Source organism: Leptosomus discolor, chromosome 3 (assembly GCF_034619465.1).
Source record: "Leptosomus discolor isolate bLepDis1 chromosome 3, bLepDis1.hap2, whole genome shotgun sequence".
Lineage (NCBI taxonomy): Eukaryota > Metazoa > Chordata > Aves > Leptosomiformes > Leptosomidae > Leptosomus > Leptosomus discolor.
In genome coordinates, this window is record NC_141393.1 from 68,126,616 (window position 1) to 68,357,602 (window position 230,987).

A 230,987-nucleotide genomic window follows, 5' to 3' on the forward strand; every position below is an offset into this window, starting at 1 on the left:
ATGATTTATAACTCAAGTATCCTGCTTCATTACAAACCCAATGATAAAAATTTTAGAAATTTAACGTCTTGTCAAAGCAATCATTTCAGGTTGTTTACCACGGTGGACTAATGTTGAATCCTTCAATCTACTTTGGAAATAAAAAAATACAGATTTTAAAAACTTCCTCTCTATTTCAGACTGAAAGCTTAGACTGTGTGAAATGTAAGTATGCTGGGGCAACATGTGCTAGTCAAATGAGATAAATATTTGATGTCCTTCAGCTCTGGTAACAAAAGGACCATAGTGTGTGGAATCCCTAATGCCAGCTGTGTTGAAAGTTGCTGACTGTTGGCCTGTGGCTGTTTGCTGCTCGTACAGTATTACACTTTCATAGACACAGTCCAAGCTGCTGGCAGTTTTTAATAAAGAAAAAACAAACATAAGCACAAATATAAGCAAAGAGTTATGTGAAAGATGCAAAATAAAAAGCAGGCCACAAAGCATGTTTATTTGAGAGTTTCTTTGTGAGTAATCTTGTTTTTGACTATGGTTTGCTACACCTTCGTTTCTTTATCCCTTCTTCCTGTCGTTCATCTTCACAAGTGCCGCAGCTTTGCCTAATTCCTTGGAGAGGAGTAATGAAGTGATTGTAATTACAAGGAATGCAGCGTCACTTCTCTGACTGTGCAGACTTTATCGAGTTTGCTCTTTGACTTTTTGGTCTCAACTACATGCAGATGATCCTTGTTCTTAAAGGGCTTTTCCTGTGTGTTGAATTGCATGAATATAGATACAGCAGCTCCTGATAGGTACTTTTTTCTTTCTCCCTCTTGTAATGGGGAGAGGTGAGTAACAGAGAAGCGTTTCCTTTTCTCTGACCACTGGTAGAAAAACAGCAATCCATAACATGTCCAGGATGCAAGTAGGACTGCTATTTGTGAAAGATCAATATGTTGTGCCGTAGAGTGTTTCAACAGGGATGATAGCCATGCACGGATTTGATATCTATATACTGGCTACTCATAAAGAGAAGAAATGGTGACAGTCTTTAGAAAAGTTAAGCATTTCCCCAAATATTTTCTGTTCTCCAGGATCATGGTCTTTAAACATAGGACTAAGATAAAATTGAATTAATCGGAGTTGTAGAAAGCATGCAAGTATTTTATGTGACTACTTTTGGTAAGCTTGACCTGAGAAGGTAAATATCTGTTTTATAATGTCATTTACACCAGGAAACGGTCAGGAACATCCTTTGAAGGATGACTCTTTAGGCTACAACAGAATTTTATTAGAGGGCTCTTGGGATTAGTTTGCTCTACAAAATGTTTTGTACTCCAGTAGTAATTCTCACCGTGCAGAGGAGGATGGCTGGTAGGGTTAACTGTCTAAGGGCTGTTGGTGCAAGTAATTCACTGACTCATCTTCCTTACCAAAGGAGAAGCTGCCTTCTGAAGTCAGAATCATTTTCACAACAATAAAACTGTTAAGTGCAGTGCTGTGATTTTTGCTTTACTAATTCGGTTAGGAAACCCTTCAATTTAGATGCAAGCTGAGAATTTCTATCACTAATCAGCTGTAGAAAGGCAAATTAGAGTTAACTGATGTACTTCTAAATGCAGCCTGTGTGAAATGAAGTTCTTTGTAGTGTAATTTCTTTTTTTAAATAGCACGATTTATTATTCCATAAATAGATAATTTCTTGTTGCCGATAACCACATGGCTAGTTCTCCCCTCTGCCATTGCAGTTCCCTTGCAATAGCAACGTTTCCTTTCAAAATACCATTGGTGGAGTTGTAGCCCCTTGGGGGGCTGTATTTAGACTCGCTGTTAATAGATCAGTTCATTCATGTAATTACCAAGCTCCTACAGAGTAGCTTCTGTAGCTCAGTGCACATTATCACTTTACTTTTGCTTTCTGTGAATCTCAGGACAACCCTCCATGCTTGGAAAGGAGTTTACGGCTCCAGAAAACGAAGAAGCTGGTTTGTAGCTCCCAGCAGAACTTTTAAATTTTAGCAAGTTCCATTTACCCATGAGATAGTAGGAAAATATTTTCCTGTCTGATTCTGTGTCATGACTTCATTGGCTTGAAGTTACACATTTTGCTGTAAGCCGAAGTGCCTCTCCTGTTGGGATGCGTGCATTCCTGTCTTTGGAGTAATGTTAACTCCCGCCTGCATCAGGAGCAGGCTTCACTGAAAATCCTCAGTGAATGATCACACATGAAGCTGTACCTGGCTTTGCAGCCACTCCATTCACTCAACAGCAGGGATGACTGACAGTGTTAGAGACAGGATTTTTTTTCTGATTTTTTTTTTTTTTTTTTCTGTGATTTTAGTTCTGTTTCAGAATTAGAGTGGTATGAATGAGGTGGTGCTGAGACCAAGAGAAAGGCTTTGTGGTTTTTATTAGCATCAACTGTGCAAGCGAACTTAATTTGGCATTCTTAAGTCCGTTGGTGTTTTTCCAACTTTACCCCTCAGCTGTTGCTGACTGCATTGCAGAGGACTCTGTAATCTAGCAATTTCTCATTGTCTCCAGTCCCTGCCATTTGTAAGTAGGGATTCAGACTGCATAGCAGATTAAGTGAGCATTCCCATTTATAAAAATATACCTGGCATTTACTAGCCTGAGGATATGTGCTTATTAGCTGAGGTGAAAAATACCTGTATGATCTTGTCCCATACGGTTTTATAGGAAAGAAAGTTACATACACTTTGGTATTACATTTCCTATATTTAATCTCTTTTCCCACCCCCAGAACAGCCAGTCTGGCTTTATTCTTTCTCTTCTTCAGCCTCTCTCATTTCCTTCCTCTATCATTCATGGCATATCTCATCCTGTCTCTTTGGTCTGTGTGCTTCCCTTCCTTACCACTGCCCCACATGGAGCAGTGTGCCATCTTGCTGATTTTCTACCAGAATTGATATCCTTTTGATAGTGATGCTCTTTGGGTTGTCTCTTACCTGTGCTCTTTTTCAGCCCATGGGAGAATTAGAAAGTTTTCCAGCAGCTATCACTAAGAGGCCAAGCCTTCTCTCTGTGCCAAGGGGACAATCTCTCCTGTCTTTTCACTCAGTTTCCGAGTTTGTTCTTTATTCTGGGGAATAAATGCACAAGGGGATTTGTGGTTTTTACTCACTTTGCCCCTACGCCCTTAAAAAGATCATTTTACATAAAACCATTTTGCACAAGTTATTCTGGCTGGTTATTGACATGGTGGTGGTGAATTAGTGTTTGAAACTGTGCTTTGGGAGTCCAAACTGCCTTTTGCCTGTCATGAAAATGGTATTCCAAATCTGTTTTACACTTGTGGGGAAGGCTTCTGTCTTGGTAAGTAAACTTTTGACTGCATATTGCTTCCACTGGTTGTGGTCCAGCAGCCTATCAAATGTCTGACTTGCCCCCTCTTAAAAAAAACTTGAGCAACTTAACACTCGGCTACACCCTGAAGGTTTTTCAGCCGACTGTTGACTCACAGTTAACACTCAGAAGAAAGCAATGAGTGATCGAGTCAGCTCTGCTTCAGTAAACAAGGTAACTGTTGCTCATGTGTAAAGATATTCCTAATTCCTTCAGTAAAACGAGTATCTTTTTCATAAATAGTACCCCTGCCTCATGCTTTCACCCTCTCCAGACAAACTTTTGAAGAGGAAGAAAGAGAGGAAGGTTGGTGGGTGTTCTTCTTGCTAGGTAGACACTAATTGTAATTCAAGCAGAAGCCCAGGACTACAACCACTTAGGAGGGGAAAATTCACAAATTTTCATTTAGTAGCACAGCTGAAATCTGGTGTGAAGATGTGATATTTTTGGGCTACAATATCTTGTAGCTTTTTTTTTTCCTCTCACCTACTCTAAAATGTGCCTGCCCCATGGCAGAGGCATGTGTATGGTCACATAAAGATCTCTTCAGGAAAGCAGATGAGGAAGAGTTGTGCAAAACAATGGAAAAACCCATGCCTTTCTGTTCCACTAAAGGAAAAACAATTGCTTCATTAAACTGCACGTTTGGACTTTTGCACAGCCAATGTATAAATCCATGATTTTTTCAAAAATGGCAGTTTTGATTCCCAATGCTCATTTGAGGTTTTGTGAGGAAAAATACATTCCTTTGCACGTGGATTGCCAGGGTTATTTCAGAGAGCAAATTACAAGATTCTCATGCGGTTCTGAACTCTTCTGTTTTCCTTACAAATGTGCTCAAGTTTAGGGATTAAGAGTGGGTTTCTGGCAGCTGTCTGCGAACTGCAAAAGTGTATTATCTTGTATGTAGTCACAGCAATTAAAAATGTCTGGTCTGTGGTGGGGGAAGAGGGAGATCCCGGGAGGAGAAAGGCAGAGACTGGCCAGTTTCTTCCTGCTGCCCTGGAGGAAGACTCAAGCAGCCCGGCCTCTCACACTGTCAAATTCCTGCTAGGAGGATTGCTCCAGGTGGAGGGTGGCTTTGCACCTTCCTCTCCCGCAAGCCCACGCCCCTTTTGGGGACCACATCTTGAGCACTATTCTGGTTATGTGCTGTAGCAGTTTCCTAACATGCCTGAACCACTATCACAGCTTGCTGCCACCAGAATTTTTTCCTCTCTTATACTGGCTACAGAGCTCGGTAGTCCCTTTTATTGAAGGTTTGGAGTTGGAGGTTAGAGAGATGCTTTGGTACTAAGGAGTGATTTGAGTCAGGTGGCGGGGTGCACAGCGCATAGGACTATTCCCTTTGGAGGAGGCAAGCTGTTTGCTGGCTGTGAGCGGTCTCAAGGATGCAGTTGCCTGGAGAAGTGACAAGGGTGGGAGCTGGGGAGGCAAAAGGGCTTGTATCTCTTGCATTAACCTTAAGACATAGAGGAGTATTTTAATATTTTAAGAGCCATGAGAATTACTTTAAACAGGTGAGAGGGAGACAAATTGTCATGTGTTGAGAAGGGTTTTTTAAAAAATGGTTGTTTTGGTTGGCTGACCTTCTTGGTAAAGGAAATCTTTATGTTAAAGATTAATATCTTCATCCTCCTCTTAAAATATTGACACCTGCAATAAACCTATTCCAGACTTCAGGAGTTATCAATGAAGCTGCAGAAGACTAAGTCTGGTATCACTGAGAGGTGACTGAGAATGAGGGAGGTGGATACATTTGAGTCTCTTCTACATTGTAGAGTAGACAAAGCTGCAATTACCGTCAGCTACTTTCATAACTGTGTGTTTTGCTATTTGTAAAGATAAGGTAGTTTGCTAACACAGTAATAGCACTATTTTGTTATTTTAACTTGGCAATATCCTATGATAGAATAGGTAATTTCTTAGTGAGTTATATACTCTTTATGTGTGCACCAATAAGGAAGGTATGTGAGGAGGCACTTGTTCTTGTCTTTTTAGCATCTTTTGGCTGGAGATCCCCCTCTGAAATGAGGTGTGCCAGGTTAAGGTGAGGTCTGATGGATTTTTCCTTGCATTGGTGCTGACAACAAGATCATTAATCTTGCCTCCCAGCAGAGCCAGTGGCAAAAACTGGGAACAGTCCTGTGGTAAGAGTGATCGGAAGTGAGATGGATGTTCTGCAGGTGCAAACAGCATTTCCTCCCTGTGTTGAACATAGGGTTATAGAAATACACTTCTGTCTCCTCTACGTCCCCCTAAATTATTTTTCGAGAGAGATGACATGTCCATTTCCAGCTTATATACTTCTATGTACACAGTGCTAAGGACTACAAAGTCCTGTGTGACGACCAGTAGTGTCTAAGGACAAAACCCAAGTACATATTTCTTCTATTTTCTCCCCAGTTAAATTGTTGTAGATACCCGATCTTTTTTTAGCTTCCCATCCTCAGTCTACCTCACTTCCCCCTTCCCTCCTTCCCTCCCTTGCATCTTTCAAATGTATAGTTTGATTAGGAAGCTGTAATCTCTTTATTGTTCATTTTATTTAAAAGCGCCTTAGCCTGCAGATTGAACCAACGGCTGTTTCTTGTTTCGTTTCTAATAAATTGTCTGCATTCTGGGTTATTCACTCAACAGTTAACGGAGGCAATTAGGCTGCTGAGAACTCCTTGCTGCTGAGATCTGCCAGGCTGGCACAGACGGCTGTGTGTCAGCCACAAAGGCTTTCCTTTCCCCTGTTACTGGCAGTGGCATTAATTTGTGCAGTTCTTTTTCATCTTTCGGTTCAGATTTCCCATCTTCTGAGTTTAGGTTCTTTTTTTTTTTTTTTGGGGGGGGGTCTGGCTCAAATTGCAGCTCAAAAGCAATCTTTAGCATGTCTTTTCTTGCATGTTTATGCAGAAAATTGCCTGTCTACTGGGGCAGGGAGGGCAAATTCTTCCTTATCAGAACCTTTCATTGTCAGTGTTTAAAACCTCACTCTTCTGTATAGACTTTTTGTTTAGTGCACCTTAAATTACTGGATAAACTTCAGCAAAGATAATTTGTTCATCAAGAATGTTGTGCTAGAGGTGAGAAAACATTTGTCACAGTGAGTTTGTATTTTGAGGGTATTTTTTGCCTTATCCTCCCAGGTTCTGTGTGTAGGCAGAACAGGCAATTGCAGGCAGTAGCAGACTGCCCGTTTCGTTTTGTGACCACCTGTATCTGCTGAGATTGCCCTGCAGATTCCATGAACTGCATCTCTAAGGACTGGTATGAGATCCCCACTTCTAGACTCTTCTAGATTCTTCATCTCCACATCTCTCTATTGGAGGACCTGACCTTGTCTTCCTGTCCTCCTCTTTTTTCCTTCTCCTCCCTTCTACAATGAAGTGTGCAAGCCTGGATAAGAGAAGCTGCAGGGAGAAGGGACTTCTTCCAGAGGAGGTAGGTTGTTGGGGAAGAAAGGGAGGCCTGTTTGGGGGAAGAACCCTGGGGTTTGAAAAAAATGGAGACAAGACAGCTCTTGGAAACCTCACGCATTCAGACATCCACAGCCATCATGAACTTGATTGTTGAGGGGAGGATGAACCTCAGCCCCGTACTGGGAACTTGCTGACCTGCTGGTGGAAAAGTCAATTTTGAAGACAGTAGAATGTAGATAAAATAATGGACTCTATTTTAGAGAGTTCATGCTGCATGTAGAAAAAGGTGACTCCATGTTTGCAGCTTTTTACAATGTTTTTTTTTTTTGTGCTGTCAAGAGTTATTAGAGACATGTGGTTTTGACATCTTGGATTCAAGAGGACTGTGTCATTTTATTAGGACACTTCTGGAAGTGTATATGGTTCTCCCCCCACATGTACCCTCTTGCTATAGATGTCTTGTAAAGAATTACTGTTGTATCAGTCACAATAGCATTAATAATGTCAGCGGTTACTGATATTTTCCCTGTCTTTCAAATTTTGCTAAAGCAAACCAGAGGCATGGAGCTGCTGTTGGCATATAGACGTTGAAAATAAATGTACTTCTGCTCCCAAATAAAGACTGTCTCTGGACACAAATTTATAGAGATCTCCCATGAAGTCTCTGTGCTCTTTTCCCTGGCTATCTTGATTCCTAGTTAATGTGCAGAGAGATGTGCTACTGAAGAGGCTTAAAAAGTTGGATTTTTCAATTATATTACTTTTTCAAGATAGGACACAATTTGCAGGGTTGGGAGGTAGGGAATTGGTGAGTATCTGTAGAGATAAACTTTAAAGAAAGCGAACATGTCAATGTGATCTGTTGTTGTTTTGTAAATAATCCAGCAGGTCTTTCATCTGTGGGTTTTTTGTGGGTTTTTTGGGGTTTTTTTGGTTTTTTTAAAGAAAGTCTTTGAATGCAGACTGTATAAATACTTTGAGAATGATCAAAACTATTAATGCAGCATTGATTTTCTTCATTGATTTGTCCGATAGATATTTAATCTCTTCTTTTTAAAAAGTGTGTGTTTTTCTGTTTCAAAAGCAGCCTCCCACTGTCCTTTGCACAGCGGGAAGCATGTCCTGCTGGCTTTCTGTCGCTTTGCCAGCCTTGCGACTTTGCTTTCAAGGGCAGTTGAACGCTTTGGGCTTTTCCCATCCTTCTGCTGGAGTTGGTGGAGTTGGGGAGCAGACTCTTCCACTGCATGTGCAACTTTGTGACTGGCCCTGGCCATCTGAGCCAATTTAATCTGTTTTGATTAACCTGAAGAGCGCGTGCTATGATCTCATGGCTTCGTTGCCAAACCCATGGCAGGAGCTCTCTGAACGGAATCACAGCAGTCTCCTGGATACTCCCTGTCCTGCGTGCTTTTTTGTACCTCCTTTCTCTTTACTTACGCCAGTTGTAATGTTTTGTTGGTCACTGGTGATGAGGGTTTTTAATACTAACAGCTGCTGTGAAAAAAATTGCCTGAACTGCAGCTGTTTCAGAGTTCTGTAATAATTCTATTTTTAAGAATACATTTCACTTTCAAAAAAAAAAGTTTACTTAAAAGTGAGAAATGATCAGCTCTTCTAGGGTCTGCACAGGGATTGTTTCTGAACTTCTGAAACAACTTGTTAAGTTGAATGCCTGAGAAACAAAGTGATTTGACTCATTGCTTATATTTAGTATCATTACCTACTGCATTAGGTTCCGTTTTCTTCTGAGCGTTAATGTTTTTGGTCAGGAAGGTTAACAGGGAAAACGCCCACCAGAAGGCATTTTTGTGCTTATCGGAGGGCAAATGCATGGAAAACATCAGGTTGCTGTGCTGGGTGTCAACTTTTTTTTTTTTTTAAGAGTCTGTAGAAGGAGGGGTATTCAAGGGTGGAGAGAGGATGTCCTTCCTTCTTGGTAAAGCCTGTAAAATTGGAGGTGCTAGTGGATCCTTAGTACAAATGTGACCTGAAATCACAACACCCTCTTTTTATGTCTGGATCCAGAACTGCTTATCATAAATATATGAGGTCCCAAACTTAAAATATACCCTACGATCCTAGCTACCCAAAGTTAAAATTTCTTTGGTTTTGAGTATATTTGTAACTGAAGCAAAAATTCTAAGTACTGGGTTTTTAAAGTCATATTAACAATATGATTGATCTTACATTTTTGTTAGGAACAAGTTTTACTGCGTCTTTCTGTAGTCCACATGGCAAAGAAAGGGGAGATGCCCAGGTTTAGGGTGCTGCTTGTGAAGCTTTAGCCTAAAGCATTAAAACATTGAAGATCATTTGAAAGTCCTAGCTGCCAAGAGAGCCGTAAACCTGGGCATGCTGTGCTCGGGGAAACTGCATTTCTGGAACCAGCTGAGGAGCTGTATCAGCTTTCACCACAGAGGTATAAAATATACCACTTAATTTGGTGTGTAGCAGGTGAAAGACCCTGATACTGGGGAAGTGGCATTAAAATCAAAGGGAGTGGAAGAGTTTGAGCATAATTTTGCTGGTCGGAAGCCTGTGTGCTGTTCTTTGTTCTCCCCATTCCCATCTCTGTATGTTATGGTGTCGTTTATCCCAGAAAACCTCTTCAAGGGATTAACTGACCAGACTCCTCTTTTTATGTGACCTTAAATAGACACCACGTTCAAGACCGTTTTTCTTCTCCTTATGGGGTGTGAGAAGCAGCAGAGCTGCTATCGTTTTTCCCTTTCTGAAAACATGAAGGGCCATGACTCCTCAGAGTGCAGTTGGTGGAAGCAGCAATGTTTTCTTTCCCTCACTCCCAAGTGGTCTCATCCTGGGGCTTGTTATTTTTACTATGTGGAATCCCCTCTGTAACCAGGCTGAGAAGCCTCTGCTGCCTGAAGTAATCACTCTTTAAATTGATACAAATTTGAGGCATCGTGCAGAATCTTGCAGTGTCTCCTGAGATTCCCCATGATAATCTCATCATCCTGCTGAGGAACCCCTGTTAATATTCATGCAGTAATTGTTTCAGTACTTGGCAGGGATGAGTGCGTTAATGTGAAGCCTTCTTCAGCTGACACATATTAAAGAAATGATTTGTGTATTGTACTGTAGCAGTGATTTCATTACACTTGAACAATGAAATTCTGGATGTCTTTTGGTAGATGTGCACATAAACACTTGTATTAAGGAGATTAGCTGGCGTACTGGACTGCATGAACCTCACATTATCTTGTGTACAGATCAGTTGCCCAAATGGGACTTGCATGGGGTTGGTGCTGGTCACAGGGTGAGCTTCCTGACCTCTCAAACGCTACCCAAGAGGTTGGGGATGATCCTGCACTGTCCTTGCTTGTGTGCATGTGTATGGACATATGTATCCAGGTGCAGTCCTGTGGCATGGCATGTATCTCTGGCTGGACAATCTTAAGTCCAATTGATGTGGTCTCATGTTTTGTTGCTAGAGACAGTTAATGTTTTGGTTTTGGGGTTGGGGTTTTTTTTGGTGTTTGTTTTTTGGGATTTTTTTTGTTTGGTTTTTTTTTGAATTGTCACGTTATAAAGGTTGATCACAGGGCCTACTTGAAAGATTAGCTGGGGAGAGTTTGCCAGAATAGCAACTTGCATGACCAGTTCCCTGCCTGTATCTCAGAAGCTGTCAGGAGAGAACACTGAGAGGTGAGCCGATGTCTGGATGAAGACTTCTGGCAGGGCACAGGCCAGCTGCGACACACGAGATGGCTGCCACTGGTCAAACGACGGGGAGCAAGCACAAAGGGATGCTTTCTCAGTCAAACTCTTACATACTAGCATGTTTTTTCTGCTTAAATGGAAATGAAGTTTTGAAACTGTCCAGTTCTTCTGTAATGAAGTGTCGCTTTTTAAGCTCAAACAGTGGAACAAGGAGAAACAGCCCTTTGACATAAGACTGATAGGCTTGCACGCTACTTGCCCTGTACTCCCCTGGTTCTCTATAATTGGACTTCTCTCTTACATGGAGGGTTGTTGTGAAACTTGTCCCATGTACCCTGGGAAGATTCATGCGAAGTCTTTGATTTTAGGAGCAGCTCTGTCTCTTTTTTTGACCCCAACCCCTTGATCTCTCAGTTGCGTGCCTTAAGGGATAGCAGCAATTTAATTTTACTTTACTTTTATGAGGATTTGATTTGTCTTGAAAGACAGGTTGAAGGAGGAGGGGAAGAGGTGGAAGGCGGAATTTGCTGTTGCCTTATTAAGAGGGTAAGAAGAAATGGGGGCTCTTAGTAGCCAACTTTGCAAGGTGGTAATAAAAAGGACGTTTGTTGAATAGTCACAGATCTTTCAGTGTTTCAGCTTAGATGTAATAAAATTCTTCTATGAGATAAGTGGCCTTTGATAGAAAGGTAAATGACATGCATCTGTCTGAGAATGCATAAGGTGGTGGCTTTTTCAGACAGGCACTTCTTATCGACTTGGGGCTAAGTATTGCCAAGCTGCTGTCTTTTTCTTCACTCAGCCTTTTGTGCTGGCCCCTGTGCGACTATTTTGAGAAACTACACAGTGGTCAGGCACTATTTCATTAGTGTTATCAACAAAGATACTGGCTGCTGAAGACCCCAAACCATGACTACTATAACTTGGGTATACTTTCAGAGACAAGGAAAAGTATCTAGTGCTGTGAAACCACATGCCTCTCAGCCTTTTCCGCTGTAGGCCATTGGGGAGAAGTCCAGCAGACTTGCATTTTCCAGCAGCCAGGCTGCTGTGGGCAGAAAGGCTGCTATGGCTGTGTCCCAGCCAAGGGTGAGGATGATCACTGTTTGGCCAGTCCTTGGTGATGGACTGAAGCTGCCCTATCCATGCTCCCTTTTCTCTTCTTCCAAGGATGCTTGGATGCAGCAGTCCTCCCTGATGGCAGCAGGCTTATAGGTTTGGAGGGCTGCTGCTGCAGGAGAGGATGGGCAGCAATCTGTGTCTGGCTCACTCCCTCTGCAGACCAGGTAGGATTCTTTCCAGAGCCACCCAGCTTGGTACAGTCTAAAGCAGGACATCTGTGAGGGCCGTGGTAGGCAGAAGTGCAGAAGTGGCTCCTGCCATCTCTCACGGGCTCTGTTTGCCCTTGCTCATCCTGCCTGCCAAGCACATGGGCCTGCTGGAAATCCAGTAGAGTGATCAAAGCCATCCTAGCCTTCCTTTGAAGCATTTTGGGTCAGGAGAGCTTGACCTGCCTGCCCTCTTACCTGTCAAGAGAGTGTTGGTTGCCAACAGTGGGGCAAATGTTGGAGCCTTCTGGGTCTGTGCAGAAGGATTTGGTGACAAGTCTGATGCACGCTGGTGATGTGTTCTCCAGTTTGCTCAGAGATGGAGCTTCCATGAGTTAAATGCCTCAAAATGATGGAGAAAATGTGTTGAAGACTAAGGGAGCCTGAAGCTGTGCGGGGTAAGGCAGAGAACTTTCAAATGACAAGCGAGCTGTTTATGAAACACCGTTGGAGAGGATGCAGTTGACTCCTGGCAGGTCCCTGCACACACATGTACTCCTGCCAGGCTGACTTTGTTCCTGAGAGCTGGTGGCTGGCTTGTGGGGCAGGGCTGGTAGTCCTGGCCACACGGTCTGACCCAGACATGAGCTAAGCATCCTTCCCATGCCCGTTCATGGCACCTACACTGCAAGGTGCAGCAGTTGTAGCTGGTGGTATCTCTTCTGGGCCTTGTTCCTGCATCTGCCTCCCCCTTCTTTGCCTTCTATCCATGGAGCAACACGAACACTTCTCAAGTCTTTTTTCCAGGCACTTGGAAGTCTTACGGGACACTTCGTACTGGAAATCCAGGAGACCTCTCCAAAGGAGGAAGCAGTGTCTCCTGTTTGTCTTGAGTTATTCTGTCACAACAATGGCTTCAGAATTTGCCTAATTTAAAAGCTAGTTTTAATCTGATGGGAAGATGTTTGTGTATTTAAAATAGTTATTCCTTGCTGGGGCCACTCCCTTCTTTTGTCCTTCTCTGCTGGACTTTTCGGCTTCGCTTAGCTAATACTCAGTGCTTGTTTACAGCAGAGATACTGGAGCATGAAGAAGGAAGTCGGTATGTTTAATACTGATTGGCTTCCAAGCTTCCTGTGCGTGTGCATGCACACGTGTGTGTGTGTTTCAGCCTTGTCCATCCAAACACTGTGCAGCCTCAGTAGATAAAGCCAAGGGGCCAGTGGAGACGCAGGGACTAGATGCAGGCTTTTTTTTTTTTTTTTTTTAAACTCTTCCACCTGGTTTGGTCCTGAGCAAGTTTAGACAGTGCAGGTAAAAATTCCAGTATGGCAAGCCTGGTGAGGAGGGTGCTAGTGCAGACAAAGCCATTGAATGGTGAGTATGAGAAACGTCTTGCCTAATGGGAGAGATAACTGATCAGAAAGTGTTGGCTTAGGTGTCTAGGAGGAGAAACGTGGTAGCAGGCAGAGAGCTGTTGGGTATTGTTGTTTTCATCTTCCATTTCCAGTGTGAGACGGCTACCTGGAAATGCCAAAACCTTTGTCCGTGGGGAAGATGGTTATCCAGAGGAATGTGCTAGTTCTGGGGCATGATCACTTTTAAAATCTGTTCCTTACCCTACCCTGGGATTTCTGCCTTAGCTTGTCTAAGTAACAGCATATAAGTAGGATGGCTTTAAATTTGGAGGTTTTGGGGGGAGTGAGGAGCTTGCAGGAGACAGGCGTCTCAGGAGCGTATCAACTGTTGTGTCAGTTTTGACTGTACCAAAAGATGGGATTGAGAAGAAAACAATGCTAATAAACTGCAGGAGAAACAATTTTATTGCTTTATTTTTATTCTTTTGATTGGTAGTAAGTACCTAACTGGATTTCAGTAAGGGGCTCTGGTGTTGCAGTAGTAACAGAAATTGTCATCGGCAGTGTTGTGTATTTTAGATTTTAAAATATTCCAGTAGCAGTACCAGCCTGTGCCTGGGGTTTTTAATTTAAATTTATGGTGTTTATTCAGCTCTTAATTGTGCAAATTAGAATAATTATAGAGTGTGATTATAGGCATACCTGGTGAGTGTTTTTAAGAGGCCAGCTCAAATTTCAGGAATTTATTTTATTAGCCTTGCGTCTTTCTGGTGCAAGCGTCCTTTCTTCATGCTGCTGTTCTGCAAAGCAAACATCATAAACTGCCACAGCAGGAAACAATTTTTGCAGCGGCATATCAGAGCGAATCAATCTTTAATAGGGCAGAAGGCTCTTCAATAACTCGGGCTAATTAGAACTGATTTGATGAGTTACCGGAGACTGAAACAACCCTCCCCAAGCAGATCAACTTTTCTCTGCTCCAGGGTTTGTTAAGGTCAGGGAGGGCACAATTTGAGCCATGTGTGGTAAGGTTTGTGCAAGTGCCAACTCTATCAATCCATAAACTTTAATGAAAGGTTTTCTTGGAAAATAGGACTTTCGTGTGAGTTGCTGGCTGCTGCTGATCTCTCCCAAGGCTGCAACTGAGCCTGTATTTTGGAAGGGGCAGTTCAGACACAGGTGTAAGCAGTGTCCCTTGCATAGAAGTTATGGACTGGATGTGCAAATATTCTTTTGGCCTTTGCTGGGAAAGAGTTCTTGTTGGCAAATGCTATTCCCTTCTAGCCCAAACTTAGTAGTCTCTCTTTGCTTTCTCAGGACTTCTCAGAAACCATGAATTTCTGCCTCTAGGAAAAACGGACATATCCCTGATCTTTTGAGGTCCTTTCAACCCCTAACATTCTGTGATTCTGTGAAACAGAGTAATGTCCTTGATTACATTGTGACAGACGTGGCATGACAAATACAGGAAACTCAAGAGGAGATCTCCCTGTAAATAACTTGGGACTTTGGGTAAATTAACCAGTCTTTACAAGAAGAAACTGAGTGAAAATTAATAAATTTATTTCCTTGCTTCAGAGAGAAGGATATTGGAACGATTCTAGTTGAAATTTCACTTGGGAAAAAAGGCAGTCTGAGAATTAACGTAGGGAGGTGTTTTGTAGAGAAGTCTAGCAGATACGAAATGACTAGAATATACGTTTACCTTGCATAGATTTCTTCAGAGACATGTTAGCCTCTCAGTGTTTGAAAGCACGATTCTTTGATGAGGGAAAAATAGCCACTAGGGAAACATGTAATAAGCATTGGCTTGATAACTTCCAGCATGATTTCAGAATCTCTGGAGAGGTTTTCTTTTAGACTTGAATGTCATTATTTACGCTGTGGGGATGTGTGTTAAATGCCTTTTTTTTTCTTTTCTTTTCTTTTTTTTTTTTTTTAAATACCTAAAGAATGTTATGAAGTTCATGATGCTGGGAGAATGGTATGAAGTACAGCTGGTGGGAGGGTGACCCCAGAGGAGGCATACCCGTTGAAAAATGGCTGGATAGGATGTATAAATACAAGCACTCCCGCCCCATGTGCTTGAAGCCAGTTTGGTTTCTTCATTTGGGGAGGCTGGGTGTTGAGACCTCAGTTCCATAATCCCAGCCTACTGCCCAGATCATCCTAATGTGTGGATAAAAGGAGCACTGCAGTGAGTGATCAGATGGAAAAATAAATGGCAAAGGAAGAAAACATAAAGAAGCATAAAGAACACTTACAGTATTTATTTTCTGGTGTTTAAAGTATGAGGAGCAATGAGAATATAGATCTACACCTTATTCTGTGTCATCGTATGTAATTCTGGAAGAAGAAGAGTCTATGTCAAAATAGTCTGATGAGCATTTTGTCTTTACTATGTAGGGTCTGTGTCTGATTACCACTCTTCTTTGTTTAACTCTTTGCATGCCATTAAAACATTCTTTTCTTTCATTCTTAGTTCCTAGTAAGAGATTTACTTGTAGGATATCTGAAAGTTATCTTGGGTTTGCATGTTCCAAATTTATGCATCTACTTAGCCACCAATAACTTGCAGCAGCTTTGGGAGATTTCAGGATTAATGAACTAAATGAAAGAACATCAGTCTTTAGAAGGGACGACTTAGAGGTGACTTCTTTATAAGAATAGACACAGTCAGAGGCTATTTCAGCAGGAGTTATATTCTGCTTAGAGACAGTTGTTTTTTTTTTTTTAATGACCCCTCTGTATAAATATGTTTAAAGTTGGTTATGGTAGAGAACTTGTGAATGCATCATGAAGCAGTGGTGAAACTGAACATACTAAGGTTTCAATCTTTATTTAAAACAAAAAAGTTCTAAAAAGTCAAGGTTGAAGTAGGCAAATGGCATTTTGCCAGCTTAACAAATGCTTTTGTATTTATCTGTCCTCCCTGAGATCCCTGTTACTTTTAAAATACTGTTTAATTTGCCTGTCTGCTGGTCTACAACTGCAGGAGAAAATGCAAATTGTTTTTTGGATTTGAGATAAACTGAAATTAGCTTGAGCCATGCCCTAGCTGAAAAGCTGTTTAAGTCAACTGAAACTGGCTGTTCTTTAACATCATTGTTTGCCTTGTACAGTTTGTGGTTTTGTATTTTATGGAAAACTCGACACATTAAAGAACGGCAAAGTAGCAAAATCTTAGAAAGAAGGACTTAGCTAAGCAGTATCTTTGTTTTCTAACTATATGCTTCATTCCCTTTTAGTTAACTTTTGAAATGACACCCATTATTTCAGCTGCATTGCTACAAACAGTGCTGCCACATCATTTGAAGGTTGTGCAAGATGATGTTGGGTGCAAGAAGCTGTTAAATGAAAGTTAAAGTTGTCACATCAAAGCTCGCAGTAGCAGAAAAGTAACAGTCTTAATGGTTGCGCCATCTTAACATTACTTTCTTTTGGCAGGTAAATAATGGTAGTCCAACAGGAATCTCCGATACCTCAGAGGAATTATTTTTTTTAAGCATGAGGAATATCTTGTATCTGAGACTGCTGAAGATGATACATTGGGGACCTTTAGAGTAAATGGCCATACATAAAATAGGATAGATTTTAAAGCCAGTAGCCACTAAGCTGTCATATCAGAACGCCATGGCTAAGGGAGCTTCGGTATTCCTTTAATCACACCTGAGCGCAGTGACATGCTGCCAGTTCAAGTGAGCATGCTATAGAACGTATTTGCTAACAAAAGCGTCTCGCTTAATGAAAATCGTGCAATACAGGTGTCAGAAATATTCTAAGTCTCATTTGGATTTAGTAATGCTGCATTCTTCTGTCATGGAGCCATCAGAATTCTGTCTTCAGGAAGTCTTTTAATGTTCTTGAAAAAGAAAAAACTGTTTCAAAACCGTGTGACATTACCTCGTGTATTCATTGTTCTTATAAACTTTCTAGCTAAGCACAGAATGCTGTGTGTTATTTCCTCTGCATACAGGTAATTGCAGTAGGGAGAGGAAACTGAGCAACATAAAATACAAAATCTTAAATAGTGTGTAGAAGTCCCTACTTCTGTTTGCTGGGAACTTAATGTATCTTTTCTTTTTGAAATGATGAAAACATTTTGGCTTCTAAAAAGCGCAGTCATCATTAGTGATAGATCACTTAGTATTGTCTCCGAAGATATAGTAAAAGTAAACTCTTTCCTGTTTATATCTCTGTATCTCCTCTTCACTACAGATAATGAAGGGACTGCAACAAGGCTACTTATATTGTTCCGTAGTTGCTTTTCTGTGTGGAATTTCCAGTCCCCTTCTGACATGACAAAACAGGGTATTTCTTTATTCCCTGAGTGCAAGTCGTACTCTCTGACAGTTCTGCAGACCAGGCTTTCCTTTCTAGATCTGCAATAGATTCAGGCTTAGGTTCTCCACAAGATAATGAAGAGTTCTACATTGTAGTCTTTCCAGCTTCAAAAACTGGACTAATAATACTCTAGTATCCTCTCTGTGTTGTTGCTTGGAGAGTTCAGTAGACGGAGCGCTCTGTCAAGGGTATTTCTGAGTTTTGAAGATCTGTGCATTCCCCTCCATCGCACACTGTAGATATCCTGACTGTTTTGGGACAGGCTTTTTTAGTGATCCATAGATTTTTTCTGAAGAATTAATTCCAAGCTGAATTAAGCCATGCCAGAGGAAAGCTACTGTAATTCTGAAAAGGGAAAGTTTTTTAAATGTTTTGTTATCCATGTTAAATTATCTTAATTGCTGAACATAATTAGTTTTTTTAATATCCCTGCGTTTATCCACGTAAAGTTTACGGAGGGTGATTGCTGTGACGTGAAGCTATTTTGCCTTCTGCGAACCAGCTCTCCACTACTACTACTACTATGTAAATAAACACCAATTATTTCTGATGGTGTAAACACTTGAAGCATTTGGGTTTGCTTGTCTGTATATTCCACTATTATCATGATTAAATTTGCAATCCTGATGGTTGTTATCAGGTAACAGTAAGGGAGAGAATTAGTTTTGAAAATGAGATTTCCTGTCTTAGTAGGGCCTGATAGGAGATAATGAATCAGAATGTAGTTTAGGTAGAAGGAAGAGTGAATTTAAATTTTGAGTTCAGTTAATACTGGAAGCTGCTTTGGGGCTGGAAGTTCTAATTAGTCTAGTCAGAAAAAGCACAAACATGAATTTCCTGCTTATGTCTGTAGATTTTAGAGCTTTAAAAGTCCCTGTATGAATCTTCTGACATCACCAGTTACTTTCTGGGACAATCACAGGCAGCAAGCTAGTTTTTCTCTGAGCTAAATTCAGCGTTTTCCTGAGTAAGTGCTCAAAAATAACTAGCCTTGCTAAATTACAGCTTTCTAGCTGTCAGATTTCAAGAGCTGTACATCAGTAGTCAAATTTGTGTGGCCAGGTAATGGCACCATTAGACCTATCTGTGTCAGAAGAAGCTGCAGTGGAATTTCTTTGCTGCTAACTCCTTCTAGAATCCCTGAAGTTAAGATCTTGAGATAATAAATAAGTTTCTTCCTTCTCTTCCCTTCCCTTCCCCTTCCTCTCTATGTCGTGTTTCCCCTCTAATTCCTGGCTCTAAACTTCTAAGCTTTAAATACACATTTATTCTACTTTTTCTTTGGTGAGAAATTGTGTTGTGTGTCACTAATTTCTTTTGTATTGCTGCATTGGTTTTTTTCATTCTGCTTAGTTTTCCCAGTAGTGTAGTTTGTGGTGATTGGCTTCAGTTATTTTACTAGGAATCCTTGTATCTAATTATGTTGCATTTAATAGTAGAAAAAGAATGTGAGATCAGTGATTTCTGCCCCCCACCCCCGCTGCCATTGGTGGCATTACCAGAAATTGTCACCTTCTGGTTCACTCAGAAATTCCCTTAACTATCTAGTACAAAATTTAGAGATCTCACTGGTAAAGGAGCTAAAGCTCTCATTTTAATATTCCTCTCATTGCCAACTTTAAAAAGTGTTTAAAAGAGAATATTTAAATTAGTCTTGGGATAGATGTTTTTGCATTGTTAAATCCATTGAACTGTAATTCATTTGATAGTCTAGAGTTGTGATTGTAAGAAGAACTTTCAAAAATGGACTGAAGGCAGAGGTGCAGATGGGTGAACTCTCCTGTTAACTTCAGTGATATTCAGTCTCCTAAAATCCCTATAGATTGGAATGGAATGGGTATGGACTACTCAGATGTGAAAAATACAGTGAATAAGAGGAAAGCTTGTGTGATTTAATCCATCTGTTGGTTCTGTTTGATAGTTGTTACATGGGAAGAGCAGAAAGGAGTGGAAAAAGTAACTGAAAAAAACCCATTAGGGTAGAAAAATGAAGGACAGGAATAAACCCATCTTTTTTTCCAGTGAATGTGACAAGATTCTGAATAAGGAATTGATGTGCAATCATCTCTGTATAAATCTTGTACTATTTCTGGAAAGCTTTTTGCAGACTTGAAATTTCACTGTAGACTGATTTCAGTAACAAAGTCAGTTTAAGAGGTGTTTGTCTGTTTTCCCACCTTTGCTACAGGTTCCTTCTGTGTGCCACCTTAAACTATGGAGTTGTAAACCCACAGTCACGTAAGTGAAAGGTATTAAACAGCTCAGAACAACAAAATGCTCCCATGAGGTCACCTTGTAGAGCTTCTGCAGGGTACAACAGCAGCCTGGTGTGAGCAGTGAGTTTTAGATTTGCTTGTGTTTGCTTGTATTTCTGCGATCCGGGATGCACAAGTAAATATCAAGTTGACTCTCTGGACTTGACAGTCTTAACCATCCTCCTTCTGTCAAGATGACCATTGCAGCTTTGCAGACTTCATCTCTGCATACCTGAATTTCTACCCAAACCACTAAGATGTGCTAAATTTGGAGTATGTTCTAAGATTTGAAAGTGGTTTAGTGGTTTGGCAGGAAATGTGAATTTTTGTTCACTTGATTAAAAAAAAAAAAGCTTAATTTAGGCACACTGAAATTTTGCAAAACAGTTGGAATACAGGGGGGATAGTGTGGGAGATCTTATACCCTGTCTTGTGAGTACACAGTGAATCATAGTTACCTGCTCTGGGAACAGATCATTCCACTTCTCAGCTGCTTGGGGAACATCTTTCTGTGTATGGAACAAAGCAAGTAAGAAAATACAGAAAAAAGAGCTCATGCTTTCTCTGCGTGAGCAATAGAGCCTGTATCTAAACCTTAGTGATCCAGAAAGAGAAGACAAGGAAAAAAAAAAAAGAGCTTGTTAAAGTGACTTTTTATATCTAAAATGTGTATAAGGATTGTTTTAAATACCAACAATTAAACCTGTGAAGTGTAAAAGCGATGGTTTATTTACTGTAGGACAGTATGTATCTATAGCATCATCAGCTCTTTTCAAGCTCTCTGGTATTAAGAATTTTTTGTTGTTCTGTGAGAACCTGAATCAAAAGTTGGATGGCAGGATACTCCCCAAGGTGACATCACTGTTTCTGGTAGATGCATATATCACACTCTGCAGAAGTTCAGTGAAGTTATGTATGATTCAAGCTGAGCCCTGAGACTTCTTGATAGTTGAAGAATTAAATATTTTAGGCCTCTTTATTGAAAAAGTTATCTCACTGGTCCTAGAAACTAACCTGCCTTGCACACTTTCTATTCTGGCTCCTCTGTCAGTTGTGAGAAGTTCAGAAGTGGGTTTGATGGATCAGTTTAAAACAGTAATACGTGCATTGAAAAATCCCCCAAACCAAACCACAACTTATTAAATTCTTAAGATGATTTGTTAAGGCTGATCTTGAGGATTGTCTTTTTAAATTTAATTGCGGCAAATTATATTCCTTGAGGGTTTTATATTTTAAGAAGGTGAGCTCTGATTTTTTTTCCTCCTTTTATTTTTTTTCCTCTGTTCCAATTTATTCCAGGGTAATAACCAGTTTTCTTCTGTCAGTTTTTTCAGACAGTCAAGAAGATAAAAGAAGGACTTGATATGCTTGACAACTTTTCAGAGAGGAGAAACTTGATTTTGTTTTGGTTTCATTTGTCCTCGTGTCCCTGCATGTATATTTATACAGGGAGGTGATTTTTGGCCTCTGCTGCTGGAAGTCATCCCACCTGCATGATGGTAAAACCATGCAACTTCTCCCTGAGCCTCAAAATTGTGTGTTAATCCTGTGCCACCAGTATCTTTTAGTGTGAAGCTATTTGTGCCTCACTCGGCTGTTGGGATACAGGAGGGCACAGCTGCTCTGAAGCGGGAGCCCAAGGTGTGGGTTGGAAAGGAGACTTTTAAGTGTTCTCTGCCACCTTTCCTACTTTTCCACATCTGGTGTGAGCAGGAGCAGAGCTAACTGGGTCCCTGTCCCCCTTGCCCCTACCCCCTCCCGCCCCCCCGGGTGTTGCAAGTGGGAAGAGAGTTGTTCTGAGCTTTGGGGTCTTTTCCCTTTTAACCAGCTCTGCCCCAAAATTCTTCCAGCTGGTGGTGCTAAGAGAAAAGCCTTGTTGGCTTTTGCAGGAGGCCTGTCCAGTTAATCTTTGTTTTAAAGATGAGAAGTCTAGGAGGAGCTTTACTAAGCTTAAGACCTGATCTGGGTTTTCATAATTAAAAGAATGGATGCATTAGTATGGGATAAGAAGTTACCCAAACAAATAGTATAACCAAGCTTGTGCAGAGTTGACCTACAGGGCGTTTTCTCTGCTTGTAGCATTCCTGTGAGATCTGACGTTGACAGTGTCCTGCTCCATCCTCGCTTGCTGTGAGGTTAGGAGGGAACAGGAAGTGAAGGCCTTGTACTCCTCTAATGTGGTGTTGTTGGGAATGCTGAATTGGGAGGATTTCCTGGCCTTTCTTGTTTTTTTGGAAAGAAGAAAACAAAACTTTAAGACAAAAAAAAAACCCAACTCCTCCTCCTCTCTGTATCTTCCCTTGCCACTCCCCACCACTTCTGCCTTGTGCATCGCCAGCACGGGGTGGAATGTTTCCAGGCTCCTTTTTGAAGATATTTATAAATAAGTTGAGCTCCATATGTTTGGTTTTTTCCCAAATGATTTCTTTACTGTAAGTCATTGTATTTCTGTCTAATTGATCTATGCATGGCAACTTGCATCTAGGGCGGGAAGTCACAAATGGGTTTGGCCTGTGCTGTGCAAGCATGGAGAAAGGAAATAAAAAAATAGTTTGATGATAACTCTAGCAATGATATCTGAGGAGAGAAACTTGTTAAAAAAAATACAAGTTAGTTTTAACTTGTTTTGAAGCAGTAAGAACAAATGTGCTACATAACTGTTATGAACTAAAATAAAGTGGGGAAGAGCGGGCACAAATTTCTTTCCTCTAGCCTCAGCCTGCCCAGCAAAATTGAGTTTTACTTTTATAAATATCAGTAGATCAAGAAGGGTGAAGGCACTTTAAGTCGTGAGTATTTTTAGCAAGAAGGAAAAGCGTTTCAGCGGTCTTCCTTCCCATATGTTACGGTTATAAATCTCATTACCTTGGTATGCTTCAAAACAAATCAAGATTTCAGCTTCAGTGTCCTCAGTATGTAGATTTTGTTTCCCAAAACAAAATGAATGAATTCTACTTCTTCCTTCACGGTTTGGGGAAGGAGGGAATGTACGGCTGCATCTATGCTTCAGTTGGGAATATCTGGTGGAAAAAAATCAGCCGCAGCAGGGTGGGGGGAGCAAATGCCCTGCCATGTCCGGTGTAAGAAGATTAGGTTAATGCTGCAGCATGGATTTAGCAAAAATTAGAAAGGATAATGCTGCATTAATTCACACAGGTCTAGTTTCTGTAGCACAGTGACAAGACAGAACTACTAATAGTCTAAAAATATAATGTGAATAAAAGAACTTTCTCTTCCTCCTTTTTTTTCCTTGTTCCCCCTCCTCCCCTTATTTCCTGCTTGGGCACCCAAAGTTGGAAACTTAGAGTAGGTTTCGAATGGGATTTCCTCCCCCCCCCCCATGCCTTCATTTTAAAAAACAAGCTACAATCCCAGTTTCTGTAGCTGTGACTCAGTCCTGTGGTGCCTATCTGCCTTGTGTCAGGCTTGGGGCTGTCTGGGGGAAGCAGAGTACACACATACCCAAACTGTGATGCAAACTTTGAAATTGCACCAAGTGCACTCGTAGCATCAAATGTGCCGGATCACGCTGCGTTTCCAGTAACAGCCAGAGCTCTCCTGGCTCCGAGTAGGAAAGTGGTCATGCAGCCTGAAAAGGGGAGAGAGGCCAAATTGCACATTCATTTGGATAATTAGGTAAACAGTAAATATGAGAAGTCTGTCTCCTACTCAAACTCCATTGTTTTTTTCTAAAAGTCTATATTTAGATTTGGCAGCCAGATTTATCACAATAATTGGTGCATTGTTTAAACAAGGTCACTGATGTGCGTGCATGTTTATCTCTGCTTAACTGGATTGCTTATTTGAAGTAGAAATACCTCCAAAATATTATGCAGACCTCTTGAAAACTTGCGTACTCAACTCCCGAGGCACGTGGTCTTTATTAGAGGGTAGATACAATTATTCACGTTCAGTTTTGCAGCTTGAAGTCCCGAGGGATTTATACATAAAACTGTGGAGATTTGATTACATCCTGATTTCATGTCTCACTGGTATATGAGTGTTTCATATGTGTAAAAACCTTTTTATAAGGCATAGATTGTAATAAGTTACTAAGTGAAGCCATGTGAGTGCCGTCCCATCTATTGGAGTTGGAATACACATGTTCATTAATTTAGTCTAGCTTTGTTTGTTGCTAATGTATATATAAAACCCAGCATAGCTTTGTGTTTTATATTTAGAGCAAATACTTTTGGCTTGTTGGCAGGTTGGTTTGAGACTTTGAGATACAGTTTTGAAGTTGGACTTCATTGGTCACAGCAGTTCTGCACCACTTGGTGAGGATGGAGCACAGCTTACTAACAGTGCTAGGTGAAAATAGGAAAGGTCAAGGTAAAAATAGCAAATAACAGCTTATTTTCCCTTTTACTGATGAAGTGAGTAAACATGGAGGCCTTGAGGAGGAATGTTTAAATCAAGTAACTTTCTTTGACCATAGTTGCACATTAGGAGAGGGTGGAACAAAAGTATCTTCACTGAAACTGCTGCCTCCCGTCGCCTTGGTTGTAGCTGGGCATTGGCAGGTCATTTCACAGGCCTGGCAGTAATTTGTTTTGTGGACAATTAGTGGCTTCTTTCTGAAAGCTAGTTTCTTAATTGGTGTGATTGCTGTGATTGCACAAGCCTCTTTAGGGTGCTACTAAACTATCTGAGGGTTTAATTAAAAAGCATTTAAGAAATGTCAGCTGGAGAGAATTTTGTTCTAAACAAGAGCATGCAGCGCAGGGGTGTTTGGTTGGTTGGAATTTTTGGGGTGGTTTTTTTTTTGCTTGTTTTTCTTTGTTTGTTTGTTTTTGTGTTTTGTGTGTCGTTCCAGTCGTCGTCGTCATCGTGTCATCGTGTCATGTCCCCCCTCCGTTAAACCTTTTTGATAAAGTTTCCATTTTTGTAACAGAAATAATTGAGAATATCCTTTTAAAGAGCTTGGTGAACAGTGGCTCTCTGTTGGAAGTGCTGCTTGCGAAGACTTACAAACGGGATTTCACACACTCATTTTGGAGCGGATTGACCTTGGAAATAGGTAGTTTTGTCATCTGGTAATCCAGTGTTCACACCTAATGAAACAAAAGAAAAGTTATTTTGGAATTTGAAAGAGAAGTAGTCTCAGGTGCAGTAATAATGAATGAAAAGACACAGAAGAAATTAAGTGCTTGTGTCATGGGCATGGCTTGCTGTTGGGTAAAGTTATTTTTTGTTCTGTAGTGAGAAGGTGTGTGCATGTGTTACAAATTTGTTCCCTAAATAGTCTCTGAAAGAGAAATCCTATTCCTTGTCTCCCTTCTTCCTTTCTCTCTTTAAAGGTTGAAATTATTTATATCTTTCTCTTTTTGGGAGAGCCTCTTTTGTGCTTATTACCATCAGGCATATTTTAATATTAACTTTTAAGGGGTTTCGTTTAAATCCTCAGTTCAGGCTTGGTGTTAAGATGTACAGGGTCATCTTTCGGAGATTACCCAGCATTATCACAAGCGGTGTCCTGCGCTGGACATCTTTAATGTCTCTTTAAGTTACAAACACAGACTTAGATTTAGTCAAAGAGAGTGTACTCCTTTCTCCCAGTTCTGTGCTGTTTCAGTGCCCGCAGGTCACCTTGCTTCATCTTTTGGCTCTGCACGCTGCTGCCAGTTGTGAAATCTCCTCCAGCCCTGGCGCCAGGCTCGCAGCTGGCTCAGGCTGGCAGAAAGTACGTCTTCATTCCAGCACTTCATCACTGGTCCTGACTTCTGGCTTTTACACTGATTCAAAACTGTTCCTGACAGACAACCTGTGGAGAAAGATCTCTTCTGGTTAGAAGGTCATTTAAATTTAATAACTGCTCTTCCCCCCGCCCCCCCCCCCCCCCCCCCCCCCCCCCCCAGTCTCTTTTTCCTTCTCTTTTGGTTGTTTCTTTTACTACTTTCTCCATGCAGTGCATAGTAGTTAGTGCTACAGCGACTGGAATTTTACACAGACTCTCTTCCCAAGCTCATATTAAATGGTTTAATTCTAAACTTTTGGCTTTTTGAGATACTGACATGTTTTTGACTTTCCTCCCTGTGATTAATTTCTCTCTTTAGATGAAGGTTTAATATTCCTACATGTCACTGATTTATTGTCAGTTGTTGCAGTTTAATTTGCTAATATTAATACAACATTCTGGAGGGGCTACGAGATGGGTATTAGGCTAGTTCTCATACAGCTCAAGGAATTTGCCTGACTAAATTCAGAGCCTAAAGTAATTATGGATTTGTAAATTCTTCCCCCTGGTTGGTTGTATGCCCAGCTCCCAGTGTCCATCTCCATGGCTAATGCTTTGATGCTGTCATATAGGCAGGTTCTCAACCCATTGCTGTTTGTAGTCCAGTCTAGCAGGCAGAAACACTGTTGGATATCGGAGCTGTCATGAACCCCTGTGCAGACTGGATGTAAAACCAAGCAGAATCTCGAGTATGTCTTTGACCTCAAAAGTTAAGTTTGTTTGGTCATATTTCTTCAGTTCATGCAAGGGTTCCATAGGTGTCAAATATCTTGGGTGTTAAATACTGCAGAAGTATGTTTCAGTTTGTGTGAGCTAATTGTTCGCTTTCTTGTTACTGATGGACTTTTTTAGAAAGTCTTGCTAGTTTGGCCATGGAAGCCCTCAGGTCTGCCGGTCGGCATTTTCTAGCAGTAAACGAGACTCCAGAACAGGTAAGTGTTTGGCACAGAGCATTGGAAAACCTCTCTGCTGATGTCCTCTTGCTGCCTGTCTTTCTACCCAAGCTACCACAAAGTCTTACTACTTAACACCAATTCAGGGTTAAGAGTCATGACAGCAGGCAGAATGTTTCTGTTACTTGTGATGTTTATATGGTAAATGCCAGAATTATAATTAGGATGTTGCTGAAGTTTGTTTCTTATTCATACTGTAAGAGTATACTGATACACAGTGATTTTGGTGAGTATTGTCTATTAGTTGGTGGTTACCTTTTGCTGCTAGTTGGCTCTACAGCAGGATTTCCGCTGTTTGAGAAGCTACATTTTAAAATATATTTACAAGGCTAGTATTGCGTGAAGGAATTGCTGAAATAAAGATGGTTTATTCACTCTGTCATAGGGAAGAGCAGAACAAAATAAGGCCAATGGAGTTAGAGCAATTAATTTTAAAAAAATGCACAGAATTAAATTATAAACCAAACTCCTAATATCCTTGGTGGAGACTAGAGTCGGTAGGTCTTATTTTTGCAACAGGCTGCACTAAGAACATGCTCCTTTGCAGTTACATAAAAATAAAGGCTGGAAAGTTTTTGAATATGTGCACCTGCATAGTTACCAAGACCATTTTTGAGATGTTTATCCATTAACATGCCTATATACTATGGCTACTTTTCCTCTTTTAGTAATGTTTAAGCTGCAGTTGGTTTGATGCATGCAGGGATCATATCTAGCAATAAAACTGTTCTGCTGGTAAACCTCTGCTTTAAGACTGCAGGAATAATGCTCCCCCCCTGCCCAATTCAGAACACTTCAGTAGGAAAAGGAGTGGGGTGATGGAAAGCTAATTTTGCCTGCTGAAAAAGTCATTAAAACTTGCAATCAGTAGCTTGTGTGTGGTATTTCAGATGGTACCAAGCCTAGCCTGTAATCATGAAGAAGCAGATGTCAGAGTGGGGATAAGCAGTTTTTTATTTGTATAGTTGAAGGATGGTCTTGCAAAAGTTGTCAGTGAAGTAGGTCAGTGCACTTGTCTGCCCTCAGGGGCTGAAGTTGTGGCTCCAGAAGGTTTCCTCCCAGCTTGAGCCTCCTGTATGTCTCGGTGGCTTCACAGCTGAGCGCAGTGGTAAGCGCATGGAGCAGCCAGACCTGAGGGAGCAGCTGTGTCGCAGGTCAGGCCTGAGGGCTTGCCTGCCTTACAGAAACCTGTAGATCTCTACAGATTTCTGAGGCAAGCACCACCGCTCACTACAAACAGGTCTTTTTACTGTTACAACTTTGTGCTACATAGTAGTTGCCAGAGTGTTTCCCTTCAGGTTATACGTTTGTTTATTTGCACCAGTGCATGTTGCTCAAATACTTGGCTGGCTCAGGGTGGCGTTGCTCGCAGCTGTGTGTGGGCTCGCTTAGCCGCTGCATGCGCTTGGCTAGCTCCTAAACATACGTTTTTATGGCCCTTGAAACTTGGCATGAGCTGTGTTTTGTCATCAACAACAACAACAAAAGATTGCTAGTGAAATTAAAATCTGGCATCGCTGTTCTACAGGTTTATTCGCAATGTATTGAAATGAGATTTTCTTGCTAACTTTTCCTGGCATCCATCCAAAACCCAGCATCTCATAAATTTATATTATCTTTCTCTGCTCTGCTCAGTTGACAGGGCTGTAGCAGCCTCTCATGCAGATCACGGGAACAGCATGGAAAAATGAAGTCAGGAGACTTTCAAGTGGCGAGTTTGTATCAGCAGAGAAGTTGTAGAAGTTTTACCATGGAATTAGAGGGCAGAAATCTTGAAGAGTTTTTCAGTACCTACCTTCAGAAACTAGACCACTGCAAATGCAGAGCTGAGTCAGTCTGCATCACTAACAGCTTTGGCTACAGTGGAAGGTCAAGGGCTTGGAAACGCAGGGCAGTGACAGTACAACAGTTAACAGCATGCCTTGGCACAGAAACTTCAGATCAGGAAAGTGAGGTGCTCCCTGACACTTAAACGTGCTGGTTACCACCGTTTAGCTTGTTCATAGATGCATTTAATTCTCAGCATAGTGATAGTGAAAACAGCGTACCTGGTTGCTTTCTCTAGGACAGGTGAGCTTTCTGTGTGGTCAGTGATACACATTGCCAACTGAGAGCTTGTGAGATAAACACGTGGCAGCTTTGCTCTCAGGAACTCTAATTTGGGCTTGGTAAGTTATCTGTGTTCCAACCATGCCAATTCCAAACTCTACTCCCAAATCCAACAGTTTTTAAGGTGCTATTTCATTTGTCCTCTGCATAATTGCATGCACTAAATCTTAGGCAGTCAGGTCAGTCAGGTGCAGTGGTCTGTGCTGAGCCGAGGAGAAGCGATATCCACCTGCAGGAAGTGTTGCAGGGGGAAACAGATGCATCTCAGTGATACGAGATGGGAAGGGGATATTAGGTCATTAATTACTTAGCCTTGCATAAACAAAACTTAGTATATTGAAAAGCCTCTAATTTAAAGGGGAGGAAGAATCTTTCATCTTCTCTGCTATTTAGCTACATGTCAGGTTGGGTCAATTGGAAGACTTTTGTGATAGTTTCTGCTTTTTATATTGATTACTCCTCCGTGAACTGTTCAGTGCAGTGTGCATTGGGCTAGTTTTGGACTAGTTTTAAAGGGGAAAAGAGCTAAGGGGAGCTAGACTGTGAAATCGAGAATCCCTGCCCTCTTGGTTTGTCTGGGGAGGACGCAGGGTGCAATTTGTTTTACTCTTCTATGTGTTAAAGAACTCATTTGATGGCTGGTAGTTGAGGTCTTAATCTGGGATCTTCCCAGGAGAGGTATTTTCTTAACCTGGTGTTTTTATAATTTAGAAGAGAGGACTTGGTTGAAAACCCAGGTGTGGTGAATAAATTTTAAGGGTTTGTCATGGGTTTTGGTGGGTGGGGGGGGGGGGGGTGTTGCCTTTTTTTTTTGAACTCTCCTCCTCCCCCCCCCATGTATTGGCAAATGTTTTTAAAAATGAGAAGCTGGTAACTTTGTGCTTGGTCCAAAACTAATTTAAAATGGAGTAGTTCAATCATGGGAGGTTTCAATTCATCTTTTTCTCAACATAAGCTATGTTAGAGATGAACTAAAATTTTACACATTGTAGTGCCTTTACTCAAGCACTAGACAGCTTTCAGAGAGCAAGTGAGCATTAAACATTAATTTTTATCATCAGAGACAGGTTCTCCCTCCAGCTGCTTGGCAATTATGAATTGGTATTTCGTAGTGTTTGGGGTTTTTTTTTTTAATTTAATTGTCTGGTAGTATTTGTTAAACAACAGATACTCTGAGGAATTTCTGAAGCTTCATGCAGCAGAACTGGGTAGATTTTTTTGGAAAGCTGCATGGTGGAGAGCAGACTGCCCACACAGGAGGCCATTGCCAAAGAATTATCTTCATATGCTTGGTGAAAATGCAACGCTGCTTGTGTACATTTTCTGTGAAATGTTGTTATAAAGTTAAGAAAGATTGTTTTCCCAATATAATACTAAAGCTGAGTTACAGTCACATTCCAACGTAGCAAATCTGCATTTTGTGCATAAATTACTTAAATATCTAGTAGTAGTGAAATATATGCTGTTAAACATGTCAAATTGGATGATTAAATGACTGGATTGTTAGGAAGAAAATAGTAATTTTCTGAAAAAGCTGAAAGAATGATTTGGCACAATGAGCTGCAAACATTACAAAAAAAAACCCTACTTCTGAGGAAAATTTGCTAGCTGAGGATCACGTTTTTATGCAGGAGGTATTAAAAACAGGAGGTATAAGTGACAGTATTCCAGATTTTCTCAAGTTAATTGACAATCTCCTTTCTTCCACTGAAATTATTTTAGCTGCTGACAGCTGAGTGGGTGGCTCTGTACAATTAGGGATCTCGCATAACCAATATGTTAGCAGTCACTGCTGTAAGCTGATTTCCTTGTGATAGTGAGACCGTGTAAATGCTTCCCAAGATAAACTGCTGCTCTGAAAGGACTTGACTTTTCGCATGAGTGACTGGACTGCAGATCAGGGAGAAAGTTCTGCGAAGTTTATTACTTTCTTGCATGTTACATGTACACAAGAAATTCTGGAGCCAAGTGAGACCAATTTCAACTCGGTGGCATTGGATTAGTATAGACAAAGGGTTTGTTCAGCCGTCATCTTTGCTACTGATGATGTGTGTAAGGAAGAGAGAATCCAGTTTGACTCAAAGACCAGGCTAAAAATTTTAGGCTAGCAATTGAAAAGAATTGTTTTCATTGTAGACTAAGCAAACTTGTGTATTGGTGATTTTATGTCAATAAACATGTAAGCCTTGTATGTCTTTTTGGAAGCACTTTGAGAAAGACCATGTTACCTTCCGTAGGGTACCCTGTGAAATTTCAGCTAAGGCAGCTGGGTAACTGTTTTCTTTGATCACAGAATGCATTCGTCTGAGCAGTGGTAACATGAAATCAAAAGTGAAATCAGAAGTCAGAAGTAAAGACCCTTCTTAACGTTATTCAGACTTAAACTAAATTGTGACTTTGTTCCTGGGCTTCATGCTGAGTGCTTGTTGAAGCCTGTCTTTTTCTCTACTGTTAGTTCTGTACAGAACTGTGGTCCAACTCCTGGCCACACCAATAAAAGTATTTTTAAGTAGAAATTAACCCATAACTGGTTCTGCATGTTGCTTCATGCTGTAACTTAATCTTTCTGTGTGTTCCCTTGCTGAAATGGGTGGTCTGTGGAAGTCAGCAGTTGATGTAATGCAAGCTGTATTGGGAAGGAGATTAAATGATCTTTCTATACAGTCAGATGTCCACAGGATGGTGGTGAAAAAGAGAACTAGGATGAGAGCAGTCCTCATGATCATCTCTGTCCTTATGCAAAGACCAGCGTCTTGCCTAAAGTTTCATTCTGTCTGAAGTGCTGTTTTACTAAATCCCTGCTTCAGAATAACGTTGACGCAGCCGGTATCTGAGTTGAGTCATTCCTGTTGGTCATACCAGGTCCTCTGATACGGCAGATAAGTGATTTCAAAACGCTGTTTCAAATGCTGTTTGTATGAGTGCTCAGCTTGGTTGTTAATGTTTCAACAGGAGTTAGAAAGCGTGTTAGAAATCTACAGTAAGCAAATCCCAGGAGGGCTTCAACTACTGCACTGTCTGTCTCCGTCTTCTGTCCTCACCTGCCCTTCTGTGCTCCCAAACCAAAAGTAGATGTAGATGTGCTAGCGGAAACTTTACAAGCAAGGCTTGCAGAGCTGACCAGAAACCTACCTCACATTCTCGGTTTTCTCTGCTGATTATGGCTTGTGCCATTAGAGTGAACCACACCATCGTCTGTCGTGTTTATTTATACTTATTTCTGAAGTTCCATAAAGCTTGCTTTACCAGACTGGCTAATTCAAAGCATTTGTTCAAAGCACTGCTGCCACATTAGTAGTAAAAGGCTCAACAAAGAAAACGAGGACTCGTTGTTGAAAGGGGTGGGTGATCCAGTAGCAGCAGACCCAGTTAACGTTCGGGTCTTCAATGCTGTGTTTGCCTCAGCCTTCAGAAACAAGGACTCCCAGGCCTCTGTGCTTGGTGAAAGGAATCAAGGAGAAAAACTACCAGTGGTGGATGAGGGTCAAGTCAGGAATTACTTAGAAGAACTCAACCTATGCAACTCCATGGGATTTGATGGGCTGATGGGCTGTTTCAAAGGGCGATCAGCATCCCCTGGGCTCAAGAAACAGACCTTTTCCCGGTGAATTCTCTGTCTTATTTTCACCGTGGGAGCACTTGCATCTCTGCACGTATTCACTGCTCCTTGTGCCTCCTTGAGGAGAACGTTGCTTTAGATGGAAGTTGTAGCAGAGTTCTTGTTTAGGTACATTTTGTCATTTAAGACTCGTGCTCTGAGCAGCATGACTTCCTGCAGTGCACGAGAGTCAGCATCATTATTTTTGATGCAAAATTTGCATTGCCATGTCTGAGCTGTTCTTGCATCTGAGGTTGTTTGTTGTAACTTCTTGAACGTGGCAGCTTTAGATAGTAGCTTCTCTTGCTTCTAATTGAAGAATGTGACTTCCTACTGAATAAGGAAATTATTTCTCTGCATGATGGGGATCTTTGGGTAACTCCATCACTGTTCTAGGGAGCAGTGATACTCTTTTCCATATATACACACAAGTAAGGAAGTTCTTGCATCTGCAACTGTCAGGAATGTACTTTGGCTGATGAATGCAGCCTAGCTTAAAGGCGAGATCCCACAGTGGGTCAGTTAAGCTTTATTGGTCTGCCAGACCAGATTATCATTTTATTTAACCAGAGGAGTAGTTTTCATTGTTACTTGATTGCCAAGGGTCTGTCAGCATTTCCATTATAAACCCCCTATTTTCAGGGATTTCAGTAGACTTGAGATTTAAGTGTTCTGGTCTAAAACTTGGCAAGCGTGATGTGAGTTCACCAGCGGATATTTTCTTTATGAGATTTTAAAATAGTCAGCTGTTTCTTAAATTGTAGAGAAGGCAAGGTTTTTTTTTTTCCTCTTGGTTAAACAGATAGGACTATTTTTTTCCATCTTGCTTATTCCAACTAGATTTATAAAAACAAACCCTATTCTCTTGGGTTTTTTTTTAAAAAAAAAAAAAAGGTGAGGGGGAGAAAAAGGAAAATCTTGCCTGCTGGCCTGTTCTGTTTGCCAGAGGATCATGCCTCAAAACCTTCCCTTTGCCTTGGTCTATGTTTGGTGAAGTCCCACCCACCCTCTCTGTCTCTCTTCTCCTCCCCTTTACTTATTTCCCTTCGATGTATTTACACTCTCACTACATTAAGTTGCAGCGTTTCTTCTCTGTACTCGATTCCTCCCGTTTGCCTTCCTCTCTGGGGCTTCTCATGCTTGATTCTGATGAATCTACCTATGTTACCTCTCTCTGAAAGATAACTCCGAGGTATTCTTAAGTGATACAACATCCATGTGGTAAATATAAACTCTAGGAATTTATGTTGTATATTGTCTTATACTTATCTATATACATATAAATAGTTACATGCTTTGTGTAACATGCATGACTCGCAGTTGAGTATTGCAATTTTTTAACGCTTTTCTGAGATTTCTGAGACTTTGCTGTGACTCTGGAGTGAAGTACTTTCGCATTCTTCTTTTTTTTTTTTTAATCCAAATCTTTAATGTAGACTGAAAAAAAGTGAAGTGTGATTGGCTCAGAACACTACTGTGGGTTTTCATGGCTGGGCTCTTTTAGTCATTTCCTGAAAGCTTGGTGCAGAAGTGTGACAGCGCAGGAAGCAGCAGCAAGCTTAGCAAGGCTTCAGGAGCCGTTAGAAGTTGGCAGTTGGCTTGCTATAGGTGAGGGCATGTCCTTCTTGCTGAGATGTAGAAATACCTGGTTCTGAATACCTGGATTGATGCTCAAGATCTTCAGGAAGAACCTCTGCTGTCTTTCAGTGAACAAAGTGACTGGGGCTTTAAAATGGTGACTGAGGAACTACAGCTATATGACTATTAAGCAACAAGGAATGTGAGTTAAGAGCTGAAATTCAAGGGGTGGAAAATGAGTGCTTTCAAAAAGCACTATAGTCTCTCTCCCAGGACCTTCAGAAGATCATTGTCGGAACAAGATGCTGGCACTGCTGCTTTGGAGGACTATCATTGGTACCACCAAATGAAAAGCAAGAAGATGAATAAACAAATGAGTTCTGACCCAGAGAAACCTCCTGGAGTGTACAGGTGGCAGACACATCCTTGGCTTCCTTGGAGAATAAGCAAAAGAGAGGGCTCGTGCAGCCTGAAAGGGGAATGCAGTGATCCAAGTTTTGCCAAAAGCTCTGCAAGCATGGATGCTACCAGTGCCGATGATCTCCACGAAGGCCCAACAGAGATGCTTTTCCAGGCAAGGACTAGACCGTTTCGGGTTCCCTTTAATCGGTCTCTGTCTGAGCCCGTGACACACGTTGGAAACAGGAATGCAAAGCCGTTTCTGCAAGCCGTGCGTTCGGTGGACTCTGAACAGCAGGGCTATTTCATCCGTGGCATTTTTTCCTCTCTCTCAAGTGGCTTCTCAAAGATAATGAGTCGAAAAGGGGAGCCTGGCAGTGAGTCAGTAAATGAAGAGAAGACAGATGATAATCAAATTGATTTAAGTACAGGTAATTAACTAATTTTTGTTTTGTTCTACTTCTCTTTGTGTGACAGGTGAGTGTAGCTAGACATTATTTGGGACATTTGTTTCAACTGATTTTTGGCTTAGTTTTATTAACGTGATGTTGGCAACTCTCTGGTATTCTATATTAATTTTGAAAAAGCAGCTGAAAAAGGGCCTTTCCTCATGAGGAAGTGGTGTGAGATGTTTTGATGTGTGCTTAAAAACTTGGATGTCCCTTTAAAACAAGCATCATCTGGTGGTAGCTGTAGCATTTCTCTCTCAAATGCACCTTGTGTGTGTGGTGTATGCAGATCTGCAAGTACAGTAGCATCTGTGGCATTGTAATGCACAAATTGAGATATCAAGCCTGCTACTGTACATGAAGTACTAGAGAGAGAGAGAAAAATTAAGCTGTCTTTTAAACAGTGTTCAAGACAGTGGAACGGATCTAGTTCCTCATACCAGATTCACCGTTTTGTAATCAACCAGCTAAATTGATGGCTGCTCTCTGGTAGATGCCAAGGACAGCAGTGTGACAAAGGTTTAGCCAGCTGGGGTTGAGGTCAGCAAGATGCCAGTCCAAGATTTCATTTAAATCTAGCCTGCCGATAACAACACTCATAAAGCAGGAAAATAAAAAAGGAGGGCAGTGAAAGGGGAGAAACTGACCTTCTGTTCTCTCAAACTTCCTGTAACTTTCTATTGGGGTACCCAGCCTGAACCAGGTAACTGATGATGCTTTAAAAAAAACCCACAAGGTTTAAATTTGTAATGAAAACAAAACAAAAAAATCTTCCTTCTCCCCAAAACCTCAGCACTTTCCAGAGTCCTCCAGTTTATCTTATTAAAAGCCTGGTAACATCTGGATCCAGTTGAGGCTGCTGGACAAGTCATAAGTATTCAAAAAAACTCAGCTTAGTAGTTGTAGTAGTGAAAGAAGGATGTATTCTGTTTACAGGGGTATTTAGTCTTTCAGTTACAGTGGAATGTCCCTGACAGGCTTACATTTGCTACTGGAAGCAGTCACATTGCTTTAAAACAAAAACAAATAATGAAAAAGAAGAAATAACTAAGAAGGAGTGTATCTGTTCAAACTTAGGTATGTACAGTTACTGATTTGTGTTTCTCCAAGGCCTTTCTCAATTGGAATTTGGCTTGATGATGCTTGTTAAATTGCATGGAATACATGAAAAAAAAAAGTAGTAATAGAATTATAGAACTACTTTTCTTTTTCTTTTTTTTTTTTCTTTCTTCCTGTTGAAGGCTTCTTGTTAAGGTGTTGATTGGTTTGGTTTTTACTTTCCTTTCTAGTCATTCATGTTAGGAACAAAGATTTCTACTGCAGCCTCCCACTGTTGTTGAGATTTTCTGGGAGACTGAATTAATGTTGCAGACTGCTTGGGACAGTTTTTCTGTTTGGTCTTTTCTGCCCACCAATATACATCAGCAAGCTATATTCGGAAGGTATGCTATGTGATATGAGTTTTGGATCAGAATCTCGCATTATATGAAGGGCAGAGCATGCTGTAGTTCCTTTTATTCCTTTGTTCTGGTGCACTTTGGTACCGAATGGTTCTCTCATAATTCATAAGTATTGTCAGTCAACTAGGTTATTGGAATTTTTTATTTTTAGTAGTGTGAAAAGTAAAGAGAGGAAAAGGATTAGTTGTGAGAAGCCACCACTTGATAAATACTCCATGTCAGTTATGGGACAATGACAAACCTTTTGACTTTTTGGGGTCAAACAAACCTCTGTCTGAGCCTGCCAAAGCCAGTTTTGCAAAGAGAGTCACAGTTTGGGAACTGAGAGAAAAACAAGGGGGCTCTAGATTGAAAGTCCCACTCTCTCAAAGGAGGAAGTCCTAGCCATGAAGGTGTTTGGAGCAACAAGGTTGATGTAGTCACTCACAACATCGCTTCAAACAGCCAGGTCCCGCTTGGGCTGTTGTCATGGGACGACAGGGCTTTTGGTGGGATGGACATCTCCATGGAGTTTCTTTTCAGCCTTTGCCTTCTCAGAGGTTCAACCTCTGATCTTCAAGTAGACAACAGCTTAGGTTTAAGAGGAACTAGTTCACCCTGTAAGACATACTGCTATGTGGGACATATAGCCATAGGACAACTAATTGCTTACAACTGATGTTATTTTTCCTTAAAGAAGAGCTGCTCTTGCCGGCGGTAGCTGGAGCTGCAGGGTAGAGTCTGCTGCCCCACACAGTACTGTAGGCTGAGCCTGATAAAACAGTGGCAAAACTTGGGAGCTCCTGGGGTTTAGATCTCAGGTCTGTGGGAAGTAACTTGGAGACAAAAAGGTTGAGAGAAATATACCTAGTCTGTCGTGTTCTTCAGCCATGGTCTAGATACTCAGAAGTGATCAAATCTTCTGTTCTCCTTCCGGAGACCACATGAGTGTAGTTCTGGGGGATGGTGTGGTGTGTGTGTGTGCTGTCACTGAATTGTCCACTGACAATTTTGGTGCTTGGGTGGGCAGAAGGTATCTTCCCATGCCTACAGGCCTGTCTACTGTTCAAGGAAAAATCCAAGAAAATGAATTCTGTTTTCCTGTCCAAGAGAGGCAGAATTTGGGAATCCTCAGGCAAGTGGAAGTCTGTGGAGAAAGTGCTTAGGCACTTTACTGGCCAAGAGATGGTGTGAGACACGGGGTTGCTCCAAAGTATGCAAACAGTTTAACTTGGAAAAGCTTGATCAAAAGTCTCCCAGAAAACATCTGTTTGGACAGAAATTGTTGTCGCTATGACCCAAATCAAGAGGGTTTGCTGTGTTGTTAAATGCACAGTGGGAGAGGCAGGCTTTGTATCTCCCTTCTTCAAGGAGCCAAACCCTTTACTTCCACAAGCTCACTTCATTAAAAGTATTTCCACTTTCCTCTGAAATACTTGCAGATTATCAGCTTTTAAAAAGATTATTTTCCTTCCACTTCTTGCCTGGCCTCTTGTGTCTTGTTTCATCTCTGCACCAGAACTGGAGAGGCTGGGTCATCTGTGCGGATTTGTGTAGCAATGGGTGGAGTTTGCTGCTGATCTTTGTAAGCCTGGGGTAGAGCAGTTCTCTTCTTCAAGAAATGGTTACTTCCCAAAAGAGGATCAGTTGTTTTTTTGGCAACTTGAAGAAGGAAGTGGGATTTTAAAAAGAAAAGGGGGAAAAAAAAAAACCCAAACAACCAAAACCCCTGGATAAATATTTTCCAGTTGGTCTCACAGTCTAGGAAGCATGTTCAGACACTGCTTCATCGGTGCGTGGCTGTATAAACCCGTGCCGGATGGACTCACTCATCCTCTTTGGTTATGAAAGGATGCTGAACCTCAGGAAATCTGCATCCTTTGTCTCTTCCCAGAGCTTTGGTGATATGCAGAGGCTCCCCAACATGTGTGGCGTGCTTTCTGCAACACACTACAGCGCAGGTTTTAGGAGGAAGAACACAGTAGACAGTCTGTGGGAAGAGCAGACCTATTTTCCTGTGTGGGTCTTCATAGGAGAAGCCTGGGCCGAGTTTGGGTGTGAATGAAGTGCTTTTGGTGCATATGTGCTGACTTCTAAACACTTCTAGAGCCAGGCATTTTGAACCAGCGTTTTACATTAGCGCATGCAAAGCCTGAAGGTAAAAGGATTTGTACTCTGTATTAAGTTATTATTTATAACTTAAGAAATCAAAGAACATCTTAATTCCTAGTAAATGTATCAGCTTGAGGAAGAAGTGTCATTCTGATAAACTGGTTGGTTGTGAACATACCATGGTTTCTCTAGAAACAAGATAAGGAAGCAGCTATGCAGACAAAGTCTTGGATCCAGGGATTGTAGGTGAGCTGCTGCACCTCTTTTTATTATTTGTGAGTATTACCAATGACCCTTTAACACTACTGAGAATGGGTTTGTGAGAGAGTTCTCAGATAACATTTATTTCACTGTTCCTTCTTATCTGGATCTCATGGCAGTGCAAGTTTAATTGTAGATTGATGACAAAATAATTCTTCAGTAGAATCAATTACCTCTATCTTCCCTGGGTGTGTCTGGTTTGGTTTGGGGAGGGGAGAGGGTAAACACTGATTGCTCTTATTTAGTGTGCGTTTAGCTTTCACAATTGCTATCTTGTTATAATTTTTATAAAGACACTTATTCAGAATTATTTCCTTCTCTTTCTTCACCTGGATAAAGGTGTATTTCTTGAGCTGTTTAATTTTGATTTCATGCTTTAATTAATTTTATAGAGGTTTTTTATGCTTAGAGTGAAAGAGAATATTTTTATATCCTTGCTTTTTTGGAATCGATTTGGGGTTTTTTTTATAATTCACTAAGGTTATTCAAACTCTATGTTCTTTTTAATATCTTTACAGTCTAGATTCATTAATTTCTATTTCTTATATCTTTCCATATAAACTTTTTTAGAGATTTGTATTTTTACATTTATAACTCAAATTAAAGCCCAGGCAGTTCCATGCTCAGTTTCTTTCAGCGATTTCCAAAATACAAAACTGTTTCTTCCTGTCTGATATGGGAATGTAGTATTTATTACTCATTGGAGCAGCTTTTCTATTTTAATGTCTTTGAAACGACTTTCTCATTTTAGACCTTCCACTGACTCACGTTCCTCCACCCCAGATCTCTTGCTCTTAAGTAGTTTATTTTTGGTAGGGTTTTTGTTAGGGAACTTTTACACCATTGATCTTACTCTGTAATTCATGTGTTCATTTAAGTGCTGTGCAAATGTCAGTTTATGTGCCTTCTGCTATGATCCCCTAGATTTCGTTGCAAGGTGTAGTCTTAATGTTAAAACTCATTCACCTTTGGTTTTTCAGAACAGATTTGAGATAGCTGCTCCTACTGAATCCCTACATTGCATTAAAAGACTTTTGTAGAGTTATAACTATGAAAATAACACGTTGCAATCCAGTATTGGTCTGTGTTTTTTAAACTGTAGCGTGGCTTTGTGGTAGTAAATATCGTGTTACTTGATATATTGAAAATTACAGGGGAATGGGGATGGACAGGGGAATGTTTCTGGCATTTGACAGCTTTGAGTATCACTTGAACACCCCACCACCAGCCTGCACCCCGAAGTACTTCATTTTGCTGGTGAGCAATGCCTGGTTCATCCAAAGCATTGTATTGTTTAATGTGGGCAATAGGCTAATACTATTCAGTTGAATATTTATGAACACAACACAAAATAATTAGCCATAATATCTGAAGCTAAGAAAATTACACTTACTTGGTTTTAATTACACTTAACGGATGCATTGGCTGTTGATTTTTGTTTCTTTAATTCCCAGACCATTTTGTCTGAGCCCAAAAATTAATGTTCAGTGGGACGAACGAGGACATTTGTATTTGTAAGAGCTACTTTCTGACTGAAGAAATCACAGAAAGTGAATGTCAGAGTCCTGCATTCTAAGTTGCTTTTTGTTGGTTTTATGGTCCATATCCATAGGACTGTTGGGATGTTGTACTTTGTGCTGCTTGTGCAGAGGAGGCTGAGAGCTGTGCATGCAAGAATATTATCTGTGATTACCTTGATCATGAGAAATTATTACGTGGGAATTATCTGAGGAGAGCGTAATTGTGTCCTAGAGACATCTTGTCTCCTGTATTTTCTTTCCAGGGAGATAGGGGTTTGAAAAGATGCAGCTTTCTTAGAGGTAGCCAGAGTGAGTGGGGAGATTAGGAGAAAGGGCTCCCGGTGTAGTAAAGATTTGGGGGTTTGGTGGGAGAAGCTTTTCCTTTGATAACAGGCCAGACAGGGTCAAAAGGAAGTGGCTGGAGAAGGAAAAACAGTCTTTGCTTTCCAGAGGAGGAGCTGTGTCTGGAGCAATTGGATTTGGAGTCTTTGGCAAAGCTTCATGTTTCAACTGTTGAGTCTCTGGAAAGAGAAACTTCAGCTGCAAGACCCAGAGGGGCAGGATCCCCAGGAGGGCAGCGGGAGATGCTCATGTTCTAGGGGGTGTCTGCGGCATGTTGGCACCTACCTCACAGCCCAGGACGGCAGCTGGTCCTTGCTGTTTCCCTTGAGGGGTAAGTGAACCCAGGCTTAGGAAGTATGAAAGAAACTCTGTTAGACTTTTCTCAAAATTCTGTGTTCTTAAAGATAGGCCTAAAACGCAGCTGTCAGAGCATGCAGAAAGGGGAACTGTACCCAGTGGTTCAGCTGTCCTGGAAGACAGTCCCTACTAAGCTTATTCGACACCAGAAATGGGAACCTTAACTCTTGTAGACGTGTACATTTAGAGCCTGTAGCAAGAGGATAAGTTCTGCCGTGGTAGAATTTTCTTCAGGCAAAGCTCCCTGGTTTGCATTTCCACAAATGCTGCCTGTAATGGAACTTGGCGTGAGATGAAAATTGCCTCCATGCTTACACAACGAGCGCTTCCTAGGCATGTTGACCCTTTTTTCCTTAAAATAACAAACCCAAAGGAAAGTATTTGGTTTTTAGGTCTTTGGGTTTTTTCCAAATAATGAATGGTGTAGATTTGTAATGCTAACAGTATGTGATTTAGGACTCAAAGCAGTGGCATTTTAGAAATAAACAAACATGTACAAGATTATCTCAGTGTTCTTATTTATACTATGGCTCTACTATAGGGTTACTTGATCGCTCACTTTAACTAATTAACTTGTATTATTGTTTAGCCTTGTGCTTTCTGTGGTGGTACCTTCCCTGTGGTAGTTACTCAAGAGACTCTTTAGACTTCTGAAATAAATACTTCATAATCCTGTAAAACATCACTTGTTTAAAGGAAGCTGTTTATGTAAACAACAGGCTAATGCATGAAACTCTTGACATGTTAGCATTGAAACCAACTGTCCCCTGCATGGTTTTGTTCTTACTCTGAGGAAAGCTGAAGCTAGACATCTGGTCTTCTGTGGGCGAGTCAGCTCTTTACAAGTTACGGGACCGCTTGTTCAAGTGAAGTTAAAAAATATTTTGTACAGAGAAGGTGGAAAAAAAAAATACTGAAATAGCTACTTTCTCAAAGAAGCTTATGTTTTAGAAAGCAGGCAGTCTCTGTCTTGATTCATTATGGGGGATATGCTGGTCATTTTAATGTGTGCATTTGGTATAGGAGCATCCTTCTCAAAAGCCGCTTGTCTGAAAACTGATGCAGAGAGGAGCCAGGTTATTGACAGTGGTGTGTGAGAGAACAGGTAGTGAGAGAGAACACACTTCCAGCTCAGATGCATGTATTTGTCAGCTGTCACCACACATAGGTCTATAGGTTTGAGACCTAGGGGATCAGAGTTACGTGTTGGTTTGATAGTTTCTTGTCTTTTTGTATGAGGTTTGAATTCTAGTTCTTGAGATTTGTTTGTTTTGCAAAACGCTCTGATTCTCCTTGTCCTCCCTCTCCTTGTGTCACAGAGGAATCCTTCTTTGGGAAAAGTGAAATGCAAGAAAGTACACTGCCAAGTCCAATGGCAAGTTGTAAGCAGACCTGCTTATTCATTTTATGTCTGACTTTAGCTGCTTTTGCATGTTTTATAGGAACTGAAGCGCTTTCCTGCATCCCATACTCTTTGACTACTCCCAAGTAAAACCTTAAAATCTTCTGAGATTATTGCATACTTCTGTGATTATGGTGTGGTCAGGCTTCTACCTGCAGCTCACTCATCCGAAGCTGAGTTGCTGTAGATTTTCTTCTGCGTGTGTCTATGAGTTTACAATGCATTTTCATAGGAAAAAAATAAAAGCCCTTTTGATGTAGTCAGTCTTAATAGCAATTTTCTTCTAACAGTCATTTAGTGACACAGATGCTTTGGTAAGCGATCTTCATAAATTACTACAAAAAAATCTGCCAAACTTAAAATTTTTGCAGTGTTTCTCCATCTACCTTATCACTCCTGTTAGCTGTGGCTGCACCTGTACATGAGAAGAGGCTTTGTCAGCAACACTGCTCCAGGTAGTGACACTGAATGAGCTGCACATGAGGGGAAGGTGAATACACAGATCTGAATAGCTCCCTGTTGCCTACAGTCATCTCCACTCAAGCAGCGCTTTTTTTACATGACTGATGGAGTATATTGGCTGTGTCCTCTATAAATAGCCTCTCTTAGTAACCAGTTCCTCTGCAAGCTTTATTAAGCAATGAAGACTTGTATGCTTAATATACTAAGATGCTAGTGTTTCCAGGCCGGGGTTGCTGAGTGTGTGGTGCTTAGCGAAGGCAGGCTTCTGTGGTGTGATTGGTGGTAGGTTTCTTATCAGCTCTCCTATAGCTCAATAAAATTAGTATGGTTCAAGCCACTGAAGTCTTGAAATGACAGTCCTTTCCTTTATTGAGGTAGTACTAAATGATACTGAGACTTATTCTTACCGAAAATAGGATGAAGTTTTGAAAAGGAATGGGAAGGGAAAATCATTCAGAGTCTGCTGCAATGGAGATGAATAATTTGTCTCGACGTTGGTTTTCATGATTTCTGACTGTGACTTCCACCCCCACTTGCATGTGTAACTGTCATGTGAAGATTTGACTCTTATTTAGGATGTCTCAGTGTTAGAGATTACCTGTGTTAGTAAAAGCCTTTTAATCCAAAAGACTTGTAGAAAGCACGGGGCACCTAGGAAAGTGTTGAATACTCTGGCAGGGTGGGAGGTAACGCCCTTGTGACTTTCTGGGGCATTAAGAGGTTTATATATCTTTTACTGTTAATACACAGTTTCAAGGAAATGGCTGAGCTAGTCGCCCTGGTACTTCAGAAAAGTCAGTGGGATAGCAGCATACATAATGAATAAGGAAAGAGCAAACCAACATATGTCAGTAAAAGGTGGTGCAAAATTTTCTCTAACTTGATCGTGCAGAGGCAAATCCTGTACGTGTCCAAAATCAGGCTGGTGCCCTCGTACATGCTTGTTGGGTGCGAGTGAGCCCAAATCGGGATTGGGCAGCTGCAGGGGAGCTGAGACAGGCGGGCCTGCGCTGCTGATAACCAGGCATCTCTGCTTGGGCACTGCCCCATGCTGCTTCCAGACCGGGCTGGTGCTTAGGTCTGCCCATATCCCATACACCACTGCTAAGGACTTCTCTGTTGGTTGGTTTTTTTTGTTTGTTTTTCCTCTCGTACAGATACGTGACTGCTGCAGCCACTATTTTAGCTGTGCTAACAAGGTAGTTTTTAGCTGGGTTAGCCGCAGCAGCAGGGAGCTCAATGCAGGTTGCCACAAAACCTGCCTGAGGAGCTCGTTATAATGACAGATCGTTAGCTCCTGCTTAGATATACTCCTAATAGCTGCAAAAGGGAAAAACTTCTTTCCAGGAAATATATTTTTCCTTCTTCGTTGTGGAGTTTCTCCTGAGCTTTCTGTGAATGCTACATGTCTATAAACAGAAGTGAAAGTCCTTAAATATAATTGTAAAATGCCCTTGGGTTTGTCTGGGGGGAATTATATGTGTAGAGCAGGAGTTTGAGTTACTTTAACAAGAGACATGAATGGCTTAAACGTCCTAATTGAGAAATTTGTTTGTGCAGCAACCAAAACAATTTATTGTGTGCCTATGTAGCATCTTGAACTTGGTGGATGCTAACTCTACAGCAGCCTAGCTGTGCTGTGCAGCGTGTGTGCCCAGACTTCTGCACCTTCCTACTGTTACTGTGGAAACTATAGTTTCTAACTCCAGACTTGTATGTCCCTGAAACAGGGTCTTTTTTTCTGTTGAGGCAAAAGGGGACGAAGTCTGCAGATGAAAAAGAAACACTCCTGTGCAGTATGAGCCCACCTGGTGCACATCTGATTTACATGGTTGTACTTGATGGGGAATCGCATGTTCAAATGGATGTAGGTACATTTATTTTAATGGTGAAACTCCAGATATGTATCAACTTATACGCACGTACCTAAGGAAACCCATCCTAAGAAGTGGAAACTGAAATGCAAGGGGAAGAAAAACATCCTTAGTGAGTCAGAAGTTTCTGAATTATCAAGTATGTGAAGGCGAAAAAAGTGACAGCATCGAGCCTCATCAGTTGTACTAGATGATCACTGTAGGTCCCTTCCGACTGAAATATTCTATGTTTCTGTGTTTCATCAGCCTCCCTCCTTGCCTTCAACAGGCCAGGCTGAATTGAAAAAGCGTATAGCAATCTCCGCTCTGAATAACTTCTGCATGGCTATATAATTTCAAAGAGAAATGCTTTCAGGGTGATGATAGGTTTTGTCTACATCTGTAATGTCTCATTATGTCTTTGGATACCCAATAGCCTTTGCTTTCGTTATTCAGAGATGAGTAAACATGAAGCTGAATGTACTTACTTTTCAATGATCAATATAAATCAACGTGAAAAATTGAGATCATTATAAAATATATACACACATACATATTTAGCAAGGTTTACTAGATTGATTGCTTGTAGACCTAGAGCTTGACTCCTCTTATGTGCAGAGAATTCACAAAGAGACAGTTGTAGCCCAGGGACAGTGAAGTGTGGTCGCTGATGGATAAAATAAAATTCAAGCCTGTTTGCATTTTAATGGATTTTAATCACATGAGAGTTTGGGAAAGAAAAAATAGGTGTGGGTTTGATTGTTGGTTTTTGGTTTTTTTTTTTTCTTCCCCCCATCGTCATGTCTGATTGCTTCAGGGCTAGAAAAGCTGGTCCCAGGTACTAAGATACCATTTGAGATCTTGGACTGTTGTTAAAAGAGGCCTTTACAAAGACAAGGGATGTGCATGATCATCATTAGTCACTGAGAGCGGAACAAATAGTACTGGTCTGTAGATGTGGCAAGGCAGCAGAGCTTAAAGGTTTTGGCAAACTAAGTAGTAAGGAGGAAATGAACAAGATGCCATGCATGGTTTTTATCGCCAGAGATTTACAAAAATAAGTTTGACATTGGTCAGGGGTTGGGGGGTAGGGTACCATCCTGCTCTAGTGACGTGGAAACAGCACAGTCTGGTTTAACAAACTAAAACTCTTGAAAAAAGAGAGTTGTTTCTTAATCTTTCACTCTTTGGTGCTGCTTCTTAGCCGTTTGTCATGCCTACTGTCTGTGACAGGATCTTCATGCATGTTTTAAGTGTTCGTGCTTTGTACTGCTAGTGTGGACTAGATCTGCCTGATTCACCACTCCCTCCTGCTGTCTCTGTTGCTGCAGCCTCATTCATGCTTGATCAGCTGCTGCTTGTTTCATCTGAAACTCGATTCCTCGTGCGGTAGTATTGGGTGGGATTTATCCCTCTACCCCCAGAAAAAATTTTTGTTCATGAACACCATTGCAAAGACAGCTAAGCAGGGTATTTTGTGATAATACTGTTGCTTAAAAAAAAAGGAGGGGGGGAGGGGGAAGTGGAGGATGTTTAGAATGCCAAGATATTTTATAACAGGCAGAAAATACAGAAGCTCAGGGTTTTTGCCCCATATTTTCTTTTGTTATACCACTAAGTGGATGTTTGTGTCTGTTTATACTCTGATTTCGTGTGTGTGTTTTGAAATCTCATTGTACTCAGTGGTGGAAAATTGGCAGCTTAAGTAAAGGCATGTTAAGGACAGCTATCTACAGTAGCTGGAAGGAAATGCTTCTCAAATGTATTGTCCAAGTTGGTTCTAGTTAATAGTCTCTTGGGTACGTGAACTTTCCTTACCTTCTCCACCCATCTTCTGGCAGCAAATGGAATTCTTAGTATTTTGATTTAAAAATAAATTAATTAATAAAAAGCTATACTGCCCTTGTAAGTTGTTTCCCAATAGAAGTGAAATTAATTTCACTAATAACTTATAAAATCACTTGTGTGGATTGATTATTCCTACTGGGGGGGAACACCACCAAACAGTAACATAAAGCAAATCTCTTCAAACTGGGTGAAAATTATTATATTTATATAAAGATTCCCCTCTCCCTTTCCTCCTGGTCTGGTTGGAATTACTGTTATAAAATGCAGTTGCGCAGCGGAACTGCTAATTAGATGTTATCAAGCCTGTTTCTGCAAGGTTGTGACCTATAAATTTCTGTTTAGCATTGCTGTAGGAAAGATATTTTATCTCCACTGGTTGTTTATCCTTACTGGGTGCATTTGTTCTCATTTTAGGATTTTGGAGATGAGCACCTGTGGCTTTACCCTTCTGATAAAAGGGGGTTTGGATTTGCTGGGGGGGGCTTCGTGATGTCGGTTTGCAAAGCATATGACAGGCAAAACATTTGGGAACAAGTGCGTGTTTGCTTAGGGGATTTGTGGCATTACCTCTAAGCATCAGCTAAATCGGCTAAAAAGCAGCATAATGAATAACAAAAGGTTTGGTCCTCATAGGCTTTGTATTTTGCAGGTTTTGAGGAACGTAGCTGGAGTAAGGAGGAAAAACTAAGTAGGTGTGGGCTCTCGGGTGGAGGGTGTTTGAGGTGAGGATGTGGGGATGCCTTTATTCTTCATAGCATAGCTTACTGGAGAGAGAGGGAAACATATTAAGTAGAGGGAAAACCCAGTTGAAGAATACCTGAAATACTGCACCCTAGCTACAGATCCTTTTAATTAGCTAGCCCATCATCAAAGGGTACATTAATCATGCTTGTTTGGTCCTGCCAAAAGCATAGTAAACCTGCTCCACCTGTTTTGGTGGTATCTTGGGAGCCTTGATCTCAGCATGGCCAAGATGTCCAAGCTGAGCTGGCCTACAAGAACGTCTTTCCCCTGACACAGTGTTAGCTCAGCACTTGCAATTTCTCTGCCCTTGGCACTGTTATTTTGTCCCACGTTGCCTCTTTCTTTCATAGTTAGTTTCCCTCATCATCATATAGAGTAGTCAAGAATAAAGAAATCACCTGCTATATTCTGAAATTTTGGAACAAAATTGAGCTTTGATTTGCAAACATTGGCATCGTGCGGCTATAAGAAGAGCAAAGCACTCTGAGTCAGGAGGCTCCTGAGCCTTCATCTGAGCCAGCAACTCAGTGTCCTGCCTTGACCAAATTGGTGGTGACCTCCTTGTGCTTAACCAAAATGGATTTTTCTCCAGGAGCCAGCTTTCCCTCCCTAAAAACAGGTACAATAGCTGGGTAAAATTACAAAGGGAAACTAACCTCATATAACCTTTAACTAAAGAGTAAAGGGTAGAACTGATGAAAGAGGTATTACAGGTCGTTACCTCGCTGTACTGGATTAAATGTGGGATTCAACTGATTTGCAATAAGACATCTCTTTGCGTAAATCTAAATATGGCTCAGAATCCCTATTACATTTATGTAATATCTGGTCTTGTTCCTCTAAATTTAGTGTCTGAACCGTCTTTAAAGGATGAAGAAAGTCCAGCCCTTTGTACATTAGCGTTGCATTACTGAGATGCAGGAAGACTTTCCAGATATTGGGGAGAAAAATGGAATGAGCAGCGTTGTGGTGCTTTTGTATGGGGTTTTGTTTTTAAGTAGGTCAAATCAACGAATTGGTGTATAATAGCTGGTTCCGGGTTCCTCTGAAAACATTTTGAAGATGCCAGAAGGAAGCAGAGTGGGTCTTTTTAAATAGCATGGGGAGTACTGGAGGGCTTCTTTTACATTATATTTTAATCCCTCGAGGTGGTCCCTTACTAAGTCATTTGTTTGAAGTGGTTAAAATAAGAAAGCTAAGTTTAGCCTATATGCCTGAATGACCTGGATAATATGCAAAAAAAGATGCACATCGTTGTGGTAGACTTTAGTGTCCTGTGAACTCTGCCTTCGACAAGGGAAATAAACTCATCTGTCTGAGACTTCAGCGGTGGTTGGAACACCTGTATTCTCTCTTCCCAAAAATCTATTGAGGCAGAAAAAAACAACTCAAAAGAAGCCCCAGATCACTCATGTATACTCAGGCTTCAAGAAACATTCAGGTTGAAAATAGCTAATAGAGTACAGCAGCAACAGGCTGTGCAGTGATGGCAGGGTGACCAGGCATTTAAAACTCCTATGTATTGAGAGAGCATCATGTGAGAGATTTAATTTTTTTTAAAAATTATTTTATTTTTCCTTTTTAAATCTTTCTCACCATGAAAACCACCACACATGGGGAGGATTGTTTTTTGAGACCACAGAGGGTGTGTTTCTGTAGAGGTAGGTTTAAGGGGAGGGAAATTCAGCAATCCTGCCATTGCTCTGAGAAATTAAGTTTATGGGCTGAGATTGTTCAGCTCAGGGACAGTGAATATACCAGTTTTCTTGAAGGAAATCCAAAGATGAAAGCTTCTAAAAGAAATAGCCTGCATGGTGTAGTTCAAACCGCACATGAAAGCCTGAAAGACCGTATGTTTTTTGGTTGTTCAACTTGAACTTGTTGTGGTCACTATCTCATCACCTTGTCTGTTCCTGTGGCTCGTACTTGTCTCCGCAGAAATGCTTCTCTACCTTTGCTCTTCCCATTCCTCCCTCCTTGACAGAAGAAAGCAAAAGGGCCTTGCTCTCTTGAAGCTGGTCTGTGACAGGTGAATATCAGCTGGTTGATGCCTTGTTGGCAAGAGTGGGGGATAAAGCTGTCTGTGAACCTTTGGTAACGATGCTTTTGCCAAGCTCCATGCACTGCTTGTGGTACACGTATGTTTGGCTTTGGCCACAAGTACACTAGTACATTTTTTGTGCACATGAAAAAAGTGCAGGAACTGAGCAGCATTTGCTTTTAAATTGTTTTGTTTTGTGGTTTGGGTTTTTTTTTTTTTTTCACAGCTGCCTTAGGCCAAGGTCCTTTTTAAGTTCAGGATGCTTTTCCTCTTGTCTCCTTCCTGCACTGCTGCAAAAAATAAAGAATTAAGATGGAACAGCCCAGTCTGCGTGTTTGGTGCTGAAGAGGCAGTAAGATGGAGATTAGGGGTTGGTAAGAGCAAGCATTACAGAGAAAACAACGGGGGGAAGGGTATAGAGCTGAGTAAGAAAAGGACCATGCATAAATTAAGAGGGAAAACTGCAGATATTTTTCTCCCACGAATAATTCACTTTTCTGCTGTTCTCCATTTTCTGCTTCCTAAACCTCTCATGAAAGCCTCTCCTTGCTTTAGGGAGAAGTGTCACTTGAGAATCTTCTCAGAAATTGGCAGCTGTGTAATAGGGCCATGTAATCTTTTATAATCCTCTCTACAGGTTTGTAATAACCATTTCTGTTTTGAGATTCCAAAGCGTTTTGTAGGCCAAATGGGAATTTAACTGTGAGAGAAAATTTTACTTAATATTCAGGAGCAAAGATGAATAGTCCTGGGCATGGAACAAGAACTGAATAAGAAGGAAGGAAAACCTGCTTAGTATTGTAGAAAGGGTCACAGTGATGGCTTCGAGCAACTGCAGGTTATTTGAAATCTTAGGTATCCTGGGAACCAGATTGGGTTTTTTACACAGATAGCAGCTTCTGTTGTGGTGATGTCATGAGATTTACAAGGCTGCACAATGAGCTGCTTGTTTGCAGGCGCGCACGGGAGGCTGGGCTGAGCATGAAGTGCACCTGCATGTTTTGTAAGGTCCCCACCTTCATTGGGCTGTGTTTTCTGGTTCCACTTGTTGAGCTACGAAGTGTGCAGATGATTGCATGATTTGAGGTTGCTGGCGCTGATCCATTCAAGAAGGTGCTGATGTCTCCTGATAGACGTATCTTTCATGCTGTCTCACACACCTGGCTGGGTACAGACCATGAGAACAGGGACAGAGAGGCAGGCACAGCCGAGGGAAGTGAGGATCAATTACCCTTTGTAAGTTTAGCAATCGGCTATGCAGCAAGTAAGAAGCTTAGAGGAGCTCAGCGGCATTCAAGCTAATTGGCAGCTTTAAACTGCTATTAAGAGCTCCCACACCTTTTGCTCAAAGAAGCTGCATGGTGACAGCGAGCTGGTACAACTTTCAGCTTTTTAATCAGAATTACCCTGCCAGGCCAATTTTAGCTTTATGCCTAATTTTTGCTTCTGCTGCTAGCTCTTTAGATCTCATTTTGTAGGACTTTGCAAGAAAGCTCGAGACTGTTGGCACACTCAGCATCTGCTCGCTAAACTACTCGTAAGATTTTAAGACTTGTGGTTTCTTTTTTGGAACGACTCCATGATTTTCCCCTTTGAAAAGGAAACCTCAGTGAAACTGCTCGCATGGTTGTGGCCTAACTGAATTTGTGCTCCTGAGCTTCCACAGGGTGCTAGGGTACTGGGGAACACTGAACTCTTTTAGTGAACATTAGGGGCTGAGGGTGGTAAACATGTTAGCATAGGTCTTGGGTTTTTGAGTCGCATGTGTTACGGGGAAATCTTGGCTGATCTCTAGCGTAGTCTCAGCCTTGGTGTGAAAACTACTGAGCTTTTGATAGGCAAAGTGACGACGTTGCAAGTATAGGGCAGATGTACTGACTCAGGACCAAGTTAAATTGGTAGAGCCGTCTGGGAGCTCAGCTGGGGGAGTGAGCCTGCTGTACCTTGCTTGCTGTTGGCTGTCTCTTGTACAAACAAGTCAGATTTCTCCTAGGGAAGGAATGAAGGGTGGGAATGATGTCAGCAATGGAGAGGAGAGGCAGCAAGAGCTCATCCTTGCGGGAGATGCCAGGCTCTTTGAACAGTAGCATTCTGTGTTTTGTCTCCTGCTGCTTGCAAAGAAGACAGCCCTTGGCTGGCTATTAGGTATTCACTCCTCTGATGGCTTAGCCCTTTCCATGTAAAAATTGCTCCTTTTGCAAAAGAGGCGCACAGCCCTCACTCAGAGGAGGGGAAGAAACCTCAAAACACTACCATAAGCAGTGAGCAGCAGATACCTTCTAAGATACCTTTTAAGAGATTCCCAGAGTTGGCGTACTGATGGTAGGAAAATGGAAGCACACACAGTAAGTGTAAAAATTTGCCATGGTGATATTTCTGTGAGGGTACAGGGCATGAAAACTGCACCTGACTGAACCGTTTTTACGTGAATCTGTTGCTTATGAATTTCTCCACTGGGATAATGGAAAATGAGTTTTTAGACTGTACCTGATCACTGCCACACAATAAAAGAGTAGTGGAAAGTTAATGGGTTAGATTGGCAAGATTGGCTTATACTAGAAAAATTAAAGATCTTGTGAAGAATTCATGTTGTGGTGCCAAACATGTTGGAAACTGAGAAAGTCATGGCACTGGTCATGGCTTCTGACAGCTTCTAAAATACCATTTTCACCTACTTAAACCTTTTATGACTTTATTTTGTGTAGAATGGATTTTCCAGGTAGCATTTTGGCTGTAACCAGTTGGCATGAGAACTTCTGAGATCTCTGAAATCTGATGGTTTGACTAAGCTTTCTTTACCTCCTACCCAGGATATTAGGTTTCTGTACAAGAATTTGGTTATCGTTGCATGCAGCTGCCAGAGGACAGCAACTGTATTCAGCTGAATTGAGGGCTAGTCATTGCATGTGTAATGAAGTTTGTGGAGGGTGGCTATTAAATACAACAGAAAGAATTCACACTAGATACTTGCCTCTGTCATAGTATCCTACATAAATAGCGTGCCTCTCATCCCAAAGGATCTGCTCATGCTTTCTACACTTAAAATAACACCTACTTTGCCAGAGATCTGTTCCTGACCACGAAAATGTAGGTACCTCAACTGAAACGGAGCTGTGCCACACAGTGACTTAAAGGGACAAGTGAGCAGTGACATTATCTCACAGTAGCTACAAGAAGCTTCCTAGAAAACCTACAGTCATTGCCCATCTTGTGATTTGAAATAAAATGACAGGACTAATGGTTTTGTTTCTGTAATGTATGCTGGTCATATCTCTTAAGAATGTTGTGATTCAGAGAAGAATTAATCAACCTTAAGAGCATCATGTTTTCTTTCTAGCATGTGAGTCTCTGCTGATTTTTCTGTGTCCTATTACACAATGTCATGAGTGTTGTATTTTGTGTTGGGACACCGTGGTGGTTGCCTGTACAAACTTGGAGTATGAGTGTCTCCTCCTTCTCCCAAGTGCGTTTGTGCATCATGATAGGTTTTCTTTAAACAGTTGTTTCTGATAGTGCCTGTCTGCTGTCCTGCTTGGATCAGAAACCGTTGTGTATGGCTGGGAGCTGGTTTGAGAAATAAGAAATGTAAACAAAAGCTATATATATCAGCATGAGAGAAAGTGGAAGTTGTCTTGATTGTGCTTTTCCTAGCAGACCTTCTGTAACTGACCTCTGCCGTCGTCTGCTCTGTGTAAATGTTGAGACATCATCCCTCTTTTAACTGAGCCGGGGTTGCTCCAGTGCCTGTGTCTGCTCTCAGGGCAGTGGTGCTTGAATTCTCTTTTGTTTTAAATCTAGATCCTGCAGATCTTCATTTGAGTGTCTCACAGCTGTCTGAAATAGTTGCATATACACACACAGCTGTGTGTCACATAACTGTGCTATTACTGTTTATTTTCACTTGCCTTAGTGACTTCTTTTGCAGAAATCCTGCCTTATTACAAGATGCAGATTTAAGGGAATGAAATGTGTTGAGGCGCAATATATTTCCTTTTCTGCCATAGTTTTCGCTTGAATCATGAGCTTTTAGAGACGGTGTAAGTTTAATGAAGGACTTCTAATTGCTATTTATCTTTTCAAATTTCATGTCAATAGTAAGGCTGTTTCAGCTTTTGTTCGACTGCTTGATAAAGGTTCAAACTGGTGATTACTCGAACTGGACTGCATGCTTGTGCACAGCTGGGTAGGTTGGGGTGCTGACAAGCTCTCAGACAGCACTTACCTAAAGTTCTCTGAGTGCTGTCTCTATGGTAAGTACATAAAACACCATGGAAACATTGACATTGGGCAAGTAGACCTGTTGTCAAAAGGTGTTAGGGCTCCTACTAATCTCTCTTCAGGGGAAAAAAAATCCTCTCTGCATACAAACTTGGCCACTACATTAGTTACTCAGCTGCTTGGCAGCTCCTTATTGGAAAAACTGGGAACAGAATACGGACCCTAATAAAGTCAATGAAAATTTGGCAAGTACTTCAGTAAGCCCTTGATTTCACCATAGGAAGAGTGTGGTTCAAAAAAGGAGCTTTGACACATGCCAGAGTTGCTCTTGTCATCACTGGGATGGAAGTTATTTCTGTGTTTTTATTGATGGTAGGTAGAGATTGCTTTTTGGCAAAGAGATTGAAGGCATGAGTTTACCTTTAATGTAGTTTTGTTGGCCTGATTTCTGCTAATTCTGTCCTTTTCACTAGCTCTGAAGAGAAGACACGCTCTTCTGTTTGTAGAAGAGCTCTTGGGGACTAAATGACAGTGGAACGCCTGTCATCTCTTGGAAATAATTTTCTGATTCTGCCCATTGCCTGCTTTTTGGAAATTATTCTCCACTTGCAAATGCATTTGGAATTTTTTAAAAAAAGAATTGTTGCATACTTGCAATGGAAGATTCAGAAATGTTCCCATCTGATAGCACTAGTACTACTCCCTAAATACTACCAAACTGCCATCAGTTTTCATCAAATGTCTTGCCCTTTCTGTGGGGATCAACTTGGCACTGGCTACTTCTTTCCTTGTTCCCTCATCCTGCACCAGTCAACACTTTTTTTGTTGTTGTTGTTGTTATGTGGTTATGGCATAACTGTGCCTTTTTTTTTTTCTCTCCCTTTTTTAAAATAAGCTCTGTACTTAAAGAGTAATAAGGTACAAGTTGTCATTTGGCTGAGAGAAAGGGAGCTTTGTGGATATTTATAACATGCCTAATGGCATTTCAGAGCCCTGAGGAAAAACAACGCAGTTTCCAATCTTCAGCTATGTCGGATGTGGCAGGCAGGCAGGGATGCTCTTCTCAGTTCAGCAGGGGAGGATGTACCAAGAAAGGGATTTTTTCCAAGCTGTTACTTAACTGTTATTAGCATTTGAAGGCACATAAGGCATGACCTTTAATCCTGTGTGTAGACTAACTGATCTGCTTGCTTGAATGCCTCATTGTAATGATGCAGAAGGGAAAAGATTGCATCAGACCAGAAAAAGAAATCTTCTGTCACCAAAACTTGCCTATTTAGGTGTATGGCTGCGTGAGCCCATCCCACATGTAACATCTGCAAACTCGGAGCTTTCGCATGCACCTCCCTGATCTCTCCTCCGACACCCGTCCGAAATTGCATTCATCGGCAAGTTACCCTCCTGTAGGAGCTGATACATAGTAGCCCCAAAGTGAGAAAGGATAGCCCTGAATTTTGGTCTTTGCCAAGAGTCTAAGTGGTCCTAGTTACTCATGGACTTTTGCCATTCACTTCCATAGTGACTCAAAAAGTGATGGTGAATTAGTTTTATGGGGCATTAGTGGTGGGCTTTATTACATTCATATGAAAAGTTGGTGCCAAGAATGTAAAATGAAAACTGAAGATGAAGAGTACCGGAAAGCAGAACAGGGTTTGTGAAGCAACCAAGTGTATATGCGATACTGTGTAAAGTCCAAAAGAGTCTTCAGTCTAAACTGGTAACATACTTCAGAATAAGTTTTGAAGTTACAGCTGCTGCGAGAGGCTCTGTAAAGGTCAACCATGCAGGAGAGCTAGCTGAGAAATAACTTAACTAGGTGGGACAAATGCACCAAAGCTGTGCTGCAATTTTTGTTGCAGCGAGTTTTCTTGTAACCTGTTTTCAGCATCCGTCTAGTTTGTGAAATGGGCTTGCAGCATCAGCCTCAAGGACTGGACTGAAGTTATGGGATCCAAGATATTGGAAAAACAGCTTGCAACTGCTCCTCATTGTTGAAGAGAGCACTTGGTTAGCCTGCAGGGGTGGTGGGGCTGTGTCCTGACATGTGTTCGAAAGGATACCGATACAAACACAAAACATTAATGCTGTGGTGTTCTCTAGTGGTGATTGACAGCTCCATACACCGAGATGTCATGTTACGCTGCCAGCAGCCTGTGGAAAGCTGTTCTGACATAGCCAACCCACTTGGCAACAGAGTTGTGGCTGGCCTGCAGCGCCTGATGACTCAGTTAAGTCCTGGAGTTGTTATTGCAGTGGAAGAAGTCGTTCTGTTCTTCAGTTCCTTTGTACAGCTCATGGATCAGTTGAATGGTATCCTGCCAAGGCCTGTAGTTAGTAGAAATTATAACACGAAAGTCTTTTGAGGCTGGACAAGTCACGACTATAGATTCTGCATTGGAGTTAATGGTTTAGAAGGGTTTTCTTTTGCCATGAGAAAGTCTACTGGCAGTTCAAAATACAGTTTATTTGGTCATTGCTCAGTGTAGTAGCTGGAGGCAGTCCCTTGCTGCTGGCCCACCCATATGAGTGGGACAGGACATGCCTTCATCCTTTTTTCCCCTTGGTGATTTATTAATCATGTGCTCTCATTACCCAAGAGACTAGATCCCCAGAGCTCCGGTCTTCGCGTTTCTGTTGCGCACTCATGCGAGGAGCCCGTAGCTTCATCCTCCTCGCTCATCTTCCCTCTGTCAGCCCGTTGCTTATAGGTTTTTCTTCCTTAGGTGCGGGTAGGGTTCATGTGCTGCTGTTTGGGAAACCAAGGTCTAGGCAGGAGCCACAGTGGTTTTATTTTGCATCTGATTAGGTTTTTGGTTGGATGCTGTGATAAACCTGAGTTGAAGTGTGCCAAAAATCTACCTGGAGGGTTAATGTCTATCAGATGAACAAATACATAACTTGTGAGAGAGCCTCTTGTGTTTGAGGAGTTTACACAAAGGCACTTTTGCTTCACAGAGATTGTGGTGGTTTCCCTTAATTATGCTTACGCCTAAGCAGAGTTTTGGCCAATTTTGAGACACTATCGGAAACCGAGCTTTGTTAGGAGAGGTGACACTGGGGAGCCTGATTCTGAATCTCAGCTTCTTCCCTGAATTATCTCACCTGAAATTAAGGGAGCAAAAGTGCATTTCTTGATTATTCAGAGCAGTAGGAGCCATGCAGTCCTCTTCTTTTCTTGCTTAAAGGTATCAGATTGCCTGTTTCAAGCATTCTTCTAAATGATCACAAAAATCCTAACTCAGCATGAGGTTGAACTAGGTACTGAAAACAGTTTTTAAAGTTAATTCTCCAGCTTTAGAAGTTGACATGATCCCTTCAATGCGGAGGCAAAGTTGCTATTATATGCTGGAAAAGAGCATGAAGATGTTGCAGCTTTTTAAATAATTAGATGGGATTTGGCATACATAGGGGTCTGCAAGGACTGAAGTCATTTGAAGGAGTTCGATACTCCGCGTTTAGTGCTTGAGTTTGGACTTGCGCTCTTCCTTGCGGCTGGGAAGGTGCTGGGTGTTTGAGGATTCGCTGGCCTCTAGTGGTGAAGCTGAGTAGGAGCTACAAGAAGCATCTGTGCTTCACTCTGTGCAAGCACTGGGTTAGTATGTGTACTAAAAGGAAGCTAATGTTACAAAACACTTTGTTTTTGAACACTCTTTTTGCCTAATGGGCTCCTGAAATAGTTGAAGGAGGTCCTGGATTCCTGTGCAGCAAGTCCTTTGATTTTTGCAGTGTCTGTTTTAGACCCCTTAGGGGTAGTCCAGGGAGTTCAGGAATATATAGTGTATGCGTTGAGAATGGCTGATTTTTTAGATCAATGCAAGTAAAGTTGTATAAAACTACGAGTGCAAGATAAAAACGGAACTTAATCTTACAAAGCAATGAGAATTTAATGTCAGAATTTTAGGAAGAGATTACTTGAAACTGTTTTCTAAATTTTTATAAATGGTGCTACCCATGACTGTTGCATACATGCTTTTTTCTGTTATTCGTATAGCATTTCTGTCTCCTGTAAACAGATTTTTACAAATTGGCTGCACACTTGAATTCCTAGGGCAGCCTTCTTTGCACCCAGGCTTCTTGTAGCACTGGCAGCATACCTTGCTGCTTCACGGCTTTCTCTGCTTTTGGGCTTGGCTGCTTGGCAGTGAAGTCTGTTTGTCTGCTGCACTTGTTCGTTTGCTTTCCTTTCCCAATCTCAGCGAAATCTTCTTAGTGAGAGGCACAGTGTGATTATGTAGCTCAAGCCTGAGAGACTTAAGGGAAGTTGATTTTAAAACAAATTTTGAAAGATCAGCACTGGAAGCCAAACAAGTTGGATTTTTGTTTTGGTTTGGATTTTTTGGTTGGTTGGTTGGTTGGGTTTTTTGTTTGAGTTTTTGTCACTAGAGTGGCTGTGGCTAAATGAAAATGCTGGAAGACTTAGCTGTCACAATTTAATTGAATAGTTTCCCTACCGAAAGACGGTAGTAAGCCGTTCTCAATTAAATGCCCATCCCTTTGAATTTTTACCTCCCTTCTTCAAGCCAGCCTTCCTTGATCCCCATCCTCCTTCCTATCTCTCTATCCTTAGTCTCAAATAATTTAGTTTATTAAGATTTAGAGTCCATTCAGGGCCCTACCCCTTCTAACCATGGTTTTGAGAAGAGAGTGGAGGGAAGATTTAAGTTTTCATGAGAGCTCTCGGTCTTTTCTTTTGATCATATTTCAGTCTTTGTCAGAGACATTTATATTCATCTCGGGTATTGCCATTTTTCTAAGTCACACTATAGATAAATAAGTATTCATAGTGTACGTTACATAGCATTCCACATGGGTGCCTCCCAGGATTAGCATTTCATCTTTTAATGTGCTGAAACAGGCGCTGCTAAGTACAGATTGCAGTTTTGGTTCGCATCTAGCTGCAGAACAGCAAAAGCAAAGAAGGTGGTTAATGGCACATGGTAATCATTCTGGCGTCACTGTTTTCTGTTTGCAGATGTGAAAGGACCACCTACACACAGACTGTCCTGTGGCCAGTCCCCCTACACTGAAACAACAACATGGGAGAGGAAGTACTGCATCCTGACAGACAGCCAGCTGGTGCTGCTCAACAGGGAGAAAGAGGTGAGAGAAGCTCACGTTGGCCACTCAGGATTTACCTTTTGCCCTTTATTGGTAAAAAAAGAAGGCAGCTTTTCTCATCTCCCTTTTATTTTGTTCATGAGTTTAGCGAAACGTGTGAAAGGGGGAAAAGGGGAACTAACCTATTCTATGTGTGGATGGCACAGCACGCACAGTTATAGCCCAGCTGGCTCAGACGCCGGTTGCACGGAAGAGGTGACAGCAAACTGTGTGCATCCAAAACTTCCTCCTGGAGTTTTACAGCCTGCATTCAAGTCTGCCACTATATCTTCCTATGTTATTGCTGCTTTTAATAGCAGTTAAAGCCACTGAAGCTGTGTAAGCCTACCTTCTCACGTCAGTGCAGACATAAAGGTAGGGGAAAGTGCAGTAAAGGTAGGAAAAAAAGGGTTTGTTTGTGTCTGTATTGGAGTGCTGGGCAGAGGAAAGGTGTGTGCAACCTTCACACTGTGCAGCCATCCTTCCTGCAGTCACAAGGTAAATGGTTTGAGGCAGAGATTTGCCCTCTCTTGTTAAATACAGGAAGGAAGATTGGGTGCCCCTTGTCATGGATGCTTAAAGCTATTGCAACTATCTTTGCTTTAATTATAAAATGACTGTATGTGGCGTGTGTGTGTATAGCATGTAGGACTTGGCATTGTGCCTTGCCATGAAGGTAATGTCAATATGAGTAAAGTAATAGGCATGTTTTAGTTGATTGAAACACTGAACAAACAAATGCTGATAATTCCTTTCCCCTAGACTATGCCATGATATGGTGGGGTTTTTTGTGATATTTGATGTCTGCAGACTCTCACGAATACATGAGCTTTAGAAATATATGATAATGCTCCTGGGTTTGTTTGTTTAATTATTCTGCTGTAGATTTACCCTGTTTAAAAATAAATATTTCAGGAGGAGCTATAAAATAGGAATGTTTTCAGATGACTGAAATAGATTTTACTATATAAATGCCTGTGAATTTGGGTCTAATACCATGATTTCCTACATTTGGAGATTACCTGAATTTTTGTGGGGTTTTATGGTTCTTTTGAAGCTTCTGTGTATGGCTGTGCACTGGCTGAGAATACGAAACGTGTTTCTGGTGTAGCACTAAACATTATTCATCTTCAGCTGTGATCAGGTTATTTACAAGGGCTGAAATATTTCCTTGCATAGGGAGAGTAGGAGGAAATGGTTTAGACAAGGATTTGAGTTATTAGAAGGGAACAACAGCAATGCTAATGCATAGGAGAGGTTATCAAACGCAGGGAAAATGGAAGGCCCGTGTCATGTCATGATGTTTATTTACTATGTAATTCTTTGTCTAGTCTGACAGGACTGTCACCTAAGGAATTAAAGTATATACTAAAGAAACTTAAGGACGTTTGAGAGTTACTCCTAAAACTGTACTGTACCAGCACAGCTGGGCTAAAAGGATGCATCTCTTTAAAGAAAAGTAATTGAAAACAATGCTGTTTCGTATCACTAATAATTATCCGAAGGTAGTAATCATGCACATACAGGTTTAGTCTCTCCTACCAGAGTTAAAAGCATTTTGTTGGGAGTAAGATGAGTCTTTTGCTTAGATCTTGAGGAGTAAATATGGGAAGTCTGATATATCACTGGTGTATTAAGTCATTACATACTATGTTTAAATACACTCTGGTTTTTGTCAGAAGCTGGAGAAATTCAGTATCAGATTATAGAGAGCCTGGGGTTTAAGTATAGCAGTTACCCCAAAAAATCAAGCAGCAGAGTAAATCTTTGCAGTGTGCTCTCAAAGGAACCTGTCTGCACTATCACTATGAGAAATAACTTGTTTTGGGAAATGCTGCATGCAGATGGGCCAAGCAGACATGCCTCTGGTGCAGGTGTGACTCCACATGCTGATGATGTGATTTGTTTCAGAAGCTAGTAGCCGAAGTTGGATTTGCCATTCTGATTTTTCAAGTAATTTGGGACTACTCTTAAGGAAGAAGGGAACTCCTTGCAGAGTCATAAATACTCTGTAAGAAAAATAAAAGCATGTTTCAATCTAGATTCTGGGTCTGTACACGTGGCAGTTTATGTAAGATCCCTTATAGAAACACAAAACGCATAGGAGTAGAACTGCTAGTTAAGAGAAAGACACAGGGCTGATGCTCTGGAGTTGCACCTTCTAATTTTTCTGAAATAGAAGCGTCCCTTGTAGCTTTCATGAGAAGGGAAGGGGAGGTGACTCAGTTAAATTTTGCTTATCAAGTCATTCAAAGTTGAAAAGAGGCTCTATGAAATGTGATGTAGAAGTAGGAGTGAACAAAGTCTTAAGGCAGCGATGGGGAGAGATGCTTGGGATGAGCATAATGACTGAAAAGTATGTAGGAGGGGAATCAAAAAAAGCCCATGGGTGGGACCACAGGTACAGGGAGCCTAAGCAAAAGACCAGGTGAATGAGGAAGAGGGCAGTTACTTAAAGAAGAAAATAGAAGATTATATTTAGAGTAAAATTATTGGAAAGGTGATGCTGGAGGCTCTTTGTTAACCTGAAATGAGGCAATAGGCAACAGGAGCTGAAGATGAAGAGGTTCCTGCCCTGAACATGGAAATTGCTGATAGAGCAGGTAGGTCAGAATTCCTTTGGACTGCTGAAGAGGATCTTAGAAACAATGTGAGGGACAGGATGATACCCATCAGTAAGGGGGTGGGTGTCAGGGAAGAAGGAAGAGATGTTAACAGCAGAGTGCCCTTGCAGATGAAACGGAGCACTTGCATCATCCCAAGGCTGGTGTAATTTGAAAACTGTAAGTCTGAAGCATCTCATTTTATTCTCTGTGCATCTGCTTTGTTTCTTCATGGAATAAAAATCCAAGAAGCTTAGCCCATGTGAAATTGAAAGGGAACATAAATGTTTGATGTTTATAATACTTTGTAAAATCATTATGCAAGTATGTATGTCAAAGCCAAAAAGTAGGAAAACATATACAAAATGCAAACAGGTGATTGAAAGATGTCTTGACTGTTTCAGGTATAATGCTAAGTCTGGTTTCTTTAAGTTAATGCTGTTAAAATACAACATTATGAATTCCACAGATTTTTAAGACTGAATGAACATTACAGAAATAAACACCGTAGTAAGGAAACTCTTTTCTTCTAACATCCCACCACTGTGGATTTATTGTCAAGGCAGTTTGGATAGAGTATGTGCAAGAGAGGTCTTGCGCTGTGCAAGCGTGAGAGTAGGTGGGAAATTGGAGAACTTTCGAGGTACAACTTGATCCAAAAATATCTGCAATTACTAACAGATAAAAATAGTCTGATGGTATCACCTTATGCAGTGTAGAAAAGTATTAATTACTTGACATCTTGTCAACTTTATGAAATTAAAATAGCTGAGACTGAAGAATGAGGATTATTAATGAAGGGAAGAGATTGATGCCCAAAAAGTTAGGTAGAAAGAAAATTAATCCCTGTAGGGACATGAGAGATGACTTCGCAAATAAGGAGTCGTGAGTGACAGGAGATGTGCAATTACTACAACAAATCATGGTGTGGTAATATCTAGCAGCATCTTCCAAGACTAGGAGAACAGGTCTGGACCGATTCACTTACAAATCGGGTATTTTTTTCTACAAGGAAGACGATTTTCCCCTGTCAGGAAGGTGTAGATATTTTCATCGTTTGTGAAACCTGTTCCATAGGGTAAGAGCTGTGAGGGCACAATAGAAGTATCTGCAAAATCAGGGCCATTTAAACAGGGAAAGGGAATGAGTTAGTGTTTATGAAGAGCAGTTTCAGATAATCCATTGCACAGCACTTTCGTGAAGGATATGACAAATGGCTGCATCTGGTTTTGGGCTGCTTTTTAGTTAGTCTTTGTCTGTAACTTGGCTGCTGTCCTGCTGAATCTTTTAATTTTGTATTCAGCTGGAAAGGAAGATGAATAACACTTTTCACTGTGTTAAACTCTTCCTTCTTCCTCCCTGCACACAAAACCTCATCTTTCTTCTTGGAGGTGGTTTTAATCAAGGGCAAAGGATAGTGAAGACCTACATTCACTGTGACAAGATCTACTACTTATTGGTGCTGGTGACAAGAGGCCAGCAGCAGGCTATCTCTGATGTATTTTCCTACTCTTCCTTCTCCTGTCACTGACACCAGTAAAGGAGTGACAGTGGTGATCCCAAGAGAAAATAGCAACAGCAAACGCTGGTGCATGGGGCCCCAGGGGAGGTTCTTCAGAAATGCCCACTGCCATTTTCCAAAGACTTGTCACATTGGTATCTTACAGCAAATGTGTTTTACCTGGAAATAGGAGTTTGTCAAAGCTGGACCCAGTCATAAGAAAAGATTTGCTTCAATTCCCAAATGAATTTAATTTTTTTTTTTTTTCCAAAAGTCCAAAGAAGTACTTGTCAACATTTTTAAGGTGGATTTCTATGTCAAAATTTTAGCCAGCTTATAACTTCCTGGAGAAAGGTGAAAATTAAAATGAATTGTTTAACTGTTTGTTGACATGATTCCAAACTTCCTGATTACTAGTTCAGAAGAGATTGTAAGTTCTTGAGTTTTTGTCTTGAATCGGTCTTCCCAGTCTTGAAAAACCTATCTGCAGTGAAGAAAATTTTTCCTACTTTTCTTTTTAAAATAGCCTTGCTCAGTTTGCCTTTAAGAGGCATTAAATGCCTGTAGAGCTCTTAATTGTATTTCTTCTGAAATCTTTTCATCATCAAACCACTAGAAATCCCAAATATAGGCTTTTTCTACTTAAAAAGCATGTTCAGTGGCAGGTGAGCTGTTATGCTGTTCTAGAGTTTAGAGTTTGAGCTCTGGTCCTTTCCTCAGTAAATTGAAATTTGCCAATGAAACATGGCCTATGATGAAAATTGTCAAGATTGCCGAAATTATCAGCATTTGGACTGTCCATAGGACCTTCTTGTCCCAGAGTCGCACTGCTCAGAGTCCAGCCCTGAACCAGCAGCTTCAGCACATAGACTCTGGGTCAGATGATTCCCAGGTTGGTGAAGTCTCAGCAGGGCAGAGAACAGGATAACAAAGGTGGATGGGAAGAAAAAAAAAAAAAAGGGCTGAAAGCCTAAATTGCTATTAGAGTCCTGACTCTGCAAGACTTTGTCATTCTCTTTGATCCTTTGCTGAACTGCTTGCTGGAATAGCAGGGGCTGGAGGAGGGTTGGGAAGATTGCAGATGTCTGGCTTGGTATGGTATTTAGTTGTGCACTTGCTTGTTTTTTGGTGCCACCTGATCTGTGAACCCGAGCAGTTTATATACCTGTTTAAAAATATGTCCAGCCCCAAAAGATACAGAGCTGCTAAGCAAGCTCATTTTGCATGTTCATGAAGCTGTATTTGTAAGAACAGGCTGATCTTATGCTAAGCAATGAATACTGCTCCTGCCGTCTTGGAGTTAGTTCTTTTTTGTCAGTATAGACAGAGAGTATGGGTTTAGAAGAGTGTTACTTAAAATAACACAGCGCTTTTGAGTCAGACTTAAGGAGGGGGATCTTTTTTTAGCTACTTTGACACTTTAATCTTGTCTGTGAAATTGTGGAATGTTCGCATGTTCTCTGGTGTAGATCAAGCTATGTAGCATTAAAATACTGTTCCATATAGAGTTTATAGAATTGAGTGGAATAAACAGTATCAGGTTTTTTTCAAGTCACTATAAATAGGCTAACAAAAGTGGGGTTTTTTGCTGGTGTGGACTGTAGAGCACTAGATGAATGCAGCTACACCAATGAACCTTTTTTAGTGTGCAACCTCACCATGTTTTCCTAGTCCGGGCAAATGTTAAATACAAAAGGCTAAGTGACCCAGAATTAGGATCTGAGCTCTCAAACAGTCTTCCTCTTAATGGCCGAGTTCCTCTTTGAAGATAAATCCTATCTCTGGTATGCAGAAGTAGATTTGGTTTTGACACCGACTCCGGTGTGCTGCAGCCTGTTTGCCTTTTCCCAAGGACACAAAGGACAGCATTGCCTCAATCACCATTCTCCTCCTCACCCTGAGCAGCAAGTCAGTATATCTATAGTGTCCTCTTGGCTGTCGTCGCTGTTCTTACATATGCTGTTATCAGGGTGGTAGTAGTGCTTTTTTTTTTGTGTCAGTGGGTTAAGAGAATATTTCTGTCATCCCATGTCTGAAAGCACACACAGATACTGAAGAGGTATACTTGAAAGAAAAGGGACTATATTAATTTCTCAGTTAAAAAAAAAAATCTAATAGTGGAGAAATCTACCCTGTAGGAGCTGTATTGGTATGGAGCTAGCAGTTAGATATAGGTGCAACAAATTCCCTGAGAAAGGAGGGTTAGAGGATGGTAGCTTGATGTTTTTAAGGTGTGCTGAAGCAGGTGTGTGGTGTGACTGGTAATAGCTGTTCTGGAAATACAGCTTGCAGCATCCCAGCAAAAAATGCTCTGAAGGAAATCAGGAGAGGCAGAAGAGGCAGTAGAGCAGAAGAGCATTTAGAAGGAAGTAAGACTAAATGGAGCCTCCAGGTGAAAACTGAAAATCTAATATGTGAACTTGATTGAATGAATGTGGCAATAACTAACAAAGTTAGTCTTTGCTTAACTTCCTAAAGTGCTCTCACACGGAGTTCATTCGGCAAAGGAGCTACTGTAAAAATCTACCAGCAAACAAAGTAGCCGTAACAGAATAACCACGAGGGATTTGGGAAACTTGTTTTGAAAAATGAGCACTGTTTGGAGGAGACAAATAGACTAGCATAGAAATAAATAGCATTTTAAAATGACCTTAAGAGAATGTTAAGTGCTTAAAAGTCAGGAAATGCCAGAACTAGTTTGAGAGCTGTTGTAGTGCAGCTTCTTTCTAAAATAGTACAGTATCTTGTACATCTTTCACAACCTTCGGTACAAATGAATAATATCTTTTTGTTTGCTATTTATACCCAGTTTTCAGAGATGATCGAAGATATGAAAGGATAAGCAACTCAGGAAATATGACAGGGGCTTCTAATCCTTTAGCTGCAAGCTATCTTTTATGTAGCTATATGAAAATAAATTGCCATATGCATGTGTTGCAGTTGTACTGTTGAAGCCAATGTCCTCATCAAAAGTGCACTGAGATGTTCTGAGCACTGAGGGGTTGTGCCTGCCTCCAGCCTCTGGATGCTGCATCTCTCCCTCATCCCTGGGGTTTCTTCCAACTGTCGAATGTAAGGGCTTAAAGTGGCCCCACCAAGTTACAGGTTCTAGATATGGTAACAGACACCAGACCAACTGCTTTAGCGATGAACAATTTATCTCTAAATAATGTTGCAGTAACAAGTACAGATCAGGAGTATGATTATCCAGGTTGCTACCACAAGAAATGCTGTAACTCAGTAGCACAGTTATCCAGGTCAAAATGACAGCAAATCCAGTAATTCACCAATACTGAACTAAACTTGATAATCTGACCATGTAAAGACCTGAAAAACCATGGTCATAACCATGATTATAGAATCATAGAATCATGTTGGTTGGAAAAGACCTTTAAGATCATCAGGTCCAACCATTATCCTAACACTACTAAGCCCACTGCTAAACCATGTCCCTAAGCACGACATCCGTACGTCTTTTGAACACCTCCAGGGATGGTGACTCCGCCGCATCCCTGGGCAGCCTGTTCCAATGCTGAACCACTCTTTCAGTAAAGAAATTTTTCCTAATATCCAATCTAAATCTGTAGCAGGAAGCAGGGCATGGCTTCCTTGGACAAGTGACTCCAACCAGACAAGCAGGCTCAAGGAATTCCCCCGATTGGAGTGTTCTGCTGTTGAGACATGGAAGCACTGTCTGGACTTCTTAATGAACTCCCACATCCCACCTTTGGCCTCCTTCTGTGCCAGTTTTTTAGGGCACATGGGGCCCAGAAATACTGTATCAGGCAGTACTGGCCCCAGGTGCCCCCCCTGCTGGTAGCGACCCAGTCAAGGAGACTGTGGTGACCATGGTAACCATGGGCCCAGAAGTGTTTGGCTTGGTTACGGAGCTCGGAGCTCGTTGTGGCTTTGCAGTCTCCGTCTTTGGTGACCAGCCTTTGACCAGCTTGAAGGATCTTTGCTGTCTTTCGTCTTTTGAACCCCTTCAGAGCAACGTGAATGGTCTTCAGAAGGGTAGAGTAAAGGATGTTTTCATCCTGGTGGAAGCAGTGGCTTCCTAGTGGAAGGCAGTTTTCTGCGTGCTGGAGCAATCAGACTGGCACCTCTGGCAAGCAGGTAGCTTTCTGAAGTTTTTGTCTGCCTTTGTATATGCAAAGTAATCAATGCTTGAATTAACCTGTGCTGATCTTGTAAACAAAATCGGGATGCACAGAGGTGTCCGTATAAATTCATAAAGTAGTTCGCTTCTTTTCCTTATCCTCCAAATCACTTTGTACGTTTTTTGGGATTGGATTAGGAGTACATTAGACTTGTTTCTTGTTCCCAGACATATGTGCTGTTAGACAAAAAGATTGTATTGCTTAGGCTGTTTCAGAGCTCTTGGCCGTTGTCTAAATGCCCTGTAGCTGCAGTGATAGGTAGCATAATTTACCACTTTTTTTTCCAGCATAAGCACCTCTCTAGCAAAATGTAGTCATTCAGGCAGGTGTTTAAAGGTAAGGTTGAGGGGGGAGCAATCCCTGAGGGGTCAAGTTCTGCCAAAATTTCAGAAGAGAAACAAGATATTTTCAGTACTTTTAAAGAGAATTAGCAGAATTTTATTTCTATGAAATAGTGAGGACTATTTCTTAGAGCTTTCTGAGGTCCCATTTTTAGGATGAGTTTGATTTAATCATAGAAGATACTCCCTTTCTTCATGTGCCTAGTACGACCAGCAGAATGTCCATTTTTCTCTGACATGCTGTGACTGATCACTGAACATGTGCTGAGACTGCAAAAATGCTTTTGTAATCTCAAAGTTTCGCATGTAGCCTTCTGACCAGCAGCTCCTGCCTGACTTTCCCAGCATGGAAGCAGGCAAGGCTGGGTAGCAATGGGTCCGGCATTGGAGAACCAGTTTTGAAAGGCAGGGCTGCCTTGTTAGTCAGATGGGACGGCTGTGTTGTGACTTGATACCTCTGGAGCGCAGGTTGCTGCACACCTGCATGCAGCCCTCTCCGGGCTGTCTGTGCACCAACGCTTCTCGCTGCTGCAGAGCTTTCCCGGTGAGCCTCAGGAATCGCGTAGTAAGGTCAGGTCTCAAAGTTATTACCAGATGAGTAGAAAATTAAGTTCTTATCAAAATGTTGTATTAACAGCGCGGCCCAGTGTCAAGTTAACAGCTGTCGGCATCCTTTTTATGCAGGTGCCTGTCGATGGGATCCAGGAGCCGCAGGCAGATGCTACCAAAGGGCGCTGCCTGCGCCGGACGGTGAGCGTCCCCTCCGAGGGCCAATTCCCCGAGTACCCGCCAGAGGGGGCCGCCAAGCTAGGTAAGTGGAAAACTTGGCCGCAACGAATTGATTTTAATTTGTAGCTGCAAGCTGTATCTTGGTACTGCTTCCCTGGCAGCATCGTTGCAAAGGAGCCTGCTGAGGTGGGGAGGGTCGCAGGTAGGTGGTGGGTGGAGGTCGTGTGACCGTGGCGTTGTTTGTAAATGCCGCCAGCAAAATTACTTCCAAACACCAGGGTTTATCCAAACATCAGTGAGAATGTTATGGGGTACCAGAGAAATAGGGCTGTTGCTGCACATGGCGGGGTTGGTAGCTGTGTTTGTAAGATTACTATACAGCTTTGGGTTTTACTACTGAGAGCTGCTGAACGCAGGTCAATAGGAATGCAGCTTTTGCAGATAGCTGTAAGTGGTTCCCTCTGGTTTTTAGAACTGTTAGGTGGTTATGTTTTACCTCACTGTGAGCCTCTGTGGATTTTCCTTTGCTTTGTATTTTCATAACAAGTACTGGATAACAGGTTTTTCTATAACTTACCTCATGCCTGTTTGGGGTGCAGTTCCTAAAATAACCAACCAACTGCCTGCTGCTATAATTATACATGTTGAAATCTAGGGATAGCATAAGAAAGGGAAGGTATTAAAAATGACAGACAAAAGCTCTGTTGCAGTAGTTTTCCAAGTCCAGATTTGGCCCAGTTCCCCCTTTTTTATTACACCCCATCTGTGGTTGCATAAAGAGCATTCTTCCAACTCTTTCCAGAAGAAAGGAAGAGTGAATGGAGGCAGCAACCACACACAAGTGAACTCTTCTTTCTGTTCCCAACCTATGCAAGAAGCTCTTTGACGTAGGCTGATAAGGTCTAGGAGCAATTCTTCCTTAGTTCAGCTATAAAAAATACCAATCCTGAGAGTGAGTGAGCTATGAGGAAAAAAAGTAACGTGCATCTCTAAACAGTAAAGCAACTTTGATAACATCATTATCAAAGGTGAAGAGCAGCTAAGGTATTTTTCATTTTGCAGGCTCAGCTGGTTTTTATGCCAAAGAATTTTATTCTGTGAGTGTATTGCACACAAGTCATTAGAATCCCACTCTTCTAGATAGTTAATTAACACATTGCAACTGTAGTACTTCTGTATTTGTACTTGCCAGTAGCACTATTTAACTCTTCGTTATTTGAGGAAGGCAGGTAGGTTCTTTTTTTGGATTTGTTTGATTCCTGGATTAGAAGGCTGAAAAGAAACAGGACAGGCTGATGATTTAGGAGGGAAAACTGTGAAGTACTTGGGGATAAATGACATAAACAGAACTGCTATTGCATTTGTTTGTGGCATTTCAAATGCAGCTGTAAATGATCATCTTGTTTTGTCATATGAACAAATATTCATTCTTGTTTGAAACTAAAACCGGTATTAAACATGTTTACACAGTGTTATAGCAAAGTACTTGCTCCAGGTATGTGGCTGGTGAGATGAATGAAGAATCATATTGCAGTCAGTCTGTGCTAGGCAATGAATATTATTTGCAGCTTTGCAAGCTAGAAGGACTTTTAAAATCTAGGATTTAAATGCCTTCTTTTTCTATACCTTGTGCAAAAAATGCATAGAAGACTTTCTAGACTTCACTGAGTATCTGAATAGCTGGAAATCCCAGTGTTATGTTTTTAAATGTAACCTTGTGACCTTCTTCATTTTCATGAATTGCCATACAGAATAGATGACTTTGCTGTTTGGGTATATGCCCTTACTATGTATTTTGCTACAGCTCTAGATGCATGTGGCATCTTGAAGTGTGCTGCTTGATGTACACTTGACAAGAATGTATTAAAAGTACAAGAGAAACTCATATCCACATGGCTGTCTCCATATGAGAGCTGCAACTATAGTGAATATAGAAGTCACAAAGTGTGTAGCTAAAGGAATTGGGCATGCAGTGGTGGGAGGGGAAGAGGACAGACAAGAGCTGGAGAGAAATTGAGCAATGCTCATACTGTGAGGAAGGACGAGGGTAAGTGAGAGGGAAGGTTATATATAATCTCTGTTTGCAGCGCCCTAGGTAGTTCCCTTGTTTTCACATCCTGGTTAGAAATGTCGCTTGTCATGATTACAGGATTACTGCTAATGGAAAAAAGTGGGTTGATAGCAAGCAGTGGGAATAGCGTTGTGTCAAGATGTTGAGGAAACCATTAAACATCTTTATAAAGAGCAAGAAACGGATGGTGGCAGCCAGAACATGTTACCAGCAGTGCAGATAAACAACTGGACTGAAATAGCTTTGGGATGGACACCAAAAGCTGAAAAACACAGCAGAGGCAGCTAAAATATGTAGTAGAGAAATTGCTATGCAGAGCTGATAAGAATATCTAGCTTGTACTAGGGAAGCATGTGCATAACATGGCAACAGCAGGCGTTGCATCTTATGATGATATCTGAAATTACTACTTGCGAAAGAGCTCCTTGGGGCTGGCTGTAGTGCAGAGGTTGAGCCATAGCAATGGCATTTGCGTTTTTCCCTAAGTAAGATTGCTGTACTTCTCTTGTGATTTACTGAATTATTCATTTATTTTTTTTTAAAAAAAAAAGGATGGGGAATCGGGTGATGGAACTCTTTTGTCTGTAGCACTACAGTTTCCACCTTGTATGAGGTCAATCTTTTTGTTAATGGAGCAACTGAAATGGTGCGTAGTCTTCAGGGCCTCTGCATAATCAGCAGTAGTACCCATTTGACAAATTTTCTTTGTGTGTGCACACATCCTTGTAGCACCATTCCTAGGAAGTGTGGGAGAGAAACTACCCACGTTACAGCTGAGAAGTTGAAGCGAGAGATGTGTAACTCACAAAAGGTCAATGTTAAGTTAAGTGTGCTTTACCCAAGGGCTGTTGTAGTCATTCTTGCTGTCTCTTTCATTTTTGCCCTTGCTGCGGGGTTGGCTCAGCTGTTTGTGAGGCAGCTGCTGAACCACCATGGTTTACAGTCCCATGTACGAAGATAGACACCAATTTCCACATACTTCAGTACAGTAAGCTATAATTTGTGATGGTTCAGCAGCTGCTAGAAGAGCAGCTGAGCCATCCCTTCTGTGCAGGCAGAAACCGCTGTGGCCACCCTCAAATGAGAGCCAGAGGGGCAGACGTAAAGATAAAACGTAAGATAGAAAGAGACTTATTTAAACAGTGAAAACTAAGAAGATCATTTAAAAACTGTAACTCCAGAGGACACTCACCATCTACTGCTAGTAGAGTTTACCCTCTGCTTGCAGACAGTGGAGAGGTTGTTTCTAATGTTGAAATTCTTAATTCCTATCTGGGAGGTACCCTGTACACAGAGTTGTATCAGCAGGTCGTCCGTTAAATATATACCGTGACATTTCCGTGGTACATAATCTGTATCATTGTAGTAATACCTCTCTGCAAGTGAATAGGCACACTCTAAATATGTCATTTACTTGCTAGGATTTCATCTTGGCAGCACTTATTCAGAGGTGGTTCCACTCAGGGAAGCTAAAAACGTAGCTATAATTTGTCTCTAACTCCGGCTTGACAGCCTCTTTCCTTCTTTCAACCATTACTTTCAATGGGACAATTCTGTTATGAAGTGTGATACAGGCCCTGGAGACCAGCACCTAAATGTTATAGGAAGAGATAAGATGAAGCAAACTCAAGCTGGTCCATCTCTTAAGTTGCCTCCATTTCTGCTTCAGATCCTGCTCTTTTTCTAACAGGTTTATTTTTTCCTGTTAGGGAGATTACACCTTTTGTAAAGGATCATTGTTTATAATATCATATTGGAATTAACCATTCATACAGTAAAAGCATGATTCAGATTTCCACCATTCATACTGTTTGACAGACTAGTAACAGTTACTGCTTCCTTTCTCAAAATAATCCTCTTCTCTCTTACTCTGCTTCCTTCTCACCACCTGCTCACACTAAATGAGAGTTGTTAAGGAGAATACGTAGTGAAAGTTCTGATTCTGGCATCCGGGTGCATCTTTGTGGCATTAATAAGGGATTTTTTTGCCTGCATATGTTAAATATCAGGAGGGAATGGAAGTGAGGAAGTTTGTGGGGTTTTTTGTTGGTTTTAATTTATTTTTAAATTATTAGGAAAAAGCATCATCAGAGAGAGCCTTTTTGAGATTCTCTGATGGTTAGAAAGGCTGGTGTTGATGCAAATGGATTTTGTTTTTATATTTGGAGATGAAGTCATCTGAGAAGAAAATGAAGACTGTTTCACTTGCTGAAACAAGTTAACCCTGTTTTTTCTCAGTCACTTCTATGACTACTGAATATGAAGGCTCTTGAGAAAAGATCACTGAAAGCAGATCAGAGGTGAAGATGCTCTTTGCAAATTTTCATTTTGACCTCACTTTGAGTCACTAGCATGGAGAAATTTTGGCTTTTTATCCAGTTGCTTGGTCTAATCAGTGGGAAAACATAGTTTGTACTCTACCCACACTAAATTCTGACCTGCTTGCTGTTTGTAGCCTTCAGTGATCTAATTATTCTAAACAGTATTAACATGGCATGTAGATGAGGAGCTCTGGTGGAATGATTTCTGCAATACAAACAAGCAGCCAAAGGTGAGATGAGAAGAGGCAGGGACTCCTTAACAATAACTCCTTGTTGCTGACAAACTCTCTGAAACCACACAATTCAAGCAGCTATTTTTGTTTGTTTGGTTGGTTTTCCCCTCAAAATATACTCCCGTTTCTTGGCTGGAGACAGAATAGCCACCAAGATTAAGAACCATCTGGGTAAGAAAGCCTTACACCTTTTAGGAGCTTCTACATGGTCAACTCTGCATATACAGTGTCTACTGCACGTCAATATCTGTTCACCCTTACATAGCTCTCTGGCTCATCTTCCAAACTTTTGTCCTGGAGTCATCTTTACATCATCAGACAACCAACTGGCCTTTAGTGCCTTAGCCCTCTCTGCGGAGCATTACTAGCTGTAACTCAGCTGCTGACTCCTGTCTTGGCTCTGCAGCTCTTCTCTCCATCCTTTGGTAGAGTTGCATCCACCCAACCTACTGTTAACATCTATTCTTCCTCCTTGGGAGGAATCTCCCATGCCGTGATGAGTTGCTGTTCTCTGATTTTCTCTGTAAAGATTGCCTTTGTGAGCACTTACATGGCAATGGAAGAGCAGTCATGCTGATGCCCTATACTCAGTGCTGCTGACATACTAGGAATACTGGGTCCAGTGTTGGGCTCACCGCTTGAAGAAGGATGTTATGAATCAGGAGACAGTCCAGCAGAGATCTGCCAAGGTCATTTTGTTCAGGAGCACGTGACCCATGAAAAGAGGCTGAGAGAGGTGGGCTTGTTCAGGCTGGCAAGAAAAGAGGCTAAGGGGTTGATCTGATAGTCTATGGCTACTTGAAAGAGAGTTAGCAATAATGGAGCCAAACCCTTCTCAAAAGTGGTAGATGGTAAAACAAGGGGGAATGGCCACAAGTTGTGCTTTGGGAGTTTCAGACTGAGAGATTAAGAGAAGGTGTGGCACCAGGAGGGTAGTGCAGCACTAAAACAGATTGCCCAGCAAAGCTGTAGAAACTTCATCCTCCAAGGCTTTCATGGCTTAGCTGGACAAAGCCACAGCAGACCTTATCAGGTGTTGGCGAGGCCCTGCTCCAGGTGGTAAATAGGACTAGATAACCTCCAGGGGTTCTTTACAACCAGTTTTTTGCTGGTTCTGTTTTACTTTTCATTCCTTTTTGACTTTCTTTTCCTAGCATGTATGTATCTGCCTGTTGTCATAAAGCAACTGTAACTTGTCTTGTGCAGAGACTTCTCTGATTGTTTTCAGCCTGTTACCTGAATGAAGTAAAACTGATGCTGTATCTGTGTCCCCTGCTTTCTTCAATAATTTGTGTCTCCGGGCCAACAGATACTGAATTCGAGAGAGATAGAAATGTCTCAGAGGTACTAAGTTCCTACAACTTTCATAAAAATACATGGCTAGTGATCATATGGGAAGGAGACTGGACAACTTCTGATGAAAACAGTGTGCTCTGGTTGGGAGGTAAGCAGTAAAATGCAAATAGGTAGGGAACTAGGCACCCTTACTTTCCTGATCACACAACTGTTACATAGTGGGCATCTAATCTGTGATTCTAGCTCAGTGATAAATCACCTGAGTTGGGTTTTTTCAAACCTGATTTTCCTGAAGTGAAGCACTTAAGTGAGGGGGCTGAGTTTCAAAGCAACTGCAGCTATCACTGCACAGCTACCTTTTTCAGAAAGACAGAGGCTGCTAAAATTGAGTTTAGACCTCTAAATGACTTCAGGAGTGTGCTTTAAATAAATAAATAAATAAATTAAATAAATAAAATCTACCTTCAGTACTCTGGTGGACTACATGTACAATTTTGAAATTTGGTGAAGATGGAATTTTGAGCTTCAAACATTACTTTTAACTTCCTGATCCTCTGGCTTAGTTGCGCACTTGATTAGATTTTCATCTTCATGATCACACCCTTTGCATTCCCTCAAGCTCAATTTTTCCAGTAAAAATTCCACTGAATTCAGAAAATTCTCTGATCACGCAAAGAAGGGAAGAAGGTATAAAAATGAAGCTCCAATCTGTTTTGGTGCCAGATCCATACCGCGTTGCTATCAGGTGACCAGTTGGCTGTGCAGAAATCCTGCCTCCGTGCTGTTATAAAAGGTTATGTTCAGGAGCTTGGAAATGGAGCGAGCCACAGAAGATTAGTTAAGTGACGTCTGGTTTCATTGCTGCCTGGTATGTACCTCTTACAACAGTTCCTGCAAGCGGCTGCTGAGCCCTCCTACATGGGGATGATTGCACCAAGAAAATACACAACCTGTGCTCTTCCTTCAGGTAAAAACTTGGCAGGAGAGAACAGACATTAGCTAAAAAGATTTCTAGGGTTATTTCAGTAATTGCTGTTTCTAAGTCAAGGTTGTTTGCAACTAAAACAATCAAAGCTGAGCCTTGCTTTCTGTATATTCCAGTTGGAATGAGTATGTTGTGATGAAAGAATAGATTAACTTTGTGCTCGCCACATACTTAACAATCCTTGTGCACTAAGGTTTCGCATGAATACCTGAAAAGGGTTACTACTTTGGGGGCAGGGGGCAGGCATGCAGGGGAGCTGGTTTGTTTTGGAAGAAGAGAGATTGTTTGTGACCTGGTCAATGAAAGAATCTGCAATGCACCAATCTTCATCATATTCAGTAAAGATTTACTTAGGAAGGATGCAGTAACTTGAAATAATGGACTTCCTGTAACTTCTCACAAAACTATGTGCTGAAGAGAGGACTGTCCCTTCACCTTCCACCACTCCACTTCGTCTACAAAGAATATCTGTTAGAAAGTGAGGATAAAAAAATGCAGTTTACAGCTCCCTGTATTTCAGCTGTAGGGATTTATATGTCTTGATGAAATAATTTTCCCAATAGCACTGTGTGCTTTTTCTCTGTGTTGCTATCTGCAAAATATCCGTCTCTTGTCAACTATCGTGCATAGCAGGGATGCAAAATAGGGCTTTGGGTTTAGCCCTCAAATTGAGGGGTGTGTTGTATAGCAGTATCTCTGGCAGGAAGATGGATTCAGATGTGCTGACTTTACTTGTTTGCAGCTCTTCGCCTTTGCCCGATTTGGGCTTGCATGAGCGTGTTTGTGTATACGTGTACATGTGAGAGAGATTCACGTCCTCCTTTATGCAGACCCAGTCTGAAGGATCAGATGTGTTACTGTCCATTGCCTTTTTCATTGAAATTAGCAAGCCTTCCTAAATTGTTTGGGAGATTTTTTTATTATTATTATTTCTTTTTGACCTGTAAGTGCTTTGTACCAAAAATCTAAATTGAAAGGTCCCCAACAGCTGAAAGGTGATACTCTAATGAGATAACTATGGAAAGCACCATTCTGCGCTTGTGTGGTTTGACGCTGCTCGGTGGTGGCCAAAGAACTGGCTGTGTTTCTGCAGGCTGCAAGTGGATACTGTGCACGTTTAGCCGCACGACTCTGTTCTTCACTGCACTTCAGCCCTGACCTGACAGTATTGCCAGAAGCCATGTGTGGGAGCCTTTTGTGAGCTGAGATCTGAAGCTTTTGGCTCACCTAATAGCACAAATGAGGGTTTGCTAAAGACTTTATCCTTTGCCTGCTTCACTGTCTAGTGCATTGTGTCACGATCTCCTAGTGCTGTGACTGTTGGGTATGATTAGTAGCAATTATAGTTATGCCAAGATCAATTTAAATTCTAAAACTTTAACTGTCTCTAGATGACACTGTTTACACGTTATCCCAAAATATATGCAAACTGTGAGTTGCATTTTTAAAGATTTCCTGTGAAATACAGCTGCTCTTTGGTCATCAGTAAAGAACCAACGAGCTACGCAGGGAAACAGCTACTGTGTGAAAAGTGTGCTCCTATTTTCTTCATCGACAAAAGAGGTTAGGAAACTTTGAGAAAAGCCCTGAAGTAATCTGAGATTTGGACTATGTACAGTGCAATTTGCTTGCCTTGGAAGGATGAAGAATTTAGACAACTCTGCTTGAAATTAAAACTGACTCCAGGGAGGCTAGACGTAACAAAAAGGATGGCTGGATCTCAGTGACATTCCCCCTGGGCAATTGGAATTATTTGTATACAGAAGATTGCCAAGCTGCTATCTTTTTGTTCTTCTATAACACAAGCCAAGCCAAAGGATTTTTGGTTTGTTCTGAATGCTGCTGAAACTTTGTTCCCTGGGACACATCATCTGTGCTGAAAGCCAAGTTTCATCATGAAGCAAATTTTATCTATTTAGATCTTAAATCTTTTTAGAGCAGAGATTAACAGGGGTATGAACACATAATCTTAACTTTCTAGTATTGACACATAATCCATTCGGGGGGGGGGGGGGGGTTCCCCTTGGAAATGTGTTATTACATCCCTGCCCACTGCTTCCAGCACACAGAAAAAATCGCTTTAGAGATTTAAAAATTTTGGTACGTGAGCATAAAAACCACTTCATAAGTACATGTTGTGCAACATGGTAATTGCTAAGAACTGGTAGCTGTTGGACCATCTGGGGCAGATTTGTTGACTATGTTCTAACCAAACCTCAGTTTGTTATGAAGGAAGCTATAATTTTCCTTAGTTTTCTCAACAACAAAAATGGAAGTTATTTATTGAGTTCTTTATCAAAATCTACCTTAAATCATGCATGAACTTACTGTGGATTGTTAAATTTTGTAGATTTTCTTTTATAGTTGTTTGATCTTGTGGCAAAAAGTAATTACACTTCACCCACTTTTTCCTTCAGTAGCAACTGGCTTTACACTTAATGGAAAATTAACCTTCCTTCCTACAGCCTGAATTTCCTTATCTTAGGTCTCGTCTAGACTTAATTTGAACTGTTGAACTAGATTTTAAAATGTTTTTGTAATTAAGTCTTGTTCAGACTTTGGTATTAGTTACGGAGTTAGTTGCTGATCATTTTATTGCTTTAGCATAAATTGATACTCAACAACGCAAATATTTTTGAAATTGGATTGAGTACACCTAGTTTGAAGTTTGTATGAAATTAAATAAACAAAGTTCTCTCCACTGCGCAGGGGTGTGCATGCTCTTGTCTCCCTGCTTTACCCCCCTCCTTGGTACCGGTTCTATCACATGCTTGCCAGGTGAATCGATTCAACTTCACACAGCAAAATCATGTTCACATACATCTTGTGTTGATGGGTTAGCTTTGAATCTGGTCTGGTGGCTGTTCCAAATAACCCTTCAGCCATCTGGTGGCTCCAGCACAAAGGAGATGGTGGGAGCGTGTTGCATAAGGGCAGTAGGAGAGCGAAATTGTTTCCACTTCTGCATTCCCCCCTCATAGCAGCCTGGAGTTATAGTGGCTTGGGTGCGATATGAAGCTGCTCTCTGTGTTAGCTTTGATCTAGCCAGTGCACTTACAGTAAGAGTGGAGCCAAGGTGGCAGAGATTTGAACAAAGTCTGTGCAAGATTTTCAGAAGAGCTTGTTATTGCCCGCTTCTGCCACTGCTGAAGTCTGTGCTCTCACATTCTTGCAGCTCCTGTTACTTGAACAATTCTGGTATGTCTTTGTGCGTTGCAGTTAGGGCTCATGCCTCGCTTCTCAAAACTATTTCATTAGGGTTGCACATTTTTCTGTCCTAGGCACGGCCTTAAGTTCCCTATCTCATACTAGCTATGCATTCATTGTGTTACAAGTTCATCCACTTCTGTAGCGCTCACGTGTTTCTGTAATCTTTTTATTGCCCAGACTTCAAGAGAAATGCTCACACAATATTTGATGGACAAGCCTATACAAACAGTGGGAAAAATGTGAAGTCCTTCTGGAGGACTATTCAAGTCATGCTTCCAGGAGCTGTGAAGGAATAGATTTGTTTTAAAAAAGTGCACTATGCCAAATAGTAAAACCATTGGGTTTTTTTTATTTTAATGAAGCTTGGGACTGTTACTTTTACTTTTTTTTTTTTTCTCCTTGATTTTATGTTGTTTCCAGGAGATTTGAACCAATCTTTTTTTCTATCATACCTCCACCTTTCCTTAGTGTACTTTCTCCATGTCACTCTGTTGGACGTTCTCATAACGAGCAATTATGGCCAAGCAGGGTTGGCTGGTATTGTACTAGAGTAATCAATGAGCTGTCCTGTGTCTTATCTTTAGAGTTCTGACAACCTGTGAATCCTTGTATTTTTGTTTTGGTATTAAGGATTGTTGTTGTGGCCTTTGGCAGGTTTCCATCTGTGCATCTGAGCTGCCTGTGCTGAAATGTTTCTGAAGGCTTTCGTACATCTGCATAGAAAGTGTTGAAGAACTTTTTGTTATTGCTGCCCTAGAATCCAAAGTCTTGGGGGATTTTCTTCCTTATATTTAGTTCTGGTTGAGGATGGCAGAGCTTGCTAAGAAAGCTATAATGGGGCAAGAAATCCACTGTCAGTTGCATATTGGGTGTTTCCATGTGAGACCTCAGGAGATTTGTTTTCCATCAGGAAGTAATGTTCTTACATCTTCAAAATAGTCTATGAACATGAGCTAATTAATCTCCATGATACCTTTAGGAAGCAGACAAGTAGAGTTTTAAAAAAATAAATAAAGGAAGCAAGTTTTCAGTATTTCCTGTGCCATCTTGTCATATTTACACTTCACTGGGGCAGTAACACACCTTCTGTGGCTGAACTACTTTTTATCATAATATGAGGTGGCTTAGGTATTACATTAGACTTATTCAAGCATATACTGGATATTTTGCTAACCTGCTACGCCTTTTGTAAGTGATCACTCTTTCATAGCACAAGGGGAGGAAAGAATTATAACTGTGATTTTTATCTGCAAAATAGACAAAAAATGTTCCGGGAGCACAGCAGAGAGATAATTTACTTAAAAGAAAAATAAATAATAAAGCCACAGAGGAAAAGTGGTCTATTGAACTATGCTGGAGGAGTTCTAACAGGCACCTCTGTGTCGCAAGCAAATCCCTGATTCCCAGAAGAAGCCTTGGAGGTGGAGAGAACTAGCAGTGATTAGTGTCCATTAAGATTCGACTTGGTGTCCAGTAAAGTGCTTTTGGCTACAGGCTAATAATTCTTGATGCATATTTGAGACTGCTTTATCTTGTGTGTTACCCAATGGAGAACTGAGGGGTTTTCTGCTTTTTGTTTTTTATCTCGGATGGAACTGCAAATATTTCCTTGACTAGCAACCTTTTTTTTTATTATTATTATTTCCTTTCAGCAAGTTGGATGTAGCATCTGACTACTGTAAACTCCAATCACTTGTTCCTCACTGATGGATTCTTCCCACTGTAACGTGGCATGCATGGGCTGAAACGGTAGCAGGAGGGTCTAGAGCAGTGGTCACCAACCTTTCTGACCCAAAGATACAAGTGTTGTGCAAATAGCAAGTGCTTTGCTTTTGCAGTCAACTTCATTACCTTTTTGCTGCAGGTGGTGTTGGGGATTGCTGGTCTAAAGACTGGAAAATCCTAATGGAGCCTCCAGAGGCTGGTTATTTTTGATTGTCATTGGATTAGTGCTCTGGTCTTGCTTTGACAGTGAGGGTAACATGTTAAACATTCCACCCAGGAGCAAACAAGAAGGATTTAAGGAATGGGTTTTGTTGGATTTCGGAGTCTCTGAATTTTGGAAGAGATGTTTTATTTCTGCTCCTGGTAAAGCATGTTGTGGTCGGTTGACCTTGGCCAGCTGCTGGCTGCCTACCAAGCTGCTCTCACCCCCCCTCCTCAACAGGACAGGGGAAGAAAATAACATGAATAAGCTTGGGGGTTGAGAGAACAACAAGGAAGCCGCTTATCAATCACCGTTACGGGTAAACCAGGCTTGACTTGGGGAAAAATAATTTAATTTATTGCCAATTAAAATAAGTGTGGAGGAACAAAACTTAAATAACACCACCTTTCACCACCGCTTTTTCCAACTTCACACCTTCATTCCCAGCCCCCTCGTGACCTCTCCTCCCGGAGGCCAGTGCCTTGCCACCGGCACCCTGCCCAGGTACCTCGGAGGCAGCCAGGACTCAGTGTGTTTTGGTGTTTCTGGATTTCTGGGCATGTTGGGAAAGCACCGCTGTTGGTCCAGATATTTGTGCGAAAGAGAGGATCCACACTGAAATACTGTCCTCATGTCATGTCGCTTCTTCCTCATGCTCTTGGTGGTAACATGATCAATACAGGCCTATGAGCTGAATTCAATACTTTTTCCTGAGAAAGACGCTATACTCGGTGCATGTTACGATAATATAAATTTATTCAGATTATCAGTGCTCTTAAGATTTTAGAAAACCTAATGGTGTTCCTTAGTTTTTAAGTTAATTTCTAAGTCCTTTGCATCAAACTAAGTAATGGAAACTTTGCTGAATACAGACAACTTTTTTTAGATAAATTAATCTGGAATATGCTGGATATATGAAGAGAATGTTTATTAAAACATTTTTCTAGTAGCTTCTCTCCCTGCATAATTCAGCATTTTAGAAATATTCTGCAAGCTGAATGTTCCTGTATGTATTTCTAATTTTAAGTAGTTCAGATAGGCCTTCAGTTAGGAAGATAAGCCTTAAGTTGACATCTTGCCTTTAATTGTAAATGATTTGTACTAGAAGAAATGGATTTACATTTAAAATTTAGTTGTTTGGGGTTTTTTTAAAAAAAGGTCCAACTCTTCAGTTATTTTCTTTTTATCTATTCTGCTCTAGTACTTCTGCTTTGCTAATAGATTTCTTCAGCAGCCATCTCTGGAGTCAGAAGCTGTAAACGTGCCTGGTCTTAACAGAGACAGTGGAGCTGGCCAGGAACTGGTTAATTCATTGCATGGACATTTTTCTTGAGATACTGGGTGGCAACCTCCTGTTCTTCCAATTCAACAGGCCTTTTTTAATGAGAAGTAAAATCTTAACATTTGTCAGAAGATTGGTTATTTGAACGCAAGTCATGTGGTAATATTATCAGGGTTATTTTTTCATGATCTTTATCCAGTGTCACAGTCTTTTGGAAACAACTTTTACTCCTAGACTTTGCAAACTAAATTTCAGATTCCTGGAACTGGGTAGATCTGTAGAATACTTCAAAGTACTTCTATGATTTGCCTTTTATCCCCCCCCACCCTGAATTTTCTTTTTTTTTAATATCTTCCTAATTCGCTGTCTTTTCCTAAGTCTTCGGCAGGTGTATTTGCATGAGTTGGACAGCTCCATCGGCATTTCAGAAATCTTTTTTTGAGGTTGGTACAGCAAGTTTTAGGGTTGACAAAAATAGATACCAGGACTGAACTTTCCCACATCACTAAAAATTGGAAGAATTAGGCAGATCATGGCCTTATTTCAGACTTGAATCCAAAGTTTTAAGCCTTGTGTTTGAACCTGATTTAAAACCAGAGGACTCCTAAACGATGTGAAATGAAAAAGCAAAACATGGAAACAAAACCCAGAAATATAATCAAACTTTTTTTTTTTTAAAAAAAAAAAAAAAAAGAAAGAAAGAAGCTGGGATTTGCCCGTAAAAGCATTAGAACTCTTTGAAGAAATGTACAGACTAACTTTAATGTCCCAGTCCTTAATTTTTCCATCTTTTCTATCTTGCCCTGTGGTATACATGAATTGTCTGATGTTGCTCCACCCTCCAGAGAGATGCTTTTCTGTGGTGCTTCAAATGTAGTCCTACAGTGCTCTGGAATGAAGTGTTCTATGTAATTACCATAGTATTTGGGGGTTTTGTGGAGCCGGGGTGGTGAGAGAGAGGAGATTGCAAACACTTATAAGCTGTTCCTGCTTTTTTTCAGAATCTAGCTCAGCTGAGATCATGGAACTGTTTTGCCCTACTGTTTCCGGTAATTAGGCATTTCCAAGCAGCAGGTCAAACCAATTTGTCTTTTAGAGGGACTGTTTATTTTGTTACACTGCTGCTAGTGACAGGATTTTTTTGAGGGGTTTCTGGTTTTTGAGCTGCTGTTCTGTTCCAGTGCTAATCTTCGTGCAAGAACCCTGGGTGTAGTTTAGTGATTGGCTTTAGAGGGTAAGGGAGCAATTATAATTTTTATTTATTTTGCAGCCGGTATTGTTTAAGCATGCATTCAACAAGTTTCTTTCCCAAGGGCTACACTGTGCTTTTCAAGCAGATTTCTCACGTGAGCCTTGGCAGGGGGTAGGGTGACCAAAGCTGTTTCTTCCAGGGGAAATGCTGTGAGGGTGCAGGAGGTTGTTGCCTAAAAGAACGTACAGAAGCTTATTTTAAGTAATCCAGCAAGAAGGAGGGAGATGGTTAGCAGTAGTGGAAAAAAGGACTGAATCAGAGGAGAATACTGTGTTGCAAACAAGTGGCAAAACTAGAGTAAAATAGGTATGTTCAGCACACACACACACACACTCTCTCTCAAGAGCTGCAGAAGGTAGGAGAGGGCATGCAGCCTCTTGGCTCTTCGTGAGCAATTTTAGCCTAATTTTAGCCTGTTTAGCAACAGGCTGAACAACTTTGCATTCCTCTTGTGTGTGTGTGCTTGTCTGCTCTGATCCCCGACTGGCAGGTGGGATCTGCTGGGAATCAAACCGTGGACTTTGAAATTGATCCAACTTGACATGCTATTCTCAGCAGGGGCATTATAATGTTTAAGGGACATTATGATGGCAGCAGTAACCAAACGGTAGGTTTTTGCTTCTGTACCTTAAAGAGTGGCTTTTGTCTTTTTATTTTAGAGCAGTGCTATACCTGGAAGTTCAGCTCTCAGCACTTCTAAAACAGAAAAGAGCAGAGCTCAGGAAAAGGCTTTTGGTATCAGACTTCACTATTTCGCTGTCGAAGCCATAGATCTTAGATTGAATTTAAAGGAGGAAAAAAAAAAAAAGGCAGTGCAGGAAACAAGGCGGGGGGGGGGGGGGGGGGTGTTTCGTTGTTTGTTTAAGTGACTCTCCAGGGATTTTTTTGGTTCTGTGTATTTCCTAAACTGTAGAAACATTTGAAGTGGGATGACACCTTCAAATAAAGTGCAGTTTTGTAAGACACATACAGACGAGTTTCCTTGTTCAGCTGACAAAACCATGTTTTCATCTTGACTGGCTTCTTGTAGTCCGGCTGTGTATGCGGTGATAGCAGCCTCTTAAGTTTCCTTGTAGCTGATTTTAGACTTAGAGTCAGCTGCTTGAACTCCCCAAATTTTCTCAGCATCGGACATGTTTTTGCTTAACAAGAGTCTCCTCCTGCTCACACCCCCTTCCACCCCACCCTGAGTGCTTGCGCTGTCTCTTAGTTCCCCCACCCTCCCTTAGGACAAGAAGAATGAAGTCTCTACCCAGCCCGGGTAGATTATGTCGCTGTTTGCAGGGAGGACAGCGTGTCTCCCATACGCTGCGAGGGAAGGCAAGTGACCAAAGGGCGGCTATTGTTCAACTCGAGCCAAGGAGCTGAATAGAGAGACTTGCGCTTGACGGGCTTCAGCTCTGGCTTTTCTGCATTCCAAACCGTCTGAGGCAGAGAAAAGAGAGCGCAGGAGAGAAGTGCGGAGGCTACGCTGACTTTCTGGTTGGCATGGTGGCAGGACCATGGTAAAGGTATTAGGATTACCGCAGAATGCAGTTCACAGGTGAGATCCCTCCTGACACGGTCCATGCAAATAAGGGACTGTATTGCTGCAGTATTTCCAGTGAGGCGGGATTGGGTAGGAGGCACATAGGTATTTTGCTGGAAATTTGAAGTGGCTAGACTTAAAGCAACCAGAAGCTTTAAGGATTTTTTTTTTTTTTTACCTGTCGCGTGTGTTTATCGACTCTCTTCTTCATTATTTCAGTTTTATGCACAGGTTTTTAAAGAGATACTTACATGGATTTGATGTCATGAATGGAAAAGTGGATTATTGGTACTTTTCTGCTCACTAGTACAGAAATGACATGTTAGTATTAAACATCACGTAGATGTGAACATGAGAAACAAGTTTTTGTAATGGCTTTCAAAGTTAAAAATCTACTTTTTTGCTACTTAAATCATTATGTTTACTTTTCTCCCTCTCCCTGAAAGCCTTTACTTACCTCACATAAGCCCATACATTTTTATCTGACATTGGATTTCTGGATAAGGCTAGACATCATTCTTCAAGGGCACACTGTGGGAATATTTTTCAGTGTTTACTTGTGGCTGGCATTGCATGATGTTTCCAGTATATGATATTGCCAACCTTGCTTCCTGTCCTCCAGCAAGTGATGGTGAATCAAAGCGGTTCAGGGAATCCTACAGGTTGCTCATAAAACCAAGAGGATTTGTTTTCTTTTCGATATAAAGGGCACTGCCTTAGTAATGCTGCTTGCTTTTCTAGCAGCTTTTGTCTTAAAATGTATTGTTAAGTTATAGCAAGCTAAAAAGCATTTAAATTTTATGTCTTTTGATATAGTTAAGCATTTTTCAATAGCTACAAAAGCAGTAAATGTTATCTGAGGAAACTAGGAATGGAACCTCCTGAGTTAAATTTTTTTTACCTTGGAAACATCCTTTAATAGGTACTGATTATGAAGTCCTTAATCATTTTCCTCCTCATCTGTAAACCAGGGAGAATACTAATTTGCTAACTTGAAGAGACTGTTTTTGTTAGCCTGAACCAATGAGGTGGTTCTGCAGCTGCTTTTGAATTACAGGATCAGAAAATGAAAACCTTCTGCTTTAGCTTTTTTTGGACAAACATGTTTATTTCAAAAACAAGCAAACTTTTGGCAAACTAATCAGAAAAGCTCAAGGCAACGCAATCCTGGTCTCTTCCAAGTTTCATTTAGGTGATTTTGGGGTGGTTACCAGGAGGTACCCTTTAGAATTTCCCATCTGTTTTGAGGGCTCTTTCATATGATTAACATGTTAATAGCATAGGGAATTAAAAATACAGTACTGGGGAGTTCTGGAAGGCAGACGTGAGCAGCAGCTTACATTCCTGCAAACCCTTCATGTCGTTCCTAGCTTTATCTGATAACTCTGTGGGTGCCCTCTCTCTTTCTCTCTCTAAAATCTGTGGGGAGGGGAAAGCTGTGTAATTGTAGCAAATACTTGAGGTGACTTCTGTCAGAAAGATCTGTCATGGCTCTTTAAAGCTCATGGGAACAAATCAGCTTCATTTGTGTACAAGCAGGAGGAAGGGGCATTCTGGTACACTAAGGCTTGACCTGCTCCTTGCCATTTTCTGGTATCTGGGAGTAAGTATTGCATGAGCTATGTAATACTGGAAGTCAGAGAATTCTGTGATGCGGCAAAATACAGGGTATGGGCAACACTTGTAAATGGCTCGTTGGCATCAAGAGACAGATTAATTTCCCAGCCTCTAGAGGTATGTACCTCTTCAAACCTTTAATTCTCTACAAAGGGAATACTTCCTTTTATCTAGATTTCTTGGCTAATTGGCATCAGGGCAAATGGTTTTTAGCAGAGCTAGTAATGGTGGGATTTGAAACTGGGCTAGTGGCAAAAGGGACACCTAATGATCCTCTTCCATTTAATTTTCTACATATGCAGGTGACTGCTTCTAGTAAGGGAGAGGGAAATCTGCAGAAGTTGTTAGCAAGCAGATGGTGCAACTACAGCCAGTGCTTACAGTTTCAGCAGCATCATCTCCACATTGTAAATGGTCAACAGAGTTTAACTGTATATGTTGTGGATTTAATGGGAAATGGTGCCGAAATTGCTGTGGTAAACAACTGCAAGAACTGGGTTGCGGAGTTGTGTAATGGCTGGTTATCTGACCAGATGATGGCAGCTACAAATAGCTATGGTGAGTTGGTATAAGGGTTGCTTCTTAGTGAGGCAGTGGATCTGCTGTGATGGCACATAACATTGCATTTTTCTTCTCTTGCACCTGCAGTGTGCTCAGCAGGGACTTTAGGAGGGCAATGTTGTGATGTGGACACCTGCCAGAGAAGCGAAACAGCTCCGCTGATGTGTTTGCTTAGAGTAGGCCTCTGGGCAACCTTCAAAAGTGGCGCCAACCACAGGCATTCAAAAATGCAAGTCTGCCTTAGAAAAGAGGAGATTGAAAGTATTATTTTTTTTTTACTTTCATTTTCCTGCTTGTTTTGGTCCTTTGTGGAGTAGGCTTCAGGCAGATTTTCAAGCTCGGTTGCACTCAAACTGTGAAGGCCAGGTCCCTTTTCTAGAATAGAGGCTGTAATTGTCTCCACATTTGTTTGGTTCCAGGGGTAATGGCTACAGAAAAAATGCCAAATGTATGAAATACAGCATAATTCTAATGCCAGCTTTCACAGCATTCATGCTTTTAAAGCCCTGTCCTGATGCATCCTAAGGTCACTCTAAAACGTCAGCTATATTCTCCAGGGCAGCTCTAGCCAGAGTGTGCAAGATGAATCTTTAAGATACTGCATCAGTCAGAAATTAAGCCCATGTCCACAAGATGGAGGACTTGTTATGTCCTTGTAAAAATTCCCTAAACTGTGCGGTCTCTTACCTTGCTGCGTTTACTTGCTTCACCACTAAATTTGGTCCCTAATTTGGAAACAGATTAAAAAACCTTCCATGTACTGCCTTTCTTGTACTGATCTCTAGTGTTTGGAAAGGCCTTGGGCTTTGGCAGTTGCCTCGTTTTGATGCTTACATAGAGATTAACATAGTAGTCCTATAAACACAGGTGGAACTGAGTAGTAAGAGGGAGGGAGGGAGACAGACAGACCACATGATTCATAGGCAGGGGTAGGAAATCATATTGCTGGTCATAACCACTCGTTGTCCAGAATGCTCCTGCATTTCTGCTGCATACCTGGTAAGTGCAAGCTGCGTGCTTTTGGGCTACTAGACACTAACAGTTTTTTGTTGGTGATTTTCTGTCTTATTGTCTCATGTTAGAAGTGCAGGTTGTTGTGAATTAGTCTCCTTTTTTTTTTTCTGTGCCAGTCAAGGAGAGTTCAGTTCCTACCTGATGATGTCAGCAAAGCTGCAGTTTCTTGACATGTAAAGGGAGAGAGCAGTGATGTCAGGGTGGAGTAAAGCTCCCTATTGGCACAGCACCCTCAACCCTGCTCTGCAAGAATTGCTGGTTATTTAGTTTGTGCTGAAAACAAGCAAGCTGAACTTAGGGGAGTGCTACATGAAGCTGTCACCTTGTACTAAACCTTGTAGAAAGAGGGTAAATAATGCTTAGGTTGATGGGATGGTGTGGCATTTCCTAGATGATCTGACCAGAAGCTTAAGAAGTCATATAGTCAGTAGAATATCATATATTGATCATGTTGAATCGCTTCCCAAATACTACAAAGCTGTCTGTGTGGGACTTAACGCATTCTGATAGCACCAGAATGTTGCAGACTGAATAAGACATTTAGTTCTTTCTCATCTGAAACTGTTTATCTCAAAATAGTAGTTCTCTATTATCTATGTGTTCATGTCTAGTCATAGAAGGCAAAAAAGCCCAAAAAAACCAAACCAACCACCACCCGAAACCCAACCCTCACTAAGTTGTTCTTTCCTTTGTTTGCTTACTGGAGGTGTCATCCCAATAACTTAGTCTGAATAAGAAAAATCATTCCTGGCTGTTTCCCTGCTCTGGTTGAGAGTATATGCCCAAGGAAAAACAGTAGGTCATAAAGTGATAGTAGAGACCAGCATGAATGATCATAGTATTCTAACAAAAATGCCTTAATTACTTTCACTTGCATTTTTTTCTGGATTTGGGCAAAATTCAGCACTTGTGAAGACACGAGTTGTGCAAACCATGTGGCCTGCAGAGTGGGCAAGAAAAATTGTTCTCCATGCCCTACTGCAGCATTCATGAGGAAGTGTTTTGCTGTCCCAATAGCAACTTGTAGGACAGCTTAGTGCAAGGTGTCCCCTTTCCCCAGAACCCTGCCTGCTTGTTTTCTCTTTCTGACAGTTCATAGCCCATCAGCATCTTGAAGTGCAAAGGGTTGAGCAGTTGAGTCCTTGAGGACAGTTACAACCTGTCAGATTGCTGACCGTTTGTACTGTACCTGTCCATATCAGTTACTTAGAAGTACCGGGAAGAATTACTTAAAAGATACTTTTTCCATGGTCTTCCAATGTAATTTGTGATAAATCCATCATATGTTAAGTGCTTCTCCTTGTCTGTATTTTTAATAAAGCTCCTTTATAATGATTTAGAACAGATAAAATCTGAAGGGCCTTTAAGATTGTCTGTAGAATAGCAGTGGTGCTGTACCTGAACTGCCTTTAGAGACAAGGCAGGAAGGAGCAAGTGCTTCAGCTTACTGCCTGCCTGTAGTGTGGTTTCTAGGCAGTTACTTTTTTTTTCTTCTTCTTAATACCTGGGAGACTACAAAGTACAGCCAGCAACACTTCCTTGCTTGGAAAGGTTGATTTTTCTCGGACTACTCCTAGGTAATGGAGATCTTGGGGATAGAAGGAATGAAGCTGTGCTCCTTGGTTGTTCTTTTGGTCAGCAAATACTTGTATTTGTGTTTTGCTATTTTACTTCCGGTAACTCTCTGCTATTTTCATTCCAGTAGCTCTACAAAAACAGTGTTCTTTTTTGTTAACTTTGTCTTGGTCATGTTTAAGCTGTGGTTATATTTGAAGTTCACATTTGTTGGAAATTCTTGTTCAGAAAAAGGCTGTGATGCTGGTATCGCTTGAGACAGTGGCAATTTCAGTCCTCACAGTATCAAAGTTCAAAAAAGTCACTCCCCGTTCCTCTTTCATACTACTTTAAAAGATGGAAGAGCTCTTGGATTTCTGGCCTGGATCTTCAGATGTGTTAAACAGGTGATATAACTGGGCTTAGTGGGAGAGCGATCAGTCCCTGAATGTTCGTCTTTTTCATGTTCCTCCATTCTTGAAGGTTTGGCACCTCTCAGGGCTTCTTGATTTTTCTTTCAGTCTTAGCATTAAAGTAACATTTCTAATGCTAAGTAACTTTAGAACTAACATAACATTTCTAGCAAAGATGCTAGCTCAGAAATCCTTTTTTAAATTTAAGTGCTTGAGACTCTATTCATTTCAAGCTGTCACTTTCACAGTGTTACTGAGCAAGTGCTTTCATGTCAGTCTTTGTGCTTGGCAAATCTGGGAAAGTGTGGGGTTTGTTTTGGTTTTACAGCCTCATGTTTTCAGGATATTTTCAGTCTGCTCTTTGTTTTGAACATCCAATGGTTTTTGTCGGAGGGAAAGAATAGAGAAGGTATTTTTCATGAACACATTCTTGGGAAAAAAGTCATCGCGTCAGTACCAGCATCAGAAATTAAGTAGTCTTTACATACCACTCATTAAATATATAGCTGGATGTATTCATACTTTAATGCAAGATGTCTGTTTACATGAGGCATATGGCTGACAGTTTGGAAAGGCAATTCGGAGTGGATGACTCTAAATAACGTCTTGGCCCTAACTTGGAATTAAATTAGCTCAATGTTTTTGGAGTAGTCATTAATAGGTACTTACAAACTACCATACTGCTAGCAGCGTAACTTAGCTGAATCCCTTGGCTATGCTGAGGATACCTGAAGCTGGATTGAGTACAAAAATGTAACTAAGTTGGTGTGGAAATGGGAAAAAACCTCATAGTTGCTTCTTCAGTCAGGTTTTCCCCAGCAGAAATACTTGTGTTAAAGCTACAAGTGCTTCTGGTTAGGTCACTGTTTTGCTACGTTGGCGAAGTGTTTTTCCACGGGAAAGTGGACAACAATAACAGGATGGTTTGACCTATAGTAGTAAAACTTCACTATTGCTAGTTCTTCTGATATTTGAAACTGGCTTACTTAGGGTTAACATGCCCAAGAACCAAAATCACAGTAATTTGCTTAGTCTTCAATTACAGTAATTTTGTTAAAGATTCCTTAGAACTGCATCTTTCTTGCTGTACGTGAGAAGCATGGTTTTTTCCTTCTGTGCTTACCTCCTTGGCCTCTTAGATAGAGACAAGTTTCTTTCCTTATACAGTGCTGGACATTCTCTGAGGTATGGGTGCAGGTACGTGTCTGGCTCACACTGTTCGTCTTCAGCTGATAGTTTGACTCCCAGTCTTCCTGTTCTCCTCAAGCATATCTTTATTAATACATCCTGGAGGAAAAAAGTATAGGAGTATATAGTCTTAGACTCAGCAAAATTTCATTTTGTGGGCAGGTACAGTCAGCAGCATGAAGGATTCATCTCCAGCTCCTACAGCATTACAGTCTTTGGTCAGTTTTGCCAGGAAAACACAATACTGGGATCTAGAGAGGGAACTGCAGCATTGTTCTAAAAAAAAGCTACCTTGTTTATGTTGTGTTAGAATGTTCAGGAGGAATATAGTATGGAAAAATTGAAGACGTTTTAAAAGTAGTTAAAATTTAGCTCCTTAGCAAGTAGCTTCATAGGCTTCTGACACCTTTTCTCTTTAATCTGAAAATCATATCTATAATTCCAAGTTTTTGTGTATACTCAAAATAGTTCATATGCACCAAGGAAACACAATGTAATGGGAGGTCTCTTAAGACATAGCTTGTTATTATTGAGAAGATTTTGAAGCATTGATTAGATTTATATAGGCAGTTAGATGTATCTTTATATTGCAAGGGAAGTATAAGCCACCTTCTGTGCTGTTCTCTTTGTACAACTAAACTGACTTAAGTGAATTTTGGCCAAGAGGCCCATGACTAAATTTACATATTTAGCCATTTTTGAAGTGTTTGTGGTAGGGGCTTGCTGCTCCGTTTCCATAAAGGTGAAGTGTGAATAGCCAGCCAAGAGAACAGATGAATTTGCTAGGGAGGCTCATTGGGCATGGAAGAGCTTTATAAATGCTAGCCCCTCTGGGTTTAGTTTAAATTTTCATTTCAGTTGCTGACCTGTTTGTCTCCAATGACCTGTCAAAACTAAATGTGGAAATAGCTTCCTGACATTATTTTAAATGTCACTGGTACAAGGGAGCTCTTGCCTGTGTTATTATATACTGGAGAACTTCAAGGTTTGTTGTTTTTCTCACCTTCATTTTGAGCCTTTCTGTCCCTATTTATCTTTGCACGCTGTCAGCAGGCGCAGTTTTTGCTGCCCCTGGATTCCTTACCGCTCCAGCAGTTTTTTATTTAGGAAATTCTTTGCCTCCCTCCTGAGTAAACACTAGGTTACGTCTCTGATATCAGCTGGCTTTGGAAGGCTAGTGGTGGTCACTCTGGAAAGTAAGGGAAACTATTACTCTGGTAAAAGATAATATTGTGTCAGTGCTGTGGCATGTAGAAGTTGTCATCTTCAGCTGGATGAGAACTGTTGAGAGTGAGTGCTAAAGATCACTGACTGTGCTAAAATCACTTCATTAAGCAATCTGAAAGGATAAAACACTAGACGATAATGTGTATGTGTGGGCTGGTACTTCATCGGCACAGTTTCACTTTCCACAACAGAATGGACTGGCTTAAAGAGACACCTGAATGTCAATCAGGGTTTTTTTGTGATAGACAGGGCTTTCTATACTTTTTAATGTTCCAACAGGGCTATTCACATCTTCTCATGTCTGACATAAATCTGTAGATTTACATTGCAACACAATGATTCTGTTCTGCTGCTCATAGCTTGTTCGTAGGATTGTATCACAGTATTGCACACTGGTTTTGCTTATGTAGCCTAAGCCAAAAAGTTATCCACACCACACAGTAATTGTGAGTCCTTCCTCCATGATTCTGTAATACATAATGGGTTACTTGGCCTTGTCGACCTGGGTGCTCTTGAACTAGATTATAACGTGGTTAGAAGGCTGTTAGATTGTGATACCGCTTCTCAAAGCAAAGTGGCTTTCATTATAGATAGGCATTTAAAATTATTTAATGCAAGAAACAGAGCCTTTTGCATATAGAATTGACATTTTTAGGTGTCTGGGAAACTTTATTTGCAGACTAGCTTGCTTGTTCTGTGCTGTGGCATTGAATAGGATTGGAAGGTTACACTACTTTGCATTTTTCTGGGGCAAAGTGACTCTGATAACTTTTCTTATTTCCTAATGGACAGGTGTAGAGGTGAGTAGTTTTGTGTTGTACGTGACATTGATCCAGGAGTTGGAGAAGCGGATGTTTATTGTTTCTTGTGAATTAACTAGTGCTGCAGCCTCAGCAAGCTATTTTATATGTTCCTGCCTGCCTTTTGTGGACCAAAAAAAAAAAAAAAATTACCATCTCCCTCCTGTGCCCCTGTTCTGAAGGAAGCATTTCATTTTTCAAGTGCGCAAATATTCTATCTTCGTTCACTCCTAAATTAACTGTAAAACATTTTAATAAGAGTGACCTGGGTGTACAATGTCTAATGTATATTGCTGTGAAGACATCATCTACTGACTATAGCAATATCCATCAATCAGTCCGTCACAGTCTGTCCCTAGTGCAAGTAAGATCCATTTTTCCTCTTCTTGTAAGTGCCTCATGCAGAGAACATTAATACATTATGATCTATAATACTACCATGACTTTGTGCTTACAAAGCATCTGCATCAGAAGGCATCTGTGCTCTATTATTTGCATATATTATGAATTATCATTTACTGAAATTCCTGTAGAAAAATATGAGCACTCATGCTTCTGTGTGGTTTCACTTATCAAGAATGCTAATTTTTAAATCCAGAGGATGGCAAAGCTGCTTAGCTTCATAGGTTTCAAAATCATAACTGTAGGAGGGTGACATTTCTGACAACTGCAGAAAGGAGCAGAAACTCATTCGCTGATGGTAATGCAAGGACTTGCCAGTGGGGGATGTATACAAGTTCTAAATGATTCATTTATATAAGAGGTTCCAAAACATGAGAGCTTCATTTAATTTTCAGCCTTGTGGACTCATCTGCTTTTGGAACTGAGGGATGAGGGAGATGAACCCAAACACTTTGCAAGAGTTTTCTCAGATTTTCACCTGCTATTCTGTATGGCTACTGGTGCTTATTTTGGAAAACAGCAGTCTCTCAAAGCAGAGATTAGCTGTTTCTTACTCCTATTTTGGCAGGTTTTTTATTACTACTTCACTGGTCTCTCCCACCTTTCTATACTTTCACATTTTGCATAGTTCCACTCTGGTCAACAGAGCAATTTGTATCTGTATTTGCATTGGTTCACAAACTTTTTTTCAGTGTAGGTAGGTCTCATAGCATGAAAATGAGTTAGTCGTGTTTTGAATATTCCTCTCATGCTTATTTGCAGCTTATCTCAGAAACTGCCAGTCCTGAAAAATTTGGACAGGACTTTTTGAGAGCTTTTGGTAAGCTCTAGAGCACAAGACCTGCTTTAAGATGGAGAAAGACAAGTTTAAGAAGCTATTCACAGTGTTTCTTCTGCCTGTGGCAAGATTTAGTGAGAGACCAGCACTACATCCCTCCTGCAGTTGTGGAGAAAGTTTAGTCTCTGGTTTTCTTGCACAGCAAAAGGTTTAAAAGTTAAAAACACTGCTACAGAGGAGTTTCAAGATACTTTTGAAGTGATTGTTTGAAGCTAGGTATTCAAAGGATGTAAACAAGGAAGACATTTCTGATGCCAGAGTTTGATAATGGAGGGTATCAAAGCACACAAATGTCAACCAGTGCCCAGTGGTTGGGAGATAAGGCTGGATAAATGCGTTCTTGGAACTAAGGAGCAAATTGCTAAGCACGAGTGGAGTTTACCATTGGAACAGCTTACCAAGGGAACAGACTGGCTCTTTATGTCTTTGCAGTGTCTATTTACAGTCAGATGTCCTTTTTTTCTAGAAGATGTGTCTTTGTTCAACTGGAAATAATGCAATGAATGTATGAGAGTCACTGGATGATGTTCTAAAGGTGTTTCGAGTCAGGTTAGATGATTGTGATCATTATTTCTACTTTTAAATTTGATGGATTTGGTGTTTCTGAATGTCAGTGCTTCTACATCTACCTATAGCTTTAAATTTCCTGGATTTCTAGTGAGGGTGTGTCAATAACTTACATTCTTACAAGGGCTTTTCAATTCATGGTTTTGTTCTGATGTGTGTCTGTACCTTCTGACAGTCCATTGCGGACAGGCTTCCTGTGTGATATTGTGACCTGTTAAACCACTCAAAAAGGGTATAAATATTAGGGAAGTATTTATGCAGTTTTTTCCCCACTGTGCGTTGTCCCAGGAATGTTAATGCACAGGAGAGGTCTGCATATGAAAAACTTTATTGCTCTTTCAGTTCTTAGTTGCATCCTCCTGACTGAAGTCTTTGCCAGTTCTGCCTCCATTTTTTACAAAGTTTTTAATGTTCCCATATTTTAAAATACTCCAATAAGCCAGTTTCGTATTTGATATTTAATATACTTCCCCTGTTATCATGAACATTATAAAACATTGAAAGGGATGAATAAAGCTAAATTACGATACAAGATGAGGCAGCTAGGGAGGAAAACAGGATCCGTACACAATCTGTACTCCCAGAAAGGATGCAAAATTGGTAAGCATTCACAGGAAATCAATACTCTTAACTTTGTTTTCTCTAGAACCTATTATTTATGGAGTTGACAGTGAATATTGCAAATTAAACCAGTTTTTAATGAAGGACAGTCAGGTGGTTGTGGGCACAGTATTTGTTTCACAGAAACCTAAAAGGAAGGAGGTGAAATTTTTGTTTCATGTTGACCAGCCAGATAGAAGAAAATAGCTATTTAATAATTTCTCTTTTATCTTTTTAATTCCATTTTTATTGCAAATAAGTTTATGTCATCAGTTTGCACAGTCTTAACTCAAGGAAGATTCTGCTTGTAGAATTTGGACAAAATGTAATCCTTCCACACACAGTTTGTTGGAAAAGCTCATTTTGTCAAAAAAAAAAAAAAATCTATTTTTTGCATAGGTGGGAAATATATCTGATGTCTTTCTATCGTTGGATTTTATATGATGTAGGAAATGTTTCTGGGTTTTTTTATCCCTCTGTTCATATTGGAGGTGGAAGCATGTACTTTTTCAGTGTGAACAGGAGGACTGCTCAGATAAGTCTTCCATGCTGCTGTGGTATCTCACTCCTGAACTCTCTGTCCCATGTTCCCTCATTGATTGTGAATTCTGTATAGCATCTGCCCTGCTTGGCAGGTGTTTCGTGAAAATAATCTGTCCTGCACAAACAGTACTTGCTACAGTTTGTCTTAGTAATTGGAATTTTCTTCCCTGCTGGGACTTGATAGCTCTTTTTTTCATCATTTGTTGGTTGGTATCTAATTCTTAGCTTTGCTGATCTAATGGCCTTTTGTTGTGCTGTTTTGGCTTGGGTTTTAGTCAGTGGTCAGCAAGTGTTCCGGTTTGTAATAGGCACTGTCAAAGATATAAATTATTTAAAATAAAGACAGGTTCAGAAAATGGTGAACAAAAGGCTGCTGTCTCTTTAAAGAGTGCAGTTTGATCAGAGCATCAGCTCCATCCCCTGAGGACAAAGGCAATTTTGATTTGTGGGGCCCAGGAGTCCCTCACTTACCAGGATTCATCTCTGCTCTTGCATGTGTAAACCTGTAAAATGCTCTTTTGTGTAGAATAAATCGTATGCTATAAATCCTGTACAATTAAATGTGACCCTTCATAAAGTCACAATGACAATTCTTCATTGCAAAGCCGTGCAGAGCAAGCTCGCTGTCTAGACAGAGCAGAATTATTTCCCATTTTTCTTTTTTTTTGTGCGCGTGTGAAATAAATAACCGACCGTTAGCGTTGATGACTTCTTTGAACCCGCAGGAACGCTGCTCTCTCCTTACCTCTTTCTCGTTTGCCCTGTTGCAGTCGAGGCTGGAGCCCAGCGGGGCTGTGACTGCTGCTTCATGCTGATGAAGAGGAGCAGTTCCCCTCTCTCTAATGCTGCTGTTGGCAGTCAGAAGCAGATTCCATTATTGCCGATCAATGCTGCCGCCATGCAGGAGGAGGGGAGAGGGAGGGGTGGGAGCTTCCTATTCACAGATTGATCAACCTGCCATTGCATGAACAAATTCATTGTAAGAAAGGCTGGGATGCTGTTATAATAGCTGGAGCAGGAAGGGGCTTGTAAACAGGGGAATGCAGGCTTTTCAGTAATGGGGAGGGTATTTAAATTGCATCTAAGCTTGCTGGTTTTTCTTTTAGCGTAAAGCATAATACCTCAGTCTTCAAACAAAGCCAACACTATAAGGAATGATAGGGATATATTACACTTAGCTGATGAGCTATTGTGCTGACTTATTTGAGCTTCTTCAGCACTGAGACCTATTTCTTCTTTTACTTAAACTGATTCTGTCATAACCGGCTCCCTCTTTTGGATTTGAAAACCTCAGTTTCCCTTGCTCCCCTTTTTTGCCTTCTTTCTTTTCCTGCTTGGACTGAAACCTGACACAAAGGGACAACAAATACAGATCCCACTTACTGCTCCCACCCGTGCCTGCTTTGTCAAAACAGGCTGTCAGTTGTAGGGTTGAGAGACCAGGGCAGGATCGCGCTCTCATGTTGTCAGTGTAGACAATAACTGGAGTGCTGGAATCCCAAGACCATCAGTTCCTCCCCACCCTTCCTACCCTGCTTCGGTCACTTCTTGTTTTATGTATGGAAAAGTTTTCTGGCTGGAGAATGAGTCTTCTTTCTCCTGGTGATGCGGCCGAATGGCTGGATAGCAGCACAGAAGATGAGAAAAGCCTTCTCTCGTTTCTTGGTACGGTAGGGTATTTTTTTTGTTGTTGTTTTAACACTTTACTGGGAAGCCTTTAATACTTTCAGTGGTGTGTAATTTCTTCCATCCTTCAGTTACCTGATTTTATTTCTTTTTAAAAGCTTTGAAGTGGTATGCAATTGTTAAACTTGGTTACAATTTGTTTGAAATAGTTGCAAACACATTGGGCAAAGGTCAAGTTATAAATGGGCGTGTGCTATGCAGAAAATTGTTTCTGGGCTAAGCAATCTTACTTCCTGGTCTGTTTTTCTTCTCCGTGCCGTTTGACCAGCTGATCACTGTGTTCAGTCTACTTCTACTCATTTCTGTCAGCTTGCCTACAGTTTAACTTCTCAACTGTGTGATGGTAGTAAGATAAATCAGAGGAGACTGCTTTTTTTTTCTTAAGAGAAATGTTCCAATGCATTTAGAATAAAAAATTCAGCCAAGAGAAGAGGTATTTCTCTAACCTAGAAATTAAGTCTTGGAAGCACAGTCAAACAATCCTGTTCTCTGTTTCTGGATACTTCCACATAAGTTTAACAGCATTCAGGTAGAAAATTGAAACTTTTCTTTTCTTTATGGTCCAGCATGAGTACCACCAAGAGATTGAAAATGTTTTAAGTAGAATTCACACATAGAAGCTGATGATTGTTTCATCTTTCCCTTTGAGCTCTTGCTATATCAAACTGTTGTTATTTGGTTTTGTTCTTTTAATCCATCTCCACGAATCATTCGATCTCTTTCCTTAATGGTTTCTGTTGTTCTTCAGATGCAGTCTGTTTTCTTTCTATTTTGATAATTTCCAGGTACTGAGGTACTCGGATGGGCTGCTTGATGTGTGTACCCCTTTTCCTTCCTGTGGACTGTTAATGTTTGTTTGTAATATCCGCTGTAATACCTCCCCTCTCACCCTAAGATACAGTAGTCACCATTATGGATCTTTGTCAGTCAAGCAGGTGACAGACAATCCAGATGCTATTTTTTCCCTGGTTTTGTTGTCCTCCATCCAGACCGCTGGCAGGTACCTGGTGCGGCTGTGCTCTTTTCAGTAGAGAGAGTTTGCACTAGTCTCGCTATGGTAAGTAGTTCTCTTTCTTAGCAGGTCCAGACCAGTACAGAATGTGGGAGGAAAATAAGGGACTCCCACAGAGTTTATTTAAATTTGCTAACACTTTGTCACTATGTGCTGTGGCCTACTTTAGGAATAGCACACCAGATGTGAACAGGGACAAGAGTACGCATGGGCTGGGCGCTGGTGCTACTCTTCAAGAGACTGCCATTTTTTCCCCCCGTACACGTATGCCTGTGTTCACATTTTGTTCCGAACCAAGAGATTCTCAAGATGTCTCCTAAATCTCAACCCAGAAACACCAGGGAGTGGTTTATTCAGACTGGAGTCTGAAGGGTGTTGTAAAGCTGAGCTATTTAAGGTAGCATTTTTTGCCTCCAAGTACATATTTTTATTTAAATTATTGTTTTTATCTTAAAGAGAGATCGATTACCAAATGGCATCTTAACTCTGGCGCCATATTTAAGGTTCAGTGACATCCCTTGGATGTCTACAGTACATTGGGATTTTTTTTCTTTTTGTGTGTCCATAACAGTAATTCTTATTACTCAGGAGCAAAATCCTGACATAGTGAGCAAGAGGTACTGAAGCTTAGAGCAGCCTTCTGGGCCATTGAGAGGAACAGGGAAGAGCTGTCGAGCTTTGATGCATCCAAGAGCCAGTCGCTTGTGAAAATATCCCAATAACCAGAGCAAAGGATTGCTTTTTGAGAATGCCTCGATTCACAGCCCTTTTGCAGAGAGTAAAAAGATTGGTTTTGAAAGCTGTGGCTCAAGGCTGTTGTTTAATAATGAGGATAATAAATATTGGTATCATACTAATGTGTGTCTAAGTCATAAGCCTCTAAACAAATTACATTGCGGTAACAAGTTACCATGCATCAGCTGATCTGCTTTAATTGTCTGTGTGCAATCTTTCTGCAGCAAACACAAGGTAATTTGAATTAGCAGGGGCAGTCCAAGATCATTAGGAACTAACGAGGACATCAGCATCTCCAGGTCATGTGCAGTAGCTCCTTGTGTCTGCTTTGGTGTTGGCACAGTTCTCCAGGCAATTTGTATTGCAGTGTGTAGTGTCAACCATTAAAGGAGGCTTTAGAGGCTGATGCATGAGCAGGTTAAAAAGGGGCAACTATTACAAATATTGTATGGCCATGCACATCATGCAGAGGATATGTTGAACAGTTTAGGGATCTATTTCATTTTTGACTCACGTTTGCAGAGATGGAGGATTCATTCCTCCGCCTCAAAGCAAATTCATCAGTCTAATAACAGCTGATGTTGTACTTACCAAATGCCATGTACAGTTTCCTCAGAACATTCTGCAAAAAGAAATTGTGAGAGTCAGTACTTGAAAGCAAAAAATTGTTATCTCCTATGATATTCTTGCCCTTTCTTCCAGCCTCATTTGTGTATTCATCTGCTTTGCATGTTAGGTCTTGTCTTTGAGACAGTAAAGTCCTTTAGGAATTGATGACTTAAATGTCTTTTAAGTGACTGTCATTTAGGTTGTGTGCTCTGCACCTTCTGAACTGGGCACTAATTCAGTTACACTTTTTTTTATATGCCAGCACAATGCACGTGTCTTAACACCAGCAGAATTACCTGTCTGTAAATTAAAAATATTTGATATTTACCTGGAATCATCTTGCAAGGCTTGTCTGATTGACTCAATCCCTAGTAAAGCACAGTATCTTCTTTTACAATCCCTGCTAATGGACTGGGAGAGTTTTTGATCGCAGTTGGTATCTAGCAGTTGTTTGATGATGGAGTTCTATAGCAAGTCAGCTTTGCAGAGTTTCCTTTTTATTTCCCTTTCCAGGCTTTGTAGCTTTTGTGCAGTTTAGTATACTGTGACTTGGTGGCGTTCTCTCTGATGTATCTTCTTGTGGCTTTTTCCCTCTGTCTAGTTGTCTTGATAAATGTGGAAAAGCCAATGCAAATTTCAATTTTCTCCTATAAGTTATACATTGTAGAATGTGCATGATGTATTTTAGTTGGTACACAAACTTGGACTTCAGGACTTAAAACGGATCAAGGTTTTTGAATTTACTTTTACCCTAAGCTTCTTACATAGGCATTTAGTTAAATTTTTATGACAATCTGTGAGTTGGGCCCAAGTCTGAAATTTCCCCAAGTGAGCAAAATGAGAGATGATGCTTACTCCAAGATAAAACACTTAACATTTTTGTATGAGGCTTCCTATTTGATTAGGTAATACTCATCTGAAACATGCTGTTCAGACATTTGTTCTTCTTGTTCCTTCTTATACATCTCCTAGTGCTTTCTATCTTTCTGCTTTTTATTACTGTCTCTAATTTTGTCACCTGGTTTGTATTTTCACCAGGGTAGAAGAAACAGTAAGTATGTACCGACTGCACACAACAAGATCTCTTTCTTGTTAGTGCTGTTACATGAGCACTCTAAAACCATCTTAAAGAGACAATGAGACAAAAAATAGTCTCTTCTGTCTTAACGAAGTTATGAATGCTGTAATGTTACTTAATGTATATACTGTACTGATATATCCTAAAATGCCTTGGAGCATGTTGAATTTTTGTACTTGTTGAAATGCTTATTTATTTGTAAAACACTCTAAAAGTGAATTATATACTCCCTTTTTAATAGACTCAACACAATAGTTTATTTGGAATGAAAGTACTTGAATTAGCAGGCCAGCTGAATAGTCCCACTTGATGAACATTCATTCATGCATATAAAACTTTTTTTTAAAATGACATATATATGTATGTTTTTAAATTTTTTTTAATATATGCATATAGGGTGAGACCAAACCATCAGGGTCAGACAAGCACCTTCATTATTTATGTGCTGTGTAGGTGATCAGCAACTCACAATGAATATAGTTAATAAAAGTGTAGCAGAGTAGAAAGGCGGGATCTCTGTTTTGGTTTGTTTTCCTGCTCTACAAGCTAAAAGTTTTAGTGTAAAGCAAGAAACAAGCTCCATAGTTCTGTTGTCTGTGAAACAAATACTGAATCTCTGTTTGTTTGTCTCTAGTAAACCACTCAACGGGTGGTTACATCTATGAATAACATCTTCAAAAACTAGCTGCCAACAACAAACCTGTAAGTGCTCCAACCCTTCCAAGCTTAGATTTGAGCCTATTATTTCTTTAACTATGTTTGTAAAAGAAATACTAAGTCACAAAAGTCAAGTGCTGCAGGTTTTTATTCTGTATTTCTTTTGCAGTTAATCCGTAAGACTAATTGGCCTTTTGACAGAATAGAAAATAGTGCTGAAGGAGGCCTTGAAACCCTTCAGTCGTTTCTAGTCCGTTGCCACATCCCCAGTAGCATCTCTTCTGTCTGTCCTCTTTGAGAGAAACACTTATCTATCCTGTTCTTACAAATCTTCGATAACAAAGATTTTTATTTTCCAAATCCTTCCTCAAGATACTCTTTTATTTTCACCCCCTAGGATTCACTTATTTAGCTGGGGATGATTACTTTAGTGTAAGTTTATTTTTAAAATAAATAATTACCCTGAGGCCCATAAAGGGTAACTTAATTTGCATGTGTTATTTTCTTAACATACTTCTTCCCTTCTGCCTCCTGTGTAGGGTTTATCACACTCTAATAGTGCCTTTCAAGTTAAGGCTGTAAACTCTTTGGGGCAGAAATGGTGCCTGTTCAGTGCCTAGCCTAGCTGTGCTGCATCCTGGTAAAAGGCCTCTAGGCATTGCCATATTTGAAATGTATAATAACCTGTCTGGGCAGATGAATTCCTGAAGTGGCATAGCTAAAAGGTAAACATTTAGATTGTTTGTCCACTGTGGTGGATCTATTGCTGCATAACTGCTACCACATTTAAAACAATGACAAATTTTGCTTAAAAAAAGAGGTATAGGATGTGTAGCTTATTGATCTTTCCTTCAAACAAGAGGCTAATTGCAGGATTGTTTGATTGTCCGATTGTTCAGCTGATGCTCTGACCAGCAGCAATTACCATTTTCTCATGGGGAGTGCTTAGGTAGCTATATAAAGGGGGTGAAAATACTTGGGTGGGGTTTTGTTTTGTTTCAGCTAGGGATATTTTAATGCGAGCGCACCTGAGAGGCAGTCTTTGGGAACGCTTGGTTCTGGTTAGGTAATTGGTCGTTTTGAACTGGTTTTGTATTTATCAAATAACTGTAATTAAGCTAGACTTGAAAGGCAGAATGGATTGATTGTTTTTATTAATATCTGTCCCCTCTAGTCACAGACCAAGGTACCATCGTATCAGGATGTGTGCAGACGAAAGAAATGGGAGTCCCCATCCCTCAAATCTTACCTTTCTTCTGTTTTCCTAACCAGTAGATAATATACACCAGCAGTCTGCCCCCTTCCTAGTAAAGACAATGCAAAGATATCAGGGAAAGATATGTGGAGAAATGATTTGGGGTTAGATGTTTTTTTGTTCTCAACAGAATCTATGTCTTGGGAGAGAAATATTAATTAATTTTTTGTCAGTAGTATGATTTTTTTTTTTCCAGTGTATGGTAAATGTAGCCTTTTTCAAATCCAAATCTTTCTTGCACGTCAGAGCGAAGGGTGTTGTAGCAGATAATTGGTTAGTGCTGAGCCATGTGTTGTTATGAACTGCTAAAAGTCACAACTGATGAAATTGTGACTTTGATTATTGAATGTGATTTTTGATTTTTATGAACTGCTAAAAGTCAGAATTGATAAATGGCTGGTGTGCAGAATGTGACCAGGCTGAGAAATTTATTATGGAAATGTGGGACCTGCCAGCCTGGAGTAGATGGTCTGATCTGTTGTTTGCTGCGACAGAGACCATTACCAGCCCCTTGTGACAGACAAGACTTACGTTTGCTAGCGTGCTTACCCCTTTTTCACATCTCCAGGTGTGTCTTTGGGACTGCTTTAGTCACCTCCTGGACTTCATAAGCAGGAACTTAGATTTGGAGATGTTCTTGCCAGTCCTGGGAGGACACAAGCCCAGTCTGGAAGGACCCACAGTCTTGACAGAAGTTCCACTGAGACTGTGCAGTAGTTTCATTGCATCGCCCTTTGCGATGGTGAACACCCCTGTAATCTTTGTTTCTATGACCTTATTTGTAAGTTCACTAACTTAATTCTTTTCACTCAAACCCCTGAGAATGTGTCTTTGTTCCTGATTATTTTTCCTGCCCTTCTCCAATCCATTTGTAATTCAGAAAAATGAAGAGTAGCAAGCACTGTCCTGCAAAGCTGGGAGGTTTGTTTCATCTCCACTTCTCCTACCCTGAGAAAAAGCTCTTCACAGTAGAATACAAATTCCCACAACAGCAAGGTTTCAGATTTCAACTGGCCGGAGCACCCAGCAGTAGGAAATTCAGCTGGAGTCCGAGAGCCCTGTCCTGACTGGAGGTCATTGAGGCTACGCTGCTGTGGCCAAGAGGGTTGCCTTCAAAGGAGGTCAATCATCACTGCTACGCATAGTAGCAAGTAGTGCTGTCTTACACAAACCTGCCTTCTGGCCAACAAAACAAGTTTTGGTGTTGCAGAGGGTAAAGAGTGGTGTAATACGAAAACGTGAAGAGACCTACCTTCTTTGCATCCTTGGGCAGTTCCCTCTTCAGAGGCATCTGCCATTGCTGAGTAATTGGCTTAGCTAATTTGTAACTGACTATTTCTATGTGTTTGTAAATATTTTATTTATATAAATACTTATTTACATAAATATTACTGCATATCACCAATATATGAGGTGATAAATTAAAAGTGTCCCATAGGGATGTTTACAACTCGTTCGTTTGGATTACTTTTAAGGTTGAAAAGGGAAAGATAAGGGGAAGATCTGTCTACCTTCCCCCTCCACCTTTTCTTCCCAGAAATTGAGAGTGGATGAAAAGGGTTTAAGGGTTTCAGATTGTTTATCCGTAGAAACAACGTGATTTATCTGTAAGTCTTGGTCCCTGAAAGTAAGCAATGCAGAAAGCAGTTGTATTGTAATACTAAGCCGATGAGAGTTGCATTGATTTTTACAGCAGGTGAAGATTATGCAAGAGTAGCCTCTAGCATTACTTGTGGAGCAGGGGAGGGAACTGTCTAGATTTTTTTTGCCTGGTGGTGACAGTATAGATTTTTTTTAAACGACTCAGCAAAAATACTGTTCTATGCACGTCATAGCAGGTTGCTTTAGCTTTTGATTTCCAGTTAATGTATCTCGACAATTTTGCTATATCTAGGTCTTCTTTTTCCTGGGGACTGAGTGTTGTTTATTTGCTCTTGTTTTTTGGAAGGAGAAGAGAGGGAAAGGTAGTGGGTTGGGTTTTTTTTTTAATTCATTGCAGGCACCTTGTGAATATTTCATTTTCTCTTCCTGATTTGGTGTACTCCTGTGATGGTCTGAGAATGGAAGAAGCTTATTTTACCAATCGAATCTCAAGTGTTTTATTTGCAGAGAACTTGAATTGCTGCTGGGTGGATGTGGGAGGAAGAGGGAAGGCAAGGAGAGCCAGGCATGTTCCTGGTTGTAGCTTTTCAACTCCGTTTGGTTTGAACTTAAACTTTTTCCTAAGGTGCCCCTCCTGATGAACCTATTGTTGAAAATAGGTGGGGAATTCAGGGGAGGAATTCAGGCCCTTGTGTTCTTTTATGACTCAGCAAAGTTAACAGACTGTGTTAAATTACTGAAGCAGCTTTGATGTGATTTCCTGTGTGTGAGAAGTAGAGAAAGCCAAACCTATTACATTACGCATTACTATTAGATGTAAAATAAAAGGTGCTCGCTTTAGTCCCCAGTTCCAAGTGAATATATCACTCCCATTTGCTTTCATTGCATTTACTGTGAGAACAGCAGAAGCAGTCATTTAAATCCTACGTAATACAGCTCCCTTTGGGAAAGCAGTACTTACAGGTGCTGCAGAAAATAAGTTTCCCTTCATAGAGGCAGGGGGAGGAGGCTGGCAGTATAAAAGAACATATCTTCAGATAAAACTAGCAACCTCTGCAAAGGCTCCCGAGACAGACCGTTACTCAAAAAAACTTGGTCTAGCACTGGCCCCACTCCAAGCGCTTTGTTCTCTAAAGGTGCCCTGACAGGGACTTACCCTCCAGCACTGGAACAGGCAATGCCTCCTGAGCTGTACGAGAAAGTCACTGGTGCTGTTCATCAGTCGAAGGAGAAATCTCCCTGAAAGCTCTATTGCCGTTATTGCGAGCTTTGACAGACCGTGATTTAGTTGGTTGTTGCAAGTAGGGCTTGTGTATCGTCCGTATGGTCGGCAGCGAGAGGCTGTGCCCTGCCCATTTTCCAGTGGTAGCTACATTGTGTGTTAGACTTTGTTAGCCCAGTTTGGGAGGCTGTTCTTCCTCTTAGCAGTCTTTTCCCCATCAATGGTTACAAGCAGATTGAGGGGCTGAATGTTAGCGGTCTGGTTTTTTTAAAGATAAATATCTACGGTGTCAGCCAGTAATATTGCAGGGTCCAGATTTCTTAGCCTCTCGTTCAGTATGCTCCATTTTGTCGTTCTTCAAGCATCCATGGGAGATACGTATTATAACTCTGGTGAAATCAAAATCCGGTATGCAAAGACATCACAAGTAACGTTATCCCTGAAGAAGGCTTTTCTCATTTATTCTTCAGTTATTTTGAGGAAAACGCTGCTTTCATGGCACCAGCTGGCTGTCTTATCTCTGTAAACCTTTTTTGCTGCTGTGAATCAGGATATACAGTGAAATTTTCTGTAGCGGAGGGAAGCCGGCAGTTGGGCGTCTGTTAATAGCCTGAAAGTAACTAATGAGGATGTGCAGTCAGAGCGATTGATTGAATAGCTGCAGTCCTGTGTGTTTCTTTTTCGCTCGCTCGCTTGCTGTCTGCAAGCTGTGGGAAGGGAGGGGGAACAGAGAGACCCAGCTTTCTCTTAAGTGGAAGTAGCACGGATCCCCAGGGCCAGGCGGCCAGAAATGGAAGTTTAAGCTGCATCTGTCTCTTGAAAGGAAAACGGCAGGAGTCAAAATGTCACTGTCTGGAGTCACGGCTTACTCCTTTTCTTTAAGATTCAGAAGATAACAATGGACTTTCTACTAGGAAGTGATTTTTTTCCCTCCGTGTACTGGGGGATGTTTTGTGAAGCTGGATTCCTTTGAGTCTGGCAATTGAGCTGGAGATGGGCAGCAGTTGTGATAAAGGTATCTGTATGTATATGTATGTGTATCTAGCTATATATAAAAATGCATGTATGTACAGCATATGTGTGTTTGTATAGAGATTTTTAATAGTGTTTATACTTCATCATGCCACGATTCTAGTATTTGTACTAGAAAAATATTTAAGTGCGTCTCTTATGAATATTCATCCTCATCAGATCAGCCTGCATGGATTTAAGATGCCAAAGTCGTATCTTAGTAAGGTCATATTGCCAGAATGAGAATAAGTTGACCTATTTTTTTATCTGCAGAGCTATATATGTCATATTACCCGGGCAGTTAGGAGTCTTCTGCTGGTAGCATAGTTTGAGCAAGTAGTGGGATCATATAAGCCTGAACTTTGACCTTTGTCAAATTGTGTTCAGCTGTGACTAAAATTGAGCTTCCCTGTGTCTTGATCTTAGTTACCTGTTAATTACTGCATTGCTTATGTAAACAAAAAAAAAAAATCTGAATAATATGTCTCAAACAGTGATAGAATACTAAATATGTTTGGGTATTGATCTTTACCAGCATTTTTTATTTTAATTGCCTGTTGCCTACAATCAAGTCAGATTCACAACCTTGAATCTGTCAGTGGAAATGCCATTGTAATTTAGTAAGTAAATAAGATATAGAAAAATGGGTGAGTGTAATTCAGCAGTTTAGTAATGCACTTGAAACTTTGCTGAGGCATCTGTCCTATAGAGCATAAAACCTGACTGTTCCCCACCCCCGCCGGCACCCATTCACCACCTTCATTCTTCTCTTCCTTATAGAGGTCCCAGCAGAGAGATCTCCTCGCAGACGGAGCATCTCCGGGACCAGCACCTCTGAGAAAACCAACTCCATGGATGCTTCGAATACTTCTCCTTTCAAAGTGCCAGTAAGTGTGCCTTTCCTGCAAAGGAGGAATTTTTCTCATTGAATAGGAGGAGGAGATTAAAATATCACAGTGTACAACTAAGACTGGGGGCTGGGGGGGGGGAAGTTTAGTTACCGCTTGGTCAACTGGAAATGTTATTGCTATCAACTGTCATGTATTGTCAATGATATTTCTAGCAGATCTGCAACTTGCTTATTTTCATTGCCTTCATCTAAAGTTGCAAATAGTGAAACATCAGTGTTAATGTGGGCAGTGACCTATATAAATACTTTTGAAGTCGCCACCAGGGATTGCATTGCATATTCAATTTTGACTAGGAAAAAAGTTCCTTTAGGTTGGTGATAGCATGTTATTTTTCCCTCATGCCAATGAAGTAAATGCAAAATTGAAATGGCTTTATAGTTTATTGGGAGGCTGATGACATTTCTGCAGGTGTGTTAATTACTCTTTAGCTCTTCAGGTTTTGGTGTGAGTTTTTGGTTGGCTGCGAGCCTGCATGAGACTTTTTCAGCTAGAGTCTGGATTTTCTTGCTTGTGTCAGTCTTTGGTCAGTGTATCCAAGAGCACAAAGGCCTTCCTATTATTAGACTGGGGGCAAATGCTTCAAGTTAAAATGAGGTGCTCAGTAATTTTTTAACAGTATTTGTTCGTGTGTTAAAATATCTTAACTTGAATATTGCAAATATTTTTGGCAAGTAATCTGCCTCCTTTAAAACCTGAGGAAGAACAGAAGAAGAATTATCTAGTGAACATTGGAGGGTTTGTATATTCTCTATGGACATGAATGCCACTTCTGTACCTTAATGTGTATGTTCTTGCTCTGCTTTAGATAGCTCTCATCCTGTTTAAGCACACTTCCTAGCTCACTTTATATCCAAATGTGTGTGAAACTTGCTTTTTGATTAAGTCCTACATTGTGTCATTTTAAAAACAAAATGAAAAAAAAAAAACTAGCCAAGGATTTAATGAGAGCTATTTAAATTATAAAAGGATTAAGATTTGGTCAGAGTATATAAAATATATGATGTTTAAAGCAACCTGTAAACTCGTGATTGATTGGAATTGTAGAGGAACCAAGGAAGCAGTGAATATACTGGGTATCCATCCTTTTTCAAAGTCATAGGATGATACAGATTGGAAGGGGCCTCCGGAAGTCTCTGATCTATATCCCTCTTCAAAGCCGGACCAACTTATATCAGATTGCTCCAGGAGTTCTCTAGTCAAGTGTTGAAAACCTCCAAGGATGCAGATTGCACAGCCTTGCTAGACAATGTGTTCTGATGTTTGACTGTCCTCACTGTGAAGAGTATTTCTTTTGTAAAGGCTTTTTTGTCGGAACAAAACTTGAACTTCTAATGCCTATTGAAAGATCATGAATCACATTTTCCTCTAGTTCAAAAAATATCTGAAGTAGCAGTTAAAGCAGAATATATTGCTTAGCCTTGAGAAGAGAAAGCTGTGAGGGAAATCTTAGCAATGTGTATAAATACCTGATGGAAGGGAATAAAGATGACAGAGCCAGGCTCTTTGGCCAAGAGGCAGTGAGCCCAAATTGAAATATAAGAAATTCCATTTAAACATAAGAAAAACCTTTTTCACTGTGAGGGTGATCAAACACCGAAACATTCCTGGGGAGGTTGTGGAGTCTCCATCCTTGGAGATATATTCAAAAGCAGACTGGACACATGGCCCTAAGCATCTTGCTCTAGTTTACCCTGCTTTCAGCAGGGGGGTTGGACTAGACAATCTCCAAAGGTGCCTTCCCACCTTAGCTATTCTGTGATTCTATGAACTATCCTCTATCGCTTCAATGATATGTTTTCTGGGTGGTACTTGGGGGGGGCGGAAGGGTCTTGGTCTAGTTGCATGTGAAGTTATCACAAGAATATTGTTATGTCAAATTCTGAGATTTTTATGCTGAACTGTGGTCCGCACAGTTCCAGGAGGATTTCCAAACTCTGAGAGCCTTCAAAAGTCTTACCTGTTCTCATCTTCATTTATAACAAATTCTCTGTCTTCTTTGTCTTCATCTATAAGTAATTGCACTACCCTTTAGATGTATATATGCATTGTTTTTGTCTAACAACTGCAAGCTACGTATCAGAAGTGTTTGATTACTGCCTGTATTGTTTATTTTATATGCCTCCCTTTTCCTTTGTTCCTCTTTTTTGTACTTTTTTAAATGTTGATCCTAGCTTTTAAGTAATATTTTAATATTTCTCTTAATTCTTATCTAATAGTTCTCTAATACTTAGTTCCTGCTCCCTTTCAAAACAAGAACCTTGCAGAACATTTCTCATTTACCGTGGCATGTGTTGGGCTCTTAGGACTCTGGCAAATAGGCTCAGGAGCAGTACATGGCTGCCTTTCTTGGGCATAAACCAGCAAAAAACCCTAGAAGCTATTTGTGCCACGTGTGGCTGGTATTATGCTGCTTTGTCTGCCTGGCCACCTGTATACCCAGGAGCATAATGCACCCTCCTGTCTTTCTCACAGGGACAAGGCTTCTGGCTTTGTAGGTTTTGCTCTGAATAGTCCATTTATATGCTGTTACTTCTTAGCAGGTTGCGGTGCAGGTGGGGGCTGAGGTCACCCTGTTTTAAAACATGCCAAATTCTGATCTGTTTAAAAGAGCAAGCTACAATTAGAAGTCAGATTCCTTAAGAATACAGATGAGCTCAAGCCAAGACTACTGAAATGAAATACCCTGTTAACTTTGTGGATAGGCACACATCTAGTAGGTGGATGATACAATAGGGAGGAATCATGTTTCTTCCTTTGATTTACATTAAGAATTTCCCAGCTGTCAGAAGTAGGCAAGATGACTTGGGCACTTCAGGGAAGTCTCAGATCAGTGGTTTGAGAAGAGCTTAAAGTGAAAGATACAAGGGGTGCCTATAATGGCTTTAAATTTGTATGTGATTTATGGTACATATAAAGGAGATTAATAATAAGAAGAGAACTTGTGTTTTTGTTTTTCCAAACATTGACACCTACAGTATAGGTTGGAGGGCTATAGGCAGCTGCAGTGTAGTGCTGTCTCAGTTATTCTTTCCATGGACCTGACTCTGTGCCATACCTCTTCTACTTGCTGCTTGGATTTCTAACAGCAGCTTAAGGCAGGGGACAGCTTAACCTTCTTCCATACTGATGGAAAATTATGCTGAGACTTTCATAATAAGTTGCTTTTACAGCTTTTTAAGTTTCCTTCTCAGAAAAGCTATTTAAAAGCTATCTTCTCAATAGGACAGTGGCTTCCAGCGTGTTCTGTGCAGTTTTTTTTTCCTTTCAAACACCAGGCAGTGGTACTCACTCAGAACAAGGCATCTGTTTTTTTAATACCGCTAATTGGCATTTGTTTAGCATCTGGAATTTTGATTCATAACAGCATAATGGCCTTTAAGCGAACGTTTCCTTGACGAGACATTTTTTAAGTCGTCTCTTCAGTGGCAGCGGTCAATGAAGGATTTATTTTATGGGTCTGATGTGTAAAGTTCAGGAAATTTGCCTTCCTACCTCCTGCACATGCACTGGAGGAGAAGACATATGTTTAAAATTAATATTGTAAGAAAAGAAGAATTTCGGTAGTTATAAACATACTCTTTCTCAGGACTGACCACTACATGGACCAGCTTGTGCAACGTGTTCTGATTATCTCCCACTGAGGGGAATAAAGTGGATTCTGCCAATGCTGACATTGCACAACAGAAGGCATACATATAGGGATAAGAGCTCTTGGTGCTTGTCCTTTCTTTTTCTTCCCCATTTCCCCAATTGCTCTTGTCTGCAGTTAAAACATTAGTTTCCATCTAGGTTCATCTGTGTTAATTGCCATTTGACAATTTCCAAACGTATTTGTGAGGAATATTGAGAGAGAACGACAGGGCACAAAAGGCACAAAATGGAGATGAGGAAGTGTGTAAGCATGTGTGCCTTCTCATGTATAGACAGGTGTGCTGTTTATAGATACACATATGTAGGGAAAGCAGTATTTTTAATAGTGAATATTATTTGACTGAACAAATAGGAAGGCAGACGGAACTGGCTAGAAGTAGGCATCGTGACGCATAGGTGGGCGAGAAACCAGCTCTTCCCTTCCCACACACACTATGTCCTGGCAGGTGTCTCAGTCTCAGTGCATCCCGTTCCTTGCTGTTGCACTGTTGAGCCCCGGTAGCACTGTGGCAACCTACTGTGTTCTGTCATTGCCTTGCCATTGGAATTGAGGGGCCAGGATAAATATGAGATTATCAAAATCTTCAAACCCCCTGCAGTGGCAGCATAGATAGGAATTGCTAAACCACTCTTCAGATTCACTCAATTTTTGCTTCTTTGGGATAGGGGTGTTAGTGAGTTGTTATTACAAATAATATATGATTCATCTATGTCTGCTGGCTATTAGAAAAAGAAGATGAGAAAGAGGCAAAGAAACAAGAACAATGATATAGGAAAGCCAGAACAAAATCTTTGAAGTAAATAAAATGGTTTTTATAGTAACCATGTGTGTGTATGATGGGAAGACTTACAGAGATTGCCTTCCTTGGTTTGTTTCTAGTCGAGAGTGTAATTGGATCTATAGAAATACTGCCTGCCTCTTTACTCTTTAAGAGTACTGCTAAATGGAACAGAAGACAATGCAGCCAGCCTAAGTGAAGGTCAAAGCTTGATGAGATCTCACTGCTGCCCAGCCTCATCTTTTATGCAGTCAGCAAGACTGTTACTTCTACAGAACACTGCTCCGCTACTGTCATGCTGCTGGGTTAGGACAAGTCTGATCTTTTCTGGCCGTGTGACCTGATGGCATACAAGTACGTATTTTTAATTACAAGTACGTAATTTTAATTCAGCGCCAATGCAGAGGTGGAATTGATTCACCTTAGCATGAGGCATCATGGCATCCTTCATGAAAAACTGGCTGTGCTCAAATCTGTCCTCCCTATTGTAAGATTAACGTTTGTCCTTCCACTTTCCACTCTTTTCTTACCATCACACATTTGTTCAAATATGCTTTAATTTTTTATCATTTGCCTGTGATGTGATGGCTTAGGTATGCTGGCTGTTATTCTGCTGATTTTGTGTCAGAAGGCATAAATGAGCAATTGGTTATCTCCAGGATGCTGAGTGAGTTCTCATCTGTAACTTTATTCTGGGGTAGTACTGTTCATAGTATTCTATATGTACTATAGGCTCTATAGCCTCCACAATATCTTTCTGCCAAAGCAGATTTGTTCATTATACAAATTTTAGCATTGAGTCAGATGACGGGAGTATTCAGTCTGTGACACTGTCTGGTGGACCTCAACAGCAGAAACATTTTTGTTTGGTGTGAACTTGGCTCGATCTAATTCCCCTGCAATTAATGTATACTATGAATGTATATAGCTTTAAACAGGTCACATTCCAGTTGTCCTTGGTTTAACAGTATTTCAATGTGTATAGAGTTACTCTGTTCTTCATGCCAAATCATGGCTTAGTCAAGTTATGCAGAGTTTAATTAATGCATCATCTGCAAATCAGTCCTCCTGGCCCTTTTATCACTTTTCTTGCTCATCTGTTTTTCATTTTCTTCAATTGATTCTCCAAGTTCTGGTACTAAAGTTCACAGGAATGTATGTTATCAGTTTCTAATTGCTCACAACCCTTTGTGTTATTTCTCTGTCCTCCCTGGCCCTCGCTTCACCTTCTAATTTAATATCGCTCAGTGTAATTAGTGTGCTGTTTAACTTTTCTTCCAGATCATTAACAAAGATGTTAAACAGAAGCAGTCATGCTACTATCACCACCACATCCCATTGGACCCTTTCTTCTACCTTGATACCTTATCGCTTGTTGTAATTACTCTTTTTAGATATTCCTGCAGCCAGTTCTCAGTTGTGTTACTAGCTTTGACAAAGCTAATTTCCATTAATTTTTCTAATTAGTATGTATGTTGTATTATCAAAAGGTATTCTGAAGTGTTGGGCTGCTTACTGGCTGTGTGCCAGGGGACTAAAGAGCCAGGGTCGCAAAAAATATTGCCTCTTCCTGACATGAGGGAAAGACAAAAATGCAGCTGTTTGAATCATGGCGAGGTAGGCTGGAGGCCATCGCTTCTTCACATCCTTCACCGGCTGCAGCCGATAACTGTTGTTTAATCAAACGCTCTGATAGACTCAGGTGACCTGTTTCTTATAATACATATTATCACTGTTGTTTGTTGTTCTCTAGACAGATTTCTGACCTTTATTCCTTAATTCCTGGATAGGGGCTTTTAAGGACGCTCTTACACTAGTGCCTGATGTGCACAGCTCCCATGGAGGTGGCCAGGCTCTGCTCCTGGTTGCATCCATGCTAAACACCTTGCTGAATTGCGATCTGAAAAGCTGATGTAGCTCTCCCCAGCTATCGGGTAGCTCTTGTTTCTTCATTAATTTTTTAGTATGATTCCCAGTGACTTGGAAATTTGATTCCTTTAGTACTTTTGGCTGCATATCATGCAGAGTACATGCAATCTTATGATACATTTTATTAATAGATGTATTATCAATGTATCCCTGTTGTACTATCCTCTCTATGTCCTTGGTTTTCTTATTACTTTTCTTAAAATCACTCATCCTATTCTGCATCCCTCCTGTGGCTGTAGAGAAGTTTTCATTGGAAAGTTGAAATTGTTATCTGGCCAAATCCGCAGTGCTGTCCCATCAGGGGAAAAATATCTTCCTGATCCTTGCTGTTGATCAGCTTGTGTCCTGAAGCATGATAATTGCTCACTCTTGTTATTTTTAAACCTGACTAATGCAGCTACATATGTTATTCTTCCTTATATAAACACATAATCCTTTTTTAATCTTGCTGAAAAAAAATTGTCTGTATAATATCTTGTGGTAGAGAATTCTACAGGCTGATTTATAGATAGCATTAGAAAAGGTCTCCTGACAATCAGTTAAATGTGCTGCCTCTCATGTAAAATTGTCCCTTGGTTTTCTTACATAACAGGGTGTATGAGGAGCTTAGTTAATTTCCATTCTATTTGTTTTATACATCTATAATCCCTTCTTTCTTTTGTTCCTAAAATAAATAGTCGATCTTTAAAACATATCATTTGTAAATCCCCCTCTTGTCTGCCTTTAATCAGTTTATACTTCTGGACTTCAGTTTTGTTCTAGTTTTCTTGCTGAGATGAGAAGATCAGAAGAGAGTGGTGCATTAGTTTGAAAGCTATGGCAGATTTACATAATACCACTTTACTTTTATTGTGCTTTATCCTTTGTTTATATTTTCAAACCTGTTTTTTATTGTTCTCTGCCTGTGCACAAACCACCTCTTCAGTGACATAGTGCCAGGCTTTTTGGATGAGTTGATGGTGGAATATGACTGTTGTAAGTCACTGTCTTGTTATTTATATTACCACCAAGGTGTGTGAATAGTTGTTTTCATCTGCTTTTCCACTGAGTGGCTGAGAGCCTTTTCAAAGGTAGTCACTGCTAATATTTTAATAATAAACATTACTGCGCTCATAAGCAAACTTCACCTCCTTGCTAGTTTTACTGGGATTTTGTTGTTGTGCTACAGGGGATAGCAAACTTCACCATGATTGCTCCTAATCCCTGGAATATCCTGCTAGTTGTATCTTCCCATTTTACAACCTGGCTATCTTCCCCTGCTTCTTTGCTTCCCACAGCTTTACAACATTACTGGCACAGGAGAGCATTTTCACTTGGCTACTTCTTTTTTGGTTGGTTTTTTTTTTTTGATAGCTGCTTGTGAGCAACTTAAAAAATAAAATGCTTTGTGTATGAACAACGTGTGATAGTTGGGCGGCAGTTCTGTTGTTGTACATAGTCACTTGAGTGTTATCTTTGTACCCATCCAGTCCTTTCCCTCAGAGAGAACAAGTCTTATTGCTCTGTAAATGAAGTTACCCACCTGCTGTTATTAATAATGCATTAGTGTTCCTCATCGAGAACTGTAGATGTTCAAGATGCATTACAAGCCTCCAAAAGGCAATGTGTTTGTCCCTAGAAATACATAATGTCAGTAACAGTGCTGCAAACCACAGCAGTCTATATAAGATGAACCTTTATTGTCACCCATTTTACCCTGTTTTTTGTGCTTTGAAATGTCCACTAATACCACTGCATTTTATCGATGGGTAATTTGTGTTGTATATAGTTTTATTAGTTCATGGCTGACTTAACCTTTCCCTTTCAAAACAACATAGACAATCATTATTTATTATGCATGGGCTGTTCTCTCCAAAGTGAAGAATCAGTGTGTCTATAGGGACCAATAGTTGAAGAGTTGAGTAGTTCATCCTTGGGCTGTCTCTGAATTTGTTGGGCAGTTCATGTGCTGCTCTGCTGAGATTACGGACAGACAGACAGTTGTCATCTTTGGCACAGAGTGAGCAATTCCTAAAGGCAAAGCTGGCCTGAAAAATAACCATCCCTGAGTTTAAAATTCTTGGTGGTCAGGGTTTGTGTACCTTCCCTGTGCAGCTATGGAGGGAAGTTACAAGTGCCTGCTGAATTTATCACTTCTCCTGTGGAGACTTCTTCTTGGCAGAATGAGAGAGATGAGTTGCTTAACTTCCAAATGAGATGAATAGAATTCTCAGTGGGATGGAATTATTTTTAGATGTTGTATCATTGGGATTTCTTACCCCGGTGGTTGATGCTTTTGGCTGAGATGATAAGCCTGCTCTGAACCTATCCCACATGCCTGACTGAGTGCATGCTTGTGCACTCTCTCTTTTCCATCCCTGTTCCCCTAAACCTGTGGTTCTGAGGGGAATTTGTACTGAGCTTTATCCCATTAGGTGTGGACCATCAAATCCATCTCTTGAGAGATTAAAGCACAATTCTTCTACAGTTGTTCTCTCACTGGACTCCTCTTAAAATACTGCATTTACACGATACTGATCTTTTCAGATTGCATCCTAGCTAATGTGTCCTACCAAATATTTTGTGCTTTTTTTATTAAGAACATAGTCTCGTCATTTCTGGTAGTTTGGGTAATAAGTTTGCATCTTAAACACCCTCAGACAAAAAGCAATAAAATTCCCACTGTTTTTAAAAATGTTTCATGGTGACTCTTAAAGCTCAGACACTTCATTGCATTTAGGTATAAGAACTAAACAGCAGTGTATTTTGTGTTGAAAAAAGTATTTAAGAGAAATATCTAGACAATAAGTAAGGAAGTAAGGGTGGTTTTGTCTTTTTAATGATCCAAGCTACAGTTATTAGCACTGGCAGGGATTTCTTCTTTATAGAAGGAAACGGAAAATAACTTTCAGTTACATGGTATTGTTGCAGATAGAAGTTTATTTTTCATCACTGCATCTTTTTTATACCTGCATTCAGTATTTAAAAGCATTTCCTTTGGCAAATGGAAGTCGAAACGCTCTGCTCAGTTCTGGCACGTGTGAATTTTTCATGCTGCTCCCAGGTTGTCCATCTGTAAGCACTGGCCCTACATGAACTGCCAGGAAGGTGCAGAGAGCAAAGATTGCAAATGTTTTCAAATCTTTCGAGGATGACCAATAAGTATGCTCTTTGTTTGAATAATTTTTATCCTTAAGTATGTTCTTACCCTGAATTTTTTTTTTGGGGGGGGGGGGGGTAGTTAGCTCTTGGATAGCCTTATTCAACCCTAGATAGCATATTTATTTCATTAGGGAATAGATTATGTTGAATTAAACCAAGAACATGTTTCACTAATGTTAAAGCAGTGCCAATTTAAAATTGTGCATGCACACAAAAATGAATATTCAAGGTCCCTTTCTGAGCGGGACTTGGAGTGATTCAATATAAATACTTTTGGACTCTTGATGAATTAGGTCAGCTTTTTCTTATTTGCCCTTAAGGGTAAAAAACCATGTTATTTCGTGTTTGCAATTTGAGTAGCCTGAGAGGTACTGGAATTGAGCCAGGATCCACCAGATCTGAATCCCTGCAGTTGGGTTTCTTACCTTTTATGCTGAGAGGTCAGAATATATGAAAGTGCCTTTGAAAGTGCTATACATTCTCCTTGAATTCCAGGAGTGGCCCCAAGAGAAGCCCAAGAGCATCTATTGATTACCAGGTTTTTTCAAAGGCACTTTTTCAATACCAGGACCAAAAGTGCAGGAACATGGGTAGAGTTTGAATGGCACACACAGCTAAAAACGCTTGTTCCCTTTCGACAGTACCTTTTCCCCCAGTGTGCTGTGTAGATTTGTGGGTTGGTTTTGGGGTTGTTTTGTTGGTTGTTGTTTTTGTTTGTTTGTTTGTTTGTTTGTTTTGTTTTTTGGGGTTTTTTTTTGCAGTATCTAGATATCAGGCCTTTTCCACTTTTGTTTCCTGTTTCATGAGAATATAGCAGATTTCACCCCTGAGGAGCCTCCTGGCTGGCAAGCCTCAGAAATTGAAGGACAACTTTAAATGTAGCACTACCTTCAGATGCAGAAAACAGATTCCCTCTTCCTTTGTCCCCTGCAGCACCATCCCACAGGGCTTCCCAATTTCTCTGTGCTACCTGTGGTGTCGGGCTCTGGTATGTGTGAGCAGGTTGTTTCCTACACAAGTAATTGGGAGAGGATGATCTGCCTGTACTGGAAAGATCCTACAGCCAGTGTCAGGTATGGATATGCTTTCAGTAATATATCACCATCCAAATCTCAGTGGAAGAGAGGAGACAGGCCATCATGTTGCTGTATCTGCTGAAGATGTCTTGGGTGTGGGCGTGAGGAACTGTGGATTTGGTGGGATTTTTTTTTCACTTGACAACTGAGCAGGACTCACTTGGTTGTTCATCAAAAGAAGCAGAGTGAGAGTGAGTGTGAGGAGAGAGAGAATGCACCTACCAGTATGTACAGAGAGGGGAATTGTGTGGTTTCAAGAAGGGCTAGGATACAGGAGTGAATTTTGTGGAAGAGGAGGGATAAACTGAATGTAAAGGGACCAAGAACAACAGAAAGTGGGAAAGTAGAGAGGGGTTGAAGGGTATGCTTGTTTAAAGGGAAGAGGGTACCTTTTGTTTCAAAAGGACCGTTGAAAATATGGGACAATAAAGGCAAATATAAGACTGGAAAACCGGTTAAGATGCTTGCAGTATGTGTCTTGAATCTGACCAAAGGTGGGCTTTGCTATTTGGAAGCAACTTCTTTTCCAACTATTAACCTGGCATCCATTGATGAGAAGAGGGTGACAGCCTTTTCCTTTGAATGCTGTAGAATCTTAGAGCAGCCCATGTTGGAAGTGAACTTGAAAGATCACCTGGTCCAACCTTTTATGGGAAAAGATGCTTAGATGAAATTATGTAGCACCCTGTCCAATTATAGATAAACCTCATTTTCTTCCTGAAGAGGTGAAAGAGATGTGAGATTTTTCAGTCTAAAAGATTATAGATGAAGTCATCTTTGTGTTGTGATGGCCTAATTCTTAGGAGTCTGGGAGACGAACAGGTCACATACTTGAGCCTGACTGAGTCACCTGGAGACAATAAAACACTCTTGGCTTTGTTGGTGTTGTGCACAGTAAAGAACAGGAGACCTTGTTTTGTCTCCAATTTGCTGATTTCTGTATTACAGGAGGCAGCTGTGGGCAGCATCTGTCACCTGTCCTAAATGCAGCTTGTGGAGGCTTGCCTGGCGCATGTGTTCAAAATTTGGTGTACTCGACTTCTATCGTAGCAAAACACAGATGATGGGAGAGAGGGCTGGCCCCAGATGGATATCACTGTCACTATGCCTTTACTAAAGTGAGGCAATAGATCTGCTGGTTCAATCCACACCAAAAGGACATTCATTTTGAGCAAATTCTACCAACATATAACCAGCCTACAATATTCTTAACAAACATGATTTTACTTGTGTGTTTTTGGTAAATCTCCCGATAGCAGCGCACAGGGTACAGTGACTCTGTGCAGCTGTTCTGTGAAGGAGCAGAACAGATTCAGGCAGTACAGTGTGGCTTAATCCTATTGGATTAAGAACCTCTGTATTTGCCTTGATCATGTTAAAGAATATGTGTGTGTGTGTGTGTATCTGCAAGCCTTGGGAATATTTTGACACAATATGGTTTAATTAAAATGTGTATTATGCTCAAAGTAATTTAAAGGGCTATAGGAGAAAATCAAACATGCAGGTGTTGAAATATTTCTGTGATTTCCCCACACATACAGATACACAAACCCCTTTGTATATCAATGGTCAGATATATTCATGTTTCACTACTGGTAACACAGCAGTAGCTCTTGATGATATCAACAAGGAGAGAACTATGAGGGGAGGCTTACTTTTCTGGGAAAGAAAAAGCTAAGGGTGGTATAAGGCAGTCTTCTGCAATGGAGAGGAGAATTACAAAGATGATGGAGGCAAACTTTTCTCCGTAGTGGCAGATGCTATAATGAGGCAGTAGCTGCAGATTGCTGCTTGGGAGGTTTTTGTTGAACACAAGGAAAATTTTTCTCACTGGGAGGGTAATGCAGCACTGGACTGAGTTGCCCAGAGAGGTGGTAAAATCTCCATTTTTTTGAGACTTAGCTAGACAAAGTCAGAGTTAATGTTTACCTAGTGTCGGCAGTACACCTACATGGAGCAGGAGTCTGGCTAGATGATCCCCAGAGGCTACCTCCAACTAACATGTCTTTGTCTGCGATTGGTTGGTGAACAATTGTAGTTCAGAAGACAGATTACTTGAAGATTTAGTATTTTTAGATCACGAGTAGATTCTTGAGTTGAGCTTTGCTTCAAAGCAATACCAGAACTGGTATCTGGAGTCACTAGTAGGTGAAATCTTCTGAAATTTTCAATTCTGGCTAGTGAGACTATTGAAATTACAAATTATTGTAAGACTGAATATGCTATATATACATTAAAAAGGGAAACCTGGGTGCAATAGAAGCTCATAATAAAAGACATCTCATACTCTTAGTCTGACCAAGAATTAAAAACATGGCATGTAAAAGGGAGGTAGGAACAAATACTGTTATCTAAGACTACTTCTTATGAAGTGGTAATTGTGGAGTTTTGGGTCTCTTGTATAATAGTTGGAATTCATTGAAGTGCACCTATAATGCGAGTGGTGCTAATTATTGCAATTTGAAGCTATCACATACTGAAACTGTCATTGACTATCCAGCCCTGCCTTTCTTCCTGCTCAGAGGAATCCCAATACAGCACATTCTGTAACCGTTGTCAGTGGGAATCACTGCTGAGTTTAGACTCAGTGACAGTGCGTTGATTGATTTATTACTCGCATCAGTTTCCCTGTTTCACTTCTGCAACTTCTCGTTGTAGGGCTTCTTCAGTAAACGTCTGAAAGGGTCCATCAAGAGGACAAAGAGTCAGTCAAAGCTGGACAGGAACACAAGTTTTCGTCTCCCATCTCTCCGCAGTGCTGATGACAGGTAGGTTCCGATGCATCTCCCAAAAACACCTCTTGTCATCCAGAGGCACCTCACAAAATCTATGTGCAGCACGCGTATGCACTCACAGAATTAAAGCAAGGAAAGGAATTTATTGTTAAACTGGCAGGCGGGTGGTTTTGGGGGCTGACTCCAGTGTGTTAGAAGTTGCTTAGTATACAATGTACTGCTGACATAGGACTGAAAACTTTTACTGCTCTTAACAGCTGACAAAAAGTTCAGGTTAAGCATATGGAAGCATACGTTTGTCTGGTCTGTTTCAAATAAGCTGCAGACTTTAAATTTCATGATACAAAAGCATTGGATTGATCAGCTGTATAGAAACTTGCCTTGATGCATGCAATGCTTATCCACAGATCTTAGCCATATTGGCAGCGACTAATATGAGGAATTGTGTTGGTGGTTGGTGCGAGCAGATGAGTAGCACTGGCAAAGCCCAGAGGTGTGCGGTGCTGCTCAGGCACGTTAAGAATCATTGCTAATGTCAGTCAAGTGTATAGTTACTGCAGTGTTACTACAGTGAATAGATGATCTGTTTTTCAGAAAACTCAGTAACTTCTGATCATCTTAGTGCTCCATTTGGTATATTCTTGCTTGTTTAGTTTTTGGCTGGTGATTCGGGCTGAGAATGGATTGTGTATGAGACAAGCAAAAGCTCTCACACAGTTTTTCCTAACTATTTGTAAAGTCTCTTGATTGTTTTTATTAAACGTTACTCTGTGTTACATTCCACAGTAGCCCAGCAGGAGAACTAAATTGAGTGAAAAATAGGTTGCCCTGTACTTAAGGCCACGGCAGGCTTCTGTGATTTTTACATTGTTTAGTGAGTTTTCCCTTCTCCTTTAGCAGAGTTGAATTCATTAGTTGTATCTGTCATGCTGTGCTGCTTCAATCAATGGTCCTATCTTCTCCATCTGAAAGGCAGCACCGTAAAATCATGGAGATAGCAAGGCTTCAGATGTTAGTGGTCTTGTTAACTTCACAAATTACAGAAAAGGCTGCTGCTTACCAAATGTGACTAACGATGTGGATGATGTTGCTCCTATAGTAATGTCCACCCAGCCTGTTTTGAGTCAAGTTTTGTTATAAATCCCTATTTTCAGGGAGTTGCAACATGGCTGTAAAAAAGCAATTCAGTGAGCATAAGCATATTAAATAATGCCACCATGTGATAAAGTACCTGTTAGTTTTACCGTTGTTTGTAACCAGCTTTGCTTGGAGTTTTGTAATGCAAAAATCTCTTTGCCATAAATAATATATTTGTCTTTCCCTAACTTGATACTCATGCTGAATGTGGACTGCTGATACTTCCTTTTGCAGTGTAAGGGAAATGCTAATGTTCTGGGAAAGCCAATAAATTTAGCTATAATTAATCCCTACAACTTTGGTTTAAGACATGATATTATACACAGCAAAGCCTCCTTCTCTTTAAAACCAGATTCCCCCTCTACTCCCTGCCAGTGTGGGCACAAATTGTCAGCTAGACTTGAATGAAACGTGGATTTTCTGTGATGGCTTGCAAAGCACAAAATCCATTGCATACGGTGACGGCATTACACATAGCTCATCTGTTCTGTCAGTCCTCTTAAGTCTCCTTGGCATGGATTTAAAGAGGATCTAGGAGCAAATGAACTGTTAAGTTCCAGTGGGAGAGTCTACACAGAGGTCTGAGGGACAGAGTCCTGGAAAGCCAGTGAAGTGCAGGTGATTAGACAGGGACAAGCCGGTGGTTGCTCTTTACTTTCTACCCGGTCAGCCTCCTCCTTTGGCCTTCTACGCTAGCCTTATAGCAATGCATCTTCCATCTGTAGGGCAGGAGATGGGGCACTGTTTTGGTGTATTTGTGACTGGATACAATCATTTGGTACTAATGAACAAAGTCGTTTTGATACCGGTCCATGTGATCTTCCTTCTTTCAGAGATACATGTGCTGAAGTGAAGAGACAGCACAGTTTGGAGGCAAGGGCAATTTGAGAGTAGCCAAGCTGTGTGGAAGGCAAGCTGAGATAACTTTAATTGGAGATAAACCCTGTATAAATGATTTGGAGATAAATCCTGTTGTTCAAAAGCACGAGCCTCACCTCAAGCTTTGCTTGAAGATTCGTACTGCAGATGAGGGTCACAAATTGCTGATCTTTTTGGAAAAAATGCGTAACAGCACTACTCAGCCTTGTAGTTACCTTTTGTTGGAAAGATTGAAGGTTTACTGGAGTTCTCTTTGCAGTTGTGGTCCAAACCACACCAGACAGTGCAGACAGAGCACCAACTGAATATGCCAACTTTGAAAGTTTATGGTTAAGAGCTATTACTTTTCTAATGGTATTTTATAAATAAAACTGTAAAGAAAATTCAGTTCGACTATAAAGTGAAACTTGCCAATAATTTCTCCCTTCCCTCCCATATGTTTCACTCTATATCTAAGGGCGCCTGAAAAATGCAACTGGTGGGTAGAACAGCCAGAAAAACAACTCAGAAACCATGTGGGAATGAAGCACTGAAGATGAGGAACAGATTAGTATACTGGGAGGAGATGGGCTGGAGGAAAGAGGAGCCTAAAAAGATTGATTTGTGTTTAGAATTATGCTGTTGTTTGGGAGTTTTTCCAATGGGACAAATCAGAGACAACTGTTTCTGCCTGAAAGAAGATAACACGTAGCAGCTGACTCTTAATTCACGAGTGGGAATTGCCCTTCTCTCACCTTCTGCTGTCCCTGTTTTCTGTATGAGTCTTGATCTGTTGCAGTAAAAACTTTCCTGTCCTACCCCAGTGAGTCAGCCCTTTCCCGTTTTAAGCAAGTGATGCTAGGTGATGTCATGGTGTTACACAGGTTTTCAGGGCCAGGTTGACTGATAGCATCTACCTTTTCTTGCTCTGACAAATAAAAGAGCCCTGCCTTCAAAGAAAGTATTATATAGCTTTATAAATTAAAACCCTGCAAGAATTAGAAGGAAATAGAGGCTGCTGTCATATTGCTCTCTTATGCTTTTTGAGGTGTTTGGGTCCTGTTAAGAAACAGGAGATATTTATAGATTAATACCTGTAAAATTCTGGGGTAAGGAAGATTAGTTATCCTGGTGCACATCAAGATTTGGGATACTGTAACACTGCATGCCATGCCAGATGGTGACAGAGGATGGATGCTGTCTGTTCAGAGTTGACTTAAAATAGAAAGGATTCAAGAATGCTGCAGGAAGGAGTGATGGAGATAAGTTGCAGATTTTTTCATAATCAGATTTTCTGTTTCAGCAGAAAGCAGTTGGCCAACCTACTTTTTCTGGCTTTTAACTTTGTTTCATTGTGACTGGGTTAGTAGATAGAGAGAGGAGAATGCTGCGGTGCCGCTCCAGAAATGAGCCCACTGTGGATCAGCATCCAGGTGTTCTGTAGAAATACACCATCTCTCAGTCTGTAATTTGCATCACTTCTGTTACTCCAGGTTCAAGTTGTTTGCTGGGTCCTCTGTTGTACTTGAAAACTCGTGTTTTGTCTTTACAAGGCACTAACATGAGAAGACTTAGGCTCTGCTCAGTTGTGACCCGTGCCAGATGTGGATGAAGCTCTTCAGATGTGTGGCCAGTACAGCATCTCACCGGGTTATGAACAGCTCTTGCCATGAGGCTGTCTGGCACCATGTTACCGTATCATCTTTCACAGCTTTCGTAGCCTGTTTCCCACTGCATTCTTTGAGCTCTTCAACCCACACATTTGTCTCTTAACATTTTCTCAGTGTCAGTAATACATAAAACATGTAAGAAAGCATGAGAAAAGACTTAAGGAAAATTACATTTGAAAGGAGAGACCAAATTAGTATTTTCAGTTTGCAGCCAGGAATTTCAGAGTATTTCCAAGTGGACCGACAGTTCTCGCCTCAGTTTTGTTTATGGTGAGGGAGTGAAGATGATTGAGACTGGCTGCATATGGTCTCAGCGACTGCAATAAAGCTCTCTGGACAGCTGGGAGGGTTTTGCTCTCTTGGGATTTACTGCCACGTGGGAGTCCTCCTGCTTTACTAAAAGTCATTTTATGGCATTATCAGATAGTCATAGTCGATCACAGGATCCGTTGTGTGCTTGCTCAGAATGGGCTCCGGCAGGTTGCAGGGAAGCGGGTAGCCATGGCTCTGGGGTTCATGGTGAAACGATATCGCTGCTCAAACGACAGCTTTTTCTACTTTCGGTAAGTTCTCGCTCCTCCCTCCTGGCTTCTTTGCAGTATGAAAATAGCACAGATCATATAAACAATAGAAGAAAATCTTGCTGTTTTTCATATTTGTTCATTCTAATTTAATGCCAGTTTTCAAAAAAGGTGGGTGATTTTTATCCTGCTTTAGATGTAAGGATAAAAATCTTGTTACACAATGTGTTATTAAGGCTTGACTCACTCAGAGCTTGTATTCATTCAGCGTATCTGTTTCTATCTGCATACTGGAGTATGGGGAAAGGGGAGGAGTGGTTTGTTTCCGGAGGGACGTCTCGCTCCTGTTTTGGTGAACATATTTCTTTCAACCAGTTTTTTCAGTCCTCATGCAGTTGTTCGTTTTTCCATGAAAACTGAACAAGATCTCAATGTTAAGCCTATTGTTGCAGACCTTCACCTAGGTGCTAGACTGCTCTGTCCCACCTGCAAGCTCACTTGACCCCTTCATAAAAATGTATTTCTTAATGACTGATGTTTTTCTGCAAACTCCGGGCTCCTCCACATAGCATTCACCTATAAATTGCTTAGCAGTGAACTGAAACTGAATTGGTTAAGAATCTGTGGTCCAGCAAAACAAAAGAATTTGAAATGTTGATATCGGAGCCCACACTTACAGTAGAGTGAGGAGAACACTACCACTGTGAAATTCAGCAGCTTGTTTGGCTGTACCATGTGAGGTGTCTGTTAGACAAGCTGTGATCTGTAGGGAGAGCATGTAGGCAGAGAAGGGCTTTCTAATTCCAAGATTCAAACAATGAGGCTTTGGGTAGGGCCTTGCAAGAAAAGACCAGAATCTCAATGGAAGGCTAAAGCAATATGCTCAGAAAAAGCCAGTGTTTAATTGCAGCTGAGTAGAACTTACATCTAAATAAGTTACCTTAAGTTTCTGATTTAAAAAAAAAAAAAAAAAAAAAAAAAAAACACAAAACAAACAACCAAAAAAAAACCCCACCAAAAAACACAGACACCAAAAAACAACCTAATAATGAAACTGGTTAGACTTGTAGAATTGTTGACCAAGTAATAGGATATTGTGCTAATTGGCAGTTGGAAAACGAAGCGGGGTGTGGTGCCTACAAAATGAACACTTGCACAGGGAAATGTGATGCTGCAGCACTGGTAGAGCGCACCTGTATTGCAGATGGTGTTGCCGACATTAGGGTCCAGTTCAGCAGGGCTGGGATTTTGAATAGCAGCGCTGAGTAGAAAGTTCACTGCATTACAGTCCAAGCTCTCTCCTGTGACTTTGCGAGTGGCTAAGTATTGAATTCAACTTTCTGATCTCGGGGAGTGTCTCTAATCACACGGGTATTGTGCTAGAATTATTTGAAGCATGCAGACGTAGTGTTTTGCATAAGACCAGTGGAAGCAGGGGCTTTAGTCGGGCGCTCGGGGTGAACAAAAATCGCTTTTCAGAATTCTTTGCCTTCACACCATTTTGGTAAAGAAAACAGAATATGGGATTCTGTTCCACGGTAGTTCATTTCTATACATTATTTTTTATCTTTTGGATTATTGATGTCTGCAGGCTTGTTTTCCAAGCAATATAGTGCTCTCCCTGGTAAGCTTAGTAATTGAAAGTCTTTTGTGCTTTGTAGGTTGGCTTTTAAATAGGTCAAAATCAGCAGGAGAGCTTCATTAATCGGAGCAATTAGAATTTTAACCCTTTAACCTACATGCCTTATAGACAGTAGAATATAATAGAAGTCGGCTAATAGTGTGCCATGGGCAGCCACTGAAAGCCAGAGCTTTCTAGTTCCTGGCTTACAACTGAGATCTTCCTGTAGTGGAAAATTACTGAATTATGGTGTGCAAGGAGAGAGGGTCGGCTTGGGGTTGGGCCAGCAAAATGGTGTTGTTGAAGAGATCTTTTTCAGTAGCAGTCGCATGCTGCTGCCAGGTCAGTGGTTTGGGGCATTGGCTGGGCTCTGATTTAGGAGGAAATGATGCAGCTGTGAAGACCAGTACTCCAAAACATGTGAAAAGAGGTGAGAAGTTTTACATGTTCCCTGACATGCTCCTGCTCCACTTGCTTTTCCTGTTGGAAAGAAATTACAGAGAATACTTGTGTGAGAATTGTTTGATGCTGTTGGTAACTATTTGCTCTGAACTTGAATGCTGTCTTTTACCATTTTTTTTGGGGTGTGCAGAAGTAGATAGAAAAAGCAGCACAGTAAAAAAAAAAAAAGCTGATCATTGGAGGTTAATTATAATTTAAAACAGGATTTGTGTTGTTAATGGAGCTGTTTAACAGAAACAGATTTGTACAAACAACCCTTCCCCCACCTTTTGCATGTGCGATCTTCCTGTTTATAGTAATCTTCTTCTCTGGGATTACTTCTCTCTTAACAGAGATTCTAAGCAATGCTCGTTTTGCCAGTAGCTTCCTACCTAATACAGGAAAGGCTCTGTTAATCCAGCCGCTTTGCTGGACATTGGGAAGTAAGTTAGTGGCATTTGTTTATTAACTGTGCCTCTGTGCAAAAGGGAAGCCAGTGAGCAATTTTCCTTCATTGTTACTTACAGCTTCAGAATATCAAATGAGGCTTTAAAGCAGCAGAGAACCGTTATTGCCATATAATTATTGCCTGTATCGATTAGGATGCTGCTGATTTAGGCACAAGTCAATGATTTGCTTTGCAGATCTATCAATAGATGAAATATATACCATGGTGCTTGCAAATGCATGTATTTGTGTTTGTAAATGTGTGTGGTTGTATCTAACCAACAACTTTACAACATTGCTGTGGTGTTTATGGAAGATAAAGTGCCAATTCTAAGCCACTTAATCAGTTTATTGAGCTGTATGAAATATGGTAGCTTCAAGGGATTTCTTGAACAGACAGACGTTCCTCTGCGCCAGGACCCTGAGTCAACAAAACTAACCATGCTCCAGCTGATCTGCAACAAAACAAAATGTTCAAAGCTAACTGGTTAGAAGAGCAATGAAGCAGAATAGATGCTACTCAAAGGTTTAACTTGCAAGGCGGGATGTGGAGGCATGGAGTACAATTTGTGTGTGCCTGCCCTTTCTCCCACTCTGTCCCCAAAGGCTGTTTGGACGCATTGCTGGAAGGTGCCTCGATCTCTCTTGGTGTCTGTAACTGTCCAGTTCTCATTAAATTCGTTGTAGGAAAGGAAGAGAAGGGACTTGTTTCTTTCTGGAAAGGTCACCTTTGCCACGTCTGCAGAGCAGCCTCCCCACGCTTGCCACCTCTCCCGGCACCGTCCCCCCTAATCTCCTTACAGGAGGCCGCACCATGGCAACATGCACCCAGGAGCCTCTTCGTGTCACCCGTGGGGCCGGGTGGGAGCACAGCCAGCAAGGAGAGGGAGTTCCTTACCTGTGCGGCTGTGACTTTGCTTCTTGCCCCAGCGTATCTGCCTGGCATGATGCTCATCTGAAATTTGTAACCTAAGGCTTGAGGAAGAACTCCTCCTGGATTTTTGTGCCTCTCTTCCGCTCCCGGCAGGATTTGTCTGAGATGTAGCACAGAGAACGAAGTTTGAAAGGAAGGGCTGTGACATGTGGCACCGCTATGATTTGGGGATGCACTGCTAAATGGCTGTACAATTGTTTCATGTAGGTGTGCTTGATTTGTCTTACTCCAAGTGCAGCCTCTGTGTAACTGGAATTTGTAAAATCTCTTTCTTTCTTTCTCTTTTATTTGGTAATTATTTTTCTTTCCCTCCTCTTCCCGCTCTTTGTGACCACTCCGTGCTTTCCTTCTCTGACAAGGAGCTAAGGCAGGAGTTGGCTGCAGGCTTTCAGCCAGTTCCCCTGCATCATGCACCAAAGTACTTTGTTAGGACTAGAATCGCTGAGAGTTTGGGATAGGGACAGAAGCCAAGTGACCTCAGCAGTGCTTTCTTGAGAGGAAAAATTAGAGAGGATTTTGCAGAGGTGATATTAAAATGGTGTATTGTGGTGTGTTTATTTTAGACTTGCCCTGCCTTAGCTGCAGCAAGTGTTCAATTATACATGGCTGAGGTTTTAGGTTTGCGTTGGTACAGCTGCTGCTGTAACCTGTTACAACAAAGCATGCACAGTGCAGCCAACGCATTTGTACCAGTGCTGCTGCTTTGCATTTGAAATCAGTGTCTTTGTAATATCCCTCTGATGAAAGGTTTTTACTGCCTGCACTGAGGTCATTCAATATATTAAATGGGAACAAAGTTCTCCCTTACTGTTTAATAAATCTTATCATACATGAATCCACTAGAATACCTTCAGCATTTCATTTTGTACAAAAGAGCACTCAGACGAACTCTGCTCGTTGCTTTACATGTATCCTTTGTGATACCCAAGTTTTTCTTAAGCAGCCTTAGAAGTACTGAAGACGCCTTTTCCAAATGTTTTTTTTCCCTGTTTCCCCATAGAATTGCTCAAAGGTAGGAGGAATTTGCTCTTGCTGAGGTTACAAAATATGAGGATTTGTTTTGTATAAGATACGTGAGGGAAGTATACCAAAACTACTTATTTTTCAAAATTAAGGAAGCTGTTAGAGGTAGCTGTGCTTTTCACTTCTCCATAAATAAATTCTGTAAACATTTTCTATATGATACTGAGCCTTGATACTGAAGTTGAATAAAAGAAGCAATACTGTGAGGAAAAATGCAGGTGAGAAAGCATCATTTCAGAGCATTCCTTTTCTCTGCATGATGTCGAGGCAACTGATGCCTTTCTACTTTCACACCTGTTCTTTGTGCTCAGTCACACTTGCTGGATGTGTAACCGTATTTATGGACACACTTTCATGGATCACTGAACAGGCATAGGGACTGGCATGAGCTTCAGTATCTTAACAAAATCCAGACCTGCCAGGTAAACAGCCCTTTCTCTGCTAAGCTGGGACTTGGTGCTCTTACTCCTTGTTGGTCATCTGTGAAGGCTTTGACTGAGTTCCAGCTAGAGGAAAAATAAGATATGCATGCACATAGTGTGTTTAGCTTTTGAAGCAGAAATGCTAGTTGTGCCTTAAGAATCATATGACTTTACTGCAGAAGCTTATAGTCCGGGTTTCAGTTTGGAGTTAGAAGGAGCACAGGTGAAGTCACTGTCACCTATAAATGGAGCACGTTTTACAGTGTTGCTTGACAGCAGAGCTCCTTGCTGTGCACTAATGTTGCATTAAATCGAATTGAGAGAATACAGAAAGTGTTAGAGCACATTTTATAATGATGTTGGTTGCAAAAAGCTACGGCATAGTGGAGGGAGGGATATGTCTTTGAGAAGTATTAAAGAACTGGTGGGGGCAAAGAGAAGACTGCCTTGATAAAAAGGTCCTGTGAATTTGGGAGATGACAGCTCTGGTAGAGCTCAGGGATTTACAGGACAGTCAACTGAAAAAGAGAAGCGGTATGTGTTAGTGAGCAGAAGTTAAAAGAGAATGGAGGTATCAAAAAAAATTGAAAACTGTTAAAACTGAAAGAAGCAGCTGAAGAAGGAAATGCAAAGTTTAAATGTAGGTAACTGACTCAAGCATTGTGAAGTGGGAAATAATTTCCGTATTTGACTTAAGTGTGAAGGCTTTGTATATTAAGAAAAATTAAGTGTATTGTGAGGGGGTCATCTGCTCTTAATGGGAGTAGCTATCATTCTGCATTGGTTTAGAGATTTAGAAATTGGTGTGCTTTTTGCTGTTAATACACAGCATTTATTTAGTAATCTAGGTAGTAGTAAATATTTTCAGTAATATATCCAAACCTATCTGTGGGTTTTCTTTAAAATTTCAGCAGTTAAGTTCTGAACTTCTTGTTTTGCTGCTGTTCTTTCACTGATCGCTCAGCACCTACGGTTTCTAGGTCACTGGGAATGGACTTCCTAGGCTTGTGTGGCTGGATCTTTCCTTAGGAGTCTGGGCTTACTGCCCTAATGTTATTTTCATAAGGTTTACAGAGTAATTGTAGAAGTTGTTCTGAATAAACAGCAACAAGTTGCAGCTTTCTCTGGGATCTTGCCAACTCTTTCAGTAATGGTGAGAAAAATAATGTTTCCTTTCCCCCTTGCTCCTACAGGTCACGTGGATTGCCAAAGCTGAAGGAGTCCCGTTCCCATGAGTCTTTACTGAGCCCAGGCAGCGCTGTGGAGGCCCTGGATCTTGGGTCAGAAGAAAAAGTCTTTGTCAAACCACTTCACAGCAGTATCCTTGGACAAGACTTCTGCTTTGAGGTAAAGAACGCTCCCCAAACATGCCGCTGATTATATGCTGTCATTCGGTCTGAACCCTTGCAGTATGCTGTTCTGGGACTTTGTAATTGGAGAACAGATCAGCAGGCACTGCTATCCTGAGGTTTGGGTGGGGGCTGCCTAACCAGCATGCAATTTTAAAGTCCTTGAGGCTAATGGCATCAATCACTCAACAGAGAGAAATCTTTTTCAATTACCGCATCTTCTAATTGAAAAATCTCTTTAATTTGATAAATATCTAAGCATTTGTAGTTTGCATGCAAATGTATCGCTGAAACATACTATTGTTCATAAGCTGTGTATTCATCCTCTCCAAATTCACCTAAAATTAAATTTAGAAAATATACCGTAACTGAGAAATGTGATTTCCAGTCAGAGCCCCCTTCCATTAGCTCAGCCTGTTCTCTGATTGCTAAAGGAGAAGCTTCACTAACTGCGGACGTGTCCAACGCACCATGGAGGAGGACGCAAAGATCCTCTTGCTGTTTCAGCACAGGCTGCCACATAGCACCACATGGCTCCTAGCTTTGTTTCAGAAACAGGCCGTTTGTGAGAGCGCAGTCCTTCCCTTGCAGGACCAACACTGTATTCATGTGTGCTATTTGGATGCGTCTAAGGCCGTCGTAATCTGTCGTGGCAGGGGCAGGTGACATTCTGTCTTCAGGAGGATTAGTCAGATGTGTTTAAAATTCCAGAGCAAAGATCTGTTTACAATCTGGAAAACTGCTCTGGCAGAAAAGCAGCATATCAGGCCCTTCTCCCTCAGGATGTAACCAGGAATTGTTCCTGTGTGCTTCAGTCTTATTCTTCTGGTTGGAAGCACTTCCCAGGTTGCTTAGGTTGGTTGAATTGAGTGAAAAAAAATGTCAAGAACTTAGCTCTGAGGCTGTTGCCTCATACTGCTTTTTAGTTGTGTGCACAAATGAATGGGAAGAGTAAATGAGGCTTGTCAGGCCATGTGAAAATGAAAGAAACCAAGGCAGTTCCCTCCTGTGTGAAAGCCGAGTTGCATGTGGCATCGAGTGTCAGGGCTGGATCAGAGCACAACTCCTTCAGTTTGTTTTAGACTGTTCCTGTATATATGGACCCTCGGAAACATTTTGTGTTTCCTGAAGACACCATTTCCAGTGTGTTTTGCCTTATATTAATGCATTGTTAGTTCTGTCTTTACACTGCCATTAACCGCGTCTCATCTGCCTCTGGGACGTAATGGGGAAAACTAGGCATTTAATAGCTGTGGATCAATTGACAAGTGTGTTTTAAAAAAATAAATCAACTGGTTGATTAAAGCTGCCTTTAAGAGGAACCTCTGGTGCTCCTCATATGTTTCTTTAGTTTTATATTTTTTTGAACTGACTTTTTTTTTCTCTCTGCGTATTGTGGGCCTTTTAAGCTCTCTGCCTTCTAGGCTCCCATATTGGTTTCCTGCCTTTTTCATATTTACTTTGATGCTTCAGCATTGCTTATGTTCTTCCTTGCTTTTTGCAGCCTCTCACATGTCTCCTAGGCTTGCCTGAACTCAGCCTGTCATTTATATGTTCCAGGTAACCTACTCCAGTGGCAGTAAATGCTTCAGTTGTTCCTCTGCAGCAGAGAGGGACAAGTGGATGGAAAACTTACGCAGAACAGTGCAGCCGAATAAGGTAATAAAAACTGCGGAAATAAGATTACTGGGGGAATGGAGGTGGTATGATTGGATTTCAGTCCAATGTACCAGGGCTTCCCACAGATGCATCCCCAGTTAATTTAGTCTGGGAAGAAGTCCGCTCATCAGTGTATCAAAAGCTGCTGTGTACTATTCTAGTGAGTGCAGTAGGTCAAACCTTTAATGAATAAATACATGTCGGCATGGTTCCTGATCCCTGCCGCAGTGCCTGCTTATGATGTGTCAGACTGGATTTCTGATACTGTGTGCTTCAGAAAGATGGGACATGGCTTCATAGGTTTCATGTTTTGCTGTGGGGGCGCAGTTCGGGGAGGGGAAGAAAAAAAACAAACACCAACCAAATGGAATTTGAGCTGGAGTGAGAAGGGGAGTCAAGTTATTGATCAGCTGGAAGTATCTGATAAGTCACCTCCATAGTTGGCATACCACCTTTACCTTTGAGGGGCAGGCTATCAGTGCTCCTGGAGTTATTCACAGGAGTAAACAATGCAGCATGCTATGCCAGTGTAGCAGCTTTTGAGTGTCTCCTGAGCAGAGGGTTTGTTTTCTAACCCATTTCAAATATAGCTTTTTGAGAAGAAAAATGTTCTAGTCTCCGCCTTTGACATACAAAAGACAGCCCTTTTCCTCTACTTTAGAAAATGTCCAATTTTCTAGAGATTCTGATGATCAGAGAACCTGATTCTGAATTATGATTCTGTCCCCGCCTTGGACACCTTTGCTGCTGCTTTAGAAGACAAAATGTTCAATTTTGGGGAATTCTGAATCAAAGCTGAGCTCTTTCTTCCACACAGGACAACTGCCGTCGAGCTGAAAATGTGCTCCGTCTCTGGATCATTGAGGCAAAGGACCTGGCCCCCAAGAAGAAATACTTCTGTGAGCTGTGCCTGGATGACACTCTCTTTGCCCGCACCACCAGCAAAACAAAAGCAGATAACATTTTCTGGGGAGAGCACTTTGAGTTCTACGGTCTCCCACCTCTTCACAGCATCACAGTTCACATCTACAAGGATGTGGAGAAGAAGAAGAAAAAAGACAAGAACAATTACGTAGGCCTGGTGAACATTCCCATGGCCAGTGTAACCGGTCGCCAGTTTGTGGAAAAATGGTACCCAGTCAGCACACCTACGCCAAACAAAGGGAAATCAGGGGGACCTTCCATTCGGATAAAGTCCCGTTACCAGACCATCACCATCTTGCCCATGGAGCAATACAAAGAATTTGCAGAGTTTGTTACCAGCAACTACACTATGCTGTGCTCTGTGCTGGAGCCTGTGATCAGCGTACGGAATAAGGAAGAGATGGCTTGTGCTTTGGTGCATATTCTTCAGAGCACTGGGAGAGCGAAGGTAAGAGCAGGCAGCTCCTGTCAAAACGACTCCCTCTCGCTGCTAGGGGATATCTTTTTAGCTAGAAACTAGGAAGCCCGTGACCACAAGCAACAGCAGTAGGTGCCTGGTGGGGTAAGGCTGAGAAAAAGGTCTCAAAAGTATTTGAAAAGACTTGGGCAATTGCATCTGCCAGGAAGGCATGTAGATAGGCACAATACCAACAATGATTAGGAGCCGATACAGAGATTAAAGATGCTGTTTACCAAGTATAAACAAGAAGACTTTATAACTTCATGTTATTCTGAAAAGTTAGGGCCTGCACTCCAGTGTTCAGGAAACTTTTCTGTATTTCTTCAATTGTGATTCGAGGTAAGAAATAAGTAAGAGATTAGTAAACCAGAGAACTACTTCTATAAATAAGTCTCTGAGACAATGAGCAGCAGGGTGCCATTGTTGATTCAGTGCTAAGTCAGCTAATCAATGCCAACATTGATTTGGTCAGCATTTGAACAGCCATTTGGAGAATCTATACTTGGTTAATGGTGATCCCACCTGCCCTAAGGATGTTATTAGGACTTCTGGGTGCACAGTGGTGGTTCTCTGTGAGGCAGCAATTGGAAAGCGCCTCGGTTTCTTCAAATAGATTGTGGGGGAGTATCCTGTAGGTCTCGGGGAAATTCTGAGAAGCATTAACAAACATTGATTTATCTGAATGCTGCCTGCCAAGTGGGTGTGTGCATAGTACCAAGCTGTAGCCAGCTTCTTCCAGTAATACCAGCTAGAGCAAGTTAAGCATGACCGAACACAAGTTAGAGGGTTGGAGATGTGAAAGGATGGCTGTAAGCGACATCCAAGGGACAGCATAATTTAAATGCTCCAAAAAGGTCCTTTTATGTTTGCATAATCATATGCTACTCTCTGCTGTTCTTCCTTTGACATAAATCTCTGAAAGGCTGGTGCTCTGTGACAGCATGTGATAGGAGCTCATTCCTTACCAATTTGTTTGTCTGATGAAGAGAAGCAGGTAGCTGGGATAGCTCCTGTAGGGTTGTCTTGAAATCCTGCTGGAAAGCAGGCTCTGGATTCCTGCAGTGCTAGCTGCAACAGGTAGATAAATTATTATTATGACTTTCCCTTCCTAGTGCCTGAACATTTGAACCTGTGTTTACTGGCAGCATTGAGCAGCTTAGGCTGCCATAACCTAAAGCTGCAAAGAGGGTACATTTCCCATTCATGCTATGTTGGTGGTGATGCAGCTGGGTGTTCCAAATTTGTGCCAGGTGAAAATAATTCTTTCAGATTTTGTTGAAAAGAAACAGCAGTAATGGATTGAAAACCAAGAGTACTAAATGTATTTTTTTAATCTATATTCATCAGATATAATTTGTTCAACATATTTTACACTCATGTACTAGCAGTGCATTATGGCTTCTGTGGCTAATGGGGTTATGAAACCTTACTACAGCACTCTTTTTAAACTGTTTGGAGGATGCTGCTGTTTGCAGCAGAAGCAGCAAGTCACAGTTATCACTCAGCCCTAATGCAGGGTGGTGTTCTGGTTTTGGTTTTCGGGGGTGATTTTTTTTGGAACAGTTTTTTTTTAAAAAAGCAACAACAACAACAACAAAAATAATTATGCTTCCTCTCCTGGAGAATTTTATGGTGGCTGAAATTGGATCTTGCACAATACCAACTATTTCTTGTGAAATGCTGAGTGTCCTTGACTCACATGGAGTTACCACTTCAGGAAGTAATTATTACAGTAGAATTAGACCCTGTATGAAGAGGTTATTCACTGTATCAAGACTTGCTGATAATTCCTGCCTGGGCATTTGAATACAGTTCAAGTTAAGACATATAGATCTGCAGCAAGGATGTTAACTCTTTTCCCCAAATCCTGAACCACTTTTGGTTTGTCAATTCAATTTCTATAAGCCATTCTTCTTATTTAAATTTCACCAACCTCTAAGAACTTGTGCCTACCTTCCATTCTGGATTTTTAAATCCAAGTTTGTATGCAATATTTGGTATTACAAGATAAATATAATATCACAGTTTCTTTCAGCAGACAAAGACACCGATAAACAAGCTGGTGAGGGTTTGTGTTCAAGATCTAAACTGAAACATAAGCTTGGCTGTAAAGCTTTTAAGAGACTTTTGCTTCTCCCTTCATAATGTATCTATATCATTTTGTAAGTATGATAAACCCAAGAGGAGCCCTAGCTGTTTCCTTGGCCCATACTATATGTAGCATCTGCACCCTGTGTCCCAAGCTGAGCAATTATTTCCGTAATCCTCTGGCTCCTCTGTTTATCCTTCCTTCTTGGCTTCTACAGTTAGCCTGGCATGACTGAGTCTGGTTAAAATAACCTCTTGCCATTTGACCTTTTTCTTCAGGACTTCTTGACGGATTTGGTGATGTCTGAGGTAGATCGTTGTGGGGAGCACGATGTCTTGATCTTCAGGGAGAACACGCTTGCTACCAAAGCTATTGAGGAATACCTGAAGTTGGTAGGACAGAAGTATCTTCACGATGCACTAGGTAAGAAAGTGCCTATCTGTCCCCTGTTTGCATTGCAAGAGCTAACCCTGAACTGTCTGCAACATGACTGAAACCTCATCTGTCTAGGAGTGTGGGATGGGAAGAAACTACCTCAGCACTCAGCCCAGGTGTCTAGTATTCAGATAGCAAAATGCATGTTGTCTTACTCCTGATGCCCTTCCTCCGCAGAGAGAAAGATGCTCTTGGTGCCTGCAGCATTAGCACCCGAGGCAAGGCAAACAATTTGATATAGCTGATTCCCTCTTAAAGTTTCTATCACCACATTATGTTTTTCTGGGTAACTTTCTTTTGTGTCTCTGGTTGTGATGAAGAGGTATAATACTGCAGTTTATTTGTGGGCAATGGTGATTGTTCCATCTGGTATATGAAGAGGCTTAAAAAAGGGATTTTGACATATAGTTTAACAGCAGAAATTGAGACCAGTACCTTGTGTTGCGGTGTCAGAAGTGAGTCTGGTATCATGTGCAATACCATTAGGTGGAGATTTCAGAAAGGATTATGAATGTGAAGCATGTATTTCACTGATCTCCTTTTATGCTGAAGAAGCTCCTGCACTCACTTCAGGCTGAAGTGCCACAACCAAGGGGCTTAGATGTGCTCAGCGGTGTCTGCTTGGCAAGCAAAGCTCTTATCCACAAATGCATATTGCCGAGGCATCTCCAGTCATTCTCTTTCGCTTGCTGTAGTAGTCAACAGCAAATGTGAGTTACGGTGTTAACAAGCATTCGTGTGTGAGGTGCCTACCCAAGCACTTGGGTTGAATGCAGGTGGTACAAGAAAACTCATTTCCCAGTGCTTCAGCTGCAACTGTTGGTAATGCTGGCACGTTACGGAGTGACCCTTGGGCTTGCTCAGCCCTTACCTTTGCCATGGAGCAGTTAATTCATAAGCGTTGGTGTTAACCTTTTAAACTGGTACCTCGCCCAGACAAAAATCCTCAGACAAACATGGCCGGAGGGACTGAGCAGCACAGGGCAGGAGATCAGGATGCAGACTGTCTAGGGAGCCTCCTGCCTGTGTTTGTCCAAAGTGCTCTTTATTCACTGTGTCATTAAAACTGCCTGGCCAGCCTGGGGTGTCCTATTCCATTCCCCCCACAGGGTCTTAATGTTCACGGTGGTTACATGCCAGGGTGGATTCTGATAATTGTATGATTGTCCCCTCTGCACGGAAAGGTTCTGCTCTAGTCATAAGCCACTGCCGTGGGAATTGCTGTCCACGCAACTAATACTGCAGTAAAGAGGACCAAAAACGTTCGTGCTCTCTTCCAAAGAAACTCACAGCCTCGCTACAGTTAGCTTTTACCAATTCCACTCAGTCTTTGTTACCCACAATTGCACAGTGAGCTACCCATCCCCCTGTTGTTTCTTGGATGAAGACAGCTTTAGAAACTGATACGAGAGAAACAAGATCAGGCCAAAGCCCAGTCCCACACCACATCCTTTCACAACAAAAAATTAAAAAAAAAATAAATGGCAGCTTGCTTTCCCAGCAGTCTCGCTTGTCCTCAGCAATCCCAGACGCTGGCAAGTCATCAAGGAGATAGTTGGCTACATTAGTGCTCCAAGGGTCAGTATAGTCAGGTCTGTGATTATATGCATTTTGGCCATTTCTTAAATGCAGTGAGCCTCTTCTGGTAGTCTTATTCTCATGGGTGGAACCGCTGAGCATAAGTCACAGTCCTAGGCTCTCGCCTCGTATGGAGAAATGAGCAGCATATTACTTTGTGCTGTGCTTTTCAGCAGACTGAACAATCAGCTGTGGGACCAGTATATTACATTTGACTGCAAGCCCCTTAATGTGCAGTAATTACATTAAAAAATATTTTAAAATTAATGACTTCTAATACATCATTTAGAGCATTGGTGCTGAGTGATAAGATTGTAAATCACAGACATGAGAGATGGAAAATCCCCCTAAGGTCATCCAGCTTGTCTGTAGCTCGGGGCAAGATTGCTCGTGACAAGATTGCTCATGACAATATACCCATCTAATTATCTGTCAAGTTTTAAATATCATTTTGCTCAGATGCCATGTTTTTTGAAAGGATTAACAACATTGCACTTGGTGTTAGCTATTTAATACATCTGTAAGAGCATGTTAATATATGATTAAGGCAGGGTCTTGTCAACCACAAAGAGTAAGTTTCAAATGTATTTAAGGAAAAAAAATATTATCCAGTAAACAACAGTTAAAACAGAATTGGCTCAACAGAAGTGGTGCTGAGAGTTTTGCAAATAAGTGATCTAGATGCCCTCAGCAGAAATTTTTTGGACCCCAACAAAAAAAAAAGCTTAAGAAAAATGTGCTGCCTGCTTTGCTTGCAAGAACACTGCTGACTTGAGATGTGGGGAGGGGAGTTGGGAGGTGTTTAAGGGTTTTTATGAAAACAAAGGCAAAAAAACCAAAATCCTTTTGCATAAACAAGTCTTGTGGCATTAGCTTGGAGCCAGCAAGATTGAGGAGATGAACTTAAAAGACACTGAATCATTAAATGAATGAATAAAGAGTTTTTCCTAGTGAATGTCAGTTTAAAAATCACTTGGTGTGCTAGCATATAGAGGAGGAAAACTAGTAAGTGGTTCATTCCAATAGGTCAAAGGAAACTTCATCTGGCTTTGTATGTGTCCAGTTTCTGTTGTGGTGCCCTAGGAGAAGGATGACAGAAATGCAAAGGATTTTGAAAGATGCAGGTTATAAAAATGTTGTAAGGTGTTGATAAAAGAGGTTGAGAAGATTAGCAGTATCTGGCTAGTATTACTGTTATTCAAGAGCAAGGTGACATTTTTTAAAATTTAAAAAAATGGTAAATGTAGAAATAATAAAAATAAATAGCATTGTCAAGTGAATTTCCTGGGTAAATTTATGAAGACAAATAGCACAGCTTCATTTCCAAGACTGTGGATCATTTTGTAGTTGATAATACAGTTTGAATATAAAGTCAAATCCTATTCTGTAGGCTGTAAGTGAAGTGTCTACAGGGTTTATAAGCAAAGCCATCCTGTTATTGCACCTATATTTGGGGGCAGCAAGGGCATGGGAGGCTGAAGCATCAGAGCACCAGCCGTCTGATCTGGTACGGCAAATGCTCTGTTCTGAAAGAGCTGGGAGGAGTTGTGTCCCCAACATCTGGTGTCTGGAGGCTGTATTGCAGACACAAGGAGCAGAAGAGGCAGTTGCTAAGGAGAGACATAAGTGGGATTTAGAGGTGTGTCAAGGAGGCTTTTCATGTAACTATCCTGGTTTGTCATCCTCTTCCCTTTGTCCAGGGGAGTTTATCAAGGCTTTATATGAGTCAGATGAAAACTGTGAAGTGGATCCCAGCAAATGTGCATCCAGTGAATTAACAGATCATCAAAGCAACCTGAAAATGTGTTGTGAGCTGGCCTTCTGCAAGATTATCAATTCTTACTGGTGAGGCATCTTCCCCCCCCTTCTCCCCCATTAGGTCATTTGCTTAGAGGGTGCCAGTTCCTCCTCTGAAGATGAGAAAACAGCAGTTGTACAGGGAAATAGCATAGACCCATCTATCTTCTGAGGCTGCCTTTGTTTCCTTTTCTCACTACCTTCCTACACGTGACACCATATTGCAGGTGTAACCTGTGCCCAAACTGAGGGGTTCTGGTCCCACACACCATACCTGACAGGAGCTTCTGCTGAAATACTCTGCCAAGGGAACACATACTGAGCTGTGACTAAGGAGGGAATAAAGTGAGAAGATAACAGCTTAGCTTGATTTTTGGAATTAAAAAGTGAAAGTTTTGATGTGTATAGAAAACTTTCAGACCCTTTAGATATGTAGAATTAAACAGGAAATCACAGGGAGGAAATGTTGGCAGAGATTTCTACTAATCTGTGTTTCTGAGTAGTAGTAAAAGATGGGCCTTTCTGCTTCAGGATGAAGCACATGTGAAATACTGAGAGAGCTTAACCATCAAAATAAAAATTTCAGTTATGGAGGGGAGGTCAGTTTGTTTTTAATATTCTGACACCCTGTTTCCTCCAGGGTAGAGATGGATAAGTAGTTCTTAGCTTGCAAATTAGTGTGTCTGAAAATGGCTTCACTTAACATATATGAACAAGGGATGCTTTAAAGACTACTTAAGTATCACCAGATTAAATGGGGATCTAAGAATAGACACCTAATGACATTTCCTAGTCTAGAAAGAGAAAAGAAGAAAAAAAAAAAAGAGCCAGTGATGTTTTCTCACAGATAATTATTTCAGGTGATTGGTCACTAGTTCAACTTGTTGCATCTCATTGCCCATGTGATTTTTATTTCCTGGTTTATTGTTTTTCAGTGTGTTCCCTCGTGAGCTGAAGGAGGTATTTGCATCTTGGAAGCAGCAGTGCCTGACAAGGGGCAAGCAGGACATCAGTGAACGCCTGATCAGTGCCTCCCTCTTCCTCCGCTTCCTGTGCCCCGCTATCATGTCCCCCAGCCTCTTTAGTCTTATGCAGGAGTATCCTGATGACCGGACATCTCGCACGCTCACACTTATTGCTAAAGTCATTCAGAATCTCGCCAATTTTGCTAAGTAGGTGGTGGCAATAAAACTGAAATCTGTGCCTCTAGGCAAGTCACTGCAGGTTACTATGGAGCAAGGAGAGCCCTGCTTGGTAGTCATGTTTGCAGGCGGCTGATTCTGTCAAATTGAAGTCAGCTTTAGAAAAGGAGGAAACTTCTCACTTATGTGTGAATGCTGTTCCCCTTGAGACACCTCAGTATTGAGCTAGATAAATTCTCCTTTTCACATGCAGATTTGGGCTGTGTTGAATTCAGTAGAGGGGACACAGTATAAAACCAAGAAGAGCCATGCATTAACATGTCAGTGTGTATGCTATTTCAGAAGGAAAAAAAGCCTGTTCCCAACAAGGATTATGATTTTCCTCCTTTCTTCCTCCAAAATTCCCAGATGAATGATACAAAGAGCATGGCATGTCTCTTAAAGGGGAGGGAATGCAGAGAAGTGGAGAAGAGAAAGGGTGCCTATGGGAAGGAGGGGAGAGAGATGCCCTTGATTATAATATGAACAGTAAATTACTAGTATTTAAATAACTCCAAGAAAGCAGTGAATCTCTTAAATTGTCCCTTTTTTTTTTCCTCCCAGATCAAATCATGAGAAGGGCGGGTGTAAATGTACTTCAGCATTTAAGTAATTGTCTGTAAGCATTTGTACTTTGTGTTTTGTGTGGAGGTTGACTGGGTTTCCCTCCCTCCCCTTTCTTGCAGGTTTGGTAATAAGGAAGAGTATATGGCCTTCATGAATGACTTTTTGGAACACGAGTGGGGAGGAATGAAGCGTTTTCTCCTGGAGATCTCAAATCCAGATACAATCTCAAACATGCCTGGATTTGAGGGCTACATCGACCTGGGCAGAGAGCTTTCAGTTTTGCATTCCCTCTTATGGGAGGTTGTGTCCCAGCTTGATAAGGTAAAGCGTGCTGGAGGCCCAGAGGGGTGAATCCAGCGATTGTATCGTAGCAACAGTAAACACTAGGAAACATCAAGGGAGCAGCTGAAGCCTGCTTTGGGGAGAACTTATTCAACAGCTTTTGAGAGGAATGTTTGATAGTGGTATTTCACAATTGTTCTTTCCGTGATTTCAGATCAAGGCCTGAAGCAGGGCATGTGAAGTGGTTGGGCTTCAGCAGTAGTGTAAACACTTTGCAGAGCCTTAAGTAAGGACGGGTGTTCAATGGTGGAGAGGGCAGCACTTAAAAGTAGACCTGGAATTCCCTGAGCAGCCAGTCGTTTCTCATAAGTGAACTGGAAACAAGGGAGGGTGTTTGGACAGAAGATGAAAATGTTGCAGTGCCCTTTTTGATGCTAATGGAAGTGCTTCGCTGCACACCAGGCCCTAATCTTCCCAGCTCTGATGGAGTAATGTGTTGTCCAGGCAGAACTGTTCTCGTTAAAGACCTGATCCAAAGCCTACTGAGATACTCTCATTTCTGTAGTCTCTGGATTAGTTTTTAGTATACAAGAGGATGCCATGTAAAAACTGGGATCCACTCTCAGTTTTATCCTGTAAAAAAAGCAAGGTGCTTTCTGCCGTGCATTGTGCTGGGGTCATATGTGTTGTGCAGATTCTGTTCTGCTGATTGCAATAGACATTGCCAACCATAAGCATTGCTTCCATTTACCTATAGAAGGAGAAAAGGCAGTAGTTTGCCCTTCCTTAGCTATGTGGTTTTGCAGGATCCAAAATCATTAAAGCCTTGATAGTAAAGGTAGTTGGTAAGACCCAGAAAACCTGAGCTATGAGTCATTATTTTTTTGCAAGTGCTTGGAACTATTCCATATTTCAACTTTTAGAGGTGCATTATTTTGTCCATATTCCATTTATATTATTCTTTCTTTTGAAACTGGAGCGGTGAGGTGAATTGCAATGCACCCTTAATACTTTCATTGCACTAAGGTGCAATATTGCCAAAATAGTTATTTGTTGGGTATCTGTTTTCTCACAGTACATTACTGCAAACAGAAAACAAAAAACTGAGCTTGTTGCATCAGTGTAAATTGAAATGTCCTTGACTCAAAAGGGCAATATATATTAATCTTAGTTAGTCTTAGTTTGATAACAATTTATAATCTTGTTTTTCCATTTCCTTCATACCTGCACACAGTGTACATTCAAAATGTCTCAGGCAGCAAAGTCAGCTATACAGTTCAGCAGCCTCAGGAAAACAGGCAAACTGGGCACCCAAAAGACCAGATCCTCCGTTCTTACAAATTGGGGTAAACCCACCTATGCAGGGAACACTGCCATCTCCCTCCAAGCAGGTCAGGCATCAGGTCAAGAGAAACCCAGCTCCAGTCTTTAGAACGGCAATGGATCTTTGGACGTGGTGCTGGTTACTGTAAGCTGCTTTCTGAATGCATAATTGTCTTGGGCAGCGAGGAAAGGGAGGAGCCAGACCCGGATAAACCATCAGAGCAGATCTGCTTTGCCCTTTCTGTATGTTAGATGCATGGATCTGTCCTAACAGGCCCTCGGGAGCTGATATAGTGGTTTACTAAACGGATAATTAAGGGGTAAAATTACATGCGATACTGCTTTACTGTAGGTAATGACTGGGAAATGATGAGGGAAGTCATCTCAGAGATTTTAATAGACACAGAAGAAGTGCTATATGAAAGCATCTGTAAAGAGACCTTTCTCTGGAGCCAAACTGACTGAAGACCCACTTACAGGAAAAATAAGGATATCTTTGAAAAGAGCATTGTCTTTGTAGCAGAGTTTCTTTCTTATAAACCGCCAGCACTTTCTTCCTGCAGTCCCAAGAGCCTGAAGATGGCCTGTAGATGATATAAGCAGCAGTGACCCAAAGAGGGGAGAAAGATAAAAGTTTGAATGAGCAGCCTTCCTTGCTGTGGAAGGTCAGCTCTTATCCCAGGCCTGGTCAACACTGGGCTAACATGTAATTGAGGAAGCCACACATTTAATCCCAGGCTGATGGAATAATGTTGCAATGAGGATCGTTGATGTTTTCGTGCAGGTTTTTTTCACTTTTAGGTAGGGAAGAATGCCTTAATTGTTGATAACAGGGTACTACAGAAGATGGCATCAGTGTAGGATGCCAAAAGCGAAAGGCTTATGAAATGAAAACCTTCCCTTTCCCCATCTCCCTCAACCCTTGTGATTCTCTCATGAACCCCTGGAATGACACATCCCCTTGTCTGTTGGCATGCATTTCCTTTACCACATGGCGTCCTTTGCCTGGAAAGTTGCCCCCACTAGCTGAATCTGTAGTCTTTGAATGCCCTTTAATAAGTAGATACCATAGTTTTCACTTTGACCTCACCCACCCTGGACTTAGTTTGCTTTGCATGATAGTTTTGCATTGGAATGGCAATAGTTTTGTTTTATTGAGCATGATTTTTATTTTTGGGGGTCAATCCTAATTTCTTTTCTATTTCCTTTTCTTTCCTCAATGTCTGCTGCACCCCGTTTCGTCTCCTCCATCCATCTCGTCGCCGTGGTTACGCTGCTCCGTAACACTGCATTACGGTCCTGGCACACCCGCACACAACCACCCACCCTCCTTCCTTCCACCTCCACCCTTCCGCCTCTGTGCATCGTTATCAAAAAACTGGCGGATGTCGCGGTGCTTGTTGTCCAATTAGGGTGAAAATTCCTTCCTACAGGCGACCGTGGCAAAATTGGGACCTCTGCCTCGTATTCTTGCTGATATCACCAAATCAATGACCAACCCTACGCCGATACAGCAGCAGCTGAGGCGTTTCACTGAGCACAGCTCTAGTCCAAACGTCAGTGGCAGTCTCTCCTCAGGGCTTCAGAAGATATTTGAGGACCCCACTGATGGGTATGTAACAGCTCGAGCTCAAGGGAAGATGGGGGATAAGGGGGTTGTTAAGCCTGTTGAGTGCTTCATCACCTGAACTGTCTGCCCAGGCCAGCTGTAGGAGCGGGGAGCTCGGGCCTCTGTCACAGGGAACACGCAGTCCCAGTAAGAGGTGCATAAGGTGGCACTGGAGACCTGAAGCTTTTGACTTACCCAGGACTCAAACATGTCACTGGGAGTCAATGACTTCGGCTGCTAAAAAACACTTTTGCAATTTACTACCAGTCTGAGTGGCCGGATGCAGAGTCAGCCATAATGTTTCCTTCTGGCGATCAGGCCGGTTATTTACTGCGCATGAAAAAACTGAGCTGTAGGTGGAACTTGTTACCAGTGGAACAAATAGCAAAAATAGTTTAGTGCCGCATTTCTCACATTGTAATAGCTGTTAATCTGAAGGAAAAAGCTGTGACATGGCAGAACTGCCAAAGAGCTTGGATACTGTGGCCTCAGAGTAGTTTCTGTGCTGTCAGGTATGAGGGCCACTTTTGTCACGTGGAAGTGTCTGCCCTCTGAGCTTGCGCCTAGATCTACAGGAGTCTTCACACAACTCCCATTGAATTTTCAAACCCCCACAATACATAATGCTGACAAAGGGTTAAATGGGATCTGAACTGCTCTGAAGTCACTGGAGACAGGACTGTCTAAGTGGGGAGGATTTGGTGGGAATGGTTTGCATTTCACCTGTGAAAAAAATAAAGATGAAGCACTTCTTGAATCTAACATAATTCTCAAAGATAAGTGGTAATTAAGGAAGAGTGTGTTCTGACTTGAACACAAAGAGCTCATAAAAGGAAATCCGGTTCCTTGAAGCTTTCAGTTGGGGGGGAGGTTAAATGAGGTAGAAAGACTTCTCTGGGACAGATCTTTTTGCTTTAAAAAAATAACCAAATTCCTTTCCACTCCACAGTGACTTGCATAAGCTGAAGTCTCCAACCCAGGAAAATGCAGATGGATATTTTAGGGGCAAGACCTTACTGTTGGTTCAGCAGGCATCCACCCAGAGCATGACTTACTCAGATAAGGATGAAAAGGAAAGCATCTTGCCCAATGGACGTAGCATCTCTCTTATGGACCTCCAGGATCCTCACACAGCTCACAGTGACCATGCGTCTATTATGCACGACGTGCCTTTGCGCTTGGCCGGCAGCCAGCTCTCTATCACACAGGTGGCAAACATCAAGCAGCTGTGGGAAACTCAGAGCACACCCCAGAGTGCTCCCCAGGTGAGAAGGCCTCTGCACCCAGCTTTGAACCAACAGGGCAGCCTCCAGCCCCTGTCATTCCAGAACCCAGTTTACCATCTCAACAACCCAACCCCGCCGATGCCAAAGGCCTCTGTGGACTCCAGCCTGGAGAACCTGAGCACTGCCAGCTCCCGGAGCCAAAGCAACAGCGAAGACTTCAAACTGAGCGGACCCAGCAACAGCAGCATGGAGGACTTCACCAAGCGCAGCACACAGAGCGAGGACTTCTCCCGGCGCCACACAGTCCCAGACAAGCACGTCCCCATCGCGCTGCCCCGCCAGAACAGCAGCAGCCAAGCACAGATCCGCAAAATGGACCAAGCTGGGCTGGGCGCCAGGGCCAAAGCCCCGCAGTCCTTGCCGCACAGCGCTTCCTTGCGGAGCACGGGCAGCATGTCGGGGGTGTCAGGGGCCATGGTGACTGAGCCCGTTCAGAATGGGAGCCGGTCCCGGCAGCAGTCCTCCTCCTCTAGAGAGAGCCCTGTCCCAAAGGTGAGGGCAATTCAAAGGCAACAAACACAGCAGGTAAGAAAAGCCTTTTTCCAGGCACTTTCTGCTTTGATGTTTCACTGATTGCTGCGTTGGCCTTGAAGCTTTTTGACCTTTGAGCTAAATTGAGTTGAATCAAGAGTACTGGCACTTAAGCAAGTGGCCAGTACCAAGTGTAAGGAATAGTCATGCTTGTTACCCTTACAAGCTTGGCAAGCCTAGCTTACCTGTTGTTTTTAGGTACTTTTGTACTAATTTAAAAAAAAATGTTTTCCATTTACTAAGGCAGCAGCAAGCCTGCTGAACGAAAGAAAACTTGAAAATTCCCCTGGATAAAAAAAACGACGCTTTGTTCCAAGTCGTAGTTAAGATTGCCACATGAGGCTGCATTTGCCCTGTGGTGCTAATTTAAAAGCACAGCTACCTAAAAACAGAGAAATAAACAAAGATAAAACATCATAGAATAAGCTGCTGCCAAAATAATAAATAAGTACAGTTGTCTTAAGTGTGGAGAAATCTATGTTTCACCATGATGCAACAAACTACTGCTGCTCCCCAAATAAATACTGCTTTTTCATTAACATCCCAAATATGAATAATGCAAACACTTTCTGGAAAGGAGTGCTTATATATATACCTACTCCTAATGCACTTTATCAGTTGTTCATAGGCAACTGTAAATCAAGATTTTCCTGTCAAAAAGCCAACATTCTAAAAAAAAAAATAAATCCCATTGTGATTTGCTGTGTATGAAAATCTTTTCTGAACTTAGTCTTTTCCGAACTTAGTTTAACATTAAAGAGAAAAGTATTTATATGCTGAGCACTACAGGAAAGGTAGAAAATGTCTCAATCTGCAGGTCAGAGGGAAGATGGTTGTTTTTAGAAATATTATATTAGTGCATACAGACTTACCAGCTGGGGAGGGTGAGGCTCTTGAAAGCAACACCTGTGCTGTTCCTTGGGGTTAAGTGTTTTCTTCTGTGGTCACTCTTGAAAGCATGGTCACGTTTGATTTACCTTACCTAGTATAGAAGGAAGTTTTTTAAGCTCCTGCTTTCCACAAGACCTTCTAGGAAGGATGCTGCTCTACACACAGGCACGAGTGAGGACTTTCACTGCAGAAGCTTGCAGCTGTGAGGTTGAGCACCATGCTGCTGGTGAATCTACCTTCACAAGGAGCAGGAGGTTATGATCCTCCGTGCTGATGTGTATCCCTGTTGGCAAAAGCGCTGGTGAAGGCATGGTTAAGCAGGGAGAAGGCTTTTGGCTTGTAAGGTAAAACTGACAGAAGAACTTGGTTGCCAGCGTGAGCTCCTGCTCTGCCAAAGATTTTACTGGTATCCCTGTTGGTGTAGCTTTCTTGGCAAACCTCTGAGTGTTACAGTCGAAAGGAGGAAAATCTGGATGGTGCCTGGGAACCCAGGAGCCATCAGGGCTTTGAAACTACTTTGATACCTTAAGTTCATTAAAGTACAAGGAGATCAGAAACACTGAATCACAAAGCAAAGCTTAATATGCCAAGTTAATAATACCAAAAGAAAGTAATTGCATTTTATTTGAAGTGCATATGTTTGTGTCCTCCTTTGGAACATGTGTTTTACATTTGGGCATAAAGGCATTGATTGGTAAAGTATATTGAATACAACTAAGCCTAGTGTGGAGGTGGTAGAAAATATTTAGGCCAGTGACAAGGATAAATTTGAAGGATAAACTCCCTTTGCAGTTCTCAGGCATCCAGTGTGAACTTGTATTGTACGATCTGCTGAGTTTCATTGTATGGTTCTGTGCAGTGTCCTAGCCAAAATCCCCAGGGAGCTGGTGCCTTTCCTCAGGGCTCGTTACAGGAAGAGCCTACACAAGTAGACAAAGAAGGCTCTACTTAAAAGGCGTTGGGATAAGGAGGAGGGAGTGCAGGTGGTGTGTCTCTAGCCTTTGCGCGTACGCAGTACACGGATGGCTTCTGCCCGGCGTGTATTTACAAGAAACTTTCAGTTAGCTGTTCGCAGACCCCTGGCTCTTCTCATCTTAAATTGCTGATTACCTGTCTGCCCCCAAGTAAATCAGTTACCTTTGCTTATTTAGCATCAAAGTGACTGTCTCAGACTTCCCGCTTCTCCAATCACTTTTTACATTCAGCTTCACAGATACCTGCGACTGACTGGCTTCAGGGCAGCCTCCTTCCCCCCTCTTGTAGGTGATGTGCATCTAGTTATTTTTCCACTCTTATTTTCCATACTGATTGTTTCCACTGGATTCATTACAGTACTTGCTCCTAGTTTATTCAGAGAAATCAATTTGTTCTTTCCTTCCCCACACCCTTGAGAAATGTCTTGAAGTGTGCCAAATCGAGTGGCCAAAATTTTTTTGAGGCAAATTCCATTGCGTCCTTTTAATTGCAAATTGTGTTGTGGAATTCTGTTCTTATTTAAAAAAGAAAAAGAAGTGAGGCATGTTCTTTCTGGGCATGTTCTTTTTAGGCATGCTTTGTGGGCGTTATAATTATTAGACTGTTCTCTACAAGTCCCGTTTGTTTCTGAATATAGAGCTAGGCCCTTTGTTTGCTGGGAGAGGTCATTTTTTGCCTTCCATTTCCATTTAGTAGGTAGGTGGGAACAGAAATGTCAGCGTGTTCCTCTGGAAGAGAGGCAAAGAGGGGAATTAATACGCGTTCTTAGCAGGCTTTTTCTTTTTTTCCCTTTATTAGAGTGTAATTCCTTACCCATGTGCATGTGAAGTGCTTACCATCCACTTGGTCTTTGTAGGTTTTCTGAGTTTGGCTGCTGAAAGTATTCTGCCTCACAGCTTGCAAGGTTGTTTATCAAGGTTTGCTGCTGATCAGCAGCCTGTTACAAGGCTGGTGATGTAGTGTATGGTCACCCTTCCGCTATCTTAGTCCTCCGTAACTCCAGTGAATGGTGACACTGTTCGTCCATAGCTGTTCATAATTCTTCCAGCAATTCCTAGAGCCCAAGTATTTACCTCTGAGAAGAGCGTGTTAGTGGCAGAGCCACACACATTTAATAGTTCATAGTCTCCCTTGCTGTGGCTGCCTGACAGCAAATACCATAAAAAAAAGTCTAACTAAGGAGCTTTGCCAGGCTGTCACGCTGCACATGAAAGGGGCTGTTAGCCTTTCTGCTGTGGAGACTTCCTTCTCGTGGAAGGGCCTCTGCCTAAATCCAGCGATTTTTGCCTAGTTCCTACTCCCTTCCTTTGCCTTTATACCCATCCCCTTGCAGAAGGCTTCTTCCAGTGCTGGAGTCTTCATCGCTGCTCAGGACAGCTGAACTGTTGCAGGCAGATCCTGTGGCCAGAGCTGGTGTAGGACGCGTGCAGTTCTCACCAGCCCTGTCCTCGTGAACAAGAGAAACAGAAATGGGGGTTGACGTGATCCCTCACCTGACTCACGTAAAGGACCTGTTACTCCCTCATAAAGAGCTCCTTGCCGAGCTGAGACTTCAGAACCCCCCTGCCGGGGAGCACATTTCAGTTTGATACGATACTGAAACGAGGCAGTGAGCTGAAGAGCTGCTGGAGCACAAAAAGAAGCTACAGCTGGGGGGGAGGGGGAGAAAGTCAATCTTCTGCATTTCTCAAAAAGTTAAGACAGTGTTGCTCTTTCAGGGGTAATTATGCTAATTCCTGTCCTTATAAACTTGTCTTTGTCCACGAAAATTGCTTGGAATTTGTAGCAACCCATGTTTTCCCCAGCCAGGCGGAGAGTTTCTTGTTTATTTTCTTGGCTTCCTTTTCAGATTTCCTTAAAGAGGATAGGCTCTGATGATGTTTTACAGTTCTCCTAGTAACCACTGCTGGCCCTGACTTCCTTTCACAGCCTTGTCTGGGTGTATATGCTACAACAGGCCATCTAAATCTGGTAGTGATAATGTTACACCTCTTTGCCGCTTACTGCTGTGCTGTCTCGTATCCAAGCCATTCAGCTCCATCCTCCATTGCAGAGTCTGTCGGCAGCCTGGCTGAGAAGGCTGCTCCCAAGTTAAGCTCCTCAGTACTCCAAAGAAACCAATCTGTCTTACCTGAACAGGCTGCAGACAAAGCTTTGTCGCTCTGGTTTCTTTGTGAGAGAAATCGCTGGTTGAGAAAGCCTTAACTGAAAATCTGGCAAAGGGAAAAGGTGGATGTGAACAGGATTTGGAAACAAGCACTCTTCCAGAGAGAAGGTCACTTAAAGGAAGAAAAGTTTCTCAAGTACATTGGTTTTAGAGGGACTCAAGTAAGTGCTGTGGGTGCAAAGTCAAGAGAGGACAAAGTATCTCTGCAGGAGGGATTTTGGGGATTCTTCAAGACTGACAGATTCATGGTCACTTTTCTCCTCCAAATAAACTGAACTTCAGAGCTGATTTGTATGTAGATTCTCTGAAAAATGCTTACAGATATTTCTGCTCCAGGTTCAGTCGCCTGTGGACTCTGCCACAATGTCACCAGTGGAAAGGACAGCTGCATGGGTTCTCAATAATGGACAGTATGAAGAAGTAGAGGAGGACACAGAGCAGAATGCAGATGAAGTCAAGCATGCTGAGAAGGTAGATTTTTATGCTGTATGCAGCTGACTCGAGGACTGCCAGTGAGTCTGTCCACCCTACAGCTGGGTTCAGAACGGCTTTCAGGCACTGCTGTGACAGCCATGCTTTCAAACACAGGCTATATTGGCATAACTTCCTGCTGTACATGCTGTCACACACCTCTGTAGTACAGTATCCCATACTATAGATTAACCCACGTACAGGCTGTAGCATGTCAAATGGGTGCAAACTGACATAGCTGAGAGGTTGTACATTACAGGCTGGTATTTGGCACTTATGTGCATCATGAGTCACACTGCCTAAGTGTATTAGATCCTGCTCAAGTCATTATTTTTATGACAACACTATAGCTACAGCATACTGCCATTCTTCTATGCTTGCAAAACTTTTTAACAATCATTAAACTCCATTTAAAAAGAAGTCATGATTTTAACCCAACTGAGTATAGCTTAGGGTATGCCAAGTGATTGTATAAGGTGCTCTTTAAATGCAATTCAATCTTCATCAGTAGTTACATTCAGATTTTGTCTTGGGCTTCGCCCAAGGCAAGTGTCTGTCATCCAGGTAGCACAGTGTTTCTGGCTACACAGAAATGTCTGTGATCTTCTTTTTGAAGCACATTTATTTTCATGAGTAGATACCATTTTTCCAAATGCAGTTGCATCTATATGCTGCTATGGTGATGGAGTTTAGTAAGAGGTTTGGTATTTTGAGAAGGCAAGGAATGAGGAGGAAAACATTTGGTAGACAAGAAACAGGAACATAGGATTATTAGGAAAGGTGAATGAACCCGAAACAAAGTGAAATGTGTTGAGATTCACTGCACTATCGCAAGTTTGGTCACCCCAGGACATTTTTACCATTGAGCACTATTAGCAGCTTCTGTCTGGGAACTGCTTGAATCTGGAGTAACTGGGTATGTTACTGGTCAGGGCCAAGGAGCCGTGTCAGAGCCCTCTGACTGCTTAAAGTGTGCTACAGAATGATATCCTACAGTGTGGGAATAACTTAATGCTCAAGTGGGGGCCTATGTGCTCCTTGTCTATGGTTGCCCACAGTTGTTTGCTTGTCATTTCCTTTACTTCTATCAATTTTTTTCGTGAAAAAAAGAATGTCCTTTTCAGAACAGCAGCAGAGGATTACAATGATCTGATATCTTCCTTTTCTCTGCATCTGATCCTTTTCTTCTTTCCTTCCACCTGCAGTACGAACAAGAGATAGCAAAGCTGAAGGAGCGCCTGAAGGTGTCAAGTCGCCGGCTGGAGGAGTATGAGCGGCGGCTCCTGGTGCAGGAGCAGCAAATGCAGAAGCTGCTGATGGAGTACAAGTCTAGGCTGGAAGACAGTGAGGAGAGACTGCGCAGGCAGCAGGAGGAGAAGGACAGCCAGATGAAAAGTATTATCAGCAGGTGAGGGTTTGGAACGTCTGGGACTGTGTAGGACAAGCAGCTCCCCTGTGTCGTGTATTCTGTCTGGTACTAAAGAAGGTAGTTGCACGGGCTTCTTGACATCTCTGGAATAATACTATCCTGCCTTAGAGGTGAAGAAACGGAGATGCAGGTGTGGAAACTTGCCTCAGATTATCAGGACAGTGAAGGAAAATATTTAGAAATTTTTAACCCTGGTCTGTATTTTATTTATGACAGGTCCTTTTGATTTGTTTGGAATCTATACTCAAGGTGGTAGTTTTTCAGAGCAGTTGAATTTTTGGCAATGTCCACTTTGAGAATAATAAGGTTAGGCAATTGGAAGTGTCAGATGGATAGATAAGCTTTTCCAAGTGTAGCAGAATTCTTCTGTTGCAGAGCCAGGACAATCAGAGGAGTCAAACCGACAGGCCAGAGTAGCTGAAACACTCTGGAATAGTATTAAACTGTACTAATTTTACCTCTTTGCTCATCAGACTCATGGCAGTTGAAGAGGAGCTGAAGAAGGATCATGCAGAGATGCAAGCTGTCATCGATGCAAAGCAGAAAATTATTGATGCACAGGTAAGCTCAGGATCTCCAAGAACCAAGCGTCTGTCCGTAGAACCCATTTTTCTCCCCTATCCTCCTGCCCCAGCATTGTTATCTAGCTCCTGAGCCAGTATTGGCCCATGGTATGGCACATGTGACCTATTGCCTTCTAGGAGAGAATCGGGTTTTTTAATTAATAAAGACAGTACTGTCTGACACTAGGCTTGAGACAGCCTGACAACAAATCACAGGACTGATCGTTTCTCCAAAACCTTTTTTACTTTGTGAGATCCCAAGGGGGTAAAGGAATAGCGGTGCATTGTGTAGACAATGTTCCAGGTGTGGGCCTGGGAACTCTGGAAAAACTGTGCCTATACCAGCATAGTTTAATTGCCATGTGCATGCATCTCAGCTATGCAAGCTAAAAGCATGGCTTTGAACGTTTGAGACAAGAAAAGAGAATGCTTGCAACGGAGCATTGCCCTGTATAATGTCGTATGTGGCATTTCACCCCATCTGACTGTCCACGTCAGTCCTGGAGAAATGCCCACTTTGCCACAAACCTGCAGTGCTTGCCTCAGTCAACACAAGTTAGCTGTGGAAAGTGGGACCCTGTGGGCAATGCATGTGGGTGTATTGTGTGGGATCGTTTCAGCTTTTTTCTGTGTCTGTGCTGATCCCAGAGAGCAAAGCTTGTACAACAGAACCTGAGACTGGTTTGATATCTGCCTGCCGTGTTATGTTTGTGATATTTGCATTTGGAGAACATCTTTCCTGCTTCTGGGCTTTTCAGTAGTTCCAGCTGTAAACTTTCCTTAATAGATAATCTTAAGAAGATGACCTGTTCCAGGAATAGCTCAAGTTATTTCAGAAAGTTATTTCCCTACACAAAGAGGGGGAGCCTCAGTTAAACGTTGTTGAAGATGGTACTGGTGTATTAGAATACAGGCATAAGTGAACACAAAAAGGCATACGCTGGCCATTTTTTTTTTTTTCCTCTTAAATGGCCAGCAATAATAGAAATGTTTGAGCTCACGTGGAACTGTAGGGAAAATGTAAAGTAGAAAAAAGATATGGTTTTAAAAGCTGGGTAAGACTAGGAGTGTATTTATAGCAGATTTCTTTTTGATAATTTCAAAATTCTGGTTTCTTTCTACTGCCTCTGCCCATTTTCCCACAGTTCTTCAGAAAGACTGTTCATGAAAGCTGGATTTTTGGATCCATGCCATCTAATCTGAATAAATCACTTGTGTACAATAACATGGCACTTCTGTTACCTAGCCTTGGAGAATAAAAAGAAAAACCTATTGGAACTACACTATATATAGTACCTAATTACTGTGCAAGATTGTAGTCACCCAGGTGGAAGCTGGAGTAGAAGGTGAATGTGCTGGGCTATTTTTTTGGAGATAGGCACAGTCAGGGCATCTTGCTGTTACACACACTGATGGAATGGCAGCTCATCCAAACAGCAGCCTGGTTTTTGAAGGAGATGATGCCTTTTTCATCTGCCTCAAGAAGGTGAAAGGGGCACTGAGCAAACTCAAAAAAAATTATTTTTGGAGGGGAGGATTTGAGGGATTGTGACTGAATAAAACTTGCCCTTCCCTTTGTTACCTGTCTATGCCAGTATGCTCTCAGCCTCAGTGTCAGGTTATAGACTGGCAAGGCAGAGAGTGGACCACTCTGATCCCTCAGTGTCACCAGCTGGCAGAGGGGACTGCTGCTGACGTGTGAAAGCTTCAGACTCTCAGGGCTGGAAGGGTGCGGTCCTTGATCACACTCAATCAAGTAATGCGTCATTTATCACCTGCAGTGGAAATTGTTGAAAAAAGCAAAACAGTCACATTAATAATTCCTCTTTTAATGTGACACTTTTTTTTTCTTCTGAAGTGCTGTTGGGTACTTGGGCAAGCAAGGTCATCAGCAAACTTTAACTGCTTCAGTGTCAACCAGTTCATGGGAGAGGCTTAGTTGTCATTGCCCTTTCATGGTACCTGAGTGGAAGAGGAAACTGGGAAAGATTCAGAACAGACACACCAGAGGAGCCCAAGTGTTTGCTGGGTTCTGTAGCAATCCCTGTAAGTTGTGCGTGGCAGGTTTTTCTTAGCCTGTGATTCATTTGGCAAAGGGATATAGCAGGTGGCTAGAAAAGAAAAGGTCTTTTTTAATGGGAGATTTATGAAGTGGAGTTGGAACCTGGCTTATCACGCCTGTTTGAAGAGTTAAATAGCTGCTAGGAAACAGCAGTAACCTGGGCTTCTTGTGCTTCATTACATCAGCACGAGATGCTCTTCAGCATTTCTCTTCTGTCATGTGGTCAGGTGCAGCACCCGATCCTGCACCGGTGCCCAAGGACAGCGCTGTTGGCAGTGCACGTGCTGCTCGCACTGGCTCTGGGCAGTGCCTTGTGTGCACTGTGGTTCCAGAGGCTGGCTCCGGGCCTCCCTGACCAAGCAGGGGCTGGGTCTGGCTAAACTCTCTCCTTGGAGCAGCGGAGCTGCAAAGAGTACTAGCCCAGCTGCTATTGCAAGTGACATCTCCGCTGTGTTAAATTACAGGTCATAAATGGGGATGAGATAATTCAAACAGGCAAGTAAACCCGATCAGTTCTCTAGCTGAGCAGTACCCAGTCCTGGCCCAGTGCACTGACCTCCTACCCATTCCAGCTCCTCCCACTCTCTGCGCCCAATTCCTGTGTCTTAGAAACATGTTGGTTAGGTTGTATTTTCCTTTGAGTGAGAAAATGCCTCTGCTCACCAAGCCCATGCTTTTAAGATGGATTTTCCAAGTGTAGATTTCCAGCTGTTTTGCAAACTGGCATAGTGAGCACTCATCGGTGCCAGAAAATAACCAGCCTTTCATTTTTAAATCTTTGGAAAGCTATAGTCTTTGGAAAGAAATTTTAATTTTAAATTATGTATTCCAGGTGAAATTTAGTCCGAGGAGAAGGAGCTTTAAGTTGCTGAAGAACACATTTCTGCTAAGGCAGTGGTGTTTTGCAGGATTTATTTCAGCATGGAGGAAAGGCTAAGGCCTTTAACTCCTTCATTGTCCGTTCTCCTTACTTACATTGCCTGGATCAGGGCAAGTGCTAGGGCAGGCTATAGCCTGCCTTGCTGTTCATTGGTTCTTGTGCCTCCTCCTCCATTTGCTCTGCTATGCAGAGCTTGGTCTCTTCAGGGCTGTAATACAAGCAGTACTTAAATTCTGCTTTGTTTTTGCACCTTAACACTTACCCCTGTGGGGAAACCTGCTGAGAAAAGCAAACATTACTTGATTACTGAGGTACCGCACAGCTGATGTGCTGGGATCAAAATCTCAAGGGGCTGTTGTAGCACTCAGGTCTCCTGAGCAATATGTCTGAACTATCCCTTAATGTTTGTGCCTTCTGTGCATCATTTTTCCTTCCATTTTGTTTCTCAATGGGTTGGACTGGAAAGAGTTCCTGCATGCAGCTTTTTTTATTCAAGTAAATTAGACATTTTTCCTTCTCAAAGGAAAAAAGCCAATCAGCTGGTAGCACGGAGAGCATATTTACCTTTTGCCATCTCTGTTGCTGCTTTGTGTGGCTGCACTTTTTTTTTTTTTGAGGGAAGATGAAAATTGTCATTTCTAATTGTGCCACCAACTCTTTGGCTTGACCCTCCAGTGCTTTATCCCACTGTAGGTAATCTAGCTATTAGTAGGCTGGGTTTTGTTGATGGGGTTTTTATTTTTTTATAAATTTAGTACACATAACCTTAGCTTTCTGCTAGAAGTGGAGGCTAGCACTTTCTGTGCCGGAAGAATCAAAACTGGGATGTGGGAGCCCTGGATTCGGCGGAGCCCGGGAGCCCCTCTGAGCTGGAATGGGTCTAGGAGCAGTGTGTTCAGTGTTTGTTCTTTGTGTTCTGTCCATGGCATCTTCCCCTCCACCCACACTGCCCTCTTCCCCTTCACCTCAAATAACCCCTTAGTTTTAGCTTTTGGCTGCTTCTTCTCTGTGTTGCTATTGCACCCCCTCACTCCTGCTGGTGACTGCAGGCTGCCATTATCTGCTTTTTTTTTTTTTTAATTTATTTCAAGCATACCATGAGTTTATTCTGAGCACACTCCATCCAAAATACAGAGACGATGGCCGTTAGATACCACTTGCACTTTTCTCTGCCAGATGAAACCTCCACCACTTTTCTTTTCTGCTGCCTGTTTCTGTTTTTCTAACATTTTTTTTTAAAAGTAAAATTGGCTATTGTTGTTATTAACACCAACACCCTTTCCCCCTCCCATGGCAAACTACTGCATTTCCATCTGCCTCGCTTGGAGGCTGTCTGGATAGAGCCACCGTGACTGGATCAATTCACCAACGTAACTTTGACTCGCTATCACCTTCCATCATGCAAAAAGGCTGGGAGGGCCAGACCAGCCTGTGAAAAGCCCGTGGCATGCAGGGGCCGTGTTACCCCAAGAAAACAGAAAGAGGCAGACATCCCATCTTACCAGAGAATGTTAGCCAAGCTGCCTCTGCCTAGAAATCATCTGAAGGCACTGTCAGAGCCCCAGGTCCTGGAAGTCCCCCATAAAGCAGGCTTGTGGGGTAAAGGCATTTCATTTATGAGGGAGCTCTGACTTTGTGGGGTGTTTGTTGCAGGAGAAGCGGATCGTGTCGCTGGACTCTGCCAACACGCGGCTGATGAGTGCCCTGACGCAGGTGAAGGAGCGCTACAGCATGCAAGTCCGCAATGGCATCTCCCCCACCAATCCCACCAAGCTTTCCATCACGGAGAATGGTGAATTCAAAAACAGCAGCTGCTAACTGAGCAGATGCTGCCGGCCATCTCCCCAGGAGAAGGGCAAGAGGGAGCAGACTCAAGAAACCTTCAAAATAGCCCCCCCCATCCCCTTACAGGTTTACATAATGCTGCTAATAAAATAGAAAAAAAGAAAGAACTCTGAAAGGTGGGTTTTAATTCCCCACTCAAGGCCAGGAGAACCGGGCTCCCGAGAACAAGTCCTTCCATATCACTGTGTAAATAGAGGGAGCTCTTGGGTCATGTACAGAAAACGCTGATGTAATATACCAAAAGGAAGTGAATACTGTAGATTTTTTTAATTATTGCTATTTTTATTATTATTTTTTTTTCCTCTTGTTGAAAGCACTGCAGTCCTTGGAGGAGGAAGAGGGGAGTGTGGATGCATGTGTGTTGTGGGTGAGAGAGAGAGAGATGAGCAGTGGGTTACATTAGACAGCAGCTGTATATATCAGGCTGACTGAAACAAGTACATGAGTGGAGTGAAATGGTAGTGAAATGAATTCTGTAAGAAAACTCATCTGCTGGTTTTATTCCCCTCTTCTCTAGCTGTTCTTTAACTGAATGCAGACTTGGTAGCAAACATTTTAGCAAGAAAATTGGCTCTTGCTGGATCCTGTACGTACTTTGGTAGGACTCTGGCAAAAAATTGTCAGTCTTTGTGAACAAGGTAAAAACTTGGAGCAGCAAGCTTGTTTCCTTGCATTTGCACACAGTCAGGCTTCCCATCAGACAGACAGAGGGAATCTGCAGTTTTTCAAGGTAGGATTCTTTCTTTTTTACCCCAGTTCTGATGCAGTTTTATATTTTCTGTTCTGAGAATTTACAGACTTGTAAATACTTTTTTTAAAAATTTCTATCCAATCTCCACTTTATGCACCGTGCAGTGGCACCCTGAATTCACTCTCTGCACGCCATCAGGAACAGTCAGGTTAATGCTCTGAGGAAAGGGCTAACCTAAGGGTGCCCATGCCCAGCAAAGTAGACTTTCATATGCAAAACTTCCTTTTTCCTAGAGCATTTCTGTATTTTAACTCTCGTTCAATTTTGCTCTTTCAGCCGCTAGCTTAGCCCGTCTAGTTCAGTGAAAGGTGCTTTCTGCACGTTTGTATTAAAAGATCTTCCACTTCCTCTGAAATTTTCTTTCTCTGGACACTGTTTTTTGAAGTTCTGCATACCCCAGTTTTTTCTTAAGGAGTTCTGACTAAACTTCCGCCTCCAATTGCTTTCGGTTGCGTTTCATGGAAGCATACTTGCAAGCTGTATGTGAATGCGCATATAACTACAAAGTGACCTTTGCGTGGAAGATAACAACATTCACAAACTGTAAAAGATTAACAATAAATGACACAGTATTGTCAATTCTCATGACTTCATCAAATGCCACAGTATTTAGTCTGAGAGGGGTTTATTTAAAGCCCCAGGTTCTAATATCGAGTAATAGCGTGCGAATCTTCACTTCCACTTTTTGGTATATATTTCTAGCCCCTAAGCTCTCAAAGTAAATAAAATTACTGCAACAGCAATGGAAATTTTGAATTACAGAAATACACTAATAACAGTGAGCACTATTAATCAAACTGAAATTAGAAATTGGAGAAGTTGAGAATTTGGAATTGGAATTGGAAAAATGAGACAAAACCTTGGGAGGGTGCCTCGGTGTGGGATGTGTCTAGCAAACAGTCCAGGCTGCAACTAGGAACAAGTTAATGAGGTTGCTATGGGGGTGCCTGGCTGAAATCCGATAGCCCGTGAAGGTCAGAGCTGATGAGCTGATTATCCTTTCTGGCCTTAGTTTCTGAATCTCTAAAATTGTACTACATTAAAAATGTAGGAGTTTTTAATCCGATTTCTTGACCTTCTGAAAGTGACCCCTGTTGCCTTGCACATGAAGGATTGGCAATACTGAGGACCCAAATTCAGTGTCTGTTGTCACATTTGTTTGTTCTTTGGAAATGAATTAATCTCACTTCTGTGGGCAAATGCAGCTTGTGACAGAGCACAGTATGTTAACTGTTCTGCCTGATTATTGTGTTATGGTACTTCAGTTAAACGTCATACTAGTATGTTACATGACTAACTGTGCATGAATGCAGAGACCACATCTCCTGCACTGCAGGATGTCTCCTAGCAAGACCTTGGCTGTTAATTTACGTCTAGAGATGACTTGTCTGCAGTGAGTCGGGGTTTATATTTAATGCTTAGTTCTTTCAAATCAAAGCTTCTCTGGCTGCGTGAATGTGACTTGGTACTGCAGGCCAAGGAGCATCCCTGTCATGTTCTTGGTGTATCCATAGCGAAGTCAGTACTGACGCACCTGGGGTTGTGCTCTGCATTTGCTCAGTAGTGATTTCTTTTCCATACCTTCCAAACCGTCTTCCAGCTCTGGGTCATGGCTGACCTCTGGTATTTTCTTCCTCAAACTGTGCCTTTGAGTTCCTTCTTCTTTCCTTCTTCCTTCAGCTGTAGGCAGTCGATTGAGTTTGTATTAATCTGTCTTGTGAGCAGCTCTCTTTTACAAGAAACCTTTGCAAACCCCTTTATGTTGAGTATTTTTCTGTGACCTACATCTCCCCTTAGCTATAGCTGCATCCTGGCAAATTTGTTCTCCCAAAAGTAGCCTGTTCAGATGGGCATGTGCGCTGCTTACTTATGACACAGTGCAAATAGTATGGGCGTTCTGTGACTGAGACGTGAGAGCAACGTGGTCATAGGAATACATTGACTAGAGCAAGGCAGAAGCAGGTGTGTCATTCTGGTAGCATTAGCAAGGCATTTATTTGGGAAACGCATTTCACTGGAGCTCCCCAGCTTTCTGGTAATCTGTCAAAGATCACTGGGTGAGCTGTATGGTTTGATGTTGAAGACTGCTAGGTGTCCGCTTTGGTTTCTGCAGAGAAATGCAATAGGGACATTTCAGTCCTGATTTTTAGAGGGGAAATAATACCTGTCCCGAGATTGATATGTTTTGGTGAGGTCTTCAGTAATGTACCATTCTAATAACGTCCCTTTTCCTGTGTATTTCTGAAGCTTGTAGAATGCTAGTAGGAAAAAGCTGTGATTCTGAAAGTGTCTGACCCATCAGTGTCATCCTCACAGCTTGTTGCTAGGCTGGTTGTTTCTCTTCTAGTTCAGTTTCTACCCTAAAGTGCAAAGTGTAGTCCTCTAACTCCACTATAGAGAAGCTGCCTGTTGACCCGAAAGAGGGGTGAAGGTTGTGGACTCACAATGCTGCAAGACTAAAATTGATTAGCTGCAGAACAAAACGTTATGCTCTGACTTCTGCAGGCAGCTGTCTCTCCTAGTTTGTTACCAAGCAGCTTTCCAGAGAAATTTTAAGCTGCCTCGAGCTGACAATATGTGAAAATGCCAGCTTCTATTTTGTCCAGTCTGATAAAATTCAAGTGACAGTAAACCATGTGGCAGCCAAAAGGTCTGTGTGTTTTGGAGCAAGAGCCCTAACTGGGCCTGATCACGTTCGGTTTGAGACAGTGGGTTTCTGCAGCGGTGAGAGGTGGTGAATAGTGCGAAGCCTGATGATGAGCGTTACAGACGTTAGGGTTTGGCTCGTACTTTCAGCACATGTATCAGGCTGTGTCTAATGCTGTTGCAGGGAACTGCTGCTCTCATTTGGGAGCAGCTGAAGTAGTGCAGGAAAGGTTTAAGAGCCTGTAGGAGTAAGACTCGTCTGTTCCTAAGACTGAAGCGGGAAAGTTCCCCACCCTGGCATCTCAGCCCTTGCTGGCCACATTACTTAATACTGTTCTAGGATGATTCTCCCGAAACTGCAAAGCCACCCAGGCTTCCGAGTTCTCAGTAAAAGCTTGCAGCCAGCGTGGCGGGGCAGGGGGATGGAGCAGCAGCATTTTGTAGCGCGGTGGCCTTTTGCCATGTTGTGTCGCAGAGCTTGTGAAGGACAGAGGTGACCAGAATGACGTGGGATAGGCACTAGTGGAGGAGAGGGAGCACAGCCTGGGAGCGGCATCCTGTGGATGCCCATTCTTTCAACTCTAGGAATCCAGACCTTTTTTTTCTTTTTAGGGAAATAGACAGATTTCACATCCAGGAATTATCAACTGTTATTTCCCTGGTGTATTAGAAATGGGCAGCTATGCATATAAAAGCACAGATTCATACAGCTACACATTGTGCAGCATTCCTCTCCAGTGGCATAACTCAGGCAGGGGGTTCAGAGGAGTGTGGAAAGGCATGTGTGTATTTTCTGCTTAGAGAATATGAGGTGTATCCAGTAATAAATTTTGTGTCCATCTAATAAGTCGTCCAAGAAATGAGTTTTATTTTATATTCTTGCAATTGCTTTCGGTTGGCTTAGGTTTGGTTGTTTTTGTTTTTTTTTTACATGATACATTAATTTCATGTTTTAATGCTTGCTTAAACCCACCAGCTTTTAGCTTCATCTGAAAACTCAATGTTTGAAATCCATCAGTTTTATAGCAGTGCCTGTGGAATGTGTCAGCAATACTTATCTGCTAAGGTCACCATGAATGTATGAATTCTGTTTGTGTTCTGCAAAAATGTCTGTGTCGTTGCTGGAGAAGAATTCCTGTCCGGGTTGAAACATTAAATGTATTTCCATCAGTGAGTAGCATGGTCAGCCACAGGTATCCAGCCGAGTCTGACAGAGCAAAAAGGGTTAAATTTAGGCTGATGCTTTTAGGTGTTTCCTTCTCCACAGTAAGTTAACTCCCATGAGAGCAGGCATGTCATTACAGATCATGCCTGCCAGGAATCCTACCTGTAAAAATAGATTTTCTGTCTCAAGGGCCTTAATAAGAGTGTTACTACACAGAACTGTTTTACAATAATAGCTCTAGATAATTTATTTTTTATTTCAACAAAGTACACCTGAAAAAGTAATAAACTTGTTTTTCAAGCCGTATTTTTATGCTGGTAGCACTGGACTGTTGGTCTCTGAGATCCATTTCTGCATTTCATTGCCTGGGTTTGTTCTAAAGAAGATTTATTTTTGTTCTGTGAATAATTTTTGAAGGTTCTTGTAATATGTACAGATATAGATACATTTGAGGTCTTTTATTGATATTCCTACAAAGAATACAAATAAACTTTAACTTTAAACAGTTTGGACTCAGTAAGCCTATGCTGATTCAAAACTCTGCTCTTTCTGCTCTCGGGTCGTGCTCGTGGTTTGTGTAACTTCAGAGGACGGAGGGAAGCTCGGAGAGGGTGACTTCATGTTTGGGACAGAGTAGCTCCCGTTTGACACCTGGAGCTTCACCTGAGTAAACCAAGGGGTTCCGCGGCCGAGCAGAGCAGCAGAATTAATTCCCTTCTCAGGTTTCTGTGGCTGGGGGTTTGCCGGCGTGTCCAGCGCAGGTCCCGGGGCTCTGCGTCCCGGTGCCCGCCGCCTCCCCGAAGCTGTCCGCTTGCTGGGGCGCTGCTGGCGCTGGGGCGTGGGAGAGCGACGAGCTGTGGAGGCACGGCGAACTGCGCTCTGCTGCTGCTGGGCGTGGGGTTTCTTGGACGACGACATCATCGTAAGCGGTGAAGAGAGAGTTACCTTGTATGTATTAATGTCCTTATTCCTCTCCTGCCGGACCAGTGGATGTGATCAGCTCCGTTTTCTTCTTCAGTCCGTTCCTGGTTTACAGGTTCTCGTGCACCAGCCCAAAGCTGCAGTGTTTGAGGCACGGACCTGCACAGCAGTATTTATTTACAGGTTCACATAAAATGCTGGATTCTAAGCAAGTTATATTTATTCTTCACATGTGTATGGAATCTTGTATATAGTGAGTGGGAAGACCTTTCGTATTGAACTTAACTGTGTAAAGTCTGTACTCAAGGGGATGTTTTGTTAAAAGTTTTTGTTTTCATTTCACGTGATTATTTTTATTTCCTTAGCTTTGAATCCTGCAAAATACGTACAGCAAACTTTGACTTGTTACTGTGTGCCTCCACCCTGGCCCTACACTTTGTTCTGTTCAAGTCCCCAGCGTGTTCTGCCTTGTTCTTGCTTAGGCTGTATGGTTTTCATGCCAAGAGTTGTCTTCCTGCAGGTTTGTACAGAACCCAAAACAGCGGGTGCCTGATGCTTCCAGGCACGAAGGCAGCACAAACAGCATCCCTGAAGGAGGTGGATCTGTAAATTCCCACACCCGTGTCCTGTCCATTCTCGGTGCTCACCCAGCAGAGTCACCCGCTCCTCCGAGGCAGTGCCTGGGGAGGGGGCAGGCCCAGCTGCCCAGATGTGAACGGGCGAGGCAGAGGCAGGTGAGAGTAGGGATAGGACGGGATGTAGACCTAGTGGGCAGAGTGATATCAGTGTCATGTTTGCTGTCACAGTTTTGGGAAGGGGAGGTGGTGGAATCTAAATGGGAGAGGAAAAACAGAGTTGAGGGGAAGGAGGAGGATGCAGCTGGAGAGTGTGCTGAGTGAAGCAGAAGGAAGGAAGTGAGGTAGAGCAGAAGCATTGCACAAATGCCAGTTAGGATGGCACTGGGATAATACAATTAAAACTGTGGAAAGTCTGGGCTTTTCTGTGACTGTCCCAAAGCAACTGATACTCAGGGAGCTGTCCTGCTGAGGATGTTAAATTCCGCTTTGCCTTGGAGGTGCTTCTTACTTCCACTTTGTTAAACTCCTGTATGTGAATGTGCAAATTCTTCTCCCATTTCTAGCCATTCTGGACTAAACACACAGGGCTCTGGAGCCTGTCCCCATTGCTCTTGCAGTTCACCCACTCCAGCTGGGAAATGCCTTTGGAGAAGCTCCCCTCCAAGAGTCCTCCTGCTCGAGGGATGCACATATGTAAAACCTTTAATGGTTTCCTATGTACAAGAATGTGTGCTGCTGCTTTAAGTAAGCAGCAGCTGCTGCTTAAGTCCATTAACAGATGGAATACCGATTTGCTTATGCTGAGATATGAGTCTCATGAGAAGAGAGTCCTTGCTCTTGCTAGAACCCATCTCATGTTGCTGTCCTTCACCTTTCTCCTGGTCCTGTAGATTAAATATCCTCATTTCTCCAGAAGGCGTATTAAATTCCTGCTTTTTGCTGTGAGAAGTAGATCAAATATCTTGGTTGTAGGCATGAAACCTGGCTACCTGTCAGTTCTTCCTGCAGCAAGTGTGAATACCTTGTCCTTACTCAGTTCCATGGGAACGTGTAATCCTGCTGATGCGATTGGAAACGCGAGCCCTGTGGACCTGAACCCACGTTTCGGTATCCCCACTTAGCCTAGCTCAGTAGCAGAGCAGCCTTGGCTGAAATACAGAGAAATTACTAGCAATGTTGCAGACCAGAGTGGCTGCCAGGAGAAGGGCACTTGAGGTGGATGTTACCTGTGCCCTCCAGGTTCTTCCAGCTTTCATGCTGTAACAGACCCTGAGGCCTGTCGTGTTACTGTTGGGGGGATCACGAGGGACAAATACCTAGTGTCGACACTAGTGAAGGATGATACAGTGATGTCAGAATCTAATACAGGATTGAATGTGGTCTGCACAGGGGTGAATGATGCTTTTCACTCCCTTTTCTCCACTGTCCAGGCTTCTATTTGCAGCAGGATACAGATGTTGAGAACAATTCCTGTTTCGCTTGGCAAGGAGGAAGTCCTGCATGCAGTGAAGGAGGAGGAGTTGCAGGCTGCATTAATTCACCCCTACCCTTTGTTGCTTCTCTTCCTTCACTTAGCTCACGTAAATCCGACAGCATGCAGGTGCCGTGCTGAACCATGCTTGAAACTATCGGGTTTTGATTTATTGCTGTAAGAGTGGCTTTCTACTGATGGGAGCTACATCCTGCTTCCCTAAATTAACTGTTGTTTGATATTCTCTTGGTCTTCAGAGTCACATGAGAGAAAATCCTTTTGCAGAATTACAGGCCCAGTACATTTACAAGCAAATACAAATACTAGTGAACATAATCAAACAAGTGCAGAGTGCCACACAGCATGTGGTGTCTTGCAGGGACAGCCTCTCCTGGGAGTATATGCAGTGCCAGTGTGTAACTTGTTAATCAGTAGAAGGCTCTCAGAGGTGGCCATCTTCGCCAAAGAGTTGGCTTTGCATTTATAGGCGCAACCTAAACTTGAAGGGAGGAAGCGGAACACAGTAAAGCTGCGGTGGATACCTGCCTGTTGCCTTGAAACAGCCTGCTACCTGTGCGAACTCCTGGCTGGAGGCTCAGCATCAGTGCTGCCTCTGATGTCGTACCCCTTCTCTGTGTTGGGGAAGGTAGAAGGAAAGGTTCATCTCTTCAGGAGCTGTAGAAGAGAGGAGGTTGAACAAGACCCCATATACAGGAGCACAGTGTGGATACTGGGGTGGCGTTAAAGGTTAAGACACCTCTCTGAGCCCTTTGCAAGATGGGGAGAACAACGGCCTGCTGCCCACCCGGGGAAGCAGCAGCTGCAGAAGCAGTTTCCATCTGGAGCAGCTGGTTTTGTCTCCGTGAAAGGGTCTGTGTGGAAGTAGCATGGCTGGGCGTTTGGGTCTGCCTCTCTTGATCTGGGACCTGGCATTTGGGAAGGAGGGAAGAGAAATTTGCTGGCTGCTGGTTTCCCCTTTCTTCCTTAGAGGGCAAGCCTTCCCTGAGCCCGCCGCAGGCGCCGCTTCCCTGCTCTGGCAGGTAGCCTGGCTGTGACACCCTGTGCGCATTCAGCAGCTGACTTCTGTGCAGAAAATCGTTTTGCAGAGCCAGCATTGTCTCTGCAAGGAGGAGTCGTCCTTACCGGGGCACTAACTAGGACTGTCCCGTAAAAACCTACTTTCTAAAGGCCTTGAAAAGGTGCTGCGTGGATTTCAGTTCTCATCACAGTCAGAGAACTTACTTCGGTCTCCGAATGAGCTGAAACACACAGGAGCGTACAGCCCCTGTGGACCCAGGGCTTTGCCCTTAAGCTCATATGTCTGTCCCTTTTCCCCTTTACCTCGGGTGTGGTTACAAAGTCTGTGTTTCACTGTTGAGAGCTTTACTCCCCAGTAATACCTCCATGTGCACTCATTCCTTCATCACTTTTCAAAGGACTTGGGACTTCCCTGGTGGGAGGTCAATGAAAGAGGACTGACTTCCTTTTCCCTGTTAGTGCCAGAAGCCACTGCAAAATTTTCTTTGATGTTGTTGCATGTTTTTTAGGATCAGGAATCACAGACCTGACCAAGACTCTCATAATTGTGATTAAGTGGCGTACTGCCTTTCAGATTTTTCTCCATCACTGGAAGACTGTGAATGGTAGCTCCCTGTGATGCCAGCATTGGTGCTCTACCAGGATGCATTTAGAAAGTCATTGCTACAGCAACCAATAAGGCTAAAAAAGCTGATAAAATACATAGCATCTTCTCTGGGGTTGACTGAAGGGCAGAGAGATTGCTGCTCCCTCAGGAACGTTTTTTGTTGTTGTTGGTTGGTTGTTTGGTTTTTTTTTTTCTTGAAAGAAATACTTACCCTGCGGACACATTCCAGATTGTGGCTTTGGCAAAACAGGGAGCTTAAAACGGAAAGTCCATCTGCCCCAACTGCTGACTTGACAACTGCGATGCTGGAATAAGCTGTGTGCCTAAAGGGGAAAGATGGAAAGACCTAGGAGAAGTACACTCGGTCCCTCTCGCGGGTCCCTGTTGCGTGCACAGTAATGCTCTGTTCAGTCACAGCTGACGTGTTTTTATGAGACTTCTGCCAATGCGTTGGTGGTCTAACAGCTGCTAGGAAATTTTCCTGAAGGGCTCGACTGGGGTTTTTTTGCCATAATGCCTGTCCTCCGGAGAGTGAGCGTAATATCACAGGCGTTTATGCTCCCACCTGTACGCAAAGCATTTCCTGGTCTGGTTAGGGGCAGAAGCTGAGCGTTAGCTGGAACGCCTGTGTGAGCTCCTAAAATGTGTTGGCACCAGAGGAGTCTATGAAGAGCAGCGCAGCATCAGTTAGCTCGGAGATCAGAAGCCCTGGGTGAAAAGAGCCATTTATGGTTATAGTGCTGATAGTGGCTTTGAAAGTGCCATTCAAAACTGCTAAAATTGTGTCATTAGCCACTAACCGCTGGGACCCTGCGTGCAGATTACAGCCATTCGGAAAAGAAGCTGGGTGGCAGTCCCAGACCTGTCTTACAGAGATGTCTGTGCCTTGTCACCCAGATTCAGTGGCTGGCACAGCTGCTGAGCTCTGCCCGCTCGGCCCAGGACAGGAGCGGCTGCAGTGCTGCGGGTCAGCAATGAGCTGCGCCGGCAGAGTTGGGTAGAAGTCAGCCGCCTCCTCCTCCCAGACACCGTGCTCTTCAGCTGCTTGCGGCTGCCGTCAGTCAGAGAGATGCCGAGAGGAGGGGTAAAGGAGCTGGGTGAAGAAGGAAGAGCAGTTTGTGGCTGCCCGGAATAGAAATGAGCTGACAGGAACACGTGTGACCCATCGTTTGGGGACCCTGCCTGCACCAGCGGCTCCAGCCAGGCCCCTCACACTGAGGGTGTCTGTTTGCCCCAGGTGGCAGCTCTTGTGTTCAAAGCCAAAAGATGAGAAACTGAGATTTGTCCCTTTGGTAAGGAGCTTGGCTAGTCCTTAGGTCAAAAATACTCAGGCATCTGATTTCAGATGGATTTAAGTATCTTTAGGATCTGAGTATTTGTCTGGTTTCAGTCTCACTGTTCTGGCGACGAAGACTTGGATGGGTGTTTCCTTGGTGATTTTGCTCTGTGCAGCTTTCCTGTATTCACACCTTTCTCTGCAGTTTGCCCAGATGCAGTACTATGCTGATATTTATTCTCTCTAACTGGGACAGGCCTGTGGTATATATGTCATGCTTATGCTCCCCAACCATACATGTGCTTCCAGGTAGGGGAAATAATTGCCAGCCTTGCCTCTTCCTGGTCCTAAACAATAAAAGCAGCTTTTGCTCCAGATATGTTCATGATGCTGTTTGGCATAAGGTAAAAGGGCTTTTATTGTCCCGCAGTCTTTGGGGCATCAGCAAATCAGTACTTTGGGTGCTGACCTCACAAACACAAAGCAGGATACAATTAAACAGTTTGATATTTTATATTGACAATGAAGTTTTTATACCTCCCAGTACAACATTTGCAGTTGACTTTGGTCAAAGATGGGCTGTGCGTTGTCATGAAGAGCCCATTCTGGTGGACTCGTCAGAATGGCAGCCCAAAGGTCTTGTGTCAGCTGATAATGAACATGGAGGAGTCCAACGATGTGGAATCTGCTTAATTTACAACTGGCCCCAGCCCAGTTTGTGGCAAGGTGGCTGCCTTCCCCATGGGAAAGTCACCCCAGCAGTTGGAAGGAGACAATTTGGTGACTCAGGAGTCTCGGAGTCACTATTTCAACCGAACCTCTGTGTGAGGATAGGCATTTGCATTGCCAAGACTCTGCATGTAACTTGCAAGCTTTTAATTTCATTTTAGTCTCTTTAACACTCGTGTAAGTGGCTGCCTGAGTACATGCCACACTGGTAGCAGGGTGTAAGGCCATTCTTTTCTCATTTCTCCACGTTCCCACTGCATTTTTTTTGGCTTACAAGGGCCACAGCTAATGGACGGGCCTCTACGGGAGTGAGTCGGGAATGAATTTGATAAATGAATCCTGGGCATGCATGACACGGACACACTCATTGCTACAAGTGTTTCTTTAACCACTGTTCCCTTATCAGCATGAAAAACAAGTATGTGGAGTATCTTGGGCAAATACACTTGTGCAGATGCTAGGGAGCTACAAGCCTTATCAGCAAACTGGCTCGGGGATAGCGTTTGCAATTCAATACGCTTTGAATTGCTGTCAGTAAAACGCTCATCTTTCCTGAAAGCCTTAGGCCATCCCTACTAACTCACTGCTGTCCTCTCCGAGACCACATCAAGATCTGTCACTGTGACAAAGTCCACATAGACTTCCCACACACACTGCCCTCTAATTTATGTCCTACTGAAGTAGTAAGAACATAAAAAGGAGGACAAAGCGGATGCTGACTAGCTAAGTAAGAAATCTCTCCTTCCCACCCACAGACGGGTCTGAAATATTTCTCTCTTACAGAAGTTATATTTATTAGGAAAAATTAGGTAATGATTCATAGCTGTGCAATAATGCACTGATGTAGTAAATAAATAGCTTAAAATGCGGAGTGCACACACAGCAATAAGAACAGGCTCTCCTCATGTCAGTGTGGATGAGTTGGACAAACCATGCTGAGAATTAAAGGGCATTTCAATCCTTGCTTTTACAGAGAGCAAAATAGCCCATAGCAGCAGCAGGCCTTTGTGCAGGGGAAGTCCATCTAGTAGGAACTGTGGTGAAGGGCTCTTGGGCTGTCAAACGGTGACCGATCAATGCTGTGGTTTCCAGTCACTCTGAACTTGGGCTGTTGAGGAGTCAATAGATACTCAAAGTGAGACTCCCTTTTCCTGTGCCTTTCCTCCCACATGACTTGTACTCCCCAGCTCTTTAGTGATGTCTGAGGAGATACCCTGGGAACAAGTGGAAAAATGTGAACAGGACCTGTATGAAAACTGTTAGGGGAAAAGATCCAAAGCAACAGCATTTCCTAGCAGTGCCTCTGGGCAAAGAACAAGCTTGTTACCAGATCTCCTAGAACAACTGCGCAGAGAGTCAGTACGTTAGGAAGAAAGATTTTTTTGTGGCTGTTGGGAGATGAGGAAAAGCGATGCTTGCGGAAGATCTTCCCAATCCCAAAGTCCAGTATCCAAGTGCAATAAAATGCCGTGCCACTGCAGGCCACTGGGAAAGCACCAGCAATCTTGAATCTCTGCTTCTTATCACTGGGGAGGAATTTTGAGTGGGCTTGAAAATTGCTGTTTAAGACGATCTCCTGGATGATGCGGCACTGCCCAGGCATGCTTGCTGGGCTGGGGAGCTGGCCCACGACACTTGTCCCAGCGACGCAGCACGTTCACCCTGGCTGCTTTGAATATTCCTTTCTTGCTGGTCCTGCAGAAGCGGTACTGGCCTCCCAAGGGGTAGGGCTGGATCCTGCTGGAATCCTGCCGATGCGGTAAGCTGGCTGCTGCTGCTGCTGCCTTCTGCTCAGGAGCGCGGTGCAGGGGCCTGCTTCGCCTGACCCTCTCCACTTCACCCCTCCCACCCGCGCACGCAGCTGTAATAAACGCACAGGGCTTTGCCGTTCAGTGCACACAAGCAGCATTGCATTTCCATAATGCCTTGTAAATACTGGGCTATACATTGGGGTTTGGGGGTGTTTCTCATTAACTCTTGGCCTACGTGGACTTCTCTTGCTTTGACTGACTAAACCAAGACTGCAGATGTCAGCAACTGAGATAATAACGTGAAGGATCCGCATTAACACACTAGTGGTAAATCCAAATTCTTCCTTTTTTGCTTTGAGAAAGCCTACTTCATCTACTGGGCCCATAAGGCCATCCCTCTGGAACTCAGGAAAAAAATTTCAGGAAGTGAGGGGTAGAAGGGGTGATAGTATTTGTGTCTGTAGCCTCCACGCACCGTATTTCTGAAGGTTCTTCACCATGTAACCTACTTTCCTATGACAAATTTTCAAACCAACAAACAAGATCAAACATTGAGACTATGAGTAAAAAGAACCATATGTTTCTGTGGACGAGGGGTGTTGGTACCTCTTGTTTGGAAGTTGGGGGCTTTCCCCATCAGGGATATGCAGTAAATGTCACTGCCTGAGCTGGGGGCGAGTATCGGATAATGCAATGCAAGCTGTTGCTTAAAATGGAGATCAGAAGATTACTGCCAGACTGGAAGGTGAGTGAGAATCTGTCTGAAAAGGAGGGTACTAAACTGTCATCAGCTGCAGTTCCGAGATCTTTAGCATTTATTTTGACCTCAGGATGAACAGCATGAATTTGCTAACAAGACTGCTTAGGATGCAAATTTGGGAGCCATCTTCAAACCTGGGAGGACCAGAATTACCTTGCAAAATTAACCGAATGGGCTGTGGTAAAAAGAACTGAGGTCCAGGTGAGGGAAAAGGAAGGAAACTACTGAAAGTGCATATAGTAAGAATACTGTGACTGGGTTTGGATGTTATAATTAATGATTCACTGTGTAGAAATGGATGATGGAATCCCACCTGGCCTATCAGCCAGCCAAACGGGAGGCATAGCAAGGCTGTTCTGCATGCAACTGTGCAAACCCCACTGGAGCCATGGGAACACTATGCAGTTTGCATCTCTTTTGCAGGGACGGAATTTTCTTACCCATATCAGGTATTTTAATTTCTCCCCTGTGCTCCAAGTCAACAGAAACCCCGAGGAGAATGAACTACGCAGTCACGTGGGCTGGGTTATCTGCTCACTGGAAACAGGGCTAAAAAGAGACGGCTTTTGTGCCACCTCAGGCAGCATTTTGGAGGGTGCTAATTGCCCTGGGAACGTCACCTGCACATTTCAGTGTGTTATTGGGAACGTCACCTGCACATTTCAGTGTGTTATTCAAAGAGGGCAGGATCCTGTGAAGATTTGCCTTTGCAGCGTGGTCCAAAATGTGTGCTAGGCAAGCAGGACAAATCCAATCCTGAATGAAGGAAGTTTATCTGCATCCAAGGATTTTAATAGTATGTTCCCAGCAGAGGCTTTGTGGGGCTTACCTTTACTTTGTGCTAAGCTACAACACAATGACTCCCACTTGGGAGTCTATTTGCTCCCTCCTCAGGCAACCAGTTTGCCAGGCACAGAAGTTCAACACAGAAGCAAAGCTTTTGTTCGTGATTGTGTGCTGCAAAATGTGGAGGTAAGAAATGAGGTAAGATGTGCACCTTCCTGAGTCACAGTCTTTCCTGCTGGTGCCTCTCTTGTCAAGGACAGGCCTCTGGAGCCAGAAGAGCCCCCTGCAGAGCTGAAGGCAGACGAGAATAGTGCTATAAAATCCCCTGAGCTCAGCTCTCGCTGAAGCATTAGTGGTTTTAAAGCACAAATTTATCATAGTCGTCAGAGCATGCAGATGTCTGAGATGACGTAAGCAAATCCGAAGTGATAGAACACTATCCTCGCAGCCTTGAACAGGCAGCTTTGGCTGTCATGAGCAGAAATCCTTCGTGTTTAGTTCCATGGAGTATTGGAAAAAGCTGGTTTTGTAACGTGATTTCTGAAACACTGAGAGCAGTTCTGTGTGCCCCTGCAGCGTTCCTGTTTCCAGAGCGATGTATTCTCCAGGTAATCTGGGAAGGCGCTTTAGCCAGCCGCACTGCCTCTCTTTCACAGTGGCAGAAACCGAGTCAAGGAGGCAACGTGACCTGCTCAACGTCGCACAGCAAGTCAGTATTTCCCCACACTCTTATTTGCCCGGTGCTGCATCCGTGTCCTCAGACATCCCAGCTAAAGTTCCCCTGTGTCAGACCCTGTGGCCTGGCCCGTGGCTTATTTTCAGCGGTGGTGCTCCGGTCTCTCCCAGCTCTCCTTCCTCTGGAGTGCAGCAGCCTTACAGCCTGGCCCTGCACGCGTGTTTCCACTTTGGGGCAGCAAAGACAAAGTAGGGAGCAGCAAATTCCAAACGGGATAGTGGGACTGCTGCCTGTTGGGAGGGAAGGCGCAGCCCACGCTGAGTCTTTCCTGAGAGCAGACTAGAAATCATCGGCACTGGTTGAATTGCTGCTTCTCCCCTTCCTGTATTAAAAAACTGATTCAAATAATAGGAGAAGCTGGGGTAGAGAGGATGCACTGAGAGTTGTGATTTTTTTCCCTAAGAAGATTTAGGAGCTGAATTTTCAAATAGATTGTGCTCTTAAATGGTATGGGCCAGGGCTCTTAATCCCTGTCACACCCCCGAACGCTTATCCCAGGTAGAGAAAGGTTGGAAGGGCAAGAGCAGCTCTGGTGGAAATCGCTGCAGTTCAGGACTTGTTCTGTACCATTTCTGCTGTGCCTGCCAGCACCGGGATCTTCCAGTTCAGTTGCTGCTGCAAATCACACCCCAAACAGACCTGGCCCCCTTCCACCTCTCCCTTATTTGCATTCCCTGAGATATGAGCCTTAACAATTACATCTTTTATATTTGCGTACACCTTCTGTATACTTCGGAGCTGATAGAGTCATTTTAAAGGTCAGGCTGAGTAGGGAAGTGCAGGGAATTTAAATAGATCTCTCTACCCCAGACACCTGAAGAAGGAGGAATCACTTCGGGCTAGATATTGACCCAATACACGTGTATGTATACCAGTATCGTGAAGGGCATCACACTGGATAATGCAGTGGTCATCAGAGCCACCCAAAGCTGATTTTTATCTTCCATTGTCATGTCTTGTCCTCCCTATGTCCTATTTTCAGAAGAGTGAGCACACAATCTAAGTCACTGTATATATACCAGAGAGTACAGGCAGGAGATAGGGACCACATAACCACACAAGATTTTGGACACTTACCTTTTGTCTCTTCCTTAACTTGTGGGTCGGCAAAATAGGGCTGGAAATCTTGCAGAGACTGAGCCATATGCTCCTTTTGTCTCAGATCTGAAGGTAGAATGTAGATGTTTAACTGTTCAGAGTAAATCTAGCTTTTTTTTTTTTTTTTTTTCAGCTATTAAAATGTTTTCAACATTACAAGATTTTAGTGGGGACAGCGTTGTTTTCATGCTCCCCTGCCCAGCTGCTTATGCTTCAGAAGTGTCTGGTTTCAAAGATTACTGTTCATGCAATGTCAAACAAGTCACCATCACCTTTGCTGGTACGTGGAAAGTGGCAACAATCTCCTGTCAGTAACAGGACTTCCATCCCCTAAAGCTTCGCTTTTTATGCGCTGACCTGGATCCCATTATCTCTGCACAGACATTACTTTTGTTTACCTGCCACGTTCTTGCCCTGCAGGCCAGTTCTACAGCAATTCTCCCCAACAGTGCAGCCTTCAGGTGCAATCTCAGAGCCTGTAGTAATTATGTTTGAAGGTTAATGTTTCATGAAAATATCAAAGCCTTTCTGTCCCTCAGCTTTACTGCCGACTTCAGTAAAAGCTGGAGGTGGTTGTTTTTTCTTGTTTGTTTGTTGTGGCCTAACAGTAATCTGCTTGGCAGCTTGATGCTTGTTTCTATCCAGGGTTTAATCTACCTGATAGAACTTCAGTGAAATATGAACAATGGTTTTGGTCATCTTTGGAAGGTGAGTGGCTCTGAATGTCTTTTTCACCCTGAAAATTCTCCTGAGTGTTAAAGGAATATTTGGAGCTGTGTCATCGGGCTTTATGTGGCCAGAGAGAAGGTGCTTGTGCTAGTGACAGAAGGGCAAAACCCAAAATATTTATCTTCTGGCTTTGCTATATGACATAGAAAAGGGAAGGCTGAAATAATAACTGTTCTGGCTGTAAAGAGAATCCTTTTTGTTAGAAATTCGCCTGCCATATGTCTTCTAGGTTTTGTTTTCCCTACAGGACATGGGGGAAAAAAATCCTTCCATAAAAATAAAATTCCTGCATGATAAAAATACTCTAGATTGACAAGAGTCTCCTGAACCACAAACAGCACTGCTGAAAAGGCAGAGAGATGGGCACGGACTGGGGGAGAAGGGGGTTGGTTACCTTTCAGCGGAGATGCTGCTGGCTTTGCTCACGGTACACTCAAGGCATCAGATTAAGAGGCAGGAAGCGATCTTGGCTTTTCTTTACCCACCCCCACACTGACAGACACCAGAAAGGTTCGGGTTAGGGGTGCTGCCCGTCTGGGCAGAAGAAGGGAGAGCTCGGTGAGAAGGCGCACGTTCGGTTCCCCCAAGCCGTGCTCCAGCAGCCGCCTGCGCGGTTGCCCGGTTGGGTCGGGTGCTGGGAGTCCCACCCGCGCGGCTGGCGGCTGGCTCCAGCCGGGGCAGAGGTTCCAGAGGAGACCCACCGAGCTGCCCAGGCGCGGCACACCGAGGGTAACCCTTGGCTCTACGGCACCCGTGGATGCAGCTGTTAGAAATGGAAGGGGCTTGCCTAGCAAGGCGTCCTCCCTGCGCCAGGGCAGCGGGGACAGCGTGGTGTCACGGAGCAGGGCCTCGGAGCACAAGGGTGAGAGCTGAAGAAGTCAGGCTGCTTGGGCAGAGAAAATCGATTTCTTTGACAGTTGAGTGTTATTTCGAAGTGCAGCGTTCCCAGACTCCCTTGGCGTTATGGAGTGGTGCTAGCAAGGAGTCAAACTTTGGGTTACTTTGGTGATAAAATGCCTCTTGAATTCAAATCAAGGCAGTTCTGCCTCTTCCCTGTGGTGTTCCTGGTAGCAGACGCATCATGGGGATGGAGGGGCACGGCTGCAGCTAGAGCACAGCCTTCAGCCTTCCCTTCAGTTCCCTCAGGAAGCCTCATTTCGCCTGTCCTGCACAACCCACCTTTTGTCCACCCTCCTGCCACTTCGCGGACTGACATTAATACATGTGTGCTAGAGCCTGCCTGAACTGGCGGCTTCCCTTTCTCCTGGGTGTAAAACCATAATAGTGCTTTACTCAATGCATTGTACAAATTGTTACTGCATATAAAACTAGCTTTATCTGGTTTTGTCACTGATGAGCTGAAAAATTAAATAGCTGCTATAAAATGTTGTGAAATACTGGGTTTACAAGTTAGATTTTGTGTGGGAGAAGAAAAGCTGGATGAGTTTTTTTCATTTTTGTTAAAATGAAAATAAATATGGGCCTCTACATAGGTGAGATGGAAAGCGCACAAGGGAATGCTTGAAGTGAATAGATTTGGAAGCTTTTCAGACAGGAAAAAAAAAACAAGTTTTGCTTACATGCAGCACACTGGTTTCAAATATATTTCAGACTTCGCATATGTTTTGGACTATTTAGCTGAAAATGAGGCACTGCATCTAATTGTAATCTCAAAACTCACAGACAAATGCTACAGGCTCAACACTTTGAAATGTAAGTATAATCACAATAATGCCGCCAACATGGGGGGTAATAAAGAGGTAGAAATGAGACACACCTTCCAAAAGGTGTAAGGAAGAGCACCCGGGGCAGGGAGGAAGGACAGGAACAGGGATGAGAACTAGAATAAAGGTTTCTAACATTTTACGGTTACACACAGGACTTGAATCCATCTAATTCAGAACCTGCTTCCAGAGAGTCACAAAGTGGCATTTCAGTGCCACCCAAAAAAGCATAATGCATCTAGCTGCTAGTGCTCCTCAGGGGTTTTGGGGTGGGTGAGGTTGATGGTATCTGCCTGACCCTCACTTGTCCCAAATGTATGCCTTAGAGCCCGAGAGTTGCTGATGTGTATTTGAGCACTAATTAGGTCAGACGTGAACTATTTAATTATTGGCTAACCAACAGAGCTGGAGCTCGCTTTGAATTTCTCAAGGTCCCTGTCATTCAAACAGTAAAGTTCATTGAGAGCCATTCTGTTCTTGAAAACTTGGCCAAGAAAAACCTCCTTTAAAAGCAGCCCCAATTTGAAAAGTAGTTTAAAGAGTTACGTCACAATGTGGTGCCTCATCAGAGAACTAAAAAAAAAAATGGTTAAAAGGGAGGCACAGGGGTTAGAAAAGATAAGTTTTAGGTCTTATCACTCCCAAAGTCACTGCAGAGAGAGAAGAGGTCATGGTGCTGGTTATTTGAAAGATGGTCAGTGAAGAGAAATGTTCAAAAGTTGCAGATACCAAAGGGGTTGGTGATGGCTGATGCATATAATCTCAACGTAACAATTAATCCCCAGCTTTTGAAGGCACAGGCTACCAAGGAAACAGCACTGTGCAGACCTGCAACAGCTCAGGCTGTAAGGCAGCAGTGCCCAAGCAGAGATCTCTAGTGCCTCAGCTTAAAAAAAATAGTGTTGTGTGCCTGCCCGGGACTAGGTACCCAGAGCACGGGCAGAGGAATGGTTTGGACATCTTCTCGTTACCACTGGGTGGAGCTGAAGCCCTTTTTGTTCAACTGCTCCTTTCATGACTTCTCTTCCATAGAGAAAAACTGTGAATCCGGCTGTTTACGGATCGATTTGGAGAGCTCATTATACCGGTGACCTCATTCTTCTGGAAGGGGAGGTCAGTGAATGTATTTCGGGGGGGGGGGGGTGTGTTCTCCAACAGTATGCAGTTGTTTGGACCTAAATGTCAGAGACAGCCAGGACTTGTGGCGAATTTGTAACGCAGTCAGACAGTCATATAAAATCATTGTTGTCTTTAAATGGCTGTAATAAACCAGCCAGAAGGCTCCGACCTGAACAAGTGAAGGGAAAATACAGCTGCAAGAAACTTAGCAGGATGAGGAATGTGTATAATGTTAAACAATAAGTTTTCTTTGTTTCTCAAGTCGGCATTTCTGCTCTAAATGATTTTGAGTGACAGCACCGGGTCCATAAAGGACAAAATAGGAGCTTGGATCAGGACAGACATGAGGAAAATAGGACTTGTTTTGAAAGCAAATTCCAAGCAGATGGGCAGGGCAGCAGGAGGGTGAAAGCAGCTGTCCAGATCACTTGGTGCTCGTTCCTTGTGCTTTGTCCCGTCCTGCACAGTTGGGCTCCCTGTTTTCCACCTGCAGCCAGACTCCCCTTATCTCATTCTGATTTCTCTTCTTAGTGTTTTGCTAACAACTGCCCTGTTTTCCCATGGCTGGCCCGGACTGGAGCCCAGCCTCTTGAAGTCTGGCCGTCTAGGGGATGGCGACCGAAGAGCTTTCTGCCCCCACCTGTCCTCATGCTCCTCTCCTGGAGGGTGGCCAGCGCACAGCAAGGGCGGCGCAGGGGGCTGTGTCTCTGTTCCGTGCATGCCACGGATCACCACCTGGACAAGCAGCTTATAAGACTAGCGAGCTGAGCTTCCCGGGATGTGAGTCCTGGTGGTCAGGAGCTCCACCTCATGATCCCTGTTGGACTTCGCTGTGGTGGCTGAACCTCTCTGTGCCTCACAGGTCTGAGAGCAAAAACATCTTCAGCTGAATCCACAGGGGCTGTGGCCTCAAGCTCTAGCACTAGGAAGGTCTGCTGATGTAGCTGTGCCAGCAGAGGTTGTAGGTGTAGCTGTATCACTCATGACCAGCATGTGCTTTTGTTACCTGGATTTACGCTGTTCAGGCCCTTGCAAACAGCTGTGACTGTGGAAGACCTTATTCTCCTCTTGCGGCTTGTTACTGCTCTTCTGGAGGCTGCAGCCCCCTTTATGTGTGGGCAGAAGAGGTTGTGCCCTAGCCCACTTCAGGCAAGGTCCATGGAGTGATTTAAAGCGCTAGTGAAAGTTGTTAGTGTTAACTCATCCAGCTTTGTCCAAAGCACGAGAAAATGCTCACAGGATTTCTTTTGTGGGCCCAGCTGCGGGGTGGTAATTCCCAGCTGGCAGATGCTGACGGACAGCTGTAAAGCAGAACATTTTCAGTCAACTCAGCCAGAAGGGCTAGATGAGGATGTCTGCCATTGGCCTTGGAGAAGGGACAGCTAATTTGGCAGAAAAGCCGTTCCTGTTGGCCACGTTGCTAATAGGAAGCCCTGCTGACACAGCTCTGCTGGTGCAGATCCTGTGGCACGGAAATACCGCTCGTTTTCACTTTTGAAGTCATTCTGAACATTTTCAAGATGTCTGAAGTTTTTCCTGTTATTCAGAAGTTCCCTGACACACCCCATTACCAGTCTCACCTCCTCTCTGCTCCTCTCATTCTTCTCTTCTTTGTAAGCCCGTGTCAGAACCAGCACACACAGTGCACCCCGAGCACTGAAGGCTTGTGGCTCCACCTGGCACCACCTCTTGAATACAGTAAACAAGTCACACATCCCCGATTTTGGTCCGTATTTCCCCTGTACCTTTCGTGCTCTACCCTGGGCCACTGCTGATATAATTGGAGCAGACCAGCATAATATGTCTTTAGACCACGACATAAAAAGCGTGTCTAATACACCTTCTTGCTTGAAATTTGTAGAGGGATCTTCTGCTGCTGTAAACATGCTCAGATATGAGGATGGTGATATGATTGTAATCTGCATCTATTCCCTGTCCCATGTGATGATGAAAAGGGATAATTATTACACTTGTTAATAATTTAGGAAGCTAAGCAACAGCACCTGGAAATTAGGTGTCAATTTTGCAAGATTTCCACAGAACGAATAAGGATGAAAAATAGGTCAGGCGAAGTTACACTTTTGTCATTTTAGAGAGGGGAAGGAAGTATTTTTAGCAAGAAGAAAATGCTTTTTCTGCCTAGCTGTGCAACACAAGTAGGTACTCATAGGAGATGGGCTTTATTACACATGATGGCGCGAGGCCTGACAGAACACTGACGCTTTCCACAAGCACTCCGCAGGAGTGTCAAGTGGTCAGTGAGTACCTGTGCTGGGGTCTATCTGTGGGGATTTGAAGGGTCATCCTTATCTTTCCCTTTTGGCTGAGAGGCATTGTTGTACCAGAGGGCTGTGTTCTGGCATGGACTTGTTTAGTTTTTGATAGTAATTTTCCAGAGCCAGCATCCTAAACCACTGTTTCTCCACATTTATTTTTCTGTGCTTTCAGTACTGAAGAAAAAGAAAATATATGAGACACGTACTCACACACTTGTGCTCTGTGAGACAGCAAGGGTGTGTTAGCGCCACAGAGTTTGTGCTGATATGCAGTTGAACAGGCTATGAGGCATGCAGCTCTAAAGAGTCGGAGTGCTGCACTCTGCTGTAGCTTTTATTACTGGAGTATTTCCCTCTTTCAGTTTTTAATTCCCCCATCTCCTTTCAGGCTGGCAATGTGGCTCATGGGTCTTTAAAATTGCTTTTGATGGAGCACAATTATTATTGTTTATATTTAAGAATACTATTTAAAATCTGAAGCTAAGCTGAAGAGTTGTGACATAGGACGTGTATGTTTGGCATCTCTCGACAGTAATAGCGTTAAAGAGCAAAACTTATATTTGTAAACAGATGTCATTACAATTCTAGCCCAGAGAGGACCGCTTTTAAAACTAAATGCCTATGTTCTTATATCAAACTGCTCAATTACTTTTCAGTATATAGCAGTACAATATGTATACAGCAGCCAAGTGCTCTGCCTTACGTGACATTTTTTTTCCTGGGTAGCTCAAGGACCTTTGCAACTTTTCAAGCTTTGTGGCCAGCAGGGCTGTTGTGGTCTGAAAAATAAGCCGTCAAACCACATGTTACCAAACCACTTACTACCAAAATAGAAGCCGTGGGCCTTCCTCGCTCTGCATTCATCTCTACAAGAGCAGCGTGTCCATCTCTGGAAAAGCAGTTGGCAGCACCTTACAGGACACAGTCAACTCAACTTCTGAACAGTTGGGTTAGTTTTTATGGACATCAGGTGGTGATGGGTCACATTTTTTTAATCCCAAAGCATCCCAGCAACGTGAAGTTTGTGCGTATTTAGGTGCATGCAGGGTGAATATTTAGCCAAACAAAGGCTGGTGTTGGGAATGGTACCAGTGTAGTAAGTTTTTGTTCTTTAAATAAAAAGAGGACGGCACAGTGCCGTAACTAGAAACCTCAAATGCAAATGGAGACAGACAGAGTGAAGAAGGTAGGCCAACTCCTATCGTCTTTCCCTTGTAGGGGAGGGGACATTTTTCCTGGGGTAAAGGAGCACATCATGAGGGGTTTTTTTCCCCCTACCTCATCATCTAAAACAGGGAAATCCATAAGTGCATCAGGAGTTATTTTTCTGAGGCTCTGATAAAGCTTGAGTCATTTTATATTTCATATTTGAGTTTATCATATCACTTTGTGTTCTGGAAAGATATAATAGTATTGAGTCACGTTTCTAAAAAAAAATCTTTTCCTGCAGCTTTTGGATTTTCCTATGGAGAAGTATAAGCCATTAGAAGCTCCTGTATTTCACAGCTGATATGTGCTTTTACAGCCTTGACTCTTCTCAACAGTAGGAAGTGTTCTTCTACATTATAGAAACCTCAGTTTTACATAAATGCTGGTGGGCAGGAGTCCTGCTGGATGGTTCCCAACATGTGTGTGTTTACACTGATAGAGATCCTAGGGTTGTTTTTATGTTTTTAAACCATGCCGTTATTTCAGTACAATTGTACGCAGTTAATGATTCTGAGATGCCTTTTTTTATGCTTCTAGAAAGTGAGTTGTGAGTGCAACTCTTACAGCTTCCCTATCCTGCAGGATGTACCGGAATGACTCTCTATCTAGAAGTATCAATATTCTCAATTGGCCCCATGAAGGAACAGTCAGTACTGGCTGGTTTTATTGCAGTGGAACTATGAGCATTTTAATATGTTTTATTTCAGGAACCAAAGAGTTAATTCATCCAGTCAATATCAATATTGTCTCATTAAAGTCTCATTTTAGCATAACTCCTTAGGTTAACTTTCAGTGCCAAGAGGGTTTACATGGTACATAAATACACTGGTACCTGTAATAATGTAGTGTATTACCTCCTGAATGCATTACAGACTCTTAAGCGCTTAATCAAATTCCTTAGGATTATCTTCTGTGGGCAGGTTTGTGTACCAATTTGATCATTTTTATCTGAGGAGTGCTTTTTAACCTGAGCACATATGGGACCTTTTGTTCTGCTGTTTCAAATCCTGTGGAGGTACATCTGCTCTTAGGAGTGCAGCTTGCCACATGCTCGTATTTGAAAGAGTATTAGGGCTGCTTTTCTTTTAAAATAGGCCCCCCGGTAGTATTTTTATACCCTTGAAATAATTACTCTGCACTCCATTACAGTAGCTGTATTTCAGTTCATTCCTGTTCATTTGTTTACATGGTTATAGAGGGTTGGGGTTTTTTTACTCTTCTACTTTGTAAACATTTTAGCATACCCCAGAAGAACATGCTATGTACCATAAAGACAGCATTTTTCTGTCTGTATGTTCATGCATTTGCTTTGGTCTTAAATTCCTTTCCAATTTGTAGTGAGTGCAATGCATTACTGCAATTGCTTGCTTTTGACAGGCGTGACACCGAACCCCTTGTACTGATCCCTTTCCATGTGTTATGCCTTTTTATTTTTTTTACTTCCATTGCAAATAAAACTTTTCCCCTCTGTGTAGCTACCTTTACATTCTGCCTTCATACACTGGTACGTATTTTTGACCAGAAACACTGTAGTTCTCACAGTTCTTGTTAAATGCTTCTGTGTGGAATTGCTGCAGCTGAATGTGCTCTGTTCTTAGCCGTGTCCAGCTTGCGGTCCCCGTAAGGGTTTGTCCTCCAGTCTCTACGTGGCAGGATTTGAGTCAACAGGAAGTGTGGCACTGTCCGTGGCACTTCAGACATCCCTGGCAACTTTAACCCTTCTTATTATGAAAGGTGAAAAAAGTGAGTAGTTGTAAGATACAAATGTATGAGGAACAAAATATATGCTTTAAAAATTGCACAATAACTTCTCTAACCAAGAAAACTGGACTGAGGTATTATCCATCTTAAAGTATCGTTACTTCTCAACGATCGGTCTTACCAAATTCCTCTCTCGTCTCTCCTGTGATGTTTTTCTGGTGTCAGACTTCTCTCTGCCGCACGAAAGGCGTGCAGCCAGCAGTTCAGACCTCCTACATTGAGGAGGTGACCGCTGGCGTCACCTCGGGTTGGATAAACAAGCACGCTCTGTCCACGTGCTTTAAAATGTAAAAAATCCAGCAAAAATGAAGACAAATTGTTATTTTCACTGCACATTAGTGGACTGATAGTTCTGCTATACAAACACAGACTTTTTTGGGTTATGCAACTTTTATCTGAAATTATTGTTATCTCCTGTAAGCAGGGGGTCCAGATTAGGGTGATTCGAAGATTTCTGGCAAACACAGAACTAGCCAAACAAATATCCTTTTTTGCAAATCAAAAATCCAGTTTGTTCCCTGAGCATCAGCACATCCTGTAAGGCTATTTGTAGTGGCAGTTGCACAGCAGAGTTAAAAAGGAGCTAATATGATACAGCCGGGTTAAAGCTCTTATATTACCATGCAGCTTTAAGATCATCTGAAGGCCTAATCTTGCTGTGTTATGATTCTGTATTTCCTTCTTCATTGCTTTGTTTCATCTAACTTTTGTTTAAAACATCTCTAGCTTATTTTAAAAAAAAAAAAAAAACCAAAAAAAAAAACCCAAACATTTATGCAGTTAAGAAATCCTTGTGCTTCTAAGAGTCAGAGATTATCCACTGTCAGAAGCCATCAGATCCACCACCTGTCAGGATTTTAAGCCAAGTGGTCATGGACAAAACTCCAGGGAAGACCACTTCTGGATCAGGCTTAGAGACGCTTTGACAATTTTCTGGTTTTATAGATTGCAGCTATTTGAATCTTGACATGGTGAAGCTTTTATTTTGATTTTAAAATGCAGGAGAAATTAGATAAAGGAACTTTTTGTTACTATGATTGCACTTCTCTCTATAATAAGCAAACGATCATTGAAATCTGGCTTAACCAAACTGGAAAACTCACAGGAGTGACCCACATAGCATAAAATCCACCCTGTACCCTTCCCTCTAAGTTAAACATGGTGTGGTCCTGATTGTGTGGGTTCTTCAAGAACTGAATGGATCTTGGGAAATCTTGAAGAGCCATTTATCTCTGAAACCTGAGCTAGATGAAGCATAGTAACCAATATGAGGACTCTGAGTTTGGAAGATAAAATCAGTAGGAAATTCCTTCCAACTTGGAACCATTAGCAATCAGTGGGCGAGGGCACTAGACTTCGATTGTGAGCTTACCTGGTAAAACTGCAAGGAGTACGTGTTCCTTACTGCTGCATGGCTTGAGAATATTCGTCTTCCTCTTTCCTGACACTGTTTTGTGGAAATCCTTGGAAATTTTAGAGCTTCGCAAAACAAAAGCTGCAAAAGCCGTCCAAGACATGTACTGCCTCTTTCTTTTGGTAACACTAAAGTAAGAACCCTTTCTTTTTACAGGGATTTTTGTAGTCTTAATGGCCACATCGTGACACTGCTGAAGTCACATAGCTGGGTTAACACTCTGCCAAGCACAGGTCTGGGCCTGCATTTAAGCCCAGACTTGCCTCTGAAGCTTGGTATTTACACATTAGCCTGTGCTCAGGAATAAAGCTTTGTCTGATCTCTTACACACTAGCACAGCATTTTAGCGCAGGCCTGGGCTGTCATTCCTCTGCCAGTCACAAGCAGAGTCGCACTGCTGTCCAGACCACAGCAGACACCCCAGCCGGGATTCTTTGTCAGCAGGTGTAGGTGTTCTCCACTTCCACTCCAGCCAGGCTAGCAGCCAGCCCCATGCAAAGATGACATGTGGGAAGTAGAGCTCAGCAGGGGTAATCCTGCCCTGAGACCCTCCAGTATTACAGGACAAAGCCAAGCAGTTCTAAAGCTGTTTGGCTGTAGAAGGATTTCCCAGGTGTCAGGAGAGCCCTGGAAAGGGTGCAGCTGTGTAGACAGCTGGGAATTACCCTCATTCCTCCTCTGAGGCAGGAAAGGGCAGGCAGTGAAAAGGGCATGGCTGGAGCACTGCTGCATTCTGCAGATCCCCCGGGGCCACTGCAGCTAAAACAGCTTTAATTTGCTCCTTGGGTCCCATCTGCTGTCTGGGACACAAGGAATCAAGTAATCGCTGAGAGGCCTCTCTGTTCTCCGTGGGGATAGAGTGGGCAGCACGGCAGAGTCTGGGTGATGAGCCTGGGGTGTCTAGACAAGCACGCTGAGCTGCCACCGGGCTTTGCTCTGCTCTGATTTTGCTCAGCAGCAAGGCGCTGTGATGCCAAAGGGTTCTGAGGCGGAAAATTCTTCCTCAATGCGCAGCCTGGTCCTCTGAGTGGAGAGGGGAGGGAGACCAAAGGGACAGCATGATGGGCTGTGCACTGAAATGCAACCACTGGGTCAGATTTGAGACATACCAACCTTGGCGGCCTCTTTAACCAACAAGGTCAAAAACTATCAACTTCTATGGCATTGGAAAATTAATTGGGTCAGCACAATGATGAATGATCTGTGAGACAGTTTTGTTGTTTGGAGTCCGAGTACTGTCTGTACGTATTTTCTGGCAAATGTTACACATTTTCATGGATAATTCTTCAGCCTTTATTTGAGTGTTTCAAGCATGTCTGCCTCCTTTATTGGTACCACTGAATCCCTAGTTGAAAATGAAACTGATAAAAAATAATGTGTAGGTGATGGCTTACAGAGTGAACTGCAAATGGTGATGTGTATGTCCACATGTGTCTTCCAGAAGTGCCACAATACATACCACACAGCTGCCATCTATGTGAATGCACTTATAACGTGCTGAGAGAAACATCCAGAACTACAAGTATTGCAATAAAAAAAAGGTAAGTAACTGAAGTATTAAATGCAGCACACTCCAAAGACTGTAAAACATGCACTACTACATTTAGTATGTAGTTAAGTGTAAGAATCACACCTTGTAATAACTTTCTGCATACTTTCAAATGCTTTCAAGGTACTCTGGGATAAGTAGGCTTCAGGAAAGTGATGCAGAAGTTAGAGTTTACAAGCCTCAAAGGCTGTAAGGTATGCACTTCTGACAACGGTTTGGTTCTTGGTGAAACCTTCCTGAGGCAAATGAAGGGTCATGCCGATAAAAATAGCATCATTGCAAGTTTCTTCATTTGAAAATTAAAATTCTTATTATATCTGGCTTTATTTTATGATTAGAAACTATTTATATACACTTTCTAACAGAATTAGGGTATTGATTTCCAGAGTTATACTCACAAGGGTCCTGTTGGTATTTTCTTTAAACTGTTACCATAGCCTCAGCTAAGATATGCACACACTTGCCTTGTTACAAACTTAAGTGAAATGGATTAGGTTAAACCACCTTCACTGACTAACTTGTTTTACTGTATTGATTAATACAAAAGTTATAATTATCAACAACATAATTTTCCCATGGAAAATCCATTTGTGCACATGGCATTCATAGAATCATCAGAATAATTGTATTAAAGACAGCTTATTGAGAAAATAAATAAGAATTTACGCACATATTTGAGTAATTCCAAAAGAATTAATGGGGTGGAAGTTTCCTTCTAATTACGATTCTATAGATTTTAACTTCCTAAAACATTATCTAGCTTTCCATGTGCCATTGCAGTATACAGTATGTTAGCTACAATGGAGGAACTTACTTCAGACAGTCTTCTGCTCTGATGTGCAAGATTTGTCTCTTGGGTCAGAGATACTTTATGTCCTGATCACTACTGACACTGTTCTCAATGCACAAACTAGCAGAAAAATCACTGAGAATGATTTCATGTGTTCTTTCGGAAGAGTTTTAATTTGTTTATTGATGAAAAGTTATTGATCACATCTGAGGGTGCTGTAATAGAACTCTGCGGGCATTAACTAACAGTTTGCCTGTTTTGTTTAGAATGTGTGTGGAGCCAGTCGTGCCATAACAGCAAAACCACTGTGCTTGTAACCGAGGCGAACAGCAGAGAGGTTTCAGGGATAGCTAGGCTCTTTGGCTCTGAACGGACTCACCTCCTGTGTGTCAGGACTCTGCCTCCACAGCCATATATCACTTTTAACTCTCTGTCATGCTTTTTTCCATCAGACTCATTTAACTGGAGATTTTGTTTTCTGTATTTTGTATGCAATACCATCCCTAGGTATGGTCTGCTTTAAGACTTGCATTTTCGAAAGATTCTGTATTTTTGTATGTGTCCCACACAGTTGTGTAGAAACATGTAGTCAATTAAAAATGTACACGCACGGCGACAATTCCAAGTTGTATACGTACATAAAATCCATAAGCTTAGAGTAATTTATTGATTTTTATGTTTGATGAAAAAGGCAGTTAAGAGAAGACCTCTATTTCACTAGTCCGCTTTTTACTAAAGTCATCTCTTCAGCATGATATTAAAGCTTGTGGTTCAAAAGTCTTGACCTAAGTGAAAAAGCATTAGCTGTTTGTCACAGTTACAAATCTGAGATGCTTGTATTCAGGGAATAAAAGGCCCTAACACAGCTGTGTTGAAAACAGCACAGTGGGTTTTCAAAGACTTTCATCTGCAAAATTGGCATTCTTATGACCTCTGAGATCTGGCTGTTACTGACTGAGTTCAAGTCAAGGTTTTCTTATGTGTTCTTAAAGGTTTTTAATAATATAAGATTCTGATCCTCGGTTTTGTTCCTCCTACTCCACTGTATTACAACAGAGGTTCTGGAGAACAGAATGCCCTGGGAGGGGAAAGCCATGACCTGCAAGATGACAATCAATAGCATCTGACAGTCATTTGAGGCCCCAGTTCCCCTCTGTGACTTGCTGTCACTGATGAGGCTGGAACCTCAGATTTCCTACCCAGGAGCTTTTGAGTCTAAATGTTACACACATTTAATCACCAAATCACACTACCAAGCCGCTGCTGCGTGGGTAACGCAAAAGGGTTTAATGTACATGCTTGGTTTTCTTCTCCTAGTTTAAAGACTATGGCTTTCTTTCACAGGGAATCACTCATGGGATTTGAGAAATAAGTTTTTAAATGCCTATTGACATTTCAAGGAGCCTGGTGTTCATGCAACACCAATGCAGAGTTTCTACTTAACATAAAATTCTGTGTAAATATATTGTGACTTCTGTAGTACAGTAAATCTGCTACCTAGATAAACCATTATATTGCTTTTCCTCTTGGTGTCATTAGGTGAGCTCAGTGGGCCAGGTGACACAGAACGGCAGCTTGGTGTTTCCCAAGTGAGGACCCCAGGGTAACATGCTGTTAGCAACTGAGACGGCATCAAGGCAAGTATTAGGCAACGAGACGTGACAGTGTCTGTAACACCAGGATATCCCTACACAGTGTGAGTGAGTTGCTAGGCAGAGCTGACAGCCCACGATCACAAGCACCTGACAAATGGTACGTTTTTTTACGTGCTTTCTTAGGATGAAAAAAAAAAAAAAGCTTAAGTGTAAGTAGATAGGAGCACAGCTTTTTCAAAAAGTTAGTCTCTCAAATCTCATTCGATTTCAATGACTTTTTTTTTTCCTAACTTCCCTTGCTCTTCAGTAAGTTCCAGGGTTGGTTTTTCTTTTGACCAAACAGAATAGACAAGGGAATAAAAATAATAGTTAAAAATACCTTGATAGTGTAAATGGAGAGGAAAGGTGATTGCAAGCTGTCTCCCAATTCTAAGACTCCCCCCCAAAAATATTGCGTTGCAAATTCAGGGTTGAATTTGGGAGCTCTGCTGATGTTGCAAAGAATGAGGAGGAAAACAGCAATACTCTTTAGCATGATTCTTTTGCACCTGTTAATTGCCAGGCATAATCTGGATAGCAGATGCTGCTGCTCAGTGAAGCATTTCTTCCATGTCTATAGTTTCTCCCCTCTTTGCGTGGACGTGTGCAGGAGGGGGGATTAGAGCACGGCCATAAGGGAGGGAACTAAGGCAGAACAGTGTCTCGGTGAGCTCTGCTGCAGGAGTGGTAGAGACAGCAAAGGGAGCAGGAAATGGTGGAGGAGGGGAGAGGCCTCCAATGACGCTTAATGGAAGTGATGCAGAATTCCCCTGAGGACCAGAGGGGCTGAGGACACGAAGGCCATGACCCTTCCACATGCCTCACAGACCCCAACTGGAGAGGCACTTTAAGTAATTTATCAATGTGAACTCCAGAATGGTTTTTTTTCCTACTTCATGGGATTTTCCACTGGACAAGGAGGAGAAGGATGTGCATTTCTTAATGGGAAATTGAAATGAAAGTTGTTTGTTTGAGAGTTCTTTAAATCAGCAGGCTGGATCGTAGCCTTATGTTCATAATACATTAAAGCGGGGCATCAGCTACTTTTAAAGACATCATTCCTCCTCTCTGGGTACCGAGAGCCTGGAAACTCCTAAAATGAAAGGTAGGGGAGGGGGTGGGTTGTGTGGGAGCGAGCCAAGACTTTGTACTGTCCCTATTTCCTTTGTCCAAGATCAAATCCTCTTCTACAATGTTTTGAGGCAGCTGCAGACTTAATGACCTAGCATTCAATCAGTGACCCATCAGTACCTCTAAGAAAGCCGTCATTACATCAGCATTCATCTTTCTGCCCAAAACTTCCACAGTATGTAAAAAAACCCTGACACCCAAATCAACCCCTGCTTTTCATCTATAGAAGGACATCTCAGCGACAGAATTCTTCAGATCGTCTCAGATCAACAAGAAAGAGATGTCCCACTGAAATCTGGCATATTCTCTGGGATCTGTGGGAGTCAAGGACAGTTTTCCCCAGGCAGGCAGCTTTTCCAGCCAGCTCTCTGGCTGCATGGTCTTTCTCTGAGACACTACATGGGAACTATGCAGAAGAGATAATACAGTCCTCTGCCAATTAATTTTTCCTGGCGTATTTCCATGGGCCTGAAGAGCAGAAAACATGTGAAGAAATAGGAGACAAGATCTGTCCCTGTGTATTTTCCTGAAAAGCTAGCTCTATGCCATGCAGCTGCTGGTGATTCTCTCCCTTTATATTTTTCCTAACAAAGCCAGAAGTATAAAGTTAATATTTTTTCTTCCCAAGGATGTTTCTTGAGCTATTACATGCACTGTTACTGTTTTGCAAGTGTTGCTTGCTTTATCGCACGCTGGCATTTTTACTCCCTTCATTCTTACAGGTCAGTAGACCAGCTAGTAAGTTTAATTGCCCTCATTCTGTTCTGCTGCTTTCGACAGGTAAGAGCTGTAAACTGGGTCACATCTTGTCAGTGTACTTCAAACTTCCTGCCTTATAAGCATCCATCCAACCTGCTGCCTTTTCTCATGGCTCATTGTGTAGCAATTTGTTTAAATACCTGTCTCTAGTTATTTAATAGGAAGAAACCAACAGAATAAATTGATTAAATTGAAATGGAAAAGTCTTGAAAGGTGTTTCCTACCTGTATGAATCCAAACCATAAGCACTTTTAACTCAAATGGGATTGGAGGATACAAGGGAGAAACAGAAGACCTGTTCCTTGACATCCTTTCTTAATGTTTTTTTTTCCAAATAACTGTGACATAGATTTCACATATGCACATGCTTGTGCCCTCTGCCTCGAAACGAAATTGGTACAGCCTGACTTTTTAATAACATATTATAAATAACTGGTAATAAAAACCCCAAATAATAGAACCAAGGACTATTAGTCTTGAGGATCTTCTCTACCTCCAACAGCAGCGTATATTAAATGCTACAGCAGAAGGCATAATGTACCTGAACTTCATGTAAAATACAGGAAATTTCTCCAGTCAGTGATCAGTTTTTGCTGTGAAGCATCACCAACACTAATGCTTGCGGTTGTTCTCCCTGTCGTGTTATTACACACGTCCAATCCTTAAAAAAATCTTCTGAGCTATTTGTTTCATTTGCTGAACTATTTGTTCTCTAGCACCAAGTTCTAGAGCCAAAGTAGTACATTGCATTAATATGCATCTGAAGAGAGTTATGCAAACTTCTATTGTCTCTTCATTTGACAAGGTGTTTTCTCATTCTCATACTAAGTGACAGGGTGTAAGATGTGTTTCATTTGCTTCCCAGCTTCAGCTAAGCCTCCCTGCCGTGTAAAGATGTAGAGAAGTTTCCTTAGGACTCACACTGCCTGGCCCCTGTCTTCCCACGAGGTGGGACAGAAGTCTTCACCAGCTGCTGGTCTCAGCCTCAGTCAAGCTGGGATGCTGCCACGGAAGCAGAGGTCGTGCCGGGAGCTGTGCGCCCATGCTGACCTGCAGAGAGCGGAGCAAAGCCGGAGTCAGGAGAACATGGCCCTGACTGAGGGAAATCTGATGGTGTGCCCGGCTGGAGAGCAAATTCTGGCTGAAGGCCTTGGTGCCCCCTCTTCCCTCAGCAAGCCCACTATGCTGCTACAGGAGATCTGCAACATTGGGTGCTGTTGCAAACACTGTGCGCTTTTTGATCTTTGGAGTAGAAACTGTCACTGTCTGTATGTGTCTGTATCTATGAGTGCATTGGCCTGATGGTTTCACTGGATGATGATGATAATGCAGATAAGAAATTTGTCTCTGATTCTCATCTGTAGATCAAAGCACTTAAACACACTATTTCTAGTTTCTCTTGATTTACAGTCTTCTCTTGTGGTTCTTTATGTTCTTCTTCCTAATCTTTTTATCGTTATATATTTTTTAAGCCAGAAGCCAAAATACAAAATAGTATTTAAGCTAAGGATCTATTGCTGAAAATACTATAATACTTTCTGTGTTTTCTTTACGCTTTGTTGAGTTATATAATGCTAGTATCCTCTTCCACTTTTATTGGTATATGCCCATAATTGAGAAAATTGCTTGAGTTCAAGTCCATCTTCTAAAATCCGCTCCCACCACCAATTCTGCATTTCATCGTATTTCTCTTATCTCCATTAAACCCACCTGAGTTGCTGTTGATTTAGACAGAGATTCCCAAATTCAGTTTGCTTGGATAGTATGCAGAAGTCATGACTGTCCTGGTGTGAGCAACTGCAGTAGTTTCTGTGCAGGTAAAGGCATCTCCCATTCCTTCGCCTTTATTCCCCTGTTGTTATAGACACAGCAAAGTAGTATCCCTGTCTTAGATCTTGCACTGTTTTCTGGCACCTCTTTTTGTCCTCAACAACATGCCTTGACCTGCATGGACAGTCCCAAACCTCACCTCTTTACCCAGCTATTTCTAGCCCCATTGGCTAATTGCTATCCAAATGCTATCCATGGTTCACAAATTTATTCACAAATAACAATTTGGGAATGCCAAGTATAACGTGCATTCAATTCTGGCAGCCTTCTTCCTGAAAGGGAGATTTGAACCTTATCTTGTAAATTATCGTGCTGCGAGAATGGGGACTGTTACTTATGACAAGAAACATTGTAACGAGTAGTGGCTCTTAAATGCCAACTATTAAAAAAAAAAAGTGACGTTTCTGTGACTGGGTTTCTTGTCCTCATGAGATGTGGCTCCTCTTTTGAAAAATAAAAGAAAACTGGAAACAAGAGATTTCATCCTCTCACTTATGTAGCAAGCATCCGGTTTAGATTTGTAAGACTCAGAGTTCAATCTTTAAATGACAACTTCCCAAGCATATCAGTGGGAAAGGATGATACACAAATGAAAATTAGCTTATGGATGTCAGTTTTGGCCACAGAATCAAGAAGACTGCAATAAAAGATTAGGTGAACACTGGCTAAAATACACCCATCGTATTTTTGGAACTTGCTTGCTGAGTGTGCTTTGAAATCATTCCAGAGTTTACAGTAAAAATCTCTTCAAAATTTCAGAAGTTCAGGAGCTGTCTGCAGCTGAGACACATTTATAAACACTACACCTTCTGGTCCAAGTGCTCTGTGTCAGATGATTTTTCTCAAGAAACAGACCTTGCCTCCATACAGACTGACTTCTCATTTACTTTAATTTTTTTTTTCTGTTTTTTCTTTTTTCATTTAAGAGAAGCTATATTGATGAAAGCTACAGTGATTTTTCAGCATGGATATTATAAGGCTGTGAAAATTTAATTATTACCTTTTCTGTTTAAAATGAAATTTTAAAAAGTCTCTACATTCTCCATAATATTTACATTGGTATGAAAACTTTCACAGCTTAAGACAGAATTTGGATCTAGAAACCTGGATTAATTTCATACATGGGTTTCACAGTTCTAGTAGAGAATATTGAAACCTTATGTAGATGTTTTTCTAAATGATGTTGTGTCTTTTTCTTTTGATGAGATGATCTTGAACAGTGTTTGTTAAGTCCTACCATTCAGCATTTTCTAGGTGTCCTGTCTCTGTAACTGCTCAATTGTCCTGATAATGCTTGAGATACACAGAAAAAAAATGCAGTACCTGGAAAACATGGAGTACCTGAGACATTATCTCTACCTTTTAGTTCACTTGAAAATGAGTAACTGAAACTATATTATACCTTGGCTTCCTAATTTTCCTTTAAGCAGGTATGGAGCATAAGATCAGAGTATTCCATCTAACTCCAGCTCCTGACAAGCCACTGTACATGCAGTAGCATGATACCAAAGAGATTACCAGCAGATAAAACTTACATAGCAAGACATATAGGCCACAACAGATGACAGCTTGCTGCTCTGCTTAAACCAAAAATGTTCCCAAGACATTTATATAACTGATTCTGAAAATACTGGCTATAAAACAGTGTATTTTATCTATTTTAGTAATTTAAGCAATGCTATTATTAAATCTAAAGCTGAACTGTCTGACTATTCACATCCTTCACAGCGAAGTCCTTCAGTAAGGGATGGCAAGGCCTTCAATGGAGCAGCACCTAGTTATACCAGTAGACATTACATTCTTAGATTTTCAGACAAGGATTATTAGCTGTGGATAAAAAAGACATTGTAGATTTGCTTTGTTCTGCATTATTTCTGAAAATACTTCACAGTGTTTTACAATGAGTGCAAAAAATTCTATTTTCCCGTCTTTTCAAGCAGTAGCAGTAGCAGTTACAATTGCAGGGGACAGCAGAAGCATAGTAAACGAGCCAAAAGAGCAAAGACTAAAAAGCAGAGGCACAGAGTCCAGTTGCTTCCTATGAAGCTCAGGGGAACGACAATGTGAAATCCACACTTCTTCTACGTAGGAGGAAGAAACAGTCTAAAAAAAAAAATATTTTTTTTTTTTATGAAACTCCTAAAGAAGGGACAATCTCTAATACCTCTCATGGATTTCAAGGCTCCCAATAAGCACTAGGAGATGGATTGTGACTGACTGTTCTGTGGCTACAGTGGATGATGGATGCAGAGTAAAGTGCTTCCCTAATTAACGTGATCCACGTGGGGACCAGGCAGGCTGTAGTCTTGCTCAGAAGGCAGGAGCACAGGATCTGCCAAAGAGCTCTTCTTTGGCTGTCCTCATACAGAAAAGAGAGCGAGCTATGGCTCTGTCCTTCGCCCTCCTCCATGTCTGGACATGGAGAGGTAAGTACACAGCATGACTCAAAGGAGTACAACTGGCTAGGCTTCCCACGGCGCGACTGAAGAATTCTAGGAAGTTTCCTCCTTTTTAAAGCAGGACTCTTCCTGATCTGCCCATGTGATGTTACCTCTTAATGACAATTTGACTGAATAACTGAATGGTATTAACTTAATCTGCTCCCAATTTATTACACTCTATAATGAAACTACATTGAATCTGTGGGTGCAATGGTCCCTGTTGTATAGTCAAATGTAAAGATTCCTGGAAACTTAAGCTGAGCATCTCACTAATAACATTTCATATCACAGAAACAACAGAGAGCCAAGGGCAGCGTGGTTCTGCTTTTTTAACTTTTTCCCAGTTGTTAAACATCTTGCTCAAAAATTGAAAAAAATTTTTTTTTCTTCTCCAAATAGCTGTTTAATCACTGCTTGAGGTTGAAAAAAATGTGTTGGAGCAGATGGCAAGAACATAGGATTTAAGCAGGGGACAGATGTAACCATATTAGGGAGCCTGGAAGATAAATCTCTTGAAGTCTTGTGGCAGATGTGATCATTACTTTGTTTACATAGATGAAATATTACTAGTTTCAATTAACAGTTGCTGTTGTCCATATTTGGGATCTTTCCCCTTCAGATGGTCATTAAAACCTGTTGTAAATCATCATGTTTGTGCTACTTCCATACTGTGCACAAATCATGTAGGCATCCCAGCACCTCCATTCTTGATGGAAAATGTGCAGATAGATATTTATACAACATAAAAAATGGTGTTTGCTTTCTATTAAGCAGTTTACAAGTACTGTCTGTAATGATGTACTGCCTCCTGTGATGTACAGGGGTACTAGGAAAGCAGAAAAAGAAGGGCATCTGTATTCAGCCTCTGTGCCGCCAATCCGTTCTTTGCCTCTGGCTCCCTCCTCGGCACTATCAGCATTGTCTCTGTCGCAAACGGCTCCTCTTAGGGCTCTAACACAAGGCATGTTTCTGACTTTCGTACATCTGGAGTGTAGGAAGGCAACACAGTAAAGAACAGTATTCTCTTCCTGTGGGAAAATCCGTAGGTTGCATGAGAGACAGTGAGGACATAACGTGTTATCTGTGTGCAGCTTCCTCGCTGCCGAGACATGTGGAAGGACTTTTGTTGACCTTGGGAAAACAAGGCTTTGCAGATGGAAAGAGGAAGTCCTCGTAAAGTGCATGTGTGTGTATATGCATATATATATATACACACACACTTTGTTTATACATATACATATATTTATAGATAAGTTTGGGTGAATTCAGAAGCTGCTTGAATGCTTTAAAAAAAATTGTGATGGTAAAAATATTAAGAAAAACCCAGAACCAGTTCAGACTGCTATTATGCTGTTACAATTCCAACTCGTCCCTTCATTATTGCTGGAACTGAGAAATAAGTAGATGTGTACACCCAAGGAGATGTTCTAGCATTAATCACAATACCTTTAGGAGCAAATACTAGACCATCAGTTGAACAGACTGAATCAGAGCAGCTGTGAAGCACACACCTGCTCTTCAGTGCAGCATTCTTGGTAACATTCTCTTCCTCCAACTGTAAACACTATAAACACGTAGGATGTCTAGCATTTATTTGAACCAGATTTCACTGATATAGCCATTTTTATCCATTAGAATATTTTTTATGTTTAGTTTCAAGTTTAACTGAACCAACTGAAAATTCCATTTTGTTATGATTGAAGCAGGAAGCTCATCCTCCTTATTAAAGGGTAGAAGATAGTATGTGTGTATTATGTATTAATCATAAACATCCTCCAAAAGGGAGGAGGAAGACTGTGATAGTTACAGCAATGTTATATTTATCTGGTTCTGACTCCTGTTTTACCTATAACAAAGGCAAGGACTCCACAGAAAACCACAGGTCAAAAAAGTAGGAAAAAATGTAGGTGTAAATGTCACAGACTACTTAACTTACTAGAACCCGGATATTAATTGCACAATGTAAAGCACTGCATTTATAAAGTCAGACCTGTGTAAGTCCAAAATCAGGAAATAACAAAATTAAGGTGCCGGGTACCACAACTGTGCTTCAGCACTGTGGTGCAGTCTTGAGATATGATTACACAGTTGCAACAAAAAATTATACAATTTTATTCTCATAAACTGACAAGTAAATTTAGCAATATTTTACATTCCTTTAGTGTCTCACCCAGATATACTGTGTGAATTAAGTGCAGCTAGACGCACAGAATAACTTCGTCAAAGAGCAAGAATAGAAAATAGCACTTACAAGTTATATAAATAAGATACTTTCTACTATATTCTCATTCCTTAGGGAACTGTATGCTTTAGCAGTTATCTGGTTGGGACATCTCATATCAAACTGATTTTAACTAATGACCTTTTTTATGATAGTAACTGTTTCTAGATTCAGGCAATGTTAGAAGAACTTCACTTAGTGCCAAGCAATTAGTAATTAATGAAGTGCTAACTAGGTGCCAAAATGTAAGCTATACTCTGTCAAATCATTAGTTACCAAAACAAGATTAAGAAGTATCTTTTCTGCAGAACTCAGGAAGCTTGGCTGAAAGGCAACAAAATTAATTTGATTTTATATTAATGTATAGTTTTAATCCCCAAGCTTTGTATGCAGCATGCTATGTTCAGTCATAATCAAATACTAGTTCTCTTTTTTCCTTAAAATTTTTAGAATAATTTGTATTGTGATCTATGTAAGCAAAGCTGATTGCATTAAAGTAACCCACATTATACATTTTTTAATCTAAAATGCTTATGCTCTCTTCTGTTAATGGAAGTATAATAAACAGTGACTGTATCCTGCTGGCATTTTTATAGACTTCGACTTTACAATAGCAAGTGCTTCAGATTGCACTCTCAACATTTCATTACAGCTGCTCCTGCAAACCGACTGCAGTTTGCGTATGGAAGCATACACGTTTTATGTTGCCTAATGGAAAAATGTTTCTGATCTGTATACGGATAATTTCCATCCTCTCAGCTGGTAGATAATGTTGAAGATGCAAGCTGTTGCTTTCAAGAGGAAATGTTATATCCTATATGGTTTGAGGGGTTTCTATGTAGGGTGAAGGTAGTTATGCTCTTGCCGAGAAGTGTAGCTTCTTTGTTGGGCAGTGGATTATACAAATAATCGTTGCTAATAAAATCTGGGATAAGTATGTCTGAAAAATAACTTCAGAGATCCACAGTAAATAATTATTCAGAAGACTAGTTCTCTGCAGGATGGCTAGGCAAATACCATTTATACACTTGTTCTCTCAGGTGAAAGTGGTGATGGCAAGTGTGATGTCCTGTGGGCTGTAAGATCTTCAGCCACGTTCATTTGGAATGATCCATGTAACCATGTTAGTTCAGGTTTGGCCCTCTGCACCCATTCCCTCGCCGTCTGCCAGTCACAAGGGACAGCAGTTTCCTGTTGCTTTTGACAGCAGCTTTCTTCATTATAACCAACTGTTTTGCCACATATTTTCATCTAGTCATTTCCTCTCTTTTTGATGCTTCCTGTGATCTGAATATTTAACAGCACAGCTGCAATATTCAACTAATAACAAATTTTAAATGGCATATTTAGTATGGGGAAAACCTGTACCTATAAAATAATAAGGAACATCAGCTATGTGTACAGAGTGGACAACTGAATATTGGGAGGTGGTGTCTTGGAAAATATTTCAGAAAAGGGAAAAGCAACTAAACACAGGGGTCTACTGCAAAAGTGTGGCATTTCATCCCTTAAGTGGAATCGGGTGTTTCAGTTTCACAGTCTAATGTATACTCTCCTTCGTCCTCATTCTTTAAAACTCTTTTTGATGTGAAATGATGGCAAGACAGCAAACATTTTCTGGTTTTCTCCATTTTGTATCTTGTTGCATGCACAACTGTTCATACACTGAGGAGAGATTTCTACTGAACTACTGCCTAGGATGCCTGCGTATTTCTTAAACTAGTACCTTTGGTTTAGATCCCGCTACAATGTATAACTAGATTTCCCTCCTCCAGTATGTATTGTGTTGTACTGACGACTATTTATCAATATTGAATGTCACTATATTGCCTTCCTACACAGTCTCTCAGAGTATCTTCACAATCTGCCCCACAATTGTTAGTAATTTTGTATCCTCTACAAATGTTGCCGCCTTCTGTACAGACCTTTTTCCAGATTATTTTTAAGGGCATTTATGAAACAACCTTAAAAACACCTTACTCTTGGCTTTTCACCATGATTATGAATGACTATGCATTCTCCTGTTTCATCTCTCTTAGTTTTTGGTCCATGACATTGCTTCTTCCTCACAACCCACTATGTAGATTTTCTGGAAATATTTAATGAGAGAATTGTAAAATGTCTTCCAAAATTTGTCACCTAACCCCTATGTCCACAACTTAACTGATGCTGAGAAGCTTGTTTTATGAGATAGTTTGTCTCCTGCTTCAATGAAGGAGAATAACTTACAAAAAATTTACCTTTGCTTCCTCCTTCTGAGGTGTCTTTACTCCCCCCCCCTCCTTTCTTCCTATAGTATTTTATTTCTGTGTTAAAAGTTGTGTGGTTACAAATCTGGTGAAACATTCTTTTTATTGACTGACTCACCTGCTTACAACCTTGTAGAAGGATAGGATTTGGCATTTTATTTTCCTTTCATTTATCCTGGTTCAGAATGAGCCTGACACTATGCCAGATTACCATGGTAAAAAAACAAAAAAAGAAGGAAAGAATGTTCTATTTCTAGGCACAAAGCTTTATTAAAATTGTGAAAATGGCACTGTACCTAAAGGGAACACCTTTCTGCTTTACTGTCAAACTTGTGGCTACAGTTTCTCAAATCCTTCCTGCCTTGTTTCCCTGTCACGATTCTAAAAGCTAGTACCATCTTTCCAGCCTGCTGCCCTTGTTTAATCTGGGCCTCTCAAATATGCTCTGGATCCTGGTACCTATACTCTCACCAGTCTGCAACTGGCACTACGCATAGCAGGTGGCTATATACCCCATTAAAAATACATAGCAGGTGTCTGTGTACTGGATGGCAGCAACGAGTTACCCAGTACACCAAAAATTGACTGCGTCCAGCTCCCAAGGATGTGAAGGAAGCAGTAACTACCGCAGCTCCAGGACAGGACAGGACGGAAGCAAGGCAGCTCACAAGTTAACGAGGCCAGGTAGCGTTTGCAAAGCGCTCCGAGTATGTATAAATGCCAGCTATTAATTATTCCAACAACTCACTCGGGCTGGTGCCTCCCTGGCGGGAGGTGTAAGTGGAAAGCGGGCGATGTCAAGTCCTGTCTCCATGACAGCAGCACTGCCAACTCGGGCGACTTTACGGCAATTCTTGCAAAACCCGGTGGGTTTCTGAGCGCTTTCGCTCCTGAACTGAGGTAACCCCCTCGCAGGCCTCGCTCCCCTCTCGTCAGCTGGTCACTGCCCAGCGACTGTGGGGGCAGAGAAAGATCTAGGAAGTCCTTCCCCCGCGCTCCTCCGAAATGGACGGATTTCTGAGCCGCGTGCGGGTTGCGGGGTTTTTTTGAGCCAGTCCCCTTCGCTGTCTTTCCTAAGAAGGGGAGCGGCGCCTCCCGCAGAGCTGATCCTCTTTCCTCGGCTCCCATCGCCCCCTCCTTTCCGCCGGCGGTGGGGGCGTTCGGGTGCCGCCGCAGCCCGCGCTGGGACCGCCGCCGGCGGGGGGGAGGGCGGGGCCGCCCGCACCCGAGAGGCCCCGCGAGGGGTGAGGGCGCGGGGCCGCCTCCCGCTGCGGAGGCAGCACCGCCCCCTGGCGGCGGGCCGAGGGGCGGGAGGGGCACTCCTCAGAGCGAGCCCGCCCCGCGCGCCCCCTCGTCGCCACGGCAACCCGCGCGGGCGTGGGGCACGGCCCCCCTCCGCGGCGCGCGGCCCGTCGGACGGCAGGGCGCCGTTGGGCGGGGGAGGGGGAGGGGGAAGGGGGAAGGGGGAGGCGCGCGCCCGGCCCGGCCCACCCCACCGTTCAGGCGACGCTTGCGCAGTCCGCGCCCGGCGCTGGCGCTCCGCCACACTGGAGGAGGCGGGCCAAGGGGCCTCGGCGCATGCGCGGGTGGCGGCCGGCGCCCCCCGCACCCCCACCCCCCGCGCGCGCGTGTATGTGTGTGTGTGAGTGAGTGAGTGTGTGCGTGCGTGCGCGTGAGAGTGTGCGCGTGGCGGCGCTGCCGGCTCCCCGCGCCAGCGCGGCCCGCAGGCGGTGAGAGGCGCTGAGCGACCGCGGGCGGAGGGGACCCGGCAGCCCCTCAGCCGCCGGAGCGGCTTCCCCGTCCTCGCCCGCCCCCGCTCATCCATCCCCTCCTCTCGCAGGTGAGCCGGGCTGTCGCGGGAAGGAGGAGGAGGAGGAGGAGGAGGAGGAGGGAGCCGCGCGGCCGGCGCCCGCCTCCGCGGGGAGCCGCGGCGGGGCTGCTTATTGTCCGGCTCCTCGGAGGAGGAGAGAACGGAGGCTTCACCCCGGCTCGCACGCCGGGCCCCGAAGGGCTGCCGGCCGGGGATTGGAGGCGCGCCGTCCCCTCCCAGATCCGGGGAGGGTCCCGGCCCCCACCCGCCGCCCCGCCGCCGCCGGCCGGCTCCTCGCGGGGCCGCGCGCTCCGCCGCCCACCTGTCGCCCGCCTCCTCACACGGGCGCCGCGGAACGGGGCGCCGTCCCCCGCGGACCGGGCCGGGCCGGGCCGGGCTGGCGGCTCGGCAGCGCCCTCTCCCCCGTCCGTGCGTGCATGTGTAGGGCGACGGCGCTGCCCGCGGCCCCCTGGCCTTGCCGCAAGATGGAGGGATGCGCGGCTGTGGAGCGAGCCCGGAGCGCGCCTCCAGCCGTTTGTGCCACCCCCCCGCTACCTGCGTGAGGGGCCGGAGAGCAGGTTGTGGCCTGGACTTGGGGGAAGCTGCCCCTTTGCTGTCTGGAGAGGGCTCGGGGGAGTAGCTCCAAGCCCAGGCGAGGGGGGCGGTTGTGTGTGTGCGTGTGGATGGGCAGAGCCGTGTTCCCGCGTGGGTCACCGGGCTCCGCGCCGCGATGGGGCTTGGGGGAGGCCAGGGCGGAGGAGGGTGGCGCGGTGGCTGTAGCTGTGAGATACCGCTATCCAGTCAGCCCGTCCCTGGCGGGGCTGGGGCACCTTCCCGTGGAGCGGGGCCAGGCGTAGGGGCAATACGACCCCGGGCTGGGTCAGAATAGACGGGCGCGGGGGTGGGAGGGGTGTTCAGGGTATCGACACCGTATAGCGTTTCGTTCAGAGCACCAAGAGTGCGTTGCCTTGCAGTAGACAGGGATGTGCTTTAGAGGGTGGGCAAAGAGATGCTGTTTACTTGACATCAGGAGGGTTTGGCATGTTTCTTTCCTGGCAGCAGATGCTGGAAAAGCAATTCTGTAGATATATTTTAAACCAAGATGAGTGGTGGTGATTCACAATAGTTTGAAGAAAGTTGTCCCTGAGTGTTTAATAGTAGTTACTGGCCTGGTGAGATTCTGTGGGTATGTTTATTTACTTGAGAACACCCTACACTGGTGAAAGGTGCCTTTGCACAGGTCTTATTCCTGACACCCCCCCCCCCCCTTCTGTTCCTGTGCTAAACTAAGGGGCTTTGCTATCACAGATAGCTAGAAGAGATGGAGGCTATTTGTTTTCAAATGGCGTAAGTGGACAAGCAGGCAATCAAATGTTTTGTAGGCCTACGGTTTTTCAGTTTCTCTCAAAACTGGAAATTGCCATAGGATGCACAATGATTATTTTCCCTTTTTTTTCTTATAGCTGCCTGCCTCTGCAGCTGACTTGATTTCAGTAGTATTGCGGTGGTGGTTTGTTTCTAAGCAAAATGGGCTTAACTTTCTATTCACGTCAAACAGTGGCTTGCAACCTTTTTTGATATATAGACCTATTGTGGCTTTTGGTGGTTGTCCATACTTTTGTTTAATGAGCTTCAGCTCACCAAGTTGGTTTTTTTTAAACTTTATTAGGTCTCAGCAGACCATTAGAAATAGTACATGGGCCAAAGGTTGAAAACTACTGACACTGCTGATACTTTTCTATTATCTTCATGCAAATAGCTTCATTTTTGACCCTCTTAAAACAACATCAAATACAGAACAGTGAGGAGTAGGAAAATACAGTGTTTTCAGAGCTTTCTCTTGACAGCATAGATGCTTTTTTTTTTTTTTCCATGCATTATCATAAGGTTTAGTATCTGTGATAATATAGCCAGAAGACTTCCATAGGCACCTCTACATGAGCTGTAAGGGCTTGGGCCCTGCTTCTGTTAATTGATGTGATCCACACGGGTGCCAAAACTGCTTTAGTGAATTGTTACTGTCATGTATCCCAGCATAACAGTACAGAAGTTGATGTGATCTTTACTAGCAATGCCTCTGGTTACTCTGAAAAATGTTTCACGTTTCTGGGATAAATCATTAAATTCCATTTATGTTTGATGGTTCTGTTATTTATTTGTTTTTTTTAAGGGAAATTTCTTGGAGAAGCAAAACTACTACTGCTTTGTACAGCCGCTGCGCATCCCTACCTGCGGCTCTTCAGTCTTGCTCAGAAGTTTACTAAAGCTAGGTCACTTGAATTGAAAGAGTGCCCTCTGGTGACATCTGTATTTAGAGTTTGGACTGTATGTGTAAAGAAGCACTCCTGCTAGTCTGAAATTAAATATTCCTCCCAACAAGGCTGGAGATGTATTCTGCGCTGAAATGCTAATGTGGCACGGCTGAGGTGGGGGATGCTCGATCACTTGCAGATACATGTGGAAGATGTACAGCAGTCACTTAGAGTCTGTTAGCTCCCTTGTGAAGCATGCTACCTTGTAATTTATTTTGCTGGATTTTGATGAGAAATGTTTGATTCTTCAGTCTAATGGAGAGAAAAAAAAAAACCACAAAAACCCCCCTCCTGTTTACTGTCAATTGTTTTTTGGGTTTTTTTTGGTCTGAAACCTGCCTTTGTGCAGAATTTTTTTTGAGAGGTCTTTTTCCTTCCATAGTTGTATCTTGCTAGTGACTGTGTAGATCGAAAATCCCAATTTTTAGATATTTTATTGATCTTAGTGCAGCTCAGCACCAGTGAACGAGAATGAAGATACGGGGCTAACTCTTCAATTTCAGTTGCTTGTGTAAAATTTAATTTTAAATTTGGCTGTGTTTGTAATAAATGTGTTTAAGACTTCAGAAATCTGGTGAAGTCTTAGTATGCTAATGTTCTGGTTAACATATATTTGAATATTAAAATGTTTGAATTGATAAGAATACATCTCCATCTTAAACATTTTCTTCCCCTATTTTTTTTTCGTTGGGATTAATCTTTTCCTTTATATTTGCTTGGAGCTGAGTCATTTGGGCTCCTCCTTTCATTCAATAAATAAAGCTGAGTTGTAAACTTCCTTTAGGGGTGGGGAGTGTACTTGGTTGCATTTTGTCATATAATAAGACATCAAAGGCATGGTGTATTTCTGATTTGAGTGTTGTTTTACAGCTCTTGTTAGAAGAAATACTTAAAAATGCATTTTCAAAATGAAGGAAAACCACTTCTGTTAATAACTTTTACATGTAAATAGCTGGAACCACTGCAGTAGAAATTGTCTTTTAATATTCATGTGTGCATAGTATTTATTGCATGAACAGAAATTTTGTGAGCTTCAGGTTTTGTATGTTTATGAACTAATCACCCTTAAAGACTGCTGAAGCAAGAGACTCTTAATGTTACAGTTGTGTGTTTTATGTAGGTGCTCTGTATGTTTAGTCCTCTGGACATGTGGCTATGTGACTAGAACTCTTTTTCCTTTACAAAGATGCTAAAAGGCCTTGTAGGACTCCAGGGAAAATGGCATTGGAATCCTTGTGGGTGGGTTGGTACCCCCACTACTCTAAGCAGAAAGGGGACATCTGAAGTCAGAGCTGGAGCAAGGCAGTTGGGGGTGTCGGATAGAGGGCTTGCAACTCTCGCTGCTGCAGTGGCAGTCCAGTCACTGGGCTAAGCTGGTGGCAGCAGCTTTATGCAGCAGGAGGGGCTGTGTAAAGTGGAGAGGGTGGCCCAGAGTCACAGAAGGGCAGGGTGTATTCAGCAGCATGGTACATTCTGAACAATGGAGCTTCTTGCTGTGACTTCCAAAAGTTAGCATGGTATAAATGATGGTCATTGAACCTGCTTGCTGGCTGAAGAAGAGGGAGACTCTTTCCTGTCTGTATTTCAGTTTATAGGAGAGTTGTCTACAAAACCTGACCTATTCACTGAATCTTGTAGTACAGCAAAATAAAATACTGGGAAATCCAGTGGGCCAGTACTCAGTATTTTAAAGTACAATGTTCCTGACGTGCATAGAAGGTTAATGTTTATTCCCTTGGGCTCACTGTTCTGAGGTGTGCTACTCCTGACTACATTCACAGCTGGTCTTTTCAAAGCTCCCTACAGGCTTCCAGATGGGTTGAAGACAGTCAGATGGCACAAATGGCAGGTGCCCACCAAAGCTGCTCTGTCACTTTCCTCAGGTGGACAGGGAAGAGAAAATACAATGACAGGCTTGTGGGTTGAGATAAGGACAGGGAGATCACTCAGCAGTTGCTGTCACGGGCAAAACAGACTCGACTTGGGGAAAAATATAATTTATTGCCAAGCAAATCAGAGAAGAGTAATGAGAAATAAAACCAAATCTTCAAACACCTTCCCCCCACACCTGCCTTCTTCCTGGGCTTAACTTTATTCCTGATTTCTCTACCTCCTCCCCGCAAGCGGTGCAGGGGGACAGAGAACGGGGGTTGTGGTCAGTTCATCATGTGTTGTCTCTGCCAGTCCTTCCTCCTCAGGAGCAGGACTACTCACATTCTTCCCCTGCTCCAGTGTGGGGTCCCTCATGGGAGACAGCGACTCCATGACTTCTCCAGCTACAGTTGGTAGTCCTTCCCACGGGCTACAGTTCTTCATGAACTGCTCCAGCATGGGGTCACAAGTCCTGCCAGCAAACCTACTCCAGCGTGGGCTTCCCACAGGGTCACAGCCTCCTTCGGGCATCCACCTGCTCCAGCATGGGGTCCTCCACAGGATGTAGGCAGACATCTGCTCCACTGTGGACCTCTGTGGACTGCAGGGGGACAGCCTGCCCTCACCATAGTCTTCCCCTCAGGGTGCAGGGGAATCACTGCTCTGGCACCTGGAGCATCTCCTCCCTCCTCCTCCCTGGCCTTGGTGTCTGCAGAGTTGTTTCTCTCATGTGTTCTCACTCCTCTCTGACTGCGACTGCTCCTGCACAGTAACTTTTCCCTTTCTTCACATTATCACAGAGGTGCTACCACCATTGCTGATGGGCTTGGCCTCGGCCAGCAGCGGGTCCGTCTTGGAGCCGGCTGGCATTGGCTTTGTCAGACGTAGGGGAAACTTCTAGTAGTTTCACACAGAAGCCAGCCCTGTAACCCTGCCTGCTACCAAAACCTTGCCGTGCAAACCTGTTACATTTGAACCCATGGAGATGCCGTGAGAATGCTCTGGGAGTCCTTGCTATCCCAGCTTTATTGTCACTGTAACTTTTTCTGTGTCTGTAACTTCAATGCAGAGAAGTGAATGCTTATTGTGTGCCTTTCTGTAAGTAAGGATAGGATTCCCTTTTTCTTCCCCTGCCTGTGTTGTCTTACAGTCACAACTACAAGAACGACAGTTTCGGTAGAACTGCAGGGCGATAATGCTGGGCACCAAGAAGCCGTATACCTTGCAGGTCCCAGAAGCTTTGCTCTTGTTTCCATAGGGCTGCACCAGTCAGGCTGTGTTTTGGCTCTTTGTGACTCTGGGGGATGCATCAACAAATCGAGGTTTCCTGCTTCAGAAAAATCTCTGGGTGTGCTGCAGTGCACCTCTCTGCCTGACACAGAGAGGCTCAAGAGCTGCTTGGTCAGAGTATCAAGAAATGCTCTTGTGCATCATATTTGTGGCTTAAAAACCTGCTTATTTCTCAATGGTAAAGAGTGGCCTCCGTTGTTAAAGATTAAGCATGTAACATGGCAGTTGATTTGATGCCAAATTTGAGAGAGCAATGTATCTGTTGCTGCTCGATGGTTAAATTGAAGCCTTCCCCATTTTTCTCTTGGAGGCAGTTATTGCTTGCAGTCCACTATGGTAAGATTTATCTTGGTGCAAACTCTTACGCATAGTTTTTTATGCTGTTTCTTTGAGGTGTCGGACTTGTGACCTGTTCTCCATGCCTGTTTCAGAATTTCATTTATGTGTACACGTATGAATACATTTCGTAGGCAATGTAAACTTTAGATTGCAAGTGAACTGGGAGAGGCATGTGCCAGACCTGTTTTCTCTGGTCTATATGGGGAGTCTGTAAGTCTCCCTCATATATTGCAAGTGTGACCACAGCAGTTAATGTAGCTCAGTGCCTCATCAGTGCGTAGTTGAGATTTGGACGTGGATCAGAGCAAGCTGGCTGAAGTTCAATCCGGATACAATAATACATGATGATGTGGCTGTAATTATCAGCCTTCCTAATTGAAGGAGTGCATTTCCCATTAGGTAGAAGTGTTAGTGCCCTCTGGTGACTCGAGTTTATTAGTTGTTCCTAGCAATCATTTTGAAGCAGTAAAATCAGGTTTTTTTTTAGATCTTTGACCAGAAGATTGAGACCTTCTAACCTGATTAGAGCTGACTAGAATTCGTCTGGAAGTTGTCTCTGCCCCTTGTCCTGTTGGTTTTAGATCGTTAGAGCAGTTCCTAGTGCAAGTAATAAAATATAACTTGGGGAGAGGCTGGGCCAGTTAAGAAAGAACAGCATGCCTAGCGATAAGCAGAAATGGGAGGGGGAGACTGATTGTTAAGCTTGCTATGGGGTCCTTTGCCGAAAAGTGGTTGGCCCAGTTTAGTAATTTCTTGGAGCTCATGAATCTCTTCACTTATGCTGAATGCACTGCACATCCATGGGCTGGCTGAGGGCTGAAGCACTCACAGCAGCAGAGGAGAAATGCAGAACAGGTTGCAGAGAAGATGCTTGAGATGTGCTCACTTTCATGCTGTAACTCCATTTTAAAGCAGTTCAGAGGTAAAATGTGGTGCAGGTTTTGCTGGCTTTGGAGTCATCTCAGCAGGAGTCAGTGGCACTGGTGCTTTGGGATTTGTATGTGTTACGTTGTCTTCTCCTTAATGGAGCTGTGATATTGACAGCAATCAATTAAGTCTGAAGTGACCTAGGACTGGCTATCAACTCTCTGACCATTGTTGTAGTATGGCATTAAAAGCTGTTTGATTTGTGCCTCCCTCATTATTCATTAAGGGACAGCTTCGAGACTATGGCATTCTCTCTCCTCATTGAGATGGGCTCAGATTGATTGTGCTGGCAAAGAAGAATATTGATCTTTTTTAAAAGTTAAAGGTATAGTTCTTAGATAATAGTGGCTAGATAAAACTGGCAGAGATCTTGAAAAAGTGATCTTAATGCAGTTTGTAAAATGGATTGCTCTTATCACATTATTAAGGTGCCCAGAGTTTGGGATGACTGTCTAAACTGTAGTAGTATATTTTCATTTAGATTTAGAATAAGTGGTATAATGTCACAGTGACTGGAGTTGGATGAATAAGTGAATAAACAGGCGTAGTATAAAGCAAATTTCCTGCTGTGATATGGCCTTCACAGATTAACATATAGACAGGGAGAAGCCTCCAAGGCAAAACTGTAAGTCTCAATACAGTTTTTCTTTGTACACTTCATGTCTGAATTTGTATCTGAAGAGGTGTGTAAGCACAGGTGGACTTCTGACTTGTTAGTTCCATGTAAAAATCATATTTATAAACTCTTAAAAACCTCGTGTTTCTAGTCCACTTGTTTTATTGCCAAGTTGTCAGTTTGATGTTCTAATTGCTGTTAAGTTCTGTAGCTTGTTTGATGAAGTTGGGGTCTTCCACAGCTGTAGCTAATTTAAATGGGTTTGTAATTGAATTAGGTTGTGACCCCACATGCAGTGGGGCAGCTTATTTATTGACTTCTCACCACGCTGTTTTGGATGAAATACTACTAGAGTGAGCTGCATCAGGGAACTTGCCCAGCTAAGAAATTAAGCTTTTTCTTTTTCCTTGCCTTTTTTTCAGTTTGATAGTTCCCCTAAACTGTTTAATCTTCTGCTGATGTCATGTCAGACGAAGGAATGAAAATTAGCAGTTAGTGGTGGAAATGACTTGCAAGTACAAAATCAGAGTTCCCAAAAAACAGGTGAAATCAATGAAGTGGATCAGTTGTCCCTTTGGTTATAGCTGAGCTTGTGGAGTGCTGTTTTCAGGTCTTAGAGCACAAACTCAACTTATCTTGAATCCCTAGCTGGGTTTGCAAGTCTGGGAACTTGGAAAAAACTTCTTAGTTTCAGATTTTATGCAGAAATATTTGAGGCATTATAGGATCCTTGTGACACTTCCAAAAATTCCTTTTGCATAGAGGTAAACTTAACAGTCATTGCATCTTTTACAGAAGGCTGGTGGAGTGAGTTGGGAGTGATGATGGTGTTACTGGAAACTTGGTAAAACTGATCCAGAAGCCTGTAAAGTGTTTTGGAGATTCCAAAAACACCTGCAATCAGCTTGCTTGTGTGAAGTGTTAGAATGCTGGTAGCATCATATAGTTTCCTTAGGTGTACATTTTGGATTTCAAAATTTTGTTGGAAGCGCTAAATAAAAGAAACAGTGGCCCAAAGATTTGGGATACTCTCTCTGCCATTAATGCATCACTGTGTGTGCTGTCACTAATTAGTAACTCTAATATAATGAAGAGTATTGATAAAGCATATGGTCAAGTGGATGACTCATAATCATTGTATTTCCTCTCCTACTCTATCACATAATTAACTTTCTCTGTGTGGTTAAAGGGCACCTGAACCATGCTGCTGTTGCTAGCAAGTCCAGACCACTCTGCCAACAGCCTTTGTCTTTGATTACCAGCCAGTTTTCTCATGTGCTTTATTGGTAAATCTACCTGAGTAGTGGCAGCGATCTCATTTATTTTTAGAATAATGGTCGTGTACTTTTAGACTGACTGTTTGGGCATTAGTTGTTGGGCTTGTCTGTTAAGTACCTTTAAATAATTTTGATATTCTTATTGATCAGACTTTTATAGAAATATACCAACAGGCATTTTGGAAAGCAAAAATGTGTTAAGAACAGCAGAATCTTATCGAGTTCAGTCCTTCTGTGCAGTCGAGGTGATATTCAAGTGTCTTCTGGAGCTCAGAGTGTAAAATTACCGAAGGCTTAGAAAGATTTCTTCTTAGCTACATACTAACCCTGTGCTTTTGAGAACCGTGAACGTGGTGCCCAGTGAGCAGCCTGAAACTTGAGGTGTTTGTCAGGGCAGATAAAACATGGGCCTTGCAGGTCTGCCTTAAGACAGGATGAGGTTAAACATTACCTAGGTGTAAGGCTTTGTATTATTACTTCTTAATATACTGTGTGGATGGTGTCAGATGTGCAGTTTCTAACGAAACTGTTTTGCATTTTGTTTATACGATAATAGCAAATACTTTGTAGTAGAAATGGTTTTGCTGCTTCCTGTTTGAAAAGTGCTTGGCTAGCCACCCTTTGCTGGTTGAGTGCCTTATTGATGATCCATACTTTCTTCTAATCCTCCTTTGTTGTGTGGTGTTTTTTTTTTTTCCTCCCACTCTGGGGCTATTTTGGATTTATTTTGAACAGATTGTGCCAGATAAATCTTTGATAATAGATTTTGGTATTCTTAGTGGTATGGCTTGCTGAAAGTGCTTTTCTCCTTACTAGTGGACTTTCTGATCTAGTCTAGCATATGGCATTTCCAGTCATGGCAATAGGTAATTTTTACCAGTACTTTAAACAAGTACATATTGTGTTACATTGGACAAGGTCTTCATTACAAGTGTACCAAAGGTAGTAGTATCAAATCTAATCACAGTATGAAACTGTGATTCTTTGCTGTCTTTTTTTATTTTCTATAAACCCTTGTGTAGTTCTAGCTATGTTGGCAGAAAGTTATTTTATTTGTGGGAGTTGTTCAGCTCTACTGTCAATATCTGTTGAGGTGTTCAAAGTGTCAGCCCAGAATACTTCTAAAGGAATTTGGAGAGGAGAATGATGTTAACCAAATTGTAGTCAGGAGATCAAACAAAAAGGGAAGCTTGATATTGTTTTCACTTGAGGTGGGTGCCAGATGTACAATGTCTTATAAAGTTGAAGGCGTATTAAAGTGATATTAAAGAAGTGGAAAAAATACTTTTGAGGTACAGTATTTCTTTACCTTTGAAGAACAGCAGCTATTCATAAGCAGATAGGGTGCTTTAGGACCTGCTTGCAGATAGCGCTTCCTCAATGTCTGCATGTAATGGCTTGCCCTTGTACTTAATTAACTTGCTGACTTTTTTAATGTGGATAGGGTCTGTGTGTTGACAGAACTCAAACTGTATTTCATGCTGTGACTTGTGTTTAATACTTCTGAAAAGTCAATCTTGACTCTCCTCAGAAGCTGTAGTAGTGGAAAGGCTTCTTCATTTGGACCTAGTTCATGTTTCAGATAAGGTAATTTAACTTCTCTTAAAAGAAGTATTTTTACAAAACTGTGTATAAGCTAGCATTCAGGGACTTCAGTTTGTTAGAGAGAGATCTCTAAAAAGTCTGTTAGAGACCGGCAATCAGAACAGCTTTAGTTTCTTCTCTTTTTGGTAATGAATGCTGTACAACTAGGAGAGGGAAAAGAAGTATCCACGTATTTGTTGTTACATGATCTCAAATTATTTTTTGTATGTACAATGGAAAGTTTTGAAGTATTTAAGGTGACATTATGCCAGGGCATCTAGAGAAATTTACCAAAAATCTTGGTTGTGGGTTGTTTTTTTTTTTTTTTCTATGAAATTGTGTGCTTTCCCTGTTCAATTTGATTAGCTTACGGGAGAAAACTGAAACAGCCATGGGTGTGGGAGCAGAGTTGTATACTTACAGCATGTGCTTGCTCTAAGTCTAAGTTAATATATGCATAATATGATCCTTAAACAAATTTAGACTTGAAGTAACAAAGGTGTATGCACTAATGATTTGAGGCGGACACAGTTTTGTTGAGGAATAATCTTTGATCTGAATTTTATAACTTAGTTATAAGACAATAAAGACATTAATTGAAAGGGTATTGCTGAGGCGTAAAGGCCTTTTATAAAGTATAGCTTAGGAAAATGTGAAAGGTGTTGTGCAGATCTGTAAAGCAGTATAATTCAGAGGTGTGTTGTATTTGTGTCATGCTACATTAGACAGACATAGCAATCCAGTTAGCTGACGTTAAGTGATACTGCTAAAAAGGGAAGCTTGTTTGATAAATAATGCAAGTAGCTAACATGAAAGATGTCTTGCTAAGCTATTGTGTCCACAAAACTTTGGTTAAATTCCTCATTTATTTGTAAACAAAGGTATATTGTAGAGAAGTTGAAAGCTTTAAGTAATTATTTCATCTGTACCTATTTTTTTTTTTAAAAAGCTAGCTCTTATTTTCATGACTTAGAAAAAAATCCATTGTTTCACATACTTTTTCTTCCCCTCTTTCTGTGAGCGATGGTTTTAAGTGGAAAACAGAATCAGGCAGTAATGGAGTTAAAGGACATGGACGGAAGTGAGATGTCTCCAGGGGACAGGAAAAAAGAGACTTCTCTTGCTGTCTTGGGATGTGCTGGAGTTTCTCTGTTGTTGTTAGGTGTCAGATTTCTCTGTGGACTGGTTCTCTGTGAATGTCATGGATCTCTTCTGGATTTTACTTGGAGTGAGGGAAGGAAGATGAGGAGAAATGACGGGCTTCAGCAACTGAAGTTTTTGTTGCTGGTGTCATCTTTCCGTGTTACACTCCAGGTCATTAATGGAATTGGATATCTTTTCTTTTCCCTAGGGCAATAGGGCATGTTTCTATGATCTTATCATTTGACTAGCTGATTGGTATTTCTTTGTGTCTTTTTCTGTATTTATGATTTTCCTAATGTTGATAAAATTGCTTTGCTTACAGGAAGAAAATTGCAGTCTTTTGAAATTCATAGTTACATCTTCTCTACTGCAAAGGAAGCTGAGTCTCTTAATATAACAATCCTCAAAATCAGAAAACACATCTTGGAAGAGGAAAAAGGGGTCTTGCCTAGGTTGGAGATGCCACTTGCAAATTGTGTTCTTTGAGGGGATAGGGCTGGGTTTGAGCATGCAGCTGTGTTCCAGAGAGAATTGATGTTGAGTTTGCTTCGTTCCTCAGTGAGGGAGCTGGCTTATGTGGCAGTCTCTGTGGTAGAGAAGCCCTGCTGCCTGCTATTTGATAGCTTTGTCACATTTACGGTGTTTATTAGCCACATGCAACTCAGCTGGAAAACCCTGCCCTATTGTTTGTGAAAAAAATAGATTCTTAGATTGGAAAAATCCTGTAGATCACTATACGAACACTACGTTTAAATTGGTAGCTGCATTTGCTGTTTTTGTTGAGGTGTTTTTTCTCTGTTTTGGTAGTGGAAGATAAGTTTGTGTAGTTCATTAAAATATCTTAGCTTTTAAGTGATAAAGCTGTTTCAAAAGTATATCACCTGCCAAAACCACACCATGTTGTGGCTAGTGACTTCAGTAAGGTACCAATATTCTTATTTATGAAGTGGCTGGCTCTTGTTTATGTTTAAATAACAGTTATGGCCAAAGTGAACCTCCCCAGCTTGGCAAGCTGAGTATGAAACTAACTAAAAAATTAAAGTATTGTCAAAGTGCAGCCAAGGTATTGGCTTTCTCAGCCATTTTAGCAGGTAAGAGGCAACTCACTTCCTGGTAGTATAGAATGGGGAAATTCGTGTGGTGGTGGCTGTGGTTTCTTTTTTTTTTTTCAGTAGTTCATGTTATATTATTCAGTAATATAGATGATCTTAGCTTTGAGACAAGACTGAAAGATCTGAGTTTATTTAGTTAAAATACATGATTTTTATAACTGTAGGAAAAATTTATCCATGTGTCATATCTTTCACCAAATTATTTGTAGTTCAGATTTTCCAAATCCTCGTGGGCAGTTGTCAGTTAAATCTCTCCTGGTGGTAACACCATGAAGTGTTGCAGTATCACCAAATATGACAACACAATGAAACCTTCTGTCAAAGATGTAGCAGGGCTAGGAGAAGTGGGTGTGGATAGGCCTTGCATGTTCTCTCTTTGCTTCTGTCCCTCCGTGATACCCTGCTGATTTGCTGTTACTTGCTTATTGGACTCTATTTCACAACATGTGAGGTCACAGCTTTTCTTTCCCATTCCTGGATTACGACCTTCCATCGCCAATATACTTCATTTCTTATTCTGGGTTCCACAGGCTTTCTCACCTCTGAACCTGCGTGTGCATGTTTGGCAGTCTTCCTTTTCTCTCATGGTTTTTCAGGAAGGGCAGAATGGACTGTGATCTTCTGGTGTCCATCAGTGTTGGAGGGGAGAGGCCACATGAATAGTGACTTCATCTGGGTTATGAGAGTATCCATTGCAGTGCTGCTTTTCCTAGCTAGAACATACCCATACCACAAGTTGATTGCTTCAAGTGATGCATTTAAAAATAGCTTTCTGTGACTATTCTGAAGGATCTCCTTTGTATTTATTATGAAGTAGAATGTTTTTATTGGAGGCTTGAAGACAAAGTTTACCAAAATTCCTTCCTAGAAGGAAATAAGGGGAGATTCAAACATGTTCAAACACATCTTAAACTTTTAAGATAATGTTTATACACTCTTTTTGGAATCTAAACAATATATGTAAAATTCACATCATCAAGAGAGTGAGAAATGAAGTAGACTGTGGTTTGATTCTGCTTGATCAGTATGTTCGGATATACTTGTTTCTCTCTGAACCTACACACTTTTAAATAGATTGTTAATGCCTTTTGTGTTTTCTTTAAACTAGAGAATCAGAATACTTTAGGGGGGACACCTGGGGGTCTTCTAGTCCACACTGTTGCTCAGGGCACAACAAAAACAGTTTATTAGTAGAATCATTTGAAAATAGTGCAATGTAAAGTATTTTAATATATCTTGTATGTCATCAAAGAATATCTTCTGGAATTGCAAATTTACATTTCAGTTTCTGAACTGGGAATCAAATTCACTCCTTGCAGCAGTATTGCAGTGATAGGGTAACTTGTCTTAAACTTAAAATAATCAGGCATTTAAAATGCTTAAATGGTGCAGAATTTGAAAGCACATGATTCTGCACAACAGGGTTCTCCAGCTGGCAGCCCATGAGCTGTGGTCTGCCTTTGCAGGGCAACAAAAAGTTCTGCTGGCAACTGGGTTCCCTGTCCAGCTCTCCCAGCTCAGTTAGCTTCCCAGCACAGCCTTCTCTTCAGTGGGGCTTTTTTATTGCTTCAGGCGAGGCTACTCCCTGTTTGGTGTGCGTTGTCCACTTACATTTGTTACATTGACAAATTTCCTTGTACCTCCAGGACAAGGACAGTTTAATGTCAATAACGATGAAGCAGTATCAAATCCTTGTCCAAATTGTAACTTAGGCTACTGGTTCCAAATACATAAACTGTTCCTCAGACCATTTCAGTTCTCTGTGTTAGTCATGGCCTTTTCTCATGTTTTTCCTCCTATTCAAGGTGAATCTTGTGTGACAGCAAAAATGCTTGTCTTGGCCAGGCTGTGTATCTATTTGGGTGGCTGATTTTTTTTTTTTTGAACTGAAACTCTTAAGGCAGCAATATAGGGCGTGACAGGGTCCCAGAGAAGTGTTCTATTTTCGTTTAGGTGAGGTGAAGAATTAACTTTCATTGGTTTGTCTAGAGTGGCTAATCTCTGTTGCTTAAGAGTAAGCCAGTGCTGTTGATTAGTCTGGGCTAGGAGGTCCCCTCTCTGAGGAAGGGGTGGTGGTGGGGGAACTTTTGTGAAAAAATTTAGGGCAGAACTCCTGCAAAGTTTCCTGTTGGAAGTTGCTAGAGAACAGAAAACCTTACCTGGTAGGTGTATAGGATCTGAGTATCTTTGCTTTTGTTCTAATTGTGATTTCCCCAAGATTTGCACTACTCCTTTGTTTATCACTGGCATGGTTTTGGTGATCCCAGAAAGGAAAGCAAAGCATTTTCTAATCAGTGTGCTATAAGATTAGAGATTCAGCTGTTAGTAATAACTGAAGTAGCAATTTATAGTGGGGTTTTTTGGAAGGTGGCAGTCTGTGAGCTTTTTAAAGATACAGTTAACATCACTGGATGGTCAAATAACAGTGGTTCTTGTATTCCTAATTGTGATACACTGCCATCTCATGGTGTGGACTTCCTTGTGTTGCAACATTGTGGATTTACTTTTTATCAGTTAAAAGATTAACACAAAGATTAATGTAATTTTCTTTTTAGTAAAATGAACCTTTGAACAGCATGATTTCCTTAAGAAGAAATAGCATCTGATGTAATACATTCAAAACATTATTCTCCTCCAAATCTCTATTGAAACTGTTGTGTACAGGCTATCTCTCTGTCATTGCTCTTGGACCCAAGTTTTCAGCTTGCATGTATTTGCACTTAAATCAAATTTTAATGCATGCATCCATTGATTTGGCAGAAATGGACACAGCTGCATTTGATAAGCTGAAGGATATGTTTGAGTAGTAATTATCCGGTCATCCACTGAATATCTCAAATATCCAAGTAGAATTTGGATAGGATATCACTTCTGATCTTACTGTGCTGGAATAATCTTAAAAATCCTGCTTGACAAGCTGTATGGAAGGCATACTGGAATCTTTGGGGGGGGTGGGGTGGGGTGGTAAATGTGCTGGACTTGACTTCCAAATACTGGAAAGACTTTTATTCTGTCAGTAGTTGCTGTGCTCTTAGACATATAAAAATTGCATGATACCCCATGCTTTCTGTGGGATCTGGGAGAAAATGTTTTTCCCTACTTTGAACGTGTTTGGCTGCTCTCTCTTGCCTTGTGTCTACAGCCTTTCTGTGGCTGCCAAACCCTGAAGGCCAGCCAGCATTGGGTGTACACGTGCGTCTTGTGCCTTTGCTGCTTTAATGCCAGTAAACTGTGCCCAGGTTTGTGTTCTCCTTTCCTGGCTTGTTGATCATATTGCCACTAAATCCAGTGTAAAGCAAAGGATATAAGTACCTCTTTAGCAGTTAATGATTTCTGCATTCTTCATTTGAAGCGTGGCTCGCGAACAAAATAGCATGCCTCTACCTCCTTAGGAAGTAATCTGAGAAATGATTTGATTTCCTTGGTCCCTGGTTAGTTTGTTATGTGTGCTGTAAAGAACTTTATCATTAATCTTTCCCCTGCAGTTTGTCTTTATCCCTGTCTTGTAACAAGAATTTGACGCTTGCCTTTACTACCATTAGAGGTATATAAATGTTTTTGCATAGTTGGTTCTAGTGGTTGCCAGCTATGCTCTTCAAATTAATGTTTATGCTACATCTTGGTGTCTTTTTGATGTCTTCTGGAAACATTGTATTCTACATTAGTTATACAAGTTCTACAAACTCTGTAGATACTTATTATGTCATTCCTTCTGTAGAGCAGATCCTTTCATCAATAACCTAGATAGATGGCTTAGAAATAGCTCCAGCAGGGCGCTCATTTATACTGCCCATTGACCTGAAACTGCGTTTAGTTTTTCTGATGATTCAACTGCTGTTGTTAGTGCACAAGAAGTAAGGTGGGTATACCAGAGTTGCAGGCCTTCAAATAAATTCCTGTCTGCTGTGAGTATCTAAAGAGACAAGATTTCCCCGTAATCTACTGTAAGTTTCTGTTTTGATAACAAGAAAAAAGTCTGATACCATCTTAAAAATATACTGTCGTCTTTCATGAAAATGTTCACTCAAAATTATTTCAGTTGAAGCAAACATATGCTCCAATTTCAAGCGCTTTGAGTAGATCATTGACATCTGTTTGGGACAGCTGACAAATCCTCTGTGGATTTATCTGGTTGTTCCTGAACATTTAAAACAAGGTTCCAGCATCCATTTTGGTTTGTTGAAGTCCTGGATTTGTGTGAACTAACTTGGATTTGCTCAGTTTCTGTATCATGGTTTATTAGACAGATGCTTTGGTGGTCAGCAGTTACTGACTGGTCTTGGGTGAAGAAAAGTATTTAATATTAAACTACTGGTATTTGGGTCTTTCCCTGCTCTCTCCGTATGATTTACTGAGGTTCTTCCAAAGGGAGTTAAAATGTGGGAAAGATGCAGGTGCTTGGACGGATAGATAGATAGATAACTGGATTGTGTATTGTTTGTAGAAATTGGATACCCTGAGCTTGACACGCTTTCATAAATGAATGTAGGGGATAGCAGCACAAGCACAAAATCCAGCTCTCTTCCTCAAATGTCTATAGTAGTTCCACATAATAGTCGTCATACCAAATACAGGCAATTCATATGCTGTTAGATTTTTTCCTGTTAGCACCATTTCTATAGCAACGGTGCAAATTTCCCTATCGCATGATATTAAAAGAATAATTACAGAGGGCATCATTGAAATATTGTCATCACAGGTGTTATTGATAAAGGCTGTACTCATCTCTGAAAGCTGAGTTTTAAAACAGTCTTAAGATATTGTGTGCCTTGTTCAGGAAAGATCCTCGTTGTCTATTAATGGCTTTACAAAAAATACGGTAAAATGTTCTCTCAACAGTATTTTCTTCTTCCTGAATGATAGTCAGGCATTCAATGTGGGAGGAGTTTTGCCTTCTTTTCCCTAACTGTAAATCTCCTTTGTCTTACTTACAAAGAAAGTGAGCAGTTGAGGCAGGTGTATGTACTGAGTCTTTAATTCTGTGGATTTGGAGGCCATTACTCAGCAACAGTTGGTACTTTGTCATCTCTCACGTGTTAAAAATCTGTCCTAGGATGGGTTGATCATCTTGATTTTGATTTGGCTGTTCACAAGATTGAACACTAGCACTGAATGCCTACAGATTATTTGATGAGTTGCATGGATATTTGAGTTTTCTTTACATCCACATGTGATGTGTAAGTTTACACAGAATATTCAGTCTAGATCCTCAGTCTTGGTTTTCATCACTGGTTTTTCCTATATGTGCTTTTGGCACACAGGTGGTGGTGATTGTTGGTGACAGAGTTCCTGTAGCCTATTGTCAGTAACAGAGCTCGTGCTGTCAGTTGTCAACTCTGTTTCAGAACTTGCAAGTGTGCAGTTGCACATAAAATTTTATTTAAATATTTTTCCCCACATCTTTTTCCTGTGAAGTACTCTTTCTGTTCTGAGAGAAGGTATGCCACCTACCTGGGTCCATTTGTAGATTGTTATAATGATTTTCTTCAAGTTTGTCTTCTGCTGGAATTTTTAGTGTTGCCTTATTTAAAATAAAAATTGGAAAAAAAATTCCAACTAAGAATATGAAAGACAGCTTCTAGAGACTTTTCACAGTGAGTGTGTTGTGATATTTTTGTTGATATGCAGTCTATAATAATGATTCCCTATTCATGCGGTGTTTGCATTATCCAAAAATGAAGCAAAAGTGTGAATCCGAGTACCTCTGAAAAGAATGTTTGGATCCTGAAGTTCGTGCTAGCAGCATTCAGTGCTCCACTGTTGCATGCTCTTAAGATGTTGTCCACGGATGCATTCTTCCTTTGTTAGTTCCACTGATATGATGCCTGCACATCTGACCTATAACAAAAATATTTTGCAGACTGAGAATCAGTTAATCAACATGACATTAATTATTTACTACTCTTCTTGTTTGCAAACAAAGCTGACAGCCACATAGCCATGTGGTAGGGGTCTTGGAAAAGCCAGTTGTGGAAAGGTTATCTTATAGAACTGCCTAATTAATTAAAAGTATCTACTTCTAGTTTAAATCATTCCTGTTTATTTTCTTTGCCCTCTTCTTACTACTTATTTATGGAAATAAATATCAGTAGTTCCTATCTTTCAAAAATGTCTCTAGGTTATGATTTCTCCTGTTTTGTGTGTTTGGGGTGAGGAGGGATCATCTCTCTGGTTTCCTGACTGAGCAAGCATGGATTTCTTCTTCAGATACTTGAAGAAACGTTGCTCAAACAGGCTAAACTGTCGGTGAGCTTGAATTCTGGAGAGGGAGACTGAGAAGGACAAAACCTTATTATACTCCATGTACTTTCTGTGCTAAAACAATTTGATTCCTTAATGCTTACCCTTTTGGCATATGGGAGGAAAACAAAACCATGCATCTTAACTTCAGATGCTCAGTCTGTTTTGACAGCAGTTCTAAAATAATAGCTAGATCCAAAGGAATAAAACATTCTTCTGTGCATCTGTCCCTTCTGAAGAACTACAAAATGAACTAGAGGCTTGTAGGTGACCTCTGAAGAAAGAAGCTCTGGGAACCTGATAATTTTTAAGCAGTTTGTGAGCACAAACTTCTTCAGTTCTTATGCAGCTAAGTTACCTAATGAACCTACACTTTGTCTTTTAATGCTCAAACTCTGCTTGGAGAGACCTTTTGTTAGAAGAAAACAAACCCCTTGCAACCCCAGGCTAAACCTAAATAGCATGTACACATGTTCACATTTTTGGCTTACTCCATTTGTTGCCTGCAATGATTCTTTCCTTCTGCTTGATTCGTGCCTGCATTGTGTGAAGGCTAGGATCTGCTACTGGTTGCAACTGTGTGCCAGTGCTGGTGCTAAAACTCGTTGCCTTGTGCTACGGTATCTACCAGTTAACTCTTGGCTATGAGTCAGTCCCCTGAGTATAGCTGGCGTTTGAATGGTGGAAGTCAGAACAGCAAGGATCTCTGTCCTGTTTGTGTGTAACTATTTTAAAAAACCTTCCACTTGGAGCCGAACTTCATTGTTGTTGCAAGTTGATTACAAACTGAGCTAATAGTTTGATTTTTGTAAAAGGATTTGGTAAACAAGTACCTTGTGCCCTGGAGTAGGATATGCTCCTGGATTTTTGAGGATTTTTTTCTTTGCCTCGTCTGAGGAATTAGAAGCTATGAGTTATACTAGTTCTTGTGATTAGAGGAGAGCACTGGGTACTGGAGCACCATGAAGAAGGGATCTTGATACCTGGAAACTGAGTAATAGATGTATTACCTCTGTCTTGTTTTCTCTCTTGCCCCGCCCCCGAAAATTAGAGAATGAGGTGCATAAAGGTAGCACTAAGATGATTTTGACATCCAGAATGTGCATGCACACATGATAGTGAAAGTGCTCTGTGGGTAGTGACTTAAAAAAAAAAAAAAATTCACCTAATTGTTTGTCCAGGTAAAACCTTTTCTAGGGTAAGAGAAGAGAATCTAAATTAAGGACCGTATTTAAATGAATCTTTTTTTTTGTATTTAAAACTTCATTGTCAAACCTAGTAAAATGGTGGGCGTGTTCTAGTTGTTGCTATTCTGTGGATTCTAGTTTCACCTGTCTTCGAACTTAAACAGCTGGTACTACTGTGACTGTTGTGCAACAGATGCTTAGGGACGGAGTGAATCTGTGACATAACTTGAGTGGTTGAGTTGTGTGAGTACCGAAGTGCTTTGAGTTCGCAGGAGGACTGATCAAACTAATGAAAAAGAGTCTGTGTTACTGGGTTAGCTATACGGCTGATGCAGGCATCATATGACACACTTTCTTTCAGGAAGGAGTCTAGTATCAACTTAAGCAGCTATTTTTTTTGCTTTTAGTACTGTTCTCTGGAAACTGTTCAAGAACCTGATGGCTGTATTCTGATTTTGAGCATAAATTTATATTTTATTCATCCTTCTGGTTTGTCTCCTGATTTTTAAACACGGCAAGTTTATCCTTGTGCAGATTTCAGTTTGTTAGCATAAGCAAGCTGAGGTGTCCTGATTTCAACTTCTGCAATGGAGCCTTCAGAGAATCTGGAAGCCCTTCCCTGTGTACATTTCGTTCAAAAATATTTGGAAGCCAGGTGAGCTGAACTGCATAGAGTACAGCATCGGAAGTCTCTTGTGAAATGTTTTGGAGGTAGTATTTGTTCATAACTAATGCAAACAACTTGATCTCATGTGGCTACTTACAGCATTGGTGGCAGCCGTTTCCAACTGATGTGCTAAAATTCATAGCAGAAATTTTACAGGGATCAACGCAAATGATCCTTTAATGATTGACTTTCATTTCTTGTTCTGTCCATCAGATAGTTTTATTTGTCCTGTATTATGTTGCTTTCCTGTATCTGCAAATGTTTTATTGTTCTAGTATTTGTACTGGTGTTGCGTAGTAACTGTTAGTAATCTCTTCCTACTCTAATATTGTGCACCTCTATCTCTGGTTTGGGGTTTTTTTTTTGGGGCATGTCTCCACCCTGGCATATCTTCTACTAATGTCTCTTATCTCAATCTTCACTAGTGGCAGCTTATCGAATGCTTTGCCAAGATTCGCGTGTCTGACTGGAGATTTCGTAGCGTGTGGAATTTTAGGTCTGGGATTTTATTACCTTCAATGATAAACTTCCTGCAGGAGGATGGGGTTAAGTTAACTTTCTTGAGCTTTTATTTCACCTCTATTGTGGAAGTTTCTATTTTTGTCAGTTTTGCTATGTTATGTTACCTCTTAATATTGTCATGCTTACGGGAAACTGAATTAAAGCATGTGTTTAGGTGGCTTTTATTTTTCTTTTTTTATTACTGTGTAAGTAGTATCTTTGTTCTTACAGTGCCGTAACCTAGCTGGTTTTGTTTTGGTGGATTGAGTGTGAAGAATATAGTTTGGAAGGTGCAATTCAGTTTGACTTTACAAAATCTTCTTTCATAGCTGGATGAACATTCTTTGTCCCATTGCCTATTCCTTACCTTCTGCTGACTTTATGCTTAATTGTGGGGCTTTTGTGTGGTGGTGTGTTTTGTTTTGATGTGGGCTGTGTATTTTTTAAATGTATTTTTGTATTTTTTTAAATGCAGTTTGTTTTCTTTAGCAGTTCTCTGCTTTTGCCTTTTACACAATAAGCTTTCTTCCGATCTTTAGACGTGTTTCTAGCTTTACCTGTCTGTACATAGCTCCTATGGACTTTGAGAGGTTCTAATGGGGAGTAATTAATAAAGAACAGCAGCTTTTGGGGCAAGAGGAGGAGGTGGCCATGCATTTCTTAAGTCAGGAGCATTAAAAGCCCCATGGTCCACTCAGACTACCTTGGATATTTTTCCTATTGCAGTACCTGTAATGACTCTTATCACAGTGCAGCCTTGTGCTGCTTCCCGAATCTTTCCTTGCAGAAAGACAACATAGAGCCTGGCAAATGAGTGATTTTTCTTCAGTGTTAGTGCCTTTGCTAACACAGTCTTTATGTACACAAGTCTTGTAGGGATATGGAGGTGCATGTGCACCAAACTGCAGGGAAGAACTGCGAGTGTGGTCAGCCCTTGCCCTGATGGCAGATGGCATGAATACTTCTGCATGGCAGTGGACGGAGTGCCTGTGTGCCACACCACTATGTCTTCCTTACTTAACCTTCCTTGGTGCCTGCATGCCCCTGGGGCACCTTGAACCACTTCCAAGCAGTTAACTTGGGTGTGTGACAGCTTGGATGCAGCTGGGGTCATACAGCACCACACTGTACAGCAGAATGTCCAGAATTTCCACCTGCCAACTTTATCAAGAGTCCAGCAAGAGGTGTGCTCAGTGTGTGAGGCATCCATGCTGGGAGTTGGGTCAGCAGAATTTCCTGTACCTCTACTTGCTCAAGGTGCAACACGTTACTTAAGCGAGTCTCTCAAAGTCTATATAGTGATCTTATGGGAAGTATAATCCATATTGTATTCGTCTAAAAAACCAAAAATCACACTAAAAGGTATTTCATAACTGTATTCCTTATAAAGATTAAGGAAAAAGTACCTGGAGAATGCATTAAAGTAGCATTCTTCAAGAAGGAAATCTTGAAGGCTCAGGAGCAGGCTGTCCCTATCTGCTGAAAGACAAGCCAGCAGGGGAGAAGACTAGCCTGACTGAACAGAGCACTTCGGAACTCAAGGAAAAAAAAAGACAGTCTATGACATTTGGAGGAAGGGGCAGGCCACTCAGGATGACTGCAGGAATGTTGTTAGGTTATGCAGGGAAAAAAATTAAAGGGCCAAAGCTCAGCTAGAACCTAAGCTGGCTACTACCATAAAAGACAACAAGAAATATTTCTATAAATACAGTAACCACAGAAGGAGGGCTGAGGAGAATCTCCATCCTCTATTGGATGCCGAGGAAACATAGTGACAAAAGATGAGGAAAAGGCTGAGGTACTTAATGCCTTCTTTGCCTCAGTCTTTATAGTAAGACCAGTTGTTCTACAGGTACCCAGCCCCCTGAGCCAGAAGATGATGAGCAGTACGAAGCCCCCATAATCCAAGGGGAAATGGTTAGCGAACTACTACACCACTTAGACATACACAAGTCTGTGGGGCCAGATGGGATCCAACCAAGGGTACTGAGGGAACTGGCAGAAGTGCTCACCAAGCTGCTTTCCATCATTTATCAGCAATCCTAGCTAACAGTGGTGGTCCCAGTTGACTGCGGGTTAGCAAATGTGACACCCATCTACAAGAAGGGCTGGAAGGAGGATCTGGGGAACTGGAGACCTGTTAGTCTGACCTTGGTGTCAGGGAAGGTTATGGAGCCCTCAGGCAGTGTTTACAGGACAACCAGATGATCAGGCCCAGTCAGCATGGGTTTATGAAAGGCAGGTCCTGCTTGAGTAACCTGATCTCCTTCTGTGACAAGGTGACACACTTGGTGGATGCAGGAAAGGCTGTGGATGTTGTCTCCTTGGACTTTAGTAAAGCCCTTGACACTGTTTCCCACAGCATTCTCCTGGAGAAACTGGCTGTTTGTGGCTTGGATGGGCATGCTCTTGGCTGGGTTAAAAAACTGGCTAGATGGCTGGGCCCAAAGAGTGGTGGTGAATGGGGTTCAATCCAGTTGATGGGCGGTCTCAAGCGGTGCTCCCCAGGACTCAGTATTGGGGCCAGCTCTGTTTAATATCTTTGTCAGTGATCTGGATGAGGGGATTGGGTTCTCCCTCAGTAAGTTTGCAGATGACACTAAATTGGGTGGGAGTGTCGAGCTGCTTGAGGGTAGGAAGAGTCTGCAGAGGGATCTGGACAGGCTGGATCGATGGGTTGAGGCCAATGCTATGAGGTTCAACAAGGCCAAGTGCCGGGTCCTGCACTTGGGTCACAACAGCCCCGTGCAGCGCTACAGGCTTGGGGATGAGTGGCTGGAAAGGTGCCTGGTGGAAAAGGACCTGGGGGTGCTGGTCGACAGCCGGCTGAACATGAGCCGGCAGTGTGCCCAGGTGGCCAAGAAGGCCAACAGCATCCTGACCTGTATCAGAAGTGGTGTGGCCAGCAGGAGTAGGGAGGTGATCGTGCCCCTGTACTTGGCACTGGTGAGGCTGCACCTCGAATACTGTGCACAGTTTTGGGCCCCTCACTACAAGAAGGACGTTGAGGTGCTGGAGTGTGTCCAGAGAAGGGCAACAAAGCTGGTGAAGGGTCTGGAGAACAGGTCTTATGAGGAGCAGCTGAGGGACCTGGGGCTGTTTAGCCTGGAGAAGAGGAGGCTGAGGAGAGACCTTATCGCTCTCTACAGCTACCTGAGAGGAGGCTGTAGTGAGGTGGGTGTTGGTCTCTTCTCTCAAGTTATCAAGTGGTAGGACAAGAGGAAATGGCCTCAAGTTGTGCCAGGGGAGGTTTAGATTGGACATTAGGAAAAATTTCTTCACTGGAAGGGTTATCAAGCGTTGGAACAGGCTGCCCAGGGAAGTGGTGGAGTCACCATCCCTGGGTGTATTTAAAAGACGTGTAGATGAGGCGCTTAGTGACATGGTTTAGTGGTGGACTTGGCAGTGTTTGATTAATGGTTGGACTTGATGATCTTAAAGGTCTTTTCCAACCTGAATGATTCTACTGTGTGCAAAATGAGTAACTAATACAGGGCTACAAGAAAGAGCCTCTATGGTATGGAACTATAGATTAATTAGCCTATTTTGTACTTAACAAGCTCTCATCAAAAGGGCCGTGAGGCATCCAAGATACTGAAGTGGTTCCACAAAGTATTTACAGACAGAAAGATCTGACTTGGTGCATGTTAGGCAAATCTGACAGTTGCTTGAAGACCTGGAATTCCTGTTTTCATTGAAACTTCTACTTTGTGTTCAGTGGTTAAAAGCAATGTCGGTTTAGAAAGTGCCAAGCAGTGCTGGAAAAAATAGACTTCTAACTAGGAATCAAAGGGCTCAGATCCAGAATTAGAATTCAGTCAGTGGCTCCAAGATCTCACTGAAGTGTCTTGAGGTCCTGGTATGGAATAGTTGAATCTAGCCAGGCTGTGCTATGTGTGCGGGAGTGAAGATTATGCCCAATAAATAGGCCAATAAATACACTTTGTTCCTCATTCAGAAAGAAGTAGCTTTTTCTGTACTGTTTGTCAAAATACCAATGAGAGTTTCCATAAGATCAGGAGCTCATGTTGATTGTGTCTGGAACCGATTTTTTTGGTTCCTACTGTTCTTTGGTCTCCAAAGTTTTTGGTAGTGACTCTGCATTTGCAGTTGATCATAATCCATGCAAGGCACTCCTGTTTTCTTGACAGGAATCTGTGATCAAAACAAATGACACTTTGTACTGATGTAATGAGTCAGATCAAAGAGGATATCGGTCATCATGACTCTTGAGCTATTCATAAAATTGCATTGTGGCTATGTTTCCTCAAAGCTTTTGTACTGTTTTAGACAGGAAGTTTTAAATGTAATTTCAGGGTTGTCTTTTAAAATGCTGTGCACAGTATATTTTTGGGATAGTGTTTGACCCAAGCAAGACAAGAATATCCCTGGATTCTGCTGTGGAGGGGAGGCAGGCTTAGGTGTCCTATTAGGCACCTGTCAGAGTCCAATACTCTCTGACCAGGTTCTTTTAGATATTCCACACATGGTGAGTGTAATGTTTAATATTAAATTTATTATTTGAAGATAGCTGATGTTACAGAGGACTTCTGATTTAGCAGAGTGATACAAAATATACTAAAATTGCAATACAAATGCAAGTTAAACTTGGCAAAATATAACAATTGCAATATACGGTTCAAACACAATACCGATGTGATCCCTGTTACTAGTCTCTATAATGTACTCACTGTCACAATGCTGGGAGTCCCCAGTTGCTAGGAAGGAATATGTGGGTTGAAGATAGCTCAAGCCTATTGCTGTCTTTGAAATTTCTTTGTTATTTAGTTTTTGTGCTCTGTTGGGCTGAGCCATGTATTCACTCCCCCATGCTGGTCTAGCTAACTCGGGCACTCACTTTTTAAATGAAATCATGGAGAAACATTTACACCACTAGTTGATACACTCAACCGTAATAACTGTAATATAGTCAGTTGATCCACTCAACTGACATAGCTGTTTATCTAAACAAAGGCCACCCTCTGGTCCCCTTTGTGCTGAGATAAAGCCAGCTTCTTTGCAACAGCTGTGTTCAGTCACGCCCTGCATTATTCCCTGGGCTTCATGGGCATGTTGCTCTTCCTCATCTTTGTTGAGCTGCCTTCCATTTTGGGGTTTATAGGTCAGTCACTGTAACGGAATGATCATCAAATACACCCTTGGGTATATTCAGACTCATTGAAGGCAGCAGGCCCTGCTTAGTCTAGACATCTTCATTCTTTGGGTATGATGAATCTTTTTATTAATATCCTTAGTTTGCTTTTTACTGTATAGTATACATGGCATGAAGAGGTAGGAAGATATCATATAGTATGTCCAGGCTTTAGGTTGGTCTAAATACATACTGAAGTATTTTATGCATCATATAAAACACCTTCAGTTCCACATTTATTGCATTTCTGAGCACAAAGGCATTTATTAAATTGAAGGGGAGAAACAGACTGTGGAAGTTCAAATTACTCAATGTAATTCAGTTTTTGTAATTGGATATGCAGGGTATGCAGTGAAAACTGTGTGACTCACTAATGCAGTCTGGTTACAGTCATTTCACATATCCAGCTATGTTGCTCTGAACAGCTCTGCTGTTGATCACTTTGTGATATTTCTGTTCACTACTTATTTTGGTGTTGAGTAGAAGGGTAGTATAGCAAGCAAATTATTTAATTATTCCAGTGTTAGGATTTTTTCAATATTTGTCTTAAATGATACACTGGCTGAAGTCATTGCAGTGACTTTCATTGTTATCACAGAATGGCGGGGGTTGGAAGGGGCCTCTGGAGATCATCTAGTCCAACCCCACTGCTAAAGCAGGTTCACCTAGAGCAGGTTACATAGGACCACATCCAGGCAAGTTTTGAATATCTCCAGGGAAGGAGACTCTACAGCCTCCCTGGGCAGCCTGTTCCAGTGCTCTGTCACCCCCACAGTGGGCACCACTGAAAAGAGCCTGGCCCCATCCTCTTGGCATCCGCCCTGTAGATATTTATAAGCGTTGATAAGGTCCCCTCTCAGTCTTCTCTGGGCTAAAGAGCCCCAGGTCTCTCAGCCTTTCCTCACAAGAGAGATGCTCCAGTCCCCTCATCATCTTAGTAGCTCTCTGCTGGACTCTCTCCAGTAGTTTTTTGTCTGTCTTGAACTTGGGGGCCCAGAACTGGACACAGTACTCCAGATGCGGCCTCACCAGGGCAGAGCAGAGGGGACGCAGAACCTCCCTCAACCTGCTGGCCACACTTCTTAATGCACCCCAGGACACCGTTGGCCTTCTTGGCCAAGAGGGCACATTGCTGGCTCTTGGGTAACTCACTGTCCACCAGGACTTACAGGCCCTTCTCTGCAGAGCTGCTCTCCAGCAGGTCGAGCCCCAGCCTGTACTGGTGCGTGGGATTATTCCTCCCCAGGTGCAGGACCTTACGCTTGCCCTTACTGAACCTCATTGGGTTCCTCTCTGCCCAACTCTCCAGCCTGTCCACATCTCGCTGAATGGCAGCAGAGCCTTCTGGTGTATGAGCCGCTCCTCCCGGTCTCGTATCATCAGCAAACTTGCTGAGGGTGCACTCTGTCCCTTCACCCAGGTTGTTGATGAATATGTCGAATAAAAACGGACTTGGTACTGATCCCTGGGGAACACCGCTAGCTACAGGCCTCCAGCTGGACTCTGTGCAGCTGATCACAACCCTCTGAGCTCTGTCCTTCAGCCAGTTCTCAACCCACCTCACTGCCCACTCATCTATCCCACACTTCCTAAGCTTACCTATGAGGATGTGGTGGTAGACAGTGTCAGAAGCCTTGCTGAAGTTGAGTTAGCATCCAGCAGTTATGGGAGTGGTGATGTTCTCAAGTCTAATGCGGCTTTCAAAAGTACATTTTAAGTATTGCAAATTCTGGAACTTTAAAGTTGATAAATCCTAGTTTATAGTGGTTCAGTGCTAATTCTGCCCCTTACAGTATCTCCACAAAGTGGGGAAAAAGTAGAAATATATTCAAACATAATACTGTAATGCAGCAATGTGTACAAAATTAACATTGTGTGGACAGCTTTGTTATGATACAGCCTGACTGGCAGATGTTACGTTTTGTAATCTCAGTTTCCTTTGCATGCAGGGTTTTTCTGAGCGATTTTTCTACTTGTTTAGAAAAAATAAAATCCCCCTTTTATGTGCCCCATAGGAATCTCTTCTCCACATGGTGGCCAATTTCAACCATACTTGAGTAATGAATGGAGTTCTCTCAATTCTCATCATAGTCAGTAACGAGGTAGAAAAGGAAAACCGGGATCAGTGTGCACCACCACTGTACCCTCCAGGTACAGTCCTCTAAGGTGGAAAGTCTTACCACATAGTTGCCAGGTTCACTGACCCCATTTAGCCTGCTGTTAGGTAGATGAGCATGTGCTGTGTTGAGACAGCACAGGAATAAATGCCTGCTTGTCTGGCGCTCAGAATGGATGGGCAGATGCAAATAAAATTTGTAATAGTTCAGGAAACAGGTAGCAAACTGGAGCTGTTACGTTGAGGAACAAAGGGTAAGGCTTGAGACAGCGCATTAGGAGAGAAGGGTGGGGAAGTTGATAGGACCTGTCTGGGTGCCTGTGGCTTATGTGGGACTAATCATTAGGAAACTGGGCTTTAACCCTGTGGCTTATAACGGAATTAGTTCACTCTTGTTTCTGAGGCTGCCCTGCCAACTCTATAGGCTTCTATGATGAGCATAATTTCTTTTAAATAGCACTGTCCAAATCGCTCCACAAAAAAACCACCCAAACTTCAATTTTCACTTCTCCTTGGTCAAAAACAATTCTTCCCCAATTCTGCCTGTTGTTGCCCTGTGTTAGTATGGGGACAGGGTACAAGTGAAGTATATGTGAGACAAGGGTTTGTCTAAGAAACTAAACTTTTAGTTTGATTTGCTTTGTATGATACAGTTGTGAGCTGTATAGCATGATAAAATCGTGCAAAGTGTCAATTTTCCTTATAATTACTGTGGTTAAAAATATAAATATTTAAAGGTTAGTTTTTTTCAGCAGAGAAGATTAAATTGGGACAAGTGTACCATTTTGCACATGTGGAGGGCATGAAACTGGTTTGTGGAGATGTGATACCTCTGTCCTCTACTGTCACTACATAAGTTAAATTATGACACGTCAGTTTTATTTCCTTGCTTTTCGGTTCAGTAAATGAAAAGGCTACAGGAAAGAGGCATTGGGGAGCTCAGCATTTGGAAATATTCCACATGAGGCAATCTGAAGGGTAATTGAGGGAGGAAAGGACAGGACAGCAGTGATGCTCGCCAAAGATTTTTTTTTTTCCCTTCATGTGATCTGTTAGTATAATACCAGCTAAAATCTAAGTGCAAGTAAGTGTATTTTTAGTGGAGGAAACACAATCTGAATTATAGTGTATGGGCCAGGAATATGTTAAAGTGTTAAGTATGTTAAAGTGAAATGTAGCATCTTCTGTCCTGTGAATGAGACAGTCCCATCATTTTTTTAAAAAAAAGCAAGAGGGTGGAATGTGGATGCCTGTTCTGAACTGTAGAAGTACAGCTCAGCGTAGTTCAAATGGGGACTATTAATACCCAAAACTACTGAGAAGCTGTAGTGTTTGACTGATACTTGCAATGCGGCCCTCTTTCAGTTGCTCTCCTTTCTTCTGTATTGCGTTCCTACAATGACACTTTAAAGTTACTGCTTTTTTTGAGGTTATTTTATTGTTTAAATATTGCAGTTTCTTACCTTCCAGGCTTGTTTATCTGACATACCTGGTTTAGGTCACTTGGAGATAGAGTTTTTTTGGGTTACTTTGTTTATTTCATTACATAGAGGTCTTAAATATGAGATGCTGTAATGCTATATTGTCAGGTGGTATTACTCAGTTACCCTTTGCTTACCTTCTCCATGGTCTGTTTCCAGACCATGTCACAGTTCTGAGTTAAACTACAAAGCTAAAGTGAATTTCATAAATAATAGCAACTTTGGAAATAGTCATACTTGTTATAAACATAGGCCTATGAAAACTGATTTAGAATTGTTTTCACACTAGAGGGCACTAACATCTCATGAAATTTAAGCCCAAACCAATTTTTACTCTCTTCTGTGACACTTGTGTATCGGGTGGTTGTGCTGTTTTTGTAGTGGATGCCAAAGGTTTTGGTTTCCTTGCAGCCTCTACTCTGTAGAAATGAAAAGTAATAGTATTCTTGCAAGGATGCACTAAATGTTAGTGTGTGGAGTTTTCCTTTGTGTTTTGTTTGTGGTTTATTTTTTGTTGTTGTTTCTTTTTTTTTTTTAACTAAATTCAGGTAACTTATGGAGAAGTGTAAATTTCACTTGTACTCTTAAATTGCTTTTAATGTGGTAATTTTCACTTGAAGCTGGTGAATAGGTATATAAGACAGCAAAATATTGGGTAACTTCTTACAAATGTTATCTAATAGAGTTAACATCTAGAATACTTCTTAAAGTTTGTAAACAACAGAAGAGAATCATACATGAAGTGATGATGCA

General features: G+C 42.0%; 1 protein-coding gene across 3 annotated transcripts; it reads left to right on the forward strand.

Moving 5' to 3' along the window:
• Positions 1-33,871: 33,871 nt before the first annotated feature.
• Positions 33,872-157,432, forward strand: RASAL2 (RAS protein activator like 2). 3 transcript variants are annotated; one of them, XM_086462387.1, is made up of 19 exons: positions 33,872-34,466; positions 58,056-58,183; positions 67,470-67,596; positions 106,591-106,697; positions 119,956-120,065; positions 130,300-130,453; positions 132,016-132,114; positions 132,932-133,486; positions 135,866-136,010; positions 139,301-139,445; positions 140,333-140,569; positions 141,265-141,466; positions 144,163-144,362; positions 145,309-146,170; positions 150,546-150,680; positions 151,886-152,088; positions 152,583-152,670; positions 155,199-155,229; positions 157,268-157,410. In XM_086462387.1, the coding sequence occupies exons 1-19, from the start codon at positions 33,872-33,874 to the stop codon at positions 157,408-157,410; spliced, it is 4,266 nt and encodes a 1,421-aa protein (XP_086318513.1). The 3 variants fall into 3 exon arrangements, with proteins under 3 accessions (XP_086318513.1, XP_086318514.1, XP_009953622.2); XM_086462388.1 differs by lacking the exons at positions 33,872-34,466; positions 58,056-58,183; positions 67,470-67,596 and having other exon boundaries at positions 106,647-106,697; positions 144,184-144,362; XM_009955320.2 differs by lacking the exons at positions 33,872-34,466; positions 58,056-58,183; positions 67,470-67,596; positions 155,199-155,229 and having other exon boundaries at positions 106,647-106,697; positions 144,184-144,362; positions 157,268-157,432.
• Positions 157,433-230,987: the final 73,555 nt, after the last annotated feature.

Bases quoted from the DNA above. Each gene is read 5' to 3' on its own strand.
- RASAL2 (XM_086462387.1), top strand. From the start codon at position 33,872: ATGAGTGCTTTCAAAAAGCACTATAGTCTCTCTCCCAGGACCTTCAGA. The intron at 130,454-132,015 runs GTAAAGAACGCT...TATATGTTCCAG, and splicing joins GACAAGACTTCTGCTTTGAG to GTAACCTACTCCAGTGGCAG. The intron at 139,446-140,332 runs GTGAGGCATCTT...ATTGTTTTTCAG, and splicing joins AAGATTATCAATTCTTACTG to TGTGTTCCCTCGTGAGCTGA.